Below are 268,729 nucleotides of genomic sequence, written 5' to 3' on the forward strand. Positions count from 1 at the left end.
TCAAGAAACTGAACTGTGCACCAACTTTGGGTGGATCAGTATTACTGTTACAACAAGTGATAGCCTGAGACTGTTAACCTTAGTCCTTCCATTCAAAAGGTTGCTTTTCTCACCTTTGTCCTCGCGAACTGAAGCACAGCATAGATAGTGGTTTAATGGATATCTCTGTCATCTCATTAAATATGTCCTTTATTATTTGCTACTTATACTCTTCAAATCTTAAAACACAAGTACACTTTCATAATTACACAATAAAACAAAGTTCACAATACTGCAGCTGGACGTGAGTCATCTCACTTCATTCTTTAGATCTCATTGACTGACGGGCACAGCAACCCGAGCCTGGCACCCCCCCAAACCTGGCACCCCAGGTGGTCACCTGCCCCTAAAGCCAGCCCCGGGGGCACAGAGCCAGGCTGCTACTAGAGGCCTGATCCATGTGCACGTCTTGGACTGTTCCTCATCTCCAAAGGAGATTTCTCCCCGGCCCTCCCTCCTGGTGGTATATTCTTGTTCCCCTTCTCTCTATTCCCCTGTTGGTACATGCACGCTGGTTGCCGTATTCCGCAGCCACTGCCGTATTCTGGATGCGCGGCTGCGCAGCCGGAGCCCGTCTGGGGTGACTGGGAAGTTACGTACATACCGGTGGGACGGGTTGCGCTGTTTCTATAGAGCTGGTCGCTATTCCCTAAACTGTTTAAGGCAGGTCGGGGCGCGTCCCGGAGTGGCGTTACGGAAATAGCGTAGGGAGGCCCCGCTGGCCGTCCATTGATTCCTGCTTCTAGGACGTGGCGAGTCCCAGGCAGAGTCGCCTGATCGAGAAGGCACGTCGCCGCCTGAGGAGACGCCGGGCAGCTGGGCTGGGGCCAGACCCGCCTGCCGGGGGCCGCCGCGCCCCGAGCCGGACAGCTAGAGCCCCCGACCCCGGCCGCTGCTGCCGGGCCGGGCTCGGGACCCCGCCATGTGGCCCCGGGCGGTGTGCGTGGCCCTGCTGGCCCTGGCCGCGGGCTACCTCTTCGTGCGGGAGCCGGAGCTGCCCGGCGCGGCGCTGCGCTACCTGGCCGGCCGCCTGTGGGCCGAGCCGGCCGAGAGCAGCATGGCGGCGGCCTGGGAGGCGCTCATCACCCGGCCCGCCCGGCCGTGGAGCAGAGTGGCCGTGGGGTGAGTCACGCCGGACGGCGCGGTTCCCTTCCCGGGCGGAGTCCTGAGCTGGGCCCGGGTCCCTGGGGCTGGGCCCTGCCGGCGTCACCCCGCACCTAGTGCCGCGCCCCCCCGGCGCCCAGCTGTTGGCGGCAGGGCCGTGGTCAGGGCTAGCGCCGAGGCGGAGACGCTCTTGCCGGAAGCCGGGGCGACGTGCCGGGCGAGCTTTGCCCATCAGGGCAGAGCCCTGCCGCCGGACTCTCGCGGGGAGCCAGCCCAGAGGCCGGGCAGCCGCTGTGAAACAGACGCAGGCCTGCTGCGTCGTGTCCTAGTTTGTGCTTTGTCAGCGTGTGGGGCCTATTTCCTCTATCACCGCTCACAGCTGCTACGTTGCAGGACTGCAGACCTGTTAAGAGGTTATCTCAAAATGCAAGCTGAAAATAAAGCTAGAAGTGACACTGGGACCAGTGTCCATCCCTGGGGCTTACTGTATTAGAAAGTAAACGTGAAGGGCATAGCGTATTACATTTATAATCAGGATTTTCCTGATTATGGGTGTTTTTTGGAGAGCTTTATTGAATTTGTTTATCAGAAGTGAAAGTTGTTTGATTTCATCCTGATCTCACAAATTTACATCAGTATTAAACTCTGCACAAGAGATCTGAAAGGGAATAGACAAGTAGGCTGTAACTCTTGGTCAGGTGTGTTGGCAGAGCTGTGTGAGAGGCCAAGACTGTACAGACTAGTGTCTTTCTGCTTTTAGAGACCACTTGTGCAGAAAGCTTCATGGCTTTTCTATTTTTGATCATATTTGAGAGTATATCTTGGGTATAGTGCAGGCAGATAAGCCATTGGTTTACTTTCCTGTAAAAGGATTATAAAAGTCACAGGACTACTGAGAGATCATTAGATAAAAGGATCTGTAGAATCATATTTATCAGGGGTTGAAAACCCCTCTCGCTGAAAGTGAGTGCAAAACTTGGACATATTAGTGGGCTGAATGGCTGGTTGGGGAGCTACAGGCTCATTCCCTGGAGGTAGGAGGTGAGAGCAGAGAGTAAGGAACATGTGGGGAGTAGGATGACAAAGTAGAGCACTGAATGGGATTTTTGTGGAAGCAGGAAGGAAAGAAGTTCAGAGATGGAGGTAAAGAACTTGGTGTAGAGCAGGAAAAAGGAAAATAAGGGATGGAGGGAGAAAGCAAAAGGAAATGGATATAGATGCAAGAAAATGCAAGAAAACTCCCCGCTAATAAAGACGAGAGGGTATAACGAGTACAGAGGTATTAAATTATGTTTAAATTAGGGCTGTTAAGTGATTGATAGTGCAATTAATCAAGATTTAAAACAATAATAGAATACCATTTATTTAAATATTTTTGGACGTTTTCTACATTTTCAAATATTGATTTCAATTATAACAATACAAAATGTACAGTGCTCACATTATTTTTTTATTACAAATATTTGCACTGTAAATAACAAAATAGTATTTTTCAATTCACTTAAGTACTGTAATGCAATCTCTTTACCATGAAAGTTGAACTTACAAATGTAGAATTATTTTTGAATGCAGTTATTTTTTGTAAATAAAATATAAAACTGTAGAGCCTACAAGTCCACTCAGTCCTATTTCTTGTTCAGCCAGTTGCTCAGACAAACAAGTTTGTTTACATTTGCAGGAGATAATGTGGCCCTCTTCTTGTTCACAGCATCACTGAAATTAACAGGTGTTTACATGGCACTTTTGTAGCCAACATCGCAAGATATTTATATGCCAGATGCGCTAAAGATTCGTATGCCCCTTCATGCTTCAACCACTATTCCAGAGGACATGTGTCCATGCTGATGATGGGTTCTGCTCAATAACAATCCAAACTAGTGCGGACCGAATGCATATTCATTTTCATCATCTGAGTGAGATGCCACTAGCAGAAGGTTGATTTTCTTTTTTGGTGGTTCGGGTTCTGTAGTTTCCGCATCCGTGTGTTGTTCTTCAGAAAGCATGCTCCACACCTCATCCCTCTCAGATTTTGGAAGGCACTTCAGATTCTTAAATCTTGGGTCGAGTGCTGTAGCTATCTTTAGAAATCTCACTTTGGTACCTCCTTTGCATTTTGTCAAATCTGCAGTGAAAGTGTTCTTAAAATGAACAACATGTGCCGAGTCATCATCTGAGACTACTATAACATGAAATATATGGCAGAATGCGGGTAAAATAGAGCCGGAGACATACAATTCTCCCCCTAGGAGTTCAGTCACAAATTTAATTAACGCCCTATTTTTTCAAGAAGTGTCATCAGCATGGAAGCATGTCCTCTGGAATGGTGGCTGAAGCATGAAGGGGCATACGAATGTTTAGCATATCTGGCATGTAAATACTGTACCTATCAATGCCGGCTGCAAAAGTTACATGCAAATGCCTGTTCTCACTTTCTGGTGACATTGTAAATGCAATGGGAAGCCGTATCTCCCATAAATGTAAACAAACTTGTTCGTCTGAGCAATTGGCTGAATGAGAAGTAGGACTGAGTGGACTTGTAGGCTCTAAAGTTTTGCATAGTTTTGTTTGTGAGTGCAGTTATGTAACAAAAAAATTTCTACATTTGTAAGTTGCACTTTCACAATAAAGAGATTGCACTACTGTACTTATGAGGTGAATTAAAAATACTGTTATCATTTTTACAGAGCAAATATTTGTAATAAAAATATAAAATTAGTAGTATACACTTTGTATTCTGTGTTGTAATTGAAATCAATATATTTGAAATCATCCAAAATATTTAATAAATTTCAGTTGGTATTCTGTTGTTTAACAGTGAGATTAAAACTGCGATGAATCATGATTAATTTTTTTCAGTTAATCACATGGGTTATCTGCGGTTAATTTACAGCTCTAGTTTAAATAATCAAGTTAAAAGCTCACTGTACAGTATGTGTTTGACTCACCAGACCATGAACCCCCTTGTTGCTGGGTGTGGCATAGCATACTGTCCTCCTTAGGCACCCCTTGTTGACAGCCGCTTTGGTCACATAGTGCTTAGCTTCTTCATGTGACTCAGCCCTTTGGCCTGGTAACGTAGAGTCCCACCCCTTCTGGGGTATACCAGTAGTCCAGCAAACAGTAGTCCATCCACTTTGTGTTGGGCCTTTAGTCCAACTGTGGACTCACTAGTCCTTACCGCATATACAAAACAGAGTTTTAGTAGTCCATACCCCTTAGAGGGCTGGTAGAGGATCCCAGGTCCTCTCTCTCCCCTGGATTCTAGTCTAGGGACCCTTTAATAAGCAATCAAAGCCAGACAAAAAAGATTCCCTTGCTGGCTCCCTGGATCACTTCCTATCTTGCCTGTCTTAGGCCTTTGTCAGAGCCTCTTCCAGGGCTCCGAGTGTATCAGCTCCACTGTAAGCTTCTTCCACAGGCTCACTGCAGAGCTTCTTAGTACTTTATTCCACCTAGCCGGTTCTGTTGCTGCTGGAGAGTTTTTGCTCCACAGGGCCCTTACAGACTTCCACCACCATCAGTACAGAGAATTCTTGGCAGACTCACTTCCCTTCCCAACTACCTGGGGCTTCCTGTTCCCGGCCAGCCTGTCTGCCTTCCAGGAGGCTCTGTATGCTAGCAGTCCAACTCAGCTTCATGATTGTAGCCAGCCTTCTATCACTGAGAGCCAGCAACCTGCTCTTCTTCTCATCAGCCCCCAGCTGAGCTGCATTGTTCAGCTCTTTTAACTCCTCCCTCCAGGCTTGATACCTACTGGAGGTGTAACAGCAGGGTGGTGAGGTTGATTGAGCCCACAGGCTCTCATTAACTCTTTCCAGAAATCAATAGGTGGGTTTGGTATGCCCCATCAGACTGACTGATGAAGTTGCAACTCAGGGCTTGTCTACACTAGTGCTTTAAAGCACTCAGACTTGTTGGCTCGGGGTGTTAAAAATCACCCCCCTGAGCGCAGCAAGTCTGAGCGCTTTAAAGCGCTAGCTAGTGTAGACAGGCTCTGAGCGCTGGGAGCACGTGGAGGTGGATTACCAGGAGCGCTGGGAGAGTTTCCAGTGTATCCATGTCCCAAATCAGTACTTGATTCTACTTCCTTTACATTTCAGGGCATGACAGCACAATTAGACCTTGGCTAGTTGACTAATCCTCAAGTATGAAGTAATTTCTTTTCTAACCCTAAATTATTATTTTGTGGCTGGTGTTAAAACAGTTGGGCAGGGTATAGCTTGGTGATTTGAAATTGTATCAGAATGAAACTTTTCACAATGATGCAGATATTCCCTAAAAATAGTAAAATAGTTGACGTTGACAAATGCAGTGTGAGGTTATTTTTGGTGTCTGATTTTTTTTTTTTTTTTGCCATGCTTAGAGTGGAAGAAAACATCATTTTATAAACCACTCAGTTCGAGTCTGCTTTAAAGAGGCTGATCTATTGATGCATACACTGAACACCTGTGGCCTCAAATTTAATAGTGCTCAGACTATACAGAGGCATTAATGTTAAGGGAGTACATTAACAGCATGGAGGGTGTGGTAGAGAAATGGGGTGGGAGGCAGAAGGAAGATATCTGGAAAATTATTAGAGGTGTAGGAGCAGCTCTCACTTCAAACAACATAACTGGTTCATGTCCTTATTGCATTGTTAATGGTATAGTAAAACACCAGGCTGCTGACCTTTGCTCCGGTGGCTTTGACGTAGAAATGTTGGTTGATCTTACTGTTTCTTCGTTTCCACCCGCCCATTGTGTGTGAGGACTGTAGCTTCTATCGTATATAAGCTCATTGCAGGATACAGAGGAAAGGTTTCTGATAGTTCACGAAGTATTTCAGCTCATACTCTGAGAACTCGCCGGGCCTTTAATGTCCTTTAGTTTGTGTCTTGCCTGATTTGCACTGCCCACAAGCGAATGCAGCAAGAAAGGTCACTGAGATGGCGCAGTGCTTAGTGAGTCTGCCTACCGCTTTTATACTTCTCATTCTTGACTGAAAGTGCATGTGTAGGAGCTCAGGTATCCAGGTAATTAGGGCCATGTAAGAACATAGTGTAAACTGGATGTGCTGCAATAGCTGTGTGGATGGCTAGAATTCCTGGTATGGGGAAATGATGTGATTGAAAGCTGCATTCAGAGAGATGCTAGTATAGTAATTGTTGAACTTGCCCCAGTAATTATGTCCTTCCTTGGTATCTGAGAAATGCTGACAAACATAATGAATAAAAATGTTCACATAAACGTTCCTTAAAATATGCCAGTGATCTATGCAAGGCTCTTCTCAAGGGCTGGAACCATCGTGGGGGTAGAATGTGTGTTCCCTCAGCCCAACGACCCATTCTGGCCAGTTAGAGGTGTAACACTGATCATGCTGGCAGCAGTCTGGAGAAGTGGGCACTGTGTTGTGTGTAGTTTTTTGTTTTCCATATTTTTCCAGGCCTTTGAGATGAAGCTGGGCAATGGGGGCAAGAGAACCTTAAACAAATGGGAAAGAGTGAAAAAAAAGAAAAGAAACCTAAGGTTGTGGGGCTGGTAGAGGAGTCAACAGAACCAAAAGTTCAGGAGAGAGACCTTGGGGAATGGGAAGCAGATTGTTTAATTTTAGGGTGGAGATTGTATTTGCATAACTTTCAGTTAATAATCAGTTTAATGGTACTTCTCCAGTTCCCTTTAAACCTCCCCCACCCCCCACTCCCTTGAAAAGTGTGACCATGGGTGCGTCTGGATTTTTCTTTTTCACCTTCCCCACCCTATAGAAAACAACGAAAAACAAATCCCAGAGTGGCAACTATCCTTGAATTTGGGTGTTAATCTTTGGTGGTACCATGCACTGTCTTACCAAGAGTGACAGATTTGTAACTATGAATCTTACGGTTGTCTACACTTAAAATGCTACAACAGCACAGCTGCACTGCTGTAGTGCTTCAGTGTTGACACTTTCTATGCCAATGGGAGGGAATTCTTCTGTTGACCGAGTGCTCTCTACACGGGGACTTAGGCCTTGTCGAAAATACAACTTTACAGCTCTGAAACTTTCTCGCTCAGGGGTGTGGAAAAACACCCCCCATAGCGCTGCAAGTTTCAGCGCTGTAAAGTGCCAGTGTAGACAGTGCACCACCGCTGGGAGCTACGCCCCTCGTGGAGGTGGCTTTTTTATAGCGCTGGGAGAGCTCTCTCCCACCACTGGTGCCGCAACTATGCAGCCATGTTAAAGCACTGCCGCATTAAGTCGGTGGAGTGCATCCACAATACCGAGGCTAGTGTCGACTTTCGGAGCGTTGCACTGTGGGTAGCTATCCCACAGTTCCCGCAGTCTCCACCGTCCACTGGAATTCTGGATTGAGCGCCCAATGCCTGATGGGACAAAAACATTGTCGCAAGTGGTTTTGGGTACATGTCGTCAGTCGCCCCTCCCTCCATGAAAGCAACAGCAGACAATCGTTTTGCGCCTTTTTTCTGTGCGGGTGCCATACTGATTTCAGCAGATGGTACAGTAGGACTGCTAACTGTCGTCATCAAACAACGGCTTCCACTGTCACTCTGCTCTCCTGCTCTGGTAACAGACAGTGCAGTAGGTCGGAAAAACTGGTCTTCCGACCACCGCATCTGCTGCCACTCTGCTCTCCTGGTGGTCTCGCAGGTCCTCTATCTGACCGTCGTCATCCGCCGCTTCTGCTGCAACTCTGCTCTCCTGCTCTTGTCTCACCATACCACGGTAAGCATGCTGTCTGCTCAGCTGTTGTGTCCTGGCAGCAGACAGTGCAATAGGTGTGCAAAACTGGTCATCCAACCTCCGCTTCCGCTGCAACTCTGCTCTCCTGCTGTCCTGCCGCTGCCATACCATGACAAGCATGGAGCCCGCTCAGATCACCAAGGCAGTTATGAGCATTGTAAACACCTCGTGCATTATCATACAGTATATGCAGAACCAGAATCTGCAAAAGGAGGCAATGGCAGCGTGGTGACGAGAGTCATGAGGACATGGACACAGACTTCTCTCAAAGCACGGACCCTGACAATTTGGACATCATGGTGGTAATGGGGCAGGTTCATGCCGTGGAATGCCAATTCTGGGCCTGGGAAACAAGCACAAACTGGTGGGACCGCATAGTGTTGCAGGTCTGGGATGATTCCCAGTGGCTGCGAAACTTTCGCATGCGTAAGGACACTTTCATGGAACTTTGTGACTTTGTTTTCCCCTGCCCTGAAGTGCAAGAATACCAAGATGAGAGCAGCCCTCACAGTTCAGAAGTGAGTGGCGAGAGCCCTCTGGAAGGTTGCAACACCAGACAGCTACCGGTCAGTCGGGAATCAATTTGGAGTGGGCAAATCTACTGTGGGGGCTGCTGTGATCCAATTAGCCAATGCAATCACTGAGCTGCTGCTTTTAAGGTTAGTGACTCTGGGAAATGTGCAAGTCATAGTGGATGGGATTCCCTAACTATGGTGGGGCAATAGACGGAATGCATATCCCTATCTTGGGACCAGAGGACCAAGGCAGCCAGTACATAAGCCGAAAGGGGTACTTTTCAGTGGTGGTGCAAGCACTGGTGGATCACAAAGGACATTTCACCAACATCAATATGGGATGGCCGTGAAAGGTAGATGACCCTCGCATCTTCAGGAACTCTGGTCTGTCTGAAGAGCTGCAACAAGGGACTTACTTTCTAGACCAGAAAATAACCATTGGGGATGTTGAAATGCCTGTAGTTATCCTTGGGGACCCAGCCTACCCCTGAATGCCATGGCTCATGAAGCCATACACAGGCACCCTTGACAGTAGTCAGGAGCTGTTCAGCTGTAGGCTGAGCAAGTGCAGAATGGTGGTAGAATGTGCATTTGGACATTTAAAATCGCGCTGGTGCAGTTTACTGACTTGGTTAGACCTCAGCGAAACCAATATTCCCATTGTTATTACTGCTTGCTGTGTGCTCCACAATCTGTGAGAGTAAGAGGGAGACAATTATGGTGGGGTGGGAGGTTGAGGCAAATCGCCTGGCTGCTGATTACATGCAGCCAGACACCAGGGCGGTTAGAAGAGCACAGCAGGGCGCGCTGTGCATTAGGGAAGCTTTGAAAACCAGTTTCATGGCTGGCCAGGCTACGGTGTCACAGTTCTGTTTGTTTCTCCTTGATGAAAACCCACCCCCTTGGTTCACTCTACTTCCCTGTAAGTCAGCCGCCCTCCCCTCCCCTCCCCCCTTCGATCACCGCTTGCAGAGGCAATAAAGTCGTTGTTTCAAATTCATGCATTCTTTATTAATTCGTCACACAAATAGGGGGTAACTGCCAAGGTAGCCCGGGAGGGGTAGGGAAGGAGGGAAGCACCGGGTGGGGTGGGGAAGGAGGGAAGGACAAGGCCACATTGCACTTCAAAACTTATTCAATGCCAGCCTTATGTTGCTTGGGCAGTCCTCTGGGGTGGAGTGGTTGGGTGCTCGGAGCTCCCTCCCCCGCGTTCTTGGGCATCTGGGTGAGGAGGCTATGGAACTTGGGGAGGAGGGCGGTTGGTTACACAGGGGCTGCAGTGGCAGTCTGTGCCTTTCCTGCACCTCAACCATACGCCGGAGCATATCTGTTTGATCCTCCAGTAGCCTCAGCATTGCATTCTGCCTCCTCTCATCACGCTGCCGCCACCTCTCCTGTTGCTTCAGCCATCTATCCTCTCGCACGCCCCTCCTGTCCTTGCGTTCATTTTGTGCTTTCCTGAACTCTGATGTCTGCCTCTATGCATTCTGCTGGGCTCTTTCAATGCGGGAGGACTGCATGAGCTCAGAGAACATTTCATTGCGAGTGCGTTTTTTTTTTCACCTTCTTATCTGCGCTAGCCTCTGGGGTGGAGATGATAGTGGCAGCATTGAAACATTTGCAGCTGAGGGAGGAAAAAAAGGAGAGTAGTATTTAAAAAGACACATTGGCCATTTAAAACAAGGGGCTGATGTTTTTGGGTTTGGGTTGTAGCACAAACCCAACTACCCCCCCCCCCCCCCCACACACACACACCCAATTCTCTGGGATGAGCACTTCACCCCTCCCCCCACCACGTGGCTAACATCGGAGGTGATTTCTTTTCAGCCACAGGCAAACAGCCCAGCAGGAACGGCCACTGAATGTCCCCTTAATAAATTCCCCTATTTCAACCAGGTGACCATGAATGATATCACTCTCCTGAAGATAACACAGAGAGATAAAGAACAGATGTTGCTTGAATGCCAGCAAACACCAGGATCATACGCTGCTATGCTTTCTTATGCAATGATTCTAGACTACATGCTACTGGCCTGCCATGGTAAAGTGTCCTACCATGGAGGACGGAATAAGGCTACCCTCCCCAGAAACCTTTTGCAAAGGCTTTGGGAGTATCTCCAGGAGAGCTTCATTGAGATGTCCCTGGAGGATTTCCGCTCCATCCCCAGACATGTTAACAGACTTTTCCAGTAGCTATACTGGCCGCGAATGTTTCCCAAGTCTTCAGGGCAAATTAATCATTGAACACGCTTGCTTTTAAACCGTCTATTATATTTACAAAGGTACACTCAACAGAGGTGCCTTTTCTGCCTTCAAGGTCCTGGAGCCCGAGTTGAGAGGGTACTGTCTCCAGGGTGATCAACAGTTCCTGGCTGTCGGGGAGAATGGTTTCTCCACTTGCCTGGTATGCGCTATTTTCAACCTCCTCCTCCTCCTCATCTTCCTCATGCCCAAAATCCTCATCCCTGTTGCGTGAGACTCCCTTGCAGGAGTCCACGAACAGGAGTGGAGTAGTTGTAGGGGCACCCCTTAGAATTGCATGAAGCTCATCATAGAAGCGGCATGTCTGCGGGTCTGACCCCGAGCGGGCATTTGTGTCTCTGGTTTTTTTGGTAGGCTTGCCTGAGCTCCGTAAGTTTCACGTGGCACTGCTGCGGGTCCCTGTTATAGCCTCTGTCCTTCATGGCCTTGGAGATTTTTTTTCAAATATTTTGGCATTTCGTCTTTTGGAACAGAGTTCTGATAGCACGGATTCTTCTCCCCATACAGTGATCAGGTCCAGTATCTCCCATTCAGTCCATGCTGGTGCTCTTTTGCAATTCTGGGACCCCATAGTCACCTCTGCTGATGAGATCTGCACGGTCACCTGTGCTGATCAGCTTGCCACGCTGGCCAAACAGGAAATGAAATTCAAAAGTTCGCGGGGCTTTTCCTTCTACCTGGCCAGTGCATCGGAGTTGAGAGTGCTGTCCAGTGGAGCTCTCTGGGATAGCTCTCAGCAGCCAATACTGTCAAATTGCGTCCACGCTACCCCAAATTCGATCCAGTGATGTCGATTTAAGCGCTAATCCCCTCGGGAAGGAATACAGAAATTGATTTTAAGAGCCCACTAAGTCGACAAAAATGGCTTCGTCGTGTGGACGGGTATAGGGTTAAATTGATCTAATGCTGCTAAATTCGACCTAAACTCATAGTATAGACCAGGGCTGGGTGTTACTGCTGATCTCCTGAGCCATCTAGTCTCCCTTACAGATGTATTTTGGAATACTCATTTTTAAAATGAAGGTTTTGTATTTTTAGGTATGAGTATACGTAAGTATAAGCACTGTTACTGATTCTGTTCAGGCTCTTGCACCATCATCGCCACAGTATCAGAGTGCCTTTTAGAATGGCAGAATTCTCTGGGGCTATAAACAAGTGCCTGCTCCATGCTTACATGTCAGACATTTTGCATACGTATGCTCGTCCATCTGTATGCACCATTGAGATCTTCATATCCCAAATAGATTTTCTCACGTGTAGCAGAGAGTTGACTGACTTCTTTGGGGGTTGGAACTGTGAGCAAATATAAATGGTAAAACCAGGGTCAGAATGGAAGACCAGTGTCCTCAACGCTCCTGAGAAGTAAGAAACGTTCCTTTATTCTACACTGGAATGTGATAAAGAGGGAAAGTCTTTATCAGACAGAACCCAGTTCCAATCCAGTCCAGTCTTGTTTCTTTTCCCACCCTGCATCCATTAGCAGGTAATAAGCGCTGCTATTTTGCCCATTTTGTGTTTCATGCCTGTGTGAGGATTGAATAAAATACACAACATGGCATTATTAGAGGCAACAGCTTTGTTGCACACAAGTACCTAAAACAAGGAGTGTTACTCCAGTCCCTGTTTTAATTTGAACACAGAGTTGAAAATCTGTCCCTAGTCCACAGTCTTTTAGTTGAATAAAAATGGGTCAAAAGCAGGCCACTTTGTCAGTTAAAGCAATGCTTGATGCATTTCTTGAAGCTGCTTGTAAAATTCTCCAGAATCCGAGTGCTAACAAATTCAATAAGCCAAAACACAGCAACTTTCTCCCAAAACTTTTAGAAGTCCCCCCCAAGTCTTTCTTTCTCTGTTTTCCCAGCTCACTTTTCCTTTCTGTCCTCTTTCCCCAGAGTCAATGCCTGTGTAGATGTAATCCTCTCCGGTGTGAAGCTGTTGCAGGCACTTGGTCTTGATCCTGGGGACGGGAAAGATCATGCTGTCTTGAATTCCAGGAAGGACCTTAAAGAAGCCTTCATCCTTTTCATGCAGAAGGGGGCAGCTGCTGAGCGCTTCTTCAGTGATGCGGAGACCTTCAATCACATTGCACGAGCAGCCTCAGAGTACCCTGGGGCACAGGTGTGTTCTCTATTTTAGGGCTAGTCTGAGAAGACTTATCCTTTGTACATTGACAAATTGTATAGCAGCTTTCATGTCCCTTTTCATCCTTCAAAATGATAGTGCAAGATGTTCAGGAAACAAAAGTTTACACTGCTGCTTTACTATATTAGTTGGCTTTAAAAAAACTTGATCACTTTATGTGAAGCTGCTGAGAATCTAAACACTCTGCTAATGTACAAATTCTTTCTTTGAAAATATAATTCTTCTCTAACTCTGCCTATCTGGTCGGATCCTAAATTGCAGAATGTTGAGTTGTCTTTTCTTTCTGCACATCCCAGCCTGCCAAAATCTGCATAACATATACTTTGGCTCTGATAGTTTAAATGGCATTCACAAGAATGCTGTTGAATATAACCTAGGCAACAAATGAAATGTCTGTTTTATGACAGAGGGGCAAGGCTGATACCACAAAGAAGGCTCTAACTTTTTTAAATGGTGCAGGTGGTAAGGGGGTGGATCCAAGAATAACGAACTGAAAACATTTCCATAAATTTCAGAAGCTCCATGATATAAGGCTTGGAAATGCACATCTCTCTGGCATTAGAGCTAAAGAGAGGAGGCAGTCTTTGTAAAACACCCGTCTCCTAGTTGGTTCATCTGCTCTGACGTACATTAAGACTTATGGAGTTTTTTGCCATGTGTCCATTTGACACTTAGTGTTAAGGTAGATGATTTCTGCAGATTGTTTATGCAGAGTTTTACAAATGCTCTTCCGAGCCAGGAAAAGCTCTGAATTCTTTTGCAGCTGACTTCTTATTCTAGGTTTCCATGGTCTTCTGACCGTTTTGCAACTTTGTCTTTCTGTTGCCTGTTTGCACCTTGACTCTCTTGCCCAAGGTTTGATTTGTAACTGAAGTTTTCCTTTGTCATCACTCCCTCTTTCCCTTCTGTTTTTCATTTTCTGTCACTCCTTTAAATTGTTAACTCCAGTCATTTCTCCCTGTCAAATGCATTACATTCTCCAGTCTTTCCCAACCATTGTTTGAACACTATTGTGATACCATGGGTAGTACATATTGTTCCGGTCTAGCATGAGCTGTGAAACCCAGAGCACCATTTTGGATTTGCTCATCTCAAGAAGCTTTACAGGCTTTGCTCCCTATATATAGGGTCTATCGAGCATAGGTAGCAGGCTCAGGAATGTTCAGATGGAGTCCAAGTAGAAGCCAAGCTGTTTATGTCTCCATAGGGCCCATTTGTGTGGAGGGAGTTGATGGGTTCACTAGACTTTCAAGTGATCCTTTATCTAGATGGTTCAATCCTCTTTATTTCATTTTTCTCTAGTCTCTGGCTTTCTACCTGTTTTTCTCTTAAAACTAGTTCTCATAATTCCTATAGCTTTTGATGAACTCCCTGATTTCTACACTGCAAGGTGGGGAGAAGTTGAAGATAAAAAACAAGCTCATATTGTGGTTTTGGTGCTTTGTGGATCTGGTTTTGTACATGTTCACAGTGACTGGATTATGAATTTCACAACCTTTGTCTTGTGGTGCCAGTGGTAGTAAATTTATCTGAAGAACTCCATATCTAGCAAAATGGTATCGATAGAAAGTGTTAATCACAATAGCTCAGTAAATCTTGCTTTATTTTTCAATTACTTGGAATTCTGGCACCAGCTTGGCTTATGATGTCTGTCAGAGTCTCTCTCATTTGTGTACATTGGCCTTGAGCTCGATAAATCTTTTTTATATCTTAAAATGATTGTTTGCACAGCTCACTAATAAGGATAGAACATATCCCCCCATCCCCCAAATAAAAATAACAAATTAAATGGACAGCATTTGGGAATGCTTAGGGGGTGAACAAATTGAAATGTATAGTCCAGTGGTCTATCAGAAGGCTAATACTGGCTAAATAACAACATCCTGGGACAAAAATTGTTAAATTGGAGAAAACTGTGTTGGACAGTGAACTATGGAATTATTCTGACGCAGTCCCATCAAAGCACATGGTTAACTTCATTGGTTCTGACAAAGTTATTGCAGATATGTAGAACTCCATCTATAAAACTGTTAATAAAAAGGATTACATTCATATGCTTTATCTCTTACAGCTCTATGTGGGAGGAAATGCTGCCCTAATTGGTCAGAAACTTGCAACAAATCCAGACCTGAAGGTAAGTGTCTCAAAAACTTGGTTTTATTTAATTGTTTGTAATCAGGCTCCAAACCACTTGTAAGTATATTCTGGGGATCACACCACTAGATTATGTTCCTTAGTGGAAGCCAAGTCTGACCCAGAACAACTGCTTGTTACACTACACAGAGAGGAAATGATTCTGGTTTGTAAGCTTCTCTATATCCAGTATATTTTGTCTTAATTATAACATTCTTTTTGCTGCATCCCATGAGTTAGTCTTTCTATCACCACTGGTTATATATTGATGTGATCTTTAATAGACAAATATGCATGATTGGGTGGTCTTGGTCCTCCTTTAACTTCTGCTATTCTGTATGAAATTCTGTGAAATTCGAGAACTCTTTATGGTGCAGTGAGTGGGAGTCAGATGGTTTGTCTGAAACAAATTCACCCATGGGTGTATTTGATGGCTCTCGGTATGGTACTGTGGAGCAACTGCCACACTTCCTGTCTTAATCCTGTGATGCCTGAAGGTGGGGTTTCCATACAATACAAAATACAGATATTCATTCTAGGCAATATTGTTTCATATAGAAATTTAGCTATATTAATAAGCAAATCAAGTCACTGGGTGAATGTACTAGCAATTCACCATGGTTTCAAGTCTCATCTAAGGAAACGCTTCAACTTTAGAAGATATTTCTAATAGGCATTTTTTCTTGTCACAGTTATTGCACAGTTTAGCAGTCTTTGGAGAGTGCCCCTCCCCCACCCTCTTTCTTAGCCCTGGTCTACACTGAGGGGGGGAATCGATCTAAGTTATGCAACTTCAGCTACGTGAATAACATAGCTGAAGTTGATGTACTTAGAGTGACTTACTGTGGTGTCTTCACCGCGGTGAGTTGATTGCTGCCGCTCCCCCGTCGATTCTGCCTGCACCTCTCATGGCGCTGGAGTACAGGAGTCGACGGGAGAGCGCTCGGGGGTCAATTTATCACGTCTAGACTAGACACGATAAATCGATCCCTTCTGGATCGATCACTGCCTGCGATCAGAAGGGTAGTGAAGACCATACCCCTAGATTGTATTGGAATATTAAGGGTGCTGCAAGTAGGAACAGATGTGCATTATTGGAATAGTCTTGAGAAGCTTGAACAGCAGTTGATCATCAGCCCCTCACTTTAATGGCTACCAGTTTCATTATTCAAATCTTCAAAAAAAATATTAAAAAATTAAAAAACAAGCCTTGAGAAAGTATTGTGCACTGTCTGCATACATGCCCCTCCTGCCCTCCACCATTACTGCTAACCAGACAGGTGAGTCAATCTGGGAGCCGTCCATGGAGTGACTTTGTTATCTTCAGAAAAATATGAAGAGTGCTACTTAACACGAGTACAGAGACATGCTTGCAGATTTTGCTCATCAAAGACATGCCACTGCATCCTTATTTAGATTGTTTTTTGTTTTGTTTCTAGATCCTTCTTTGTGGTCCAGTTGGTCCTAAACTCCATGAACTACTTGATGATAATGTAATTGTCCCACCAGAATCTATGCAGGAAACTGATGAATTCCACCTTATCTTGGAGTATCAAGCAGGTACTTTGAATATTGCAGCACATTGAACATTAAAGGGGTAAAAGGCTTATTAGGTCTAGTTCATTGCCAAATATTTTCCACTGCCGCCCAATCAAGGATTTCCAGAGGTTTGTTTGACTCATCAACTCAAAAAAACAACTTAAAAAAAACCCCACCTCCACCAAAACTCTGTGTAGCTGTTTCATTAATCTTTGGGATTTCTTTCTGGTGTAAATTCAACCCCAGATATACAGATTCCAGAATTGGAGTGGTGGTGACAAGAGGAGAGAACCAAACTAAAATGAGCTAGAGTAGAGAAGGCAAGGAAAAATGGTCCCATTCTAAAAGTCCTACTGTACACTGAGGAAATGGTGGGAATGGAACCATATTCATTGCATCAAAGCAGGCGAGTCATCTTGTCTTTTCATACTATCTTAATTTTATCTTTTCATACAATCAAGTTCTACATCTGCTATAAGATGGTTTCCTTATTAAATAGTTCACATAGAGCATGAAAACCACTGCATTAACCGTACCTTTCCCGTTGCATGGTGATCCCCCATAAATTGGAAGATTGTATTTAGTCGTTTGGGAGACCTCTGAGGAAAACCTGGCCATGGCAGTAAGTAGCACGGACGATTCACTAAGTGGCACTGTGTCCCTGAACCAGATGCCCCAGATGCCTTGGGCACTGTGTTCCTAGAGAGTGCCATCTTTGGAATGCAGTGTAAAACCAAACTATTGACCCTTTGTGGTCACTGTATCATCTGGTAAATATGCTGATCAGATCCTAACCTGGGGGAACTACATCTTGCCTCTTAAACTTCCACCTATGGTTTCATAGCTATTCTTCACTTTCCTTCCTAAAACCTGTTGTGCATTTTCACTGATTCAGAATAGCTGCCATAGTCCATTCCCAATGTTGTTGCATCAGATCCCGCTGTAGTCTATAAACTGTTTTAGGATCTTTCTGGATGAAGGGGGCTATGCAAAGAATACTTGATTGCACCTAGTTATTAACATTATCTGTTCTCATTATGTTTTCCTCCCTTTCTAGCTCTTTGTATGTCCCAGTAGTAAGTCTGTATTGGTAGGTGATGGCCACTTGCATAGAACCGGACATCTAGCTACCTGTGAATGTGTCTTCTGACAGAGGAGATCACCAATCCAGAGCTTCCTTATTTGTCTTTTAGATTGTCTTTAGCTTTGGAAATATTTTCAGGAACTAATGCTGTACCATAGCCTGTCAGATTTAGCTGTAATGAAAAATATACTGGCATAAGCCTGCCTCTCAAGTAGAAGTGGCTTTGGCTTTACAGTAGTAGATCTGACTTAGAAGTCCGTTGTAGGACACCAATTTACAGGTGAAATGATTGTCCTGGTTTTTACCAAACTTTCAGAGATTTTAAAAAACCAAAACCTATGCACTGTGGTGGTGAAGTGTCAAGGTGATAGATACCTTATTCAAAACTCAAAGCTTTTTCTGGTTTTATAATTTATTTTTAAGCTTTCTGCACGTCACTAAACTTGAGAACTGTGTAAATTATCAGGATTAGCAGCTGTCAGTGTCGGAGCTAATCTGTTAGCTCCATCCGTTCTGTGAGCGGTGGTAGCCTGCTAGGTGAACAAACATCTTAAACTGTTTTGAAACTCTCTTTTCCTTTGAACTGTTGTCCCTACAAATGCTATATCCTGCTCCGATGCTGCAATATTGCTATCCTATCAGATTTCACCATGAGCTATGTACTTCTGTTTGTTGTAAGCTGAGGAATGTAAATAGTCTCACCATTGCTCTAAAACAGTATTAGCTTAGAAGGTTTGATTAGAAGTGTGTATCCTAAGCAATGTCTATGGGTATAATTACAAAACACCTGGACTTCTATGTTAACATTAAAATAGACTGATTGCCTTCCCTAAATTCAAAAAGAGGCACCATATAGTCTGAACTCTTTCTGCAGGTGGCTAACTGTAACCCAAGGACTAAGAATATTTGGCTTTCTTTTGCATAGTGGCAGTGAACAAGACGAGTGACAGCCGTCTTTTCCAAACAAAAGCTGAGCAGGACTTTCATAGGTATCCGAAATGCTGTATGTGTGGTTAAAAAGTTTACTTTGTCATAGCAGCAGGTTCCAGAATGACCCCAACACTTACAAAAGCCTAGGCTAATTAAACTCTCTAGTACTTCCCTTTTTATTGCATCCTGTTTGTATGAACTCAGAGCTTTCTTCCTCAAAGTTTTTTTTCTTCCTCCAGAACTCTCGATATGGGCCAACTAACCACAGTTGACATGTCTTTGTCTCACAGCCAATGGAAAACATGCTGCTTGCTTTGTGTAGATCTTGTTCTTCCTCTGTTCCGGGAAGCATATATGAAGTACACATTCCATATGGATGATGGGCACCTTTTGTCTTCTCCTAGACGCTGCTTTGGTGTGAAATGCACTGCTTTGTAGTTCCCTTGTGTGAACCAGTTGAGCTATGGATGTTGTGTCCTCCGTAGACCTTAACATACTGCACTGTGAAGCTCTTTATAACATTTTCCTGATGGGCAACTTGAGTTAAATCCAGTGTTGTTGACTAGACGTCGCCATGAAAACAGTCTAACCAGACTCTGATTTCATTCTCCGTCAGTCTGTAAGATCTGAGCGAACAAACTCACTCACTGGCTCTCGGGCCTGGAGGTTCTCTCCCTGATTACCTCATAAATGCTCCTGCTTGGGCAACTTTCAGTTTCATGACCTTTTCTCCCTTCAAATTCAATACAAGTAATGCTTTTTGGTCCTTCCGCCCAGCTCTATCCCTACATTCTCCATCCCCTTCAGACTGCCCCACCCCCACCCTGCCACAACCCATTTACCATAGCTGGTGTATGGATTTTTTGTGTGTACTCCAGTGTTGAGGTTATATCTGTAGATAGCTGGGAGTTAGTGCACAGCTGACCAGTTAGACTGTGGTTTGTATAATCTGTGTCCCTGTTAGACTCTCACAAAAATTTACCTAATTTTTAACTTTTCCTCAGTGTCCAGAGGTACCCAGTGGAGATGGGTGGAACCATTTTGTATATATTCAGGCCTAAATATGATGCACAGCTCAAGTGTCAAGTATTGATTAGGTGGTGAAACTCTGCCTAGCTAGGCCTCTAGGGAGCCATGACAGCTCTGATTGGTGCTGGGATTCCAGTGGGGATCCAGAAACTATCCTCTAGTTATTTGGCTTAATTGTTTTGTTGTTGATTGGGGATTTCGTCCTAGGTGAAGAATGGGGACAGCTGAGAGCTCCCAATGCCAACCGCTTTATATTCTCCCATGACCTATCAAATGGAGCCATGAACATGCTGGAGGTGTTTGTGTCCAGCCTGGATGAGTTTAAGCCAGACCTTGTAGTGCTCTCAGGGCTTCACATGATGGAAGGGCAGAGCAGGGAAGTGCGTGAGAAGAGACTTCTGGAGGTAAGAACCTGAGCATTGTACCATCTCCTTAATTCCAGCCCCAATAAACACTGTAGCACAAGGTGTTGACTTCCTGAGATTTCAGCATGCAGTTACAGGATGTCTTTGCTCGATTCGCCGGCTGTTCTTCCTGCTATTGTGGGCCAAAGGCTTGTACTCTAAAACCATACAACTAATATCATGAGCTCTAGTCTTATGGGTTGGTTGAGATCCTCTAACACTGACATTACTGTTTGTTGAATCCAGTGGAGTCTTCAGAGAAGAAGCTGCCACGCTGGTGGGTAGACTGTGATGGATTTATCTCGTTATTGGAGCCTCATCCGGTGGCTGAATGCACTGTGTTCCATCCCACTTTAGTATAGTCAAGGCTGCAGCTGAGACCCTTGTAGTCTGTAGGCAGTAGCTGTGTCAGGTAATCCAAAAGGGATTCTTTCCTGCTTGAAGCAGAAGGAGTTGCACTAAGCCTCTCTTGTGTGGAAGTTGCTCTTTGTTTATCTTACAGCTGACTGCCTCCTGATTCAGTGTGTTCTCTTGTGCTTCAGGAACAAGCAATTGGGGCTCCTTCATGTCAGGAAAGTCTTGTGCATTGGGCAGTTAGACGAATGTGGGATTGGATCTAGATTACAGTCTGATGCTGTTGTGCTCTAAGATTCAGAAGGCTAGAGGCTACTCCTGTTTCTTCCTCTGATCCTTTTGCCAGCTAGATCATTTAGAAATCTGACTACATCCAGACATGAGCAGGTTAGGGTGCCTATATTTGAGCCCAAAAGCTTTTATTCTTCTGTTTCTTAAAGATGTCTTGCCTTTCCTTCTCCAGGCTGTGACTTCCATCTCTGATATCCCCACTGATATCCCCATACACCTGGAATTGGCCAGTATGACTGACCAGGATCTCATGAGCAAGATTATGCATCAGGTAACAAAAATGACAGGACATGCCCATTTCACTCCCTGTCTGTACTCCATCACTGGTGCAGCACACAGACTAACTGGTGGGTGATCATAAGTGGAAATTTAGGATTGGAGTTGCCTCTTCTGAGAGCAATGAGTATCTTAGGTATAAAACCTGCAGAGCCATTTTGTACTTGTATTCCGGCCGAAGTCACTGCTCTGCTGAGGTTCCCACACTCAACAGTGCATTAACAGGAGAAGTGTAACGATCTATGATTTCATAATTGGTAGTAGACCAGAGTGTTTTCTTTAATATAAAGGGAATATCTGTCTTGGAAACACCTTAATGGAATATCCCACTGAGAGGGTATCAACCGATGGTCTCAGCCAGTCAACTCTGTTTTCCTAAATGTGCTGAGGTCAGCGTTATGTGATGTGTGCAAAAATGAATGTGCTCGGCAGCTGAAGTTGCATGATTAACTGTAGGGAAACACTTGGATTCTCCTGCCTTGTTGCTCACAGCCATAAACCTCCTTTGCAACTGCTGTAGGGAAATGACCCAAGTCATGATAATTCAAATGCACCCAAGAACTCTCTGTAGATTCAGATGATTTGACATGAGTAATCTCAGACAGTTGTTTCAGATTTAGCAGCCCCATAGCTTTCTGATAGAACCATTATTTGAACTGGAACTGGTTTTAAAAAAATACTCAGGCTTCTGAAGCTTCTTTCAGATGTTGTTGCATACATACCACTCAATGCTCCCTCATTTAGAGAGATGTCACGCCTTTTAGTCCCCAAATTACGTATGTTTTAGCTTGGAAGGATTAGATTTTTATTTTTAAATGTCAATAAACATAAATTTGACTGTGCATGCACAAACCGACATACTTCCATCAATGACCATCAAAATTTACAGACAGGCAAAATAAGAAAAATGCTGCTTGAGAAATTATTAGTTTGATTTAAGGCGCTGTTTACTTTGTATATTTGAACATGTGATGTTGACAATTTGTGTTTTAATGGTTATAAAGCTTTAACTTTTTTGAATCTCAACATCTGCTGTGATTAAATAATTGTTTGAGCCCCCTCGTAATTTTGTACAACTGTGAAGATTTAAATCGCTGAAGGTAAAAATAAATGTTTAAAACCCATAGTTTTGCACAATTGTGAACATCTAAATAGATAAAAATCTAAAAAAGCTTAAAAATAAATATTGATGATATTATCTGTCAAAATTATAGGGAAAAAACTGAATTCTGCCAAAAACTGAATTCTCCTATGTTTCATATGGATTTCGTATTCTGTTACTTTCATTGTTGAAAGTTATTTATATTGGAAATAAAATGACGAAATTGAGGCTACAGAAAGTTATCTACACTGAAGGAATGAATTCCACAGCATGTTACATTTCTTGCATGAATAATTATTTTGTGTCCCTTATTTTGGTTCTTTGTCAGAGGTTGTGTCCCACATTTGGGCCTTGGCAGATTGATCCATCTCTTCCAAACTGCTGCACAGCTGTATTAAGAGGAGTGAATTTGCATTTTTTTTGTATTCATGTAGTAGAAGTGAGTAGAGTTTTGGGTGGATGTTTTTTAGTTGTATTCTGTTTTTGCTCCTCTTAGATAAGGGCAAAGCTAACTCATCCCAGTTTAGACATGATTTCTGTCCCGTTCACAGCCTCTGTTGTCACTGGAACCTTTTCCCTTCTTTCTCCACAGGTATTCAGTTGGAAAGTAGAATGACTGCCTTCTTCTGTTGCCTTAGCATAAATCAGTTGGATAGGTTGCTTGTGCAGAGAGATATGCTTCAACCTTCCCAAGAAACCAAATTTATTTCCTCCCCATGTGCATGCAATCTGTGGCCCGAAGGGCCAGGAGCCCCCCACCCCCACTCCCTTATGCACAATAGCTAAAAGTGTACTGTGACAACATAATATTTTTAAAATTAGGAAGCTGGGAAATCTGAGTCTACCTCTAAGCCTGAAAAAAAAACATGTAGTTCACTCTGTTTCTGTTAGCAGGTCTTCCCCCTGGTGAACTCTGTTGGGCTAAATGAACAGGAGCTGCTGTTCCTCACCCAGTCGGCCTCTGGTCCTCATGCCTCCCTTGCTTCCTGGAATGGAGTTCCAGATGTGGGCATTGTCAGTGACATCCTTTTCTGGATCCTGAAGAAGCATGGAAGGACCACGGACAAGGCATCTGATCTTACCCGGATCCACTTCCACACACTGGCCTATCATGTTCTGGCTACAGTGGATGGGTATTGGGGCAACCAGATAGCAGCTGTGGCTGCTGGAGCCAGAGTGGCAGGGACACAGGCTTGTGCAACTGAAACCATTGATACTGACAGAGTCTTCCTTAAAGCTCCCTTGGAGTTTGTGACCTCCCACACAGAGGCACCCTCCAAAATCTCTTTAAATCCAGGTGATCCAGTAGCACAATGGCACAGAGAGGGAATTTCATTCCATTTCACCCCTGTTTTGGTGTGTAAAGATCCCATCCGGACCGTGGGACTTGGAGATGCTATTTCAGCTGAAGGACTCCTATATTCAGAACTATACCCTCAGTAGCCTATGGAAACGAGACACCTTTTTCTCCAAGAATATAGTGTCTGAGGAAATATGGTGTTCTTCAGGGGATTTCAGACAGTGTGTGGTGGGTGGAATTTGGGATATTAAACAATCTCTGGATATTATCTGAGAAGAACCAAAGAATACATTCCAGCCACTTGGCAGTGACTTGAGAGCGTTTCTCATGTTAATGTAAAAGTTGTAGTATTTTAATTCAGAGCATGGCTTTTTGTCTTTGTCTTAAGCATGTCAGGAGGAGGGAAACTGATACCAAAATCCCTCTTTGGAGCAGAGTTGTTGATTGTTAATTTAAGACAGTCTTGTCTATAGTGTTTGAAAGCAAGGCAGCCAGACAGAATTTCATGCTTATGAATCCCAGGGAGTACACAGCAGTCCTCAGCCCTGTCTTGCTTCTGATAAAGCAAAAATAAAAGGCTCTTGCATTATCTCCTAGCAGCATATTGCTACATGGCAAGAGCAACCCTTCCACTTGCTCAGTGTTGTGATCAAATCGCTTATTGACAAAATTACCTCTCAACCTCAGCACCCGAAGCGTAGGAGGGAGCAGAGTAAACAGTGCTGAAATGTGATAGGTCCTGTACATATTCACTAAATGCACAGAGCTGGAGAGCGCTTTACTGGAAGCTCTGTAAATTGTTTTGGGTATCTGTGCAGGTGGGGATGCTAGACTGAACACACACAAGCTCCTTTTTAATTTCTGGGTAGGTCAGAGTAAGATATTGAAGACCTGTCTTTTGGGAGATAGCTTAGGTGCTTGTTTATCTTAAAATGAGCCTCAAATATAAGTGTGGCTTAGTTGCACAGAAATTGCCCTGTTTTTCAGCTAGCAAGGCTCACCATTTATGCTTTTCTTTGTGGTGTATGTTCATGTCAGTCTCATCCTTCAGTTTATGGATAGGCTATTGCTGATGATGACTTGATTTATTTTTATGCTAGTGCTGTTGCATAATTTTCTTGGACACGCATATCTTTGATTTGGAGGGGTCTTGTTCTTTCGGGTGGTTTCTGGATAGGTAAGTCATTACTGGTTTTAAGGTAGCTGAACTGACCTGTCCTTCACATGCTAGAAATCGTCCTCGGGTACAAGTGAGAAATGCTAGGAAGAAGACTTCCAGTAGAGATTAGAAGTTTTTTTTGGGGTGTGTAGCACAGTTAGTTTATTATGAATTGCCTATCTGCATATAATTCCACTGCTTTGGGCAACCTCAGAAATCACAGGAACAGAGCATGGGCGTCTTACTATCAGCACCACAAGAAAATTGCCTTGTATTGTAGCATATATTTAGCTTAGCATTTTTTTTTTTATTAAACATGTTGCTAAGAGGACCATTTTTCTCTTGGTAGCACTTGTCTCTATAGTATTGTGCTAAGGCTTTCTCTGTTGCCTGCTTCCCTTTGAGAATTAGCTGAAACTGTAAGCCTACAGTTGCACAGAAGCAAAATACAAGTCTACTTCAGTGCTGATTGAAAACTCAACATGACTGGCATGTCTATGTAATCCAGTTTCTTTCCCCTGCTACTGGTATGTAAGACTCACAACTGCAGACCCTCTGCATTCAGGAACTGATTTGTTAAGTTTAAAAATGCTGGACTCCAAAAATTTTGGTAAAGGTACAAACAATGATTATACCAAGTAGCTGCAAAATTTGCTGTGTGTGGAGTCTGAAGAGACTATGCTAGGGAGAGGATGTTTTTAGTTGCCCTATGAATGAAAAGTGAAACAGATTGCTGCAGTCAGAAGCAGCTTTAATGAGACTTTTTTTTTTTTTTAAAGGGAAGTCTCTCTGTCCTTAATCTGTCTCAATCATTGGACAGAGTTCTACTCTTACAAACCACAACCTGTTCAGCCTGGCCATGCATTTGTCTCAGCTATTTAGGCCTACCACAAACATCATCAAGAAAACCAGAATATCTGTAGTATCTAATGGAGACAGGTTAGGACTTGAATCTTTCATCCCTGCAGCATAAAGCTTGGTACAACTGAATGATTAAAAATCTTCCATCCGTAACAGTTACCCTCCAAGCCATGTCTCCTGTGTAGAACAGTAGATCTAAGTTTTGTAGCAGGGACCCTAGAGCATGTAGCCCTGTGGGAATTGTATAAGTCAGCAGCGCACCTATTCGGGCCAAGTCTGTAAAAGCATCCCTGTCCTGTAAGGGGACCAGATTGAATTTCTCAGAGTGAATCAACCTGATATAGTTGGCTGCAGTCATGGTTGGTTGAGTCTGGCAGCACAAACCTCTCCCCATATATTGTAAAACTAGCAGGATGTGGCTAATGCCATTCTCTCCTCATATTAGTATTGCTGTCTATGGAGTTTTTCTGTAGGGAAAACCAGAGGACTGATGTAATGTGGACTTGTGGCTCACACACATTTAAAATCAGATAAGCCCCATAGGGTGCTGTGTGAGGGTATAAATTAGGAGCTGTTGCATGCCTTCTTGACACCACACAAAATGGTGTCCAGTCCACTTATAACTACTGTTGGCTTGGGGATTCAGAGAAAACCCAGAATGGTGGAAAATTCTCTCAGAGGAAAGAGTCTGCAAAATGTGAGACAAGATGAGCATGATGGTCCCTACTGGCTTTAAAGTCTGAGTCTGTCAAGGTTCCTTCCCCACTCTGAACTCTAGGGTACAGATGTGGGGACCTGCGTGGAAAACCCCCTAAGCTTATTTTTACCAGCTTAGGTTAAAACTTCCCCAAGATAAAAACTATTTTACCTTTTGCCCTTGGACTTTATTGTTGCCACCACCAAGCGTCTAACAAATATATAACAGGGAAAGAGCCTGCTTGGAAACTTCTTTCCCCCCAAAATCCTCCCAAGCCCTACACCCCCTTTCCTGGGGAAGGCTTGATAAAAATCCTCAAAAGCACAAAAATCCTCACAATTTGCATAGGTGAACACAGACCCAAACCCTTGGATCTTAAGAACAATGAAAAAAGCAATCAGGTTCTTAAAAGAAGAATTTTAATTGAAGAAAAAGTAAAAATCACCTCTGTAAAATCAGGATGGTAAATACCTTACAGGGTAATCAGATTCAAAACATAGACAATCCCTCTAGGCAAAACCTTAAGACACCAAAACAGGAATATACATGCCATTCAGCACAACTTATTTTATCAGCCATTTAAACAAAACAGAATCTAACGCATATCTAACTAGAAAAGGAGTACTTGTGGCACCTTAGAGACTAACCAATTTATTTGAGCATGAGCTTTCGTGAGCTACAGCTCACTTCATCAGATGCATACCGTGGAAACTGCAGCAGACTTTATATATACACAGAGAATATGAAACAATAAGCTATTACCAGCAGGACAGTGGGGTGGGAGGAGGTATTGTTTCATATTCTCTGTGTATATATAAAGTCTGCTGCAGTTTCCACGGTATGCATCTGATGAAGTGAGCTGTAGCTCACGAAAGCTCATGCTCAAATAAATTGGTTAGTCTCTAAGGTGCCACAAGTACTCCTTTTCTTTTTGCGAATACAGACTAACACGGCTGTTACTCTGAAACATATCTAACTAGATTACTTATTAGCCCTTTACAGGAGTTCTGACCTGCATTCCTGCTCTGGTCCCAGCAAAAGCAACACAGACAGAGAGAATCTTTGTTTTCCCCCCCCCCCGCTTTGAAAGTATCTTGTCTCCTCATTGGTCCTTTTGGTCAGGTTTCAGCGAGGTTATCATAGCTTCTTAACCCCTTTACAGGTGAAAGCGTTTTTCCTCTGGCAAGGAGGGATTGAAAGGTGTTTACCCTTCCCTTTATATTTATGACAGAGTCTCTTCTGCATCACCAGGGCAAGAGGAAGGAACCAGCTCTGTAGTGCACATCCTGCAGTTGGTGTCTCATTCTAGCTTCACCTTGCGGTTTGACATTCATTTCAGTCATGGAACTTGAATAAGAGTTCATTGATATCCAAACTCCTCCTCCTTCAGTAAATTGTATCTTCAGTTTTGAAGGACAGCGCTTTACTATTTTTATTAAAAAGGCCAATTTGCTTCTTTGACTAACAGGTCCGAGGCACCTGCCATTAGGAGAAATGTACATTATTGTGCAACCTTTGTGAACATAGACTGTGGGCACAGAAGCACTAGCACTACCAAAGACCGTGCATCCTGCCAATTTAGGAATTAATCCTTTGCTTTGGCAGGTGCAAATTTATTCAAAGCCAGCAAAGCTATATGGATTTTTGACTTAGAGACAAAAGAAAAATATGTACAGGCTGTTGGTTATAGAGCAAGCCTGACTGCTGTGATATTTTACATGTGTCTTCGAAAAACTAGTGTCAAGACCTTAGATTTTCAGGACAAAACCCAAGATTGCATGGGCATAGGGCAGATTCTGGCTTAGAAAGTATACATGAAAATCCTGGAGTTTTAAGATTTATTTTTTGAAAATATGTTTTAACTATTTTGACTAACCTCATTAAATAGGCAGATCCCACAGACCAAAACGAACACTTAAAATTCTACCCATCTTAAAGACCCAGAACCTGAGTTTCTTTCCATGTAGAGGAGTTCGGCACTCAGGTCATTCCATAGAGACACGACCGACTTACACCCAGTAGGGTCTGAACTTGAGTGCGTTTGAATTTAGAAACAAAACCCTGGAAAATGATAAACTACTTTTTACTCCCTTGTTTTTTGATAGTAAGATTCTTTCTGACCCACTAATATTCCTGGGCTTTCTTGTGACCTGGCATAACTGTGTTGTGTTGTGTTTCCACTTTAATATGTGCTTTGAATTAGAGCATCTTATGATGGAACTGATGGTGCTCTTGCCATATTATGAAGCAGCCACATGATACTTTAAGGTTAGGCAGCTTGACTTAATCTCACTGGTTCACAGTTACCAAATTTCCTTAGTGAGAATAATCCTTAATCAGTAGGACTTAATGGTTGACAAATGTTGCCACTATCTTCCTGGCTACCTGTTGAAAGAGCCCACACAGTAACCAGCTGAAACTGGAAGGCAGCATCCTGCAGTTCTTCACTCCATGCTTTCTGTGCCCCAAACCAGCTCCACTTAACTCAAATGTGCCTTTCCAGGCCAAACAATGGAATGCACAAAACATGAGTTTCAGCCAGAACATTTCTCATACACTTGTAGGGCACTGTATGTCCACGAGCGTCTCCTTCCTATATCTGATGCAATAGTGCTAGCTCTTCACTGCTACTTGGTATTTTGAACTGCCTTTGTTGAGTAATAGAAGTGGAAAAATTACTCTCACTATTCCCAGTGCTATTTCAGTTATCCCAGCTGCAATGCCATTGTTACCAGCTCTAAATTATACTCAAAGCTGTCTTATTGCTATGAAACTTTGAGCTAGAAAATGAATCAGCAGAGTTAAATGCTGGGGTTTTTAAAAAAAATTTTTATGAGCATTAAAAAAAAATCCCCCCAAACCATAGCTTGATTTTTGTAGAAGATTAAGCCCTGTATTGTGGGCATGTGAATGAATTTCTTAGCCCAAAAGGCTGTAAAAAATCCAGTACTTGTTTCACTTTTGTGAAGGGAACGCTAGCGTATCAAATATGCTTTAAAATAATTTTGAAACTGTTCTCACCGGCATTTCTCTCTCTTCTCTATATTACTATGAATCATGCTATGAAACCCACATAGGTAGATGATCCAAACCTTGATTAGCGTTAGGCTCCTGAGCAGGACTTTCCCAGCTATTCTGTAGGCTAGGGAGTGTCTTACCTTCCAACTGCTGCTGACACAATACTTGAGCTCAACAGCATGGTATTAAGCCAGCAGGCCTGTGGCTGTTAGTTGCTGGTTAAAGGCAGCTGCATTTGTGATGTGTTCATTTCTATCGGTATCTAGCACAGAACCTGCTTAGCCATACAGCTGCAATATTTACCCTTATCCTTTCCTAAGTTTGATAAAACAGTCATTTAAACTTTGCTTTAAATTGTTAAAAATAAAGTCTGGCAAAAATAGCTTGTGGATCAGTTCAGGGCAGATAGCCCTTGAAGTTGCTTCGCAGTGTCCTTGGTGCTGTGATGCCTGCCCTGCAAGGATAGAGCTGATTCCAGACTCAGCCATTTAAATTCTAGAGCTCCATTTTTAAGGGCTGTTTTCTTGCCACGTGAAGATACCTAGAAGTGTCACTAAACTACTTAATTTTCTTCCTGTGTCTCAGACCTTTCCCTGTGCAATATGGGAAAGCTGGCTAAGTCCACTCTTTGCTTGCTAGGCCTTTCTTTTAAAAGGAAGGGGGGGAGGGGGAAGCAGTTCCTGAAATTGTCCTGTCATTTACCTTAGCCTTTAGTACCTTTCAGTAGAGACTGCATCAGCTGATGGAACCTAGTCTACTGATTTCACTTAGCCGCAGTTGTGGAGATGCCAATTCTGTGTATCTACAGACACCTGTGGTGCAACCTGCAGTGTATGGGTTTGTCTTTTTGTCTTTCTCTCAAGAAAGTTATTTTAAGACTGGTTTGCTTAAGGTATAGGCTGCTGCTTCTGGCATGTGTAACACTGCAGTACAAGGGATTATAAGCGAAATAAAAGGCATGTCCTGTGTTAGACTGTGAAATTCATTGGCAATGGCTGTGCTCTGCCTTGCTGATTTACCTGTTGTAATTATGTGTTGAACTTTCAGGAACAACTGAGTAATTATGTGCCACAGGCAGTTTTCCAATCATTTTCTGAAATATGGTGAAGTGGCAATTGGGAACAGACTCTTGAGAGAATGGCAAAAGCATAGCATAAGCCAGCCTGATTACACGAGTAATCTCTACCAATTTCTGCATATTTTTTTCTCAGAGCTTATTGCTTAGTGGGGAAGAGAACACTCTTCATTTGTAGCTATCCCATTGGTTCTTTGCATTAATCTTGAGATATCTGGCATAGGTGCTGGTATACATGCATAGAGCAAATTCTTTTGAAGTGGTGCTGTCAAGTACTTCTGGCTCAAAACCCAGCTATTGGAGGAGGCTGGCAGTGGTGGTGCTTCCGTTTTGAGAATATAGGTAACTACTCACTAGCTAACAAACATAATACAGTGCTATTAGACCGTAGTCTACTGAAGAGCATGAAAAGCACACATGCAGCAGCTGTACTCAGTCTGGATACTGCACCAAGCAGTTATCAGCAATAAGAAATGGCTGAGCAAGACAGGAACTGGTGCTTCTCAAAGCAGATCCACCTCCTTTATTTTCCTTTGCACTGGGTGAGACTTACTGTTTACAGCCCTTTGTCTTTCACCAGCCAACTAAAGCAGAGGCTACAACAAAGTACTGTGTTTGAATGACAGATGTGAGACTACAGCAGAGAGATTACTAAATAGATGAGACAAGCCCCCTTCCAGCTCTGAGTGGGCTTGGGAAGTCTAAACAGGATATATGAATGGTGTTGGATCCCTTCTTGCTGCCTTCTCTCTCTTTTCTTAATAGAATATACACCCACACAGGGGCTTGGCTGAATTTGATTTTTTATTTTTATTTTTTATTTTTGACAGATGCTGATTCTTAAAGCTTTTTTTTTTTTTTTAGATTATCAATTAAAATTTTCATGGTTGTGGGAAATTACTGGGCGGGGGGGTCAGAGTAATAATTTAATGACAATATTAATATTAGTTAATATTGAGATTCAAAAAGTTAGTTACCTAAATGGCACTAATGCAAGCAATACAATATATTTGATACACATTAAGGTGGAACTTTAAGTAATTCTCAGGCAGTATTGGGTTTACTTGGGCTATCTAAATATCGATCATTGTAGCTGGAATTACTTTTTCATGGGTTTCTGTGTGTACAGTGAGATCAGTGTTTACTGACACGTACAGATAAGACTAATCCTTCCAAGCCTAAATACATACATGGGGCTGGTGCCATCTACATTGGGTTTATAATAGGAATGTTCTCAAATTAAAATATAACCAAACTACATAAGAACAGCCATCCTGGATCAGACCAAACATCCATCTAGCTCAGTATCCTGTCTTCTGGCAGGAGCCAGTGCCAGGTGCCCCAGAGGGAATGAACAGAACAGGCAATTGTTGAGCAATCGATCCACTGTTATCCACTCCCAGCTTCTGGTGAAGTGAGGCTAGGGACACTCAGAGCATGGTGTTGCATCGCTGCCCATCCTGGCAAATAGCAGTTGATGGACCTGTTCTCCACGAACTTATCTAGTTCTTTTTTTAACCCTGTTATATAGTCTTGGTCTTCACAACATGCTTTGGCAAGGAGCTCCACAGGTTTACTGTGCGTTGTGCAAAAAAATGCTTCCTCTTTTTTGTTTAAAACCTGCTGCTTACTAATTTCATTTGGTGACCCCTAGTTCTTGTGTTATGAGGAGTAAATAATACTTCCTTATTTCCTTTCTCCACACTAGTCATGATTTTATAGACCTTTATCATATCCCCCCTTAGTCATCTCACTTCCAAGCTGAAAAATCCCAGTCTTATTAATCTCTCCTCATATGGCAGCCATTCCATACCCCTGATCATTTTTGTTGCCTTTTTCTGAACCTTTTCCAAGTCCAATATATCTTTTTTGAGATGGGGCGACCACATCTGCATACGGTATTCAAGATGTGAGCGTACCATGGATTTATATAGAAGCAATATGATATTTTCTGTCTTATTATCTATCCCGTTCTTAATTATTCCCAACATTCTGTTCACCTTTTTGACTGTCGCTGCACATTGAGTGGATGTTTTCAGAGAACTAGTCTCAATGACGCCAAGATCTCTTTCTTGAGTGGTAACAGCTAATTTAGACCCCCATCATTTTGTATAGTTGGGATTGTTTTCCAATGTGCATTACTTTGCATTTATCAACATTGAATTTCATCTGCCATTTTATGGCCCCGTCACCCAGTTTTATGTTCTAATGAAGTTTCTTGCATAATAGCTTGAGATATAACCCTTGACCAGATTGAAATCTCAGGGAATTGTGGGATGTCAGACTTCTGTCTGTTGGGTTTCCCCAAGCAAAAGGAACAAACACAGGTTGGCCATTGTGGACACAGCATCTGCTATCTCAGAAGCAATGGGAAAGGCATATATGAAACTAGCTGTGATTTTTTAAAACTTAATCTGGGGTCATCCTGCCTCGGGAGTGGCAGCTGAAGAACACAAGCCATGGCACCTAGGGGTGAATGATCTTGTTAAAATGCAAGAGCCAAAAAGCTTCCTTAAGAACTTCTCAGGAAAGCTGCTGTTAAACAATACAAACTAGTGTCTGAGCCTATCTTTTTTTCCACTGTACAATATCTGTGAAGCATGGCACAGGAAATTCTGTTTCTGTGCAGTTTGACTTGGGGGAGGGGAGAACACACGGGGGAACCTTCCTTGAGGTAAAATTAATGTGTCTTTTCTATTGTAAGCATCCTGGGACTTTTTATATGCTATGCTTTGATTTTTGTAGTGCATTTCTGTATATAGTTTGTCATGCTATTTCAGTAAAGCTTTTTTTTTCTAATCAGCTTACAAAGTTGTCTGTCTTCATAGAAGGGGCTCTGCCAAGTGCAAATCCAGCTTCCTAGTTTGGAACAGCATGTGTCTGACTTAGTTCTAGGCTACTTTTGTCTGAAATGACAGCCTTTCCTGCATGTCCTTTCCCTTAGAGCCTATTATTAGAGCCCTATGTGGGCACAAAATTTGTATCTGCAGCCACTCCGCAGACATGGTCCATGGATATCCTCACGGGTGGAAATAAACTGGTTATCTGCAGATTTGCAAGGCTCCATTTATTACAGCACGTGCTCCTATGAGGTGGCTTAGCACGCCTGGCTTTTGCCTACGCGGAAACTAGACGGGACAAGGTAAGCTGGTCTGTGGTGTGGATGTGCTCAAAAGAAGCCAGGGGCACCAATGGCTCTAGAAATCCAACTCTCAGCTCTTTCTGACCTGCTGTTGTTTCCCTCTTACGTACCTATTTATGGAAAGAGAAGGAAAACTGTCACTTCAGTATTATGTTTCAGCCAAGCAGCTTGTTTTGGGGGGGAAGGAGAACAAAAACAGCATAAATTCCACTGAAAAATCCCTACACTTACCTTTCTTTCATTACCAGTCTAGCCTCACTCTCCATCAGCCAGGTCAAAGTTGGAGAGTACAGGGAAGCGACTACTGTGAATCCATTGTATACAAAAGCACGTGCTGCGCTCCAATTCAATTTATTATCCTCATCATCTACGGTCTCTATTTACACATTTAAAAATTTCCCCCAAAGTTAAATTCCCTCTTCCCCTAGCCCAAGTCTAGAGACTAACAAGGTCCCACAGTTTGATTCCACAGAAGGAGAATGCTGTCCCCAAAGGTTATTTAAAACACCTCTACCATCCATGTGTGTACTCTGTAAACATGAAATCCTCGTTGTAAAAGCATCAGACGATCTTAGCATCCAGGAGCCTAAAAAAGGGGGCTACACACTTCTGGGGACAGGGCAAGTAGGGTGTAGCTCTTCAAGTATCTCCTCTCTCCTGAAGATCAAGGTGTATGGCTCCTCATGAGCCACACTACATTGTGAAACTGTCAGTGGGGCAGCAGCTGCTTGAATCAATTAAGTGTAGCAAATGTATTTCATAACCTGCTAGAAACAGGCCTTTCCCCACCCCTTTCTTTCCTCTGCTTCCACAGGCACTGTTCAGAGTACGATTAAAAGTTCAACCAAACAGTTCACTACCAGTAAGACTAGTATTTGGGACAGTGGGAGAAGCCCCAGTCTTCCTGCTTCAGTGGATCACCTTCCCATGGGCATAGGCAGTCACCATTCCATGGTCTGGTCACCTATTTTATGTACTAACGCAAGGGGCTGTTCCCTCCCTAGTCTGAAAGGGGTTTTAATGTAAGGTACAAAGCAGTACATCAACGAGAGGGATTAAAGCAACTTTGTTTTGCTTATCAAGTCTTCCTCTGCCCACGTTTAACTATTGCACCTAAATGCTGAAGAAACTGCACAGAGAGGTTTGAAGGGGGATGCTGAAGCTGAAGCAAACTTTATTTAAAAAAAAAAATTCTCTCCATACTTTAGAAGTGAAGAAAACTCCTTGCCCCAGCTTTGTGCTCTTCCAGTAAAAATCAGTCCTCTCACATGCACCCCGTGGAAATGACAGTGACATTCAGCATGACTATTTCAATATAAAACTGCAACTAACAAGATACTAGAATGATCAGTTATGATTTTGGTAAGTTGCTTCCCATTTCAACTACCGTTTGTCTTGTCTACTTAAATTGTAAGCTCTCCAGAGAAAGAACTCTGTTTTGTACAGCCCCTAGCCCAGGGGGGCCTTGATCCAGGGGGAGGCCTCTAGTATTTGTAATACAAAATAACTGCAACACAGTTAAATGGGTTGTGAGGAAGTCAAACCTGGTTTAAACAGGGCACTTTGGTTACAAACCAAAAATTGTGAACTGTTGCTGTTCATTTAGTGTGTTTAATAGATCAAGAGCTCATCAGCCATTTGTCAGCTAACCCCCCAAAATACATTAACTTTGGTTCCTGATCGCGCTTTAATAACCTTAAATTTGCGTTAGCGTCATTTTGCACGATAGTAGCTAATCAGAATGTACAGCAGGGCTGTTGTTATTCCCAGAACCTGGCCCATGTTGCACCAGGCATTCGGTGACCAAGCTAAGGATCTGGTAACGTTAACTGCCCTCCCTTGTACATTCTGATTAGTTACTGTTGATTATGCAAAATAACACTGATGAAACTTTAAGGTTGTTATCCCATAATACAGCTAAATTCAGGACTTGTAAATCATGCCTAGGCTAGCTTTCAGAGGTCTGAGCACCGGATATCCTGACAGCAGTGGGAGCTGTAGGTACAGAAAACCTGTGAAACACACTGTAGGTTCCTACAACACTAATGAAGGGTTCCTTGCACAAGTTATTAATTCAGTGTCTGTAGGCGTGTTAGGGGCTTGAGATGTGATTGGCAGCGATCACAATCACTGTGGGGTAAGATGGACAAGGGCTACACCAGTAAGAGTTACTGACATTTTATGTCGATGATAGTGGTTCTGCTTTATGTTGCAAAAGCAGCTTTTTTTGGCTGGAGTGTTCTGTGGAACTGGGGCCAGGGCAGGGTAGGGCAGCTAGGAGATACAAACTGTTAGTGAGTTAAGGGCAGAGAAACTGGCCTCACCTTTAGTTTAACTAGTCTCTTAACTCAGAAGGAAAACAGCCTGTGTGTAACATTTACAGTCTCATATGGCTCCATTCAGGTGTGAGGTGCTTAGCCTGGCTGCAGCTGCTGGAGAAGAGTTTCCCTTGCCAGCTGGGGTAAAGTTGACAATAGCTAAATTTTTCAAAAGGTGAGCGCTATCTCAGCAACAGAAAACTGTAAATGACCTAATTGGTATAACTAGCAGCAAGTTATGAAATGCAAAGCCTAGACCCTGCTCTCGCCCTTGTAGGGAAGGGAGCACACAGAAGATCTTGCTGTGTTGTTTTTGCCAAATAATCTTCCTCAGACAGGTTGTCCCAGCAACAGCCGTGAGTCAGGCCAACTATGCTACTTTCTTGGGCACTAGTGATTACCACGAAGAGCTGTATCTGAAAAGCTCTTACTATGGTCCCCTCCTCTCCATCACTTCTGGAGAACAAGACAGCCCAAGTGCACAGGCGCTTTGGGTTACAGCCGTTTCTTTAGTGGTAATAATCTTTCCCCTCCCAGCACGTACAGGGCTGAATGGATTGAAGTTTAAAAAATAAACAAGATGCCAGTTGAGTCTGGAAAGGGTTGGAACTGATGGAACGGTAGAGATGGTCACTACCGAGGTTGTCCAACCTCAATGGCTTTATTAAAATTAGGCCAGTTAGTGTCAACAGGATTTAACTTATGTGGGAGGGATGGAGGGAGGGCATCAGAAGGTAAGTGACTCTAAGGAAATAGGCTAATTCTCAGTTCCAACACATCCTTGTGCCTACTACCACCCGGCTTTCCTGAGACCATGAATCTACTTTTCAGGAAGAGAACTCTCCACTGGTGTAAGTTCCCAAAAGAGGTTATAACTGTAACTTCCCCAGGGATGCTGGAAAAGGCAGAAATTAAATCAGCCACTATTTCCAATTCTGTTTGGCTCTGTCAGCCTGTCCCTTCTCACTTAGTGACTGTGGGAATGGAATTGGTTCCAGCCCATCACCAGCAGAACAAACAGAGAAATCAACCTGCTCAAGGTGCTAGTAACTTCCAGGAGAGCTGGGTGTTGAAGGCAAATTACTCCACACTCTTTAAAACTCCCACCAAACTGAGGCAGCGTGTTAGTAGGGTATCAAAGTGCCCCCTGCCTGCTGTAACTCTGTCAGCCAGAGCGCCCTGGAGTGAAACCAGCAAGAGACTTACATTGTGGATGAAAGTCCAGTCTCCTTTCATTTGCTACCAGCTAACGGGTGAGTCTATTACAGAGAAGTCTGCTCCCTCCCAGTCCCTGTCACCTCTACCTTGCAGGACTGACAGCACTGCGAACAGCTCTGAGGGAGGGAGCTCCTCTCCCAACGTACCAGGCAGGTGGCCTTGCAGCTAGCTGCCTGAGGAAAGGGGGCTGGAAATGCTTTCCCCAGGTTTATGGACAACCCCGACCAGAGGCTGGGCTTCGGTAAACAGGCATGCAGGTTGCACACATCTCCCTTTGAGCAATGGAGAGTAGCCTCTCCTCCAGGCCTGCGTTCAGGGTTGTTTCACTCCTTGGACTGATCTGGCTTCCACTCACTTGTCCTGTTAATTTTTCTAGCTTCTCCCCTCCTCCAGTTCTTCCACTGACCTTACTACAAGAGGCTGGTAGAGCTTCCTCTGAGCCAGCTAAAAGGCTCACTTGCCAAAGGGGCATGATCCTCTCTCGGTTCTAATTAGAGAACTGATCCAAGCTACTGCTTTAAAAGCTGCACAGTCACCATAGTTGGCCCTCGCTAAACCATCCTATTGACTCAGCCCATCTCAGTGATTCAGCACCTACGCGCTGTGTGCAATGCTACAGCAGCCCCTCCCTCAAGGAAGTAAGGGATTGCACCTCTGTTCTCCCATGCAGTAGCACAGCAGCACGAGTGGGCAGCTCATCAGAACCTCTTCTGGGTGCCATGGAGCAAAGAATCACTGAGACAAGGATGAGGCCAGGTGGTAATGTCACTGTATCGGCATCCAGCTGCATTTTGCCTAAGCTCACGGTATGCTTGAGTTAAGAGGTGGCAGCGAAGATTTTTGCTCCCAACAGCCCAGCAGGCCCCCATGCCTGCCCAGCCCATCCAGTGCTGCTGTTCTATTCTGTGGTCAGCCTGCTTTTGCGCTTCTCTTTTCTCCGTTCTTGGGGCTCTGTAGGGACTGTGGTCTCTTCGGGGCCTGTTTCTGAGCCCGGTTCAGGTTCCAGAGGCAGCGACGGGGGCTTTGCAAGGGGAGCCGATGCTCCAGCACCTGTTGATACAACACAGGGTTACAGCCACAGTCCCATACACTCCTCTTTATGCCACAGGAAACGGCATCTAATTGTTGAAGCAAAAGGTTGTGCCTGTGCTGGACCTAGGCATGTTGTCTGAATTTGGATGGATTATATGGACTATATATAAAGGCGTTAACACAGCCCAGTCACTGTCCAGCACTGGCCAGTGTTAAACAAGGCTTGGCACACAGAGACCTCAGCCTGCTCAGTACCATGGCAAACACCATTAAAAACCCTTTGTACCCTTTCAGTACAGAGACAGTAAAAGAAGGAAAAACAGTGAAAGCCTTGGAAATGTAAAGTGTTAAGTGAGGCTTTCATTAACATCCCTTGTTCCCTTTCTCTTCAGCTGGAGGGAGGTTTAAAAGGACTTCTCCTTGGTTTGACAGTCTTTTTGATGGTATCACAGATGATAACAACTCCTTGTTGGGAACAGAGAAGTTAGCTGAGGTGAGCTGGAGCTCTTGTTATTGCTGCTGTTGGTAAAGTCCTCTCATCCCTGGTGGTGGCTGGGTTTCAGCTGGAGCTGGCAGAAGTGATAATATTGTCTGGGTCCCTCTCTCTGGCCTTCTCTCAGGAGCAGGATAAAGAAGGCCCGGGGTCCCATGATGGTTGGGCTCGCTCCAGTAGCCTCTGATTGTTCTTCCCTGCTTCTTTTTGTTCCTTCATACTCTTCCCACAAAATCTTTCTTTTAAGGACTCCGAAAGGGAGGAGTGGGTGGAATACCCCAGCCCAGCCCCACATTATTGTGTCCACCAGTTAGGCCTAGTATCCGACACATCAGTTGTGGTTCATTAATTTCCAGCTCTGCATCTTCTGTTCTTAACAACCACCATTTCAACAGTAAGCGGGGAAGGAGCTGTAAGGGGAGTGGGGGCAAGGTGGTGCTGGCTTAGAGCGGGTTTGGGAGGCATGGGGGGAGTGGGAAAGGCCAGAGGCAATGCATGGAGTGGTCATGTGCCCCCGCAACCTTTCACTTGTGCTCAAATGTTACATGTCACCTCTTGTGTGTTCTCTTCCTTCTTCACATTATTTCTTCTCTTTCCTATTCCTCTCCTTTTCTCTTCTGTCTAATAAGAGTTTGGCCTAGCTGGCCAAGACTGCATATTTTGCAACACTGCTGTGAGCCTGTGCCCAGAGAGGCAATGAAAAGCAATGCCCTGAACAGCCCGAGGCTGGTACAAGTTGGCCAGGTATCAGAGTGTCTGATGGGACCATGTGCTGGGCCTGTGTTTTTCCAGCAATGAGTTTGCAAGTGAAAGTCAACACCAGAGACAGAAGTTGCATTTTTATCTTTGCTGTTCTTTTCTGTCTCCTTTTGTCTGTGTTTGTCCTGTTTTGTCTTCTTAGGAAACGGGGTTGGACTTTAGCAACAGCAGCAGCTGCAGCCCAGCTCAACTAACTTCTCTTTTCTCCCCAAAAGACAGTTAGTACCATGTTGATAACTCTTCTAAAAATGCTCTCCAGATAAAGGGAAAGGGCTATTGTTAAAGTGAAAGCCTTGCTTAATGCTTTACAATTCAAAGGCTTTAACTGCTTTTCCTTCTTTTTCTGTATCTTTACTGAAAGGTTACAAAGCCATTTAATGGTGTGTTTGCCATGGTACTGGGCAGGCTGAGGTCTCTGTGTGTCAAACACTGATCCGTGTTTAACGCTGTTTCATGTTGGACAGTTTCAGAGTCATGTTCACACCTTTGACTCTTTGGGACCAGTGACCAGGTAGACCCTGAGGCCCCCTGCTGGAGGCCTTGTGGCCCTGCTCCCCAAAAAAGAGCAACAGAAAGGTCCTCCAAGCTGCCTAGAGTGGCAGCGGGCTGGATAGATCAGTCTGCTGACAGGGACTGGGGGAGTGAGGAAGGAGTAGCTTCTGGCTGGCTGCTGGGATTCAACTACTATGGGCCACGGGGAAGTGGCCCAGGGAAATAGAGCAGCAATTACTAAAGAGACGCAGCATGGGGCTGCTATACTTAACAGGTTCCCTGGGTTGGGACCTGAACACTGGGTGGGACTGGGTTCCCCCCACCAGCCACTGAGGAAAGTGGCTACACCATAAGGAAGGGAATTAGAACTGTGGCACCCCAGGGAAGGGAGCTGCACTGCGACTGACTCAGCAGGGAGCTGTGGTCAGTGAACTGAGCCCAAAGGGGTGGCTCAGCAGGAAGCTGGGGTCACTGAGGACTCAAGTAGTGGTAAGAAGTCCCCAGGGAAGAAGCCCTTGGGGCACTGCTTAGTTCCAGAGTAGGAGCCTTGCAACCTAGCTGGATCAAGCGAGGGTACCGTGATGAGCCCTGCTGGACTGATTAATGACTGAGCCCAGGGAGGGCTGCAGAGGACACACCAACTGAGGGTACCACAATGGGCCCTGCTGGACTGTTTTAGAAGACTGATCCCAGGGAGGGCTGCAGGACACTGGGGATTGTGTACCCTGGAAGGGGTTTTGTTGCACACATGGACAGTGTGAGACTCGGCCAGAGGGCCTGAGGAGCACAGCAGCCAACGGGGCACTGTGAGCAGAAGAAATTGAGAACACTGCAGGCACACACCCACTCGAGCAGGGGTGCTTGTGAGAGGCGAGTGTACGCCATTTCAGGACCAACTGTTCCATCCACATTAACAGAACACGCCCCAACAGCTTCAACAAGGAGTAGCCTGGCTCGCTGTTGCCCGTTGACTGATGATGATTTTATTCTATTTTCTATCTGCAGTAGGATGGAACTCACTAAAAGGGAGGGGTCTGGCTGCTGCTAGTGTCACCTGGAACAACCCAGTGTTTGTTTTGTGAATGAGAGGATGGCCCTCCTCCTTCTTCTCCCCTCTACCAGGAGCCTGCCTCTCTCTTCTGCCCCCTCCAATCTCAGCCATCTGTTTTCTAATGAATGAAGACAAGGGATCCCACTGTTCACACCACCTCCTTCCCAGAGCCAAGGGAGGAAACTTATCTCATGGTAACACACTGGCCAGCATGGCTGGGGCAGGAAGAGAAACGGTTAGATTTCAGCAACCTTACGGGAGCACTACGCTATAACGCAATGCTCGTACTCGATAGCAAGAACACACTTGTTCCACACACACTTAACTCATGGAGTTGGTCTTGTCACATGCTAAGTTCTTGTGCCTATATGTGCCACCATGTAAGTGTCTTGCTAAATATACTCCATAATCCAGGGTACAGGGAGTGGGACAGATGTGCCCACTTGGCAGTGAATTCTTCCGCTAATCCCAACACCCTCTCCTCTCATGCCATACAGAGATGCAAAAGAGACCTACCTGTAGAAAGCTGCATAGTCTTCCCATACCCAGCTGCTGAAGACATGGCCTGACCTAGGGCTTGGTTTGAGCCCAGAGGTTGCTGAGTGCTGGAGGGTTTGCTAGATGTAGCGTTTCGCTGCTTTGATTTGGAATCTCTGACAGGTTTAGTCCAGACTAGACTCTCCCCTGCCTGAAGGGCAGCTCCCACCTTCTGGGCCACATCCACCATCTTCTCGTGCAACAGAAAGAAAGAGAGGAGAAAATCACCACCAGGTACACTTTCGGCAGGAGCCAGGGCAGCAGTGCCTGTCCAAGCAGGGACCACTATGCCTCAGCTTCCATCTGTGGGTTTTAGCAGCGGCTTCACCCTAGAGCTGGGCTTACAGCAAGGGCGGTGGTCAGCTCGAAGGGAACATGACACACAGTGTAAGGGTTTCCCAACAGGAGATGACAACTCACAGTGGCCTCCACTCTGATGGTGAGCACAGGAGTAAATGATGCCCCTCGCTGAAGGTGCACAGCCTGCCTTTCTTGAAAAAGAATGCACTACACCACAGTTCTACACTCAGCCCTGAGAAACCTGGGTGAGGAGGAGCTGATTGTGAAGTTTTCAGATGAGGTAACTGACCTCTTCCCCAAATCTCACAAACTCAGAGGATGGGAGCCAGAAGTAGACACTGCATTTTGTTTCTTACCAGGAGCTATGAGCTCAGATTCCAGTGTCACAACACATTGCGGAGTTACACATAACTGGTTAGCGCAGTGCTGTAATGAAGCACAGCTCTGATAATCTATTTGTTTCAGAAAGAATCCTGACTTTTTGTTCATAGATTGAAAAGCCTATTTTAATAGCAGAGAGGAAGCAAGTAGCTTTCACTGGGTACCTGGTCCGGCTAGGTGTGTCTAGATAACTGATGCAGTCTCTATTAACTGGACTCAGGTCCCAAAAGGTATAGGGACGCTCCTGCTCACTGGATGCCACTCAGGGCTTGTTTACATGGTGGGTTAACATGCTGTACGGAGGTGTGGTTTCTGAAGAGCACTGAAAGGTTCACATTAATTGTGCCATGCAGACCCTCCTGAGGCACAGTGAAGGTTCCCTAACGGTTCTGACCCAGCAAGGGTGCACTCCAGAACCGTTAGGGACCCTTCAGTGTGCCCCAGCAGGGTCTACACAGACCAATTAATGTGCCACACGTCAGTGCACTCCATCCCCGTACAGCACATTACGCCACCAGGCGGACAAGTCCTCTTACAGCACGGGATCACCAGCTACTTGCTTCCAGCTGGCTGTTCTTATTAACATACTTCAGGGTCAAAGTCGAGAGCGCTGTTCTCCTTCAGGGAGTTGACCTTCTTCTCCATCTCGTGGTACTGGCATAGTGCTCCCTTCTTATCCCCTTGGTTGTAGAGCAGCACAGCGTAGTTCAGATTGACCAGGGGATTGCACCTGCAGCAGACAGCCCACAGGATCAGTAACATACACTGCCAAGAGTAACATTCTTAAATCTCAGGTGAGAACTGATTCTGATACTAGCACTGTGCCGAGCTGGCTACACCCAGCAAAGCTGGAGATCCCACACTACCAAACAGCCTCCAGGTACTCTGCATATGATCATGGAAACCTTCCTGGGAAGCAAGTGCTCAGAGCGATGCAGTGAGATTGCTCTAGTGTTACTGTTAAGGTTGTTCAGCTGTTCCTAGTTGAAGCCCCTGGTTTCCGCTGCTCCTAACCTTTCAGGCTGACATGCTCTATGCTTGATCTCTGCTGGAAAGCAAGTTGTTTTTGAAAGACCGAGCACATTTGGTTCAGCAATACTGAAGTAGGAAAAACAATACACTTTCCCCACCCACAAAAAAATTGTGCAACATTTGGGACCAGCTCGACAGACCAAACAGCTGGGGCGGTCACTTACAGTGGAGTGCAGGAATGGCCCCAATGAGATGCCATGCATGAGTGTGTTTTGGCTAAGAGGGGGTTTGCTGCAGAGCTGCTAGAGAACACCAGGGCAGGGTGAGCTTCTGTGCTTCTTGGCAGGTGTGTAGCTATGGAAGCAGCTGGGGAAGCCTGACTGACAGGGGAGCCATGAACACAAACTGGGTTTGTGTACACAGTTGTATACAACTTGCTCTAAAATGGCAGCAGGCACCCACCAGTTTGGTGGGGAAATTTGTGCTCAGTGAACTTTGTGTACCGAGCGAGTGAAGTATTCCATGTAAACCTGGTTTCAGAGTAACAGCCGTGTTAGTCTGTATTCGCAAAAAGAAAAGGAGTACTTGTGGCACCTTAGAGACTAACCAATTTATTTGAGCATAAGCTTTCATGAGCTACAGCTCATGTTGCATCCGATGAAGTGAGCTGTAGCTCACGGAAGCTCATGCTCAAATAAATTGGTTAGTCTCCAAGGTGCCACAAGTACTCCTTTTCTTTTCATGTAAACCTGGTTTCAATGTTAATGGCTCCTTCGACTGCTTAGCCTCCTGCTAAAGTCCCTTTCGCCAACCTAAACCTGGTTGGCCAAGTGTTTGTGTGTCCAGATCTGCAGCTGGAGTAAGTGCCTGTAAGTGGCACTTCGAGCTGCACTGTGCGGCACCTCTGCACAAATCTCCTCCATGTCTCCCATCCCCTGCCCCGGGGGAGCTGGGTGAATTGGCAGCTGTGAAGTCAGTCTGCTTGCCAACAGGGGGAGGTAGAAAGCATCCTATGGACCCCTTGTCTGAGCACCCACAAATCTTAATGTGCACAGTGGTTCAGTGGTGGGTGGGTCTTTACACTGTGCTGGGAGAGCCCTACTCTGATCCATATAAGGCTTCTGCCGCTCTGAAGATCTGCAGGAGAAGGGCTCTCTCCTCACAACTGTGGGACAAGACAAGCTGGTGGCGTGAAGCCGCACAGTTCCAGGTTCTGGAATTGACACATGCCACTGACAGTGTCTGACAAGCCAGCAGAGTCTCAGGATGCTGCAGAACAAAGCTCTCTCATCCCTTTTTCCCATCTTCCTTCCCTTCTACCCAAAAAGTTGAAGTTCCATGCAAGGACTATGTTAAGAATGTGGCATTCCCCTATGTTGGAGTGCTGTGCTGTGCTGTGCTGTGCGGTCCTATCACTCTCTGGATGCAATGCTGCGTGTTTATTTCAGAAATGCAGTTTGGCTCCCAAAATTCTCATTTTCCAAAGCTTCCAGGCTCTTAGGTAACGCACAGAAACCCCATGCAGTAGCTTTCCCTCTAGCAGTCCCTGCAGTGCTCTGACAGTGCCAATTGTGTGGGCAAGCTAAATAAGCAAGACAGTTGACTCCCTCTGCTCTCTGTTGGTGTATGGACGTCAGTGGCCGGGTCCCCTTTCTTCCTTGAATAGACAACATGGTTTACATTCTAACTGAGATTCCCACATTTTGCCTGAGGGATGCACTGAGAACTCACTAGGAGTCTGAACACGGCACTATCTTTGTAGAAAACTGAGTAAAGTGTGTCTGCCTCCTCTTGGGTACAAACAGGTGATCCACTGAGACAACAAGTCCCAGCAGGCAATGCTCTGTCTTGATCCAAGTGGTCTGATGCTTGCAGTTCATTCTGACTTGCAGGCTGAGAGGTAGAGGGCCATGGGCTGTGTTTGGCCAGGCCTTCTTTAGAATCAGAATCACCTTCCAAGGGAGGAACACTAATAAGTGAGTGCATTAGAGGCACAATTTATAGTTGTACTTCTCCTCCAGGGAGGATGACCTTGCATGTAAGAGCAAGGATGAACCATCTGCACCTATCGCAACAGATGCAGAGCAAGTGCGCAGTGCTTCTGAACACTGATCAATAAAGTCGTGTCAGGAAGCTGGCACCCATTCCTGGTGTGAAAAGAGGCTGTTGGTGCCGGCCAAGGAGACCAGTACCTTTACTCTCTTCTACAAGACAGAGGCCGCGCTCTTTGTGAAAGGTTCGAGTGCTGGAGACTGAAGCTTTGAAGATTGTCTGATAAGCAGCAAATCAGACTGTGTGCTGACCATGACCAGTGTTCCCTCTAATTTTTCCTACCCATGTGCAGAATAAATTTTGTTATGTGCACCAAGAGGGAGGTGATGTGTGACACATCACCTTCCTATTGGTGCACATAACAAAATTCATCTAGTGGGGTGGGGCCGAGGGTTTCGGAGTGTTGGAGGAGGCTCATGACTGGGGCAGATGGTTGGGGTGGGGGTGTGGGTTGGGGTGTGTGAGGGCTCTGGCTGGGGGTGCGGGCTCTGGGGTGTAGCCGGGGATGAGGGGCTCTCGGCTGGGGCAGAGGTGTGGGGCAGAGGGCTCTGACTGGGGGTGTAGACTCTGAGGTGGGTCTGGGGATGAGAGGTTTGGGGGTGCACTAGAGCTCCCCAGGGCTACAGTGGAGAAAGAGGACTCCCCTCAGCTCTCTCTCCTTGCAGCAGCACCTGGGATGGCGGGGAGAGGTGCCTCTCCCCCGGCCACGGCAGGGCTGGGCTTGCTCAGGGCTGGGGGAGGGGCACATGTCTCCTGGACACGGTAGGTCCAGGGCCAGGCTGGGTCGGGGCTGAGGCGCCTGTCCCCCGGCTGCAGAAGGTCCAGGGCTGGGCTGGGTAGGGGAAGGAGGAGGGGCGCCGCAGCAGGGCCGGGGCTTGGGGAGAGGCATCTCTCCCTGCCACAGTCCTGAGCGCCAGCACGTCACTTAATAGGCAGCTGCGCGGCCACGCAGCTTAGAGAGAACGCAAGCCATGACTATGGGTCATGGGTAAGCAATGCAACAATGCTATAGCAAAGGAGACTGTTAAAAAGGTGATCTGATTGCGTTTAGGACCTAACTTATTAATTTCCTTTAACACAGAAACTATTTCTAAAGCACTGATCCCACATCTAAAAACCTCACTGCCTCTGTCAGAGCCCAGGAAATAGATACACCCTGGAGAACAACCTTTATGCAAAAAACACTGGGGTGGGGGTAGGCAAGAGCTGATTTAGAAGAGCCGTCTCCAAAGAGCAGAGAAGGAAGTGGACAGGTAGGACAATCATTACTTAAGGAAGCAATGGGAGAAAGGAGACCCATATATTAGCCACTGTCAGAAAGAGGAGACCTCTTTCATAAAGACACCCACAAGGTCCTTTTCTTTCCAGACTTCAGTCTGGCACCCAGAGAAAATATCATATGCTGCTGCTATAAAAATTATTTATGGAGATGGAAACAGAAACTGTAGTCATCTCCCCAGCCAAACTGTGTGAGATATGCCAGAAGAGAATACCCATGGGAATGGGATAACTGGAGAAAGTACAAGGGATGTCAACTGAACAAACCACAGAGATCCAACGCTTAAACAGCCTGAGTTTGCCTCCCAGCAATCAATGGCCGTTGGTTTGAATGTCAGCTTTGATGCGGTTTTGTTTTTCTGCTAATTCTACATGGCTGCGGCATCATGAGAGTGCCAGGTAGTTAGGCAACATTTGTAAAGCTGAATTCTAATTCATGCGCTTTGATCTACCCACAAAACACAGTACCAAGCAGCCTGAATGCGCTCCTTAACTCATCTGATCCCCTGACAAATCACAGAGGGCTTAAATTCTGAAAGCTAGGAGAAAGAAAAAAGGACTTGGTGGGCAGTGAATCTGGTGTGAATGTTTGTTTCATACATGCAGCATGCTCCCTTATTGTAGGGGTGTTCACAAGTTACCAATGACATGTTATTGGCAAAGGTGCAGTTTTACTCTGAAAAGCAACTCAGTAAAAAAAGCACAGTGGGGAACTGTGTATCTTGTCTCTCAATAACTCCTGTCTAAACGTGCTCAGTTTATGAGCTTTCAAACAGTCTTGGGTTCCCTAAGTCAGCCTGAGATTTTCCTCCCTACACCTTTTCACAAGTAACATTATGCAGGCCCCATTTCTTCAACGAGATTGCATGGTTGTATTGGAAACTGAGGGCAGGATTTGTCCACATGATTTGACCACAGTTAACAATTCTGCTGATGCATGAGTGGGAAGAGACTCCAGCTCTCTCTCCCAGTGCTGTGTAGGGCTAACAGGAGTAAGAACTTTGCTACTAAAGCGAGCAGGTCAACTCTCAATACGTATGTGCTGAGTGAGGGGCTGTTTCCACGGTCACTTTGCAGAGCACAACTGCACTAAAATATGAAACGTGTTTAAAAACCTGCTGTTCTTTTTATAGGCTTTGGAACTTCCATCATTGCTAAGGCTCCATAGAGGAAAACTACCCGTCACCACTGCCATCCGGCTGTAGAGAGAAGAGACTAAAAGACTGGTGCTGTGTGGTTCACCTTGTTGCCATTACAGATTAAATTGTTTACCATTAGTGAAGGCTCTCGTTATAGCCCTATTATCAGTATTATCATAATGTCTAGAAGCCCCAACCAAGATCAGGGCTCCATTGCACTAGGTGCTGTACGTAGACCTAATGAGAAATGGCCCCTGCCCTGAAGAACTTACAATCGAAAGAGACCAGAGGGACAAAAAGGGAAACAGATGAGCAGTGGGGGGGAAGTGGCTTGCCCAAACGACCATCAGGATTAAGACTTACTGGTCCAGCGCTACAGCTTGCTCATAGGATCGTTTTGCATTCTCAACATCTTCGAGGTTTGTCAGAGCCACTGTCCAAAGAAACACAGGAACACAAATAAGCTCGCTAGCACATAATTCACTCCTCTGAAATAGACTTTTCTGCTTTCCCAGGCATAGAGCCTATTTGCAAAGGATAGTTCTGAATGTCAATGCTTTATTCCACTGCTCTTGGAGCCCCTACATCTGAATCAGGAACAGTAATGACACCTCCACAGGAACTGATTTTAAACTCTTTAACTAGCATGGGACATACATTCTTGAGTTGGAAGGTTCCTATTAAACCTGTCAATCAAGATTTTTGTAGTCAGCTGTGCCTACTCCACGGCATGCCTTGCTTGTATGCAGAAATCAACACCACTATGAACACTTCCCACACCCAGCCAACTGCAGTAAAGAAAGTAAATGGTGAATTCTCTGTAATTTGAAGTCTTTAAACTATGATTTGAGGACTTCAATAACTCAGTCAGAGGATATGGATCTATTTCAGGAGTGTGGGGGGAGGGGTTTGAGGTTTTGTGGCCTGCAATGTGCAGGAGGTCAGACTAGATGATCACAATGGTTCCTTCTGATCTTAAAGTGTATGAGACCAGAAGTTGAGTCCCAGTCCCAGAAAGAAGAGAGACATTAGCGATCTGTCTGGATTTTAGGCATCCTGCAATTAAGGTACCTGATCAAAGTCAGGGCTTCTATGCAGGTTACCCAGATCGTTTAATCTCCCAGTGCCTCTGCCAGAGTAGGGAGGAGAACAAGGTGAATCCCCCTCTTGAATGTACACAATCCCCTAACCACTGGAGTTGCAATGCCTAGTTTCTAGTTTTTCTAACCTTGGATTTAGTGCTGGTGAGGAGTGCCAGACTGAGGATACCACAGAAACCCCAGTGCTCTAACCCAGAAGTCATTGCATGAGCAGCACCAGTGCAAGCTTCTCTGCATCACCCCACAATGGTCCTCCCATAAAAGCTGGGACCATCCATGGTGGTTTGGAGGACGTAGTCACTAGTCTATAGCAAGAACTGTATTTCAGTGAGTGAGAAGGCATTGACTTTTGGTCACTGAAGATCTGATTTCAAACCAGTCCATGACCTGCTGGTGAAAAACTTCTGAATACCAGAATGCTGAGTTATCCAGTCTCAGATAACAACTTGCACCACCTCTTGCTTTCCCACCTTAAAATCTGATATTCCCAAAGATGATATTCATGCAGCTCTGTGGGGTAGGAGGAAGGGGAGAGGGCAGGAGGGAAGGGTCATTTACCTGCCAGAAGCATGTAGAGATCTCCCATCCGGGGCTGGAAATTGACAGCGGCGCTGAGAAAGTGGAAAGCAGATGCATACTGCTGCATTGTCAGGTGGACTAGCCCCAAATTGTACAGAATCTTCCAGTCAAAGGGAGCTAAGTAGTTGGCTCGCTTCAGGCAACTGATAGCCTGCAAAGAGGAACAACACTGCTAGTAACATACCCTGAGTGGACAAGACTTTCTCCAGTCTCCGCCACAGAGGGAGGATCCTTGTTTTATATTTGTTCTTACACAAATCAAATTAAATATAGATGGAAATGGAAGGGAACCAGGCACTTACTGCCACGTATTTCTTCTTGCCGAAGAAGCACATTCCAATGTTGTTCCATAATGGGGGGCTTTCAGGCATGGTGTGGGCTACTACCCTGTACTTGGTGAGGGCTACATCAAAATCTCCGTGAGTCTGCATCATACTGCCAGCTGCCAAGATAGCCTTCAAAAGAGCTTGACAGTGAGTGGTTGAGGCACTGGGCTTCCCCAAACATGGTGAGGAGAAAATGCTACAAAGTTATTAAACTAAAAACAAGACCAATGGTCTGAGTGGAGATTCTCTTTGGGGAACTCTCTGCTAGAGGCTTCCAAAGTAAGAACAACTGGGAAATCTACATCCTGGCTGGGAGAGGGCAGGGCATTGGGAAAGGGTCCCATGCTTTCCACATCCTCTTTCCTGATCAAGGTGGCTAATAAACGCTGCATCCTGACTAGCTAATTCTCTTTCAGTGATTCACAATAAAAGCTTCCAGAAGTCTGGGTTCTGAAAAGGTCCAGATACTAATCATTTCTTTCATATGACAAACTGGAACAGAAACCTTCCCAGGGCAACTTAAGGGGAGATGAAAACATTCCTTAACTCCAAGGCATGTACAGCAAACCCTGGACAGTTCACACTACTGGCTGAGGGTGACACTGCAAACTACTGAACATATGTGATTAAAAAGAAAATCAAAGATACTGCACCAAAATTAACTTAGTTTAAACTAAACTACATTTGTCCAATAAATTATTTGTAATACTTCACAGCGAGCTAGCGTAGAGTCTGGAAAAGTAATGTAGTCTTCATCATAATAATACTTGGTTTGTATTTATTCATTGCTTGTCCATCCATAGATCTCAAAATGATTTACATTATCCCCATTATTCAGATCTCATCCTCAACTAGCTAGACCAAAGTTACCCTCCATTATAGCTGGGAGAGAGACCATGTATGAATTACGATCTTTGCAGACTAGCAAAGGAGTGATGTTCCACCACACCATCCTTATTCACTTGTGTCTGTGCTCTGCTCCAGAAAGTCGCAAAGGTATACTGAATTCCCAGGAATGTGGTGCACAGTGCTCGTGATGAATTGCAACAGTTTGAAGTAATAGGTTAGAGAAAAGTAATTTCCATTTGTTAAAAATTCTTCTATGAAAAATATATGAAACTTTCCATTAAAAGCAAACAGGCCCCATAGATAATATCCTCTATCCCCATCAGATGGAGGTCACAGAAATGCATTTTGGAACAAGCTTTTTAGGACCTTGGCCTCCTTCTCAGCCCATGCTCTGGTACTGGGGATATTTTACTCAAGAATTAGTTTTTACAGGCCTAATGTCATCACTAAATTGGCTAGTATATATTCCTCATGGTACCTTATAATTGGTGGGATCATATGTAAGTGCGTTTCCAAGATGTTCAAATGCCTTCTGATAAACCCCAAGCTGGGAAAAAACAAAGGAGTGTCAGAAATGCAGGCCCAGAAGGGTTAAATGTTCAGATAACAAACAGTGCTTTTGGTTATCACTTAAAGTAAGGGATTCATAAAAGTTAGCTTTATTCTGTTGCAGTTACACTCTCACATGTGCAGTGTTCCTACTTCACAATCCACAACCAGCTGGAACAAAATGGATTCCTCTGATAACAGAGGGAACACAACTCAACCCAACGCAGACTGTCTAGCCCAGAAACTAGATTTCTATATAGTTTGTGTTGGGGAATAAGAACTATCTGGAGAGTTTTTTCTACAAAGGAGCAGGGACTGACTTCCTGAGCACTATAAGCCACAGCACAGATTCCCTGACCACTTTTTCTCCCTCCCCATGCCCTCCACAGCACCCTTCCCTGGACAGAAATGCCCCAAAGTCTATCTGCTTAGACTGCCCTCAACAACTGAAGTAAATGGGACTTGAGAGTGCTCAGCAGCATTGCAGGCCCATACAGAAGTGAAGCTAACCCTGACCACATGCTTAAGTCCCACTGGCTTCAATGGAGATACTCAGGAATTGCACTGGTATAATTAAGATATAAATTCAACCCATGGTGTCTCATGTTGGTCCATGAATTTATTCAAACTCCATTACCTTCCCCTTCCCCCACAACTGCACCAGTGCCTATTAACAGAAGGCGTCTAACCCCTGCTGTGACTCATGGAGACAATCAAGACTGGCAAGGTATTTGGAATGAATTTTGGAGTCCAGGGATGTGATACACCACAAAAAAGCGAAGTCACAGTGTGGACAGTTGTGCAAGTTTCTGCCCATGCTACTCTGCCCAGGCACCATACTTTGCTCTGCCTCTCCTGCTCCCTCCACAGCTCTACTGATGTCCTTCAATCTTGGCCTGCAGCCCCCTTCAGCAAAGGATGACAGCTGTACCAAATACTGCAATGAGGAGGTAATTTGGGAGACAGATGATCTTTTGCTCATGACCCAAGTCCCTAATGATAAACGTGCCTGTGTTATTTAAATCAATTCCGATTTTCTCCAAGGTGCATTAGTGTTAAACAATTTCATGGCTGCTTTTCTAAGAGAATAACTCACTAAGCTCCTTCCCCAGAAACAAGGTAATGACTAGTCATGTTTTACTGTACTTGGAAGAGTGAGTGACACAATTAGGGCAATAGCCAAATAGAATTCCTGCTCTGGCTCAGAACTAGGAAATCAAGTTACTTCCCTTCAGGAGCCAAATGAGAAAAGAAGAGACAGAGGAGCAAGCTCCATCTTGTCTGATGTGCCCTTTTGAGAAATATGTCAAACTCACATGGAGATGAATAGAAATTTACTCCATATGCAACTGCCAAGCCATTTAAAATATAATTAGGTCCACATAGTAGCCAGCAGTGTTTTGTACCTGCAAATAGAGTAAACCCAGGGTCGTAAGGAGCTCTGTGTTTTCTGGAGAAAACCTGAAATACAAAACCCAAAGTTTTACAATTCTTGGCAGTACTAATACAAGGTGAAGTGTGGAACCCCTGAGACTCCACTCAATGTAAGAAATATCCCTGTTACTACTGCAAATATAACCAACTAATAATATCACCTTCACCACCACATGTTATATCTGAGCACCTCAAAATGTTTTACAAAAATTAATCACTCCTCATGCCCCTTTGGGAAGTAGGTAATATTTTATGTGGGTAAACTGAAGTGCAGGAGGTTAAATGACTTGCTTAAGATCTCAAAATCACTGTCAGAGCTGGAAACAGATCTGTTTTAACCACAAGATCACCTTTCCCAAGGCAGAATGCAGGCAATAGCTTTGTGGCTGATGGGTAACTTACACTACCCCATTCAGCTGAACTGAGAACAAGACAGACTCACCCCAAATGGACACTTACAATGAATGTGTCATGTATTTTCAATTGCAGTTTATGATTCCCAAGCCCTCATCTCTAACTCTACCTCATGTACAGTTTTGTAGGCTCTTTAAAAAGGCTCCACATTTTCAAGGCCTTTCAAGCAAATAATAAATAATGAGCAGCAAAGAGAGAAAAAGCAGATTGGGGACACCACATACTAATGAACTAGCTGCTTATACAGAGAGTTAGGTTCCACACCCCAGTTTGGAAGGTGCATTGTGCTAACACCTAGAGGTCTCAACCAGGTTGAAATCCCGTTGTACAAAGTGCTGTACAAGGATAAAGCAAGGACTGTCCCTTCCTCAGTTTGGAATCTACAACAGGCAAGGCATATTAGGTTGTAACATTTTTTGTTCTCTGTTTGGGTATGATAATACAAATAATAAATTACACCACCGCCGACGGGGATGAGAAACAGGAGAGGATGGGGTAACAAAACTAATAGGATGCTTTAGCTCAGACTAGCTGTATGCACAGTTCCAATGAGCAGCAGTAACTGCCAATTTTCTTTCCTGGACATCTGTCCACTATGCAAAACCACTGCTAATTTAGCTGGTGTGGGACAATGCAGATCAGGATTGAGGGACTGGGCTGGAAAACTTACAGCACCAGCCTGGCTCTAGCCAGGCTATTAGATCCTCACTTTCATGCATCAAAAATTCACCCAGTGAAGTATATAACAATCCAGTAAGTTCAAAATGGCTGTTGATTGCTCACTGCTCTTGCCAACAGTAAAGCTGTGACAGTCGTGAGCAGCAACCATTCAGCTCTGTGTTTCAGGCTTTAGCACATGAATCATGGGACTGGAGAAGTTGATTTTGTATACATTTGCTCCCAGCACCTCCATTCATTTCTTGGCAAGGGCTCCACTCTTCTCTTGGCAAGGGCTTCAAAGAGGTACCTCTATCCCTGACACATTGTCAGCTGGAGTAAGAGTACTGCAGCCAAGATCAGAGATGGTCACACAGATGGGAAATCCCAGATCTGCCCAGGAGCATTGTCATTTTAAAATCATCAGACACATTCCTGAATTCACCAGTCAAAATTCTCCTAAAGAGGTGGGGGGATGAAATTCTTACTCCACTGCTTTCTTATAGACTTCAATGGCTTTGTCGGTCTCCCCTTGCAGCAGGTGAATTTTTCCCAGCATCATGTATGTCAGATCATGCCTGTTGAGCTGCAAGGCATCGTTCAGCTGGTCTTTTGCCTACACACAAAACCACACACAGAACAGAGAGAGTAAAATCAATGTGGTTGCAGAGTTGACAGTGAAGCAATGACCCAAAAGCTGTCAGCTGTGAGAACCAACCCTCGTGTTACTACATGGAGGGAAAAGGGATCAAAGGCTCCAGCCAAGTTTGAAGAATCTTATTATAAAGGCCCAACCTATGAGGTGGTTGTTGAAATGAGCTCTGCAACAGGAGTCATGGGTTTTTAGGGAGAGCACTTCAAAGCCGAGCACTTGAAGTCAAAGCAAAACATATTGATCTGCCAAGAGAGATACAGAGGCCCATTTGTTCCTGTACAGTATCCGAGATCCCTTGGGGGCTGCTAAGTTTGTTCCCTTAAAATATGCATTTACAGTTCACTTCACTGCAAAATGCTCATGCTAGCAATGAGCCAGGATTGCCATGTAAATGCAGAAAGAATTCAACAGCTCTAGCCAGGCACACGTAAATCCCCTCCAATGGGGAACACTTCCAAACTCTTATTACTGTAACATCTTCCTCTTCCTCCCAAGCTGAGTCAGTGGGAGGGCAATAAAAGTTTGCAGCTTTCTAGCACATGGCACATTAAAAGAAGAGATGCTGACAAGGTAAAAGACAGAAAAGGATTTATGCAGTACTGGATATTCATTACCAGCAAATGTTAAACAGCCAGCCGTCTCCACAGGCTTCATTATATTTTATAGGTCCATGTGATGTTATGTAAAAAGTATGCGCTCCCCAGAGGTAAGGCTGTCAGACTAATGGGACACTTTATAGGCTAACTGGTCCCCAATTTGAGATACCTTTTTCTTTCAAAAGTATTCTGATATACTTATATTTTCCCCATAAGCCAAATGAATGAAGGGACATCATCACAGATGGCAGGTCACAGATATGGACCTACCTTCTAAACATCTCGCTGTTGCTTTGCAATGATAGGGAAAGGTGTATGAGTAGAGCCCTGCAAATCTGTGGATGCAGATATCCACGGACCATATTTGCAGATTGTGGATCGGATGCAGATACAAATTTTGTATCCATGCAGGGCTCTAAGTATGAGCTCAATACAAAGACTGCAGTATTCTTAACAGAAGCAGTTTTAAAGGAGGCCTGACCTAACTACAACCTTGCTGTGATGCGGACTGTAACAGATACAGTGAGTCCACCACCCTGCTTGATGGTGCACTTAGATTGTGTAATTCAATACTGATTTTAAGACGAATACAGCTCCCACTTGAGGCAGCAGACAATATTTTCTCTCTGCTAGGGATTGATTAGTAAGGGAATTTTTACATTTTTAGAGGCAGGGAGTGGGGAGATCAAATTGGGAACCAATCGTTCCCTTGAAATTCTGTGTTTTCCATCTAAAACAGACACCTCACAAAATCAACACCAGCAGCTCAGTTCTCATCAGGGGAAGCCATGCAGTGACACCTAAGTGAGTAGCATGAAATGACATATTTGGAGGGAGTGCAAGGGGATCAAGAGTCCAATTTCAAATTTCCTAGGTGTTCTTTTATTAGTTGCTAAGCCCCAAAAGCACTGCCAATGCATCCACCTCCATCCAGCCACTCCACAGCAGCAGAGCTGCTCTGTGACCTCTGCTCCAGGCTTCCTGTGGGAGTAGCTTCTGCACCACTAGCAAGCCTGCCATGGAGGCAGGGAAAAAGATGAGCCCCTCCAGCTCAGCTGCTCTACAGTGCACAGGACCCCTTGCTACCTCCAACAAGGAATCTCCAAATCCTGCCCTCAGCCCTGTGCAGAGCCCTTTCTCAGCCCCTGAGAACTTCCCACCACTGAGCCCAGCTGCTTGGACCATATGCTGGGGCCAGGATTTGGGCCTTACACCATTTCCATCTTCAGGAAGGTACATCCCATGAGTTATAACCACCTCCATGAGGCTAGAAACTCATCTACACCTTTGTAAAAGGCTCCAAGACAGGAGGAGCATCCCCTGGTGTCAGAGCATGGTTTGTTATCCAGCTAGACAGGCAAACTCTAGGGGTCATCTCCGAATGGCTAGAAGACTTCTTTGAAAAATGGAAATACTCTCTGGAAAATCCTAGTTCAGACAAGACCTGTCAGATCCTGTCTAGACTAGAGTTCTTGGTCGCTTTGTAACCCAAATTCACTGGTTGCCAGTTTACTCAAGTTAATTCCCACAACTGCAATGGCAAATATAAACACCCCACATTGCTTTTAAACAGGAAATGAAGTTTATTCTATGGCTTAGCCTAGAGTGAGCCACCAACATTTGGGAAGATGTCCACATTTTCATTTATAGTCCTGCTGGTTAACTTGAATGAAGTGTCAATCTTGAGTTACAGCATGACCAAGAAGTCTAGTTTAGACAGAGTCTAAGAGGCTTACACCATCCCCTTTTGGCCACCTCCAAACCTCATTTCACTCTGCACACTGCCAGGGGATACATCTGTTAGTTACGGACTCATTAGTGGCTGATTTGTAAAGGGCTGAATGCCAGAATTTTACTGATGTAGCTGCTCTTGTGAGTTTATAAACAGAGAGCTCTGTTGGATTAACATAGGTGGAATAAATAGGCCCAAAGAATCAAAAGTGTTAACATGACCTTCAGAGTATGTCTACACTGCAATTAAACACCCTCCCCACTCGCAGGGTCCCAGAGCTCAGGCTTCAGCCCAAGCATAAATGTCCACACTGCAATTTTACAGCTCCACAGCCTGGGCCAGCTTGCATGGGCCAGCTGTGGGTGTTTAAATGCAGTGTAAATATAGACTCATAGATATTTAGGTCAGAAGGGACCATTATGATCATCTAGTCTGACCTCCTGCACAACGCAGGCCACAGAATTTCACCCACCACTCCTGCAAAAAACCTCTCACCTATGTCTGTGCTATTGAAGTCCTCAAATCATGGTTTAAATACTTCAAGGAGCAGAGAATCCTCCAGCAAGTGACCTGTGCCCCATGCTACAGAGGAAGGCGAAAAACCTCCAGGCCTCTTCCAATCTGCCCTGGAGGAAAATTCCTTCCCGACCCCAAATATGGCGATCAGCTAAACCCTGAGCATATGGGCAAGATTCATCAGTCAGATACTACAGAAAAATATACCCTAACTGTGCAACATTAAACGGTTTTAAACAAGGTTTGGGGTTTGGTATAGAGCCTGCTTAGTGCCACGGTAAACACACCATTAAAAATCCTTTGTAACCTTTCAGTACAGGTACAAAGAGGAGAAAAAAACAGCTAAAGCTTTAGAAATGAAAAGTATTAAGTGAAGCTTTCATTTTAACATCTCTTGTTCCCTTTCCCTTTAGCTGTAGAGAGTCTTTAGAAGAAAACTCTGCTTTGATTGACAGTTGCCTAGACTGTATTAAAGATGGTAATAACTGTCCTTTGGGGGAAAAGACAAGTTAGTTGAGATGGACTGGAGTTGTCATTAAAGTCTGATCTTGTTTTCTAGAAGGCAAAACAAGACAAACACATAGAAGGGGAAATAAAAAAACAGCAAAGATAGGAAATACAATTTCTGTCTCTGGTGTTGACTCTCACTTACAACCTCACTGCTGGAAAAACACAAGCCCAGCACACAGTCTTATCAGCCACTGAGAGAGTTGGCAAACTTGCACCAGCATCATACTATTTAGGGCATTGCTTTTACCTGCCTCTTTGTGGTCACAGATTTACAGCAGTGTTGCAAAATATGCAGTTTTGGCCAGTTGAGCCAGACTCTTATTCGACATAAAGCAAAAGGAGAAAGATAGGAAAGAGAAGAAATAAGGTGGGTCAGGAAAAGAACACACAAGAAAGGGTGTGGGGCAGATGAAGTCTCACATCCCAGGTAGAGATTTAGCCGAGCCGATGGAGGTGGCAGTGTCATCCGGCTCCCTCTTTCTGGCTCGGACTGGTCAGGCATCTCTCAGGATTAGGATGAAGAAAGTCTGGGGACCCCGGAGACAGTGGGGATGGCAGCCATGATAGTGAAACTTGCTCCTTCCCTGTCTGTCAGCCAGCATTGTGGTAGCCACTCTGCTCATTTTCATCTCTCAAAGTCTCTTTTTGAGAAACCCAAAAGTCAAGTGATGGGCAGATTAGCCCGTTGTTATTTTGTCCACCAAAAAGGCCTAATTTCCGACAGACCTATTTTGGTTCACGGATTTCCAGTCCCACACTTCTCTTGTTTACTAGGCATGATCTCAACAATCCTTGAGGTATGTCAATAGGCCATTTTGTGTGGACTAATTCAGATTTGTTTCTCCATTTTGTACCTTTTCCCATCAACATTTATTGGTATTGTGACATTTTATAAAACTTTCACTCACTTCTTATAGTTGAGCTCCAATTAGGGTAAATTTGTAGACCCGATTATCACAACAGATCAAACATTTGAAACAGCTAAGAAACTAACCTGACTGTACGTGATCCCTTTATCAGTAAAACTACTGAAAAGAGAATCAGGTCTCTAGTGATGTGTTAAGGCTTGTCTATATGGTGGGATAATGTGCACTAGAGGGGTGTGAATTCTACAGCACGTGAATTCTGTTGCACACTATCTGGCCTGTGTAAACCCTGCTGGTGCTAAAACTTCCTTAATGTGAGAAGTTTTAGCGCACACCTGCAGGGTCTACATGGACTAGTTAGTGACAACACGTTGGTGCACATTAGAATTCACACCCATCTGGTGCGCATTGCCACACCATGTAGACAGGCTCTCAGTGATTTGTTTGGACAAGACAAGAACTTGAGTTACCTTGTTGAAATGCTTCAGGTACATGTAGCACACGCCCAAGTTGTGGCAGATCTCCTACATATAAAGGAAAAAGCTGCATAAGGGTGAACTTGGCACTGGATAATCAGAAAGAGACTAGTAACAGTTATTGGTTTGGATGGGAACCTCCATGGACTTTGTAGTTCAGAGAACTCGCTACACTTCAGCCATTTTGATAATCTATTTGGCTTTATCCTCAGCATAAAGAAGTGAGCATCCCAGGGGAGGTGACAGCAAGAGAGCAGTGAGGACAAAAGAGGGAAGGCCTGTGCAAAGGGATATATACTTGGCTGAGACTGCACTGGATTCCCAGTGGGGAGATATGAACCTATCACATGTGACCTCTATTATACCAAGAGGCGTTCTCAAAACATCCCTAGCCTATGATAAACCCCATGATTCAGGGGATGTGTGTGAAATTTTGGCCCAACTGGACACAATTGGAAAGTGGGCCTAGCTGACCAGAATACAGGTCCTATACCAGAGAGGCTGGGATCCTTTCAGCATCCTAACTATGCTGGTGGCACCATAGGAAACATTTACACCCATCCAGTTCATGGCTAAGAATTTGTTAACAGACAAGCTACATGCTGTCTTTTCGGGGATGGGAGGAGCTATGCCAAGCAGCAGAGCACCCCCACAAGTTTCCCTTCTTCCTCTGCTAATAACGTACCCCACTTTACCAGTGTAGAAATTCTCTACGTGCACTAGGTAGATCTCTAGCAGGGAGAATGCAGTCTATGAAATATTTTACCCTCCTATCACAACAGAATGGCCCTCTCCTACATACAACCCCTCCAGTTGTGAAGAATGGTAAAGACACAAAGCGCAACTCAAGGCTGGGTTAAGTTGGTAGGGTGCTTCCATACAAGGAAAGTGGAAGTATCAACTCTGACTCCAGCACTGAGCATGTTATGGAGATACCTGTCCATGCCTGCCAGACGGGGTAGTAAACCATAGGTTTAAAGCCATGCCCAGCACATGCCACAGATAGTTTGTTTACTTAGGGCAGGACTACACTGCAATCAGGAGGTATATTTGCAGTACTTGGAGACATACTCAAACTAGTTTTAATTTAGCTAGATCAAAGCCAGCTCAAGGAGCGACAGCTGTGAAGCTGCAGCAGCATGGGCAGCTGCATGAGCTAGCGCCACCCGCCTAGGATGCAGCTGCTGTTCCTACTGCCGTGGCATCACTGCTATTGCTACTCGAGCTAGCTAGGCCAAAGATAGCTGGGGTGGATCTACACAGGCTGCAATCACATCTCCCAACTACAGTGCAGACCTACCCTTAGGAAAGGATGGGGTTGAAAGGCAATCCATTTGATAAAAGCAGAGCTGGGTGACAATTTTTGGCCGAAACATTTTCCAGGTAAAAATGCAGATTCGAAGACCCCAAAATGTTTCCCAAATTACGGCTGGTTTTGCCAAATTGTTTTGGTGGGAAAAAAACAAAATTTAAAAAAAAAAATCAAAACGTTTTGATTTTTCAGTTAGAAACAACTTGCATGTAGAAATTTCCTTTATTTTTATTTTAAAACAAACTATCAAAAAGGTTTAATATTGGTCTACGTCAAAATCTTTTGTTTACGTTGAAACATTGCAATTTTGTCAAAATGAAACATCTTGTTCAACCCCAAATTATTCATTTACTTTTTTAAAACACTCTTTGATTCATCAAAAATTTTTAAAAAACACTTTCGTTTTGATTTGACCTGAAACTATTTTTAGATTTTTCAGAATTGCCAGTGACCTGAAACGTCCATCATTTGCACAGCTCCAGGTAAAAGTTGTACTTGCTGTTCAGCACAGAGTGGGTGGAAGAAGAGAGAGTGGTACCAAATACCCACACATATTGGGCCTAATTTATAGAAGTGCTGAGCACCTAAAGGCACAGATGAAGTCAATGGTGCTTGAGCCTCTGGGAATCAGGCCCGATATACTTTGTTTTAAGCATGCATATGATCAATGGCTTGCAGCATGAGAGCCCATGTGCAGAAACACAGCACTTCCCTTGGAGACTCTTTCTCAAGGAGCTGTGAACCACAACCTCTCTCTTTCCTTACCTCCCACCAGCTCACTTTACACTCATTGCTCTTTGCAGATCTCTTCTTTCAGCTCTTCTACTAGTTGGGAGGGTTTTATTTATTATTAGTCCTGTAACAGTGGTCCTGAATTTTGCAAAAACAGACATCACTCAGTGCAGCCCATTGGTTATTTGGGGGTGGTTTTGCACTAGTTTGGGTACCACTGGAACAAGTTACCCAATTACCCATAGGATGTCAGTGGTACTGGAGGGTTTCTGGGCTGGACAGGTGCTTCCCATATCTATCCTTAAAGTAATCTAGCTAAGTGTGTACTGAACATGGCTATGCAGGGTTTGACAAGAAGGCTTTTTTCCTGCAGAATACAAATATGCTGCATGGGTCTATGTTTGACTGTGCCCCAAGAAAGATTCTAGTGAACTACGTATGGCAAAAGGCTCTGTACTTACCCAATCCTTCTGGTTGAGTTTAGCGGCTTCATTGTATACTTCAATAGCTGCTTTGTGTTTCCCCAACAGAAACCTGTGAAAGAATTTCAATTTTTACTTTTCTCTGCCATTTAAGCATGAGGCCATACTGTGCAGCCACCAACCTACCAGCCAAGGAGAATATTATTATTTACATACCCCATAGGTCTGCACACTGCTTTGCAGTCTACCAGTGACATATCTCTGTCCTAAGACATCTACAATCTAAGTAGGAAGAAGATCTCTTTGTAGTGAGTCAATGCTGATCTCTAGCAAGCCAGAGGATCACTGCTGAGAGACGTGAGTGCTCTCTTCATGGGCATGAATGCACTGCTTCTGCAATGCTCCCTTTGACCAAGGGAGAAAGGCGCCTAACTATCTTTGCAGATCTAGGCCTAACTCCCAAAGAGACAGGTGCCCAACACACAATCACATGCACACAGGCAGGGCTTGGTGGTACAAACCTGCACAGCACATACCTGCATTAACAGCTCTTGATCTAATCATCATTATTACTTGTCCCCAAGCATTAAAATACAATGAAAAAAAAGGTCATGAAACAGCATCAATGTTTACAACTAGACAAATGCACTGTGCTAGAGATCCTAATTTAATAGGGAGTTCTCGTCTATGGAAACCAATCCAAGTGCTGATGGTGAGGAAACATACTTGGGATCTAAATGGTATTAACTTTGCATCTGGAACAAAGCTTGCCATGTCCTGTGTGACACTTCAGAGTGTAGGAATAAAATGACACTCACAATGATCGCGCCACCTGTTTGAGGTTGTCAGCACTCTGAGGATTTAGAATGGAACATGTCTGAAAAAGTTCTAGGGATTCTTGAATCTTCCCTTCTAAGCGAAATATCAAAGCTGCAAAGCAACACACACAAGGCAAATTAGTACATTACTCTGTAGGGAAGACAAGCTGCATCACTGGCAGGCCTGGACTGTACAGGGAGGACAGATGGACTGTGACAGTTTCCATTCAGATGCTCCCTGTATTACAGCAACATAACCAGAAACTCATATTTGAGTAGGCTGAGGTGCCAGCACTGACTGAGCTAGGGTGAACACAGGACTGTGTTTGCTTCGAGGCTGAAAACCACTTTAGAGGGGAGGGAGCCCTAAGTTTTCAGTAACAGAAAGTCTGAAATTCTCTTAGCCCCTGAAATGTTCCAGTGTACTGCAATTTGAACTGCAGCACTGATGCTCACCAATGACCTTCAGATCATCCCCCTGCCTACATTCTCTAACATGACACAGGGAACGTCAGCCTTCAGGGCCATGTTCCTTTACAAAATAAATCTCTTTCTTTTCATCTCGAGAACAGACTGTGGTACTCTAAAGAATCGAGGGTGTTTGAGATAATGCTTTTCATTTTCATAACATTCCAAGGCAATGAATGTTCTGACTGTGTAAGCAAACACAGCAGCCACTATATACCGAACATTAATGCATCCTTAAAGGAAACCATAACCAAACAATTACCTTAAAGAATATGGCTCTAACAAAAAACACATTTCACATGACACAGTCAAATGCACAGGGCCAATTATAACCAGAGCCAAGCATCAGCAGTTCCAGGAAGATCTGAAGATATCGGATTACCAAGAAAAATCCATGTACTCACAAGAAGAACCAATCCTCATCTGTTCATTAAAGTGATAACCATGGATTTGAAAATTAAACCAGGCAAGTAGAAACATTTCAGAAGTTATAGCATGTCTATGCACTCAAGCACATTTTCATAAGTCCTGCTAGAGTTCACATATGGTATTTATATTTGTGGACTGTTTTTTTTAAAACAGGGAATTGCATTTCAAACCAGAAGTAACTCAGTAACTTATTTACATAGTCTTCATCTGGCATACCTTGAACATAGACTGCATATTCACACATTCCCTGAGTCTCGTGGAGTTGCTCTTTGATAGCAATCTGAAACAATGAAGTGAAAATTATATAAAAAACAGAATTCCTGTCGCAAGAGCATCTCTTGGACGTTGAACTTTATTCCCTTATATTAAAGAAACAGGCAACCCAATAATGTAATAGTTTACAAAAAACCCTATAAAAATCTTTCAGATACCAGTATTTCAGTAAAGAAAAACTACATTTAAGGTGATATTTATTTCAGCCTGGCTAAATATCCACCCCTAATCTAGTTGGAAAGCATGTTTTCTATGTACTGTGATTAACTCAACTACACTACACCAGTGCTCATAACACAAAGGCACAATATCTTCAGTCTTTCATTTACCCTGAATTTAACAAACTGAATTTGAAAACAAACACCATACAATGCCTTACTGCACTGCTCTTGCTGATTTCCTTCCACTTATCTGGCAAACATGACACTAGGTAACTTCCGCATGCGATATAACAACAATAATGTTTATGCAATCAGAGTTTGTGCTCTGAGCTACCCTGTAAAATGACTTCTGAAAATAAGTGTTTCCACTTCACCCGTCAGCTGTAGCAAATTCCTGGGGATAAACTCCAGTTCTATTAATGTTGTAGACTTCCAGAATTTTAACAATGTTGCTATCAAGAACCATAACTGAAATTCTCAATACTTGTAATTTGCAGAGCTCAGCTTTCCAAGAATGTTTACTTCCATCACACAGCACAGACTGGAACTGAGAAACTGTAGGCAGTGTGTATGGATGTGTGATTTTTTTAAAGGAATATTTTTCATCACTCTTCTGGGTGTGAGGGAAGGTTGTTCACGATAAAGATGGTAACCATACAACAGAAGAACAGGGAGAAGAAGGTTGGGGAGAAGAAATCCAAGACAGAAACACTCTATCAGGGAAAGTTTCAGTAAAAGCCCATTACAATCTATATGGGAGAACAGCACTGGGAGCACTGTGGTCCTTTTACTATTGCTCCCTACATTCCTATAGATAATTAGATATTCCCCAGAGAAAATCCCACATGGAATTTATAAAAACATCCCGCGCTAACAGAGGCTTCCACTCGAGGAGCTTTGTGAAGAAATGAATAAATTTGGAGCAGCTGCAATTGAGTCAACAAAAGCAGAATGAAAAAGTGATACTTCTTGGAGTAAGGGGAGGAAGGAACTGATAAAAGTGTCAAACCCTTACTGGCTCTGTTCATGTGACTGATGGGTCCGGGATCAGGCTGGAGATACTCCATAGTGCCAGCTGAAGAGTTAATTCTACTATACTCTGGTCATGTAACAGAATGAAAACATTTCAAAAACCAGATTGGACCTTTGATACGACAAGGAGTATGACTAAGAATTGATTGCACTGGTCTGTCACAGAGGAAGGGCTCTGAGGTTTCTCCCTCAGCCACAAATTGGCTCCTTAGGAATGGAGCAGATTGGAGTGGGAGAGGTGGAAAGGGGACTTTGTCTCATTCCAGTCTAGCAGTAACTTGGTGCTGCTCTGATACTCCTGCCAGCAATGTTATCAGCACCAGCAACCCCCACCTCAAGCAAGGAGCTGAATGAAGGGAATGGAAATAAGGGGGAAATTGACCTAAAATCTAGCTCATAAGGAGTTTGAGGGTGTGTGAGTGGGGAGGTTATTACAGTGAAACCTTATCACTGTGAAATGTTTTGTGAAAATGAGGACACTCACTTTAGCAGGTGTGGATGGAAGATGCATATGCTAAGATCCAAGGGGAAAGAAAACCAGTGGTGAGAGAGCAAGACAATACAAGAGAAAAGAAACCCCAGGCTGCCCTTCCCCTTGGATTTGCATCTGCTGATCTTTTAACTAACAGACTCCTCCCACAAATCTGCAATGTTGCATGTACAGATTAGATAAGTATTAGATGTTCATAAACAGATCTCTCAGCAATTTCTAGATACCCCATTGTAACACTAGAACTTAACATAACTGTAGTAAGCCATTTTGTGTGTCCAGTCACTGCTAGCTGAAAACCAAACACCACATAGCTAGGAATAATTTTTAGGACTCTAAGAGACAAGGCCAAATAGTTGCATGTTTGTAGTTTTGCTAATTAAAATGGGAGGAAGGGAAAATGTTAACCAACCATAAAAGTAAAAAAAAGTAAATGAATAGCGATCTTGTATTTGGGTGCCTCTAATATATAAGTTTATTATGACTAGAAATATTAGGATTTTTTTATTAATAAAAATAATAAGCAATTTGCTAAAACTAGAAAAACTGGTAACGCACTAGGGGTTACTATAATTTATGTGTTTTGTAAAAGTTAGCTATAAAAAAAGTAAAAGTAAACACCTCGGAGTAGCCCGAGGAAGCGTCTCTTTGGGCAAGGAGCTGACACCTAAACTCCCCAGCAGCTGGACGGAAGGAGGGCCCCTAAAAGTCTAGCTGTTGATTACTCAAAGCCATTTCAAACTTTGGGTAACTATGAAGTTTTGTAATGCTCTAAAACCTACTGCTACAGCATTGAGTGTATGTATGTGCTTGAAAGCTAATAAAAAAGTAGTTTTGGGTAAAAGAACTCATTTGTACCAATCCTTTATCAGACAGAGGAGCTGTGTCCCCATGGATTTATTCCTGAAGAGAAACAGTTAAGTTACCACTGCTTTGGGTTCAGAAAGCCCTGGGTAACACCCTCTTTGATTATGGAAAGCACATTTTTCCATCCACACCGTATCAGTCTCAGATCAAGAGAGAGCAACAGATAGGTCTCTTTTAGAGACATTTGATTAATTCTTTAAGCCCTGAAAAATCACATAGCAAAAGTGCTTGTGCTAAAGACAATGAACTATAATCCCAGTTTTTCCTCCCCAATTTTCCTTAACTTGCTGACAGAATTTAGGAATCTTGGAAGAAGATCAAACAATAGGGTGAATTTAATGAATTAAAAATGTGTGGTTATTTTAATTATTCCTTCCTTGTGTGTAACAGAAAATGGAGGGGATTTTAAAAATGGATGAAGGGGGAAGAAACTGGATTTGAAGCTTCAAAGTAATCTATGAAGATGCACACATGAAGAGCTGGATTTCAAAGTGAAGTCTTTGACAATCTCTGTTTATTCTCGGGTAAGTGTGTATCTGCATCACAAAACTACTGCACATAGTCTGGCACCAATGCCTATGCTACTGACTGTATAGGAAAAGCAGAGGGTGTCGCAGCCTAGGGCTGTGTTCAGAAGTTTGCCTTGCATCTGGCCAGCTCCAAAGGCATCAGGATTTAACAGCCAGTACCATCAGTCTCTTATTTCAACAAGCAGTAAAATTCGCCAAAAAACTCAGAAACACCAAAACAAAATTGGAGGGAATGGAAGTGTAAAAGTACTAATTAAGTTAACCCTTTCATTTCTGGAAGGTGTGGGTGGCGGAACAAGTCATTCTGCATTGATGATTAGCATCATTGGTAAATACGGGGATTTAAAAAACTCTTTAATAGACAGAAGTCAGGGGGGAAAGTCAGGCAGAATTCAGGTCAAAGTTATGAAAATCAAGAACTAATGCACAGGAGGATGCCTCTCTCTGAGAGCTGATTAAAGGAATGACTTGCCATCAGAGTTTACGCTGGTGTTACAGAACAGAGTCACCTCTTAGCTAACCCTTGACAGGGCAACTGTTCATTCAATAAACATTGGAGCAATAATGGATTTTTAAGGAATAACCCAAACTATATTTAAACCTCGTGCTCTGCAGTGGACTAGATCACAAAGGCCCATGACAATGGGAGGGGCTGATCCACTTATTTCCTCATTCTTTAAGATGCTAGACCTTCATATACTTCTTTCTGGAGTCTGCTTTGTGAGTGTGTACTCACAAGTGTGTGCACATGAGCACATATATGAGCAAGACAGAAAGGGGTATCCTTTTCTATGCTGTGGCCCTGACCAACCCTTCTGACTTTGTTCTCAATGTTTCATTTTGGGAGCCACCAGGAAGGACTTTACAGACTATTGGGGCTTCACAGACCAGCGTGAGAGCTACTGCTTCACATCTGATCTACAAAGGAAAAGAAAGTTAGGTTCCTCTTTAAATGCAACCAGATTAATAGAGAGGGGAAGTGATTTTTATTCAGACTGTCAGCACTGATTTTATTTATACCCATTTATCTCCAAGATTTGAGAGAAAAGCTTTCTGTGTTAAGGATTCAAAGCGCAACTTCAGTTAGTAGCTGAGTGAGCTCCCAGTCAACCAAGAAGTTCTCCAACAAAGATAAGGGAAGCCAAGACCTGACATCCCTGACATTTCTAAAGGGGTGGGGAAGGGGGGAAAACAAGCAGGAGTAGCAAAAACCAATCCAACTGCCAATTCCCCTCCTCCTAGCCTTTTGCAGGTCCCCTTTAATGAACTGTGTTAGTCTTGTCTAAAGAACATACTGTTTAAATGACTTAGATAATTTTTTTTCACTTCAAGGTCCAAGAGACACAGACAAGGGTTTCATCTCAAGGCCAAAAGACCAAAAACATCAAAACACTTGATAACAGGCTTTGATAGGCCAAGAGACTATTTACACTTGATCTTTACTACACTTTTTGTCTGCTCTGCATTACAGTTCTGCACCACTGAACACCAAACTGAAGACATATCAAAAAGTGCAACATATGTGTAAAATGAATGACCTGCAATCAAGCAAAGTCAAGACCTTTCCTCTCACTCTCTTATGGGAGATGTTTGCTCAATGCAATGTCTTTCTGTTGCCTCTGCAGTACCTTTGAGAGACTCTGCACTATGCAATAGAGTTATAATCATCTGGGAAAACCTATTTGTCACTAGACAAAAAGGGAAGCCTGTATTCATTTTGATATTTGAGTTTTAAAAGGCAGTAAGGAGAATCAACTGGGAAAAAACACAGTTAAAAGTAACTGTTGTTCTTTAAGATGTCTTGCATGTCAGTTACACTACAGGTGTGTATATGCCTTGTGCACCAGTGCCAGAGAGTTTTCCTTAGTGATACATGTGGTACCTGCTCACTATCTAGCTCTTTGTGCTATGAGTAAGGGTATAAAGGGCGGAGTTGCTCCACCTTCAGTTTCTTCACACTAGAACCTGTTAGTAGGCTCTGATGCATCAGGGAAGGAGAGTGGGTCATGTAATGGACATATGCAACACATTTTGAAGAACAGGTAAGTAACTGTTTTTTAGTTATTTGAGTGCTTGCATATGTCCATTACACTGTAGGTGACTACCATGCTGTTACCTCAGGAGGTAGAACTCAGAGCCTCATTGGAAGAGAGACTGTAGGACCACCTTGCTACATTTGCATCTTACCTTGAAGCAGCAGGGAACGCATAATGTCTGATGAAAGCATGAACTGAGGACCACGTTGTTGCTGTACTGATGTCCATGATTGGGACATGTGCCAGAAACGCCACTGAGGTTGCACGTGCTCTGGTTGAGTGTGCTGTGAGTCTATCAGGAAGCATTACTCCTTTAGCAGCATAAGTCACCACGATGCAGCTGGTGATCCATTTAGAAAGTCTCTAAGTTGTGACTGGATGACGCCTCATATGTTCTGTGTATGGCACAAAGAGCTGGGAAGAGGCCCAAGAGGGCTTTTCCTATGCAGGTAAAAAACCAACAAGCGACAAACATCGAGAGTGGTGAGCCTTCTCTCACCCTATGCACATGCAGCTTTGGAAAGAAAACTGGCAGATATATAAATCGGTTCATGTGGAATTCATAGATCACCTTGGAGAGGAACTGAGGGTGTGATCTAAGTTGGACCTTGTAGAAAACAGCATACAGTAAATCAGTGACCAATTCATTCAGTTCACCTACCCTCCTGACAGAAGTGATGGCCACTAAAAATGACACCTTTGCTGATAGGTGTAAAAAAGAGCATAACACCAAAGACTTGATGAGAGGTTCCATAAGTGCAGACAACAACAAATTCAAATCCCAGGAAGGTGTTGGTTCTCAGACCGGTGGGAATAATCTCTCCAGACCATTCAAGAATCTGGTAGTGATGAGGTAAGCGAAGACAGTCTTGCCATTTATTAGAGGATGGAAAGCTGAAATGGCCACAAAATGTACCCTAACAGAGCTGAATGCTAGATTGAACTCTAAGTTTCAAAAGACAATCTAGGATTGACTGAATGCTGGCCTGAGTTGGACACACATTATGGGAGGCTCCCCACATGAAGAAATGTTTTCACTTAGGTAGGCAGCTCTGGGGGAAGGTTTTCTGCTATTAAGAAGAACGTTCTGGACAGCCACTGATCAATGCACTTCCTCTGCACTCAACCACTGATGAACCATGCTGTGAGGTGCAGTACCAGAGGATTCAGGTGCAGCATGGATGCATGTTCTGCATTAGGAAGTCTTTGGTCACTGGCAGTGGTAAGGGTTCCTGATAGGACAGTTTGTGGAGGTCTGAATACTGCATCTGTCTTGGACAAGCTGGAGAAATAAGGATCATTCTCCTGTGATCTTGCTTGAGTTTGATGAAGACCCTGGGAATCAGAGCACTAGTGAGAACACATAGACGAGGTCCTCTTCCTCCAGAAACAGGAAAGGTTTCAATACTGACCGACGGCTGTGACTTGCCTTAGAAGAGAAATGGGGACACCTCCTGTTTGACGGAGTCAAAATAGTCCCATGGACAGAAGGCCCCCTGTGTGAAACACCCAAAACTAGAACGTTCGTGTTGAGAGACGTTTGTGATCCAAATTGAAGGATCTGCACAGACAATGCACCAGGTCATTTTGAACTTCTAGTAGGTGAGATACCTTGAGAGTGACCGAGTTCCAAATAAACAGGTTCCATAACTTGACTGCCTCCTGGCAAAGGCTGTTGGACCTGGCACAACCTTGCTTGTTCCCATAAAAACAGTACTGTGGTGTTGTCGGTGAGAACCTGGACAGTCTTGCCTTGGATGTGAGACTGGAACTACTAACATGGATAAAATATCACTTGTAACTCTAAAACATTTATGTGGAGCCTGGCTTAGTGGGCAGTCCACAACCCCTGGGCCTGGACGGGGCTTGGATGTTGTCATGGCTGATTCCCCACTCTGGCACTTTGAGTGAAGAAGGTGGGGGCCCACAAGGACTCTAACAATTTATACTGGCCACTCCAGGCTGGTATTAAACTCCCAAGGTTACAGCTTCTCTCTGACCTTGGATGGGTAAATGCTGCCACTACCCAAGTGCAAACCCCCGGAGAAAGAAAACAAAGGAAATCAGCTGTTGCCACCAGCTAATTAAACAACATATGCACAAACCTCTTAGGACACAAAAACCCCATCCTGTTCTTAAAAAAGGTAAATTTTATTAAAAACAAAAAGAAAAAAATACATCTGGAACTTAGGCTCTTGCTAGATTTAAAAAAAGCAAGTATAATAATTAAACATCACAAATGGTTTTCTTGAGATCCAGCTTAAAGGTTACAAGCAAAACAAAAGCACCTAGGGTTAGCACAGAGGAGTCCACATGCCATATAGAAATAAAAGAGATAAACCTAATCGCATCTTCCTAGACATTTCTTGGTCTACTTATATAACTGGTTTCAAATGAGGAGTTTCTAGGTATGACCTGATGGTTTTCCATACCTGGCTGTATTGCTGCTCTGTGTCTCCTCTCTGGGAGAACCACCACAGACAGACAAAGGGAAAGTTTTTCCCAATTTAAAAAATTCTACCACTCCCATTGACTCTTTTGGTCAGGTGCCCACTCCCTTCCTTTTACCTATGGGCTTTTTTAACTCTTTACAGGTAAAGCATGTAGAGAACAGCTATTAACAGGGATTTGGTAGCTAACTGGCTGGTTGAGTTTCCATAAAAGGGAGCTATCTCCCCCACTTCATTTATCACAGATGTGCTCCCCATCCCATGGCTAAGGCGTCTGTTAACATAGTCATGGATGGGAGAGAAGGGAACTCCTTTGCACACATTGGATTGGCTCATCCACCAGTTCAGAGAAGACAACACAGTGTCTGAAACACAAACCAGCTCGTCTCAGTGGTGACTCTGAGGATGATAGACCAAGCTGAGCCATGCCTGCAGCAGTCTGAAGTCTGGTGTGTGGGGTGACGTATATACATGCCGCCTCATGACCTAGAATCCTGAGGCAATCCCTTACAGTGGTCTGGGGATGCTCCTTGAGGAAAACGCATAGGTCCTGCAGAGTTTGAAACCTGGAGAGAGGCAGAAATGCCCTGGCAGATGTTGAAATAGGTATACTGTAAGTTAAGGGTAGTATACCAGTCTCCTGGACCTAGAGAAAAGATAATCGTGGCCAGGGAAAACATCCAGAATGTCTTCTTGACATACCTGTTCAGGTTCCAAAGATTTAGGATCGATATTAGACCTCCTCTGGCTTTGAGAATGAGAAAGTGTTGGGAACAAAAACCCCTGACCACTGAAGAGGGGGCATGTCTTCTATAGCTCCCATAGAATGTAGAATCTGCACTTCTTGCCTTAGCACAGACTTGTCAGAGGGATCCCTGAAGAGAGACTGGGAAAAGGAGTGGGAATAGCAAGGAAATGCAAGGTGTATCCTGATTCCCCCGTGCTTAACACCCATTTGTCCAAGGTGATGGACTGCACCAGGCATGTAGGAAATTAGATAACCTGACCTGGAAATGCAGGGAAGGGCCAGAGAGATCTAGGTTGGGTGACATGCTGTCCTCAACGTAAAAGAGCCAAATCTACTGGTTCAAGCCCTTGAGATGACTCGAACCTGAAGGAAGTGGAAGGCATCTATGTCCTCTGCAATCTTTGCTTTCTTTTAGATTGGTCAGCATGACGGAAGACGTAGCATTGCAGTCTAGACTGCAATGGAGAATAATGGAGAATAATATTTTGTCCTCCTCATTGCCAGTAGAGATTCAAGGATTTCAGAACTATTCTCGAGTTCTTCAGGGTATGCAAAGCTTGATCTGTTTTGGATGAGAACAAGGAATACCCTTTGAAGGGGAAGTCCTCAGTTGTCTATTGCAATCCTTCAGAGACGCAATCAGGAGGACTGGTGCATTCTTAAAGTTGTCACCATGACCTCGGCTGCAGTCTACCACATCCAGGAAAGCCTGCAGAGATGAATGAGTGATGAAGCAATCCTCAGCCATGACTAATTCAAACTGTTCCCTTGAATCTTCAGGCAGCTTGGTAATAAAGTGGGATATAGCTTCCCAGTTGGACAAGCCATAGCACAACCAAAAGGCATGATAGCTGGCAATCTGGAGTTGTAGACTGGCAGAAAAAAATATTCTATGGCAAAAGAGCTCAAGCTTTTTTAGTCTTTTTTGTCCTGGAGGTAGGCTTAGCCTGGACTTAACGACTTCTCTGATTCACTGTGGCCATTGTTAGGATGTAGCTAGAACTACTCAAATCCCGGGGATGGAGCCTGGTATTTCCGATCCATTCATTTGGCCACCAGAGAAATGGAGGAAGAGGTCTGGCATATCATTTCAGCTGGCTGCATGATGGCATTGTTCACAGGCAGGGCTACCTTCCCTGCCGCAGAAAGATGGGGGGGAGGGATAGCTCAGTGGTTTGAGCATTGGCCTGCTAAACCCAGGGTTGTGAGTTCAATCCTTGAGGGGGCGATTTAGGGATCTGGAGCAAAAATTGGGGATTGGTCCTGCTTCAAGCAGGGGGTTGGACTAGATGACCTCCTGAGGTCCCTTCCAACCCTAACCTTCTATGAATCTATGGAGAATGTCAATGAGTGTGTGTGTATTCTCCTCTACAGGTTCCAGAGAGGCTGCCATTCTCCTGAGTAACTCCTGGTATACTTTAGTCATCCAGTACTGGGGATGATGCCTCCTGTGCCAGGACCTCATCATGTGATGAGGAAGAGGTATGAGGTGTTTGCCCCCAAGGCAACTATTAAAGCCAACCCCGGTACAATATCAGGCCCCAGGCTTGTCTGACCCAAGTGTCCCAATTCTTGGACAATCTCTTCTCAAAGCCACAATAATGATAGCAATGACGAGAGTAAGCTTTAGACTCTGGGTACCAGGACACCTGAGAGTTGACTTCAGAGTCTGATGATGATTTGGATAACCAGGGTGGCGTGGTGCCTGAAGGAATGTTTGGCAATCTTAATCAGGACCTATGTCAGGAGCACGGTACCAGTGGCAGCATGGATGGCTTCCTGGCTGCTGTTAATATGTGGTGTAAGGAATCCAGAGCCGGTCCCACACTAGTGGGCAGTATCGAGCCTAAGGCAGACAGTTCCATGGATGAATGACGTGCTGCCAATGATCTATTCTAGAAGGCTACATTGGTACTGCACAAGGTCTTTGCTTTGAAGCAAAGGCAATGGCAGCACTGACAGGCATAGTAAGTCTCTAGCCATGATGTAAGCCTCCTTCATAGTTGATACCAACATGAGCTGCTGATCTGTAGTGATCAGGGAAGACTGTTCTGTAACCATCGAAGTAGCCTGTCTTGATGGTCCCTGAGAGGGCACCGGAGCTGACGACTTAGGTCTCTGAGTGACCCGGTACCGGGGAGTAGCAAGCCACAGGGCATCCTCTACCTTTGGTACCTGACTGACACCCTGTGGAAGAATCCTGCACCCTAGATGTCGAGAAGCCGAATGCAGACTTCTGCTTGGGCTTTTGAGACTCTCTAGGCCTTGAAAAGGATAGACCCAGAGATGGGGATCTTCTGAGACCTCTTCAGCTGATATGACCAGGAGAGCACTTCAAAGAGCTTCCTTTAGATGATCAAGGTGGCTTTAGTGTTTTAGTTCTAGTCTTTAAGCCATGAAAGATAAAGCACCCATCTCTGATGTGGCCCTCACCCAAATACTTGAGGCAGTAGGAGTGAGGGTCATTAACAGGCATAAACTTCTTGAATTCTAGGCAAGGTTTGAATCCCAGGGACCCGCCAGCTGGAAAAATCCCAAAAGTAGGGCTAAATCAAATGAAATAAACTTAAAATTATAAAGGAATAAAAGAAAAGAAATCCAAAGACTTTTGAGAAACACCAGTTAGATCTCAGAGTGGTAGCCGTGTTAGTCTGTATCAGCAAAAACAACGAGGAGTCCTTGTGGCACCTTAGAGACTAACAAATTTATTTGGGCATAAGCTTTTGTGCGCTAACACCCACTTCATCAGATGCATGGAGTGAAAAATACAGTAAGCAGAACATATATTATAGCAGATGAAAAGATGGGAGTTGCCTTACCAAGTGGGGGGTCAATGCTCACGTGCCAATTCAATTAAGGTGGAAGTGGCCTATTCTCAACAGTTGACAAGAAGGGATGAATACCAAGTGTATTTTTCACTCCATGCATCTGATGAAGTGGCTTTTAGCCCATGAAAGCTTATGCCCAAATAAATTTGTTAGTCTCTAAGGTGCCTTGTTGTTTTTACTAGTTAGATCGAGTAGTAGTTCACAAAGAGCACCAATGATCTGACCACCAACGGTAAAGAGGCATGTGGCCAGGGACGAGACCGTCCCTATGGTTACTGCTACGGTAAACTCTCTGGCACTGGTGCACAAGGTGTGCCCATACCTACTGTGAATGCACATACGCAAGCACTTGAAGAAGAACTTAAAAGTGTACAGATTTGTAAACAAGGCTAAATATAGCCAAAGTAGTTTTCACATTTGCTTTACCTATATTTTCTCTCTGTCAATTCAGGAAAGAATGTAGTTAGGACCCATACTACTCTCTACCTAAGAAGACTAATTCGGCAAATACCATTTTTTCCCATTACGTTTTATACCTAGAAATGCTAACCAGAGGTCTAGATCCTTAAGTACTATAAATTGTTGTAGCTCCATTGAGGTCAATAAGAGCGACACATATTAACACCAGCTGAGACTCTAGCCGAACACATTTACCAAAACTCAGACTTCCTATAGAAAATACAGATCGGGCTTAGGAACTAAACAATGAAACCAGTAAACCATTTCCCACTGACCAGCTCTTACCTTACACGCATCATAATCTTTGCAGATATAGTGCAGGTGTATCAGCCAGTTCCTTCTCTCCAAGATTGGCAGCTCTGGCACTGTGTGGAAAACATTAGCAGAACACACATAACATTGAGAAATGATCCGGCAGAGAACACTCATGCATGTAGGGTAACCAGATGCCCCAATGTTATCAAGACAATCCCGATTTTAGTGACTGTGTCTTATATACGCAACTATCTCCCGCCCCCCCAAAAAAGTGTCCCGATATTTCACACTTGTTATCTGGTCACCCTACACACATCAGGCCAGAAAAATATCTCTTTGGTAGGGAAAGTCTCCACATGCAGGACAACCTAAACTAGAACTGCACCAGGGAGCGCTATTAGTCTCTTGACTCAAAACCTGGAGTCTGCCGTTCAGTGTTAGAAAGCAAAAGGAGTTCCAAACTGATGGATAGAAAATACTGTTCAATAAATAGTCTAAATAAGCCTCTTTCACTGAAAACCCGAACAATAGCACTTCATAAGACGTGAGACATCTGCTCCTTCCAGCACAGCTTGCTGGAGCAAACAATGCTAACACCCTGCCTTTGCATACATTGTAGTCTAATGCAGCAGTTCTCCAACTTTAGCAATCCGAGGACCCCCATTTTGATTCAAAAAAATTTTTGCAGACCCTGAAACCCCCGCTCAGCCCCAGACCCTGCCCCTACTGCAACACTTCCCCCAGCTGTGAGAAGTAGGTGATGGGAGGGAGAGGGAGGAGATGAGGGAGGGAAGGAGAGCAGCTGATCAGCAGGGCCCGCAGACCCCTGGAATACCCTCGTGGACCCCAGTTTGAGAAATGCTGATCTAATGCCAACAATGGTTTGTTGGGTTTTGGGCTTCCACAGATGCAGAAAGAGCTTTGGGAATGGACATGCTAGGGAAGCTGATAATAATTTAAAGAAGCCAAATTTACTTCTTTGAAACTGTGCAAGATTACAAAATGTCACACCTTTGTGGGATATGGTGAAGCCACTGATGAAAAATCTCTTTGATGTAGTGAAGAAGAAAGAGAAATATGCTCCAGTACATCAATTCTAAGGAGCCTGCAGCAGTCATGGCAAGTCACAAATGGGTATTGCTTGGCTGGTAATGCTCATGTTGGGTTTAAAAGTTTAACCCATTCCTGTGCATTTCTTTAAGACTTGAAATATATTATTTGTTTGTCATTTCTGCAGTTCAGAGGCTGGTAGCCCAGACGTAACCATAGCAACTGGCAAAAAAACTAAATGCTTGCAAGTCAGTATAATGACAGAAGAGTAGAAGCAAGGCAAGACAAAGATTGTTGCAGCAGCAGGAAGGATGACAGAGCACTAGGACACCTTCCTCCCTGTCCCCACCCCGTGGAATGAAGACCCATCTACACAACTGTCAAACTGAGGTGTGCACTTGGCTTTCATAATGACAGCACAGACAGATAGGAATACCACTTTAAATTTTCCATAGCAACTGCCACCAGCTTTCAGCACAGGTCAAGATCAGCTAGGAGAAAGAGGAAATCCAGCAGATTTCAGAAATCCAGAGTGAGTCAAGGCAGGAGATCCAAGTATTATCATCTTTTAGAAACTTTTAACTTAACTAATGTAATTTACTAATTTACTTTTAACTTCATGATTTGCAGCGAATAGGAAACATGCATTCTGTACTACCACTGTGGCGATCTCTCACAGCTCATTCCTTCAACGTGTGAGAAGCAGAGAGTACTTAAAGAATGCAGGTTAAAAACAAGTAAAAACAGCACCATCATCCACCTCCCCCACCCCTCCAACTTTAGCTGACAAGTTTCTCTAGCTGTGTTACAAACACCACTTTGAATAATTGAAAAGGAAAGAATTTTTAAAAGCCAATTTGTTTTTCACACTGCATTCCCGGACAAATCTATATTAAGATGGCAGTACAGTTAAGAACAGCAAACATCAGTAATTTATGATAACACACACTACAGGGATGATTTAATTATGGCAAAAAAACAGCATTTTAAGGCCCAGGAAATTCAGAGTTAGACTTAAAAGAAATCAAAATATGTTAAGGTGTGGAAATGCACAGTTGGGCTCCCAAACAACCTTAACTCTGCCCTGTTGTGGCACTATGCAATGACCCTATAAGTATGTTTAAGATTCAGGTTTTTTCACTGTTATTTTTAGTAAAAATCACGGACAGGTTGCGGAGAATAAAACAAAAATTCATGGGCGCCCAGGACCTGTCTGTAACTTTTACTGAAAATAAACAGGGGGAGGGCTGGGGATAAGAGGGGAGAATGACAGCTGATTGCAGAGCCAATGGCCATTATCTTTAAAAACTCATGGTGATCGGGGGAGGTCCTGGATGACTTGAAAAAGGCTAATGTAGTGCCCATCTTTAAAAAAGGGAAGAAGGAGGATCTGGTGAACTAGAGGCCAGTCGGCCTCACCTCAGTCCCTGGAAAAATCATGGAGCAGGTCCTCAAGGAATCAATTTTGAAGCACTTCAATGAGAGGAAAGTGATCAGGAACAGTCATCATGGATTCACCAAGGGCAAGTCATGCCTGACTAACCTAATTGCCTTCTATGACATGTGATATAGCATTGCCAGAGGGCAACAGGAGAGTACTTTTTTTTTTTTTTTGAAGCAGAAAAGAATTTTATTTGTGTAACACTTACAAGGAATCACCAAAAAGGATAAAGCAAAACTATGCAACAAAAGCAAACACAAGGTATAACACAGCAGCCTTCAGGAGGGAGAAGTGTTCAGGCTAGCCTGGGCCCAGAGCGGGGGGGCTTCCTCGACACTCGTGGTCTTCCACCCTCCTGAGTTACCTGGTGGCCGAGAGCGGGGGGGCTTCCTCGACACTCATGGTCTTCCACCCCCTCGAGTTACCTAGTGCCACGCCCAGTGTCACCGATTATTCCTCTCCTGAGAGTGCCCGACAAGATGGGGCACGGCTGTGGGGTGGGCGGTTTGGGGGGGATGTACACCACGTGTGATAGGACCCCTCCTAGGTGACAGTAATGATGGTATCCACAGCGGCAACGGCTGGGACTGGGGTCTCTCGCTCTTTCCCTCAATCAAAGGGTCAGACGGAGGGAACCGGACGGGGTCACCGAGCAGAGAACCTCGGACAGCGCCCACCGCTCCTCGAAGGCGTCAAGGGAGTCGGTGGACGCCGCCCAGAGGAACTCCGCCCGGATACGTGAATGTACTGAGGATCGGAAAACGGCCCCACAATCGCAGGACGCTTCATTAGCCAACCTCCTCTCTCTGGTTTTATAAATGGCTGTTTTAGCTAGGGCTAGGAGGAGGTTAACCAGGAGATCTCGCGATTTTGTGGGGCCACGGATGGGGAGTGTGTAAATAAAAAGGTGAGGGGAAAAGTGTAGCCAAAAGCATAATAAAATATTCGTGAGGAGCCGGAAAAGGGGCTGCAGCCTGGCACACTCTAAATATACGTGCGCCAGGGTTTCCCTCACATTGCAAAAAGGGCAAGTATCCGGGATGGGGGTGAACTGTGTCAAAAACACGCCCGTGCTCACAGCTCCATGAAGGAGCCGCCAACTAATGTCCCCGACAGGCCTCGGGACCAAGGTGGAAATCAGGCTGGCCCATCGGGGTTGCTCACCCTCCAAAGGTGGCAGGAGGTCCCGCCACTTTGTATCGGGGCGGGACACCAGGGTGTGAGCGTGGAGGGTGTGAAGCGTGAGTGTGCACAAATATTTCCGTGGCGCGATTTGGAAGCTGACCGGCTGCAGTTCATGCAGCTGGCTCGCAGTGAAAGGGTAAGGGGTTTGTTGGGATCTACAGGGTAGGGGCCCAACTGAAAGATCCGGCGGGCCTGGGCTAGAGGGTGGGCGGGGTGCGCACTCGCGCAGGGCTCGGTTGAGATAAGCCTCAGCAGCGGGCGTCAAGGCGGCCATCACCTCCTGAAGTACGCGCTGGGGGGTACGAGGTCTGGAGAGCCCCATGCGCCCAGCAAGCGTCAGGGGATCCAGCCAGTCTCCCCAGTCGTAGTCCGGGAGGTCTCCGATTCTCGTGACTTCTGCCAGGACCAAACTCTGACGCACCGAACGGGACTCCGCTGCCTGCACACGGAGCTGGGGGTTGTGTAGCACGGGCTCTGCGAGGAGATCTGCTCCCACGGTGGCCGCCACGGACCTGGTCGTTGAAAACAGTTTCCAGGTCAGGAGGAGGTCCTGGTAGAAGACCGGCAGCCCGGAGAGGTCTTGCGGAAAACCTCTCCGACAGAGATAAAAGAGCTGCCAGTCGTATCGGAGCCCTTGGAAGCGGTGCAGGAAGGCGTGCACCAATATGCTCCATATCGAACTACCTGCACTATAAAGGAGCCTCTGCAGAGCCTGGAGGCGGAAGACACGGACCTGAGTGTGCAGACACTTCAGGCCCTGCCCTCCTTCCTTCAGGGGTAGATGAAGAACCCCAACAGGGGCCCAGTGCATTCCTGACCAAAAGAACTCTAGAATCGATGTCCGGAGGTCGGTCAGGAAACCTGGGGCCGGGACCAGTGTGTTGAGCCGGTACCAGAGCGTGGACAGGACTAGTTGGTTAAGCACCAGTGCTCTCCCTCGGAGGGAGAGACATCAGAGTAGCCTCGTCCATTTCCGGAGCCGCTCTATCACCCTGCCTTCTAAATTTTGCCAGTTCTCCGGCGGAGAAGGGTGCGTGGCAGAAAGGTAAACGCCTAGGTAGAGCAGTGGGCCCGTGTTCCACCGGATGGTCTGAAGCGCAGGTGGGAGGGAGCTCACCTGCCACCAGTCCCCCACCGCCAAGCCAGAGCTCTTGACCCAGTTGACTCAGGCAGAGGAGGCTGCCGAATAGATGGCCTGGCAAGCCTCCATCCGCGCCAAGTCCCCCGGGTTCTGGACCACGAGGAGCACGTCATCGGCGTACGCCGACAGGACCAGCCGCAGCTCCGGCTCCCACAGCACCAACCCCGTCAACCTCCTGCGGAGGAGACAGAGGAAGGGCTCGATCGCCAGAGCGTACAGCTGGCCCAAGAGGGGGCACCCCTGCCGTACTCCTCGCCCGAAGCTGACCGGTTCGGTCAGGGTCCAGTTGAGCCTAACCAAACACTCCGCGGAAGCGTACAGCACCTGGAGGAAACTCACAAACTGAGGTCCGAATCCAAACGGCTGCAGAGTGCCCAGGAGGTCCACTCTATCGAACGCCTTCTCTTGATCAAGAGACAGGAGGGCGAACGACAGACCGTCTCTACACCCGAGTTCCAAAAGATCTTGGACTAGAAATAGGTTGTCAAAAATGCTGTGACCCGGGACAGTATAGGTCTGGTCTGGGTGGATCACGTCCGCCATCACAGACCCTAGCCGCAGCGAGATTGCTTTCGCTACGATTTTGTAGTCCGTGCTAAGGAGCGAGACAGGACGCCAGTTTCGTAAATCGCGGAGGTCCCCCTTCTTCGGCAACAAGGCGAGCACTGCTCGCCTGCACGAAAGGGGGAGGACCCCACCCTGCAAAGACTCAGCCCAGACAGTGGCTAGGTCTGGGCCAAGGATGTCCCAGAACGCGCGGTAGAACTCCACGGTCAGCCCGTCCATGCCCGGAGATTTATTGGTGGGCATGCGACGGATGGCTTCCGAGAACTCGGCCAGGGTGAGAGGCAGCTCTAGTCGGTCTCGGTCGCCCACGCTGACCATGGGAAGTTCCTCCCAGAGCACCCTGCAAGCGCCAGGATCGGTCGGATCCGGGGAGAAAAGGCTTGTGTAGAAGTCACGGGCCCTCCCACACATCTCCACCGGATCTGTGAGGGGGGCGCCGTCTTCTGCTAGAAGGCAGGTGACGTGTTTCTTGGCCCCCCTCATTTTCTCCAGGGCGTAGAAGAAACGGGAGCCGCGATCCATCTCCCAAAGGAGGCGGATGCAGGATCGAACAAAGGCACCTCGGGCCCGATGGTCCTCGAGGGCCTGGAGCTCCTCCCGATTCTCCCGGCACGCTCTGCAGAGGAACGGGTCCTCAGGGCTGGCGGCCAGACGCCTCTCCATCTCTAAGACCTCCCGTTCCAACTGCTCTATCACTGCATTTCTCCATCAACTGGTGCCCCGGGTGTAGTCACGGCAGAAGAGCTTGGCACGCACCTTCCCTAGATCCCACCATCGCCGCGCCGAGGGAAAGGCACGCCGCTGCTCTCGCCAGGCCTGCCAAAACTCCCGGAAGGACGTCACGAAGCCCTCATCCTCCAACAGGCTGTTGTTAAAGTGCCAATAGGCTGGTCCCGGCCTCTCTGCACGGAGGGAGGCCGTTATCGTGGCTAGATGATGGTCGGAAAATGGGGCCGGCCGAATGTTGGAGGAGTGGGCCTGTGAAAGATGGAAACGGGATAAATAAATATGGTCCAACCGAGAGTGGTGTGACCGACGGGCCTTCACCCGGACAAAGGTGAACGTGGAAGCATCATCCGGGTGGTGGTCACGCCAGACGTCTACTACGGAGTGATGTTCGACTATTTCTCGGAGAATGTTCGCAGCGGCCGGGCTCAGCTCGTCCCCTGAGCGGTCCTGTTCCTCGAGCGTGGTGTTAAAGTCCCTTCCCAGGACTAAGCACTCGTGAGAATCTAGGGTGCCGAGGAAGTCGGACACCCGCTGATAGAATTGCGGCCGCTTCGGGCTCGTTGTCGGGGCATAGATGTTAACGAGATTGACCACGAGCCCCTCCATACGGACTCGGAGATGCAGCAGGTGGCCCGGCATGGCCTCAGTGACCCCTAGCACCTCGGGCCGTAGGTTGGGGGAGAACAGGGTCGCCACTCCAGCTTGTCGGATCGTGAAGTGGCTGAAGTAGACCCCGTCCCGCCACTCCAGCCGCCAGCTATCCTCGGCAGTCGGATCCGTATGGGTCTCCTGCAGAAAAACCACAGAGCACCCCCCCTTTCCGAAGGTAAGAGAGCACCTGGGACCTGCGGAGAGCCATCCTACAGCCCCTGGTGTTCAAAGTTGCAATAATGAGGGGCGTCATGCGGAGGGCTGGGAGGGGTGGGGGTTCCTTGTTGGTGGGGGTGTTTGCAGCCCCCGGTGGGTAGCGCAATAATCCATGACCCATCCCGTAAGTGAGTAAATCGTCACGGAAGCTGCGGGCCCGCCCGTAGGCCACGACACTGTGCCTTCCTTTCCCTTTACCCTCCTTTATAAGGGCCCTTGTGGCCTGGAGGATTTGATCAAAGTCCCCCCATAGCTGGAGAGCTAGCTGTACCCTGTTGCGGGAGCCACGGATGTCTTCTAAAAACTGTCACAATGCTTTTCGCAGCTCATGGGGGGGTGGGGTTGCGATTTCCGGGTTATTCCCTGGTGGGGCTCTTGGTGCAGCCTCGTGGTCCGTTGAGGCGGGCAGGCAGGGTGCAGACCACTGACGGGGTGTCTGACAGGCTAAAGTTATTAGGTCCGTCTCAAGCCTTGGGGTAAAAGAGGATGGCGGAGGGAAAATTGCAGCTCCTAATGGGTCGCGGCAGGAAAATGCGAAGACTGCTCCTTGCGGGGGATCCGCAAAAAAAGGGAAAGAAATAACCCGAGGGGCGGCAATAGCATTGCAGGAGGAGGTGGATTGGGCAGGGACAGGGGTGGGGGCGGGGGCAGAGGCGAGGCTCTGGGCTTCAGGAGGCAAGCAGCTAAGAGGTGGTGCCTCCCGAACAGATTCAAGGGTTAAGGGGGTGGGGAGGGGGCTCCCAGTGGTGGTAGGCACAGGCTCTGTGGTGGATTTGGCAGCCATGGCTTCAGGTGGTCGACCACCTTCTGCAGGGTGATCGCCCGGGAAGGCGGTTAGGTGGAGGGAGCATGGGGAAAGGGGGACTGAGGTAAGGTTGCCCAGATTGAGGCCAGCCGGCAGTAGGTCATTCTCTCCCTGGGTGACCGGGGTCAAACCTAGGGCCTCGATCTCCTCATACATGGAGGAAAGGTCGTCTTCTGCCACCCCGGGGGACTCCCCTCTGGAGCCCGCTATGACGGTCGCTTCGGGGATCGCGGGGGGTTCGGGTGATATTCGGGCAGAAGGGGCTTCCTCAGGGGTCTCGGAGGGGAGGGTCTCCCGTGGAGGGGAGATTCTACCTTCCAGTGCTATTTTGTCTTCCCCTCCTGACACCGGTGGATGGATCTCTCTCGTGGGCATAGCGGAAGGCTCAGTGTCAGTGCCTTCCTTCCTGGTCTTCCGGGGGGCCTCTGCATCGGATGGGTGCAGCGGAGCTCGAGCCTTCCGCTTGCCTCGCTTTCCCTGGACTAGGGTCCAGCCCTCCATAGCATCCTCTGGGGGCTGGTTAGCAGGGGTCGTGTCGGGGGGCAGAGGCGATGGTTCAGAGGCTCGGGGGGGTTACGGTGAGGCAACATGGGGGGGGCGGTTCTCCTTGGGGCGGGCCGTCTCCTATGCCCGGTAATATCTTTGCTGCACCCTCCTCCATAGGCTCTGCTGGATTGTTAACAGCAAGGGCGGGGCTCCCTCACTTGTCTGGGCATTGTAGGGGAGGTGTCTCTTTGGCCCGGGCAGGAGAAGCAGTGGATCGAGCAGGAGGAGGGGTGGTTTCAGATGTCGGGTGGCCAGGGGCGTCGGCAACGACAGAGCCGATGTCCTGCCAGGTCTCTGGGGTCTCGGGTGCCCCTCCCCGCCGGGCCAAGGGGCAGTCTCTTCAGACATGCCCCGCTGATCGGCAGAGGTAGCACCGGGCATAGTAGACCCGATAGCGGGCTCTCTGGTAAGGGACTAGGAAGGACCCCTCGAGTGTCTCTCCGTCACGCACCGGCGGCGGCGGGAGAAGCTGCACTTGCCGGCGGAATGAAAGGACATGACGGAGGGTGGGGTCCTTGCAGCCCAACGGGAGAGGGCTGATGACAGAAACGGGTTTCCCCAGGGTGGAGAGAGCGGGTTACGGGGCGGCATTGGGTAGAAAAGGAGGGACGGAGGTCAGGACTAGGCGGACGCCCAGGTCTTCTAGCGGCTCCAGGGGGACAAACACCCCCCCCCCCACCGCCAGGCCCTTCTCCACCGCCTCCTGGGCGGCAACCTCCGATGCTAAGAAAAAGACGACCTTCCTGTACATTTTGGAGGCCGCCACAATAGCCGTGGGTCCTACACCCTCGCCAACACCTGCACATATGTCTCCATGTGGGGCGAGCGGGCACCAGGAGGCAACGGACGCCATGCTTCCTGGTCATGGTGGGAAAGGGGCCCCGGCCGCTATTGATGGTAGTGGAGGCGGGGGGTGGGCAAGATGACGAGGCGGCAGGCGGGGGAGGGGCTGCCACCGCCCAGGCATACGCCCTGGGGGCCGGGGGAGGGACGCTCGCAGAGCTGGTGGAGGGAACAGCGGGGAGGGACGCCATGGTTGATGATGAGGCCACAGACTTGGGGGCAGCCTCTGCCATGGAGGGCTTGGTGGTTGTGGCGGGGCCCTTCCCCTTCTTCGCACCCTGGCCTTTCCGGCTAACCAGGGGGGCTTTCCTAGAATCTGGGGGGGCGGTGGGCGTAGCAGCGGTAATAGTCGCCCTGGTGCATCCGGCTGCCGATGCCCCAGCGGGGGCGGTGGCAGGTGTTTTGGCAGCAGTGGTGGGGGGGGAGGCTTGGGGGTTGGGCAGGGGGGTAGGTGGGGGAGGGGTAACTGAGGTTGTTAGAGGGGCCTCACCCCTCTCATTCCCCGCCATCGTGAGCAGGGAGAGACGGGGAGACACCAGAAGGAGGAGGAGGGAGGGGGAAGCCGATTAACCACTTCTCCCTGTTGGGCTGCAGGCAGGGGCAGGGCCAAATGGGTCGGACTGGACAGGGGAAGGAAACAGGAGTTGGGGTCAGATAGTGGGGCAAACTGTGGGGTGGGCAGTCCGGGGGGCGGGGGGAGGGGGAGAAACGCGGACCCACGCGCGTTTATCCAAAGAGTCTTGTTTGTTCGGCTGTTGTGTCTGGTCCGGATGATGGAATTCAAAGCAAGCAGTTGAGGCTAGAGGCAGATGGCAGGTTGCCAGCAGGGACTGACGGCGGGCGGCCATGACAGTTGTAGTAGTGTTGGGGGGGACACTGATGGATTGGGGGGCAGCTCCGTGCTACAGCCCCTGTGCCCCTACAAATGCAGTTAAGACACAGTCAAACTCCCCCCACACGAGAGTACAGTTCAAAAGTTACTCAGTCTTACGGCCCCCTCCACGACAATTTGTAGCTTCCCAGAGTGATGTCTCTGTCAGCTGTCTTCTCTCCCAAAAAAAAAAACAAAATGAAGAAAATGAGTCTGGCCAGGTCGCGGGGTGGGGGGGGGACCTGAAGCAGGGGCAAAAAGCAAGGAAAGCCCAGGTCAGAGGACAGCAGGAGAGTGTAGAAGGGAGCCGTATTCCCTGTAGAGGGAAGAAAGTTTGCTATAGACTAATTAAAGCACCTGAAGCCAATTAAAGCACCTGAAGGCAGTCACATGATAAAAACAGCCCTGCTTAAATCAGACCAGGAGGAGTTGGAACAGAGAGCAGTTTGGAGAAGTGCCATGGCTGGCTAGAAGACCAAGACCCTAGGTAAAGAGACATCAGGCTTGTGCAGAGAGAGAGAGAGAGAACAGGAAACCCCACAAGCTGAAGAGCAGGAGAGGGAAGTAGCCCAGGGGAAGGAAGCACTAGTTCAAGTGGTTTACCACTATCCCTAGGGACCCTGGGCTGAGACCTGGAGTAGAGGACGGGCCTGAGTCCCTCCCTCTCCACTACCCTTCTCTGTGTTACTAGTGGGACAGCAGATACTCTAGTTCTGGGGCAGGAAACTGTGCCCTGAACCCCCCTCACCCCTCAGAAGAGGAAGCGTGGGACCCATCATAATCGTACTGGCAATTTGCCACAGATGAGATAACTGACTCTGGATGAGTGGAAAGCAGTGGAGTGTTATTCCTTGACTTTAGCAAAGCTTTTGATATGGTCTCCCACAGTATTCTTGCCAGCAAGTTAAAGAAGTATGGGCTGGATGAATGGACTATAAGGGGGACAGAAAGCTGACTAGACCATCGGGCTCAACAGGTAATGATCAATGGCTCCATGTCTAGTTGGCAGCCGGTATCAAGCAGAGTGCCCCAAGGGTTGGTCCTGGGGCCAGTTTTGTTCAATATCTTCATTAATGATCTGCAAAAACGAAAAGGAGCCTGGTGGCACCTTAAAGACTAACAGATTTATTTGAGCATAAGCTTTTGTGGGTAAAAACCCCATTTCTTCAGATGCATGGAGTGAAAATTACAGATGCAGGCATAAATATACTGACATATGAAGAGAAGGGAGTTACCCCACAAGTGGAGAACCAGTGTTGACAGGCCAATTCGATCAGGGTGGATGTAGTCCACTCCCAATAACAGATGAGAAGGTGTCAATTCCAGGAGAGGCAAAGCTTCTTTTGTAATGAGACAGCCACTCCCAGTCCCTATTCAAGCCCAAATTAATGGTGTTAAATTTGCAAATGAATTTTCGTTCTGCTGTTTCTCTTTGAAGTCTGTTTCTGAAGTTTTTTTGTTCAAGTATAGCTACTTTTAAATCTGTTATAGAATGTCCAGGAAGACTGAAGTGTTTTCCTACTGGCTTTTGTATGTTACCATTCCTGATGTCTGATTTGTGTCCATTTATTCTTTTACGTAAGGACTGTCCGGTTTGGCCAATGTACATGGCAGAGGGGCATTGCTGGCACATGACGGCATACATAACATTAGTAGACGTGCAGGTGAATGAGCCCCTCATGGTGTGGCTGATGTGGCTGGGTCCTCTGATGGTGTCGCTAGAGTAGACATGGGGACAGAGTAGGCAACGAGGTTTGCTACAGGGATTGGTTCCTGGGTTAGTGTTTCTGTGGTGTGGTGTGGTGTATAGTTGTTCAGGTTGGAGGGCTGTCTGTAAGCGAGGACTGGCCTGCCACCCAAGGTCTGGGTCAGTGAGGGATTGTTTTCCAGGATAGGTTGTAGATCGTTGATAATGTGCTGGAGAAGTTTTAGATGGGAGCTGTACGTGATGGCCAGTGGTGTTCTGTTATTTTCCTTGTTGGCGTGTCCTGTAGCAGGTGATTTCTGGGTACCCTTCTCGCTCTGTCAATCTGTTTCCTCACTTCCCCAAGTGCATACTGTAGTTTTAAGAATGCTTGATAAAGATCTTAGAGGTGTTTGTCTCCGTCTGAGGGATTGGAGCAAATGCGGTTGTATCTTAGGGCTTGGCTGTAGACAATGGATCGTGTGATATGTCCTGGATGGAAGCTGGAGGCATGTTGGTAAGTATAGCGGTCAGTAGGTTTCCGGTATAGGGTGGTGTTTATGTGACCATCACTTATTTGCACTATAGTGTCCAGGAAGTGGATCTCTTGTGTGGACTGGTCCAGGCTGAGGTTGATGGTGGGGTGGAAATTGTTGAAATCCAGGTGGAATTCTTCAAGGGCCTCCTTTCCGTGAGTCCATATGTTGAAGATGTCATCAATGTAGTGCAAGTAGAGGAGGGGCACTAGGGGACGAGAGCTGAGGAAGCGTTTTTCTAAGTCAGCCATAAAAATGTTGGCATACTGTGGAGCCATGCGGGTACCCATAGCAGCGCCACTGACTTGAAGGTGTAAGTTGTCCCCAAATCTGAAATGGTTGTGGATGAGGACAAAGTCACAAAGCTCAGCCACCAGGTGTGCCATGGCCTCATCAGGAATACTGTTCTTGACAGCTTGTAGTCCATCCTCATGTGGAATATTGGCATAAAGAGCTTCTACATCCATGGTGGCCAGGATGGTGTTTTCAGGAAGATCACCAATGCATTGTAGTTTCCTCAGAAAGTCGGTGGTGTCTTGAAGACAGCTAGGAGTGCTGGTACCATACAGTCTGAGGAGAGAGTCCAAATAGCCAGATAATCCTGGTGTAAGTGTGCCGATGCCTGAGATGATGGGGCTTCCAGGGTTTCCAGGTTTATGGATCTTGGGTAGCAGATAGAATACCCCTGTTCGGGGCTCTGGGAGTGTGTCCACGTAGATTTGTTCCCGTGCTGTAGTAGGGATTTTCTTGAGCAGATGGTGTAGTTTCTTTTGGTATGCCTCAGTGGGGTCAGAGGATAGTGGCCTGTAGAATGTGAAGCTGGAGAGTTGCCTGGCAGCCTCCTGTTCATAATCCAACCTGTTCATTATGACTACAGCACCTCCTTTGTCAGTCCCTTTGATTATAATGTCAGAGTTGTTTTTGAGGCTGTGGATGGCGTTGCGTTCTATATGACTGAGGTTATGGGGCAAGTGATGCTGTTTGTTCACAATTTCAGCCAGTGCACATCTGCGGAAGCACTCTGTGTAGAAGTCCAGTCTGTCATTTTGACTGTCAGGAGGAGTCCACACAGAATTCTTCTTCTTGTAGTGTTGGTAGGAGGGTTCCTGTGGGTCAGTGCACTGTTCAATGGTGTGTTGAAAATATTCCTTAAGTTGGAGACGACGAAAGGCTTCCACATCACCGCAGAACTGTATCATGTTCATGGGGGTGGTGGGGCAGAAAGAGAGTCCCTGAGATAGGACAGACTCTTCCGCCGGGCTAAGTGTGTGGTTGGATAGATTAACAATATTGTTAGGTGAGTTGAGGGTACCACTGTTGTAGCCCTGTGTGGCATGTAGGAGTTTAGATAGTTTACTGTCCTTTTTCCTCTGTAGAGAAGTGAGTGTGTATTGTAAATGGCTTGTGTCGTTTTTGTAAAGTCCAGCCATGTGGAAGTTTGTGTGGAAGATTGGTTTTGTATGAGAGTATGTCCCTCGATACAGTAACACGGCTACCCCCTGATACTTGACACCATGCAAGGCACTAAATTTAGCTGTATGGCATGGAAATCCATCAATCTCAACAAAAAACTCGCACAGATACAGACAAACATCATCTTCCTCTCCAAGTACAAACAGATGGACATCATACCAAATGGACTGAAAGTAAAAAATCCATTGCAATCGTCATACTACACCGACTATAGTGAGAGACTGTTCCACACACTCTCAAGGAAACTGAGGAACCATCTGATCAGCACCCTGTATCACAGACAGAAGATCAAGAATGAGCTCTCAAAACTGGAGACCTACCAACACTACAAGAAGAATTCTGCGTGGACTCCTCCTACTGGACGGTAACTCCCTTCTCTTCATGTGTTAGTATATTTATGCCTGCATCTGTAATTTCACTCCATGCATCTGAATAAGTGGGGTTTTTACCCACGAAAGCTTATGCTCAAATAAATCTGTTAGTCTTTAAGGTGCCACTGGACTCCTTGTTTTTGTGGATACAGATTAACACAGCTACCCACTGATACTTGACATTAATGATCTGGAGGATGGCGTGGATTGCACCCTCAGCAAGTTTGCAGATGACACTAAACTGGGAGGAGTGGTAGATATGCTGGAGGGTAGGGATAGGATAGGATACAGAGGGACCTAGGCAAATTAGAGGATTGGGCCAAAAGAAATCTGATGAGGTTCAAGAAGGACAAGTGCAGAGTACTGCACTTAGGACGGAAGAATCCCATGTGCTGCTACAGACTAGAGACCGAGTGGCTAGGCAGCAGTTCTGCAGAAAAGGACCTAGGTGTTACAGTGGACAAGAAGCTGGATATGAGTCAACAGCGTGCCCTTCTTGCCAAGAAGGGTAATGGAATTTTGGGCTGTACAAGTAGGAGCATTGCCAGCAGATCGAGGGACGTGATCATTCCCCTCTATTCGACATTGGTGAGGCCTCATCTGGAGTACCAAGTCCAGTTTGGGGCCCCACACTACAAGAAGGATGTGGAAAAATTGGAAAGAGTCCAGTGGAGGGCAACAAAAATGATTAGGGGGTTGGAGCATATGACATATGAGGAGAGGCTGAGGGAACTGGGATTATTTAGTCTGCAGAAGAGAAGAATGAGGGGGGATTTGACAGCTGCTTTCAACTGCCTGAAAGGTAGTTCCAAAGAGGATGGATCTAGACTGTTCTCAGTGGTAGCAGATGACAGAACAAGGAGTAATGGTCTCAAGTTGCAGTGGGGGAGGTTTAGGTTGGATATTAGGAAAAACTTTTTCACTAGGAGGGTGGTGAAGCACTGGAATAGGTTACCTGGGGAGGTAGTGGAATCTCCTTTCTTAGAGTTTTTTTAAGGTCAGGCTTGACAAAGCCCTGGCTGGGATGATTTAGTTGGGGATTGGTCCTGCTTTGAGTAGGGGGTTGGACTAGATGACCTCCTGACGTCCCTTCCAACCCTGATATTCTATGATTCCATGAAGCCCCATGGTGGGAGGGGGGACTGACAGCCCAAGTCCTGTCATGGGGGATGGGGGAACTGACAGCCCAAGCCCCAGCTGCAGGGGCGCACAGCCCTGGTTCCAGCCCCAGCCACGGGCACACAGCCCCAGCTCCAGTTGCAGGTGCACAGCTGCAGCTCTAGCGCAGCCGTGCACAGCCCCAACTCAAGCCCTGGGCGTAGCCATGCAGGCGCACAGCCACTGATAACTGAAGCCAAAAAGTCACAGAGGTCCGGTAAAGTCACAGAATGTATTATTTCTGTGACCGCCATGTTAAATCATATCCTTAATTATGTTTAAGGCATTTTAGCATTTGTGGTACCAGATTAGATGAGCCTAAGTTTTGAAGTGTTTCCTTTTTCTTCTCCTTTGGGTTGCTACAACGGCAGAGTTAAGGTTCTTGCTTAAATAGTTCTTGATTTGTTCAAAGTTGTAGATTCATCAGGAGGTCTGGCAGGATACAGCTGTCACTTTGCAATCCTCTTCAGTTATGCAGGGTGCCTACAGTTCTATAATGTCCTTCATGTGCAAGTTACCTAGGCTGCAATAGTCCAACAAAACTTTCTCCTTATAGGACATTGTTGGCAAGGTTATAAACTAAGATATTGTAAATCACAAAAAGTGTAGTAAATTGGCCACTACCCAGTTCTAAATCCCTATACATATTAGACTGATATGGATCATCAATATTTCAGCCATAGTCAAAACTGTAATATACTTTGCTAGTGTTGTACTGCACTGAGCAAGAAAGCCTAGTAATACAGTTTAAAATTAAAGCATTCTAGTCCTCCCATCTCTCCAAGGCCACAAAAGACAGACCACTTTAAGTTAGGTTTCCCACCTTTCCAAACAGATAAGAGAGCTAATTTTCTCAAAAAAGATATTTTGATAAAGAGCATAGTAGTACGATAGATAAAACAAGGAAGAGTAACTATCTTGATTATATTCATGTTTACAGCTAACAGAGATCTTTCCAGTGCAAGGGGTCAGTGGGCATTTTCTGAAGGAAAGGGAGATAATTTACAGATACAAGAGAAAAGGACATGAATTCCTAACTGTTTCAGTGTCCCTAACTACAAAGAAAGGGCATACAGCAATTGTTTCTTCTATGCCTCAAGGACTACTGGTTCAATAGCCAGGTATTTTTCTATATTGATGATTACCACAGAACATCTGAACTAGAGAGAGCTGGGCTGGCAAGCAACAGCAGTGTGTCATCTCACATACAGAGACTTTGTAATAGCCTAAAAAGCACGGTTTGACCAGACCAACCCCTGGGGGTTGCAGTGAGAGGTCAAAGAGCAGAGATGCATGAGGGCACCATGTCTCAACCCTCTAATGAGTTTGAAAAAAGATGATCTGGAACTATTTATTATAGCAGCACATTGAAGACCTCTACATGGCATACTATATATTTGGAATCCCATCCTAATTAGAGACCAAAACATATACTCTCACTTGACTTGATCTCATGGTATTCTCAGCACTGACAGACACTATTGAATGTGGCTGGGCCCTTGCCAGGTTCAGTGGAGTACATTTATCAAGCTACTCATGCAGGTTCTACACCATTCCAGCCAGACATAAAACAGACTTATTTGTGAAGCAGTTTGTCCAAGACTCAGGTCAGAGTTGGCCTGAATTTTTACCTCTGTGTTAAGGAGGGAGACTGCTCTGTGACTTTCACCCTAATCTTCTCTCTTATGGGATTACAATAGTGCAAGTCTCATTCAGCGAATCAGGCAGCGAGTTTGGCATCAATGTATGCTTGAATACTTCAGTCAACACAAATGCCAGATTCTCCAATGTGGTTTGATGGAATCCAAAGGGGAATCCGTCCAGACTCACTGCTTTCCTGGTGGCCAGTGATTGATTGCACATCCCACTTCCACCTATGTGATTTTTCTTTCTGACAGTGCCTCTTTAAGGAACTAATTATAGTGGAAAACACAGACAGAACAGTATAAGATGTCCAGGACTGTGTGTCTTTGCAGCACTGTCATCTCTCTTTATTTTGCTTGCCCTATTATAGATTTTTCTCCAAGGACTGAAACTCAGAATTCATACCTTCTGTGAAAACATCCACATGAAATTAATTAATTTGTGATTCTTCATATTGTGTAATTGCAGCATATATATATACACAAGCCATTAAACAGCATTCTTCAATTTTAATTAAAGGCTTATGAAGCCACTGGAGTGTTAGAAATATCTTGAAAGGCCCAAATACAGGGAATGAGATATCAGAAGAAATGATTCCAAGAGCAGCAATCATTCTCTAGAAGAAGAGGATGCCAGGTGCCAAAAAGAACTGCCTTTATACTGTGAACATGGCTAAAGTACACAGGCCTTCAAATTGACTTTTCATTTGTCCCTACATTTTCTCAGTTGTGCCAGCCGAGTGGGGGACCTTAGCATTGCTCCAGCTCAGAGCTTTGATCAATGGATGGCCAGACATTCCTTTTGGGGTGGAGAAGAGATTCACAGATGCCTCCTGCACCCAGGCTCTCAGCTGCTGGCCTCACTAGCTGAAGAACTGAACTGGGGCAGAGTCATGGCCCCATTCACTATGCTCATCTCTCCTAGCACCTCTGTTTATTTGAGTTACTTTGAGCCCTGCTCCATTTCACCTTCCCCCGCAAATGAGCTTTAAAAGCCAAGCTTTAGTGGATTGAGGTGAAACTGGGAGGAAGGCCACCAACCATGACAAGAGGCAAGTAAACAGGAGTCACAAGGAGATAGGGTAAAGAGGAAGAGAGAACCACCACACAGAGGACATGTTAAAAGATGGGGACCAAAACCCAAAATCTCATAAAATCCCAGAACGTGGACACTGGGAAGAGACAGAGAGACAGTACAAACAGAGGAGAAGAATTTCATTTCAGAATCAGGATTCCTTATTAAATGTATTATTTGTATGCAGTAGCACCCAGAGACCCTAATCAGAGCCCCATTGTGCGGGACATGGTACACACATATAAAGAAAAGATCATCCTTTCCCTAAAGCTTACAATCTAGACGTATGAAGAGACACAGCCGGTGAAGATAAATGAGGAGGAGGACAAGATAACAGGGAAGCCATCCAATTTATTTATAATGAGCAGCAGTCTTAGTACGCTCACTTCCAGCCATCATCAACAGGGGATTGTACCTGAGTTTCTCTCAGCTTCTGATTTAACTACTTATTGCAATAAACTAGGCCAGTAGCCAGAAGAAATTCAAAAATAAAACCACTTCATTAAATTTTTGAATCCTCTCATTTAAGGGTGGGTTTGTGCATGTGACTCTACCTTGAAATTAAAGCCCTCTGTACATTACTTACTGTACTGTCTCTAATAGCATCTCTGTAATGGAATGAAACTTGGCAACTCCATTAGAGATCTTGGATAAATCGAGATGGGCTAACATTGGGTATATACTTTGGTACCAAAATTTTTTTTTTTAGCAAGAGAAAAAATAATTGAAAACGATGGATCTGTTGTACTATTAGAGAGAATAGGAAACATTGAATTTGGAAATGGATTCAACTGCTTTTTGCCAAGTTCTAACTAAAAAGGCTACATTTTAAAATAAATCATGCAATCAATCCCTAGTAGGAGCATGGGCTTTTAGGTGTTTTTAAAATTAAGAGAAATGGACATAATTGGCCAAGTCCATCCCTCTTTAACTACTTTTTTTTTTTTAAATTAATGGGATTATAATAAGGATGAATTTGTCTCCAGTGTATTTTAGCTTGAAATTCTAGCCCCATTGATGTCAATGGAGTTTTGCCACTGACTTCAGTGGGGCCAAGATTGCACCCTGAATGTACTAAATAGTTCTTTTGTCAGAGATTTTTTTTATTTCTAAAATCCTAGCTGCCAACTGACTTTACAATGAACTCATGCCAGTGTATGGGCAAGTGCATGGAGAGTACATTGTGATATCAATAGAAGTCCATGGAGGCTATGTTGAGATATCAAAGTAGTAACAGAAGTCACATTACTCTAAGGGGCAAAAATTAAAAATCAAAGGGTGGCAAAAATTAGTGCTGGTGGAAGGTGCTGGCCTGACAGTTCTTGAACCTGAAGACCTCCGTGTACCTATTGGGGATTTACACAATGGATCGTGACAATAAAAGCTTTTCACATACTGCCTTGCACCAACATGCCTCAAACCACTTCTGCAGCAAATATTAGCAGAGAAAGGAAAATTCAGTCTCCATCACCCATTTGGTCCAGACTTTACTGCAGGGGTTAAAATTAATGCCACTTGTAGCGAGGTGAACAAGAATCCAAGCTGACCTTAAGAGTTATCTGTAGCTTTTATATACCACTTGTCACCATGGTAGCCAAGTGCTGCACAAAATTAATAACAAAAACCTGAACAAAGAGGTGGTTTTCTCTCTCTGCTCCTTTAGGGCAAACTTTGTGTAGGGTTTTTTAAATGAATTGGAGCATTGATGGTATGGGAAGGCTCTGTTAAAAAGGTAAGTGCTATACCTTGATCTGACCATCTCCAGAGTTGAGTGGATGGACCAGCTCAGGGATGGCACAGGAGTTCAGTCATTGTGGCCCATTAAGCTTGTGGTCTCTCTGTTGACACTGCCCACAAAGGGCGGTGGGGAACTAGTGTAGTGGTGATGTTGACATATTACAAGTCAGTAATAAAAAGAGATGCCATAATCCAGTGTTTGTGTCATATTGACCAATTTAAAAGCTTCCATTTATACAGATACCCCCTCCAGGGATCAAACATGGTGGGGAAAGAAATCCTATACATGCTCATTTAGAACATTAATTATTTTAAACTAAGTTTGGAATGTTGCAGTAATTCCATAAGCATTCTGAAATTCGAGAGATGCTCTAATGCCTTATAGCAATGATTGTAATTTCTTAATCTACTGGAGCAAGACAACTGCAGCTTACATTTTTTTCAGAATTGTCATGTAGTTAGGGGATGGTTAAGTACTGGGCAGGACTGTTAATAACATTCCAGATTCAAGCCTCTTGCTTTCATTGCCATGTTTATTTAAATCCTGGAGGGAAAGAGGGTTGCAAACATCTGTGCATTTCTCCTTCTTGCTTCATCTTCCAAATCTGCCAGTGCAGTGAATTATAATACAATTTTATAATAGTGGTAATAATGGTAACAAGGATCTTTTAAAGAACTTTAACATAACAAAATAATAAGGCACAAAATCAAAGAGATACAATGAACTCCTCAAAACATCCAATGGATTTCTTTCTCATCAGTAAAGTACAGACGGTGGATAGAAAATATTCTTTAACTCTAATACTGAGATTTTTAGATTTAGAAACAAACCTACTGCTTTGCAGGTGGTGAATGTTTTGGGAATCCCTTGCTGGGCAGGTAAGCAGATGGACTTAACTCAGAGATTCAGCTTCTCTCCCAAAGGTTTATAATCAGGCTATAACAATACAGTAAAAGCTTTAAAAGAAAACCAATACAAAAACACAGCCCATGATATACACAGACCCATCTTTGGGGGTTCTTGTGGCACCTTCATCGGAAGTGAGCTGTAGCTCACGAAAGCTTATGCTCAAATAAATTGGTTAGTCTCTAAGGTGCCACAAGTAATCCTTTTCTTTTTGCAAATACAGACTAACACGGCTGTTACTCTGAAACCTTTGGGGGTTGAGGACCTCATAATTAAGGGCACACGGTCTTCAGAAACTCATTAATGCGATCAGAAAAATATCTCAAAATATAAAAACACTAAACAGGACATTTTAGATACTGCACACCACACAGTGAGTATATTTGCATATAAAATTACACACACAATGCCTATACAATTGCATACACATGAAAAGACGAGAAATCTCTTTTAAACCTTTCTGCTCCTTGACCTGTAGCCATCCTCTCTTTGTTCACGTCCCCCTTCTTTCTATTTTGCAAACTGAAGCCAGAGCAGCTTTAAATCAAACAATAAACCTGTATGGTGTTTAGTTATTTACAGTCAGATGGGGTTAATAAAACTTGTCATACGCAATTTTGATGCTGGCAAGAAAGCCATATTTCAGAGCTGTGATCTCACTATCATATATTAATAGCTACACTTTACACAGAAAACTGGAATGAAACTAAAAAATAATTAAAAAAAACAGTTTTAAACAAAAAGCAAACATTCCTGACTCTACACCTCCCCCTAGTGGAAAATAAGCCATAGTTAAATACAAGAGCTTTCTGTTGCTGTAAAATAATATCTTCAGACTCCCTCAGTAAGCTAAAGGAAAAAATTGCAGAATTTCTATTGTTAGGCTACTTTTCATAACTAACAAGATATTAGCCCAAAGTTAAATAGTCTGTGGCTCATCTAAGACAATTACAACTCTGATTTACTCCAAATAAAAGTGTTTTTATTTGTAATTTGCAAATAGCTCCATTGATTATTTTAAAAGGAACATTTTGGCAACAAATACTGCTTACATTTCACCCATTAAAGAGGGATAGGGATGATCTGAAAATAAAAAACCTTTGGCCACCTAGCCCTTCACAGTTGCCACAGCCATTTGGAAATTCACAACATTAGAACTCAGTGAAAATAGAACCATTGGAGTTACTGAAGAATCTCCACTATGTTAGCAGCATAGGGCTGGACAAGTTCTGATATCATTCAACAAAAGTCAGTGGCACACATGCACTTCCCTGTGTATTACAATACAAAATACTATTTCAGATTCAAAAACATTAACATGGGTGAAACTAAATTACAAACATATGCATCTTAAAATAAAAAATTTGAAAAGTATTTGCTTTTTCACTTTCCTGCCAGAACCTGAGCTCATAATTCTGTTTCCCTGCCCGAGCCAATGAGATAAACAACAAAACTGCAGTGCAGGGAGCTGCATTCGTAACACAGAAACAATGAACTTGAGCATTATCAGTAAGAAAAATAAGAATCTAAAACAAGCACTGGCATTTTTTTTTAAATGTCAAGTTCATCTGGAAGGAGAACGGTCTTTACCATGACAGTTAGCTCCCACCATTCTTGAGGGTCCTCTAAATCCTGAGCTCAGCCTTGAAAACATCTCCTCCTATTTAAAGAATTCTATCCTCAGATCCTGTCTCATGCTCACCATCTTGCTAGCCAAGAAATGGGTGGAGCTCCCGTTGGGCTTCCCTTTTGGTCAATGGTACTCCTAAATTGGACAGAGAAGAGGGGTCACTGCTGAGTACTCAGGTTCTATTTATTTCATTAAGAATAAATACAAGGTGATGGTACTTTTAATGTTACCAAGCATCAAAGTATATCTTACTTATGTCTTTTCTTTATTATTTCCTTAGGCTATGGCTGTACTACAGTTTAAGTTGAAATAAGTTATGTTGTTCAGGGGTGTGAACTAGCTACCCCTTGAGCAACATAATTTATGCCGATTTAAACACCAGTGTGGATAGTGCTATGTCAGCAGGAGAGCTTCTCCCACCAACACAGCTATCACTGCTCGTGTGGGCTGAAGTAATTAATAGGAGAGCAGCTACACAGAGAGCTTACAGCTGTGCAGCCATACACTCTAGTGTAACCTTAGCCTTAGACTGTGATAGTACCTATACTATGCTATGTGTTTTCTGAGACATAAAAAAAGACACAGTACCTATCTCAAAGAGCTTAGACTCTTAAAGACAAAATAACTGGACAAAGGTGGAGGGAAGGAGATGAAATATGCATGTAGAATGGACAGAAGGTGATTGGATGCTGTGTAGTTGTAACCATGTTGGTCCCAGGATATTAGAGAGACAAGACGGATGAGATAACTTTTATTGTATCAACTTTTGTTGGTGAAAGACAGACTTTCGAGCTACACAGAGCTCTTCTTCATGTCTGGGAAAGGAACTCACAGTATCACAGCAAAATGCAAGGTGGAACAGATTGTGTAGCATATGTAGCTGGCACATACTGTAAGGGACTGATCAAGGTAGAATGGCCTGTTAACACCTCTGCAATGGACGCATCATTATTTTTGTATTTACTTGCATAAACTATCCCAATTGCCCTCCAACACATCGATTATTAGCTGGCTTATTTATTGTAGGTTTCCCAGCAGAAAAGGTTCTTGAGGAGGGTTTTGAATTATCAGAGGGTAAGTTGCCTGGTGCATTAACTCAGACAGAGTATTCCATGCATGGGGGTAGAGTACAAGACACAGAAGGTGGCTGTGGGAGAAATGGATGAACGGGGCAACAAGATCAGCATCACTGGCAAAGTGGAGGTCTGAAGAGAGATACAAAAAAAGACAGGCTCAGGTAAGCAAAGAGGGGTGGAGTTACACTGGGTACTGATGGTAAGAACAAGAAGCTTGATGTGGTGGTGGTGGTGAAGTTAGAAGAGATAGTTTAAGAGTTGGTTGACATTGCCAGAGCACTGAGCAAGGAGGATGATCTTGGCAGCTGTGGTTTGAATGGACTGAAGTGGGGGCTAACTGGTGTTAGGGAGACCAGAGAGGAGGAGGTTGCAGTTATCCATATGGAAGGTTTAATAGGGCTTGGAAGAAAGCTTTGACTGTCTGAACAGAGAGGAAAAGTCAGATATTAGAGATGCTGTGAAGCAAAAATGGCAGGATTTAGACACAGTCTGGTTGTGAGGGAGGGAGCAGTCAAAAATGGCTTCCTGGTTGTGGGGTTCAGTGACAGGAGGATGGTGGTGGTGTTGTCAGTAGTGTTAGAGAAAGAGGGATGGGGAGAGATTTGGAGGAAAAAATAAGGAGTTCAGGATGGCCATGTGTGATGGATTTGGTCACAGGGACCCTCTTGGGACTGTCACCTATGTGCTGAATTTACCTCTGAGCCCATTTTCCCTGCCAGCTTGGGACTCCAGAACTCTGCCTTGTTGAGCCAGACACGCTAGTCTGCTGCAACACAGACCCAGGTCTGGGCCACAAGCCCAAAGCTGCAGACTTTAAGCAAAAACTGCTCAGCAGGTCACCTATCTCCAGCACCCAGACACCCAGCTCCCAATGGGATCCTAACCCCAAATAAATCTGTTTTACTGTGTATAAAGCTTATACAAGGTAAACTCATAAATTATCTGCCCTCTATAACATTGATAGAGAGATATGCACAGCTGTTTGCTTCCCCAGGTATTAATCACTTACTCTGAGTTAATTAATAAACAAAAGTGATTTTATTAAGTATACAAAGTAGGATTTAAGTGGTTTCAAGTAATAACAGACAGAACAACAAAAGTCACCAAGCAAAATAAAGCAAAAACTTGCAAGTCTAAGCCTAATACCTGTAAACAGTTTCTTAATGTAAAATCTCACCCTCAGAGATGTTCCGATAAGCTTCTTTCATAGACTAGACTCCTTCCTAGTCTGGGCCCAATCCTTTCCCCTGGTACAGTCCTTGTTAACAGACATCTTTGGTGGAAACTAGGCTTTTCTCATGACTGCAGCCCCCTTTGTTCTGTTCCACCCCTTTTTATAGCTTTGGTACAAGGCGGAAATCTTTCGTCTCTCTGGGTACCCACCACCCCTTCTAAATGGAAAAGCATCAGGTTTAAGATGGATTCCAGTATCACGTGACATGGTCACATGTCCTGTGAGACCGCATGCACCCACGAAGGTTTGCAAGTAAACAGACCATTTACAACCAATTGTCCTAATCAATGGGAGCCATCAAGCTTCCAAACAACCATTAATGGCCCACACTTTGCATAATTACAATAGGACCCCAGAGGTATACTTTATGTTCCTAGTTTCAGATACAAGAATGATACATTCATACAAATAGGATGAACATACTCAGTAGATTATAAGCTTTGTAATGACACCTTACGAGAGACCTTTTTGCATAAAGCATATTCCAGTTACGTTATATTCACACTCATTAGCATATTTCCATAAAACATATGGAGTGCAACGTCACACCATGTTTAGTTTAATTTGGTGATGTGACATTCACGAGGAGATGTCGGAGAAATAAGATGAGATCCAGGACTGGCTAAAGAGAGATAGGTGAAGAGTGAACGGGAGATTTCTGAGTCACTAGCTGCAGTTGTGAGATGCGATCGCCCAAAGAAGGACAATGACAACCCTGTCACATCCCTATGGAAAGTGGAAGAGGAGAACAGCGCCTATTCTATAAAGACACTGAAGGTATAGCTATGCAAGGAGAGAACCAGGAAAGGAAAGCAGCAGAGAAGTCAAAGCAGAACAAGCTAGCAAGAAGGAAGGTATGATCAATAGTGCTGAAAGCAGCAGAGAGGTCAAGGATGAGGATAGAGAAGAGGCCCTGTGATGTGGCCAGGAAGGAGTTATAAGAAATTTAGATGAGAGCAGTTTCAACAGAGTAGAAAGGGTGATAGGCAGATTGGAGAGGATCCAAGATGGAGGTGGAGAAGGGAACCTGAGTCAACAGTTTGATGAGCTGTGGATTATGGGAGGCAATGTGAGAAAAAGTGTAGTGTTTTTTGACAAAGAAAATGGGAGAGTGAAAGAAGAGAGGACAAATTGGTGGGGAATAAAATCTGCATGGTCTGTAAATCACAGGTAGAGAGATGGAAATGGACAGCTAAGCACTGTCCCAAGGAGCTGCATATTCCTTTTCAGGATTATTTTTCCAATACTGATTCCAAAACTCATTGGTCATAAAATCCTGCTTGAAGAGTGGTTTGAAATGGAGATCACCATATGGAACCACACCAGCAAAGGGAGACACCTTGCCTGTTCAAAGCTGGCAGTCTTTACTACCACCTTACAGTGAGACACTTACTGTGAAAAGGGCAGCTTTGTGTGATAACGGAAGCAGCACAGGCTGTGCAATGAGATCAGCAGTAAGGTCTAAGTGGTGCAGTTTTGGACATTAATATCAATAGATGATTACCATGTAGACTATCTCCCTCTTGAAAGAAACACCTGTAACCCTGAATAGATATTACTATTGTAATGGGCATAACCGGCTTATTATTTATACTAGCCGGAGTACTGGATTTGATCAGTGTTGCAGAAGTGTCCAGTCTAATTCTCTGTTCCCTTTCGGAAAGATTCATCCTTTGGCCTGAATTCTTCTGTGCTGGGTCTCTGCTGAAAGGTCTTTTTTGTGTGGTGGACCGAGCTAACGCCATTAAGCCATTTTCCAGTTATGATAAAAGAAATATTGAAGAAAATACAAAGAAAGAAGAGGTGTGGTCATTCAATAATGACTTCTTTGAAAGTCACATCTGATATGTAAATAATCCCCAGTAAACTATACTTGCTTTGCTAAATGTAAAAAAAAGAATGTGTAACAGTGAGGTTTGGCAGCAGTGCCTATAGTTTAAGGTGTCTAACACTTTCCATTATAAAACCCAGTTTTCAGTTGTTTATCACTGTGCCAAACTTTAATCATTCCAGCTAAAATGTTCCACGTCACATGTCCGTCTCAGGCTGAACTTTTGCCTGTGCAACCTTTTTTTCTCCCCCTTGTGTGTATGCATTATGATACAGTCTTTAATTGCATGATTACATACGTCCCATTCCACCCCCACCGGAAATCTGCCCCATTCAGTGCACAAGATAGACTGGGCTCAGGCAAATGAATCACGACTGTGCAGTGAATAAAGCTGTTTACAGGACCCCTGCCTCACCGGTTGCAGAAATTGGAAGGCATACACTGAATGATGCAGGAAACTGCAGGAAGAGAAAGGGTGGTTTCTTTTAAGACAGTCCAGTGCTACCCTAGAGAACTGGATACTATCCCTGACTCTGCCACAGAATTTTTATGTGCTGCTGGGCAAGAGAGCTCTCCTGTGAACATATAAAGCGCTATAAAAATACTAAGTTCTCTGAAAAATCAGACTGTAGGTATCTTAAGTTGAGCACCCAAATTCGAGGACACTTGACAATTTTGCCATTCATCTCTCTGTACCATAGAACCCCCTTGTAAACTGAAGATAACACCATTCTACCTAACAGGGGTGTTGTGAAGATAAATTCTTTAATGTTTGTAATGCTCTCAGACACCTCACTGATGAGCGCCATAGAAAAGCCCATGAGGAAATTAATAATTCTATAATCAACACAGGATTTGGATAGTATAAGATAAATAAGGCTTAGGCCACACACTGAATGATGAGGATAAAATATTGAATAATTACCCATTCAGGGAGCACCTTTGTGTCTGTGCACTGATTGAGGTTGTGGACATGGCCAAAAAACTGAATATGAGCACGTCATTGAAGACTGTAGCATAACACATATGTACAAGGGTGGTGAACTACGGTTGCAGTGCAATCTTAATTCTGGCACTTCCTAACTTCTGAGTTTGCAACGTTAATGTTCTCTCAACATAGGGTTTTTTGTTTAGCTTTGCATGTAATTAAAGTTGTGAATGTTTGAAAATGCAGGCTTGAGAATGCAGACTGGGAAATATTGTTTACTTTTAAATGGTGCACATAAAGGTAGATGTAAAGCTGGTAGGGTTTGTAAACTACACAAGGGAATTTTCTTGGGATTAAGGATTTTTCAAGGACATTGAAAACCTGGGAGACTAAGGCTCCTTCTTTGTACCCCCTCACTTTTCTCATTCCTATAACAAAAAACAAATAAAACAAAACAACTTAGGAAATTGCATAAAATAAATAAAACCTTTTATGAATTCAGCAATGGCAAAGTTGCACACCTAAACAATTAAAAGCCAGGAAATCATCCTTAACTCTGCCACCTGCTGCTTATATATTACCATATACTCTTTGATTATATGATAAGATGTTATCTGAGATTCAATGTTTATCTAAAGTTGTAAAAGTAGGAAGTCTCAATCATTATCTAAGTATACCTCGTAACAGACCTGCGATGTAGATACGGATCTTCATTTTTACAAGTTGGGAAACTGAAACAGAATGGCTAAGTGAGTTGCCAACAGCTGCAGAGTCAGGATTACAACTCTGAACTTCCTGATTTCCAATCCTGTGCTGAAATCACAAGGCAACACAAACCTCAGCAGAAAAAAAAAATGATGCTGCATTATTTGAGAAACAGTGCTTGATCATGTAATTACAGATTTTAATGTACTCGCACAAGAGTGCACAGGTATATTGGCACAATGAACCTTCACTTTGACATTCCCTGACTTTTGAGTAGTTTATGTTACAACCATGACTTTTTCTGCATTTAAATCTATGATAAAACCTACAGATTTACTGTAGTCAGGAAAATGCAATGAAAATACCCTAGATAAGAAATATTCTACCAGGAAAAAAACCACCGAATTTAAATCTCTATTCCACATGGTAACATTTACATCAGATGTAGAATCAAAGTGCACAATTTCAATAAGGTTAAAAGAATATTTCATATATATTATACAAGAAGCATTTACTCATATTTTAAATTATTTCCCCCTCCAGGATTATGAGGTCCGGATCGGCCAAAATCTTATTTCAGTTTGTAACTCACAAAAAGTTGGATAATAATTTGGATGGTGATAATAGTGAGCTCTTATAGAGCACTTTTCATCACCAGATATCAAAGTGCCTTTCAAAAGGTCAGTATCATTATCCCCATTTTACTGATTGGGAAACTGAAGCAATGAGCAGTAATGTGACTTGTCCAAAATTACTCAGCTGGCCAGTGGCAGAACCAGGAATAGAACACAGGGCTCCTAAGTTTCCCTATTCCCTAGCCCAAGATACTGTGTTTTGCAGTCGCATTTCTTCCTGATATTTCTTCTAATAAGTTCTTTTCTATTTAGCACACTTTACAAGCATTAATTAATTTAATTCAGGGTGGTCATTTTTATCTGCATTTTTCAGGCAGAGTTTCACTCTCAGAACTTCAAAGGCAGCTTTGAATTTGATTCAAAGAATGGATTTATATTGATTTGAAAGTATTAGGAGTTCAAAAATGACCAGCTCTGCAATGCACAAAGTCAGCTTATCAGGGTACTAAACCATTAGTGATATTCAGTGGGTTGCTGGGTCTTACGCTTACTGGTGGATTTGCTCACCTTGGAGCTTCACGGTGGCCCTCAGTTTGGCCGTTTTTGTGAACCCACAGTCCAGGTCAACTCCTTCTGTGTCTGATCAGGAGTTGGGAGGTTTGGGGGGAACCCGAGCTTGCCCTCTACTTCGGTTTCCAGCCCAGGGCCCTGTGGAATGCAGCTGTCTAGAGTGCCTCCTGGAATGGCTTTGTGACAGCTACAACTCCCTGGGCTACTTCCCCATGGCCTCCTCCCAACACCTTCTTTATCCTCACCATAGGACCTTCCTCCTGGCGTCTGATAATGCTTGTACTCCTCAGTCCTCCAACTGTCCGCGTTCTCACTCTCAGCCCCTAGCGCCTCTTGCTCCCAGCTCCTCACACGCGCACCACAAACTAAAGTGAGCTCCTTTTCTAAACTCAGCTGCCCTGATTAGCCTGCCTTAATTGATTCTAGCAGTTTCTTGATTGGCTGTAGGTGTTCTAATCAGCCTGTCTTAATTGTCTCCAGAAGGTTCCTGATTGTTCTGGAACCTTCCCTGTTACCTTACTCAGGGAAAAGGGACCTACTTAACCTGGGGCTAATATATCTGCCTTCTATCACTCTCCTGTAGCCATCTGGCCCGACCCTGTCACATATCCCCCGCCCTCTGCTCAACACGATGGGGTTGGGCAATTTGGGACTGTCATAAATATAAAGGGAAGGGTAATCACCTTTAAAATCCCTCCTGGCCAGAGGAAAAATCCTCTCACCTGTAAAGGGTTAAGAAGCTAAAGGTAACCTCGCTGGCACCTGACCAAAATGACCAATGAGGAGACAAGATACTTTCAAAAGCTGGGAGGAGGGAGAGAAACAAAGGGTCTGTGTCTGTCTGTATGCTGCTTTTGCCGGGGATAGAACAGGAATGGAGTCTTAGAACTTTAGTAAGTAATCTAGCTAGGTATGTGTTAGATTATGATTTCTTTAAATGGCTGAGAAAAGAACTGTGCTAAATAGAATGACTATTCCTGTCTGTGTGTCCTTTTTGTAACTTAAGGTTTTGCCTAGAGGGATTCTCTATGTTTTGAATCTAATTACCCTGTAAGGTATCTACCATCCTGATTTTACAGAGGTGATTTCTTTACTTCTATTAAAAGTCTTCTTGTAGGAAAATTGAATGCCTTTTCATTGTACCCTAGAGTTCAGAGTGGGGAGGAACCTTGACAGGGACGTTAGCCAGTGTACTCGTGACAAGGCATCTGCATTGCTATGGTGGCTTCCAGCCTGGTGTTGTATGGTGAATTGGAAAGGTTGTAGGGACAGGAACCATCTGGTCACCCTTGCATTCTTCTCTTTATTTTGCTGCATCCACTGGAGGGGTGCATGGTCGGCCACAAGGCTAAACAGCCATCCCAGAAGGTAATAAAATAGTGTTTCCATGGCCCATTTCATAGCTAGGCACTCTCTTTTAACCACGGCATACTTCTGCTCTCTCGGGAGGAGTTTCCTGCTGAGGTAGAGGATTGGGTGTTCTTCATCTCTGACCATCTGCGATAGGACAGCTCCCAATCCTACTTCAGATGCATCTGTTTGTAAAATGAATTCTTTGTTGAAGTCTGGGGCTATAAGCAAGGGGTTACTGAAGAGGGCTGTCCGTAGATCCATGAATGCTTTCTCTACAGCATCTGTCCACTTCACCATGTCTGGACCCCAAGGCTTTTCTCAGGTCTGTCAGGTGACTCGCTCTGGTAGCAAAATGGGGAATAAATCTTCAGTAGTACCCCACCACACCCAGGAATGCCCAGACTTGCTTTTTCCGATTTGGCCGGGGCCAATTTTGGATAGCCTCTAGTTTGTTTAGTTGGGGCTTGACCATGCCCCTTCCTACAATGTAGCCAAGGTATTTAGCCTCGGCTAGGCCTATAGCACCCTTGGCTGGGTTGGCTGTGAGGCCAGCCCGTCGTAGCGTGTCCAGAATCGCTTCCACCTTTCCTAAGTGGGTTTCCCAGTAGGGGCTGTGAATAATCACATCATCCAGGTATGCCGCTGCATAACTGGTATGGGCCCATAGGAGCTTGTCCATAAGATGCTGGAAGGTGGCAGGTGCCCCATGCAGTCCAAAAGGAAAACCAGAATATTGAAACAGACCCTCTAGTGTAGAGAATGCCATCTTTTCTTTCACATCTTTGGCAAGAGGAATCTGCCAGTATCCCTTTGTTAAATCAAGGGTGGTCAAAAAATCGGGCATTTCCCAGGCAGTCAACTAACTCATCGATTCAGGGTATGGGGTATGCATCGAATTTGGATATCTCATTCAGCCGGCGAAAGTCATTACAAAACCTAGTGGTGCCATCGGGTTTGGGCACCAACACAATCGGGCTTGACCCCTGACTTTGGGACTCTTCGATGACTCCTAGCTCCAACATCCTTTTTACCTCTGCCTTGATCTCCTCCCTTTTTGCCTTAAAGTTACCTTTGCCCCAGGGTCTGTGATAATGTGGTGATATGCTTCGGTGGTCCGACCTGGTTGGCTGAAAACACGTCCTGTATCGGTTGATCATCTCAGTTACCTCCTTCTCTGGTTTGGTGTCAGATCAGTGGATATCCTGATCTGCTCCTGCATGTTATTTCCCTGGATCGGGGTCTCTTGGGCCACTACACATACCTCTCGTTGGTGCCAAGGCTTTAAGAGGTTAATGTGATAAATTTGTTCTTGTTTCCGGCGTCCTGGCTGCCGCAACTTGTAGGTTACTTCCCCCACAGGTTCAACCACCTCATAGGGCCCCTGTCATTGGGCCAAAAGCTTGCTTTCTGCTGTGGGTACCAACACCATCACCCGATCCCTGGTTGGAACTGTCAGACTTTTGCCTGGCGATTGTAATGGGTTTGCTGGACCTCCTGTGCCTTTTCCAAATGTTCCCATACAATAGGGGTGACCCGGGCTATCCATTCTTGCATCTGCAACACATTGTCAATTATATTTCTCCCCTCATTGGGTTCCTCTTCCCAGATTTCTTTTGCGATATCTAGTATGCCACAGGGGTGATGTCCATATAATAATTCAAAGGGGGAAAACCCAGTTGAGGCCTGAGATACCTCCCAGATTGCAAACATAAGGTAGGTTAGTAGGGTGTCCCAATCCTTCCCGTCCAGACTTACCACTTTCCTTATCATTGCCTTGAGGGTTCGGTTAAACCTTTCTACCAGCCCATCGGTCTGCGGATGATAGACTGAAGTTCTTAAGGGTACGTATATGGAGCAGCGTATACAGGTCCTTCATTAGCTTCAACATAAGTGGGGTACCTTGGTCTGTTAATATCTCCTTTGGTAGCCCCACTCGGGCAAAGATCCCCACCAACTCTTTAGCTTTCGTTTTAGAGGCCATGTTCCGCAGGGGGATGGCTTCTGGGTAGTGAGTAGCATAATCCAGAATGATAAGTATATATTGGTGGCCCTGGGTTGTCTTCTCCAGGGGTCCCACTAGGTCCATGACTATTCGCTCAAAGGGGACCTCTATGATGGGAAGGGGTACTAAAGGTGCCCTCAAGTGGGGATGGGGACTGTGTGGCTGACACTCTGGGCAGGACGCACAGTACCTCCGTACCTCTTCATGTACTCCGGGCCAGAAGAATCGTCGCAGGACCGGTGCCAAGGTCTTCTCTACCCCCAAATGCCCCCCAAAAAGATAACTATGGGCCAGACTTAATACAGCATTCTGGTGTTTTTGAGGTTTTCTGCTGTACCTTCTGCCCCTGTACTGGTGCAACCCGGTATAAGAGATTCTTCTTCATTATGAAGTAGAGTCCTGGTCCCTGGGTTTTCCCTTCCATGGGGACCCCATCTATTTCGGTCACCTCTTTCCTAATATTGTCGTACCTTGGGTCTTCAGCCTGGTCCCGTCCAAAATTTCCTCTCCCGGGGCTAATCTGCCCAAGATCTGGGGGCCAGTCTCCGTTGCCTCTACTGGTTCAGAGGCGTTAGGGTGTGGGTCAGACTCGGGTGCTTCTCCCTCCTGGGTGCCCTCCTTTTCAGCTGCTCGGGTCCGCCTAACTACGAGAGCAACCCTCTGGCTTTGGGCCAGTGTTCGGGTTCCCAAGGTGTTAGGATATAGATATTCAGGCCTGCCTGTAAAGGCCTGTACTTTAAGAATTTAGGTGTATTCTTATCACTTGGCTAGTTAGAGGTATAAAAGAAAGAATCAAAATCACTGTCTGCCAATGTAAGGTCCTTCTCTTACTGTGACAGTCTGGGGCCCTGTTCTTAGGCTAAGGCCTTTGGCTAAGCAGCAGAGGCAGCCATAAGCTGGGAAGCGAACGGTCACATCCTCACATTCCAAACTAGTCACATTGAAATAAGGTGCTATTGGGCTGTTAGGCACTATCAGGACAGGATTGTATGCCTATCAGCTCCAGAGAAAGGGAAGTGCCTAGAAAATGTAAAAGAAAACTTAGTTTGATAGCATCCTCTCTGGCAAGAACTCACTTATCAATACTGGGATGTGAAATCCTCACTTCTGTATTGTCTTGCCATTATAGTTCCCACTTTGCTATTGTTTGTCTGTATAATCTCTGTCTGGTTCTGTGATTGTTCCTGTCTGCTGTATAATTAATTTTGCTGGGTTTAAACTAATTAAGGTGGTGGGATATAATTGGTTACATAATCATGTTACAATATGTTAGGATTGGTTAGTTAAATTTTAGTAGAATGATTGGTTAAGGTATAGCTAAGAATATTACTATATAAATTAGGGGCAAACAGGAACTAAGTTGGGATTTGGAAATAAGGAAAAGGAACTTGTATTTAAGCTTGCTGAAAGTTCACCCCAATAAACATCGAATTGTTTGCACCTTCGGACTTCGGGTATTGTTGCTCTCTGTTCATGTGAGAAGGACCAGGGAAGTGGGAGAGTGAAGGAATAAGCTCTCTAACACAAGGCCTTAACTGCCCTTCTTTCCCTTTTCGTCTTTCTACCCTGTCTGGCAGTGGAGAACAAATCTGGGGATATTTCAGAGAAGATCGGGGGTTGACAGTCTACTGTGGATGCCTCACTAACTTCAGGGCTTCCCCCTTTCTCCAATTCCCCTACCGGGAGTTAGTCTCCAAACCCTGGGAAGTCCCTCCCTATGAGCACTGGGTATGGGAGTTTAGGGACTACCCCTACTGCTAACTCAGTAGTGTTCCCCTGAATCTCGATTTTTACTGGGATGGTGGGGTAATAACCAACTGTCCCATGGACGCATGTTATCCCCGTACGTTTAGCCCACAGCAGCTGACCATGCTTCACGAGCTTCCCCGAGACAAGCGTGATAGCACTCCCCGAATCAACCAGTGCCGTGGTCTCTATCCCATTTAGCTTCACTGGTCTGGTGTACATATATGGGGTTAGTGAGACCCCCACAAGGTGGATTAGGGAGCATGGGTCTGCCCAGTTCCCCAGGTTACACTGCATAGGGACACTGTGCAGCTATGTGTCCCCACTCCCCGCAGGCATAACATCTGTATGGAGCCCTAGGCATTCCCCCATCTCTTGGTTTGGGCAGTCTAACATCACAATCCTCTTCCCCCTCAGTGCTCCGACTCTTTGTGGCTTCTGGTGGGCCTTCAGCCCCTCTCTTTTTCCACCTGGATTCTCCTTGCAGCCCAGTCACCTGAGCTCTAGGGCTTGGTGCTGCTAGTTTAACCCGGGGTGCTTCTTCCTTAACTGGTTGGGTCTGCCGCAGCCTCTTCAGGCAAATCATAGTAGGCTTCTGGGCCTCCCCACACAGGAATGGAGCGAGGATGCCAGACCACTGTTCTCGGGGCCAAGCCTCCCACAGGGCTGTCCTCTCAAAGACCAGGAGGTATGCCTCTTCATCATCCTCCCACGTCATTTTCTGCAGCCAATTGCTGGCCCGCATGAGCTGCGTCCCACCATGGCTGCGGTTCAGCTCTGTAAGGGCCTTTACCTGGTTTACCAGTTCCCGCAACATAGCCCGGTCTAGAGCAGCCTGGTCCATCAGCAGGCAATTAGTCTCTTGCTGCAGCCGCCCTGCCTCCTGTTGGGCGGCTGCCTGGACACGGGTAGCCTCCTGCTGGGCAGCTGTGGCTTGCATCAGTGCCCACACTACGTCCTCCATTGTGGTGAAAAAAAAAAAAAACCCTCTCCCTTTCCCCCCACCCAACACCCTCCTTCTTCCGCTGTGCTGTGCACACCAGATCCCACTTCTGACACCAGTTGTGACAAAGTTCCTCCTCTACCTTGGTGGGTCTTGCGCTTATTGGCGGATTTGCTCGCCTTGGAGATTCACGGCAGCCCTCAGATTGGCTGATTTCATGAACCCACGGTCCAGCTCAACTCCTCCTGTGTCTGATCAGGAGTTGGGAGGTTTGGGGGAAACCAGGGCTTGCCCTCTACTTCAGTTTCCAGCCCAGGGCCCTGTGGAATGCAGCTGTCTAGAGTGCCTCCTGGAATGGCTTTGCGACAGCTACAACTCCCTGGGCTACTTCCCCATGGCCTCCTCCCAACACCTTCTTTATCCTCACCATAGGACCTTCCTCCTGGTGTCTGATAATGCTTGTGCTCCTCAGTCCTCCAACAGTCCGCGTTCTCACTCTCAGTTCCTAGCGCCTCTTGCTCCCGGTTCCTTACATGCGCACCACAAACTGAAGTGAGCTCCTTTTTTAAACTCAGGTGCCCTGATTAGCCTGCCTTAATTGATTCTAGCAGTTTCTTGATTGGCTGCAGGGTGTTCTAATCAGCCTGTCTGTCTTAATTGTCTCCAGAAGGTTCCTGACTGTTCTGGAACATTCCCTGTTACCTTACCCAGGGAAAAGGGACCTACTTAACCTGGGGCTAATATATCTGCCTTCTATCACTCTCCTGTAGCCATCTGGCCTGACCCTGTCACACTCCCCTTCAAAGACCAGCTCTATGCCTGTCCAAAAAATAATAGACTATCAATACTGCTGTGTGTTAAATGCTGACACAGACAATTTAGCTGGACAAAAACAACAAATTGCTTGAGAAGATTTCAACATCAGAGTCTAAAAAGCAAACTATATTCTGACATGTTAGCATTAGCTATGAAAACTTTATAGAGGTCATCCACGTGTGAATCATATCTCTGCATGCTGAATAAGTAACAGTTTTAAGCTATACATAAGGACAGTTAAAGTACCAGTTAGTGTACAAGTAGATTAAAACTACAGTTTTAAGACCTTTTTACATTACATGCTTCCCATATTCCCATTAAATTTATCCACAACAGCTAGTTCCTACTATACGGTGTTATTACTTACACATAGGACACTGGATCCTAGTATTTTATCTCTGATAAACCTGTTTCATCGATTGTTTTAAACATAGTGCAATAACTTGCTTTGTCTCAGTGATGGAGAATACATTAAGGCAGAATGAAATTCAGTTCAAGCACTAGTGGCTCAATGAGGTGTTTTGACTAGCTGCCATGTAAGCTGTACAGAACAGAAGCAAAATTTATCTAATGATAATGATTTACAGGACCTGAAATATCCAGACACACCCTTTATTCTAAAAAAACAAACCAATATCCAAGGCCTATAAATAAAATTAGGCCCCAATTCACAGCAAAGCCATTCAGCAAAGTTTAGCCTATGCTTAGTGTTTTGCTGAATTGGGGACTTAGTGAATGTCCAGGTCCCTACGTGTGATGTTTGGAAAAATCTTAATGTTAGTTAAGGATGCTAAGTAACAATCCAGGAGTTACCAATTTCCCTGAATCGAAAGGGTTAATACAGTTATTTCTCTGTATATTTTTGGGTGTTGGATTTTTTTTTATTGGGTTGGAGTCCTTGTGAAAAAAGGATGTTGAGAGAGCTCTAAACTGTGATTCCCTGCTGTGATGAGCATGGTATAAATGCCTAGCTAGCTAGATTTTATTGCATCGTATCAGATTGAAACTCCCCTACATTGCTATGCCCATTAAACTTGCCTCCACCTTGCAATACCATATGCTATTCCGTTAGCAGCAATTGTATAGGACTTAGTTCTAGATTATAATACTTACATTATATAGCATCCTTAATCTACAATATCAAAGTGCTTTGCTAGCATTAGTGAAACCCTACCTCATTTTTGTGTGGTAACTAAATATTATACCTATTCTGTAGATGGGGAAAATAAGAGGTGAAGTGATTTGCCCAAGGTCACAGGAAATCAGAAGCAGAATTAGGAATAGAACCAAATCCCCCGCTCTAACCACTAGAAAACACTTCCATAAAATATCGGAAAGGCTAGAAATTGGGGGAACACTTCAGCTTTTATATCCACTGCTTCCTTGAAATTTATAATAGAAGATGGTCACTTAGAAAATGATCTACAGGAATCCATTTTGAGTAAGCACAGCTCAAGGAGGGTATCTATGCAACAACCTGCTTCTTCATAATCCAACAGAAGTGTATGCTCAATATTCACTGTAACGTAACTGGACGTATACTGTATCTACTGCATTCAAAAACACATTCATTCAGGTTCCCGTTTAAAGCTTTTCTATCCTGCTGTAAAATGCCATTGATATGTATGAGCCAAAGCCTGGATCAAACATTGTTGTATGACTCAAAATGTATTTAAAGTTAGTCCACAAACCTATCAGCCGTGACTAGACTAACAGGAGAGGCCAAACTTCATTTTCTAAATAACCTTTTCCATGACAAAAGGAAATAAATTGGAGTTATGTTCCGTAAGATCAACAATACACACTGGGAAAAGTGCCTTCTCCCATATAATATTATCAGTTACTGTAAAATGGTTTGATTGGACTGCTTGAGGAAAGGAAATTGGAAAGATGGGAGCCAGTCAATTTCAATTCAAAACCAGTAAAGCATTTCAGAAAATATCTGATTAACTTAAAATGCAGCAGGGAGATTAAAATCCTGTCTCAGCAGGCTGATATTAACTCCATCCTGATTTGAGGAGCAGAGCTCCCTTTATTCTACTACCATTTGCTTGGGAAAAATAAATAACACAGAGAGTTATTGATCTTGATGTGGCAACAAAGGGAATTGATTTTCAGAGCAACTCTCCCCATGGAGGATAAAAGACAAAATAATGAATGGTTTTAACTACTAACACGTCAGTTCCTGAATAATGGTTGCCACAGAACACGGCTCTGAGTTGTTCACTTCCCACCAGTCTCTTTAGGGTTAGATTTAGAGATTTCTAACCTGATTCCAGCATCAGCTCCCAACCCCAAAACCTGCCCCAGACCATTTATTTATACACTCACAGAATGATCTCATCATTTCCTTTTTAGATTGAACTATCTGTAAAAAAGACACCCTTTAATCTCAACCTTCAAGTCTTCCGCTGTCGAAGAGCCATGTGACAGGTTAGCCCTGACAGGCAGATAATTCAAACCACAATTCTTTCAGCCCAGGGTAAATCTTTTGTAAAAGGAACGTAAAAGCAGGTTGGAAGATGTTGGTTCCAAGTTTCTTACTGCTCCTGTCTTGTAGCACAAGTTGCAAAGACAGGAGCAAACTTTAAACTTTGCACCAAAATGAGGAAGCCATCGCAAAAACACCAGGGGGAAGTCTCTGGATTCTAAAGATCTGTAGTAACAGTATTCAATGGAGCCTTATCTAGGATAGTAGTTTTCAAACTGCGGGTCGCCACCCAGTACTGGGTCACCACAGCTCTGGCCAGCACCGCCGACTGGGCTGTATGACAGGTTCGGGCCAGATGGCTACAGGAGAGAGACAGAAGGCAGATATATTAGCCCCACGTTAAATAGGTCCCTTTTCCCTGGATAAGGTAACAGGAAAGGTTCCAGAACAATCAGGAATTTTCTGGAAACAATTAAGGCTAGAATCAATTAAGGTAGGCTAATCAGGGCACCTGGGTTTAAAAAGGAGCTCACTTCAGTTTGTGGTGTGTGTGAGGAGCTGGGAGGAAGAGGTGCAAGAAGCTGAGAGTGAGAAGGCGTACTGCTGGAGAACTGAGGAGTACAAGCATTATCAGACATCAGGAGGAAGGTCCTATGGTGATGACAAAGAAGGTGTTGGGAGGAGGCCATGGGGAAGTAGCCCAGGGAGTTGTAGCTGTCGCACAGCCGTTCCAGGAGGCACTCTAGACAGCTGCATTCCACAGGGCCCTGGGCTGGAACCCGAAGTAGAGGGCGGGCCTGGGTTCCCCCCAAACCTCCCAACTCCTGATCAGACACAGGAGGAGTTGAGCTGGACCGTGGGTTCATGAAATCAGCCAAACTGAGGGCTGCCGTGAATCTCTGAGGCGAGCAAATCCGCCAATAAGCGCAAGACCCACCAAGCTAGAGGAGGAACTTTGTCATGGTTGTTAGAAGTTCCATTGGCGGTGCTGCCTGGCTAAGGCAGGCTAGTCCCTGCCTGTTCCGACACTGCACTGAGCCCCGGAAGCAGCCAGCAACAGGTCCGGCTACGGGGGGGGGGGGAGGGGGGCCCTGCGGGGCTCCATGCAATGCCCACGCCCATAACACTGGCTCCACACTCCCATTGGCCGGTTCCCAGGGGGCGATGCCGGCAGGAGCCAGAAGTGCTGTTGGCCGCTTCCAGGGCGCAGCACAGCCCGCAGTGGCAGGACAGGCAGGAAGCCTACCTTAGCACCGCTGCTGAGCGGGAGCCGCCCAAGGTAAGCCAATCCCCTGCCCCAGCCCTGAGCCACGCCCCAAACCCGGAGTCCCTTCCTGAACCCCAAAACCCTCATAGCCAGCCCCACTCCAGAGCCTGCACCCCCATTCCAGAGCCCTGACCCCCTCCTGAACCCCAAACCTCTGCCCCAGCCCTAAGCCCTCCCCAAACCCAGATCCCCGTCCTACACGCCAAACCCCTCATCCCTGGCCCAGCCCACCCCAGAGCCTGCACCCCCACCCCAGAACCCTGACCCCTTCCAACACCCCAACACTCTGCCCCACCCTGAGCCCTTCCCACACCCCAAACCCCTCATCCCCAGCTCCGTTGCGTCGTGGGCATCAACAATTTTCTTCAACTGGGTCGCCAGAAAAAAAGTTTGAAAACCACTGATTTAGGACCAGGTCACTTGCACACTGTATGTAGAAATAGCTAATTTATAACCAGCTTTTAAATTGTTTCACAAATATGATCCACAGTCTGGAAAAGAAGTTTAATAGCAGTCTTCTACCCAGCACAAACAAAAGCAATCTTATGATGTCAATTCAGCATAATAAATAATAATAATACTTAGCTCTTATGTTGAACTTTTCACAAGTAGATCTCAAAGGGGAGATCCCCATTTTACAGATGGGGAAACTGAGGCACAGAAGGGTAAGGACTCTCCAAAGGTGCCATAGCAGGACAGTGGCAGAAATAGGAATAGAACCCAGGTTTCCTGAGTCAAAGTCCAGTGCTCTGCCCATCAAGCAACACTGCTTTTATTAGGCATTGATAGTCAGATTGCATATATTGGTATGTAAAAGAAGACATTATTTCAGTTCTTCCTTTCTGTATCTTTAGTCCCAAATGGATGCAGCCAGCAACCATTATTGTGCAGGCAGAGGAGAGGGGACTGTGCTCTGAAATCCATTCCCTGCCTCTGCTCTTCTGGAGAAGTGGATTTGCTCAGCCAAGTTCCGCTCAGATACTAGGAGTGCCTCATTAAAAAAGAGCAATGTTTCTGATAGTGCCGTTCCCTGGAATTTTCCAAGAACTGTACCATACCTGAGGAGCAGCAGCCTTAAGTGGAAGAAAAAAAAAAAAAAGACTGGGAGGGACAGATGTCTACAAATTGGAGAAAGTTCAGAGGAGAGCAACAAAAATTATTAAAGGTCTAGCAAACATGACAAAAAAGGAAAGATTGAAAAAATCGGGTGTGTTTAGTCTGGAGAAGAGAAGAGCAAGTATGTAAAAGGTTATTATAAAGAGGAGGGCGATAAATTGTTCTCCTTACCACTGAGGACAGGACAAGAAGCAATGGGCTTAAATTTCAGCAAGGGAGATTTAGGCTAGACATTAAGAAAAGCTTCCTGATTATAAATGTAGTTAAGCACTAGAACATATTACCTAAGGAGGTTGTGGAATCTCTGTCACTTAAGGTTTTTAAGAACAGATTATACAGACACTAATACTTAGGGCTGGTCTACACTAAAGATGTAAGGCAACGTAACTTAGATCGACTTACAGTTGTGTCTACACTGCACTATGTCGACGGGAGATGCTCTCCCAACTACTTACCTTCCACCTCTGGGGGAGGTGGAGTACAGATGTTGACGGGAGAGTGCTCTGCCATCGACTTAGGGTATCTTCACCAGACCCGCTAAATCGACACCACTGCATCAATCACAGCAGTGCAGATTTAGCCATAAGTATAGACAAGCCCTCAGTCCTGCCTCAGTGCAGGACTAGATGACTTGAATGAGAATACCTACTACAGTAGGGCTATCTTAGGGCAACAGAGTAGAAAGTAAGGTCACTCCTCATTCTTGCAAAATACTTGCCCCATAACACAAAATAATTCACATTCACTGAGGTGACATAGCCAGGCTCAGCTACAACCACGTGATAAATCCAGTTATGTGATTACCATATCTGGCCAACCCAGAGAAAACTTCCCGATGGGCACTGTACAACTGTTAATGCCCTGAGGCCCTAAACCAAAATCAGGGCCACAGTGTACCAAGTGCTGAACAAACAGCTGACATTCCAAGGCCCTGATCCCGCAAGCTGCTGTGTGCAGGTGGATACCAGAGCCCTACTGAAGTCAGTGAGGCTCCATGTGGGTACAGAAGTTCACTCAGTCAGAGCAGCTTGCGGGGCTGGGTCTGTGATTAACAAATTAACTGGTCTCCATCAATTTGTAACTCTGCTTGTACTGATGTTGATTTGATTGGGAAACTGCCACAAGGCAATGTCACCTTTTCAGGCTTGTGTATCTTGACAGCAGTGCTCCTTTAAAACAAGTACAAACACCTCTTTATAGAGCAAACCTTATGCAGATTTCTCTAGCCCCTGAATTTAAATCATCATCTCTTCAGCTGAATTAGAATAGGTTTCTTGGTTAATGCAGGAGCCTCATCAAGAGACTCTAGTAAAGTACTAGAATGAATCACTGAAAAGTAATATTGCTGTGCTTCCCCTCCCGTAACTCCTCTCCATAAAAGTACACACCATATACCACTCTCCCTTCCCATCCTTACCCGCCCTCACAATCTCTCTCTCTCTCTCTCTCACACACACACACACACACACACACACACACAGAGAGAGAGCACACACTGTTATGTTAATTCCCATTACAAATCTTGCTCTTGCCCTCATTTTCCAGAGATTAACAAACAAGCTGATCAAATAGGCTTTTGCTCACCGCACTAAAAGCAATGCAGGCAAACAGTATCTGGCAAACATGGAGCCTTCCAAAGCTTTCCCCTCAAACGCTACCTGAGCCACACCAGGTATTGCAGAGAGGATGCCCACCTTCAGCGCAAGGGACACTGCCATGATGAAAAAAAGAGGCACAGGCCTGATTCTCCTCTCCCAGCAGCATACATTCTGCATAACTGCTGAAGTCAGAGTTACCCTGGTGTGGAAAGGAGAATCAGGCCTATAAACAAGAGGAGAATGTTCCTGTTTTTCTTTAGTTGTCACTTAGCCAAGCTACATGTATGTTGATCTCAAATCTTTCCTCCCAATTCCATTGATCCAGCCCTCTAATCAGAGATAAGCAACAAAAGTAAATTCCCTGTCATTTCTCAAGATCTTCCTGACAATGAGGTGCCCAGAACTGAACACAATGTTTCAGGCAGGGTGGATAAAAATCAATGATTTAAAAAAAATATTGGATTTTTTAATTTAAATGAGATTTTTCTGATAAAATGGGTTTTTGAGGGAAAAACCTATCTAAAGATAGTTTTAATTAAGATACATTATAGCTCAAAGATATCTCATCCTGGAATAGGGATTATAAATTCTAATTCTATAGTATGAGACAATATATTCTTGTAATGTCTAAGAAAAGTTTTGTAAATGAGTTCCAATAGTTCATGGATTAGGGACCCAATCTTATGGGGTTCCAGCCACTTCTGTATAGATTATTTAGGTTAATCTTTCTATCTATCCAATGGGACTCAGTGATCAGTCTAGAAGATACCATCAGAGATACTTAGTTTCGCAGTTCTCAAACTGTGGATTTATGTCTCCAGAGGTAACATGCTTGTTAACAGCAAAAATGTTTTAAATAAATATAGAGAGGTGAGAAATAACAGACCTCAACCCTATTGTCCCTCTGCAAATTTGTGTACACAGAGTCAATCCCTTACCTCTCTCTAAAAGTGCAAAGTTTCAGAAAGTTCAATGAATAGAAGATTGTTGGGGGCGGAATAGAGCTGGACAAGGAGAAGTAGTCTGGAGATAAATGTGAGAAGGAGGGACAGACAGTAGAAACAAAAGTGAAACTGTTTGAGCAGCATATTCCAGAAATCTTGAGGTCTTTCTGCGTGTAACCTTCATTGATTTGAGATCTACCATACCATTCTCTCACTAGAAGGGAAAACCTATAATGGCAGCAGGCCGTAAGAGAGACCCAGTTTGGGAATATTTTTAATGAAGTTCCTCTACCTGTGGGTAAGACAGGCATGCGTGCAAAATGCAAACAGTGCAACAAAGAAATGCAAGGCCTGGTTGACTGAATGAAACAACATCATGGGAAGTGTTCCTTCTCAGGAGGAAGCTGCATTGAAGATGATGAAAGGAACATGTCTGAACATGCAAGATCTTCAGGTTGGTACATTTTTTATTTCATACTTCTTTCTTAAGGACTGCCTGTCTTCCTTCTGGACTATTCTTGAATTCTCACGTTTGAGCAAAAAATATAGTTGTTATTTTATGGTACTGTCATTTTAGATGTAGTTGTGGTAAAAAATAAATAGCTGAAACAGGCAGATCTTCCTTTTACAATTTCACTTTTAAAGTCGTACTGAGTGTTAGTGAGTGCAATGAGTAATACTAAATGAGCAGTATGGTAATAATAATTAAATAACTGCACTGACTTATTTTGTTTAGGAGAATCCACCCTCAGCATACAGGATTCTGAAGACTATCTACCTTCAAGATCACCATCATTTTCTATAGTTTCAGAGTTATCTGCCAATGATAGTGTTTCAGTCACATCATGTATGTCACATAGCTACAGTATATCATCACCTGTAGCAAAAAGAAGAAAAATTTCCATCATCCAGAAATAACCATAGATACATTTGTGATAAGAACCAGCAGATTACAAAAAGAGGTAATTGCTGAAAAAATTGCCCAGCTTGTTTATGCAACAAACTCTCCTTTCCGTATGATTGACAACCCACACTTCATTCGCATGGTTCAGTCATTAAGACCAGGATACAGTCCACCCAACAGAGCAGATGTCGCAGGCAAATTGCTGGATAAAGTGTCTGAAAGAGAAATTGAGCAGTGTGCAAAAGGTCTAGAGCAGTGGTTCCCAAACTAGGGGCACCGCTTGTTCAAGGAAAGCCCCAGTGGGCTGGGCTGGTTTGTTTACCTGCCGCATCCACAGGTTTGGCTGATCGCGGCTCCCACTGGCCAATGGGGGCTGCAGGAAGGGCAGCCAGCACGTCCCTCGGCCCGCACCGCTTCCCACAGCCCCAATTGGCCAAGAACGGCTAACTGCGGCCAGTGGGAGCTGTGATCGGCCGAACCTGCGGACGCAGCAGGTAAATAAACTGTCCCAGCCTGCCAGGGGCTTTCCCTGAACAAGCAGCGCCCCTAGTTTGGGAACCACTGGTCTAGAGGGTGAAATTATTAACCTGAGTCTTGACTGGGTGGAGCAATGTCCACAATGATCCTGTTGTTTGTGCTCGTGTGACAACAGAAGAAGGGAATGTCTTCCTTACAGAAACAATTGATACATCAGGAAATGCACACACAGCAGAATACTTACAAGAAGTAACAGTAAAAGTTATAACAAACTGTGGGGAAAAAAAATCAAATGTCTAGTATGCAGCTTGGTCACAGAATGCTGCAAATGTATCCAAGATGAGAAGAAATTATTTAGAAGGGAGCGAAGAGAGTCCCAAGCTAACAACATACGGCTGCAGTGCTCATTTGATGCACCTCCTAGCCAAAGACTTCAGTGTTCCAGAAATAAAGGCTAATGTTGTTGAAATTGCAAAATACTTCCGTAACAACCACTTTGCAGCAGCTGCTCTGAAAAAAGTGGGAGGAACCAAGCTAACTCCCCCACAAGATGTGTGACGGAACTCAGTAGTGGAGTGTTTTGAGCACTATATCGAGAACTGGTCTAAGCTGATGACAGTTTGTGAACAAAATCATGAAAAAATAGATGGCACTGTCACAGCCAAAGTTCTCAACATTGGGCTTAAGAGAAATGTTGAACACATGCTGAGCACCCTGAAGCCTATTTCTGTAGCCGTGAACAAAATGCAGGGAAACAGCTGTTTTATTGCTGATGGTGTTGAAATTTGGAAGGAACTGGGTGAGATCTTAAAAAGAGAAATATGCGATGATAGAGTTAAATTACAAGCATTAAAAAAATGAATGGGACAAGCACTATCTCCAGCTCATTTTCTTGCAAATATTCTCAATACTCGGTACCGGGGTCAAACTTTAACTGCTGAAGAAGAGGAGTTAGCTATGACATGGACATCCAGCAATCATCCCTCCATAATGCCAACTATCATAAACTTCAGCGCTAAGGGTAAACCATTCAAGAAATATATGTCTGCTGACGATGTTTTAAAGAAAGTCACAACAGTCAACTGGAGGAAGTCACTTAAGCACTCGGATTCAGAGATTGTTGAAGTGATAATCTCACTTTTAACAGCAGGAGCTGCTTCTTCCGCTGTAGAAAGAATATTTTCTTCCGTTGGACTAATTCATTCCAAATTGAGAAATCATTTGGGACCTGAAAAAGCAGGAAAGCTTGTTCTTCTTTTCCAGATTATGAACAAACAGGAAAATGAAGGTGAAGACGACTGAGTTAGCTGCAGAAGCCAATATTTTAAGTTTCTCACGTTGACCTGGCTGACAGTCGATTTAATTTTTTTTTTAATATTTCATTTAACTATTTTAGTTTAAAACAAGTTTAACAAAAACAAACCTGATTTTAAAAAACTTGAATGTTTAACTAAATTCAAAAATTCATATGCTTGTTTTGTTAAATTATTATACGTTTGCTGTTGAAGAAAAAAAACAGAATACATAACGTTGTTTTAGTTAAATAAAACAATTTAAATATCAGTCTGGTGATGTTTTCCTCCTAAAACAGCATGGCAAGAAAATCCTCTAAATATTAATGATTAACCTGTTGAATTGGAGATAGTTCATTTCTCAATAACTTCATAAATATCTGCTTCAATTACCTTTGGTAAATGAAATAACCAAACAATCATTCATTTTCTGATATAGCTGTAATACTAATCTGAAAAGGTTTCAAAATAAATCACTTTAAAAATGTATAGTGTGTATCTTCTAAAAATGAAACGTACATCTCTCTCTGAGTTGTGAACAATATGTATTAAGGTTATAACAACCAACAAGAATGCACTTTCATGTAGAAATCCATGATTAAATCAAGTCTTCCTGACTAGTGATTTAAATCAAATCCACCCCGGTTTCAGGTGTGTTCTGACCAGAACCACATCGACTATCCACCTGCTGCCCAAACAATTTATTGTAAAGTCCTATCTGAGTATTTGGCTACTGTCACCCCTACATTTCTTTCACTATCACTGCTCCAAGTGCTTCCCTCATTTGAATTTTCACTAAGTTTTCAGAAAATCCCTTAATTATTAAAAAGCTCATTTCCAATTCCACTTTAAGTTCATATAGCAGACTGAATGATGTTGGGTCTTCTGGGACTGAGAGGTAGGCTCTCAGTTGACACAGAGTAGTCTCTTACCCTCAGCAGTTCTCCCTGCAACTTCCAGGTGTTTGCCGCTGCCTCTCCCCATGACTGCAGCTTCCGGCTTGCCAGCTCCAGTAGCCACTGTGCAGGGAGGGGGCCCAGTGGCACCATGTGACCAAGCGTGGCCAGCAAATCCTGGCAAAAATCTGGGGGGCAATGTGACCCCGCATGTCGCCTCTGGCTTCTGCCCAGCAGGGATGTGGGGGTCTCAGGGCTTCAACCACATGGGACATGCCTGCCAGGGCTCAGGGATTCAGCAGAAGCAGGGCTGAAGTCCTGAGATCCCCGTCCCTGCAGGGCAGAAACCCTAACCCCACCACCCTGCCACAAGGCTGAAGACCCAAGCAACTGGCAGGCGAACCCCAGCTCTTGAACTACGGAGGGTCAGTAAGTTTGGCCACCACTGCCATACACACAAGTGATTAAAGACCAGATGGTGCAGTAAATGAGTATACTTGCTTTTCACCTCTGGAAACAAATGGTTCATATACAGATTGGTTGTGTGCTTCTCAGACAGGTTCACACATTACGGAGCAATCTTTTTACGTTGTCCTACCTAAGTAATACTATTGTAAGTACATCCTTAAACAAACCTTTTCTTGGGCGGGGTTTCTGAGGTTCTGTAGCTATTGGGAATGGTGAAGCCTGAAATGATAGAAAAGGACAGTGTTAAAATGGCAAGGCTTCTTCAAGGAATTCCCCCCAAAAGGACATCTGGCAAATGTCAAAGCAAAAATAGCGGCATCTCTGCTAAACAGAATCTACTATACCAGCCAGATGCTAGTCATTTCTGTTGGAAGCTCAACCCAGATTTTTGCTATTTGTGTAGATTGAGAAAAATCTCTGATTTTAATAAGTACAAGCGTGTTTACTGCTGGCTAACATCAATATAGTTAGTGGACCTACATTTATTAGGGTTTGGGAAGTGAGAATTACATGGGCATATTTTGCTTATTGAAAATACAACCATATAAAAAAGCTCCTTAAAATCAAAGAGGGAATGGCAGAAACCCATTACACAAGAACAATAGCTGCTTACACAGCTAATTACAGCACTGGGTATGAAGTGATTTGGGGAAGGAGAATAGAAGGTTCTCTGTAGTAATGAGTAGTCCCATGAGACTCACTGGAACTACTCACATGTGCAAGGATTTTCAGGATTGGGCCCTAAGGAAAAGAGTCCTAACATCAACTGTGAGAGGCATTTGATTAACAGGGTATTTCAAAACGCTCTCTGTGCTGTTTTGAAGACATCACTGGTAGGGTCTGGTGCTGGAATAGGGTGGTCTCATTCTTGTACCCTAGCATACCTAGCATTTTCTGGATCAGGAAAGGTAAGCTGTGGGAACTACTCTGCTGTGATCTGGTGGGGAGATCTAGTAACCCCCTTTCTATTCTTGGCACTGGCAGATGAAGGATACATTCTTAGCATCCCTAGCCATTTAGAGACATCCACGCCCACTGCTTTTGATGCAAAGCTAATTGTGAAATTATTGAGCCTTAGTGAAGATGAGATCTTTTCTACATTGAGAGAATATACACTAGGATCATAGCAATGCACTGGAGCAGATTAAAGGCAGATTAAAGGCACACCGAGCCCTGCACAAAAGACAGTACACCAATGTTTGATTCTAAACACGTCAAAATCTCAAGCAGAAGAGTGCTGTTTGTAGCAGACCTCACAGATAATGTAGGTATCCTGTTGACAGCAAAGAGGAGATAATTATTCATATAAAGATCACAAAAATCCTTTTGCTGTTCTTACATTTGACTCTCACCATGGAGAGAAGGCAGACACTTAGGAAGTTAAGGCAGCCATTGACAAAAGGGAAACATCCTTTAGACAACAAAAAGCATAACTGACTCAAAGTAGGTTTTTACACTCAAAACACTGAACAGATCTACTTCCTGTTTGCATCTAGGATCAGATCTGCTATTTTTAGTAATCAAAGTTAGGAGTAAAAAAGCAATCAAACCTACAAGCCAATACAACTGAGCTAGACGGGGAGGAGGCATAGCTCAGTGGTTTGAGCATTGGCCTGCTAAACCCAGGGTTGTGAGCTCAATCCTTGAGGGAGTCATTTAGGGATCTGGGGCAAAAATTGGGGATTGGTCCTGCTTTGAGCAGGGGGTTGGACTAGATGACCTCCTGAGGTCCCTTCCAACCCTGATATTCTATGATTCTATTCCATCTCATGCATCACCAAGAGTTAAGGTTAAGACCAGCTTTCTGTTTAAAGCTTGACTCTAAGTGCTCTAAAATCTGCCTGTTTACTTTAACTGCTGTGAAATCAGATGTCTCAGGGTTCCGTTAGTGATCAAATTTTGGAATCATTTGATCAAGAGGTTCTCAAAATATAGCCCCTGGAAAAAACCTGCTTTTCTTAAAGTTGACACATTCTGACAATTTGAAGTGTTGTTGTAGCCATGTTGGTTCCAGTATATTAAAGCAACAAGGTGGGTGAGGTCATTTTTATTGGACGAACATCTGTTGGTGAGAGACAAGTTTTCCAGCTACACTGACCTCTTCTTCATTCTGGCAATGTTTTTTGAACAGCCCCAGAAGAACAGCTGCCATAGGGATTAAACCAGGGCTGAGATCACGCACCCTTCCTCCAATACAGTGCCTGGCACCCACCAGCCTTTTGGGAGAAATCAAATTCAAACATTATTCGAAGAATTTGCTTCTCCAGTTAGGTGCATAACACGCAGTTCTAAGGCTCATGTGCGTAATAGATCCGTGGTTTTCAAACTGCGGGTTGTGACCCAGTACTGGGTCGCTGAATGTAAGGCACTGGGTCACGGCAGTTCTGGTCAGCACCGCCGACTAGGCCATTAAAAGTTCTGGTGGCGGTGCTGCCCAGCTAAGGCAGGCTAGTTCTTACCTGTTACACCTCACTGCACCCCGGAAGCGGACAACAGCAGGTCCGACTCCTAGACAGGGGGGCCACAGGGCTCCGCGCACTGTCCCTGCCCCGAGCACCATATCTGCACTTGCCTCTCTGGTAGTGTCTGAGCTGCTCTCCCTGCAGTGGAATGCGTCTTCCACAGCAACTGGCAGTAGCTAGGTTGATGGGAGAATTCTTTCACTGACCTAGCCATGTCTACACCAGGGATCAGGTTCATTTAACTATGATGCTCAGAGGAGTGAATTTTTCACACTCCTTTGCACCGTAGCTATGTCAACCTAACTTGTAAGCGTAGATCAGGCCTCAATCTAGGACAAATTTTTGCCACTTACAACACTGGAGACTGTGGCAGCTCTTTTGTAAATCTCCCTTTGGCATGCCAGTGCCTAGCTGTCTTGGGATGGCAGGTCTACAAATTGTTAATCAGACACTCAGAAAAGAGTTAAACAGATGTATAGATATAAAAGTAGAAAAGCTTGCTCGCTCGCTCTCAATTGACTAACAACTCCTTTCACTTCCATAGTTCAGACATTCAGTAATGCAAAAAAATCCACACACCAGTCTTTCCTATTAGGCATTTTCTTATAGACTCACAAAGGTGGCTGAAGAAAGTGATTTACTGTGCCATGTCCTGCCACTTCCCATGGCCCAGTATAAGATCAATCCCTACAGTACATTTTCTACTGGTTTGGGGAGTCCGGGCTTAAAGCGTCTGAATCTCATGTTTATGTCATGTTACTACTCCCCAGCACACTTGTTGGAAGTGCTGAATCCATTTAGATTGGAGTATGGCTATTCTTCTCTTTTACACTGGAAGCAACTCAGTGGAGAACAAGCAATACTGCTGAAGCTTTGTGTCCCCCCTGAGGTGATTAAAAACTCAGAATTCCAATGATGCAGCCTGCTTGTCAGGTGATATTAAGAGACCTTCTCCACCTCCCTGGGGCAAGGCTGACAGATTCTATCTTCGGGAAAGTCTTAGATTCAGTGAGGAAACTAATTATGGTGACTAAATTTCTATTCTAATCAGTTCATAAATCTCTTTCAGGTCTCCAAAGATTAAAACATAAGCTGATTACACTGACAGCAGACGGTAACGGAGTTGGACTCCTGTCAGGTGTCAAGGCAAAGGAAAATTCTCCAGATAAAGGAGAATACCCTTGCCCCTGTTGAAAGCTAGAGTAAGACTGAATGCCTATTACATTGTGAATATTACTGTCCACAAAAATAGCACAAAGATAAGAAACCTTTTTGGAACATTTAAATAAATAACATGGGAGAACAGATCTAGCACAAGCAGTAAAGCGACACATTTAAGTTTTGATGCTACTTTGTGATAAGCATTGTATTTTTCATAGACCAAAATGTCAGTAGTTTCAGACTGTAATGCCAAACTCAAACATTTTTAACGACATGCTCAAGTGATTTAAATAAAACTAGGTCACTCTCAGAGCATAATCCTTTTACCAGGTGTGTCATGCTGAGCTGAAACACAGCAATCAAACGATTAAAGACTCAAAATTAAATTGATTTTCCGATGAAAATCAATCTTGGGATGAATTCTCTGAGAACCACATTTCTAGACAAACTCTGCAGCTGTGCTTACCAAAATGTCTATAACGTTTAAGATCAGTGGTTCACTCCACCTCTGAAAGGAAGTGGGGATGGATGCCCTCCTTACAAACCAACTGCTACAGCACAGTACTACTCTATTGACCAACACCTTACTCCACCAGTATCCCCCAGGAGTATTCAGAACCTGCTCATTCCAGTGACTACATTTTATTTACAATAGCCTGGCAGAGCCCTGAGTGAGCAAGCTGGATTCTGTTCTAAATCACTCATCATGAACAGAATTGTTAATGGACTTCACAGAAATATAGGCCTGGAAAGGATCTCAAGAGGTCATCTAGTCCAGAGCCCCTTGATCTGAGGCAGGACCAAGTAATCCTAGATCATCACTGACAGGTGTTTGTCTAACCTATTCTTGAAAACCTCCAATGACGGGGATTCCACAACCTCCCTACATGACCTATTCCAGTGCTTACCTCTGCTTATAGCTAGAAAGTTTTTCCTAATACCTAACCTAAATCTCCCTTTGTGCAAACTAAGCTGATTACTTCTTGTCCTACCCTCAGTAGGGGAGGACATCTGATCATGGTCCTCTTCCAAACAACCTTTTACATATTTGAAGATTGTTATGTCCCCAACTCCTCCCCCCGAGACTTCTCTTTTCTAATCTAAATGTGTCCAATTCTTTCAACTTTTTCTCATAGGACAGGTTTTCTAAACCTCTTATCATATATGTAGCTCTCCCCTGGACTCTCTTCAACTTGTTCACATCCTTCTTAAAGCCTGGTGCCCAAAACTGCCAAGTAGAGTGGAACAATTACCTCCTGTGTCTTACATACAACACTCCTGTTAATACATCTCAGGATAACATTTTGCTTGTTCATAACAGTGTGAACCGAATGAGCCACCTTGACTTTCAGAGCTGAGGCCGAGAATGAAGTACTGCCAGAACAAACTAACAAGAAAAAAAAAATCAAATAAAATTTTACTAGTAAATTGTGTTTACTTAATCTAGAGATTAAAACATAGAGCCCCAAAATGTGTTTTCAGAGCAGAACCACCCTTTAATGAGAGATTACTGTATTTTCAGGATAATCTATTTAGTTCTGTAATGTACCCACTGTTTTACATGTCAGTGCAAAAGCTACTCATGAACAAGATTCTGTATGGGAAGTTAAGTGATAACAGCAAGGTTGAGAAGCTAAAATGTAGACTAAATTCGGAAAGAAACAGTTATTACCCTTTTATTATTTTAAAGACAAATAAAAAAAGAAAGCTTGCAAACCCTATTTACATACATTCTCAAAACAGAAACTGTATTGGTTGCAGCTGATAAGCTGCATCTTTCATAGCCTTTCTTCTGCTATCACCACTGTCAGCACAGAGTTCCCCTCTGTCCATTCTTGGGAGAAAGTAGAAATGGAAGGAATGTGGATAACTGGATGCCTCAGTGAGAGACTTTGGCTAGTTAGGAAATTAATAATGGAATAAGGAGAGGCCTTTCACATCCAATTCACCAATGTAAATTTGACTCAAATTAAAGTAGCTGTTATTTGATGACTGTTTGGTGGCCCATGTGAAACAAACTGGGTGATCTCCATCTAGTTCCTAGTGAGCAAATATTCACATAGCAGTAATTGTCCCCCTTGTTGACTGTTCCACTAGAGAGGTAAAGAACTGAATGGGTCTTGGAGACTGAACTATTCCCTCACTCCTAAACATGGTCCCTCCAGGTCAAAGCTGAGGAACATTAATAAGGTAGCGTGGAAGCTTGTATTAAAGTTGTCTATTTAGGTTTTGTGGATAAGGAGTGTTTTGATCTACAGAGCTACCAACCAGTCACCGGACAGAATTAAAACCCATCTACACTAAAAAAATTATTACCTATATCACAGAATCATAGAAGATTAGGTTTGGAAGAGACTTCAGAAGGTCCAACCCCCTGCTCAAAACAGGAACAATACCAACTAAATCATCTCAGCCAGGGCTTTGTCAAGCCGGGCCTTAAAAACCTCTAAGGATGGAGATTCCACCACCTCCCAAGGTAACCCATTCCAGTGCTTCACCACCCTCCTAGTGAACCAGTGTTTCCTAATATCCAACCTAGACCTCCCCCACTGCAACTTGAGACCATTACTCCTTGTTCTGTCACCACTGAGAACAGCCTAGCTCCATCCTCTTTGGAACCCTCCTTCAGGTAGTTGAAGGCTGCTATCAAATCACCCCTCACTCTTCTCTTCTGCAGCCTAAATAACCCCAGTTCCCTCAGCCGCTCCTTGTAAGTCATGTGCCCCAACCCCCTGATCATTTTCGTTGCCCTCCACTGGACTTTCTCTAATTTGTCCACATCCTTTCTGTAGTGAGGGGCCCACAACTGGACACAGAACTCCAGATGTGGCCTCACCAGTGCCAAATAGAGGGGAATAATCACTTCCCTCGATCTGCTGGCAATGCTCAGACTAATGCAGTCCAATATGCCGTTAGGCTTCTTGACAACAAGGGCATGCTGTTGACTCATATCCAGCTTCTCATCCACTGTAATCCCCACGTCCTTTTCTGCAGAACTGTTGCTTAGCCAGTCGGCCCCCAGACTGCAGAAGTGCATGAGATTCTTCCATCCCAAGTGCAGGACTCTGCACTTGTCCTTGTTGAACCTCATCAGATTTCTTTTGGCCCAATCCTCCAATTTGTCTAGGTCACTCTGGACCCTATCCCTACCCTCCAGCGTATCTACCTCTCCCCCCAGCTTAGTGTCATCCATGAACTTGCTAAGGGTGCAATCTAGCCCATCATCCAGATCATTAATAAAAACAACGAGGAGTCCAGTGTCACCTTAAAGACTAACAGATTTATTTGGGCATAAGATTTCATGGGTAAAAAACTCACTTCTTCAGATGATGGAGTGAATATATATATATTGGCACATGAAGAGAAGGGAGTTACCTTACAAGTGGAGAACCAATGCTGAAGGCCAATTTAGTCAGGGTGGATGTAGCCACTCCCAATAATTGATGAGGAGGTGTCAATACCAAGAGAGGGAAAATTGCTTTTGTAGTGAGCCAGCCACTCCCAGTCCCTATTCAAGCCCAAATTGATGGTGTTAAATTTGCAAATGAATTGTTGCTCAGCAGTTTCTCTTTAAAGTCTGTTTTTGAAGTTTTTTTGTTGAAGTATGGCTACTTTTAAATCTGTTATTGAGTGTCCATGGAGATTGAAGTGTTCTCCTACTGGCTTTTGTGTGTTACGATTCCTGATGTCTGATTTGTGTCCAATTATTCTTTTACGTAGAGACTGTCCGGTTTGGCCAATGTAAATGGCAGAGGGGCATTGCTGGCACATAATGGCATATATCACATGAGTAGATATGCAAGTCAATGAGCCTCTGATGGTGTGGTTGGGTCCTATGATGGTGTTGCTAGAGTAGATATCAGGACAGAGAAGGCAACAGGTTTTGTTAAACGGATTGGTTCCTGGGTTAGTGTTTTTGTGGTATGGTGTGTAGTTGCTGGTGAGTATTTGCTTCAGGCTGGGGGGCTGTCTGTACGCGAGGATTGGCTGGCCTGACTCCCAAGGCTTGTGAGAGTGGGGGTTCGTTTTCCAGGATAGGTTGTAGATTGTTGATGATGTGCTGGAGAGGTTTTAGCTGGGGGCTGAACGTGATGTCCAGTGGTGTTGTGTTATTTTCCTTATTGGGCCTGTCCTATAGTAGGTGATTTCTGGGTACCCGTCTCAATCTGTTTCCTCACTTCCCCAAGCGGGTATTGTACTTTCCCTGACCGTTTTCTTGTTGCTAACATACCTGTAGAAACCCTTCTTGTTACCCTTCACATCTCCTGCTAGCTGCAACTCCAGTTGTGTTTTGGCCTTCCTGATTAACCCCTGCATGCTTGAGCAATATTTTTATCCTCTTCTCTAGTCATCTGTCCAAGTTTCCACTTCTCGTAAGCTTCCTTTTTGTGTTTAAGCTCACTGAAGATTTCACTGTTAAGCCAAACTGGTCACCTGCCATATTTGCTATTCTTTCTGCACATTGGGATGGTTTGTTCGTGCATCCTCAATAAGGCTTCTTTAAAATAAAACCAGCTTTCCTGGACTCCTTTCCTCCCTCATATTAGCCTCCCAGGGGATCCTGCCCATCAGTTCCCTAAGGGAGTCCAAGTCTGCTTTTCTGAAGTCCAGGGTCCATATTTTGCTACTCTCCTTTCTTCCTTTTGTGAGGATCCTGAACATAACCATCTCATGGTCACTGCTGCCCAGGTTGTCACCCACTTCTACTTCCCCTACCAATTCTTCCTTGTTTGTAAGCAGCAGGTCAAGAGGAGAATGTCCCCTGGTTGGTTCCTCCAGTAGTTGCATCAGGAAGTTGTCCCCAACACTCTCCAAAAACTTCCTGGATTGTCTGTGCACTGCTGTATTGCTCTCCCAGCAGATGTCAGCGTGACTAAAGTCTCCCATTAGAACCAGGGCCTATGTTCTGGAAACTTCAGTTAATTGTTCAAAGAAAGCCTCGTCTACCTCATCCTCCTGGTCCGATGGTCTATAGTACACGCCCATCACGACATCACCCTTGTTGCTCTCACTTCGAAATGTAACCCAAAGACTCTCAACAGGCTTTTCTCCAGTTTCATACTGGTGCTCTGAGCAATCATATCGCTCTCTTACATACAGTGCAACTCCTCCACCTTTCCTCCCCTGCCTGTGCTTCCTGAACAGTTTATACCCATCCATGACAGTGCTCCAGTCATGTGAGCTACCCCACCAAGTCTTTGTTATTCCAATCATAGTTCTTTGACTGTGCCAGGACTTCCAATTCTTCCTGCTTGTTTCCCAGGTTTCTTGCGTTCATGTTCATGCCCCTAAGGTAACTATCCGATTGCCCTACTTTCTCAGTATGAATCAGGAGGCCCCCTCTGTTGCACCCTCTTCCTTGTGTTTCCTCCTGGTATCCCACTTCCACATTTACCTCAAGGCTTAGGTCACTGTCCCTGTCAGAGCAATAGTGCACCTGGGCCGTTTTCAGCACTGGGTTAGGCAATCATGTAGATAATGTGGTGGGAGAATGCCAGCACCCTGTGTCTCCAGCAGAGCTTACACCAGCATTAGTACCGGTGCAGCTGCCCTGTTGTTGCATCACAGGTACTAATGTTGCATCTGCACCCCTATCCCCATCCACCCTTGTAAGGGTCCCTCATTTGGCGCCTCCCACCCCTCGGGCTGGCTCCCCCACGAGGGCGCTTCGATTGGGTATGAAATCTAATTTCCAGGCGCAGCCAGGCCGAGCGGGGCCCTACGACGGCTAACGCCGAGGGGAGGGGGAGCCTCCTTACAGACGAGGCTTTGTCTGATCTTTTCAGCTCTGCACCGCTGAGCGCCGAGGGCCCCGTGCACAGCAGAGCCCCGCGAACCAAGGCCCCCGCTGCCGGAGCGGCGCTAACGGGACTTCAGGGCTCGGCGGGGAGCTGGATGCAGGGCCGCGGCCGCGCCTCAGGGAGCGGGGAAGAGGAAAGAGGGCCCCGGCAGCAAGCTCCCAGCAGGGAAGGGGGTTCCTGAGGGTCCCCGGCCCCCCTCACCTGCTCGGCTCCAAGTCCCAGCTCCGCCATTGCTATACCCCAGGATCCCGCGCGTCGGAAGTTGTCAGTTACCAAGGTTACTAGCTGACCCGGAAGAGCTTAGAGGAAGAACCATAGAGAGGAGTGAATCGCTGACCCGACAATCCGCAGCGCGCGCAGGAAGGAGTCCCAGAGAAAGCCCCGCTCCTTGCGGAGGCTGCGTCTCTCCGCCTCAGGCCGGAGAGCCCCGCCCCTACCCACACTGGCCTCTAGGGGCGGGGCCGGTAGGGGCTTCACCGCTGCGTCCAGCCAATCGCTGAGCCACCCCTGGGGGCTGCCCTGGCAACAGTCCCCTACTGGGTGCTGCGGCTGGTGCTCGGCCCGGCTGGCTGGGAGCCGCCAGCAGACACCAGAGCTCGCGGGCACTAGGGGGCTCGGGGGTGACAATGGGCCTAGCCCAGCGCCGCCGAGTGCTCGCCAGGGCGGAGCGTGTCCTGAGAGCGCGTCCGCCGGGAGCCAGTCGCGGGGAGCCCCGCCTGGGGGCGGGGCGGTGAAGTGAATCCGGAGCTGGTTGCGGGACCGATCCCCAGGCTGGCCGGGGGGAGGGAGAAGCCCGGGCTGCCTGGGGGAGCGGAAGTGAGCCGAGGACTTTGCTCAGCTGTCCCTCCCAGGGGGAATGGGCGGGTAGAGGGCGCAGGTAACCCGACTGTGGCACAGGGCCCGAGGCCCTGCCTGTCAGCGCGGTTGGGGCAGGCGTGGCGCTCGTTATCAGTTTTCACTTCCAGTTCACTGCAGGGTTGATTATTCCTGTGTAGTTTGTTATGTAAAGCCTAGGTCAGTGCTTTCCCGCTGTTTGTATTCAGCGGGTTGTAGGGGCTAAGGCCTCAGAGCACGAAGGCAGCACTTCTAGCCCACTGATTTGAATGAAGGTGAGGGTCCTAGAGCCCTCTGAGGAAGTGAGCTGTAGCTCACGGAAGCTTATGCTCCAGTAAACTTGTTAGTCTCTTAAGGTGCCACAAGTACTCCTTTTTCTTTCTGAGGATCTGGGTCTACCTTGTTTTGCCTTAGCTAGTGAAGACTACATTATTTAGAATAGCAGCATAAAAGAATGGGTAGGGCAATAGAATTTAAAATGTAAAGTACTCTAGTCAATGGGTGATCCTATGGCAGTGGTAAAGCCTGGGTGAACTTAAGCCAAAGCTGCTAACAGTAAAAGCTTGAATTATTCTACCCTCTGGACCCATTTCCAATAATGATGATACAAAAATTTCCATGAACTTCAGGGAATGCAGGATCAGCTCATTATACTCAATGGAGCCACATCATTGGCTAGAATTAAGGCTAGAGTAGTAATTTTCCTTCTGATTTTGCACATGAGCAAGTCTGAATAAAGAACATAAAAGAACTAATTAAAACCGAATCTTCACACTTAAACTGAGTAAACTGAACAGCATAGATAGAACTCTGAGACAGTCGCTTCAACCAGTACCGGGTTTACAATGGCGCAGGGGCGCCAGGTTCACACTTGGAAGAGGCCCACAAAGGGTTAATCCAGCCTGGGCCACAGCCCAGCAATGTGAAGAGTCAACAACTTCCTTGAAGCAGCTGAAACACTCAGCAGCCTAGGGAGCGCAGTGCGCAGGTGCAAAAGGGACTGGGTGTTGCAGGGTTTGCTGGGAGTTGTAGTTTGCATGCCGCAGGAACTCTGGGACCAGCGCTGGAGCTGTACTATTAATTCCAGAATGTCCCGTGTCATGCTACCAGCCACCCCAGCTGACGTGGTCACACCGGACCGAAAAGAAACCCCAAGCAAGGAAATGGTCTGGTGCAGGGAGAGGTTCCTGGCGCTAATCACGCTGTGCTCCCCTCCCCCTTGGAGCTCCTGGCTCCCCCCACACCTAAGTCTCCCCCAGTATCCTGGGGCGGTGGGGAGCTGGGGGCAGGCCCCCAGCGAACGTGATGCCTGGGGTCTCCTGGGCACTGTCCCGACCCTGCACTTCAGGGTGGTGGTAGTTGTCTGTGGTCTCTGGGAGGAGGGGGGGTTGTGATAGGGGGGCTTATCAGTGCTGGCTGCTGCACCCCTTGCCAGTGGGAATGCCCAGAAACTGCCCCCCTGCACTCTGGGGAGGGGAGGGAGCACAGCCCAGTTTTGGGGGAAAGGGCAAGTTAGGGTGCAATGGGGGAGCTGGCAGTGACTCTGTGTGGGGGCTGTAGGAGAAGAAGCGTGTTAAGGTGAGGGTTGGCGTGGCAGATGGAGGGAGGGGAAAGTCTGGGTTGAAGGTGGGGGTTGGCTCAGTGTGGGGGAGGTAGCAGAAGAAAGGGAGGTGACAGCCCTGGGGTGAAAGTGTGTGTGGGGAGGTGGGCAGTAGCAGGGAGATTGAGAGCCTTTGTTAGGGGGCAGTTGTGTGGGATGGGAACAGTAGGAGGGACCGGGAGGGGCAGGAGAGCCCAGGTTTGAAGATTGGGGTAGGAGCTTGAGGCTGGATTGTGGTATTCTTTGTGATAAAGTCTGTGTGTGTGTGTCTCTCAATGGCCCTTTCTCCCTGCAAAAGATGGGCACCAGCAATTTACCTTCTCACACTCTGCCCCAAAGTTTTGTAAACGTTATTGTACCAAAGTAGAAAATGCAGCTTTCAAAAAATGTATTTACGAAACATAACTTTGGGTGGAGCAGGTGGTGATGGGGAGATGCAGGTGCGACACCACTGACTGCTACATCCAGGCTTAACCGTGGCTCGTAAGTGTGCTAATTAAGCACTTGTGTTCAGGGCCCCAAGCAGGTCCTGAGTGTTTAAAGAAAAAAGAAAGAACTAACAAACAATCCCCCTCCCACACAAACCAAATTCAGTGGTGTTCTGGGTACGTTGATGTTAGCCAAGTTCGTTCTCTGTGGGCTGAGTGGAGGTCTCAGTTTGACTTCAAATATCTTGTTTTTGAATAAATGTTTTCATTCCCATCCTAGCAATACCACATTTACTATGGCATCAATGGTGCTGTCATGCTGGGCCCACACTTGGAAGGGGCTGATCACAACCACATAGAGGCCCACAAATAAGTTTGGTGCCAGGCCCACAAAAAGTTAATCTGGCCCTGACTTCAACTGAGGCCTGATCCTTAAAAATTAGCTTGAGCTAGCTATGTTATTCCATGTTATGAAAAATTTATAGTTATGTGGACCTAACCGCTCTCATAGAGAAAGCTTATGAGGAGAGGCTGAGGGAACTGGGATTGTTTAGTCTGCAGAAGAGAAGAATGAGGGGGGATTTGATAGCTGCTTTCAACTACCTGAGAGGTGGTTCCAGAGAGGATGGCTCTAGACTATTCTCAGTGGTGGAAGAGGACAGGACAAGGAGTAATGGTCTCAAGTTGCAGTGGGGGAGGTTTAGGTTGGATATTAGGAAAAACTTTTTCACTAGGAGGGTGGTGAAACACTGGAATGCGTTACCTAGGGAGGTGGTAGAATCTCCTTCCTTAGAAGTTTTTAAGGTCAGGCTTGACAAAGCCCTGGCTGGGATGATTTAGTTGGGGATTGGTCCTGCTTTGAGCAGGGGGTTGAACTAGATGACCTCCTGAGGTCCCTTCCAACCCTGATATTCTATGATTCTATGAAAGCTGACAGAATAATTCTTCCCCCATCTAGCGCCCATATCTTGAAATGGATTAATTGCATCGACACACAGAAAAAACCTTCCCTCCATGTAGGAAGTGTCTATACTACTGTGCTGCAGTGCCGTTGTAGTAGCTGTAGCATAGGGATGCCCAAACTCTACCATTAAACAGCAGGAAAACTAAGTTGTAAACAGTTCATAACAGCCTGTAAGAGCCATGTGTATCCTATAGCTTCCAGGTGCTAGTTAGAAGAGAACACCTACAGACCTTGGCAGAAATGGCTGTGAAAGTCTTAACACCTCTGCTGTTGGCTGCCTTTCTATTCACAGAACTGGGTATCAGCTCTGTGAAGAAAAGGTAGCATTGCCATGGAAACCGCAGCCACCAGCTGAGTTAGAATCTGTTGCCAGGATCAGCTGCTGGTTTACAGGAAAATGCCTCTCTCTACCTAACCCCTAACACCCACCATGCTGTTAGAACTTAAGGGAGGAGAGTTTACAAAAAATATTCAAGCAGCTGAAAGGAACGAGGTTTTAGTAGAGCTATCCTAGGTTTCCTTCATAGGAGGCTAGTTACCTGGCACACTAGCAATCCCAAGGTGGCTGAAGGCACATATCCTAAACAAAGTGGAGAGAGTACCAATACCTGGTACAATCAGCCATGAGTTACCGGCAAGCTATATAGTAAGTTATTGCTTATGTATGAAGTATGGCTACTTTTCACACTCACCAGTAAAACCAGCCAGACTAGTAAGAAATAGAAAGCACTATCAATATGCAAGTTTGGAGAGGCCAGCATAATACAAGGAAATTTGTTGTTCTGCTCTGAAAAGTGGCTATGTGAAAATAGCACCTTCCTTAACAGTTGCCTCCTATGTGCAACCATGACTTCTAAAATGCCTCCTCCCACACCCTTTTGGGGCCTGTGTAGCCACCTTAGCACCCTCGACAACCCTAAAAGTGGCTGGATTCTAGTCTTGTTTATGCTTTCAGAATTGCTTACCAAGTTTTAACTACAGGCCCAAAGTCTGACCTCAGTTACACTACATAATGCTGCTGAAAGCAATGGGCTCAATTAGCTGCACTATATGCAGAGTGACCTGCACAACCTCTTGCAGGTGGTGATGTATTAGAACAGGGGTGGCCAACCTGTGGCTCTGGAGCCGCATGTGGCTCTTCAGAAGTTAGTATGCGGCTCCTTGCATAGGTACTGACTCTGGGGCTGGAGCTACAGGTGCCAACTTTCCACTGCTCAACCCCAGGCCCTGCCCCCCTTGACCCCAAGGCTCCTGCCCCTTCCTGCCCCCTCCCCTGAGCCTGTTGTACCCTTACTCCTCCCCGCTCCATCCCAAAGCCTCCTGTACACTGCAAGACTGCTGATCACAGTGGGCAGAAGGCACGGGGAAGGAGAGGGAGGTGCTGATCAGCAGGGCTCCCTGCACACAGGAGGTGCTGGGGGAGCTGATGGGGGCTGCTGATGTATTACTGTGGCTCTTTGGCAATGTACATTGGTAAATTCTGGCTCCTCCTCAGGCTCAGGTTGGCCACCCCTGTATTAGAAAATAAACCATGTTGACTCATGCATCCCCAAGCTGGGATTGCTGGGCTAGCAGTTAGAAAATCTTTTCACTTATAAAATGAGCAAGTTCAAGCTGGTATCAGACATAAACCTAGAACCCCATAAGGGCACGCAGTCACTAAGGGCCAGATTGTCAAAAGGTACTTGGCACCTAACTCCTATTGAAATTCATTCAGGCATGTAAATACCTTTGAGGATCCAGGCCTAATTAGAAAGAAAAAGTGGCTAGTCAAACAAACTAAATCAGTGGCACTATAGACAACTGAAAACATGCTTGTGACTTCTTGTCAAAGATTCCTTTACAGGCTAGACCTGGACTGAGACAAAATTGAAAGCCATTAAAACCAAAAACCCACAGTGAGTGGGCTCAAGTTGGCTAACTAGTGATACTCTAGTAGTGTTAAAAGCTAAGTGGCCCCAGCAAGCTCGTTTAAATGGCTTGTGTATTCTTATTGTATGGTTTACCTTGGAAGAGAAGGGTTCACATGTTCTGGCAGGGCAGTGATTCCACTGCTCTCTCCTTTTGGAGCTTACCGAAGGTGGGTCTTTTAGACAGAGAACAGTATATCACAAAAGCACACAGGGAATTTTTGTGATGTTTTCAACCAACTAGGGACATAGGATTTTTAAATTCTGAAGTGATGACATTTAACATTCAAACTTTCTCAATTTAAAACATTTTTGAAAAAAGGGTTAATTACCTCACCCCAAAGTTTTCATTGCTTTAAGCTCTTATAAAAGAATGAATCCCATTTCCCCATCTAATTGTTTATTCTTTTGAACTCAGAAGTCATTACACCATTTCCCCTACCCCAAGTAAAGTAGAGACAAATGAAAAATCAGTAGTCAATTCATAAGAGGGGAGGATGATACCCAGACACTGGCATTTCATGTAAATACAAGAACTCCAGCTTTGGATGCAGAGGCTAAACAGCATTATTATTGAAATCTGTAGTATGAATGCCATGGCTCTTTGCAACCAGATGTCAAACATCAATCACCAGGAAGGCTAATCAACTGCAAGCTTCTCCAACTACTGGAGGCTAAAAAAGGCCCGTTTCTAGAATGACAGTGCAATTTGTTCCTGTTTTGCTCTAACTGTTGGAGGAAGCCACCCAGCTCTGACACACACATGCCTCTTTCCGCACATGCGGGTTTCAAGGAGACCGGCACTACTGATTTTATGGGCTGCCACCATCTCTGTGACTGGTAGTATGTTTATAATATATGGATGTTAAGAAACTTAGTTGTCCTGGACAACTCAGCCATGGGACTGACATCAGTATCTGAGTGGACACTTGTGATGAAGTAGGAATGTTCTTAACGTTTTCTCTGAATACTGTGTGGGTGCCTCAGTTTCCCCTAGGCATTTCTTAAGTATCTAGGTGGTGAGATAAGGGGGTGTGATTGTTGCAGAGCCCTACAGGGCCAGTGTGATGCTGTCTGCACAGAGAATGGCCGACACCCTATCTCCTGGCAACTAATGGCCTGGGCCCCTCCTCTGCAAAGGTGCCAACTGAAGGTGTTGGAGAACAAAGAGATCAGGTGGCCTCCTGCCCCAGGAAAGAGACAAAAGCCAGAGGAGGAGCAGGAGAGTTTCAGTTTGGAGCTGGCTGGGGAAATGGAGGGAGGCCCAGATGGGGCTCTGGCCTCCCTGCCCCCCAAGACAGACCTGATTGAGGGGTCCTGTTCTCTGTACCTACAAGCTTTGTTTTAGACCATGTTCCTATCGTCTAACAAACCTTCTGTTTTACTGGCTGGCTGAGAGTCACGTTTGACTTCAGAATTGGGGTGCAGGACCCACTGGCTTCCCAAGGAGCCCCACGTGGGTGGACGTGCTGTGGGAAGCGCACGGTGTGGAAGGGGCTGCTGAATGCTCCGAGGTCAGACTCAGGAAGGTCGAAGCTATGTAAGCTTCTTGCCCTGGAGACAGTCTGCTCTCAGAGAGGAGGCTCCCCCAGAGTCCTGTCTTCGTATGGAGTAGTTCCAGAGCATTGCCCAGGATCTCTGTGACACCACTTTAATAAGAAAAATCCAGACACATATACTGTGATGTCAAGGTCACTATTTTAGATAGAGATGTGTCATTCAGTAGCTCACCCAGGCAAGCTACGAATAGGGCATCCTACCTACACCACCACTCAAGGTACCTGAGGAATTTATGACAAACACAAAAATAACTAATGATATAACAAAATAAAAGTTTATTAGCATTAGGAATGCTTTCTCTCCCTCTGTAACCTTAACATGGAACAGTCCAGCAGTTACAATGAAATTGCCTAATGGTTATTTCCACAGCATGAGGTGCTCTCTCTATGGAAAATTGGAGGTTAGGAGTCCTGGATCAATCCACCCACCAATCTGATTGTCTCACCATACGCAAGTGCTTAATAGGGCCCGGTCAGCTGAGAGCTCAGTTAAGATAGAGTGTATGTGTGTTTTGTGGGGGTGGCTCTACAGCACTCTTAACTAACTTCTAATGCAACAGTTGTACTAAAACAGTCATTGAGCCAGATAGTATAGAAACCACTAGAGCGGCAGTGAGTTACAGGGGATTTAGGGTTCTGAAGGCAAGCTACTAGTGTTGCTGTTCTGCTTTCTGTTCGTAGGACCCTGTCATGAAGTTAGCCCAGTGTAATTTATTGAGGCCCATTCACAATTTTGCGTATTGCTGCTGTCAAGCATCCAGTCCATGCATCCTAATTGCAAATATTTGCCCTTAAAAGAAGGGAAAGGCCTGCCAGCTGATGTGAATGATCTGTCTCAGACTGGGCAAGGGACTCTGCCCAGCTGGCATTACTGAAAAAGATAATTTTCAATAAATATGAGAATTAGAGTATTGAAAGCTGGGATAAAGGGTCAGCAAGTGAACAGTGACAGACAGCCTATGCAGAACTTAAACACTACATGGGAGATGGTGGTTTTAATCAGTTGTCTTAAATGAGGTCTACAGAGATCAAGATTTAAGAACACAATAAATCCCTTCATCTTTAGGAGCTGAAGTTCTTATGTGTACATTGGGTTTCAGGTGATGGGACAGTAAGCAAATAGGATAAAACCTGACCCCTGGAAATTTCAACAGCTAACTGAGGAACATTTCTTTTCAGGGGACCCCCCCCATCCACCCACCCAGCACAGCTACTTGTGCCCCTCAGTTAGCTCCAGGTGGAGATGCTATTTTAGGAAACATTTTGATTTACATTTTTAACCTGAAATATAGATTTTGGGTCTGATGTTTTCAAGAGCCAATCAATAAAGTTTGGGTGGTAGAGAGTTGCAAGGATAGAGCAGTTTTAATGAGAAGTGAGGCCAGATGATGTCCTTTAGTGATGTCCTCGTTGTTGTGTGCCCAGCCTCTCAGAACAGAGCTCTTCACTGTACAGACATACACCCTCGGATTAATTTCCCTCAGAGCAGCCTTCTAAAGAAAAGGGTACAGGACACAAGTTGTGAGGGTGCATGTGGTCATTCTGCTTCAGTGCAATTCTGCAAGAGGGCTTGAGGAAAACAAGCCCTTTCAGGGGAAGCTGATGCACAGCAGGAGTGGAAGTGCAAAGTTAACCTGCTGTAGGTGTCAGCATTTAGCAGCATCCTCTCCAAGGGCAAGAAAGCTGAAGGAAATGGCTAACACCACCTCAGCAGAAATTGGTGTTTTATATTAGGGACCTCTCTGTAGACTGCCTCAGCTACCCCTCTTTATTCCTTCCCCCTTCACTTGGTAGGTTATCAGCAAGCTTTTAGAACACTGGCCTTGTGAAAAATACCACAGAAGGGATTCCTATACAGAAGTAAATTTAATAAAACCACCACCAATTGTGTACTTTAACATAGCTCGTTACAGAAATAATAAAATGGACTCAGTAGCTAAAACTCATTAGTTCTTACCCCTTTTAATTGAAAAAATATCCCAATGATTTCAATTGCTACTGCACTAGATGGAGTGTTTAATACTTGCCAGGACAGTTTGCCCAATAACTGAGCCCAAAACAAACAGACAATTCCACCATCTTCCTTTTCAACGTCACGATTTGTAATAGTGTAAGTGAAACTTAAAAACAGCAAGGAATGTTCCATTTGATAGCTAAAGGGGGAGGGAGAAAAGATCCACAGTTGAATTCTTTCAATGCTCTTTAAGAAGTGGCGTAAGAGAGAATCCCCCTTTTCCTCCATCAAAAGAAAAATTCCTAACACACACTTCCCATGGATTTGAACATCAGCCAGGTTCAGAGCGCATGTCCTGGGTGCATGGGAATGGCTAGGTCTGATTTTGGTAACATTCTGGGTGAAAAAGACAGCATCCTGAATCATAACATACATTCATCTCTAATGAAATGCACACCAAGTTAATCAGTTTGCATTAGGAGCTGGAAATTTGAAGGGGTGGTTCCGTTGCCAGCAATGGACACACAAACCATGGAGGCCAGGGAATCAAAGATGCAGGAAGAGGAAAAACTCAACTTTTCAGGTAAAAGCCTTCAAAAGAGTCACTACACCAGCACACGCTTCCCCCACCCCAATCCCAGGGCTAAAAAAAAGCAAACAAAGAAAATGCACAGCAAATAGACATAATCTTGAAGATTTTTAAAGAATAAATATTTTTTTGTAATTAAACATTATGCAAACACGTGCCACGCTTGCTCTTTGTCCATGCATATGCGCTATATACAATTTTGAAAAATACTGTGTTGTCCTCTTTTTGTTTTAAAAGTCATATACAAAGTTTTTTCCTTGCTGTGTACCCCCCTCCTCCCCTCCCCGAGAATCATCTTTACAATGAGCCAATCAACATTCATTCATGAACTTGGGTGTGTGAGAGGAGGAGGGAGAGGGAGAACCCCTTACCAAAGTACATCAAAATGGCTGGTTTGGACATGAAAAGCGGTGTCAAGAAACTGGTTTAAATTTCATCTGTACTACACACAGGAAAAAAAGAAAAAGAAAAAAAGGAGTCGGCTTGGAGAATGAAGCTACGTTACAAGTTAAAGTTGGAGGGTTTTTTTAGTGCGTCTGTCACACTCTTATTGGCCGCCTAGAATACTGTTGTACAATGGTTTATCTACCTTTTTTATTACAATATAATTTACTTAAATTTTCTGTTAGCAAAACAGAATCCCGGTACTACAGACCCAGCGGTGTAATAGGCATAGTGCCTCTTTTTGTGTGTGTTTTGTTTTAATTGCATGAGCACTCTAGATGGTAAAAGTTTTCAGAGTTCATTTTATGCAGGGCCAGTCTCAGTCCTCAATGTACTCCCACAGGTCCTTCTCATAGCCTTCATGCACATGCTGCAACAAAACCCTTCGTCGACTCTCGCAGTATCTGCAGCAAAGGGGGAGAGCACATTGAGATGCTGATTAGGAATTGCATGTACACAAGTGACTGTCATGCTTTGACATGGTTTGACAAGGCCTGGGAGTCAATCAAGATGTCTGTGAGGTACACATTATAAACATGCGTAATATAGTGCTTTGATCTGCAGAGAAGGAAGTCATTTGCAAAGCTAGCTCAGCATTATCCCTATTTTACAAGCTGAAAGACGGACACATGGAGGGGTTGTGGCATACCTACAAGCACAGCACAGGTTAGTGGCAGAGCTGGAAACAGAAGCCAAGTTCTGCTGACTCAGCATAGTGCCCTAGCCACTGGACCACGTTACAATGACAGACGAGAAAAGCCAATACAACACAAAGACAGGGTTCAATTTTGTTCAGCTCCAAAACAGTAAAGATGGCAGCAATAAAGACAAAGCAATGGCTGGTTACCCTAGCTGGACCAAGAGTCTGTCCTAGGAATCACAACCACATGTGCCTGAAAAGTTTACCCACTATGTCTTAAAAAGACTCTCCAATCTGCACACATTCAAAACAGGATGTTTTCCCTGTTGGTGAAGCAGCAGTTAACACCGATCCCAGAGCTAGGTACACTCCTACCAATATCAATGGCATTGGGGCAAAGCAATGAATCAGAAGGAATCATGTTCATTTCAGATGTAGTAGCCAACTAGAAAGATAAGAAATAAGTCTTCAGTGTCCCTTTAATGCTACTTATTGACACATTTCTGGAGATAATCCCTTTTCACTGGCTATGCCAAGTTCTGCCCTCTGCCCCCTCCCACTTGCATGTTAGGGACAAAAAAACCTTTACTCCATTACTTGCTTCCCAGTACAGCAGGTATGACCATGTCACTAATTCCATGGCTAATCAGTGCAGCTTGACAGCACAGGTGGAATACCACCAGCAGAAAAACAATTAGCTGAGCCAAATCCATTCAGCTGCACAAAAATGTTGAGCTGCAGTATGAAAAGCTAGAATTTAGGAACCAACTCATGAGTTAAAGGCTCCCACTGAGGGTAGAGAGGCATGTGACAAGGGCTGTAAGTTCAGTTTCCAGGCACATTTGTCTGTCAGTGTCATCTGAAGGGCTCTCACAGCTGAGTCTTCTGCTCCGCAAAAGCAAAATACCTGTCGCCCTAGCTAAGGCAAGATACACATTAGCAGAGGGGAAAAAAATTGTCTCGTAGGTCTATTGCAGGAATCTTCAAACAGCCAACAATCCTTGATTACATATGCTACCGTACCTAGGAACAAGAGGGAAAGCCACAGAGTAGCAGCACTCAGAATTGTCTTGCTTTAAATTACAGCCTTAACATTAACACTCAGCATCTGATCCAGCTGACAGATTTATTTGAATGAACCTATTCTAGTTCTTCCCATTGGTATCAGCTGTTGGAATGTAAATCATAGCACAAAGTCCCACTGATTTAATGGAACATGTGATAATGGAACATGCACAGTAATTGCTTTCCAATCTTCGGTTATTTTGCTGGCTTTTTCTAACTCCTGTTTTCCAGAAATGTCATGGGCATCACAAGCTGATAGGCCAAAAACAGCTAGAGCTGAATGAACAAGGTGGACATTCATTGGAATTCCCCAAAGAATTCTTTAAAGCTGCACGATTAAGGTAGTATCTGGTTAATCAAGGACCTGTGCGTGCTTGGAAGGCCACACGGTCTCCCCAGAAATATAAAGGCGGGTTTGGATGCTGTGTTTTCAGGCAATCCAGACCATGTTTAGTCTTAATTTGCCTGTCTGTTTTGGATAGTTGATAACAGAATAAATTTTAAGAGCAACTGCATCAGAGCCAAAGTAAACAGCCTAATGACAGAACAAGTTAAAAACTACTCAAAACCAGAGTCTAACGGAAATGTTCCATTCTAGTAGTGCTGCCAGCCACTACAGGAATGGGCGGAACCTCGATCATACGATCATTAGTATTTATATTCACAGGGGAAACTTCCTAGTCAGTAGAACTCCTTTTACTTGTGCAGTGGGGCTTGCTTTTCCTGCTAGATGTATCAGACATTTAGTAACTCTGGCCTGTTGCCTTAGAACTGAAGCCCATAATACTGTAACCCATCTATGTTTACAGTTTTTATTTTTCCATATTGTAGGAGCACTTCCCAAGGACTTTCAGGAGCAGTGGGATAATGTGCCCTTTAAGCCCCATCTCTCTAAGAGGCAGTAGTGAGGGAGTACATGACTCTCCCCCTTTTCTTGCATGTTGCTCTTCCCTCACTATAGCCTTGAGGGGGAGGAATAGCTCAGTGGTTTGAGCATTGGCCTGCTAAACCCAAGGTTGTGAGTTCAATCCTTGAGGGGGCCATTTAGGGATCTGGGGCAAATATTGGGGATTGGTCCTGCTTTGAGCAGGGGGTTGGATTAGATGACCTCCTGAGGTCCCTTCCAACCCTGATATTCTATGATCCTATTCATTGGTTAGCTTACAGTCAGGGAGAGCAAAGATGCAATGGAGTCTAGCTGCCCAACTACAAAAACATTTTGGTTGACTCATCTCAGGGCAAAATTATTGGAAAACAACATTAAACCAACTCATCCCTCTCCCTTCACTACATATGAATCTTCCTTGATCTTTTTCAGAGCCTCCTTCCTTGCAAAAACTGCATGGTCCAAAGGCAACCACACTTTACAGAGGAGCCTTATCTACACTAGGAACACTCTGAAAGTTTTCCGCCACTGCTCAACAGAAGAGGAGTTAACAGTGCTGAGAGTCCTGCTGTGGGCTTCCCACCAGCACCACAGTCAGTTCAACTTGCTCCCAAGAGGGCTAGATGACTATGCTGTAAACTGTGCTGGCAGCCTGTCTTCACTAGGAATCCCGCATTGCTAATGCTTGCTTGGTTTGTGTGTGTGCAAGAGATCAGCCTTCTGCTGCTTGATTAGCTGCTGGTCAGAGATTGGCTGCTGATCAAAAAACAGGGCAGAAGGCCAACGAGTGAGACTCTCGGAAGGGATAAGGTCTGGGAGAAACTTGCGGCCTGGCTGTTACACATGCACTCTCTACAGTCTCTTACCTACCAAACCAAAAGTGACCTACAGAGGGATGATGTCAGGGTCTGTGCAATATAGGACATACACTCATTTCAAAGTGTACCTGTACTTATCTTGTACTTTCTGCTTTATGTCTTGCAGCGAATCTTGGGATATATCTCTCTCCAGGTACCCAGAAAGCACCTCCGTAGCATTCTCTAAGTCTGCTTGGTTATTCTGCAAAGACAAAGAGACCAGTTTTTTGTAGACACTTCTTCAAATCGTCTAGAAATCCTGACCTAAACAAGAAACAGGTGGAGACAATTAGGTTGGATAACACTTCAGAGAGTGCCCCTCTACAGATCAGAGGTGAGAAGGAGAATTCATTTCACAATTCAACCAAAAGTTACTACAGATATTCAAAATTTCCTTTACGTTTTTTGACATAATGCTTGTTTCCTGGTTTGGTTTTTCTTGCAGGGCAAGCAGAATCTCCCCCCTCCCATCCTTTATACATCTAATTCCGCTCAACACTAATATCATCTTTGCTGATAAGTCCATAATCAATGACAAAGTACAGCTTTTAATATTGGTCTTTTACTCTATGCTCCTTCCACGGACTGTAGGGCCATACAGCATTTTGCTTAGGTCCTGCATGAATAATGGTGTATGGTTTTAAGTTAACAGCCACCACTGCTTCTATCTATGTAGCATAGACTCAGGGACTGTTTTGGCTTTTGACCACTATTTTACTGCTACTGCCCTGAAACCAAGCAATATTGGATAGATAAACAATGTTAAAGCGAAGATCTAGGTGACACTTTCAGCAGATCAAACCTAAAACTTGCTTTTTGTAGGTCTCATAATACAGTGATTATTGTATAGCATGAGACAGCAGTTAGACAATGATTTACAGTGCCAGTTTACTTTATTTTCCCCTTTCCTCAGCAGGGAATGCTTCATGTGATACTAGATGACCTCTGATTATTACAGCCTCACCAGCACTCAAGAATACTCAATAAACCCACATCTGTATGGCCTCTGAGTAACTCCTTTCCATGGATCAAGTCCCCGATGGTACCCAGTAGTGTTGCTTGCTGGGAGTAAGGAGCACAAAGTGTATTTTCCCTACCTCGAAGATAATGGACTGATTATTCTTTTTGAGGTAGAAGGCAAAGACATAAGTGTACATGAGTGTGGCACGACACTGGCAGAGGACGTCAACTGCTTTCTTCAGGAACTGCACCTCGATCCACGACATGTTGTGCTGCTGCATCTCCTCCATTTTCTGCTTCACCTGAGCATAGAGTTTGTGCTCAAAGCGCAGGCTCTGCATGTGGTTCATATAGCGGTTGCAGTAGAACAGGTACCTCTGCAGGGCTGCTCTGGATCGCTGTGTTAATTCCCATTAGGGAAAATAAAATAAATAGTTACAACAAAGTAATGGCTGAAAACTAGGAGAGAACAAATAGTCTGAAGGAATTCAAGTCTGACCAACAGAACAGAGTTTCCATTCGGAAGATGTTTTTGCGCCTTTCAATAGATCAGGCTCAGATGGGACCCTGGCACCACTGAAACACACCCAGTCATTGTGCAGGTCTGAGTAAGCAGGTCCACACCCTCTGGGGAAAATCAGGTCAAAGAGGGCGTTAGCACTGCAGGAGGAAATCCCAACCCATGGCATCTAGAAGAATAATTAAACCACATTCTAAAATACAATCCATTTACAGTACACAGGCACACCTGGGTTGTCATGCCAAGCACTGAATGAGGCAGGGAGAAGAGAGGAGAGCATGGAGGAATGTGCTACCGCATATGCACAATAGCAGGTTTAATTCTGACATTTAACAACTGCTGAGTGCTTGATTTTGCTTTAACAATCCAATGTAGATTTTTGTAGGTTTTTAAAAAGAAAAAACATTCTATTTTGCGCAACTAACACCCTAGCCCAATTATCAACAAGGTTTGAACTCTGGACCTTCTGCAACTGAGCTAATAGACAGGTTTCAGAGTAACAGCCGTGTTAGTCTGTATTCGCAAAAAGAAAAGGAGTACTTGTGGCACCTTAGAGACTAACCAATTTATTTGAGCATAAGCTCAAATCACCAGCAGGAGAGTGAATTTGTGTGGGGGGGTGGAAGGTGAGAAAACCTGGATTTGTGCTGGAAATGGCCTAACCTGATGATCACTTTAGATAAGCTATTACCAGCAGGACAGTGGGGTGGGAGGAGGTATTGTTTCATATTCTCTGTGTATATATAAAGTCTGCTGCAGTTTCCACGGTATGCATCCGATGAAGTGAGCTGTAGCTCATGAAAGCTCATGCTCAAATAAATTGGTTAGTCTCTAAGGTGCCACAAGTACTCCTTTTCTTTGAGCTAATAGAGTAACTTCAGTAGCTGTCAGCAGGAGTAGGTTGTTATCCTCTATGGAATAGCCACTGAAGGACAATGAACACCACGTTGAAGGCAGTGGGTTATACATGCAAGAGCTGCCCCATTTTGCAGACAGCACAGCCAAATGCAGATATGGCAGCTTCTGGGAGGCAGCATGGTTAAGCAAGTGAGACTTCAAAGTAACAGCCGTGTTAGTCTGTATTCGCAAAAAGAAAAGGAGTACTTGTGGCACCTTAGAGACTAACCCATTTATTTGAGCATAAGCTTTCGTGAGCTACAGCTCACTTCATCAGATGCAAGTGAGACTGTGTTCAACTATGTAGGAGATAACAGGTCTCTTCCCAGTTCTGTCAGAAGTGACCTTGTGTAATCTCAGGGGAGTATGAGGCTTTGCTCTTAATAAAGTTTGTGAAGGGTACAAAATTAACACCAACAACAGTCAGCAAGGAAAAGACAGTTACCTTTTCCGTAACTGGTGTTCTTCAAGATGTGTTGCTCATGTCTATTCCACAATAGATGTGCATGCTCGCCACGTGCACTGGTGCCGGAAGCCTTTCCCTTAGCAGTACCTGTATGGGAGCGCCCCATCCACCCCTGGAGTGGCACCTCCATGGCGTGGTATAAGGAGAGCTGCGTGTTCCCCCCACCCTCAGTTCCTTCTTGCCAGACAACTCCAACAGAGGGGAAGGAGGGCAGGACGTGGAATAGACATGAGCAACACATCTCGAAGAACATCAGTTACAAAAAGGTAACTGTCTTCTTCGCGTGATTGCTCATGTTTATTCCACAATAGGTGATTCCAAGCTATATCTGTTGGAGGTGGGTAGGAGTTCACAAACTCTCGGGACAGAGCACAGCCCTGCCGAACCCAGCGTCCGGGAGACAATCACACAATGTGAGGTGAATGTGTGAACTGAAGACCATGTGGCATCCCTGCAAACGTCCTGAATGGGGACATGGGCTGAAAAGGCAGCCGACGAGGCTTGCACCCTAGTTGAGTGTGCCCTCACAATCGATGGCGGAGGGATTCCCACCAGATCATAACAGGTATGGATGCAAGAGGTGATCCATTTGGAGAGCTGCTGAGTGGAGATCGGCTGATCCCTCATGTGTTCGGCCAAGGCAATAAACAACTGCAAAGACTTCCCGAATGGCTTAGTCCGCTCCAGGTAAAAGGCCAGAGCCTGTCTCACATCCAGTGTGTGGAGGCGGCACTTCTCACTGGGTGCATGGGGCAGAGGCCTGGCAGGAAAATGTTGTGACCCATGTGGTAAGCAGAGACCACCTTCGGGAGGGAGGGAGGATGTGGGCAGAGCTGGACCTTATCTTTATGGAAGATCGTGTATGGGGGCTCAGAGGTCAGGGCCCTGAGTTCCGAGACCCGTCTAGCAGATGTGACCACCACCAGGAAGGCTACCTTCCACGAGAGGTGCGACCAAGAGCATGTAGCTAATGGCTCAAAGAGGGGACCCATCAGCCAGGCCAGCACCAAGTTCAGGTCCCACTGACGGACTGGGGGCCTAACATATGGGAAGAGACTATCCAATTCCTTAAGGAATCAGCCAGTCATAGCATGGGAGAATACCGTGTGCCCCTGTACCAGCGGGTAGAAGGCCGATATGGCTGCCAAGTGCACCTTGACCGATGAGGGCACCAGGCCTTGGGCTCTAAGGTAAAGGAGATAGTCTAAAATGAGCTGGATTGGGGCAGCCACAGGGGAAACACCTTGCTCAGTCGCCCACTGGGAAAACCAAGATCACTTTGCCAAGTAGGCTCGATGTGTGGAGGGTCACCTGCTTTCCAAGAGGACACACTGAACCCCTTCTGAGCATGCCCTTTCCTCCCAGCATAACCATTGAGCAGCCATGCCATGAGGTGTAGGAAGTGACCCTGGTCCTGGGACAGCAGGTCTGGGTGGGACAGCAACGGCCATGGCGGAGTGACCACCACGCTCGTGAGGGTCCAGTACCAATGTTACCTGGGCCACGCCGGGGCAATCAGGAGGACCTGGGCCCTGTCCGTTTTTATCTTTTCCAGGACCTTCCTGATCAGCAGGATCAGGGAGAAGGCATAGAAAAGCTGGCCTGACCAGGATACGAGGAAGGCATAGGAGATAACGCCCATTCCCAGCCACCCCCCGGAGCAGAACTGGGGACACTGGCGGTTCTGCCAAGTTGCGAACAGGTCCACCTGGGGAGTTCTCCACTCTTGGAAAAATCTGTGCATCCCCTCTGCGTGTAGAGACCACTCGTGCTGAGAGGCGAAGTCTCGGCTTAGGCCGTGAGTTCTGGGCACCCAGTAGGTGGCAGGACTGTATGCAAATATCATGGGCTATACAGAAGTCCCACAGCCTGAGGGCTTCCTGGCAGAGGAGCGGGCCCCGCCTTGCCTGTTGATGTAAAACATCAAGGCCGTGTTGTCCGTGAGAACTCTGACCACTCTGCTCTCCAGGTATCACAGGAAGGCCACACATGCCAGCCGGACCGCCCCGAGTTCCTTAACATTTATATGAAGGGCAAGGTCTTGCGCAGACCACAGACCTTGGGTCTGAACATCCCCCACATGGGCTCCCCACCCCAGGTCCGAAGCATTGGACACCAGCTCCACTGACGGGGGCCTGCCCCTGAACGGGACCCGGCGGAGCATGTTCCCCGGGGAGGACCATCCGTGTAGGGAGGCGATCACCGGCTCGGGCACAGTGAGGACCTTGTCCATCCTGTCTCTGGCCTGGGAGAACACTAAGGCCAACCAGAGCTGGAGGGGCCTCTTCCTGAGTCTGGCATGGTGAACCACATATGTGCATGCCAACATGCGACCCAGGAGCTGGAGACACATGAAATTTTGTGACTGTCGACAAGCCCTTTCAGGGTCTCGAATCTGTCCAGTGGGAGGGAGGCCCTGGCCAGCGTCGCGTCCAGGACCGCCCCGATAAACTCTATACCCAGGAGGGATAGGGGTGGAGGGTGGTTGGGCGGGGTAGAGGTAAATAGGAGGGTGTAGCCCCAGGAGATGGTGTTGAGGACCCACCAGTTCGAGGTCAGCCACGACCACTCTGGGAGGAAAGCACACAACCGGTTGGAGAAGGGAAGCTTTATTATGGGTGGATCCCTGGTGTGAACTGGTAGGTCGCCCCCGGACGTCCCGTCAAAACTGACGTTTCCCGCCTGTTTACCCTTGGAAGACCCAGGCTGTGGGGCAGACCGGGACTGCCTCTGTGGGTGTTTCTTATAGTCCTGCGACTTTTTACAAGTATTTACAGTGGATGGCCTGGGTGGGAACCTGCTGTGGCTTAAACTTAGGTCTAGCTGGAGCTGGAACATAGAGGCCAAGTGTCTTAAGCATAGTGTGGGAATCTTTCAGGCTGTGCAACTTTATGTCCATCTGTTCCGCAAACAGGGCCTTGCCATGAAATGGGAGGTCCTGCAAGGAGTTCTGCACCTCACTGGACAGCCTAGACAGCAGAAGCCACAAGGAGCTTCCTCATGGACACCGCAGACGCCATGGACCATGCAGCTGTATCTACTGCATCTGACACTGCCTATAGGGTTGCCCTGGCAGCCGCCGTACCCTCCTCCACCAGAGCTTTGAACTCCTTCCTGTCACGCTTCTGGAGGGAGTCCTCCAATTTGGGTAGAGCGCCCCACAAATTGAACTCATACCGACCCAGGAGAGCCTAATGGTTCGCCACCATTAACTGGAAGCTCGAGGACAAATAAACCCCTCCCCCAAATAAGTCAAGCTCCCTGTGGTTGACCGACTTGACCACCGGGGAGTTGGGGGCAGGGTGGGTGTACAGGTATTCATACCCCTTGGCGGGCACAAAGTACTTCCGTTCAGCCCTGTTAGAGATGGGAGGCAAGGAAGCCAGGGTTTGCCACAAGGCGTTTGAAATTTTTGCCACCCCTTTGGGGAGTGGGAGAGCCACTCTGCCCAGTACCGAGACCAACAGGACATTGAAGAGGGAGTCTGAGGGTTCCTCCAACCTCCTCGGCCTGAAGGTTGAGGCTTGATGCCACCCTTTTCAGTAGTTCCTGGTGGGCTTTAGAGTCCTCCTGAGGGACAGAGGGATGAGGGGCCATAATCGCCTAATCAGGGGAGGGTGAGGAGGCGGGCGCAGTACTCTGCGTACCCACCGGTACCGGGGGTCCCACACTTGGTAGCCTTCTGGTCATGGATGCGAAGATGCACATCCCACCGACTCCTTCCAAGGAGGCTGCGAGAGAGAGGTCAACGGCTGTTCCGAGGCTCCGGCCACCGAGCGAGCCCCGACCAGGGGCTGCGTCGGGGCCACGGGGCCCATTGGTACCATGGTGCCAGCCAAGGAGCCCGGTGTCACTGCACATGCTCTGGTACTGGCGGAGCAGGCTGTTCAGCCTGACTGGCCTGTCCTATCGATTGACGGCTATGAAGGGAGGCCGGGATGGCATACGACCTGTCGCTGTCCCTGTCACTGGACCAGGAGGAGAGTCGTCGTTGGGAACGGTGCCGACCACGAGACCGCAATCCCAACATGGAGGAACGGTACCGCAGGTAGAAGCTGCTCCACGATCGGCTCCAGTGGGCAGATCCGTGACAGCGAGGTGCCGGTGATCGATGCCCAGGACTGCAGGAGCGGTGCGAGAGCGAGACGATGAATGGGAACAGAGTCGATGTTTGTGTAGCGACTGGCTACAGCAGCCCCTCGGAGATGAGGGCTTTTGGTGCCATCTGTCTCAGTCTCAACGGGGCCCGCTCCTCGAGGCAGAGCGGTGCCTGGAGTCCCTGTTAGTCAGAACCCAGCCAGACAACCTGGTAGGGGTCAACGATGACCGGCGTGGACTACGCACGGGGCGGTCGCTGAGCAGCGTCGGGAACATTCCCTCTACCGCAAACAGTACCGAGCAGGGGCGACTGTAGAGATCCCAGTGGTGGCTTGCCTCTGGACCGGGGAGCCAGAGTTGGTGGTCCCCGTGGTACTGGCAGGGACATAATGTCCTGGACTGCTTGCAGGGCCTCCGGCATGGAGGGCATCTGGACATCTGGGGAAGCCTGCTCCAAATGGGCTGGGCTACTCCGCTCAACCTGAGTTGGAGGCCTGGAGGCCGATGGGGACCAAGGACTGCCCAACATGGGTTTAGCCTCTCCCCTGGTCTTGCTCTGGTGCCGCAGCGGAGAAGGCCTCTTCTTAGCCTTCTTGGCATGCCCCACTGATGGGGAGTGGTGCCGACTGGTAGATGGCACCAAGGGGTTGCCGTGCACCGACACCGTAACTAGTGCTGACTCGGAGCGGCGCACTGGAGTTGCGGTTAATGCCGACTCCATCAGGATAGCCCCGAGCCGAATGTCCCTTTCTCTCTTGGTCCAAGGCTTGAAAGATCTGCAAATCTTCCAGCAATCACTGAGATGGGTTTCCCCCAGACAGCGCAAACAATCTGCATGCAGATCATTCACTGGCATCGGCCACCTACAAGTGTCACAAAGCTTAAAGCCCGGACCCGGGTGCACTAAACTAAACTAATCTGACTCCTTCAACTACAAGTGCTACAACGAACGAACGAAGAGTTCTAGAGGAAAGCTGCAGACAAGCTGGAGCAGAGCAGTTCCAAAGCACCTTCACTGGCAGCAAGAAGGAACTGAAGGTAGGGGGAGTGCGCAGTGCCCCTTATACAGTGCCATGTAGGCTCCACTCCAGGGATCGCTAGGGGCACTCCCAGGGGAAAAACTTCCAGCACCAGTGCACGTGGCGAGCATGCACACCTATTGTGGAATACACATGAGCTATCACTCAAAGAAGAACATCACTCTAGAACCTCACTTGCTCCCAGCCAAGTGTATCTTCATTTAAGTCAGTGGTTCTCAACCTTTTCTAGGTCATGACCCACTTCAGAGTTTCAGAAGGTGCGGGAATCAAATATATATATATATATGAATGAATGGGGGGGGGGGAACCCCAGGTTACAACAGAAGTTTTGGGCCTCCCATTCCCATCTAGTTATGGGAGAGGGAATGCGGTCAAAGAGTTCAGGCCTTAAGTCAAAAGATATTGAGATCGACAAGGAAGAGGCCATGTCAGCAGCAGGAGAAGGAAGAGCAGGGGTGTGTCCCCAGCCAGAGGTTTTGTTGTATGCACACATGACCACAAGAAAATGTGGGGAGTAGAAACCAGGAGTGGGAATTTTTTTCAGCATTAAATATTAAACAGGCACCCACCTTGTCCCTACAGCATTAAAGACGCTCAAGAAAGGCAGGCTAGCCCGCCAGGGTTGGCCCTAAACAGTTTACTATCCTTCAAAGCTCATTTTATCCAATCCCTTAGTGGATTTTTGCCAAGCAGCAAAAGGCACCCCTTTGACCACAGGGCCATCCCTTGGCAGATTTCAAATCCCTGCTGCAAACCAAGACGACATTAGAGCAGCTCAAAAAAACTGCCAGAAAAGTTTTAATAACGGGAAGAGTTAGGCAACTGTATCAGAGGAGTTGTTACAACTCATCTGTATTAATCTGTATTGTATTGTTATGGGTCATCTGGTATTACATACCCTTTAAATGGCACTTGAGAAGTAGGCATACAAGCTAAGACCTTAGTTAGCATGCATGTCCTTACAAAGCCAGCTACCTGTAGAGGAAGCACAAGACTGCGTGCATGCTGGCACCCAAAACACAAAATCTAAGGAAGAACTTTTTTATTATTTATTTTTTAAAGGAGGCCCTCTGTTCCCATTGGATACCTGAAGATATCTGCCCCCATTTCAACCTTCGATCCTTTGTGGCCACTACTGCTTCTAAGTGGAAAATAAGATTGTCACTCAAAACCCCAACCAGACCAGAATGGTGATTAATCTCATCTCTGTCTCAGCATCACTGCTAATCCCTGCCATTCCATGCTGTTAGACCCACAAAGTAAACCCACATCTTCTGTAAAGTTGTTAGACACTCGATAGACCATTGGGATGGTCAAAATCATCTCCTTATGGACATTCAACAATTATTTTCAGGAATTTAACAGGAAGCGATACGCTGTGGGGTCATTTCATTCCAGTATGTGTGTACAGCGCAGCACACAAGGGCCTTATCCTGACTGCAACCTCTGGGTCCAACCCACAAAAGAAATTAATATCCTAATTAGAACACTGATTTACACCCTTCCAAGTTAAGTGCTGGTTATAGGTTACTACAATGTGGTTGTAAGAAATAATACTTATGACCAAGATTGATTGTACAGCCAAAAATATTTTTTTTAAATTACATTTTCAGATTAGCAGCTAGAGATAAAAAATTAAATAGTTTCACTATACTGATATTTACACTATATCAAGGAAAAACCTAATCTCAGAGTATGGAAAAGAGGTGCATATATTTAGTATGGAGAAATGCATCACTGATGAATAATACAAGCATGAATCACATGCATCCTAGTTTTCTTTTCACTGGCAGATTAGCTGAGGTACTAATGACACGCACAGGATAAATATGATGTACAGAAGACGGCTTATTATATACTTCAGTACATGTTACAGCCATTTGTAGTACAGGGTGTTTCAGGAAATATGCTAGTTACCAGCTATAGGAATACTTAGCCAAAGTGGGTGAAATGAATTGCTGCAATCTGCTGTACACAGGGTGCAATCCCTCCCTGTTTGTGAGAGTCCTCCTGGTTGTACTACCCATATTCACACTACAATGTTTAACTCAGCTGCATGTATACCCAGGACTTCTATTCAGTGAGCCTGCCTTTCACGAACATCTCAGTGAATGTGATGCATGCAATCAGCAAACCAGCAGGCAACAAGAATGACAAATAGCACAGTTTAAAATGTTCTGAGGACACTGTACATTGACCTTATCCCAAAAGGAAGATTTCGTTGTTGTGATCAAATTTAAATGTTTTTTGGAGGTTAACTGTCAACCTTCACTATTTGTGTATTTTAACAAGAAGTAACAATATATGGTAGTTAAAGGTTTACGAAGCCCAAAAGAAAATGTTCCTCAAAACTAGATGTTCTTTCAATGCCCACCAAGAGTTATGTACTCACCTCCTGTGCATCTCTTGCTGCCTTTGCATCATCCTCATTGTAGCGATTACAGTTGTACCTGAAAAAAAGACAAAGACTGAGTTCATGGACTGAAGTTAAAACATGTAGAATGTTGGCAATATAACTGCCCTATCCTTCCACCAGATTAAGGTTCTAAACCTACCAGGCAGATCCATGTGGCTCCCAAGGGCCAAGACACACCCAGCAGAACTCTGCTTTACAGTTCTGGTTCCGACAGACCATGTGGTTGCAGCCTCCATCTTTTTCAATGGTCACATGGCATTTTGGGCATTCCTGTGAACAGAACAGACACTACGATCAATGTTAGAAGCAGGCCATCTGCTCAAATCTTTCCGATCTTGTTAGAACACAACACAAATATGGAACCTAATACAGCCAACTTGGTTCACAACAGAGCTGTGAAAAATTACACACCCTCAGAAATGAAATGGGCAGGAAAAAGTCAATATGATCCTCTTCCCTCCTGAGTCAGGCCCCAAGAAACTTTCAAACACTGGAAAAGGCATAACTATAAAGCTTGAAGAATGACTCATCTGGTTACATGACTAGTCACTGTAAGCTGACTTGCCAATATTGCCCTGGTACTTCAGGGGAAAAAGGTAATTTTATGATCATTAGTAATATCAACAACTGCCCTACTACTATCAGCAACTAATAAAGTGGCTCAAAGTAGACTAAGTGTGCTTCACACATGTCGGGAGATTTACCTTTTTTTTTTTTCTTTTAAACTTTGAAGACCAAGGCTCAGATAGGCCAAGATAGACTTACACCAGCAAGACTTTTTGGATTGGCTGAAAATTGTGAAGTATTTAACATTTGGCTGCCACTTATAGAAGCCAATCTGTGTTGATGTAAACTGTTATTTTTTTAAAGTTGTCCCCAACATGTAAAGAGCTACTGTACTCAAATGTTTCCTCTGTTTGGGCAGAATGTCTCAACATCCCAATTTAGGCAGTGAAATTTGTTTTGCAGACAGTTCTTGTAATGAACACCAGAACTGCTTTCGCAGCATGCTGCTTTCTTCACAGCAAAACTTTTGGTCTACTCCAGCATGTACACTCAATATCAGAGATCAAAGTGCCCTGGAGGCGGTCTCGGATCAGTGACAACAACTGTGATCACATTTCATCTAAAAAAGTATCTGAAAACCTCAGAAAAAGAAAAAAGTTCCTCCTTCTGAAGTTCAGCCTCCCCGCCCCATCAACTAAACAGGCCATTAGTTCACCTTCGCACAATATGCCTACAATAAAATAGAATGGAATTAATGATTCCCACCTCATACACACTTTCCCCGTGGTGATTTTCACATTCCTGTTGTACTCTCCTCTCCCCCCACATGCCACCCCAATCAAGACCTTGCATTACTGCAAGGGATTGGATGGTAATCCCTCTGGAGTCTGCCGACAATTTTCAGTTGGCTATCAGGTAAAGGGGTGCCAGGAATGCAGCACTGACCGTGGCAACCCTTTCCAAAACAGATTTTCCTAAACCCAGGGCCCCAGCCACATAAACCATCAACATCATTAGTAAGACACAGTCTCATCCTTCATTGTATTCATGGGCTACCTTCCCTCTTACATGGTATTGTCAGGAAACCAAACACATTTCTCTTAGTGTAATTTAATGAATGCTACATTACACACACACAATATTTGCTGACTTGCCTATTGTGTGGTAAACAGTTGAAGCAAGACCCAGAGAAAAACATTTCCAGGGCCTCTCATAAACCAATAAGCAAACTGCTATGTGGCTGTAGTAGTACGAGAGCGAGTGTGTGGGTATAGTCAGCATGATCAGCTAGGGGAACATCTCTACACTTTATTTGCCAAACTGCAAAAATACCAAGAATATGATTTCTATTTCTTGCACTCTTGGGGGATAACTGTGCAGTAGAGAGATGCTCTACAAGGGGCTAAAATAGATTTAAAATTGGTTTACAGTTATTATTCAGCAGTCACTTCATTTATTTCAGAACACAATTCCACACACTTTGTGCAAAGCCACTTTTACAATCTGAACTTCAGTTTTGCTCATTTACATTTCAGGATTGGAGTCTTGAGACAGAAATAGGATGTTTCTAAATGTAACTCCTGGCTTGGGAACAAAAAAGAGAAAGTTACTCACCTTGCAGTAACTGAAGTTCTTCAAGATGTGTGTCCCATGGGTGCTGCACTCCAGGTGACGGTGCATCCCGGCGCCGTTGATCGGAGATCTTCAGTACCAGTGCCTGGTCAGGATGCACGCACTCAGTTGGTATCTCCCATCTCATTGGAATCTTCCTGAGTGCGTGCGTCCCACACCCTCCTCAGTTCCTTCTCTACCGTGGAGAAATCATACTAGTACTCCAAAGTAGAGGGGAGGAGGGCGTGGAGTGGAGCAACCACAGGTACGCACATCTCGAAGAACTTCAGTTACTGCAAAGTGAGTAACTTTCTCTTCTCCTTCGAGTGCTGTCCCTGTGGGTGCTCCACTGTAGGTGAATGTGTAGCAGAACCCACTATGGTCAGTGTGACTTTGGAGATGCTGCAGTGAGTACTGTAGAGAGTACTGTATGGCCTACTATGGTGTCTGCCATGGTATCTTGCGTGATAGCACAGTGTTTGGCAAATGTGAGTTCAGAGGACCATGAAGCTGCTTTACAGATGTCAGGAACGGGTAATGTTATGTAGGAGGGCAATGGATGTCGACATAGCTCGAGTGGAGTGAGTTCCAATGCCTTTGGGAGGTTGAATATTTTGAGTACTATAACAGGATCTGATGCAGTTAGAGATCCACTTGGACAGACGTTGCTTAGAGATCGTATCCATTACTGAAAGATCGAAAGGTGCAGCTAAGAGTCGTGGAGACTTACAGAATGGCTTAATCCTGTCTAAATAAAAGGCAATTGCTCGCCTGATGTCGAGAGTATGCAGGGTTGCCTCTTGAGGAGTCTAGTGAGGTTTAGGATAGAAAGCAGGTAAGTATATTGGTTGGTTAAGGTGGATATCACCTTAGGGAGAAATTTAGGATGTGGTCTCAGAGTGACTGTGTCTTTGGAGAAGGTTGTTTAGGAAGGATAGGCCATCAGGGCGCTTATTTTGCCTACTCTCCTTGCTGATGTTATTGCAACTAAGAAAGCTACCTTCATGGACATATGAAGAAGAGACGAGGTCGCCAAGGGCTTGAATGGCAATTTCATGAGACCATGAACAATGAGGTTAAGATTCCATGTAGCTGCTGTTGGGTAAATTTATGGGTAGAGATTTTGTAGGCCTGTGAGAAATCATTTTATGGTGGGAGAGTCCGTTTTTGACAGGAGGACATGCGGAGTAGGTAAGGATACCACGACTGTCTGGCCCAAGCCGGGGCAATAAGTATGATCCGTGCATTATCGTCTATGATCTTCCAAAGAACCCTGTGTAGCAGAGGGATTGGTGGGAAGGCGTTCAGGAGAGAGTTGGTCCATGGGATGAGGAACACATCTCCTAGGGATGCAGTCCCGAGTCCTGCTCTGGAGCAAAAACAGGCAACATTTTCAAATCTGGGTTGTGGCCAAGAGGTCTATTGACGGGGTGCCCCAGAGGGAGAAGAGCTGTTGAAGTAGTGCGGGGTGCAGTTCCCATTCATGTTCTGTCGAAAAGTGCCTGCTGAGTGCATCGGCAGTGGCAGCTGAGTACATATGAGGCAATGATTTATATTGATGTTGTGTGCACCAATTCCATAGTTGGATGGCTTCCATGCAAAGGGAATGTGATCGGCCCCCCGCCCTTGTCTGTTGATGTAGTACATACATGCTATGTTGTCTGTTAAGACCCGAACAGATTTGTTCTTTATGAGGGGAAGAAAGTGAAGGCATGCTCGTCGCACTGCTCTGAGCTCTAAGAGATTTATGTGTAGGTGCATCTCTGATGCAGACCACCGGCCTTGTGCTCTGTGTCACCCTAGATGCACTCCTCAGCCAATTAGGGAAGCGTCCGTGGTGAGCATGAGCGTTGGGGATCGTTGCTGGAAGGGAACGCCCGTGCAGAGGTTTTCTAGTCTTCTCCATCAGTGTAGGGAAGCTAGAACATTGGGAGAAGGAGTTAGCAGCGTCCCTAAGGTGTGTCTGTTGGGTTTGAAGTTGGAGTTGAGCCAGCCCTGAAGACATCTCAGGTGTAGCCTGGCATGCTGGACCACGAAGGTGGTGGCTGCCATGTGAGCAAGGAGCTGTACGTAGATTCTTGCTTGTGTCCTGGGACAAATAGAGAGCGTGCATATCAGTTGTGTGATAGTGAAGAATCTGCGATTTGGGAGTGAGGCTCTCTTCAGATTGAGTCCAGATGAGCTTCAATGAACTCTATCTGTTGGATAGGTATCAGGGTGGATTTCTGGACATTTATTTGGAGGCCTAGGCTGTGAAAGAGAGAGATGGCAAAATGGGTAGCTTGAGGTGTCTCGCCATAGGAGTTGTCCTTGATGAGGCAATCGTCCAGGTAGGGAAAAAGCGCGATTCCATGTCTGTGGAGATGAACCACAACCACGGCTAGAGTCTTGGAAAAAAGACTCTCAGCGCTGTGGAAAGGCCGAAAGGAAGAACTCTGTATTGAAAATGGTCGTGACCAACTGTTAATTGTAGGAAACGTCTGTGAGCTGGATGAATTGGTATATGAAAATAAGCATCCTGTAGGTCCAGGGCTGTGAACCAGCCCCCTTGATCCAGTGCAGGAATTATTGTGCCCAGTGTGACCATCTTGAATTTTTGTATCCTCATGAATTTGTTCAATCGGCATAGGTCCAGTATAGGCCTCCATCCCCCGGTCTTTTTCTGGGTCAGAAAGTAATGGGAGTAGAACCCTTTCCCTCGATGTTGTGTCGGCACAGTTTCCACTGCGCCTAGTTGTAGAAGGTGAGCTACTTCTACGTGAAGTGAGTGCTCGTGAGAGGGGTCCCTGAAGAGGGAAAGGGGAAGGGTAGGATATAAAGGAGATAGAGTAACCGGACTGAACTATTTTGAGGACCCAGCAGTCCTGTGTAATCCGCTGCCAGGCATGTTGGAAACTCTGGAGGCGGTGGCCAAACAGGCAAGTAGGCAGTGGATTCAAGGAGAGGTCCTGCAGACCCTCGACCAGCGTTTCAAAATTGTTTATTACCCGGTGGGCGGGAGGTGGTTGCTTGAGCTTGATTTTGTCTGCGCTTAGGGATTCTAGCACGACTCCTAGTTGTGTCGTATGATTTGGGTTGAGGCCGACAATACTGTTGTGTGTGGTGTCTTTGGTAAGGTTGGTATTGTCATCTCCTGGGAAAAGATGGGTGAATGCCCAGGGTGTGCAGTGTCGCTCTAGAATCTTTCATGGTGTGGAGGAGTTCATCCGGTTTTTTTTGGGTTTTTTTTTGGAGAAAAGTTTATCCTTATCAAAGGGGAGGTCCTCCACTTTGGTCTGTAGATCTTTAGGGATGCCAGATGCAGAGCACCATGAAGATCTGCGCATAACCACAGCAGTTGCAGTAGTACAGGCTGCTGTGTCTGCCATGTCTAGAGCTGCTTGTAGGGGCTGTTCTGGAAATTAACTGGACCTCAACCAGGATTGATTTGGAGTCTGCTCTCCTATCCTCTGGAATGTAGGAGGCAAATTCGAAAAGTTTACTGTAATTATTGAAGTCGTAGCTGGCAAGGAGGGCAGAATAATTCGCAATTCTGAACTGTAGAGTGGAGGACGTGTAAACCTTGCGACCGAAGACGTCAAGGCGTTTAAGGTCCTTGTCTTGCGGAGTGGGCTGATATTGCAGCTGTTTTATCCGTTGTGCAACTGCATCCATGACAAGAGAGTTCAGTTGTGGATGAGAAAATACGAAGTCAGCGTCCTTAGCGGGAACATAGTATTTACATTCAGACTTTTGCAGGTTGGTAATAAAGAAGCTGGAGTTTGCCAGAGTGTGTCAGCTGGCTCCAAGAGTGCCTCGTTTATGGGGAGCGCGATCTCTGAGGGCGCAGAGGGTTGAAGCATTCTCAGGAGTCTATGTTGTGTTTCCTGAACTTCTTCTAAGGGGATGTCTTAATTGATTGCCACCCTCTTGAAAAGTTCTTGGAATTGTTTACAGTCATTCACATTCTGTGGAGGCAGAGGGAAGAGGGCTCGGTCTGGAGCTGACGGAGCGTCAGCGGTCGGTGAGTCAGGATACGGTCCGTAGCTCATGTTCTCAGGAGGGGGTTCGGGCACTCTAGAAGTGGACGGAGCTGGAGATCGAGGCACAGAAGGAGGTAGTGGTTCGGTAGCAGAGGTCTGAAGGTGAGTGGTAGGAGGATGTGGCCCAAGGGTACCACTGAGGCCAAGGGTCCGGTGGAGGAAGAGAGGCAGGTGAGGAGAACTCCACCTGCTGCTGTACATCAGGTTTGCTATCAGTAAAGGTAGCCAGCTCAGGTGGGGAGAGCGACTGTTCAAAAATATGAGCCCTGTGTGTCCAGGAGCGGGGAGTTAGGCTCAGGTGGTACTGAGAGGTCACCTTGAGTGAGAAACTGTTGCTCCTGCTCCCTGGGCTGTGCTGAGCCTGAACTGTGCTCTAGCCCATTGTCAATTGAAAGCCTCACTGGTGCCCTGGGGCTTATGGAGGAGCCCTGCTGGGGGTCCGCTGCTGGTGCCGGGGCGGGAGGCAGGTTTAGTGCCAACGTTCTTCCCAGCACAGGGACAGAGTGCGCAGTCGGCACTGCGGCTATTTTTAGCCCGGAGCGGGTCAGTGCTGACGTTCTTGTCTGCACTGGAGCAGGGCGCGCAGTGCGCACCACTGCTATTTTTAGCGCTGAAGTGCTCACTGCCGCGGAAGCCTTCCCAGCACAGGAGGTCGGGTTCCTCCCTCTGCGGGAGCCGTGGCTGAGGTGTTGTGACAGCCTGAGGCGCCTGCCTTCTGCGCTGTCAATACAGAGAGTAAGGATCTTGCGGGAGACCCTTTACCCTTGTTAAAGTCTCTACTCGGAGACTGTTGCACTTCTTGCCTCTGTTACAGAGAGGGTGAAGCCATGCTCTCAATTGGCTCTGATCTGGCCCGGGAGCGTGAGGAAGAGGGTTTAACTTCCCCCATCTTTTTCCATTTTAAGCCACAGGTCCCAGTCACAACAAAGCCCTGGTCTTGAGGCTTGCACAGTGAAGGCATTTTGCAGGGACGTGTGTTTCGCCAAGGCACTTCACACATCATGAGTGCCCATCAGACCTTGGCATGGAGTCCTCACAGGAAACACTTCTTGAATCCTGAAGCCCTGGGCATATTGAATTGGAAATGGCAGGGGAAAGTGTCTCTGCGGAAAACAAGCCTGAGGTGAAAAGGTTTTGTTTGTTTTTTTAAACTAAGTAACTAAACTATGTAACTATTCTAAAGGAAGGGAAACAACTAGGATGTAACTAATAACTATTTCTATGTTCTTTGTTATTGTTTCCTACAAAGACCAGGGAAGAGAAGCAGCACTGCCCCGAGTCCCATCTTCAGCCTTGGACAGTTGAGAAGGAACTGAGGAGGGTGCAAGACGCACGCACTCAGGAATATTCCAATGAGACGGGAGATACCAACTGAGTGTATGCGTCCCGACCAGGCACTGCTACCGAAGATCTCTGATCAACGGCGCTGGGACAAACTGTCACCTAGAGTGGAGCACCCACAAGGACAGCACTCGAAGAAGAAGAAATGTTATTTCTCTGTTTCAGTGCACCGTGCAGCCAGTCAAACTTCCTTAAGCTCCCCGACCCAGGTTAGCCATGTTGCATTAGAACCAAGTGAACAAGCCGGTAACTATTCTCCCCAATTCCTCAGAAGTGTCGGGGAAACAATTTCCTAGGTGCTAGGCTGCCCCCCACCCTGTCATCATGATAGTATCTAAGCACCTCAGCCTTTAATGTACTCATCCTCACAACACCCTAGAGAGGTAAAGTAACGATACAATCTCTGTTTTACAGATTGGGAATTGAGACACTGAGTGTCAAAGGGTAGTGCCCAAGGTCATGCAGGAAGTCTGTGGCAGAGAAGGAAATGAATCCAGATCTCCAAAGACCCAGGCTAATGCCATAACCACTGGACCTGCCCTCCTCTAAAATGTTAAGTTTAAACTTTCAGACGTTTAAATGCCTTTCCCATCATCCACCTGTGATCCCTCTTCCTAGGAAAAACCAGGAAGAGCAAGCAAACTTTGCAGTGTGACCCAAAGGTCAAATTCTCACCAGAACAGTCTCCTCCTCTCTGTCCTCAAAGTTACACAGGGAGCAGTTAGCTCAAGTGCCTCTGATCTCCATGGTATCACACCAAGAGAGAAGTATCTCCACCAGGCCCTAATGCAACTAAGGCTTTCTAGGTTAAAGACAATGACTTAAGTTGCACCAGAAAGCTATTACAAAGCTAGTGCCCCATGACTTGCACTAGTTTAATTTTTTATTTTTATTACGGTAGCATCCTAGCAGTGGACCATGACATTCGCTCTTCAAGAAATACCCCTCAACTAACAGTCTGCGGCATTCTGCATCCATTCTGCATAGTCCATTTTTAGGTGTTGCCCCACATGCAGTAATCCTATTATGACAATGGCCTGGATTGAGAGGAGGTCACTAGACTAGATCACTGCCTTTGTGTTAATTAAAAGGTGCTTTACCCACTGTTGGTTCCTGGCCACCTGGAAATAGCTGGAGATCCAGGAGGACACCAAGTTTGCAAAACAGTAATAAGAGAACAGATTTCCTACAACAAAGGAAGCAAACATCAACCCTGCTATTTCTTGCAGTTGGCTCCCCTACAGCACAACCCAACTCTTCCAGGTTGAATCATTGTCAACTTACCCTAATCAAAACCTTGATCCTAGCAGGACGCTGGACAAGCCAACCAACCACACTAGCTAAATCTAACAAAACAGAAATAGAGCCAAACCATTCAGAAGAAATCTCAGTCCTTCATTATCTCCACATTCACATAAATAGGGCGCGTGACAAGATAGAACCCTGTGGGACCTCACGAGAGCCCACAATGCAGCTGAACTGTTATCCAACACAACACTCCAGGTCACATGAAGGTGAAGAAATTGAGCCACTCAACAGCAACTGTATCCATGCCAGGGTCTCCAACTTAGCAGTAATACTTCATGGTCAATAGTTGAAAAGACAGCTGATAGACCCAGGAGAATTAGACGCTTTGCTTTCTTCCATCACCAGAAACCCAACCAGCCAAGGAAACCAGAGCTGCATCGGTCACATTCAAGCCTAGAACTAAATTGACCAGGATTAAGGAAAATTGAGTACTCTATGCACAAACAAAGACTCTTCACCACTTTCTAACCTTTTTTGGGAGATGGTTAGAGAGAAACTGGGTGGTAACTGGTGACACTATCAACTTCCAGAGAGGGTTCTAACTACTACTGTAAGAGAAGCTGGGACTGTGTCACTGCATCCTTCCAATCCCATCCTCAATAAGGGCCCCAATATCTTCACTGGCTGAGCAGCGAAGGGATTCTGATGCTACTCACAGGTGGTGACCAAATGCTCCTATAGCTTCTTCATGAATAAAAATGGCCAAAATTCAGAGTTTCTAAACAGAGATGGAACCATCCTATCCACAAAGAGCAAAGAAAACTCACATCAGTAAGCGAAAGTGATCTAGAAGAATAAAGCTGAGAAGGGCACATGGGAGTCTCAGTATGAATAGTTACGGACAAGAACCTTATGATGCCCTGCAGGCTATCCACCGGGTGACCATATGGCTAGGAAGCATCCACCTGTAAGGGGCTTCTTATTCCAGTTCTATGAGCCACAGAGATTCAAACAGGTCTCCAGTCCAGGAGGGTATCTAACATTTTAGCTTAGAATGGGGATTTTAATGTCCATTTTTTCCAAGGGAGATCGTATTCTCTCCCTCCTGCCATCTTCCTTTAAATGCAGGAGAGTCAAAATTAGATTTACCACTTGGATACTTTTCACACTTGCGTGGAAGGTCTCAAGACAGCTAAGCCACAATTTTTGCATAATCTTGCTGAGACTTATTAACATATCTGTTTATATTATGCTGCTACATTAAAAAACAGCACATTTTATGTTACTGGTCCAACAATTAACCAAATACTGGTCCTACAGTAGGCTGCTCTGGAGTGGAAGTGGGTGTCTGGTGCATTTTTAAGAGCGCTGAGGAAGACCACCCCCATCTTTCATGATTAGAAGAGAGACAGGAAGTATTTACAAAAGCACTTCATGGTACTACCAATCCTCAATGCTACTTTAGATTAACACAATACTAAGTAGCAAAGTCTGTTGCGCCTGACCAGACGTCCTGATATTAGGGGCTTTGTATTATACAGGCAACTATATTCCCCACCTCCCAGAAAAAATATCCCAATTTCTCACACATGTTATCTGGTCATCCTAATTGTGCATCTAAATCTACGATGCTTGTGTCCCCCTAACCTTTCAGGTTAAGCAAAAATATCCTAGAGGAAAACAATATATTTTTGATGATTCCATTAAAGCTACGGAACCAATTTCCTTCAAGCTTGGCTTTAGTGAGCTCTAAGGAGCAAGCAAAGTTTGAACAAAGCGGTGTCTGCTGTTGTATGTTTCAGAACAGTAGTTCTCAAGCAGGGTTACATGTACCCCTGGGGTACACAGAGATATTTCAGGGGGTAGATCAACTCATCTAGATATTTGCCTAGTTTTACAACAGGTTACATAAAAAGCACTAAAAGTCAGTGCAAACTAAAATTTTACACAGAAATGACTTGTTTTATATGCTCCAGATACTATACACTGAAATGTAAGTACAATATTTATATTCCAAGTGATTTACTTTATAATTATATGGTAAAAAATGAGAAAGGAAGCAATTTGTCAGTAATCGTGTGCTGTGTACTTCTGTATTTTTATGTCTGATTTTGTAAGCAAGTAGTTTTTAAGTGAGATGAAACTTGGGGTACACAAGAAATCAGATCCTGAAAGGGGTGCAGAGAACCACTGCTTCAGAACACATTAGGAAATCATTTTATTTTCCACAGAATTAAAAAAAAAAATTCATTTTACTGAGAAATTCCTAGAAGTTTGCCGAGAAGCAGAGCACAAGCATACTAAGTTTCAGAATTTGAGCCAGTCAGAAAATGAACAGGGTCTTGCAATGGAAGCACCACTTCAACTGAACATCTCAGTACACTGGGTAGTTCTGCTCCCACTAAATGTAACTGATTCTACTTAAACAGAAAATAAGCAATGCACGCCCCAGACCAGGAGCAGCTGTCTGCAGCAAACAATGCTGTTACCAGATTACACTGCAAAACTAATAAGAAAACAGACTGGCCATTTCCTAACACCCCCGCCTCCCCTATTCACAGCAAAATCTCAAACACATGCACACAGCCTCTTGTCTTCACAGGCAAAGGCCCAGGTTTGCTCCTAAACTACATTCCCCACATGACAGTTACATGTTTTGCCTCCTTGCTACCATGCCAACCCTTGTTTTGACTCCTCACAAAGCACACAAAAACAGACCACTGAAGTTTTATGTAAAGTTGGGCTGGCTGGAACCAATATATTTGCATAATAAAATCTTAACAGCTGGTCTACCAGTCTCCATCTGGAAACCTGCCCAACAGAAATGAACAACTGCTGAAAAGCCAAACACGGGGGGGGGTGGGGGGGTGTTTAAAGGCAGATGTAAATTAACCCAGCCTAACCAAGCCATGGGTGGCATAGAAGTCTTCCACACTTATAACAGAACGAAGCACAGTTTTGCTGAAGGACATAATCAGTGCTGGACAGAAGCCCTAAAAGCAATAGCTTCTGCTTGCTTTGGGTTTCCAATTAACTCTTTAGTACAAAAGCAAATAACCAAATGCCACTCCCTCAGCTATAATATGAAGAATCTTACACATCCATTAGCAGAAGCATTTTTGCTTGCACCTAGGGTGATCATTTTCATCTTACTGGTGTCGTTAGCGTTTCACATTGACAACAACACTGTGCTGTGGTGGAGCATACTCCTAGTGCTAAAGGATTACGCTGCTCTTCTGGCTTCCATCAGGGCTTCTGTTTAGTATGTTTATGAAGCAAACTGAAACCAACCTTTGTGTTTGCTGCAATCCAATTGGAAGTTTCACTGTCATCATCACACTTCTTAATCCACTTCTTCAACCACTGTTCAGAAATTGAAAAAACAGAATCCATAGACTTTATACAGTTTAAATCTATCTTGCACAGACATTACATTAAGCTAACACTAAGCACTTAACATAAAAAGGAGAGCTGCAAAGGTACACCTGAATGACATCATTTGCCAAGCAGGGTTGAGTGAGCTTTAACTTGACAATTCCTTTTGTGGCAGAAAATTAGTTTGCCAGAATCACTAGATAAACCCTGGAAAGGAGTATTATAGAACCACAGAATGCCATTGGTTAGGGACTGCATTACTTGTGAGTCCAGAACAAGAAGTTTTTGGAAGGTAAGCTCCGGATGTAACTTGCTTCTGTGGAGGCTCTGCCCCAATACCAACATGGTCCAGTTAGTAGGAGCACACAGACTAAAGTCTCAGTTTCCCTTTGCTATTCTACCAGCTAAGAAAAGCAAGAAAAGAGTACTAACACTATCTTTTTGCTCTTACACATCAGCTGTAATATTCTGGCAGGCTGTACTACAGGGTTGCTTTTCTTCTCTAATGATGTGTATTAACCCGATTTGCTATGTTGGGTCTCTGGGGATCTCCATGCACTACATTCCATCGACTAGCAATGTTCATACATTTCTCTGCATAAACTCAAAGATGCAAAGCCTCCACAGGATAAGTCTCCTACGATGTCCTAGCTACTTTTAGGTCATGAGAGAATTACATATTATTCCCTCCCATAAATTGTTTTTTGTATTAAAGCTGCTGAATGTGTTGCATTTGAGATGCACATTGGGGCTATTTGGAAAGCCTGCATACCCTTTGCTTTCACATACTTCCCTACATTTCTAGGAGGAACACTGCTAAGTCAATGGATTTAAATTACTGAAGAAAAAAATGGGACTTCTTATACCGTGTAGATCAGGAACTGATTGAACTTCTCATGGAAATGCTGATAAACTGAGCTACAACCCCACCACCCTCCTTTACTGCTCCAATGGTAGCTAACTGCACTCATTCTTCCATTTAAGATCTTAGATTTTATTCTCTTTAGGGTATGGAACAAGTCTTCCTGTGTGTTTGCACAGCGCCTAGCCCAAGAGGGTCCCACAATCTTGATTAGGGCCTCTGGGTGCTACTGTATTAAAATAATCATCCATCTTTTCCACAGATTGTGCTAGATGGCAGGGGCACCTGAAATCAGGACCACTGAGATTCAATATTAAAACCAGAAGCAAGCTATGAGGTTACTAAGGTATTAAAGCACCCACAGGAGTGTTGTGAGAACAGGAATACTCCTTGTAGAGTGAAGCGTTTATGCCGGAGGTCGCCCATCTCTACTGATGTAACATTATCCTACGACAACAGACTCTTCCACATAGCTGCACTAAAACACTTTTCATGAAGGCAACGCCGAGTGGTGACCCTGAAGACTGCTAACAGACTTCAGGTGCTGCTTGTTACTTCCTTGATATGAAGAGGGAGAAGCCTACAGTGCTCCTTAGTGTGAGCATAGGCGTAGTTCGACTTCTCAGCTCCAGTCAGGCCAACGGGACCACATGTGGGTGGGCAAATTCTGTGCCTGCCCAAGGCTTGCAGTTTGGAGGCAACGCCCCCTTTACACCTCCCCAAACTAAGCTCATAGGTGCGAGTGGTTATTGTACGGCAGCTATGGGCTCATACCTAGACACTGTAAATACCCACAGTACCACGCTACTTTGCTGGGGGTCCTGCAAGCAGTTTGACTTCCCCCTTTAGTTTTGCAAAGCCATGGGTTCAGCGAGGAAGTTGGACATGCTCACCTTGCACTTAACAGGATCATGCCAATTTTCACCGCAGTTAAAGCTGTACGTGAAAAAGAGAATTAATTCACAGAAGTTTAGCGATCACACTATGTAATTAAATCATAACTCCATTAAAAACTTACTTTTACAGTAGTTTTTGTCTTTTGGGTTACTTCACTGAAAGGGTCTGGGCACCAGATCTTGCTGAAGGTAATTACTGTAAGCGTGTTTCAGTTAAACTAAAACGAGGAGTCCGGTGGCACCTTAAAGACGAACAGATTTATTTGGGCACAAGCTTTCATGGGTAAAAAACCCACTTCTTCAGATGCGTGGAGTCCACTCGAAAACTTATGCCCAAATAAATCTGTTTGTCTTTAAGGTGCCACCAGATTCCTTGTTGTTTTTGTGGATACAGACGAACATGGCTACCCCTCTGATACTCAGTTAAACTAGAATCCCATGCCCCCTGATGGGTGCATGACACACTTTAGAGTGTTCCCAAAGGGGCCTGGCTACTAACATTAGATCTGAAATGGATTAGTTTTCCATCCAGACGTATAAGGCTGCCTTGTAAAATAAAACAGACATCTGGACTCCTAATAAAAAGCATAACGCTGAACAAAAAAACTTCATCTATGCATAGCCCTTCAAATGGCTAGAGGGGTATAAAAATGGACTCCTTGGTTTATAGGGAGTTTCTATGTCTAACTGTTTTCAGACTCCCCTCCGAGAAGTGTTTCCTCTACTGAACAACATCTGTTTGAATGAGGTTAACTGCCCTAACAGTTTGCAGACTTCCATGTAATTCAGGTCTCAAGCAAAGTTCCTTCCCAAAACATTTCAAGAGCATTTAAAAACTTGTTTCTTGGCTTTTGGCTACAGCTGTTGATTCTCTCATTGAAAGTGAAAAGATCCAAATTAGGGTGAAAGCCCTTTAAAAGCACTTTATGCACAATATAAATAATAATCCTTTGCTATAGGTGCTTCACATATGAGGCGCTCTCCCACTTGGCAAACGGATTAATTCAGCCTTATCCCGCCTGTGAACATGAACTACCTTCACTTTAGATGGGATACCAAGGTAGAGAGAGGATGACTGAATTTTCAAAGGCCATTGAGTGAGTATGGGACTGACTTGATTCTCAGTCCTAGGTTTTACCCACAAGATGACCCTACATTGTTAACATGTTAATTTTGCCATTTCTAAAATGAAATTCCAGTCATTTATCAATACATTTCCCAGCTTTAGCTTTTAATTTCATACATGCCCATCACCAAGTGCTCACAGAATGATTTGGTTATGAGGGAACTGACTTAAGCAGCTTCAGTTTGCTCAACATTACTCCCGTTCCTTCGTTAAATGAATCAATTGAGGAAAAGAATCCAAGGGATTTGGAATTGCCCCAGAAATTTCTCTACAAGAGAGATTTCTCCCCGTCAGCTCCTAGACATTTTCACTTGGAAGACATTTTTATTTTCCAATTAGGAAGATAGGCAAGAACATTTTCAAATGAAGCAAAAGAAAGATGAACCACAAAACTAATCCTTGCTTTTAAAACCTCTCCCCTCCTTCCAAATGGTTACTAAGCTCTCCCCCCTCATATTGGCTCCTCTGGCACAAACAACTTCTCAAAAAGATATTTATACTGTACTTAACTCTTAACTTTTGAATGGTCCTTGAAGCTCAATTAATTCACAAGAGTGTTCTTACCAAAACTGACGTCCACATTTGCAGCGAACAGGTTTAGCATCAGGATACTGAACTTTAACAACATGGTGGCAGTCTGGGGCAGGACACCATTTTAACAGTCGATTACACTAGAAAATAAAGTGAGAAAACATGGCACGAAGAACTACCAGGAAAAGGACACTCACTCTAACAAATCATCCTTCCCCCCTGTATCCTGTTGTCCCTGTATCCTTTAACCTTGAGTGTCTTCGGGTATGTTTATGTTGCAATTAAAAAGCCACAGCTGGCTCATCCCAGCTGACTTGAGCTCAGGGGGCTCGAGCTGCAGGGCTGTTTAACTGCGGTGTAGACTTCCAGGCTTGGGCCAGCCACGGGTGTCCAACTCCAGTGTAGACATACTCTTCCTTCTTAAACTCCTATCCACAGTGGCCTCGCGTGTCTGCTTATTCTACATGTTCACTCTATCCCCACAAAACAAGTGACTGAATAAATCAGTCAGTCAATTACTTCACTGTTGTGTCTCCTTTCTGAACAAGCAGTAGTGTGAACAGTTACTGCTGTCCCACTTTTATCTCCTATATTCTGAATGTATCTACCAGGTCACCTGGAAGATACTTTTCATGAGGCAAGTATAAAGTGTTTAAACTTTCCTTTGGGGAAGTACTGGTCAAACTAACATCTGAGCAGTTTAGCCCCTCTCCCATTCTCTGTGCTGCAGTGATACCCTTTAATGAAACACTGTCTACCTACAGCCGTGTTCAGGAACTCACATTTACAAGCCATACGTATTCTCAATCCCTCTGGTAACACATCCCACTGCTTTGTTTGCATTTTTACTGCAGCCACCAATGGACTTCTAGGACTTCTTCTAACCATTATAAACCCTTGTGCATTGTAACAACTGTGCATCTCCAATGCTACATTAGTGCAATGTTAAGAAGGCCGATTTAAACAAGAGTCAAGAAGTGAACGTTATTGTTTGACTGCAACCTTAACTTTCCCAAGCTATTTCTGATTACTGAACAGGCCGTTTACAGTATATCTGAATATTCATAACACAGATGCAGTGAGGGAGTTAATACAATGAAAATTTCCCAACTTGCATCTTTAAATCTTAGTTTCTGTATCTAGGTTTATTCATTTATTTGTCAGTTATGGAGCCCATAGTTAACAGAACACTGAAATATTTTATTCAAAATAGTTATACATCATCATGTCTTACAGACTGACACTTGGGGTACCCGCTACATTTTAATGCTTGGTGTGTCCTGGTTTTGAGGCTGAAAAAAGCTTACCCAAATACACTGATTACCATATTGGAAAGACAAGAACCATTAAATCCTTCTCAGGACTTCTGTAACACTTACTGCATTTTGCTCATCTACTGTGACAGTAATTTTCTAAATTTTTAAGTAATGTTCCACTGTCTCTCCCACTCACCCGCACATACCTTTCTGGGTCATGTGTCTTCCTGGTACACTGTGTTTAATACTTTCCCCATAATTGCACATAGCTTAAACGGTTTATAAACACTTGCTGAAAGAGCACTACCTTGTTACAACTGATTAGAACATCTCCTGTACAGAAGTCTATAGCCATTAATCTTGGGCAGCTCTTCATTTTCTGCTGACTTGGAGCATATTGCCAAAAAAAGAGTCGATGCATGCTCAGCCTTCAATGAAAAATGCCTGCTCATTTCAAGAAAGTGTTGCCATAGTAAAAGGAAAAATTTTGATTACTAGCTCTCACATGCATATATCCTATCACAATTTAGAAATCTACATTGTCCCCCACCACAAGAGTACCCGACCTAATTAAAATGAAAAGGTGTTAAAAATGAGCCTTTAGACTTAAACAGAAGCAAGCCCCCGTCCCGCAACACCAACCATTGAGCCATAATTCAATCAAAAACGTGTCCAACACACCACTATAAATGGAAATAATCAAAGCTAGGTATCAAAGGGGTCTCACTGTATCTGTGTAGAAGAATAAAAAGATTAGAACAGAATTATTTCTTTCATGAAAGAAATTCAAATAAAAAAACTCACCTCTACAAAACTATTAGTTATTAAATGCTGGTACTTTAATTTAACCTTTGAATCTGTGATCAGACGCCTATGGAAAGGAGAGAAATGCAGAAACATTCATTGTAGTAGAAAACTCGTTTATTTGCACAGTCAACAACTAAAGAGACAGTGTAAGAATGTAGTTGTTTTCCCATATGCTTGCAGTTACACAAACATGTATCAGGATCCACAATCCAGGAACACTTATCTGTTTCCTATTGTGTAACATTACAACACAATACAAACACTCTGAACCTTACTGCTTTCACTTTGGATTCTTAATACAGAAGCACAAATGAAAGTTGTACAGTTCAAGCAAGACTGTTTTGAGGAGCATACCTGCATTTTTCTCAGGCTTTCTTGAAGAGTCCAGGGGTACAGTAAACAATTTTGCTAATTTCTATTAATGTCAGGTTTGCACGTTTCCTATAAACTGCTTTCAAAGGTTCCAGATTGCACTTGCTGCACTGGGGACCAGCACCAGGTATGCCCAAATGTTATTTGGATTTCAACTGAAAGTTAATGTTTAAGCTGATGATCATTAACAGGATATTGCTGATATAGTCATATACAGAAAGGCAACAAGCTAAAGCTGCAAGATCAGCAAAATACATGGTCTTCTGGACAGTGGCAAAAGCAAATAAAAGCTCACTAAGTTAATCATTTCAGTTGTTTTAGGGGAGTTTGGGAGCACTTTCAGTTATATTTATTGATCCAATCTGCATGATTCTGGGTTTTACAACTATGTTGTATATATATTGAGCTTAGGACTGGTGCATTGTAAATAACGACATTAAATTATGTATTACTGGAAACACAGATACAAGACTTTAGGACTGTCAATCAGTTAACTCAAGCGATTAATGCAAAACAATTAACTAGATAACTAGTGCCAATATTTGTAATCAAAAATATAAATATGAAGTGACAGTATATACTTTGTACTCTGTGTTGTAACTGAAATCAATATATTTGGAAATGTAGAAAAGCATCCAAAATATTTATAATACTTTTACATCGGTATTCCATTATTGTTTAACTGACTTAATTGCAACCTTTTTTTTTTTTTTTGGTAATTTGACAGCCCTAATGCCTTCATGTGTACAAGGCAGAACAGTTATGACTGCTTGAGGACTATGACTGAATTTCTTTTTTAGTTTTTAAAATCTCAACCTATGAAGTTGGAATGATTTACACTTTGCACAAGTTACTGTTAAAAACAATCACTTTGTAATCACATACTGGAATAAACACGAAAAAGCTTTGAGTGATTTTACTACATACAGTACATGCACACCAACCTGTTTATATCTGGAGGGCCACTTAGAAGTAAGTAAATATTATAGTACCTAGCTCTTATATAGGACTTTCATCCATAGATGTGTGTTCATTTCATGGTGTAATCAAAGGAGCTTTCACATACTCATATTAATAATAAAGATTGAAATGAACCTGCATTGAAGTTCACCTCTGGGATGAGAATAGGAATGAGAAATTTCAGCCCCAAATTTTCCAAAAGCTGCACATAATCAAAGACAAAATTTAGGATGCAAGAGCCACCCCAAATGTAACTAGAATACAGCTAGTGTGACACTAGAATCCCTTATATGTGTTGTTTACCAAACTAGGCAAAGAAGCCACCTTCACAATTGCACCCTGCTCCTGTATGTAGGATTTGGAAGTGTCACCTTAAAGTGTCAACTACATTTCTATAGCGCCATTCACCTGAGGATCACAAATTCCCATAAGGTGGTGGGTGTTATTTGACAGACAAGGAAACTGAGGCAAACAGGGTCACTGACTTGCCCACAGTCACAAATCAGTAGTTATTTGGAATAAACCCCATCTCTTTCCAATTCCCAGCCCCCATGCTCTAGCCAACTAGCCAAGCTTCCTTCCTTCCTTAACAAATTAAGTTACACATACAGCCTGACCTCACTGAAGGAATCAAGCAGGAGAAGCAGATGCTTGACAATTTGTTACCCACTAACCTCTCCTGGCAACAAAGGGACAGGAAATAAATGCTATATACTGGGGGAATGTTTTTACAACAGCTCCATTAAACTTCACCTAAGTGGTCCTTTAACTTTGTGGTAGTTTTCTTTACCAGCTGATAAGGTTTAAAACATTACTACATTACCAAATTTCTTGCTGTCTAAGGAATTTAAGACCTAGAGCAGTAGAAATATAGCAGGATGCATATGATATGGAAAGAGATAGCCAAATTTGGATCATAGCACCCTATATTGAAAACTCAACTGGTGCTGTCTGCTCAGTAGTGGCCTCCTGACAATACTTTGATGAGGGTTAAGGGGCATGAGGATCACTAGTGACTGCAGACATGGTGCGGATAAAAATAAGGTCCTAAACCTGGAGTGTAAGCACTTCTGACTTGCTGCATCCTCCCCTTTTACAGAGTTCCTCAACACTGTCCTTTCAATTTTGTCTGAACTTTCTTAGCACCAAATGGGAACGAGACCTACTGTCGTACTATAAAGTTGTAGAGAAGCTGAGAAGGCAGATTCTAGCCAGTTGCTACTGGACAGCAGAAGCTACATGACAGCAGCAGCCATTTGGCACCAGTAATAAAGGCAGCTTACTGTGCTTATTAATGAAAGCAACAACACTGCATGTAGGTTAAAGCAATTACCAGCAGCATTAGATAGGGTGAGGAAGGAATAGAACAGATTACCTTTAGCTGGTTTGAAGGTCTTGAAAGATTTAAGACAACCTTCTTCCTTCTCCCCCACAAGATCAATAGCTATAAAAGCCATAGGAAGCATAACTGACAAGAATATAGCTACACAGTGATGGATCTGGGAAAGTCTATCTTCACTGCTGAAACTGGCTTGCTCACAGGTAGCGAAGCTTAGAGATCCCACTCCTTCATAGACTGGGGGAAGGCAGAACTGGGTCTGTGCTTTCTCTGCTTTTATGGTGGTTAAAGAAGCCCCCAAAATTGTTTTTTCTTTTCAATATGCTTGCTTTTAAGAAATAGAAATTCAGGTCCTGTGTAGTCTGGAAGGCTAAGGTTGGAGAGCTTGAGAAACGGTGACATCACATGGCCTAAGAATGGAAGTTGGTAGGGAAGGGCTTTTTAGTCAGACTATTAAAAACAACTTTTGTTTGCAGCTGTTTAATTCTAGTTACTTATTAGCTTGAAGCCTCTTAAAGGTTGAGCATCCTTCACACTTTCAGTTAAGGTGTTACACCTCCAAGACCTTCCAGAGATTAGGGAAGAATGGAAACAACAGGGATTTAAAATCCAAGTACTTGTTCAGCTAAGAGTAATTCCTGGGTGGAACTAATATAGACATAGCTCCACTGCTACAAGCTCCTAGTGTAGATACATGCCTCTAGGGAAGTCTCATTTTGCACTGCTGTATTCTAAGTCACACTGGTGGGTAAGTTTGGATCCCAGTAATATAAGATCCCTACAAATAAAGTCTACTTAAAAGGTGGAATCTAAAATACTATGCAAAAACTAAAATTAAGTGTCACTGCAACACAACAATGTGCCTCTCTCCCCCCCACCACACACACACACACACACTCTATTTCCTTCCCAGTCATGGCTGGTTATGAAGACATTTAAGAGCAGCTTTCCACTTACTGTCAACCCGGTTCCCCTTTATGATTGACTCAATGATGCCTCCATGCACACTGACACTGCAATTCACTACCTTGGAAGCAAGTGATGTAAAACAACAAACTAACATAAATGAACAAGTCTGGCTCCAGGCAGGAGGAGCAGGCTGACAAGGAGAAAGCTCCAATTCAGATGCTGATCTGGCATGAAAAGTTAGAATGGACATAACTGAGGTTTAGGATTATGAAGGGTATATCTGTTCAATAATAAAGGTGTCACCTCACATAAAAACAAGAAAGGCAAACCCATAGAATTCATTGTCGCATAAGGCTGCAGTCACTTACTGTAGCTGGTAATTTTATGAGCAACAACACTTATGACACTGGCTAACATAAAAGGGTAATTGAATCTCATGACTCAGGGTGTAATTAATACAATTCCCTATGAAGGGGTCAGGAAGGCATCTCTCACATCAGCCTATGTGGAATGGGTAGCACTACAGAGTTGGCCAAACGCATTACAGGAGTGCTCTTCTGAAGCTTCAAGTATTTTTCACTGCCCGAGGCAGAATACAGGACTTGATGGACCAGCATGTTGACCTGCTGTAGGAAGTTCTATATTCCTAGTCAGACGAGAGGAAACTAACAACTGTACAAGCAATTAACTGGGGTTTTGGTGACAGCGTGCAAGTGCTTTTATTCTACTTGTAAGTTTAAGAAGTGTGGCAGGGATTCTCCCCTCTAGCACAGAGCTGAGAATTGGTACACCAGTACAGGGCAGTTCCTTGATCAATCTCTTGACACATTCAGACTTTAAAGGAGCTTCGAATGAGCCATTTCATAGATACAACATTTACTGGAGGGGCAAAATGGAAAAACATTAACAGAGGAAGGGTGACATCCTTCAACTGTGGTACTTACATAACTGTATTGTCGTCAACTAAGATATCACAGCCATGAGCAGGGCATGAAATAGTCTGAAAAAGGAACAAACTGATCAAGTAAGGTCTTGGAATGGTTTTTTTGGTGCCCCTTTACCATCATGAGGAACCCCACAGGATTTTATTGCAAACTAGCCATATTTGCTCAACAAAATCAGACCTCCAGATACATCAGCCAGACCCACCTCTTTGAGCAGCATGATTACGTTCAACCAGGGCTGAGATGCTTATACAGAGTCCATACAGTTCCTCATGAAACTCACATGCACTCTGTAGATGAAGAACTCAACCTCCAAGATTTGTTTATTCATTTCTGTTAGAAAAGACTCCTGCCTCCACCCCATCCTTCCCTCTTCCCCAACTCAAGACCAGCACAAGTCACACAGATCCAATATTTACCTGTCCCATGCCTTCCTCCATTATTTTGGTAGTTAAATATTCACTCCAGCACTGCATACAGAACTTATGTCCACACTCTAGGCCAGTAAAGTACTGCAACAACAAAGACATGTGACACTGTATCCATTCTGTCCTTCCTGGAGCTGTGCAGTTTTGCTTATTTCATCTCTTACTTGCAGTACAGAATCTGACTGTTCCAACAATACCATATTGTTTACTCTGCATCATTATCACACCACTACATTGTTACAGCAGCTTTAAATGTGCTCTCAATGTAGCTGCAGTCTGCATCCTTAACAGCAACAGGAAAAATGGAGGTATACGATTTGCCCCTCCTTCCTCAAATACCTCTAAGTTGTCCTTCATTTTAGGTTATGTCTACACAGAGCCAAGGGTGTGATTCCCAGCTTGAGCAGATGCACTCATGCTAGCTCTCATTGAGCTAGTCTGCTAAAAATAGTAGTGTAGCCATGGTAGCGAAAGCAGCAGCACAGATTAGCCCCCATCGAGTATAAACCTGCCCAGACCCCAGGGCTATGTTCTTGAGGCAGCTAGACCATGCCTCCATTGCCAGTGCTACCACAGCTACACTACTATTTTCAGCATGCTAGCTCAATAGGAGCTAGTGTGAGTATGTCTACTTGAGCTGGGAACCACACTCACACCTCTATCTAGATATGGCTTTTGATTTATGCACCTGGTATGAGAGAGCTTTTTTCCCTATCTTTATTACTGTAAGGCTGCTATTCTGTCATGGAGGTTGCAGAAATCATGGATTCTGTGATTTTGGCAACCTCTGGTTACTTTTGCAGCTGGCAGCCCTGGGAGCAGTCAGCCCCGGGGAGCGCCCAAGCACTGGTCCCAGGAGCAGCCCTGGAGGCCAGCCACACCAGCCAATGCTCAGGCGGCCACAGGGAGCCCCCAAGCAGTGGTCTTGGGGGCTGCCTGGAATCAGCCACACTAGCCCCTGCTCAGGTGGCCCCGGGGAGCACCCGAGCAGTGGTCCTGGAGGCCTTGCAGCAACAGGTGGCTGGGGGCAGTCAGCCACCGCAGGGGCTAGCCGTCAGCCCCCAGGGCCCCACGAGCTGCTAAGTTTTAGTCAGGGGTATTTATATAGTAAAAGTCTTGGACAGGTCACAGGCCATGAATGTTTGTTTATTGCCCATGATCTGTCCATGACTTACTAAAATACCCATGACTAAATCTTAGCCTTCACTGTAAGTCACTAACAAATGCTGCACCATGGAACTAGGGTTAGAGTTAAAATGATACCCACTGTTTTCTTTCCTGCACTCACATCCCTCCACTTGGAGGACACACTCAGTCACTCACAGTTCCAGAATGATTACCAACCACATTCTGCCTGAGGCAGATAAGATACTGCCCATGCAGGTAGAAGCAGAAAGGAATAAAGGGGGAATAGGATGCGTTATGGGACTAATGTCGAGTAACAGGAGTTTATAGCATTAGAGGTCTACGTGAACAGACGTATACAGTTAACTTTCAGAGGGGTAGCTGTGTTAGTCTGTATCAGTAAAAACAACAAGGAGTCCTTGTGGCACCTTAGAGACTAACAAATTTATTTGGGCATAAGCTTTTATGGGCTTTCACCCACTTCATCAGATGTATGGAATGAAAAAAAGTTAACTTTCAGTATGTCAACTTGCTTGGTAAACTCTTCAGTCCCTTTAGAACCCAGATGTTCATCTGATCAGAAGGCTGAAGAACCTATTGTTAGAAATAACTTACCAACTGAGATTTGAAACAATGTTAATCATGCAGACAGTGATTCAGCAAGGACAACTTTGTATGCATTATCCTCTACACCAGTGGTTCTCAAACTTTTGTACTGGTGACCCCTTTTAAATAGCAAGTCTCTGAATGCGATTCCCCTTAAATATATAAAAAAACTGTTTTTAATGTATAACACCATTATAAATGCTGGATGCAAAGCGTAGTTTGGGGTGCAGGCTGACAGCTTGCGACCCCCCATGCAATAACCTTGCGACCCTGAGAGGTCCCGACCCTCAGTTTGAGAACCTGCTCTATACAAGGTGTGCCAAAACAACTTGTGGGACTCAAGTGATTATGTTGGGGGGGGGGGGAAGAGAGAGAGAAGAACTAAAGAACAACAAATAAGACTGCTAGAGAGAGTAACTTTGAAGTGACGGTACTATATAAATGAGACTCAGATAGGACAATTATGTTTCAAATCACAGGGGGGAAAAAATCTCCTTCACTACCACTGTGCAAGTTCTAATTTCATATCATCTGAGGATTGAACCCTCATTTTATATGCTGCCTGTAAAGCACCATATACTTGCGTAAGGCTATACAGATAATAGGGTGTCTCCTGGACAGCAGGATGATACAATAGAAGCAAGATTTTGTCAATTAAAAGACCTTCAACTTGAAAAAAATCACTTTCAGAAAAAGTATTGTTACGAACAACACTGAAGATTACAAGTTTTATGTTTCTTTACTTTGGGTATCTGACACTGGAGTATAGTTTACCCTTCCTTCACTAGCATGACCACCCTACTAAGGTACCGCTCTGGGGGGCACTCACCTATACACTCTTCTCAAGGCCCTGCTAGAGGGTCCCTTGGCCTCCACTAGAGCTGTCTAGATTAGTAGTTCTGCCTGGATTCATCTCAGGTCCACTCCTCCTTCCCCTCTACTAACCTAGACAGCTCAAGTGCAGGCCAAGGGACATCTACACAGGGCTTTGCCTTTAAGTGGAAGCTCCCTGTGGGAGAATACCTTCATCTTCTGTCAGCACTCAGTTATCAATGATGCAGGCAGCTATAGGGCCATAATCTCCACATGGGAGAAGACCTGCTTCAGTTTTAAATTATTATTTGAACATCCGATTCAAGACCACATCTGAGGCTCTGCAAACATTCCTGTGCTCAAACAATGCTCCCCTGGGGATGGAGCTTCAGTCGATTGGCAAGGAATTCCCCCCCGAGGTTTTGAGAAGTCTCTGGTACATTTGGGTGGAACTATGGGAGACCAAAGATTTGAAGATTGTGCTGGTTTACTCCAGATCTATGGTTACCATGGCACAGAAGGTTCATCTGCATGGGGTGGAGGTTCACAGCCTAAAACTATCATTAACAAGGATATCCTTTAACTATCCTTATCCAAGCAACTATACCAAAAGAAACACTGTCCCCAGAAAAGAGATAAATGTGTGTCCTTAGTGCAAGACTGATTTTGATAGCTTCCAGCAAGTAAACTGATAGCTCCCTATTTCATGGTCAGTCACTGCCTCCTCCCAAGCTGTACAGAACATCTGCTTCTCTATCTAGCCATTTCTTTACTTTGAGGAACTTCCCTTCTTGTCAGTCAGCTTCAGACAAACTGAGAACCACCAATAAAGCTGCCCCCTCCACACACCCCTGGCAATTGATACAGCTGATAAATAACTATTCTGTTCCAAAAATGGCATATCATGGGCAGACATTACCTTACTTTCACCTTACCTTGCTATACTGATGAGATTCTAATGACCTCATTTGGGGGGCCAGGAACAGAGTCATTTTCCTGCTTTTTGCTTATGCCTATTTGCAAGAATTCTAGCATCAGTATTTTACTACCTTTTGATATCAGTGTCTGCTCTTTTGTAAGCAATAACTGAGCAAACACAGCAAGGACTCTGCTGATCCAAGACTGACATTTTCCCGAGCAGCATTTTTCTTCTTTAGTAAATAGCTCAGTGAAAGGTACCACAGTGACAGATCCAAGGAAGCCATCTATATGTCCACAGAATAAGTGCACTGCCTGGGCTACAGAACAAGCTTCCCAGAAACACTACCTGTTAATGCTCCCATCAAATTTGACCTGAAGGGACACTGGGGCGGCAGAGAGGACTGAGTTCTGTCTACATAGTCCTTTCAATTCTTGTCCTCACCTCGAAGACTGCCAAGAAGGGGTCACAGTGCAATTAGTGACTGGCTGACACCTATCCATTAGGAACCAAACAGACCAACAAGTTTCACTTAGGCCACCAAACTGTCACTGCTGGATTCAGACTTGTGATATAGCAGCAAAAGGCTCTTCTCCAACCGGTATTCCCCACCATTCTCAAAACATGTATCATGGTGGCCACCATTCTGCCAGTTGAAGTTGGGATTCAATAAAAATCTCTCCTGAACAGGCCAGATGGGTTACTATAAAGGAACACAAAATTTACACTCCCACTAGTCAGAGAAGGCAGAGTGTGACGCCAGCTGCGATCTCTGCACCACAAGTTGTCTCTCGTGAATTTTTAGCACTTCTTAAAATTTAAAACATCTGAAATCCCCAGCATTTTAAAAGCAGGAAGGAATTCTTACCAAAACTGCAGTGTTTTGGATCACCTAGGAAAGAAATCAAAGCTGTTCAAAATTAAGGAGGTAAAGAATCTCGGATTTTTAGGTTAAATGTTCACCTTTTAAAAATATCTATTTCTATCTATCTATATATATATATCCCATAGACTCATAGGACTGGAAAGGACCTCAAGAGGTCATCTAGTCCAGTCCCTTACACTCAAGGCAGGACTAAGTATTATCTAAACCAGTAGTCACCCATCAGTCGATCGCAATCCATTGGTCAATCCTGGAGACTCTCCTAGTCTATCACTGTCTCCGGTGATGCAGCTGGGCTCCCTGGTTGCCCCGCCCGACACCACTCCTGGAAGCAGCCAGCATGCCCCTGTGGCCCCGTGGCTGGCAGGGGTCCCCGCATTGCTCCTGTCTGTAAGCACCGCGCCTGCAGCTCCCACTGGCCGGGCACGGGGAACTGTGTCCAATGGGAGCTGCAGGGGCTGTGCCTGCAGAGGGGAGCACCCCAGGAGCTGCAGGGGCACACTGGCCCCTTCCAGGAGCGGTGTGGAGCCGGGGCCGCCTGAGGTAAGTGCTGCCCCCTTCAATGGGAAGGTTCTGAATGGCTCTGCAGCATTAAGACCAGGAGTAGCATGAGTACAGCAGACCCAGCTACACTGGACCAGCATTTCTCTTCCACTACCCAACCTGCAGCCTCCCGGAGCCAGCTCCCCATATGTCCTCCTGCACCCCAAGCCCCTGCCCCAGCCCTGAGCCCCTTCCTATAGCCAGCACACCATACTCCCTCCTGCACCCCAAGCCTCCACCCCAGCCATGAGCCCCCTCCCAGGGCACCCCAACACTCTGCCCCAACCCAGAACCCCCTCCTGCACCCAAACTCTCTCCCAGAGCTTGCACCCCTCACCCCCTCCCAAACCCCAAACCCCTGTCCCACGCTCAGCCCGTAGCCCCCTCCCACACTGCAAACCCCTCGACCCCAGCCCAGAACCTGGACTCCCTCCCATACGCCAACTCCTTGCCCCAGCCTGGTGAAAGTGAGTGAGGGTGGGGGAGAGGGAGAGACGGAGAGAGGGTGAGGATGGAGTGAGCGGGGCAGGGCCTCAGGGAAGGAGTGGGGTAGATTCTGGGTTGCCCTTAAATTCAAAAAGTGATTTGGGCATAAAAAGGTTGGAGACCACTGATCTAGACCATCCCTGACAGGTGTTTTCTAACCTGCTCTTAAAAATCTCCAATGATGGAGATTCCACAACCTCCCTTGGCAATTTATTCTCCCAGATCCCTTTCCATAGTACTCCTTCCTAGGCAGTCGTTTCCAATTTTGTATGTACACATCTGATTGTTCCTTTCTAAGTGGAATACTTTGCATTTGTCCTTATTCAATTTCACCCTTTTTACTTCAGACCATTTCTCCAGTTTGTCCAGATCATTTTGAATTTTAATCCTATCCTCCAAAGCACTTGCAACCCCTCCCAGCTTGGTATTGTCCACAAATTTGTAAGGGTGCTCTCTATGCCATTATCTAAATAACTGATGAAGATATTGAACAGAACCAGATCCAGAACAGATCCCTGTGGGATCCCACTCAATATGCCCTTCTTGATAACTATTCTCTGGGAACAGCTTTCCAACCAGTTATGTGCCCACCTTATAGCAGTTCCAGCTAGGTTGCATTTTCCTAATTTATGAGAAGGTCATGCAATACAGTATCAAAAGCCTTACTAAAGTCAAGATATACACCAACTACGGCTTCCCCCATCCACAAGGCTTGTTACCCTGTTAAAGAAAGCTATCAGGTTGATTTGACATGATTTGCTCTTGACAAATCCATACTCACTCTTACTTATCACTTTATTATCTTCTAGGTGTTTGCAAACTGATTGCTTAATTATTTGCTCCATTATCTTTCTGGGTACAGAAGTTACGCTAACTGGTCTGTAATTCCACAGGTTGTCCTCATTTCCCTTTTTATAGGTTGGCACTATATTTGCCCTTTTCCAGTCTTCTGGAATGTCTCCTGTCTTCCATGACTTTTCAAAGCTAATCACTAATGGCTCAGATATCTCCTCAGTCAGCTACTTGAGTATTCTAGGATGTACTTCGTCAGGCCGTGGTGACTTGAAGATATCTAACTTGTCTAAGCAATTTTTAACTTGTTCTTTCCCTATTTTAGCCTCTGATCTTACCTCATTTTCACTGGCATGCATTATATTAGATGACCAATCGCTACTAAACTTCTTGGTGAAAACTGAAACAAAAAACTTCTGACATTTCCACATTTTCTGTTATTGTTCCTCCACCCCCCATTGAGTAATCCCTACTGTCCACAGCATAGCCACAGCCCCAATGCAAAAGCTTCAATTCAAATCCAAACTTTAGGTGGTTGACAGTGACCTCAGGCATGAACAGAGACCCATGCCTTTTATTAAAAAAAGGAGAGTAAAGGGCCTGGTTTTCCTGCACCATTTCCCCTAAATTCTTCATATGCTGAAAAAATGGAGGATCTCCTTCCATTTTGCCTAAACTTTATACCAGGGGTGGGCAAACTTTTTGGCCTGAGGGCCACATCGGGGTTCCAAAACTATATGGAGGGCCGGGTAGGGAAGGCAGTGCCTCCCCGAACAGCCTGGCCACCACACCCTATCCACCCCCTCCCACTTCCTGCCCCCCGACTGCCCCCCTCAGAACCCCTGACCCATCCAACCCCTCCGCTCCTTGTCCCCTGACTGCCCCCTCCTGGGACCCCACCCCCATCCAACCCCCCCCGCTCCCGTCCCCAGCCACACCCCCGCCCCGACAGGCCCCCGGGACTCCCACGCCTATCCAACCGCCCCCTGTCCCCTGACTCCCCCCCCTCCCCCCCCCGGGACCCTCTGCCCCTTATCCAACCCCCCCACTCCCTGCCCTCTTACCATGCCGCTCAAAGCGGCAGGACTGGCAGCCACGCCAGCCGGACGGAGCCACCCACGCCGCTGCGCTGCCCAGCAGGAGCTCACAGCCCCACCTCCCAGAGTGCTGGCGACGGGGGGGGGGGGCTGCCGGGGGGGAAGGGGGGGGGGACGGACGACAGCGGGGGGGGGCTAGTCTCCCTGGCTGGGAGCTCAAGGGCTGGGCAGGACGGTCCCACGGGCCACAGTTTGCCCACCTCTGCTTAATACCCTCACCCTGGAGGTTTTCCCTAACAGACACTATCCTCTTTCCAGCTAAGCTAAAGACTAGACTGTTCTCCTACTGACCCTGATGCTACTGCTCTCAAGGTACTTTTATATTACAAAGGACAGCAGAAACACTAAAGGTGAGCACCCAGACTACCTGAGGGAACAGGAAATGGAGCAAATGGAACACATACCAGGAAGCACACTGTTTCAATATAGGTTTCAGAGCAGCAGTCGTGTTAGTCTGTATTCGCAAAAAGAAAAGGAGTACTTGTGGCACCTTCAAGACTAACCAATGCACCCGATGAAGTGAGCTGTAGCTCACGAAAACTTATGCTCAGATAAATTGGTTAGTCTCTAAGGTGCCACAAGTACTCCATTTCTTTTTGTTTCTATATACTGGTCCCAAAATGGTGACAGGGAGGGGACCTGCAGTCATAAGTTTTACCTTTGCTGTTCATAGCACAGTAACTTTATTTAACCTCAGGAGTTTCTTTGGCCACATGAAAATCAAGAATATTAGGGTTGGAAGGGACCTCAGGAGATCATCTCGGACCAATCCCAAACTAAATCATACCAGCCAGGGCTTTGTCAAGCCTGACCTTAAAAACCTTAAAGGAAGGAGATTCCACCACCTCCCGAGGTAACCCATTCCAGTGCTTCACCAACCTCATAGTGAAAAAGATTTTCCTAATATCCAATCTAAACCTCTCCCACGGTAACTTGAGACCATTACTCCTTGTTCTATCATCTGCTACCACTGAGAACAGTCTAGAGCCAATCTCTTTAGAACCCCCTTTCAGATAGTTGAAAGCAGCTATCAAATCCCCCCCGCATTCTTATCTTCCACACCCTAAACAATCCCAGTTCCCTCAGCCTCTCCTCAGAAGTAATGTGTTCCAGGCCCCTAATCATTTTTGTTGCCCTCCACTGGACTCTCTCCAATTTTTCCACATCCTTCTTGTAGTGTGGGGCCTCAAACTGGACACAGTACTCCAGATGAGGCCTCACCAATGTCGAATAGAGGGGAACGATCACATCTCTCGGTCTGCTGGCAATGCCCCTATTTAATACAGCCCAAAATCCCATTCGCCTTCTTGGCAACAAGGGCACACTGTTGACTCATATCCAGCTTCTCATCCACTGTAACCCCTAGGTCCTTTTCTGCAAAACTGCTGCCTAGCTACTTGGTCCCTAGTCTGTAGCGGTGCATGGGATTCTTCCATCCTAAGTGCAGAACTCTGCACTTGTCCTTGTTGAACCTCATCAGATTTCTTTTGGCCCAATCCTCTAATTTGTCTAGGTCCCTCTGTATCCTACCCCTACCCTCCAGCGTATCTACCTCTCCTCCCAGTTTAGCGTCACCTGCAAACTTGCTGAGGGTGCAGTCCACGCCATCCTCCAGATCATTTATGAAGATATTGAACAAAACCGGCCCCAGAACCGACCCTTGGGGCACTCCACTTGATACTGGCTACCAACTAGACATGGAACCATTGATCACTACCCGTTGAACCCGACAATCTAGCCAGCTTTCTATCCACCTTATAGTCCATTCATCCAGCCCATACTTCTTTAACTTGCTGGCAAGAATACTGTGGGAGACCATATCAAAAGCTTTGCTAAAGTCAAGGAATAATACATCCACTGCTTTCCCCTCATCCACAGAGCCAGTTATCTCATCATAGAAGGCAATTTAGGTTAGTCAGGCATGACTTGCCCTTGGTGAATCTATGCTGACTGTTCCTGATCACTTTCCTCTCCTCTAAGTGCTTCAGAATTGATTCCTTGAGGACCTGCTCCATGATTTTTCCAGGGGCTGAGGTGAGGCTGACTGGCCTGTAGTTCCCAGGATCCACCTCCTTCCCGGGAAGGAGGAGGATCTTGGGAACTACAGGCCAGTCAGCCTCACCTCAGCCCCTGGAAAAATCATGGAGCAGGTCCTCAAGGAATCAATTCTGAAGCACTTAGAGGAGAGGAAAGTGATCAGGAACAGTCAGCATAGATTCATAGGATGAGCACTACATTAGCCTTTTTCTAGTCGTCTGGGACCTCCCCCGATCACCATGAGTTTTCAAAGATAATGGCCAATGGCTCTGCAATCACATCCACTAACTCCTCTAGCACGCTCGGATGCAGCGCATCCGGCCCCATGGACTTGTGCTCATCCAGCTTTTCTAAATAGTCCCGAACCACTTCTTTCTCCAGAGGGCTGATCACCCTCTCCCCATGCTGTGCTACCCAGTACAGAAGTCTGGGAGCTGACCTTGTTAGTGAAGACAGAGGCAAAAAAAGCATTGAGTACATTAGCTTTTTCCACATCCTCTGTCACTAGGTTGCCTCCCTCATTCAGTAAGGGGCCCACACTTTCCTTCACTTTCTTCTTGTTGCTAACATACCTGAAGAAACCCTTCTTGTTACTCTTAACATCTCTTGCTCGCTGCAACTCCAGGTGTGATTTGGCCTTCCTGATTTCACTCCTGCATGCCTGAGCAATATTTTTATACTCTTCCCTGGTCATCTGTCCAATCTTCCACTTCTTGCAAGCTTCTTTTTGTGTGTTTAAGATCAGCTAGGATTTCACTGTTAAGCCAAGCTGGTCACCTGCCATATTTACTATTCTTTCTACACATCCAGATGGTTTGTTCCTGTAACCTCAATAAGGATTCTTTAAAATACAGCCAGCTCTCCTGGACTCCTTTTCCCCTCATGTGTCCATATGTCAAGTGTCAGTATGAAATTTCCAGAACATTATCTGATGCCCCCTCCCCTTCAACCCTGACTTGTGAGAACCCCTAGTCCAAGAGCGATAGGCAATGCAGTTATTACATTGTTTTGACCAATACGCTACTGCCACCTGTGCTGAGCTTGGTGTGTGTAAAACCCTCCACACTTAACTCACTGGTATTCCCATGGTGGTACAGGAAACAGAACTGTCAAATAAAGTCTGTCTTTAAAATTACTTACGGAAGATTTACTGGAAGCTGAAAGAACTGAAGCAATTACACCCCCCCATCGAAAGCAGAATACTGAGACAGTCTATTTGCCTGGGGAAATGGAAGGCAAGATTTTACTGAATAGGAAGCTTATGAAGAGCTCCGGAAGACATGTATGGAGGCTGACAAACTTATTCCAAGCACAGGTCTGGAAAGACCAGGGAGCCAGGAGTAACACCACACCATGCTTCCACACTTTCAGTTAGATCAGCAGTTCTCAACCAGAGGTCTGGGGCCCCCTTGGGGGCCACAAGCAGGTTTTGGGGGTCTGCCAAACAGCGCTGGCGTTGGTCTGGCTGAAGCCCAGGGCAGAAAGCTGAAACCCCGCCGTGTGAGGCAGAAGCTCAGGACCCTGAGCCCCACCATCCAGGGCTGAAGCAACTTAGCTTTGCGGGGCCACTTGTGGCATGGGGGCCCAAGCAACTGCGTTGCTCGCTGCCCCCCAAAGCCAGTCCCAGCCTTTATATGCAGAAAAACAGTAGTTGTGGCACAGGTGGGCCGTGGAGTTTTTATAGCATGTTTGGGGGGGGGGGGGGCATCAAAAAGAAAACGATCTAGAATCTTTGAACTAGGTAACTTCCCACTGTGATATTGAGGAAGTAGTGCCAATCCCTCAGTCAGGAAAACAGTCCAAACAATCCAGGTCCTGAAAGTGTGAAGATATTAACTTCATGGGTACTGGCTAATAGCCAGATGTCTAAAAGCAATGTGTAGAGAAGGGGCTATGGCAGATGTCACAGTGATGGGCAAGTGTTGTGGGGTAGCAAGCCAGAGCAGCTGCACAGACAGGCAGCCAATCAGAAAGGGCCTGCGGGGAGCCAATCAGGGCCAAGCTAGGCCCTACATAAAGGCTGCCCAGGCAAGAGGCAGGCAGTCTCTCCCAGACCTTCGAAGGAGGTGGTCTGTCTCCCGAGTGAAGGAGACCAGCACCCAGGACAGCGCAGTGCTGGGCAGGCTTGTGGGAGCTGAGGAGAGCTCCAGCCCAATACCTGCCAGGCTGCAGGCCCTGAAAGTAGGGCCCAAAAGGTGCAAGGGGGCCGAAGGGGAAGCGGCCCACGGAGGAGAAGCGGACAAGGGGAGTGAAGGAGGGCAGGAAAGCTGCAACAGAGGGTGCCTGGGTCCCCCCCTTGTGCTACACCTGTCCGTTAGGAGGGGCCATAGCAGACTACACCTGACCCCTGATAGAAGGGATTAGACTTTGGGGATGTGGTTGGCCACTGCAGCTGGGGTGAAGAGAGAAGACTGCTGTTAACCCCCCCTCCCCCCCCCGCAAGGGGGCGAGGGTGGACTTGGGGACACTGCTGGAGGGCAGTGTCCTGAAAAGGACACTTGGAGCAACACAGGTCGAGACACCAATTGAGGGCGAGAGACTGATGGGACACCACCAGCAGAGGGCGCTCTGCATGAACTGAGCTAATTCCCAGAGTGAACAGCAGGAGGCGCTGCAGTGGTGAGTCCCAACCCCAACACAGCAAGGTATAAATATGTAGTGGCAGTAGGGATATGGGCAGGAGGCTGGAATTGAATTTACTATGCTCCACTTTCAATGTAGAACCCTGGAAAGTGTTATTTTATTTTGGGAGGGGTGGGAAGGGGGGGTGCGCATGCGTGCGTGCGCTCTAAGAAGTAAGGTGACCTGTAAAGGGGGGGAAGGGGAGATTAGACATGTGCCCTTTCTGTTTCATCATGATAGATAAAAGGTACTCAGTTTGTTTAAGGTGGCTTCTTTGCTTTCTTAGAACTCTGTATTAGGAATGTTAAGTTTGGCTGTCCCTGGCTTTGCTAGACTTGCTGGAACTCTCAAATGAACACAGATATTTAAAAGTAAGTAAAGATGTCCTTTCTCACTTATTTAAGTTAGGAAGTTTAATAGTCTGAATCAAAATCATTTCGCTCTTAGCCAGGCTTCATTTTCTCAATACTTCAATGTCATAACCCTACCAACTCTTCAGTCCCCAGACTTTTCCAAGGTAGACTAGACATGAATTTCTAATGAAAAAGTATGAATTTCTACTCCCAGATTTTTAAAATATCTTTATACAACAAAGCGGATCCACACACTTTTCTCCCTTGCAGTTCACCTTTAACGGTGAAGAGGGAGTGCAGAAGGCTCTGAAGATACGAAAAGGAAGAGGAATGGGCAAGTCTATATTTCCTCAACCATTTATTTGCATTTCTGGAGACAATGTTTTGTTCCTTACTGGCTAGAGTACCCAATGGTAAATTCCTCCAGTGCAGCACAATGCTGAGATTCTCGCAGGTGGTGGAATCTGTACATTGCTCTTCCTTCCACACACAGCTTGCACTGCTCATTCTTCACTGGGGAAAGTCTTGCAGCCATGCCAGTCAACAAAACAGTACTCTTTGTCAATGCAGCTCATAAAACCAAAGTGCAAAATGGAGACCTGAAAGGTAGGCTAATAAAGACACTCAGTATAAAAATTGAAAGCTCTCATGTGTTGCTTATATAAAGGTTTTGTGCTTTCAAAAAAGATCAAACCAGAGTGCCATTATTTTTGAAGTTCATTCCCACTTCATATGTAACTAAGTTCAAATAAAGAAAACCAAGTTCCTGATGGATGTTGACTGCTGGCAAAGCCACAGACAAGCTGAGACTTCTGTGTTTCAGAGACTTATATTTTTCTTCCCATCTTATCCTCCCTCTCCCTGTTAGTTCTGTCCATCTGTAGCATTACAACACCTAAACGGTCAGCTTTCTGGGATGGAAATTGTCATTGTTTTTCTGCACAGCACACAGCAGCCCTGAAACCTTGATACAGATAGCTTACACTTGGGAAAGCAAACTGCCACAACTTCTCAGGAGGCTGAACTACAGCCACTAGAGAACCATTCCACCTAGCTATTCCACGAACACAGACCCACTGTGCATATAGTGTAGAGAATTAGATAATTCCACATCTGCTAGTTTTAGTCACTACAGAAGACTGTATAATTTTATTTTCCAGACTTTTTATTTTCCCTAGACTCCCCATTTCAGTTTTATCCTGCTATCATGTACTCTTTTTAAAAGTTTTCCATCGTGCCCTATTTTAGTTATATCCATCGGCTTCTCCTCTCGTGGGGTTGGTTTTTTTTGTGTTTGTTTTTTTTAAGAACACTGATTTTTAGACTCATGACATTTCTTTGCATGGCTCATTGTATATGTGAACTTTTAAAAAAATAATCTGATCTAATGGTTTGGTCTGTGCTTTACTGAATGGCTTTACTGCATTGCTGCCCACAACCTGACACCACCCCTTAAAGTGTACCATACTTAATCTATCTGTAAATACCGCAATTGTCAATATGCAGCTGGAATGTAACAAGCTTAACTCTGGATACATGACAATGGTTTTTAGTGCAACCTTTAATCAGGCTTTGTTACTTAACACCTTGCTTTCATTGCTCAAATGTTCTGCCACAATCTTACCTGAAATCAATCACTTATATATGAAAAGTTTTAGTGCATCACAAATTTAAATAGTGCATCTCAAAGTGACTATATTTTAGCTATACAGTAGACCTTAAGAGTTCCAGACACCTCAGGAATAGAGGATGTCTAACTCTGAAATGTTCCATAACTCTGAAGAAGAGGTTAGACTTCAGCTGCACCGGGGGGGGGAATGTTGTTCTGCCCCACAGGAGCACCAGGGCTCAGTGCTTTAGAGCTAGGGGGAGCACAGGGCTTCAGCCCTGCTCTGTCTTTTGTGGGGACACCAGAGGCTCAGGGCTTCAGCCCCCCAGCTCTGTTCCCAGCTGGGGTGGGGGGAGGAGGAGGAGGAAAGAATGAGCCAGCATTCCCACCTCCTGTCTAAAGCCCTAAGCGCCGGTGCTCCCAAGGGTCAGAAGCCCCAAGCCCTTTCCCTCAGAGCCTTAACTATGCCCCCCCACATTCCCCGGGGCGGCTGCAGCCCCAACCCCCCATGGCTGAAGCACTGAGCCTTTGCTCTTTTTTGGTTTGCGCTGCTGCCTGATTGAGGGCTTACCGTTCCACAGGGTGTCTGGTTCACCACTAACTCTAACTCTGGGGCTCATATCTTTGAGGTTCTAATGCAGGGGTGGGCAAGATTTTTGGCCCGGGGGCCACATCTGGGTGGGGAGATTGCATGCAGGGCCACGAATGTAGGGCTGGGGCAGGGGGTTGGGGTGCGGGAGGGAGTGTGGGAAGGGGCTCAGGGCAAGGGCTCGGGGTGTGGGAGGGAGTGTGGGAAGGGGCTCAGGGCAAGGGCTCGGGGTGCGGGAGGGAGTGTGGGAAGGGGCTCAGGGCAAGGGCTCAGGGTGCGGGAGGGAGTGTGGGGTGTACAAGAGGGCTCAGGGCACGGGTTTGGGGTGCAGGAGGGGTTTGGGGTGTGGGCTCTGGCCCAGCGCCGCTTGTCTTGAGCGGCTCCGGGGTGGCAGTAGCGCACTCAGGCAGGCTCCCTGCCTGCCCTGGCCCCGTGCCGCTCCCGGAAGCGGCCAGCACCACGTCCCTGCGGCCCCTGGGGGCGGGGAAGGGAGGGGGCAGAGGGCTCTGCACACTGTCCTCATCTGTGGGGCTACAGTTCCCCATTCCCAGCCAATGGGAGCTGCGGGGGGTGGTGCCAGCAGGCGAGAGCAGTGCACAGAGCCCTCTGCCCCCTGCTCCACAGGGACGTGGTCGGTGCGGGGCCAGGGAAGGCAGGGAGACTGCCTTAGCTCCGCGGCGCCACAGGGGTGGCAATCCCACGGACCGGATCCAAAGCCCTGATGGGCTAAATCTGGCCAGCAGGCCATAGTTTGCCCACACCATTCTACTGTATCTGCATAAAATAATCAGAACTAGCATTTGCAAAACTCTGAAGTTTGAAGACGTGCTTGTACCCGTTTTTGCTTCTGATGAATTACCATCCCATCCTCAATTCATGTTCACATTGCAAATATTAGGCCTTAATTAGAAATAACTAATCTTTGTTACCATCCACTGGTAGGAAAAACCTAGATTTAGTCATATGGAGTAGCACAGCAGAATTAAGAGAAAATTATATCCTATAGTCTGAAATCTTTAATTCTCAAGAACAGTCATCCCCCACAAATATGGTCCTATCACAGTTTGCAAACTTGAAACCTGAAAAGTAGCGTTCACTTTAAAAAAATTCATTAGAAACAGCTTATTACACAAGTTATTCCTCTGCAGCGTTCCAAACGCTACACTGCATCCTTGTGCTTGTACATGAGATCCAAAATCGCAAACTGATTTGAAACTGATTTCAGCAAGATGACAAGAAACTATGGTTAATTTTCATTGTAAACAAAACCTGAAATAGTTAAAATTTTGAATTTGGGTTTATTTTTAAAAAAGTGATTAAGAGGAAAGAAATTGGGTTTTAAACATTCTGTACTGAACTGAAGAGCAGGAATTAAAAGTAGAAGATTCCTGGGGAGAAAGGGGGGAGGAGGATTACATAATTCCATAGTCCCTGCCATATCAATTGGATTTAATGTGCTGCTATAGGATACTGGGGCCTACAACAGATTAGAAGTTTCAACCCCTAGTGCAGTGGTTCTCAAACTGTGGGTTGGGACCCCAAAGTGGGTCACAACCTTGTTTTAATGGGGTTGCCAGGGCTGTTAAATTTGCTGGGGCTTGAGACTGAAGCCGAAGTCCAAGCCCCACCATCCAGGGCTGAAGCCCTCAAGCTTCTGCACCCCCTAGGGTCGGGGGGAGGAGGGCACGCCTCAGGCTTCGGTCCCCCTTCCTAGGGTCTCAAAGTAATTTTTGTTGTCAGAAGGGGGTCGCGGTGCAATGAAGTTGAGAAACTCTGCTCTAGTGACTTCAATGTCCCTTTGAAAAGGCAATTTTTTGTTTGGAGCAGCTTTCCTATTTCTCAGTGCTTACACAGGTTTTAAGTGGTAACATATTTAAAGTAATCAATTTGCCCATCAAACATGCAATTAAGTTTTCACTCTGACTAAAGGCAATTCTTCAGTTTAAGAAGAGAGACTTCACTGAGCTATAAACAATTGCCCTGTGCCTTGAGCTGCCAGGTACTCACCGAGTTGGGGTAGTTCAGATAGCAGATCTGACAAGGCATGTCCTGGGCTGATGACCTTGTGTTCATCTGACGTGTTCGAGACTTTTTACTTGGGTTAATTACATGACACTCAGCAAAAAGCTTCTCCAGGTTGCCATCAAAATACCTGCATGATGCACACAGGAAGGGGATGAGAATGTAACCACCACACTTAAAAATATGAACAGAAATAAAACAGAGGCAATAATTATCTAATAATTCTTTCTTTTCAAAGAATGTAGACCCTAATTTTCGATTAATTAAAGAATTTTGCTTGTACCAGAGGACAATTTCAATTCAAATTCTGTGTTAGTGTCTTTGATCAGGTTGTGCTTTTGAGTAAACTGTATTAAATTTACAGTTATGTCCAGAGTTTCAGGAAAACACTGTTCAAAGCCCTATTACTTTTAAAAAGAATAGGTCCAGACAATAACCCTTCATTTGAACACTGGTCAGGACTGTACTATAAAGACTTAGGAAACTAGCAAATGTATAACTTAAAGGAGATTTGGGGTCCTGAGTCCATTTCCCGTGGAAACGTATGGGTGTGTCACAGGGCACTGCCAAGTCCTCGTGTGCATTCCAGCCAAGTTAGTACACAAATCTGAGGGAGATGAAGACCAAGCATATGTTTAACCTTCACTTCCTATAATAAGGTAAAACTTAGATTGTGTGATTATGAATTTGAGTGACAACTAGGTATTGCCTGAATTGGGAAACAGGAACAAAGGCATCCTTCAATAAAATTGCATAGGACAATTTGATTCATGTCCAGTAAAGTAGAAGTGATGATGTGTTTTGGAGTCAAAACGCTGGTTAGGTTTTCTGACAGTCACCTGCTATTTAAAAAAGCAAGTTGTTTTTTTAAAATTGATATTGTATAGGGCAATGAGAATGAGACAGGCAAACAAGCTGACAGGACAATTTGATTAGAGTGCTTCAGTCCCACAGACAGCAGTTTCCATCCTCACAGCTGGAAGACTAAGCGGCAATTAGCGTAGAAAGCCACAGATGAAACCACAGAGAAAGTCCAAGTGAATGTATATTCCAGTGCCCTTTGATCAAAAGAAGCTTAAGTTAAAGGGGGAACAGGAAGAGTTCTTCATACAATTCAATTTCTTTACATTAGTTTGTAACACCCATGGAGCTTTTTGCGCCAGGTAAATAGACTGAGACAGAGGAAAGGTTATCTGGTTTATTTTGTCTGTGAGCTCCAGCCTCATCCACAGGAAAGCTCCAAACAGTAATCATGTCCTTATTCAAAGGAACAGGCCTTACTCAGACAAGAAAACAAAAGAGACCAACGCCAGGTCTACACTACACATTTACCTCAGTGTAACTACGTTGCTCAGGGAGGTGAAAACACACCCTGAGTAACAGTTATACTGACCTTAAACCCCATCTGCCCCGTGTAGACAACGCTACATCAGCAGAAGAGCTTCTTCAATTGACATACCTACCGCCTTTTGTGGAGGTGGAGTTAAGCTAATGGGAGAGCTGTCTCCCGTTGGCTTAGACAGCCTTCACCATAAGTGCTACAGCTACCCTGATGCAAGTTTGTAACGTAGATCTGCCCCAAGCATGTAACTTCCCTTCAGCTTTTACTGACAAAATCCATCCCAAGGTCTCAGGCAGAGTTTGTACGCTCCATTTCCCTGCATCACTGACCTAACCCGGCATTCAGGTTTGCAGCAAGTAAAGAAACTGTGGGTAGAGCCGGTAGAAAAATATCAAACTTGTCAAAGTTATTTGTTTGCCAAAATCTGATAAATGTTCTGACCAGTGCTAGTTACGAATTAGGCAAAGGTTCTCTTTTCCTATTTTAGGATTGTACTGCAATTTAAATTTTCCAGATAAATATTAGATGTTTAATACCACTGTGGAAGTTACTGTGCTTACTTCTGATGGCAGATTGCAGCACCCTACTCTGTCACAGTATCACCATCAGATCAACTCAGGGAAGCTGAGAGCTACTTGATATAATAAAGCAAGTGCATCTGGCTCAGAATTTAGAATCCCCTGTGCAATTCACTACCTTCAGAGGGTTTCCCTAAGTGAAACTGGCCCTGTAATTAGAACTTGTAAACAATTCTGGGGCACAAGAAGCAGAATTCTTCCTAAAAAATTCTACAGGGAGCTAAGTTTGAGACAAATGTTGAAAGTCTCTCAAGCCTTCAAATCAATACTGTGACAAATGAACTATGGCATTTATATAGCCCCCCATTATTCTACTATCAGAATGCCTTACAGTCTAATTATTTTATTCTCCCAACACCTCTGAGGTATGGATAAGAGGCACAAACACTAAGTAAGTTGCCTGTGATGGACCAGAAAATGAACTAGGTCTCCCAAGTTGTAGGTCAGCACCCTAACAACTACACCCTCTTTCCTCTCTAAATTATTCCTGGGGGAATTCTGTGCCACTGCACAATTTCACCAAAATTAACGTGCATGCAGAATTTCCCTTCCCCCACAGAAATGGGCCACAGTGCTACTAACCGCGACTGGACTCGGCAGAGCCCAGCTGGCACATAGAAGACACTGCTGGGGGAAGGGAGAGGGAGCAAGAGGGTTCCTGGCAGCTGCAGTTCCCAGCATGCCCTGAGGGAAAGAGGACGGTGTGCAGGAAAATCAGTCCAAGCCTGGGACCGAGCATCAAGCTATTTCTCCTTCTAGATCCTTGGACTCTGGGAGCATGAGGGAATGGGTGTAAGTATCTGGGCTAGGGGTCCTCATGGTTGGGCTTTGGAGAGGAGGGGGTTCAGGTGTATTGGCTGGGGGGGCCCACAGGTGGCCTCGGGGGGGGAGGGGGGGAAGAGGTTATCTGGCCCCCCATCTGGGCTCGGGGGGGGGGGGGGGAGGGGGCAGAGAAACAGGAACTGGGTTGTCATAGAGGTTTCTTTAACTCTCTACTCCTGGGGGAATTTGTGTGTGTCTGTACTGTTACAGACACACATACTTGCTGACAGGTATTTGGAAATAAATTACTAAAATAATTGAAACTGGCATGATTATGACAAATAACATTTGCAGAATTTTAAAGTATTGTGCGCAGATTTTTATTTTTATTATTATTTTTGGCACAATGTCCCTCAGGAGTATCTAATCATCATCAACATTCTAACATGAAGTGTTTTATTAGCTAAGTGGTGTCCCAAGCAGAGAGGCTTCCATGCTCGGGACAGGTTAAAATACACTAATAAAACAAAAGGAGAAAAAATTTTCCACGAGTGATTTTCAGTTTGCCATTATTCATTCTTCATCTTCATTCCCCACCCCGCTTCCCTTTTAAAAAAAGCACCACTTTACTAGCAAGTCTCACAGCCACTGCTACCCGCCCCGCCTCCTCCATCACAAGGCTGGCAAATTGAAGAGCACTTTGGCAGAAGAGTTCAGGAAGATAATCATTCCCTTCTCTGTGAATTACAGAGCAGCAAGAGGATTTGACTTTGAAAACACATCAAAACATCACAAGTTCTTCCATGAGGCTGTGGCAGTTCCAGGTGACTCACCAAGCCAGACAGACAAACTCATTTCATTGCAAATGGCTCAACATGGGGGAACAAGAAGGGCAATTTGTTGTGACAGCTCCTCCCCCCCCCCAAAAAAGTTAGACAGTTAAATCTAATCCAGGTGGCGATTGCCCTAAAGTTACCACCATCCGATAGGTTTCAGAGTAGCAGCCGTGTTAGTCTGTATCCGCAAAAAGAAAAGGAGGACTTGTGGCACCTTAGAGACTAACAAATCAGATAGTGATTCAGTAGAACTGGATTTGATTGTCTTAATTCTATTCCCAGCAGACATTTGTCCATGTAGCTAGGTGTGTGGAGAACCAGTCATGGTTAAAGAAAATCTTTAAAAACCACATTATTTAATTTGCCCCAAATCAAGGCACCAGAATGCTGGTCTCTAGTGGGAACTACAAAGCCTCCTCTCACTGGGCAGTCCAAGGTTCTTGCTGCAAAGAAACAGCCTTCTCACACAAAAGCCTTCTCACGACAGCCGGAAGAGTAACTAGCTAACCTCTCCTTCCTGTCAAGTGGGGCTAACGCGGCTTCAATTGTTCTAGAGCCCAGGAGTTTTCAGCAATTCTCCTCGAGCTGTACATGTATTAAAAGGCTTTACACGCCAAATTAAAAGCCTATTAATATTTTGTAAATGAAATTCTATTCTCTACCACCATTAAGGGTAGGAATTCTGCTTCTTGTGCGCCAGAATCATTTGCAAGTTCTAATTACAAAGAAAGGATGTAAAATGAGAACCAAAATTGATTCAATGAGCCCAAAAGGGATGTCAAAACATTCACAAAGGAAGAGATACTAAGGACATGAGCAAACTTCTTATGGTATAATCATAGAATTGGAAGGGACCTCAAGAGGTCATCTAGTCCAGTCCCTTGCACTCAAGTATTATCTAGACCAGAGGTGGGCAACCTACAGCCCGCGGGACATATTGGGCCCGCGGGACCGTCCTGCCCGGCCCAGCCCCTGAGTTCCTGGCCCAGAAAGCTGTCCCCCCCACCCCCGCAGCCACGCTGCTATGCTCTGGGCAGCAGGGCTGCAGAGGCTGGCCTGACCCGCTGTGGTATGTGGCATAGCTGCCTGTCCTGGTGAGGCTGTGCTGCCAGCCACCAGTGCTCCAGGCAGAGTGGTAAGGGGGCGGGGAGCAGGGCGGGGCTGGATAGAGAGCAGGGGAGTTTGGGGTGAGGGGTGGGGGTCAGGGAATGGTGGGTTGAATGGGGACAGGGGTCCCGGTGTGGGCAGTCAGGGGTAGTCAGGGGACAGGAAGAAGGGGTGGTTGGATGGGGCAGGGGTTCCGGGGGGGGCAGTCAGGAAGGGGAGGGATTGGATGGGGCAAGTGGGGGGGGGTCCAGGGGACCAAGAGTGGAGGGGTGGATAGGGCAGGGGTCCCCAGGGGGCCATCAAGGAACGGGGGGATTGGATGGGGCAGAAGTCCCAGTGGGGCCGTCGGGGTGAGAAGTGGGGGGGGGTGTCAGGGGCAGACCATGCCTGGCTGTTTGGGGAGGCACAGACTCCCCTAACCGGCCCTCCATACAATTTCAAAACCCTATGCAGCCCTCAGGCGAAAAAGTTTGCCCGCCTCTGATCTACACCATCCCTGACAGGTGTTTGTCCAACTCTCTCTTAAAAATCCCCCATGATGGAGATTCCACAACCTCCCTAGGCAATTTATTCCAGTGCTTAACCACTCTGACAGTTAGGAATTTTTTCCTAATATCCAACCTAAACAGCCCTTGCTGCAATTTAAACCCATTGCTTTTTGTCCTATCCTCAGAGATTAAGAACAATAATTTTTCTCCCTCCTCCTTGTAACAACCTTTTATGTTCTTGAAAACTGTTCAGAAAACTAAGTCAGAAGCGTCCTCTTAGGGCTCATTTATTCCATGTCCCCAATGTAGTATCACCTATAACAATACAATACAGCTAAGCTATTTTCTCAGCGTGTAGAGTACCTGAGGCAAACTACAGAGGACCCTACCTACAAGCTGGTCATAAACGTTGCAGCAAGGACTCTGATTTGTAGCACTGTGGTGCCACAGATTCAGGTAAATTTAAGAATGGAGTTTTAATGAATTACACTTGTGTGAGATGGCATTCCAGCAGTGGTGTTGGAGAACGGGCTTTTGATCCCTGGGGAAGTGCTGGAGATATTTTAGGGATCTGTCCCCTCACAAGAAGGTATTGAGGCTTTTAGGAGTAGGATGGGGATGTCTCTCTCCCCCACTCTCCTTTAAGGGCAGGCTGGAGACCTGAACTTCTAGTTTCCCCATCCCAACAGCCAACTGTTACCCCACTATTCCAATGTCAATATCCTCCATTGCACCCAACAAATGAGCATATTAATTTGGCATTACTCCACACCAGTCAGCAATTTAAATCATGCTGACATTTCAAATGTCATTAGGGTTATGAGTTAACATACCATTAAGATAATGGGGACAATTCACATCTGTTACAGCAGTTGTTTGCAGCAGTTTGCAGACTCAGATAAACACAGCGTAGGCATTAGAGCTCAATGTAAAATTTCTGAATTCTGTAGGAAGTGGTAAATTTGGGAACAGAATAGATTGGGCCTTGGCACGGTTCTTTGATGTTAGTTGAGAGACCACACAGCTTGTAATTCTCTTCAAATATAGTAAAGATATGGAGCCAAAAAATCTAGAATGCTTTAATAAATAAAAACTCATTGCATACCCATTATATTTGTTTATTTTATCAACGTCAAGTCAACTAGCAAGTCAAGTATTAGGCAGGCCAAAAGAATCCAAAGAGCAACTAGCGAAAGACAAAAAACAGCAAAAAAAATTTCATGTACATCAGAAGCAGGAAGCTTACCAAATAATCAATGGAGCCTCTGGACAATCAAGGTGCTAAAGGAACACACAAAGAAGCCTAGGCCATTGTGGAGAAATTAAATGAATACTTTGCATCCATCTTCACTACAAAGGAAGTGAGGAAGATTCCCACACCTATGCCATTCTTTTTAGGTGACAAATCAGAGGAACTGTCCCAGATTGAGGTTCTGGAACAAACTCAAATTATACAGTAATAAGTCACCAGGACCAAATGGTATTCACCTGAGTTCTGAAGGAACTCAGATATGAAACTGCAGAACTACTAACTGTGGTTTAAAGAAAAGGAGTACTTGTGGCATCTTAGAGACTAACAAATTTATTTGAGCATAAGCTTTCGTGAGCTACAGCTCACTTCATCGGATGTGATGAAACTGTGGTATGTAACCTATCACTTTAATCAGCCTCTGTACCAGATGATGGGTGGATAGTTTATATGACACTGAATTAAAACAAAAAAAGGCTCCAGGGACTCTCATGGCAATTCAGGCCAGAAAACCTAACTTCAGTACCATGCAAATTGGCTGAAACTATGGTAAAGAACAGAATTATCAGACACATAGATGAACATGTTTTATGAACCCAGTTATACTTTGGGCCTTCACATCCCCCGACAATAAGTTCAACAGCTTCATACAACACACAGTGAAGTAGTACTTTATGTTGGTTTTAAATCTGCTGCCTATTAATTTCACTGAGTGACCCCTGTTTCTTGTGTTATGTGAAGGGATAAATAACACTTCCTTATTCACTTTCTCCACATCATTTATGATTTGATAGACCTCTATCATCTTCTCCCTTAATATTCTCTTTTTCCAAGATGAACAGTCCCAGTCTTTTTAATCTCTCCTCATATGGAAGCTGTTCCGTACCCTCAGTCATTTTTGTTGCCCTTCTCTGCACCATTTCCATTTCTAATATATCTTTTTTGAGATGGGGCGACCAGAAATGCACAGTAGTCGAGGTGTATGCATACCATGGATTATATTTTCTGTCTTATTATACATCCCTTTCCTAATTGTTCCTAAGATTGTTAGCTTTTTTCCACTGCTGCTGCACACTGAATGGATGTTTTCAGAGAACTAGCCACAATGACTCTAATATCTCTTTCTTGAATGGTAACAGCTAATTTAGACCCCATCACTTTGGAAAAAATATTCCCAACTAGATTTACAACGCAGATTTTGCAATTATCAACAATGAATTTCATCTGCCATTTTGTTGCCCAGCCACCCAGTTTTGTGAGATCCCGTTGTAATTTTTCGCAGTCCCTGGGGGACATCACTGTTTAACCTCTCTCCACTGTGAAAATGGACCATTCATTCCTACCTTTTGTTTCCTAGCCTTTAATGAGTTACTGATCAATTAGAGAACCTTCCCGCTTATCCCATGAATTCTTACTTTGCTTAACAGCCTTTGGTGAGAGACCTTGTCAAAGGCTTTCTGAAAGTCCAAGTACACTATATCCACTGGCTCAGCCTTGTCCACATGCTTGTTGACATCTTCAAAGAATTCTAATAGACTGGTGAGGCATGATTTCCATTTACAAAAGCCGTGCTGACTCTTCCGCCCCCCAACATATCATGTTCATATATGTGTCTGATAATTGTGTTCTTTACCATAGTTTCAACCAATTTGCCTGCTACTGAAGCTAGGTTTACTGACCCATAATTGTCATGAGAGTTCCTGGAACTTTAAAAAAAAAATCTGTCATATTTATTATCCTCCCATTATCTGGTACAGCGGCTGATTAAAGTGGTAGGTTACATACCACAGTTAGTAGTTCGGTTATTCCATATTTGAGTTCTTTCAGAACTCAGTAACAGTTCAATTGATCACTTTGTTCCAAAACCTCAAGCTGGGATGGTTTCCTCAGATTTGTCACCTAAAAAGAATGGCTCAAGTGTGAGAATCTCCCTCACATCCTCTTCAGTGAAGACTAGTGCAGATAGTTCATTTAGCTTCTCTGCAATAACCTTGTATTCCTTGAGTGCTCCTTTAGTACCTTGATTGTTCAGTGGCCCCACTAATTGTTTGGCAGGCTTCCTGCTTCTGATGTACTTAACATTTTTGCTGTTAGTTTTTGTTTCTTTTGCTAGTTGCTCTTTGAATTCTCTTTTGGCCTGCCTAATTACATTTTTATACTCTACTTGCCAGAATTTATGCTTCTTAATATTCTCCTCAGTGCGATCTGATTTTTAATGGATATCTGTCTCTAACTACCTCTTTTACTCTGTTTAGTCGTAGTGGCATTTTTGGCCCTCTGTTTTTATTACTGTTATTATTTGGGATATACATTAAATTTGAGCCTCTATTATGGTATTTTAAAAATGTTACTATGCCACTGGCAGGCATTTCACTCTTGTAACCGTTCCTTTTCTGTTCAACTTTCTTCATTTTTGTGTAGGTCCCTTTAAGGGAAATATTATTGGGTGGGTTTCGTGGGTATCCCCCCCACCCAAGGATATAAAATTTAATTTCATTATGATCACTAGGGTTAAGATTTGGCACAGGGATTTTTATTAAAGTTCACAGCCCTGCAGCCTGAGCCCCTCCACCCGGGGATGATGTGGAAATCAGAGGTTTGTTAAAGTCATGGATTCCATCACCTTCGTGACCAAATTAAATCCTTTATTACTGAACTGTTCAGTTATATTCACCTCTTGGACCAGATCCTGTGTGCCATTTAGAATTCAATCATGAATTGCCTCTCCCCTTGTGGATTCCAGGACTAGCTAGTCCAAGTAGTAGTCATTAATGGTGTCTAGAAATTTTATCTCTGTATCCCATCTCGAAGTGACATGTTCCCAGTCAATATGGGGATAACTGAAAACCCCTACCCTATTATTACTGGGGTTTCAGTTTTCGTAGCCTCTCGAATCTACTTTAGCTTTTCACAGTCACCGTCACCATTCTGGTCATGTAGTTCATAATATATTCCTACTGCTGTACTATTATTCAAGTATGGAATTTCTATTCATAGAGATTCAATGGTACAGTTTGATTTATTTAAAGGTTATTATTATATTTGACTGTTTTCTTTCATATGTAGTGCCACTCCTCCAGCAGTATGACCTACTCTGTCATTTGTATATGTTTTGTACCTTGGTATTACTGTGTCCCATTGATCATCATCTTTTCACCACTAGCCACTACTTTTCACCTGCGGTTGTCTTCCTCCTCTAACTGGCAAATTAGTAACAATTTCAGAGCAACTATTTCCCCTCCCTCCTTCCTTTCAATTTTTGCCAACAGCAGTTACTACACAGTTACAATGTGAAAAGTTTAAAAATGATCCTCAACACGTCATACTACACTAAAGGTTGGGGATAAAGCTCACTCAGACACACAAGTAAACTGGAATTCCTTGGCAAATTTCAGAGCAGATTTGGAAGTACTGAGATACCTCCAAGTACAAGTCACATGTTCAACTTTCTTCAAATCAGTTTCAAGCATTTTGGTAATACATGATCCTCAAAAAAAGGGTCAGGGATTTAGCACTGCCAAAAGGAGCCTACCGGAGTCAAAATCATGCACTGGTGGGATTGACAGAAGGGAGATTCTGTAGGCCAGAATTTGCTCTGACAGTTGTGCACCCCATTAGGTTTCATAGGATTTGGGTGAGTAACTAATACCCCTTTAATTGGAGCTTTGTAAACAATTCTGATGCACAAGTAGTACAGTTCAGCTCACACTCAGCTATGCTGGGATCTGGAAGGCTCAAAATAAATGAAATTTTTATTCCACCTATTTCCTGCTGTAAGACTTTTAGCCACATCATTTTGAAGAAACTGATGTGACTATTTAAATACTCTTGGATGCTGCGTGAAGAGAATTACAGAAATATGCAAACAGACAATGAAGATGTATGACACGGCAATTAGTTACAAGGATTTGGTAAAAAGAAAAGGAGTACTTGTGGCACCTTAGAGACTAACCAATTTATTTGAGCATAAGCTTTCGTGAGCTACAGCTCACTTCATCAGATGCATACTGTGGAAAATGCAGAAGATGTTTTTTTACACACAAACCATGAAAAAATGGGTGTTTATCACTACAAAAGGATTTGGTAGACAGTTTGGATATCACACAGAATATCAGAGTTGGAAGGGACCTCAGGAGGTCATCTAGTCCAACCCCCTGCTCAAAGCAGGACCAATCCCCAATTTTTGACCCAGATCCCTAAATGGCCCCCTCAAGGATTGAACTCACAACCCTGGGTTTAGCAGGCCAATGCTCAAACCACTGAGCTATCCCTCCCCCCTAATCCAGGTCAGCGTTTTTGAAAACCACATTTTCCTAGTATAGGATTACTGTATTTGTGAGTCTCTCGCTCTGGAAAGTGACTATGTAAAAATAGCACCTGCTTACTGAAAGAGATCTGCTCCCTGTACGCATTCAGTGATATCCATTTATTTTAATGACATTTTTGCTTGTTGCAGAAACGTAACTAGAACAGAAGATAATGTCAATCCCGGAAGAACAGCACAATTTACATTCCACTGTAAATAGCAATGTATCAGACAAATTTGTATGAAAGACCTTCAGGCTAGGGCATTTAGTCATTTCTCAAGCTCTGAAAATCTGAGTAGAAACAGTCTGACATGAAGTAGTAACTTGAGTCCTATGTAGTGTCTCCAATTGAGTGTTTCTTACAAAGCTGTAATGCTGTTTATTACAATGTTGTATTTTAAGTTTTTGCATTAACAACTATCAGAGCCAGATTCCTGTGCAATGGAATTATATGAATTCTAATTTGGGTAAGCGTCCACAAATATAGTAAATGAATTCCCACTTATGAGTATGTAGGATATCAGCTATCCAGCACTGAATCATGGTTTTAATATCTAGTTTTAGAACTAGAGAATTTAAATCAAGTCCATTCTTCACACTTGATAGAATTATGCTCGCTGGGGAGTATAGGCATTAGGGAGTCCATCTTTTAACTAAGACATTCTTGTTGCCCGTCTAGTCTATATGAGGTTCAAGGACACTATTAGGAAAAACTATTTTATATTAAGAAAAACTACTTCACTAGGAGGGTGGTGAAGCACTAGAATGGGTTACCTCGGGAAGTGGGGAATCTCCATTCTTAGAGGTTTTTAAGGCCCAGCTTGACAAAGCCCTGGCTGGGATGATTTAGTTGGGGTTGGTCCTGCTTTGAGCAGGGGGTTGGACCAGATGCCGACCTGATGTCTCTTCCAACCCTAATCTTCTATGAATCTATGATCCCCTTAGTAACAACAAGGCTCACTCTCAGAACTCACATGCTATTAAGCAACTTCCCTGATTTAATGGGACTTATTAGCAGATGATAGTGTGAATGCATTTTCAAGTTCCCGTTTCAACTAATCTTTAGTAAACAATTGCACATGACAAGTTTTACATTCAAAGATATTTTCTTCCATGTAACAAAATTCTGTACTTAGACTGGAGATCCGAGTACCGTAAAAGCTTTTTTTTAACTGGCATGCTGGGGGAATGGGGCAGTACCAGTAAATTAAAAATGCTGGTTAACTCAGAGGGAGGGGTTTTGAGTGTGGGAGAGGTGCGGGGCAGGGGCATGGGAGGGGCTGAGGGGAAACAGGCTCTGGGAGGAAGTTTGGATCTGAGATGGGCCTTGAGGCGTAGGCTCGGGGTGCCAGATTGGGGGGAGGGAGGGGTTGCTCACCTTCAGTGGCTCCCCGCCCCTGCTGCTCCTGGTGGAGCAGGCTGCCTCCGTCTGCAGACGCTGTCCACCACAGCTCCTATTGGCCGTGGTCAGCGCTTGGGGCGGGGTGGGGGGGGCAGCGTGCCTGCAGAGCCGCCTGGCCACACCTCCGCCAGCAACAGCAGGGATGGGGAGCTGCCAGAGGTGAGTACCCCCCCCCCAATCTGGCATCCCAAGCCACTCCTGTGTCCCAACCCCCTATCCCCTCCCAAACCCAAACTCCCTCCCAGAGCATGCCCCGCAGCCCCTCCTACGCCTCAGCCCCCTGCCAGTCCCACACCAACTGGACTTTCAGTGCAGAGCAGAAATGCTGGTTTATAGAGCTTGCCGGTTGGTGAAGTGCCGGATAAAAGAGGTTTTACTGTAATATGGAAACATGCCAGAGGCATTTGGAAAATTATCTCAATGGGTATTAGTTGTTCCAGCAGACAGTTGTTTTTTTTTTTTAAATGACACAGATTTCAAGTGATTAAGGGGGAGAGAGTAGGTGCCCACTACCAATGACTTTCAGAAGGAATTAAGTGCCTGTCATGTGTGCCTTTGACAATCTTAACATTCCCAGACAATAGCTGTATTAACATGAAGTTAAAATTCAGAGTATCAATAATTGGAAGTAAAATGCATTACATGGACACTGGAATTACCTCCAAAACAAATATTACAAATCCAAGAATTCCTTGTTAAGGTTAAGCTTCAAAGACATTAAAACATTTTAAAGGTTTGAAATCTAGAAAAATTAGATCTACATACTCCTGAAAATCTCAATAGTTGATGCAAGGTTATAGGAGGAGATCGTGGCCGCAACTGCTATCTGCTGCGTGCAGAGCACAGTAAACATGCAATGCCACAGCTTATCTATTACATACAGCCAACACATCTTTCACTGAGTCAACTATGCCTGCCCCCAGAGGCTCCTTACTTTTATGGGCCAGAGAAGACGGGTTCTGACGCAGCCACCTACGAACCACCCTAAAAGATCAACCATCAAGCCACCCAGATTTCCGCTTTCTTTGGGCACTGTGGGTAAGGAGTTAGTACATTATCCCTTCCCTCAGCCCAACCTGACTTTTCTGCAACCAAGAATGGGGGGATCCAGGAGATCCCATCTGGGTGCCCCTACAGCCATGTCACTTTCCTCGGCTATCTTACCAGACGACACAACAGGACACCCCGTTCCCCGACCCGATTCTGTACAATTTCAGATATTTGCCCGTTTGCCAGAGGCTCTGGAAATTCAAGCTGTTTAACACCTTGGAATTCAAGGAAAGGGCACAAGTGACTTACTGATTAAGATAAATCAGAGCGGGGAATGGGCCTGTGGGCTATCCCATAGGTTGTCAAACAGGTCCAAGCAGATTGCAACCATCTTCCTTTTTTTTAAATGGTTAGATGGAGGACCCCAACACTTTGTTGTAACATGAAGCCTTAATACTGAAGAGGTTGAAAATCATTGTCTTAATCATATTTTGATTTCTACGGTGGCAAACCAAGGCAACCATTTCTATAAAGACAGGTTTCAGAGTAACAGCCGTGTTAGTCTGTATTCTCAAAAAGAAAAGGAGTACTTGTGGCACCTTAGAGACTAACCAATTTATTTGAGCATGAGCTTTCGTGAGCTACAGCTCACTTCATCGGATGCATACCGTGGAAACTGCAGCAGACTTTATATACACACAGAGAATATGAAACAATACCTCCTCCCACCCCACTGTCCTGCTGGTAATAGCTTATCTAAAGTGATCATCAAGTTGGGCCATTTCCAGCACAAATCCAGGTTCTCTCACCCCCCCCCACCCCCCTCCCAAAAACCACACACACAAACTCACTCTCCTGCTGGTAATAGCTCATCCAAAGTGACCACTCTCCCTACAATGTGCATGGTAATCAAGGTGGGCCATGTCCAGCACAAATCCAGGTTTTCTCACCCCCCCACCCCCATACACACACAAACTCTTGAGTTTGTGTGTGTATGGGGGTGGGGGGGTGAGAAAACCTGGATTTGTGCTGGACATGGCCCACCTTGATTACCATGCACATTGTAGGGAGAGTGGTCACTTTGGATGAGCTATTACCAGCAGGAGAGTGAGTTTGTGTGTGTGGTTTTTGGGAGGGGGGTGGGGGGGGGTGAGAGAACCTGGATTTGTGCAGGAAATGGCCCAACTTGATGATCATGCACATTGTGTAGAAAGTTGTCACTTTGGATGGGCTATCACCAGCAGGAGAGTGAATTTGTGTGTGGGGGGTGGAGGGTGAGAAAACCTGGATTTGTGCTGGAAATGGCCCAACTTGATGATCACTTTAGATAAGCTATTACCAGCAGGACAGTGGGGTGGGAGGAGGTATTGTTTCATATTCTCTGTGTGTATATAAAGTCTGCTGCAGTTTCCACGGTATGCATCCGATGAAGTGAGCTGTAGCTCACGAAAGCTCATGCTCAAATAAATTGGTTAGTCTCTAAGGTGCCACAAGTACTCCTTTTCATTTCTATAAAGTGTCAAAGCAAGGATTTGAATACTATAGTCAGCCTTCCCTGAAGCCCTTAACGGACTCAATTGGGTTAAGGACTATGGCTCTGTAGAAGTACATGCCGATGACCTTTATAGGCGTGATGTATTCTCATGTATCGTCACAATATTTGGGTTGCAAACATAATAGGGGCATTTATGTTTAAAGTACTTTCATTGGAATTTGTAAATCTCATGGAAGCACTTCAACTGGAACTAGGTATTTTAAAAGCTCATCTTTACAAAAAAGTTGGGCCAAATTTGACAGCGCTATCATTAATACATACTGTAGAATCTCTGAGGGCAGCTTCCACAAACCCATTAAACTAACTAGATTTTTCTGCTGGACACTAGATTGGCCTTTGACAGAGAATTGAAGAAAATCCAAACAATTCATTCTTCTTTCATTGTCATGACTCAAAACTCCTGGTATGAGGCACTAACTGGCACTGAGGCTAAGTCTACTGTCACCACACTATTTGCTACTATGCTTTGGGGTTAAATAAAGAATGAAGTACTGAATCACACAGTTTTCTGCTGGAGGAAAAAATATCACTAGCGTTTGTCTTCACTGCAACAGATGGGTTGAGTTACTACATTCAAGCTAGCCTAGCCTAGCTAGCTCAAGTGAGAGCAGACACTAAAAAAATACCACTAGAACTACACAGAGTGATCGGGTTAGCAGATGTGCTATTGCATCCCATTGCATTACTAACTTGAGCATCAGCAGCACTCAACTTCAACCCACCCTCCAACTGACCAGACAGCTAGAGCTGAAAGCACGAGCTAACTCAAGCAAGAGATGTGTGTGTATGATCAGGAGGAGGCTAGCAGCACTATTGAAGTTAAAGACAAGCCTTAAGATAACGGACCTACATTCCCTATCCTGGGAAAAAGACCATGTTTGTTGCTGGTGATGTATGAGGACAAAACCGAGCCTGCCTTTCACATCCCAGGCTGAGTTTATATAGTGGGTAAACAGTGATTTTTCCTTGTCAACCACAAGCTTTTGCCATAAAAATCATTGAGACATGAACATAGCACCCCACACAATACCATTTTACCAGTCATTTTCAGACCAGTGCTGAGCTTGAAGACTATGTAACAAGTATACCCTTTTTCAGTATTCAAAGAAGGGATGTCAGGTCAGTGGCTAGAAAGATATGAAAAGTCATGAAAAGTTCACTTAATAAACTTCACACATGTACAGGTGGACTAACTCAGGCTGACCATTAAAACTTTGAGGAGAGGTTGAGCCAAGGGCTGGAAGGAAGAGGGTTTAGGATCCTGAGAGCTGGTGTCTGGTAGTCTTGATCCCATGCCAACTCATCTTCAGAAGTAGAACTAAACATACTACTCCCTAAGCTGAAGACTACCACATCTGATCATGGAAAGTAAACGTTTAGAAGACACTTCAATGGAAAAATCCCAGATTCATCTTTCTGATATGCTCAGCAGTGAAGGGATTCAGATGCCACAGCTATGAGCTGCTACATAAGAGTAAATTATGGAAGGTAGCAAAACTTCAGCTCCAAGCACATTTCTGTCTTTTCCAAAAATATACACCCTTATTCTCTATATGATATTTTCCTGTCACAAACTAACTGGTAACGTTTATGCATTCAGAGGCATGTTCAAGCTTTGGGGAAATTTAAGCACCAGCATCCTGCCAACTGCAATGACAATAACATAAATCATTGAGATCAAGAGAGGGAAATAGCGATACTTGAGCATTTTTTGTTCTCCTGGAGTTGTGCAGCATGTTGGGCATCAAATGTTAACTGCTGCTATCTAATATTACTTCCATGCAAGCCTCAATCCTCCAGCGATCCTTTCCAAACACAAATTTTGCTTTCAGACACACATGGAGGACAATGGATGCTTAGTCACTGGATAAAATTGTTTCTCGACTAAATGTCTTGCTAATATCACTATACAGAATCTGCTCTGAGTATAAGAGAAACTCACAGACCATGATTTGGACTCTACATAATGCCACACCAGAAGTGTCATCACAAAGGTATAAAAATTAACCTGTTCAATATAAAATGTGCATGACAATTGCAAAATGTGCCAAGGGAGAGAGAGATCTCCATGTTCTGAGAAAAGACTATATCATGATAGCTTTCACCCATGTTACTGACTTCTTATAATTTAAGAGGAAGTGTTTTATACCAGTGAAGGCAGGCAACAGGATATGTGGGTACTCAGTATCTATGAAAAAAATCAAGCTTCTTATTTATGCGCTTTATATTAGGCACCCAATTTTGATAATATTAAGAACCAGTAAGTGCTACAAACACTGTTCTGTCTGACTCCCCAACACTGCAGAGGGGGATGTTTAAGTGGACAGTGTGTGGTCAAAAGTTACCTTTTTTTTAAAGAAAGTATAGTGCTAAGGAAACATTTTAACAATTTATTTTCCCTTTGTTGGCTGACTTCTGGATTCCACTCTCCTCAGACAAGGAAAACACTAGTCATTTTCAGTATCACCTACACTAGCACAATGTCAAGTTAACACTTGCCAGAGAATATTTAAGCTAAACAAGACTTTAAAATATGCATTTGGTTTTGTTAGACTACCATATCTAACCATATCTATATTAAGTAGGTGGCCACATTCTTTTAAATAGAAACCGCTCACTGAAATAGAAGGATAAGAGCAGAAGATGGGTTTTGGGACTCTGGGCTCATTTCCAGCTCTGCCACCAACTCACTGAGGCAGAATTAAATTTAAACCCCTGAATGCTCAAATGACTATCTCCTCACCACTATATTATACAACAGCAGCTCAAGTCATCAGAAGTGCTCAAGCTAGTCCCTTGGTATAAAAAGAGGTGTTCAGCTGGGTGTTCTCTATGAAGAATGAATACAAACTTTCTCGCAACCACCCGCTCCTTGGTTTCACACATCTGAGCTTCAGGGGAGTGCTACAAAGCTTTGCTGTGGGCTTTTCTGGGAAGAGAGGGTTGGCGGCATCAATAGTGGCTTGGGAGGAATGGTTTTAATACCCTTGCTGTAGTAGGAAATATTGTTAGCAAGCCGTTAATATTGTTTACTAGCATTGGCTGGCAAGGATCACTTTTACAGAGCTTGTTTTATGGTTGTAGTTTTCAAATTTTGCAGAAAAACCTAGAGTTAAAATAGGCATTTTAACAATAAATGACATTACCCAAGGTTGATATTTACCCAAGGAGGTTGTAAGTATACATGTGTATTTAAAAGCTTTCTGTTGGGGTTTGTAAAATCCTCTTTAAAAAATGCCTAATTTAACAGCAATGTCCCCTTAAAATCTCACTTGTGGTCTTCCTTTCTCAGACTGATGCTACTTTATACTGGCCAGTATACAGGTGGTAAGTGAGAAAGCCAAGAAAAAGGGTTGATGCTTAAGCAAGCATATTTACGGGTTCCACTACTGCAAAGTGAAAACTCCAGGATAGCAGCCAGATTAGAATTTGACCTGGCTTAAATAAATACTCAACATGGGAAATTCAGACAAATAACACCGCAGAAAGAGACATCAGCTTTATGTAGAAGAATCCAAATGTTACTGCTTGCAGTCAGCAAGTTAAGTGACTTCAACAGGAGTGCATTCTTCCAAAACAAAAAACCCTTCAGTTATTTTCAACATTAGCTCTCAAAATATTAAGACATTTGAAAGTCAGGGAATCTAGAAAGTTGTACCAGAAGTTCAGAAAACCTCAATGTCAAAACTTTGGGAATGGCTAAGGTTTTAATACCAGCCTTAACTTTTTCCCCTTAGCCTTGACTACCATATATGATTCAGCTACTGTTACAGACCTCTACTATCCTGGAGCAAAGCTATATAAGAGCATCTGAACTGCAAACCCACTCACTAATTAGCTAAAGTCAGACCCCTTTCATACCCCCATTATGGGCCACATGAGATCCTGCCTTATTCCATTATGTGGAATGGACATCCACCACCATCACTTCTCCAATTAACTGAACCTGTACTGATCAGTGACCACATGCTCCCAACACATACCAAAGAAATAGTTTCCACGTGTACCCAATATAACAGGCCATGGATCACCCTATTACTACATATTCTAAACAGCTTCATAGGCCAGAAATCCCCCTGTAATCAATACAGGACAGAAAAAGCAGTTATCCTACAAGACTCCATAGTACTGCAATGCACATGCGCACACACTCTCTGCAGTTACATTTTTCTTGTCTGAATTAGTGGAGTTTGACATCAGCAAGGAGGAGATAAGCGAGGCCATGGAGGTCAAGGTGAAGAACCACCACGGCCATCTAACCAGTGTTTCTAGACTGATATCCTTATGTTTAATCAACTTGTATAAGAACCCTGATTTTCTTGGCTCCCATATTCTTTTACAGAGACTATCATATTTGGCCGTGTTACCAATCTAGCTGCTGGAGTTGGGCTCAGAGGTTATACAGCAAAATACACCACCACAACACAAACTAGCAAAGCACTCTTTCACTCCAGAAAACACAAAGATTTGTGTTTTCAGAAGAAACATTTTGTTCTGGCAACATTGACTAGAAATCAAAAAGGTGGCAGCAAAATAGTTTTCCATAGAAAACCCAAGATTCAAACCACAACCCCAAAAGACAAGACAAAAAAAATCAGTGTCCAGAAGATGAAAACAAGACAGGCTAGCACATACACATATACTGATGCCCTGTATCAGTCAAGAGCAATTTAGTCACTGCAGGATTAATGCAGAGTTTATTTCTGGCCACCCAAGACTCAACATGTTAGACACAAAAAAAGATGAACAAGCAAGGATAACATGCAGAAGGCACCCAATTTAAGTATCTGTAAGATAACAGGAATGTGTTTGTGCTTGCTTCTCTTAGGGAAGAGGTCAGCAAACTTTTTGGCCTGAGGGCCACATAGGGGAATAGAAATTGTATGGTGGGCTATGAATGCTCATGAAATTGGGGGGGGGCCTTTGGTTGTGGGTGCAGGCTCTGGGGTGGGGCTGAGGAGTTTGGGGTGTAGGAGGGTGCTCTGGGCTGGGACCGAGGGTTTGGAGACTGGGGGGGAGGAGAAATCAGGGCTGGGGCAGAGGGTTGGGGCGTGGGGAGAGGCTCAGGGGTGCAGGTTCTGAATGGTGCTTTCCTCAAGCGGCTCCCAGAAACAGCGGCATGTCCCTTCTCCGGCTCCTACCTGGAGGCGTGGCTAGGCAGCTCTGCACACTGCCCCATCCGCAGGCACCCCCCTACTGCTCCCACTGGAGTGCTTAGGAGCCAGAGTGGGGCCATGGCACGGCTTCCAGGAGCCACACGGTGCGGCCCCCGACCCAGCGCCCTGGCCAGAGCAGGGCCGCGTGGTGCAGCCCCTGACCCAGCTCTCCAGCCAGAGCGGGGCAAGCCGCAGACCCTACTCCCCAGCAGGAGCTCACGGGCTGGCTTAAAATGGCGATAGTTTGCCCACCCCATTTTAGGGGCATTTGGAATCCTTGCAGAAATACAAAATTCCCAGAGCATATACACATGAAACTGGAAGGGAATTGGGGATGGAAAAGTCAAGCGACAAATGCCCCCTCAAAAAAAGCAGGTATACTTCTCATGGGTATTTACTTTCCCCTTTAGCTTCTGAAAATTAGCAGTGCTAAAACAATAGCTAGTGTGCACTGCTATGTAAAAAGGAAAAATTTCCTCTACCTCACATAATAGATTTTCCATATACGAAAATCTCCACTTTATCTCCACTTCTTATGGGTTTCAAGTGAAAAGTGTCTGTCTACCAAAAAGGTGGCTACTTACCTTTCCATCAGCTTCTCTTTATCCCAGTTGAAATGGCTAAGTAGTATTCTGGTGATAGTTGCCGGATTCTAAAGAAAGAGAAAACAAAATAATGTACAACAAACAGTAAACTCTTATCTCAGTCCATTTGTGATCAGGGACCTGAATAAGGCTCTTGACAAGCAAACATGGAGGCCAAGGATACTAAATGTTTATTGACAAGTTGTACCGTCCACATTATCTCCACACTGGATGAACTATTAGTCCAAGTAGACAAGCACATTTGAAAAATTAAATAGGCTTAACATTTGTTTGAATAAAAGCATTTTTCATAAGTGCTACCCTAAGAAATTCATTTAAGCAAAATGGAAAAAAGCTGTTGTAGACTCAATGCTCCGTATAAGTCACCACAGCAGTTAACTTCATGTCTACTGCGTATCACTAAAGAGACAAGGCAAGTTAGGTAGTATCTTTTATTGGATCAACTTCTGTTGGTGAAAGACAAGCTTACAAGCTACACAGAGCTCTTTTTCAGGTCTGGGAAAGGTACTCAAGAGTCACAGCTAAATACAAGGTGGAACAAGGTGTTTAGCCTGAGGAGTTAACACATTCTAAGGAACCAATCAAGGTGAAGTGGCCTGTTAACACCCCTGCAAGTCACAGGACAAAAAAATGGGGATAGTGGGTTATAGACTGTTGTAATAAGCCATACATCCAGTGTTGTTAAGACCATGATCTTTAGTATCTAGCAAAGTTTGAATTAAAGCTCCCAAGCTTGTCTTTTGAAGGCGGTGTGCAGGTTTCCTTTGACAATGAGGACTGAGAAGTTAGAGGTGGAGTGTGTAAAAAGTGTTCACCCACAGATGAGACAGTGTTTTTGTCTTTTAGCATTTTCCTGAGAGTGTTCATTTGAGAGCATAATGATTGTTTGATTTCACCCACATAGTTATGGAGCATTTAGTGCACTGTATGAGGTACACAACATGTTGTAATAGGCATGGGTAGGACCCAGGGATCTTAAAGTATGTTGTGGCAGGTATTGTTCATCACAGCAGTGGAGATATGTCTGCAGGCTTTGCATGTATTATGGCAGGGTCTGGTATCACTTTGAGTTGGTAGGTCCTGATTTATGTGGAGCTTATTTCTGATGAACTTGGCAAGGTTGGAAGATAGTTTGAAGGCCAGAAGAGGGGTTTGGGAGCCATTTCTTTAAGGATGTGGTCCCCATCACGTATGATTTGTAATTTAATGATATCCTACAGACCAGGATCCACCATCCACCAGGCATCTGAAAGCATACCTTGGCTGTTACCGAAAGGACAAGACTCATCTTGTTACACTTCCCTTCTCACATGATCAACTCAGAGGGGGGAGGGATAGCTCAGTGGTTTGAGCATTGGCCTGCTAAACCCAGGGTTGTGAGCTCAATCCTTGAGGGGGCCATTTAGGGATCAGGGGCAAAAATAGGAGGTTGGACTAAATGACCTCCTGAGGTCCCTTCCAACCCTGACATTCTATGATTCTATGACCCTAGGTATATAAACTCACAACAACCCAATCATGTTTCTTCAGGAAGCTCTGGACAACACAGTTATATTAACATCCCACAGATGTTTTCCGTTTAGTGCAAGCAAAATCAAAGTGGGTTAAGATCCATTACTCAGTGGATGGGAATGACAGGAAAAGCCACTGAAGTGGTGCAAGTATTGAACAGATTGTAGATAATCACATAATTATGTCTAATATAACCATAAACATTTCCTGTAGTAACTAAACTGAATACTAAAATAGAGACTGTTACAGCGTAAGTGCTTGCCCTCAGAGCATCTGTGTCAACACTGGCATTGTGCTGCATACCAGAGTCAACATGGCCTTTGTAAAGGGAAATCATGTCTCACCAATCTATTAGAATTCTTTGAGGTCTGTGAATAAATATAATCCAGTGGATATAATGTATCTGGACTTTCAGAAAACCTTGGACAAAGTCCTTTACCAAAGGCTCTTAAGCAAAGTAAGGAGTCATCAGATGAGAGGCAAGGTCCTCTCAGACCAGTAACTGGTTAAAAGCTAAGAAAGAAAAGGGTAAGAATAAATGGTCAGTTTTCACAGTACAGAAATAGCAGGGTCCCCCAAGGATCTGTGCTGGGACCAGTGCTGTTTAACATATTCATAAATGATCTGGAAGAGGGGGTAAACAGTGAGCTGCCAACTTTGGCACATGACAGAATTACAAAGCATACTGCGAAGAGTTACAAAGGGATCTTCACAAAACTGGGTGACTAGGCAACAAATGGCAGATGAAATTCAATGTTGATAAATGCAAAGTAATACACATTGGAAAACAATTGCAAATATACATACAAAATGATGGGGTCTAAATTAGCTAGTACGTGTCAATATCTTGAAAAAAAATCATGTTTTCAGAGAACTATCCATCCACTCAATGTGCAGCAGCAGTCAAAAAGCCAACAGAACGTTAGGAACCATTAGGAAAGGGATAGATAAGACGACAGTAAATATCATAATGCCACTATATAGATCAAAGTATGGGAATACCACGGATTACTGCATGAAGTTTTAGTTGCCCCATCTCAAAAAAAGATACTAGAATTGGAAAAGGTGCAGAGAAGGGCAACAAAAATGATGAGGGGTACAGAACATCTTCCATACGAGAGATTTAAAAGCCTGTGACTGTTCAGCTTGGAAAAGAGATGACTAAGAGGGATATGATAGTCTACAAAACCATGACTGGTGTGGAGAAAGCGACTAAGGAAGTGTTATTTACCCCTTCACATAACACAAGAACCAGGGGTCACCCAACACAAGGAAGTATTTCTTCACACAATACAGTCAACCTGTCGAACTAGTTGCCAGGGGAAGTTGTGAAGGCCAAAAGTATAACTGCATTCAAAACACAATATGATACGTTCATGGAGGATAGATCCACAAACAGCTATTAGTGAAGATGGTCAGGGATGCAACCCCATGCTCTCCATGTCCCTAAACCCTGGACTGCCAGAAACCAGGACTGGATGATGGGATGGATCACTCAATAAATTGCTCTGGTCTGTTCATTCCCTCTGAAGCATCTAGCACTGGCCATTGTCAGAAGACAAGATACTGGGCTAGAGGGACCACTGATCTGACCCAGTATGGCCGTTCTTATGTTCTCCCAGCAGCCCAGTGTGGAGCAGTTAATGTGTCCCTGCCTTAGTTTCCCCTTGTGGGCTATCAGTAAATTCAGTGAGATTTGTATACAGCTAGCGGTGCCCCTTCAGCGGTGCAGTTTATTTAATCAAAGGCCAAACAGACATGCAATCAAGCCTTCACTCCCTGCATGCTAGCTTGGGGGGGGGGGGGGGGCGGGGGGCTGGAAAGTTACTATCAGTCAGTCTTCTCCACATGAGTCCTCTAGCCAGGCTCTTCACCACTAATGCCCTAAACCTGGGACCCTCTTCTGGAGTAAAGTCTCCTGCCGTAACCTTGGGAAGAGTTCCTTTTGTGGACTCAGGATCCTTGCAGAGGTCAAGCTGATGCAGCTCTTCTCTGGAGCAGCATGTAGTTTCCCAGCGATCTCGGCCTCTTGCTACTGTCTGGCAAGATCCTGTTATTGGGACTAGGCTTTCCTAAGGCTTTGTCGCTTGTAGCCCTTTTGGAACCTGCTAACTGCAGGAGTACCCTTCCTAGGTTCCCTTTTTCTGATGAGCTCTCTAAGAGATCCCCTGAAAAGTTCCTTTTCCCAGGGCTTCCCCTCTGCATTGTGGAGATTTCTGACAACCCTTGTAAGCCTTTATTAGGCCCAGGTGTTCCTTAATGAGTTAAATGTTATCCAGTCACCTGGGTGGGTCTGGATTGGCTCATTCCCCTTAACAGAGCCCATGACAGAAAGACTGGTCCCTAATTCCCTTGAAAGGGCCACACCCTGGGACAGTGCCCTTTTGGGATTTGAGCTGATTTTACCACCAGACTACCTAGGTCACAAGTTACAGTTTCAACACTTACAATCACAAAAACTTGTACTTTAGGAAAAACTCCCTTTCTATTTCAATAAGGCAGTATTTGTTTCAGTGTCTCAGGCAAGTCCTGCCAAGCATATAGGACAAATGCCATATATGGGTTTCTCCAGCTAATCATCCCAGCACCATCACACATTAAAACAAAACACACTGATTTAAACAAAGAGAGTTAGCTTTGCCTTGCACTAGAATTCTAAGCAAACCTCCAACAAGCAAATATGTAGCTTTTTACAAATGTAATCTACGATATTTCTTGTTGCAGTGAATTTGCCAGAAGGATGCACAAGGAAGCAATGTTTTCCTAAAGTATTTTTTCCCTACTAAGGTGTTAAGTTGGTCTTAATTACCTTGAAGTGCTGCCCTCCCTCTGTTGCAGCAGCCCACCAGGCCCTTGAACCACTAAATTCACTCTTCTGCAAGTTCCCATTAAGCACTTCAGAGATCAATTGGGCACAGCAGCAGTGGACTGGTAGGCCCTTTTTGTAATAAACTGTGTAGCACAGGAGGGAAAGCAGGAAGGACAGGGTGGATACAGAAACATCAGACATCTTAAGACCAGTGATTATGCTATTTTGAAGATCAGCAACAATTTTTAGTCAAATGGTTTGGAAACAGATTGCACTTCGGTGAATATTTTGTTTGACTTGACATTTTACAGTATTTTGATAGACTGACAGACGAATTAGTTTCATTTCTGTATTCTGCTGTTTTCCCAGTGAAGAGATACTGCAGCTTTCTACATCAAATTCTCTGAGTCAGGGTCCCCAAGACATCTTCAGCAATGTAACCATAAAGAGAAACTAAAGGAAACTATTTTCCTCTCTTCCTTCGATGGTGGAAGACTTCAATGTCACAAAAGGGTATGCTACACCAGAATTATACCTGTGACACTGATGTCACATTATAGGTCCAGTAATTTGCAATGTGTTTGTGGTCAGGAAAGTGGCTCACTTCTAGAAGCCTGCTGGGGTTCAGTTTCCCTTAGCTACTTCGCTACCAAATTAATTAAAACTACCAAATTAATTAAAAGTGTAAGTCAAAGATTTGATAACATAGTTCCTATTTTTAAGAAAGGTAAAAAAAGCGATCCGGGTAACTACAGGCCTGTTAGTTTGACATCTGTAGTATGCAAGGTCTTGGAAAAAATTCTGAAGGAGAAAGTAGTTAAGGACATTGAAGTCAATGGTAATTGGGACAAAATACAACATGGCTTTACAAAAGGTAGATCGTGTCAAACCAACCTGACCTCCTCCTTTGAGGATGTAACATTTTTTAGACAAAGGAAAAGCAGTGGATCTAATTTACCTAGATTTCAGTAAGGCATTTGATACGGTTCCACATGGAGAATTATTAGCTAAACTGGAAAAGATGGGGGTCAATATGAAAGCTGAAAGGTGGATAAGGAACTAGTTAAAGGGGAGACTACAATGGGTCACACTGAAAGGTGAACTGTCAGACTGGAAGGAGGTTACTAGAGGAGCTCCTCAGGGATCGGTTTTGGGACCAGTCTTATTTAATCTTTATTATTGACCTTGGCACAAAAAGCGGGAATGTGCTAATAAAGTTTGCAGATGACACAAAGCTGGAAGGTATTGCCAATACTGAGAAGGACCGGGATATCATACAGGAAGATCCTGATGACCTTGTAAACTGGAGTAATAGTAACAGAATGAAATCTAATAGTGAAAAGTGCAAGATCATGCATTTAGGGATTAACAACAACAATTCCTGTTATAAACTGGGGATGCATTACTTGGAAGTAACAGAGGAGGAGATGGACCTCAGAGTATTGGTTGATCACAGGATGACTATGAGCCGCCAATGTGATATGGCCGTGAAAAAAGCTAATGCGGTCTTGGGATGCATCAGGCGAGGTATTTCCAGTAGAGATAAGCTGGTGTTAATACCATTATACAAGACACCAGTGAGACCACACTATTCCAGATGAGTGCAGTTCTGGTCTCCCATGTTTAAGAAGGATGAATTCAAACTGTAACACGTATAGAGAAGGGCTACGAGAGTGATCTGAGGAATGGAAAACCTGTCTTATGAAAGGAGACTCAATAAGCTTGGCTTGTTTAGCCTAACCAAAAGAAGGATGAGAGGAGATATGATTGCTATCTATAAATATATCAGAGGGATAAATACCATGGAGGGAGAAGTAGTATTTAAGTTCAGTACCAATGTGGACACAAGAACAAATGGATATAAACTGGCCATCAGGAAGTTTAGACTTGAAATTAGATGAAGGTTTCTAACCATCAGAGGAATGAAGTTCTGGAACAGCCTTCCAAGGGAAGCAGTGGGGTCAAAAGACATATCTGGCTTTAAGACAAAGCTTGATAAGTTTATGGAAGAGATGATATGATGGGATAGCCTAATTTGGGCAATTAATTGATCTTCGACTACTGGCAGTAGATATGCCCAATGGCCTGTGATGGGATGTTAGATGGGGTGGGATCTGAGTTACTACAGAGAATTCTTTCCTGGTTGTCTGGCTGGTGAGTCTTGCCCACATGCTTAGGGTTTAGCTGATCGCCATATTTGGGGTCAGGAAGGAATTTTCCCCCAGAGCAGATTGGCAGAGGCCCTGGGGGTTTTTTGCCTTCCTCTGCAGCATGGGGCACGGGTCACTTGCTGGAGGATTCTCTGCACCTTGAAGTCTTTAAAACACGATTTAAGGACTTCAGTAGCTCAGACATAAGTTAGGTGTTTGTTACTGGAGTTGGTGGGTGAGATTCCGTGTCCTGCATTGTGCAGGAGGTCAGACTAGACGATCATAATGGTCCCTTCTGACCTTAAAGTCTATAATTCTTTGATTTACTGGCAGCACATCAAGCTCCTACCACATCCAAAAAAGTGGGTTATCTGTTTTCCACAAAGATTCAAGATTTAAAACTTAGCTGGTTGTTTTGTTGATACAGAAGGCAGGACATAACATCTTTGCCCCTTTGTCCCTACTGTACTAGCAGAAGTAAAATCTTTGTCCATGAATTAAGCAATACAGCACCCTGGAAATCAGGGACTAGAAAAGTTTAAAAAGCCTAATTTGGTAAAAATCAACATGTGATTTTAGCCACAATTAACTACAGATGTGAAAATCTTTGGCATTAAGGATTGTGCTTTTAAAAGGTAACTACTAGCAGCCCAATATGAAGTGACAAAAAAAAAAAAGATTGTGCAATTGATGTCAGACTACATTTTTGAAGGAAGTTAATTTAATTGTGAAACCCTACTGCACAATGCTTTAACACTGCTACTACTGTATGAAACATTTGCTACAGGCAGGCTGTGATGATGCAAAGATAGGATTTAGTCTGAAGCAGCAGCAGGAAGAACTGGGTTATAAGGACATCTCCTGTTTATAAAAACACATTTTAATAACCAAATAAAGCAGCCAGAAACAGATGACAACCAAGGGAGAAATTAACTTGTGTTCCAATATTAGATTTTCATTCAAACAATGTTTGAGAGGACAGCCAAAATAGATTATCACACAAGACTAATCACCTGTTAATTGTACATGCTTAAACCTAGAAAGAAGGTTGCCTACTGCTCACTAGAAGCTAGTCAAAAAGCTACTGATATCTTGATAGTAAGGGAAACCTAAGAAAGAGGAAAGCAGCCATTTTGTTGAAACAAATTCTAGCAACACTTTAAAAAGACAAGCTCTGACAACTCTAGTAAAATATACATACAGTAAATCTGCCTGTGGAGGAAGGGAAGAAAATCCAAACTGCTTCACAGAATTTGATGAACTGTCACTTGTCTGAAGACTCAATCTGTTCTAAATGAGTATCTCTAACCTTCCTATCTCTGGAGTTTAGTTACAGCAGAAGTAGAGAGCAAACATGAAAAGAATGCAGGAAAGAAGTGGATGAGGATCCTATAAACTTCAGAATGCAAGTTTGGTAGAGTTTTGGAGAGAGTACTTCTACTGGGAAGTGATACTGATTGAAGTTCAAACTCCTTAATTTTGGGGGTTGATTGTATTTTTCACTAAGCTACAAATCCAATTAGTGTTAGATTCATTTCTTTTGGCTACCAAATAAAACCTTTCTGTATATTGTTGGCCAAACCCCATATGGGGGGCACGAAAGAGGAAAATCTCTCTCCCTCAAAGAGAAAAGTTAAAACCCTGGATGTATATTAAAATACATGAATTGCGAACTAGTTTAGGAGAGATTATGAGAACATTTAAAACAGGGATTTTGAAAACCGCATTTGAGTGACATTTTGCAGTATTTGGTTGGTCACTGCATTCAATTTCAAGACAAGTTTTCTAGGCAGTTTAACTCTTTTAGCTGATGATAGACAAAAACGCATTTGAAGAAATCAGCTTCTCACCATGCAATAGGGAGAACCTGCTGTTCCAATCTGAGTGTTCAGTACACATAAATAGCCTTTTAATAATAACTCAGCTCCTGCTTAGCTCCCCAGCAAAAATCCTCCACCCTCTCAAGACAGGGTATTGATAAGTTCCTCATCTTGGATATTGCCATTATACAGCAGTTATTTAAAATATGGCAGCTTTTGCATTTCTACAATTTGCACCAAAGGTTTAAATTGACAGCAGGGAATAGAACCTACATGCCACTGTTAAGCCTTATTTGGACTCTACATGGTCAAACCTTTCTAATACAACTTCTGATTGAACATGCAATCTATGCCTTTTGTCATACTTCTGCATATACATGAGTCAACCATGCAGAGACCGTCAAAAATGCTGACTCTTCCTGAACCTTTCTACAACTCTTCAAATGGCTCAAGTATTTGAATGACAGGCTCAGATACATTCCACTGGCATACATACTAAGAAAGGTTTCAGAGTAACAGCCGTGTTAGTCTGTATCCACAAAAAGAAAAGGAGGACTTGTGGCACCTTAGAGACTAAAATTTGAGCATAACCTTCCGTGAGCTACAGCTCACTTCATCGGATGAGAGGTGGTATTTCAATTCCTTGGCAAGTGGCAGCCAGCTGGTTTCAAAGTAGGTGTTTGAGCATACAGAATGCGAAGTTCTACTTAGCAACACCTTGTATAAGCTGGTGTAAGGCAGGCCTCTGTAAGATGAGCAGTTTAAAAACTGGAAGTTAAGCGCTTGAAAAAGCCCAGACATGCCAAACCTGTGAAAAAGAACGCAGAAATTGGGCTTGTTTTTGGCTTAATTGGCTTGTGAGTTGCTTGTTGGCTATTTTTTGGCTTGTAGCTCGTTGCAGCTTGTTGCTGTTTTTTTTTTTAATCAGCTCCTGGCAAGCAGGGGCAAGGGGGGAGAGAGAGTCAGGGGTGCATAGTGTACCCACCACAGTCCCAGACTGCACGCTGGGGGGGGATCGAGTCAGAGTGTTGGGGTTCTTAGGGATTGGCTTGTTTTGAAATGGGATTAGCTTGATTTTTGGTTTATTGTGAAAGTCGGGGTGCTTATTTATCACGTGAAAGTTGGCAACTGTGCCAACCACACGTACAACCACCACAGACATCTTCCTCTAATAAAGCAGCATCAGGGTAGTGCTGCAGTCATCCCATGCAGCAAATATTTAATCAGTCAAAACTTTTAACAGGTTTGCCAATATAAGCATGCCAAGCATTTTTAAGCACGTGTAGAACAGTACTGGGTGGCTCATCCTAAAATCCCCTCTGCCAAGTCACTGATCTGTCTTATAAAACTAGTGTACAGGTCAGGTCCCTGTTGTGCAGTGTTGCTCTAGGTCCACATATTGATCTGAAATGTTATACCTTGGATATTATAGCAACATTACCACTAAAAGGTAAACTCATATGTATAAAAAACTATAAAGCTTTATCAAACTCTCGATTCCCTTAGCAATATAATAAAGCCTGTCCCCTTCCCAGCCACTTGTGCACATTCACAGTCCAGTTTGAGGGTAGCTATCAAGCTTCTTGACCTCCAGCTACTCATTTCCAGGACCATTTCTTGGTTGTACACTCTTCCATAGCTCTCTGGAATGGTCTAAATTAATGGGGTGGGGGAGTTAAACATGGGAGTCAGGACTGACTGATACAAGTCTTCACGAACAAGGTCAGCTCCCACACTACTGCACTGGGCAGCATAGCACGGGGAGGAGGTGATCAGCCCTCTGTGGAGAAAGAAGTGGTTCGGGACTATTTAGAAAAGCTGGACGAGCACAAGTCCATGGGGCCGGATGCGCTGCATCTGAGAGTGCTAAAGGAGTTGGCGGATGTGATTGCAGAGCCATTGGCCATTATCTTTGAAAACTCATGGCGATCCGGGGAAGTCCCGGATGACTGGAAAAAGGCTAATGTAGTGCACATCTTTAAAAAAAGGATGATCCTGGGAACTACAGGCCAGTCAGCCACACCTCAGTCCCTAGAAAAATCATGGAGCAGGTCCTCAAGGAATCAATTCTGAAGCACTTAGAGGAGAGGAAAGTGATCAGAAACAGTCAGCATGGATTCACCAAGGGAAAGTCATGCCTGACTAATCTAATTGCCTTCTATGACGAGGTAACTGGCTCTGTGGATGAGGGGAAAGTGGTGGACGTGTTGTTCCTTGACTTTAGAAAAGCTTTTGACACGGTCTCCCACAGCATTCTTGCCAGTAAGTTAAAGTAGTATGGGCTGGATGAATGGACTATAAGGTAGATAGAAAGTTGGCTAGATTGTCGGGCTCAACGGGTAGTGATCAATGGCTCCATGTCTAGTTGGCAGCCGGTATCAAGTGGAGTGCCCCAAGGGTTGGTCCTCGGGCCGGTTTTGTTCAATATCTTCTTAAATGATCTGGAGGATGGTGTGGATTGCACCCTCAGCAAGTTTGCAGATGACACTAAACTGGGAGGAGAGGTAGATACACTGGAGGATAGGGATAGGATACAGAGGGACCTAGACAAATTAGAGGATTGAGCCAAACAAAATCTGATGAGGTTCAACAAGGACAAGCGCAGAATCAGAGTAACAGCCGTGTTAGTCTGTATTCGCAAAAAGAAAAGGAGTACTTGTTCGTCTCTAAGGTGCCACAAGTACTCCTTTTCTAAGTGCAGAGTCATACACTTAGGACGGAAGAATCCCATGTACCGCTATAGACTAGGGACCAAATGGCTCAGCAGCAGTTTGGCAGAAAAGGACCTAGGGGTTACAGTGGACAGAAGCTGGATATGAGTCAACAGTGTGCCCTTGTTGCCAAGAAGGCCAATGGCATTTTGGGATGTATATGTAGCGGCATTGCCAGCAGACCCAGGGACATGATAGTTCGCCTCTATTCGACATTGGTGAGGCCTCATCTGGAGTAGTGTGTCCAGTTTTGGGCCCCACACTACAAGAAGGATGTGGAAAAATTGGAAAGAGTCCAGCGGAGGGCAACAAAAATTATTAGGGGACTGGAACACATGACTTATGAGGAGAGGCTGAGGGAACTAGGATTGTTTAGTCTGCGGAAGAGAAGAATGAGGGGGGATCTGATAGCTGCTTTCAACTACCTGAAAGGGGGTTCCAAAGAGGATGGATCTAGACTGTTCTCAGTGGTAGCTGATGACAGAACAAGGAGTAATGGTCTCAAATTACAGTGGGGGAGGTTTAGATTGGATATTAGGAAAAACTTTTTCACTAGGAGGGTGGTGAACCACTGGAATGTGTTACCTACAGAGGTGGTGGAATCTCCTTCCTTTGATATTTTTAAGGTCAGGCTTGACAAAGCCCTGGCTGGGATGATTTAGTTGGGGATTGGTCCTGCTTTGAGCAGGGGGTTGGATTAGATGACCTTCTGAGGTCCCTTCCAACCTGATATTCTATGATTCTATGAAATATCCAATATAAAAGTGCACCAATGCCAACAAGAGCGGCTCAGAAAAACATCCCAATAAATCTTCAATTTCCTACCTAGGCAAGTAGAGGGCTTTAAATCTCCCTATTGATGGCAATGGCTCAAGTCCCATACTGCCACACACACACACACACACACACACACACACAAAAGGCAACTGATAGGAGGCATTGAACATTGTATACCTGTTTCTACTGTTTGGTTAGTAACTGACTTGAAACCTACACTATCAACTACTAACAATAACCTAGTCATCTGTGCTATTTTAGCCTTCCCCTATTCTAACCACCCCCATCACTGAATTAGAGCTTAAATATTACATGCACTTGTTGTTCGGTATGTTCACACCTTCTTTTAGCCTGAATCATACTAACACAACATCACCAGAACAAGGCTCAATTTGTTTTACACTTCTACAGTGTGACCTCTGATTGTGAAAGAGGCGATTTACTCTTACAGGGGATTTCTACAGAAAACACAGCGACAGGAATCTCTCAGCTTACCTAACAAAGATCTTATGCCTTACAGGTGAGTAATTCCTGGACTCATGGCTTTGAAATGTTCAAACTGTCCAACAAACTCAGACTGAGTTATCCAGGAGGCTTCTGCAATAATCACCAGTCATTTAGCTTACGCCAGCATCACTTATGTCGGTCAGGGGGGTGAATAAAGCACCCCCAATCAATGTAAGTTACACCGGAGTAAGTGTTCGTGTGCACAGCACTATGTTGGTGGGACAGCTTCTCCTGCTAACACAGCTTCTGCCGCTTGCGGAGGTGGTTTTTTTATGCAGATGGGAGAACTCTCTCTCTCATCGGCATACAGGTCATCACCACACATGCAGCAGTGGTACTGTACATATAGATGTGGCCTTTGTACCATCCTAATCTTCATTTTCCCTTCCCTCCTATCCTTTTGTCAACTCTTCATCATCCCCTTCACAAGAGGCTCTCCCACCTCCTGCAAATCCACCCTCACCCCTATATTCTCCTTTTTTGCCATCCTCCCCTCCCCCACACACACACACTTTGGTGTCATTTCTCTCAAGCCAGCATTCCCTCCGCCCCAGCCAACCCTTGCCAGCCACCAGTCCAGTCTATCTTGTCCCATAATCTGCAGCCTCACCTTCATTCTCAAATACCTTCTTCATCTAAAAAACCCAATACCATTCACATCTTATTTTTGCTCCCCCACCATCTCCTTGCCCTCGCTGAAGCCAGGATTTCCCCATCTCACGTTCCCTCTGCAGCTGTACTCTTCGTGGCTTCTCCTCACCCACAACCCACTGTGAATTACCCCCAGATATAGAAGGCATGAGTCTCTCCCACTCCTGTCATCTCTTCCCTATTCCAAGCAACACTGCATCAAACGTCCCTCCCTCATAGCTGTCAACTACCCTCTCTGCCCCAACACTTGGCTCTGCCCTACAGTCAGTCTGCCACCTTAATCCACATGGGCTCAGCTTCCAGTCTTATCCCTTAATTTCCCCACATTTTACCCTCATTTCCTTAATTGACTTTCAAACCCCATCAGCTCCCCCACTCACCAAAATAGTGAAGACAAGGCTGCGTGAGTGGCTAATCACTGCCCCTGCACCCTTCTACATGTCAGAGTTTCCTCTCACCAGCCACTAAGTTATCTCATTTAACATTTACTTGGCCCTTTTGTGACATCAAATCCACCAGTCTCACTTTTCTGCCACCTCGCTCGCCTCTGCAGACTTGTCAAGCCCTCCCACTCCTCTCCCCTCCACCTGACTCTTTACCCTTCTTTCAGCACAAAGCCCACCCTACTAAAATAAATCCCAACCCTGGCTCAGTTCCAAATTCCAACAGCTCAACTACTGTTGCATGACTCAGTCTTCAGTGATCACATGGACTTCCTCCACCACAAATTTGTTCTCTTCTGTAGTTCTGCCTTTTTAGGGTCAAACAACATGATTTCACCACCCTCAAAGACCCTCCACTGGGTTTCCATGATATTCTCTTCTGCTTCTACTTCTCAAGGCTCAGTTATTCAGTGTCCGCTGGCTGGTCCTCTTCATCTCTCCTATTGCTCACTGTGCAACACAGATCTGTACTCATAGCCACCACCTCCTCCTTAGTCTACACCATCTCTGGGTGGTTTCAGCTGCTCACAGGTTTTCAACTATTATTGCCGTACTGATTACCTGTAAAGGTCTCTGCACTCCCGACTCCTCTTTACCCATTCTGCCTCTGTGCTAAATGAAAGGGGCGGGCGGGCGGGGGGGGGGGGGGGGGAGAGAGAGAGAGAGAGAGAGAGAAGAGCTCCCTTTTAAGGGCACCCAGCCAGCCAGCCGCCATAAAATCCCTCTTAGTAGCTGCTCTGTAATTGTTCTACCTGTAAAGGGTTAAAATAAATGAATGGGCACCTGGAGAAAAGAGCCAATGGGAATGCTAGAATTTTTTAAAATTGAAATAAGACTCCCCATTTGTCTGTCTGTTGCTCTCAGGGAGAGACAGACAGGGCTGCAATTATGCTGTAAGAAGCTTGGGGCCAGGTATGAAAAATCATCGGTATTATCCCTAGAAACTACTCATCTGAAACCCCAGATATGTAAGTAGACCAAGAAATGTCTAGGAAGACATGATCATGTTTATCTCTTTTATGGCTTGTGAACTCCTCTGTGCTAACCCCAAATGCTTTTGTTTTGCTTGTAACCTTTAAACTGGGCCTCAAGAACATTACTGTTGATGCTTAATCCTTGTAAAGGGGCTGTTTTTGTTTTTACATCTAGCAATAGCCTGAGTTTCCAGATGTATTTTCTTTTTGTTTTTAATAAAATTTACCTTTTTTAAGAACAGGATAGGATTTTTGTGTCTTAAGAGGTTTGTGCACATGTTGTTTAATTAGCTCTTGGCAACAGCTGATTTCCTTTGTTTTTCTTCTCAGCTCTTCCCCAGAGGGGGGTGTAAGTGCTTGAGGGTATCCCACAGAAAGGAATTCCCAAGTGTGCCTTCCTGGTCTCTCAAAGGGGTTTTGCACTTGGGTGGTAGCAGCATCTACCAATCCAAGGTCAGAGAAAAGCTGTAACCTTGGAAGTTTAATACAAGCCTGGAGTAGCCAGTATTAATTTTTAGAGTCCTTGCGGGCCCCCATCTTCTGCACTCGAAGTGCCAGAGTGGGGAATCAGCCTTGCCAGCCTCTCTGACACCCTTTCCAAAATGTCTCGCTGCCAGTTTAACATGCTGTGACCCCAATTTTCTGCCACTGAACACCATCAGTCACTCAGGCTTGTGACCTGCGGAAAACTCCTCCCTCTCTAGCACAATCCCTCAAGCCATGACCAAATTCTTCCTCACTAAGATGCAGCCTTTCTATCCCTAAAACTGAAGCTTGTTCACATCCTATTTCCCATCTGGATTCTTCTAAGCTCTGCCTTACTGGCCTTCAACTGCAATTTTACCTTCTCCAGTCCACATAAAATGCAATAATTACGAGCAAACACCTTGCCTCTCTTTTTGACCATGTCACCCCTTTTGAATCCCTCCATTGGTTCCTTCTCTTTATTCCCCAGTTCAAGTTTGAACTTAACACTTGCAAAGCCCTGCTGAACTCCGGGCTTTTCTACACAGCAAGTTGCTCTGCAGCAAAACAAGGTGTGACACTACCTCCCAGTAATGTCCCTACACTTAATAGCAAGCCAAGCCACACTTAGGGACTTTCTGTGCACCACAGCAGTGTCCACGCAGGAAGTTACTGTACAGCAAGCTGGGACAGTGTAGATAAGCCTTCTAACCTGCCCTACTTACCCTCCTGTTCTAGTTTTCAACCCTGCTAATGAGGTCAGTTTCATCTGCCTGCTTTGTCACTTTCAAAACATTTCCAAGCATTCTGGCATGCCACTCCTAAGCTTGGAATTGGCCTTCCAGAGCTCATCAGCTCATCATCGCTGTCCTCACCCAAGTTCCTCCTAAAGGCACAGACTGCTGCGGTGCCTACGGAAAAAAGGCTGGCTGGTAATGGCGCATCAGAGCAGGGATTTGGAATTCAGTTCAATATTTCTACAAATGATATATAGTGTTATGGCACAAAAAGATAGCCAACCACCAATGCAGCCTAATAATGGACAGAAAGAGACTAATCAACTGCTTCATATTTTGTTGTTTGAGCTCTGGAAAGCTTCTAGGTTAACCATTAATAGGCACAACGAGGTTACTTTGCTTCATCAAGCTCCTGAAAAGACTGAATACACAAATGACAATGCCAGTATGAATTCTCAAGTTAGGAATGTTAACTTCAGCCTCTGCACTAGTAACATTTCTCAACTAGAGATCAGCTTGATTTGTCAAGCTTCAAGCATTCTCGAAAATCATTTGCTGTTTCAGATGATTGCATAAGCTATGCTATTGCATCATGACAATTAAAATCTGTATATGGATTGCAGGCAAGCAAGGCATTAAAAAAGGTCAGATTTTGACATCTGTTTTTATAAGATAAGGATCAATGGTCTCAGAATAGGAACAGATTTTCAACAAACATTTACAGATCTGCATTCAGGAATATTTTGACTATTAGCATTTCATTGTGGTACATATCTTAGTATATAAAGCTAAGCCTTTAAAAAACACCAGAAGAAAGTCCCACAAATTTAGAGGCATTTTCAAATTCATCGTGACCAATGCCACTGGACACCTTTCAAGAAATAGAAAACAAAGCATCACTGAACCTCGGTTCCTTGGCAAACAGTTCTTCAGTTTAACCCAGGAGTTCTCAAACTGGGGGTCGTGACCCCTCAAGGGGTCACAAGATCGTTATATGCGGGTCATGAGCAGTCAGCTCCATGGGGACAGCCCCAAGTCCCCATTAAACTACCCCTCCCATTTTTAATTTATAAGGGGGGGGTGTGTCACACTCCGAGGCTTGCTGTACGAATGGGGTCACCAATACAAAGTTTGAAAGCCACTGGTTTAACCCTTTCCAGATTTCTGAAATGGTTAGTACCTGTTGTAGTGTTACCCACAGGGCTGTAAGACAGTACGACAGACTGCCATTAAAGCAGAATATAACCCAGCAGCATCTTAGTATATCCATTACAGGAAAGAACAAACAATTTTTACCCTAGGGTTGTAAGACTCCATACAAGGGTTAATGCACCACAATGAGCCACTTAGATAAGATGCCTCTGAAAGCTCTATACTATATCCCACTTTGGGACCCCAGAGAGTTTTGCAATCCTGAAGTGCAGGAGGCCCTTAGTTTCGTCCAGGTATAATTTTAGTTTCTAGCGAATGCTATTGTTGCCCCTTAGACCCAAGCATTTAACCAGTATTTGGAGCTTTTCAGGTTTGTTTCTGTTAGGATGGAAAATCAATAAGTAAGCGATAAAGAATGTGTGTACACCAAGTCTTGTTTCCCTGCATGCAGTAGAAAGAGCAGGCAGTTTCCTTGCTCAGAAATCCCCAAGGATGTTGCCAACTTCAGTGAGCTCTGTTCTCAAGAAGCTCTGCTTCCTCTCACTTTAAAACATTCACCTGCTTCTCCAGGCTCTCTTCTGGCTTTCTCCTTCTAACACATGCAGCCTGGAAAGCCAATATCAAAACCCATGTTTACAATCAGGGAACTCCCCTCAGCCCACAGAACTTGCTCTGACCAGCCGTGTGTGGGGCAGTCCCAGATACAAAAAGGTAGTTAACTGCTCCTTCCAGTGAGCCTGGAAGAATGCTTGACACACCCATTGACCCCCAGGGAATCTTTTCATAGATGTCCACGTTTCTATGGCTGGTCCATAGCTGAGCTTGACAGCTTCTTCTCCCCAGGAGATCCAATACCTCCTGTCTACTCCAGGCAAGCATGCATCCAGTACATGGAGCCAGTGTGGCCAGTTGGGCAGCCGCACACAAAAAGGAAGATCTTCTAGGTGTGCTCAGCAAGCTGGGCAATCAGGAAAGGACATTTCAAAAATATGTAGGGTATTTTTAAGAGGGGGTGGCTTCCCGTCTTCCTGGCCCCTGGACACTGTAGTTCACAATTGCTACCAAAGCAGTCACAATTGCAGGGAATAGGGCAATGCGAACAACTGCTGGAGGACTGTTGGGTCAACACAGGTCACACAGGGTCTACCCTCACACAGCATGGACATCAGTAGGTTGATCATGTCTTTACGTCATTCAGGGAAGTGGTTTTACTTCGCCGCTGAAACCGGGTGCTTACATTTGCACTCAAATTTGTTTCTGGCCGACATATGCACAAACAGGTCAATGCAAGGACCTCTGTCAGCCTAACTTTTTAGTTTAGACCAGGCCTAGGTCTGTGATTATCTTTGAATCAAAGAGGCATCAGATGGCGACCATTAATAGCTTTCAACATAACACTTACTTTGGTCTGTTAATGGTCTTTTAGAACAATTTCCTCTTGTTGGAAGACCAGGAATGATGATTGGCAGCCCTTTCAATTTCCACATTTTGTCAAGCCAGTATAATAGCCATAGCTATTAAAGCACAGAGTCAGATGAAAAACATATTCCACTGGCTCAGAGATTCACAAGGACAACGGAAACTAGATTTGCCTTAAAAAGGAATGACACAGCTAAGGAACTTTGTCACGTGTAACAATGCCTCTTATACAAAGAGCTATGGGTATGTCTACGCTTAACACGCTACAGTGGCACCGGTGCACCACTGCAGCACTTCAGCATAGACACTCTACAGCAACAAAAGGGGTTCTCTTGTCACTGTAGTTAATCCATCGCCTGAGAGGTGGTAGGTAAGTCAATTGAAGAATTATTCCATTGACCTAGCACTGTCTACACCAGGGGTTAGGTTGCGAGGTGAAAATCCACACCCCTGAGAGATATAGCTATGTCAATGTAAGTTCTCATTGTAGAGCAGCTGGTGCAGCACAGACCTACACCCTGGAAAATAGTGAGCTTGTTCCTTGTGTGGGATTTCTAGGATGGTAGGGGAGGCCTTGGTTGTCTGATTGTCTTAGCTTTGCACCAGCAGATCTCATTTTTTCCATGTAAGGTAATGTGTACATTAAATTTATTTATATAAAAAGGTGCCAATTCTTAGTTGTACTATAGTTTTGCCTAGTGCACCCAGTTAAGACGGGAGCTGAATACTGCTAAATACTGTACACACATTGAGGCAGGTCCTGCCCCAAAGAGCTTATATTCTAAATAGTGAGAGGAAAGTATCATTCTCTTCCCCATCTGTAAAATGGGGACAAACTGAATAAGTTATGGTCCGTGGTTGCACAGGTAGTCTGTTACAGCTGAGAACTGAACCCAGACACCAAATCCTAGTCCAGTGTCTTAATCACAAATGTCAAGCCACACATCACTTATAATGCAGTATTATCACTGCACATTAATGGAAAGGACAGTGGTCATCAGTGAGTTAATGGAGTGAGATAGCCAGTATGGCATCATCGTGGGGAATAGCACTCTTGTTGTGTTTTAATGGAATACTTTGAACTTTTGGGCTCCATCTACAAGGGGAAGCAGACCACATCCTAAAGTAATTCTTGAATGGTTGACTGTAAAAGTTCACATAACTCAGCTAGAACAGCTAGGTAGGGCACAGCTCTAACCAAAAGGTTCTTCAAAATTGCTTTCCAAAACCCATTTAAAAGCAGTTCCCACCCCACTGCTACCAGCCAGCCCAGGCTGTTGGAAGTGAAAACTGTAAAAGTCAGTTGAGTTTCCCAGCATAAGTGGGCTCTGAATCCTCTTCATTAATTAAGCCTCAAGCCCCTATGAGGTGAGGATGGACAACCTTCATCAATTGCAAGTTACTGGGATTTTGTCCAAAAATACCATTAATTTGCTCCCAAAAAAGTGTAACACTTGAGTCACAGTGAGTTAGCAGCAGAGCCAGGATTCAAACCCATCCGTCCTGACTCCCATGCCTCTGTACTAGCCACAGGACAACCTGCTTCTCTATTCCTGTTTTTCTTGTTCTGAAGACAATCTGCGGTGTGACCTGGAATTCCAGTGGGGAGGGGAGACTGTCTATTTGGATATAGGATCAGCTGGGAGCCTCATGTTCCACAGGAGATGATGCAACAATGCATTAATGTCAACAGCTCTCAGCCAGTTGCTGCTAGCAGTCCCATCACATTCTGGCTCCAGAAAGCAGCATCCTGGGGGAGTCAGTGTTAAACATCATTCAAGAATTGAGAAGGAGGATGGAGCCATGTGGGATCACACAGTGAAAAGTGACATGGGGAATAAAGTCTGCCTGTATTTGCTTGGAGACTTTATTTTTGTTTATGTTCCCCAGCCCTTGGCATCTGCTCTTTCACCTCTGATACAGACAGCACTGAAGACTCCCACTTCTGTGAGACAACCTGGATCCCAGGGGAGAAGGTGCATGGGGGATCAGGTTCCAAACAGTGCCCCTGCGTATCCATAATCAGGGATATGATGCAGATTAACATCAGGACACAGCACTAGGGCCTAGGGATATGGGACATGCAGCAGCTCAATGCACCAATAGACTTTCAAGAAATCCACTCAGCACTGGAATGCATTCCCTTTTACTAGCCAACCCATCCACAAGTTTGGAGGCACAGCCACACTGTCCCATCACAATCTGAGATGAGATGCCCCATCACAATCTGGTCAACTCTGGGGCCACTAGGACAGATATATCCCCTCTTGTCCTTTATCACAGTTAACTTGTGTAGCAGAGAAACTGGAGACAGGGCATCTGTTAAGTCAGATATCCATCAGGTTGACAGTGAATGAACACACATTCACAAGTGCTGCCCTTGTGTTCAGGTACTAAATGCAATATATTGGGGAGATTGTTTTCAGCAAGTGTCCTGTTGATTATCTTGCAACTGGAAAGCCTCTGGATATACTGCCCACCTATCTCAGGCTATGTCTACACTCTGCTGTTTTTAGCAACACAACTGTGCCGCTACAGCTATGCCGCTAAAAGGCGCATAGTGTAGCTGCTGTTTGTCATCAGGAGAGAGCTCTCGTGCCGACAAAAAACTTCTACCCCCAACAAGTGGCAGTAACTTTTACAGATGAAAAGCGCCCGAATGAACAGTGCTTTGTTGGCAAGAGTGCTCTCCTGCCGACAAAGCACTGTTCACACAGGCGCTTTTTGTCTGTAAAACTTTGGTCGTTCGTCGGGCTGTGTTTTTAACACCCCTGAACGACAAAAGTTTTGCTGACAAAGTTCCAATGTAGACATAGCCTCAGAACTGCGGATCTCGCAGTTTCATTCACATAAGGGGTAACGTTTCTCTACTAGACTACTCCTTTTTTTGAAGGAGAAAAAAAGGGGAAAAAATGGCAGAGGACTAAATCTGATAATAGCTTGTGAAGCTATTTTACCTACTATTGTTTGCAGCTAACACCAAGATTCCTATAAAAGAAAGATTAGGAAAAGATTTTTTTTCCCTGTTTACTTTGTGCATTTGACAGTTTGCGCATTCAATTTCACTACTTCCCCATATAGTCCGTATTATCCTGATTGTGAGAGTTTCACACAAAAGGCAAGGCCTTTAAAAATTGCAAACTACTGAAACTACTGAGTTGGAAGGGGAAATCTTCTAAACTCGTGTTTCAAATTGACAGTGTCGCATAATGGTTCATTACAATGCTCCTCTGGATCATTACTTACTTGTTTGCTAGCACTATATAGTACCATGTTCTAACTTAAACTACATGGCCTAGTGTCAGAGCTATAATTTGAATTTGTAAAGAACTCCAACTGCTTGCATTTTCATCTGGCTGAGACACCAGTATTTTTCAGCTGGAACCACTTACTCTGAGGTCTCTAGTCTATGTGGCACCCACCCATATGAGCTTGGAAATGGGTTGGTTGCCTAATTCAGGCCTAGCTACATTTCAAGAGACTGGCATTGTCTGCCCATGTCTGATGGCAATGCTGCTGTCTCTGCCAGTCGAGGTTTCCAAGAATTTTTGGAAGAGAAAAAGGAGCAGGACGCATGTTGTCCTGCCCACTGAACTACTTCGATTACTTCCACTCAGCAATAGTGGGAAAGTTTCCATGGATTTTTTGTACTCTGAGGATAGTAAAGGAAAAGTGCTGCTATCACCAACATACTTTGAATGGGATTCAAGATGCCATATTCCAGACTGCATAGTCTACCTGCTCCCTGGACAGTGTCTGGTCAAATCAGTCACTAGGCACTGAATGAATATCAGGCCCTCCTTTCATAGAGTTGCTATTACCACCACCTCCATTTTACTAGATACTATGGATGTGGCTAGCCTGAATGAAAAGCCCATTACTGGAGAGGGACAAACCACGGAGCACTCGGATATCCAAGGAAGACCACCACAAAACAATGCAGCATCTTGGCATATCCAACTTGTTTTAATAACTTCTGTTATGACTAAGGCTAAGATTTTGTTTCAGATATTTTTAGTAGAAGTCATGGGCAGCTCACGGGCAAGAACCAAAAATTCACAGAAGCCCGTGACCTGTTCCTGACTTTTACTAAAAATATCCCCGACAAAATAGAGAGGGAGGAGGATCCAGCAGCTGGGAGCTCCAGGGTGCTCCGTCACCCCCATCTCCACGGCAGCTGGGAGCTCCGGGAGAGGCCTGTGGCAGCTGGGTAACTGCACGTTCCCCCACACCACCTGCGGTGACAAAGAGGTCCAGGGTTCCCCCGCAGAGGCTGGGACCTGCGGTCCCCCTGCTGCCCAGCGGCTAGAAGCTCTAGGGGACCCCCACCGCCCGTCACAGCTGGGAGCTCTGGGGTCTCCCAGCTGCCCAACAGCTGGAAGCTGCAGGGGTGGGGGAGTAGAATGGTAGAGAGAAGGCTGCTGCAACACACCCACATTCATTCCAAGGTCAGTCTTTCTAGGACATGGGGTAAGCAGGACAAGATTTGCTTCAACCTTATTATGCACAAAGGAAGCAACATGCACATTTACAGGAAGATGGATTGTTGGCATCAGAAGGTTCCACGGCAAAAACCAAAGAAAGGCAGCAGCAGAATGTGAGAAAGTGCATTAACAGAAATCTAGAGACCTAGGGAGAAAATGAAGCAAGAATCAAATAGTGAGCTATTTACATAGCCAGTTTCCAGAATGAGACTCCAGGGCTAGTTATAACAACACAGTAAGGAGTTTTCAGATCACACTCCCAGCCAAGGGCAAAATGTCTTATGTTTCTAATAGCCCTCAAGATCTATACCACGGTACACAGAGCACCTCTGACAGGACAGTCTTGGCTATGAACCTCATTTAACTGAGCTGTTAACAGAAAAGCTTATCCCAAACTGAGCTGCATCCTCTATTGTGCACCATCAACTTCCTGTGCCCAAGTTGACAGAAATATATAAGAACCCAAGAGTACACACACAGAATTTTTACAATTCAGCATTAATTTCAGTTATCAGCAATACAGGTAAGGAAATTTATTTACTATATTATTAAGTTAGATCCTTCAAAGCTAAACAAGCTCAGATGTAAATAAGAAAAAACCTATGTATATTTGTTACAGAAAAATAACTTTCAAAACCCCCTTGCTAGTTTGTATCTAAACATAAAAATGGAAAAAACTGACTCAATCCACCCAGAAGTCCTTAAATTCATATGTGAACTGCTCTGGCCATTGACTATGGCTCTTTGGGTGGGTTTGTTCTGCAGAACTTTATGGTAATAGTACAGGAGTGTTCCACCCCTCATTTCCTAGATTGGGTTGGGGAACCTTCAGCCCACGGGCCAAATTCAGCCCACTGCTTCATTTCATCCCACCCACTGAGGGGGGAAGCTAGGTTTGCCAGGCCATTAAAAGTCCAGTTGGCTCCACGCAGCTCCTAGAAGCGACCAGCATGTCCCTGCAGCCCCTAGGAGCAGAAGCAATCAGGGAAGCTCCACGCAACACCCCCAGCCCTGGCTCTGCAGTTCTCCTGGACCGTCCACCTAGGGGCTGGACATGGCGGCCACTTCAGGGAGCAGCACAGAGCCCCGGGAGGCAGGGAGCCTGCCTTAGCCCCACGGCACTGCCGACCAGGAGCCTCCTGAGGTAAGCACTGCCTGGCGAGAGCCCACACCCCAACCCTCTGCCCCAGCCCAGAACCCTCTCCTGCATCCTAACTCCCTTCCAGACCCCGCACCTCAACCCCCTTGTTTCTGGCCCCACCCTGGAGCCTAGGGGAAGCCCGAGCCTCCGCTCCTCCCCCCTGGGGGTGTTTGTGGCCCACAACTGATTTTTTTCTCTGTGGGTCAGTGGCCCCTGATAGAAACAAGGTTCCCCACCCCGTCCTAGATGCTTGCCAGGCGGTTTTAAGTTCTTCCACCACAGTGAAAGCGGACAGTTAAGTTGAAGACAGACCTGATACCAGTTTGGTTAAGTTTTGAAAGATGCATTCAGAACTTGCACTCTGTTTCTGTATGCTATCACAACTTCACAGTTTATAGAATCATGGGAGACATGAAGTTATCCAGGCCTTCTCTGCCAATACAGGACTGTACCCTTTGAAATATTTCCTAGGATTTTGTCCAGTCTAGGTTTAAAATGTATCAAGAAATGAGGCTTCGGACACTTCCTTTGGAGACTGCCCAGGAGTCCAATCTCATTAGGCAGCATTCAGCCTCAATTTCAGTTTTGTCCTACTAGTTCTAGTTACACCTGCTTTCACACTATAAACCCTTCCAGATTCCACTAATCCCACCCCCCACATATTATCTGTCTCTTAACCAAGACTTATATATTTAACTCCTAATCTTTCTTCAAATCATTCTCTCCAGCCCCTCAGCATACTACTACAAGTACCTCAGTGGACTGTAGACTGTGGACTTTCTTCAAATGGAACATCAATATGAAGAGAAAATTTCACCCAGTTACTCTTCCTCCCTACAACAGCATATTGGAAGTGTCAGTCCTCATTTCTCCAGATTATTCTGGCTCTCTCATGTTGTTCCCCACTTTATTTTGTAAATTCCACTGGACGTAGCTTATGTTTGCTTTCTACTGTTGAGAATAGGTGCAATCCCCAATGGTATCAACTGTGATATAAGATTTTAGAACAGCCTTGCAGCAATTCTCCAAAAGGCAGGCGCGCGCATGCACTTACACGCTGTGATGTAGAGGCCACAAACCCAAAGATCAAGTCCTATTCTAGGTCACAAGCTTGAGGTAGTTGCTTCATAGCTTTGCATGTTCACCTCACAAACAGAATGCATAGTTTGTCCGGTTTGGTATCCCATGCTTGAAATGCCTAAGTACTGGAACAGCAAGGGTTTGCTAAAAAGTAACAAGCAGAGTTGTAATGGGAAGCGTATCAGTAACTGCCCATAAACCCCCAGTTTCATGAGCACCGAACTGACTCTAAAGTAAAATTTGAAGGAAAGTTACATTCTTTGAACTAAGAACCTCCTTGTAATCCTGTAAGTATTTTGCCATTTCTCACCACATGGATCTAAAGGATTCATAGGAATGATACTGTCAGTGAAATAATCCATTGCGATATCTGTTAAACGGACTTGTTCAAGTGTGCGCATGCATAAGAAACAGAATGTCAACTATCTCCATTCTAGGTCCAGCCATCATCTCATTCCATATCACCCTCTGGCACCATTAGTGATGTTGGCCTTATCTATTCATCTGTCAGCTTCTCACACGAGCCTCTCCATACCATGTCACATCCCTATGCAAAGAATGTCCTTCCCAAGCTCAGCTACAAGGCATGGACTCAGCTACCTTCACAACATTCAAGTTCCTCCTAAAAGGCCTACCTCTCTCAGGATGCCCACAGAAAACATGACAACAGACAGTGATGAGTTTGAGGAGTAATTCTGGGGAAATTTACATTTCCTTTTGTATTCAAATTAGAATACCCTCCCTTCCCCTCTATTTGTGCTTTTGCTGGCACGGACATATCAGTCAGGGGTAATGATGGTGCAATCTGACAGCTGTGTCATCAAAACCCCAGTATAGACACTGCTATTTCATTGGGAGGGTGGGAGAGCTGAAATTTGCCAGCACAAGCTGTATATACACTAAGAGTGCTTTGCCATTATAGGATACCAGTATACCCTAAATTGGCAAAACACTCCTAGCATAGACATGACATAACACTACCCTAGTGTGCTATATTATTTCCCATTGCCCTATATCTGTACTTTCCATGTTTAAAACAAAAAGATAAAGTTTTGACTTAAATTACAAGCACTACAAAAATCTATCCAGTACCTAACAAGAGTAAAGCTGTGTTTGTTTCATATCATAACCATTAAACATTCTGGAATTTAACTTCACTGGCTATTTCATTGATGCATGAGGCAGAAAACAGCTTAGTTCTTCAGCAACTATCTTGGCTCTGCAGTACTGACAGCTGTCAAATTTGTCCTCTCAGGGTACTGAGCAGATATAAGTGAAGACAGCAAATATGTAATGTGGAAAGGTTTGGGACGGTTTCATTTTAATTTTTGAAGTAGAGTCTCTTCCTACATTCTCCTGAACTAAGGGATGGGGCAGATCCAAATTTAAAATACTTGAGAGATAAAACACAGAAGTTATTTTGACAGTTGGCATGTAGTTCTGCAGTTGCAGAGTGAGTTTAGCCAATTGCTCACACATTTTTGTTGTGCATCAAAAGGTAAAAACTGCAAGAGGGGTTTTTTTTGCCCCTTGCTCAGCAAGGAACCTTTTAATTCACCCAGCTCAGCCTGCTGGAGAAGTAAGAGCCTGGCTCCCTTACACATGACTATCTGCTTCCAAGGCTTGAAGAAACAGATGAAGAATGCTGCCAACTACAGCCAGACCTTCAAATTAACGTACCCAATGACCAAATCAAAGTCCCTGGTTAATGCAGTTGCAGAAGGCTTCCTTTGACATGTTAGTCAATTTAGCTGGACCCCCACCTTGCTTTGAACAGCTTCACATGCTGCTGTTGCCATCAGTCCCCTCTCTCTCCCATTTCTTCAAATTTGATACTTGAGGGCAAAGGCATGCTTTTAAGATGTTTCTTATACTTAGAGCGGGCTAGCTCAGACCAAGAAATTAGAGATGGAGTGAGCCAGCTAGTACAAAAGGCTCCTCACTTGCATGCTGGATGCTTCACTCTAGCCTTCACATTCAAGCCACAGTTACCCCTAGTACATAGTCTGGGGGAAAGTGGTCCAGAGTCTCACACTGCTCCCAAGGTCTCCAGATAGTAAAGACAAAGTTAAAACATTTTCTTGATATGAGGTTTTTTGTTTAGGACAGATGCAAATGACATTGCTTGAAAAATGGGATGAGGGAACTCCACTGCTTCAGGATGAAGCCACAGAGTACAGTAGGGGAACACTAAAAGGGCCAAGAGAACTTAAGGAGCAGAATTCTTGTTAGGTGCTCCTTGTATAAAGCAGGTGATCTCTTTAGATATTCCTAGACTGCTGTCAGGAACCAGTCACTTCCCCTGCTGTCAGTGGCTGCAAAATCCTCAACTGCTCCTCTACCCAATGGCAGTATTTGGATTCCTCATCTTCCCCCATAGCTGCTGAAACTGGAGCCTGCCCCAGCTGCCAGGGAAAATGTGGGACTGCTGTGGCAGCTCCTCGCAGCAGGGGAAGGACACAGCTCTGGCATGGCTGTGCAGCAGCCCTGCATGCCAGCAGCTCAGTTTGTTTGACTTCACACTTTTCCTAGAGATGTGCACTAAGATGGGGATACTCCCTCGCTCATAAGTTAGTCCTTTGGGAGGATTCCTCACTATAGACAGAGTCCCAATTCTCAACAGCCAGGAACCCTGCCTATCTGCTCCCTAGTGCTGCCCAAAATAGTAGCACCAGTTGCCCCTGCCTTCAAAACAGAGACTGGCAAAAAGGTTAGTGTTTCCAGAAGTTACCATGATGTGCACGCTGATTCTGAAGTAGTGGTCAAAGTTTTCACAAAAAGGTGCCTAAAGCTAGGCTACTAAGGGTGGGATTTTCAAAAGCATCTATGTGGCTTAGGAGCACAGGTCCCAAGACTTCTTCCTAAGTCACTTGATGCTTTTGAAAATCACAGCGTTAGGCATGTAAATGTGGACTTAAAAATGGTTTTATAGCTGCAAGTTTAGACACTGGCCAAAGTTTTCTCTAGGTTCACCAACGGTGAGAAATTGAAAGTGCAAATAGTTGCTTGAGCCATTGTATTCCGATAAGTTAATTATACTTGCATGCACACAGTATTTTGAATACTGAGAATAAGTACTCTGAACTATGTCACGTAAATAAGATAGCGTTTGAAAGTCACCTGTCTGTATTCCAGGTATGGGCATTTCAAGTGCTGAGGAAACTACACTGAACTCCAGAAAATTATGAACTATACTGGAATGGAGTGGACATGGGAAACTATCAAAAACATTACTGTTGTCTTTGCTCACAGCTCAAGAGCAAAAAATTAAGTTGTGTGGAATAAGAGTGGCAGGTGAAGAAGCCAAATGCTAATCAAACAAAACCTTTGGCGTCTCAGTGTTCTCAACCAAAAAAGCCCAGAATAGTAATGTGTTCAATGGCAAACCATTATGTTCATATCAGACTACAAAACAGAATTCAAATACTTCAAAAGCAGAGTCAGACACTTCCTCTTTTTGATAATGCTCTTTCACCAGCATCCCTATAAGCTTGGTACAGGGTTTTTGTTTGTTTTTAATACTCACCTACATCGAATAAAACTTGAATTGGTATCCTGGCCCTGCTCAAATATGCCATTCGTAGCACATAGTATCTACAGTCCCTCTGTGTATGTTTACAACCAATGAGATTGCAATTTTCTTGCAAACCCAGATGCTGTTGTATAACTACACTTAAACCCAATAACAGTCTGTATTTGCACATGCACAGAGATTCTACATCTTGTGGTTTAAATTGTACCAGTCACGAAGTCACTTTGGCTAGTGGAACAAGAAATTATATTCTGCATTAAGAGGCACAATCTACACATAATTTATGGATGGAAGTTTTTAACCCATTGTTGTTACAACACAAAGGTACAAGTAAAAGATTACAGAAAATTTCTCCAGCCTGTTCTAATGCATCTGACACCACTTTGCATAGTCAGTTTCTCCTACTGAGAAAAGAAAAGGAGTACTTGTGGCACCTTAGAGACTAACCAATTTATTTGAGCATGAGCTTTCGTGAGCTCATGCTCAAATAAATTGGTTAGTCTCTAAGGTGCCACAAGTACTCCTTTTCTTTTTGCGAATACAGACTAACACGGCTGTTACTCTGAAACTTCTCCTACTGAGATGGCTCTTTCACTAAGTAATGGGAAAGAGGAACATTTTTCAGAATAGGAAAGTTTAAAAGTACAACAAGTGGCAGAGGGATTTGAAGATGCAGTTTACGAAGCTACTTTTAATCTGAGTTAATGGTGTCACTTCAGACAAATGCTGTAGTTTTCCAGGTATAACTTATACCAAGAACTAGAGACTGGCTGTCATATCAGAAGTCAGTGCTTCACATTACCAGACTTAACTTTGCACTCTATATAGCTCTGAGCAAGACGTGAAACATTCACAAATGGGATGCACAATGACTGCCTTACATCACTGCCGCCTTACATAACTGCCATACCATAAAATATGGTAAAGCACCAAGTTTCTTATAGGAAATAAAAATAAAGTAAAATTCCTACAGGATTAAAACCAAAAGCAAACTGATCCTCACTTGTGGCAAGCATCAAAACCTGAGCGATGGTTTCATGCCTCTGAGCAGGTAAGCTATGTCCAAGACAACATCTATTGCTCCAAGTTAAGAGTTCCATGAAAACTACAGTCTCAATTGTAATTGTGCAGTGGCACACAGTGAGCCACTCATTTAGTAATACATTATAGCTTGGCATGTTAAGTTCTTTCATTTTCAGCTGGTGAAAACTAGTAGGCAAGCCCTAGTTCATTTAAATGCCCTAGTTATATATTAACTATGTTTCACCTATCCTCTTATTTTTTAAGTTGTGACTTTTGGTGCTCATGGAAGGGAACATTTAACAGGAGCTAGAGCAAGGCAACGTTTTCAGGCACCGTGAAAGCATCTCCAACACGTGAAGTGCTGACCTGTGTCAACCTCCTAGTACAGTCCTGGGTTTCTTAAGTGAAGGCTGCCACAATCCTGTTGATGTGTGGTGATTTTTGCAAGATGATGCTAAGGGCAAGAATGAGACCAGCAAATTTTTTTTTTAAACTCATGACCAGAGCTGGAATTTTAACTCACTGCTAGAGACAGTAGTCTAAGGCATTAGCCAAACATGCTACTTAACTCTGAAGTTCAGGTTACTATGTAAACTTGTACAAATATAGTGGACTTCCCTATCCTACTAAAGAAAAGAATTCAAAAATATATATAGAATCATAGGACCACACGGTTAGAAGGAACCACAAGTGTCATCTAGTCTAATCCCCTGCCAAGATGCAGGATCTGTTTTGTCTAAACCATCCTGTAAGAAATTAATCTTTAATTCCAAAGAACAGCTATTTTATGCAATAGAAAATGTCTGAAATTAACTCACAGGTGAGCCAATTGACCAATTTGAACAAACAAGTACCATATAATCATTTTTAAACCTGCACAATAATTACAAGAAGCAGATCTTACAGGAGAGCTTTGTCACAATGAAAGCTGCCCTGCTCCTGGGAAACACAATGCATTCCTTCTATAATGAAACACCTTATAAACACTATATGACAGAAGCATGAAGTTCAATAAAGCATTTCCTTCTAGCATCACAATGCTTAGGGCCCCAAACAATATTTCATTATAAGCTAAGTACTCACTGAGAAGACAGACTCCAAGGTGTCACAATTTACCTCATACAGGCTACTAGGCCAGATCAGAACATAATGCCCATTAGATTTAAATGTGCCTATTCCTACAACAGATTTCTACTTAGAATGCTAGCATCAGGCAGTTTTGAGTACTTAACATTTTCAAGATTCCATCTCTGACGTTAGATAAGATTTTTAATACAAGCCAGTATGGTATCAGCATTTTCTGCAGCCACTGGCAAATCAATCCTACTGTGGGCAACACGTTTTGACTGAGTTGCCAGCAATACTGAGTCTAGTCAACATTGAGGATATTTCATAAATCGCATGGCCAGAAATCAGTACATTCTGCACTAACCAGAACATCTAAGGAAAACCATTGTTTAATAGTACCACTTTTTCCAAGCAACAATAGGTTCACACTTGCAGTTAAATAGAGCTCTTTTATAGCCAGAGAGCATTCTGAGGAATTTGCACAGCCCCATTTGTGCTGTACTTGAAAAAGCTGTTCTTCAATACTTTTAACAAACACTGCATTGTAACTTAGGAGCAGCCTGGATATTTTTTCGTCTCTGTGTGAAGGCTTTTATCCAGGAAGTGTCTGACTCTCCCCCCACAGACATCAACAAGACTTGCTAACGTTAATGGAAGCAGGACGAGGTCCTAACGGAGGCACCCATTTTTTCCAATACTACAAGCACTCAAATATACTACAATTTCATCTGTTCAACTACTGAGAATTTAGGAAATAGTGGTATTTTTGTACTAGGTCTGGATCCTGCATAGTGCTGAGCTTTCCGTCCCAATGCACCAAAGCACTTAAGCAGATGCTTAAAACTAAGCACATTCTTAAGCACTTCACTGAATCAGGGCCAGAATGCTCAGCATCTTGCAGGACAGAGCACCAAATTACAAATTATGCAATTATGAAACCCTGCCAGACTCCCAACAGTTTTTCCCTTACACCAGGGGTGGCCAACTTGAACCTGAGAAGGAGCCAGAATTTACCAATATACTTTGCCAAAGAGCCACAGTAATACGTCAGCAGCCCTGCATCAGCTCCCTCCACCCCTGCTCCCAGCACCCCCCATCCATCAGCAGCCCTGCCAATCAGCGCCTTCCCCTCCCTCCCCACACCTCCCGATCAGGTGTGTCGTGGCATGCAGGGGGCTCTTTGTGGGAAAGGAGCAAGGGCATGACAGGCTCAGGGTAGGGGGCGGGAAGGGGTGGAGTGGGGGCAGAGCCTGTGGCAGAGCCAGGGGTTAAGCAGTGAGCACCCCCTGGGCACATTGGAAAGTTGGCGCCTGTAGCTCTAGCCCAAGAGTCAGTGCCTGTACAAGGAGCCACATATTAACTTCTGAAAGCCACATGTGGCCCTGGAGCCACAGGTTGGCCACCCCTGCCTTACATATTGGTGGGTTCTTCATGAGCAATATTTTTGCCATGTCAGCCACCTAGGATTTTTAGTCAAATATTCTTAATACCTTTACCCGTCCCAAGACTGAAAAAGACTAGTTCCGCTACTGGCAACAGCACTACTGATATAATTCAGAGGCTCAAGTAAAGCCTATTTATCAAGATGGGGAAAAGACTGAAGTCACACAAGCCTTTTGCTTGAAAATAAAAAAGAGAAGAAAGCTATAACAACAAAACTAATTATCCACATTACCAACCAACCATTCTACTGAGACTTCAAAATAAGTAGAAATATGGATCAAAAAGATTAAAGCTTAATTTTCACAATTGTATTATTCACAGAAGAGCAAAATAAAACATGAATGCAAATAAATGGAGTCAAGATAGAAGTAGTGACCTGATACAGAAAAGCCTCAATACTAACATAGTTAGTGAACCATTTATTCAGGCATAATCCTATTAATAAAGATTTGACAGAAGAAAAACTTGGCAAGACAGTCACTTGTACCAGAAGTGTCCCTTTTAACAAGAAAGCCTTGTCTGTTAGTGGATCAAGTCTCAGATATCTCCCAGCGTATGTTTCTTCATTTAAAAATCAGCCCAGTAAGTTACTCTGCGAAAGCCTTGGGGAAAATATGTAAGAAAACTGAACGCTTATTTTGATGATCAAAACCCAAAGTGGTTTGCAAAGTGGTTCAGTGCAGTACACAATCAGATTCTGAGATAAGAGATAACATTCTGACCTGTGGTTTAAAGATTGGTTAGCTGAAAATTCCAGACAGGAACAGCATGAGTTTAAGTGGCTTATTCACATGTCTTCTCCTTGTGTTAGCTGCATCCCACTTGACAGTTCTTCCTCAAAAGACGAGTGAGTTTCTAATCAGATATTAGCAACATAAATGCTGAGTGCTATATGTAGCAAACATTACCAAGCATCTGCAATTCTGCTTATGTCTGTGCAAGCACACAGATATAATAAATGTGTTGTTTTCAGCAGTTCAGAGTAATTTGGTAGTGTTTCCATTAGCTCTATTGCACCAGACTCTAGTGGTAAAAAAGAAGTTGCACATAGTTCTGGAAACAGCCATCTTCAGATTAAAAGGTCAACAAGAATTTACAGACATTGCCGAATCACTGACATTAGGCCAAGAACTTATATCATTTAAGATAATCATCTCCACAATGGTCCTAGAATTGTATGGTAATTCCTGATGGGAGCTGATGAAGCAAACTATGTGATGTTTTAATGCAGCGGTGGCCAACCTGTGGCTCCGGGACCATGTGCGGCTCTTCAAAAGTTAATATGTGGCTCCTTGTATAGGCAATAGCTCCTTGTACGGGCACCGACTCTTGGGCTCAAGCTACAGGTGCCAACTTTCCAATGTGCCATGGGGTGCTCACTGCTCAATCCCTGGCTCTGCCACAAGCCCTGCCCCCACTCCACCCCTTCCTGTCCCCTCCCCTAAGCCTGCCATGCCCTCGCTCCTCCCCCCTAAAAAGCCTCCTGCATGCCACGAAACAGCTGATCAGGAGGTGCAGGCAGGGAGGGGGAGGCGCTGAATGGTGGGGCTGCCGGTGGGTGGGTGGCGCTGGGAGCGGGGAAGGGGAATGGATGGGGGGCTGCTGACGTATTACTGTGGCTCTTTGGCAATGTATATTGGTAAATTCTGGCTCCTTCTCAGGCTCAAGTTGGCCACTCCAGTTTTAATGTAATGTAGAGTATCCAGCCTCAGAAAAAAATGACAGTCAGTCAGCATTTCAACAGCATGACAAATTCTATCATTATGAAATTTGCAATTAAGTTTCCATAGATTCAGAGGCCAGAAGGAACCATTGTGATCATCTACTCTGACTTTCTAACAGGCCAGGGAATTTCCCCAAATTAATTCCCAGATCATTTCTTTTAGAAAGACATCCAATATTGATTTAAAAAATGGTCACTGATGGGGAATCAACCATGATCCTTAGTAAACTGATCCTTAGTAAACTACTCTTAAAAATGTATGTAATTTCCTGTCTGACTTTGTCTAGCTTCAACTTTCAGCCATTAGATCATGTTATACCTTTCTCTGCTAGAAGAGCCCATTATTAAATATTTGTTCCTCATGGAGGTATTTATAGACTAACCAAGTCACCCTAGAATCCTCTTTTTTAAACTAAATAGATTGAGCTCCTTGAGTCTATCACTATAGGGCATGTTTTCTAATCATTTGGTCATTCTCACAGCTCTTCTCTGAAGCCTCTCCAATTTATCAACATCCTTTATGAACTGTAGACACTAGTCCTGGACAGCGTTCCCACAGCAGTCGCACCAGTGCCAAATATAGAGGTAAAATAATCTCTCCGCTCCTACTGGAGAGTCCCCTGTTTATGCATCCAAGGATCGCATTAACCCTTTTGGCCACAGCATCGTACCAGGAGCTCATGTTCAGCTGATTATACACACCAACCCCCAAATATTTTCCAGAGTCACTGCTTCCCAGGATAAAGTCGCTCATCGTGTAAATATGGCATACAGTCTTTGTTCCTAGATGTATACATTTACCCATATTAAAAACATTGTTTTCTTCCACGCAGTTTACCAAGCAATCCAGATTGCTCTCAGTTACCTGTCCCTCATAATTCACCATTCCCCCAATTTGAGTCACCTGCAAATTTTGTCAGCAATGATTCGGTGTTTTCAAATAAAAATGTTAAATAGAGCAGGGCCAAGAATAGATCCCAGTGTGACCCCACTATAAACACACCTCCTCAATGACAAATTCCCTGTTTACAATCACATTTTGAGACTTCTCAGTTAGTTTGCTATGCTTGTGCCCTATAATTTTATTTCAGTTAAATCAGAATTTCAGCATGGGCTCAGACCAAATCAAATCCGATGATAAACTGTTCCTGTTTAAGATTTACCTTGTTATGCTTTACTTTGGAGGCAAATTGGGGGAGGTTGGAGAAGGTAAATTTACTTCAATCTTATTCATACAGAAAAGAAAATTAGTACTACTAGGTAACAAACTGCTTTCTCACAAATGTTTTAACATGGCCAAAGACCCACTGAACCTGCTAGCACCTGGAAATTATACCAGCCGGATTCTGTGTTCATCCATGTGTAGCTTTTCCAGCTTTAATTAGTATTTTTCCTTTGCTACAACTACAAGTTTGCTCAGTCAAAAAATTCTACAAAGTCAGTCTTTAACTTTTCTACCTAGATTCTGATCAGACACAGGTATATTCACTAACTCTGGTAGAACTGCCAGATAATGCTAAACTTCCTGGATATTGGGCAACTCTGCATCAAAAAACTCACTTTAATATTATACGAATTACCATGCATTATAAAATAGTTGTAAACATGATTTTATCCACTGCTTGACATTGGACACTATCAGTAAGCTGAATGAAGATACAGAGACGCCAAAACACCTAATACTGGATGGAACAAGTGGGACTGCAACAACAGATCTCCAGCAGGATCCGGGCAAGTACTACTATGTGACCCTAAATAAGGTTTACTGAACCTAAAACAACAGCAGCAGTTCTGGTTGAATGCCACAGACAGAATGCAGACTAGAATCTTTTATCAGAAAGCAAACAGCAACAGAGGAGTAGATAATAGCAATCACTGGAAGAGCAATTTAAAAAAAAAAAAGCCTGACTGTATATTTTTATAAGTACCAAATTAAGTTTATTTATCCATGAACAGATTTTAAATCCACTGGCATTCAAATCAACAACTGAAGATTTTATACCCTCTTCTGATATCCTCTAGTGCTTAAGCTGATTTTAGGTCAAAAGTTTACTTGTTACTATTCTAACCCAAGCACTGAAACTGATTTCTGAACTCATGTGCATTAAACAAAAAAGACTTGCAGACATAAAATATATAACAGCAGTAAAATGGCTCAAGTTGTTCTGAACTGGCAGACCATAATGCCTGTGGGGAGCCCCAATGAAATTAATGCTCTCTACTATTACATGCTCTAGGATCTATTTTGGGGAAGTTCTATGGCCTGTGTTGTCCAAACTAGATGACCACAATGGTCCTTCTAGCCTTGGAATCTATGAATGTAATTAAAGATCAGGGTATCTTGCATGTATAAGAGCAATGGGCTGTTTTTTTTGTTTTTGGGTTGTGTGGGGTTTTTTTTGTTTTTGTTTTAATTTTAAGTAACTCTGGATGTCTTGTCTCAAGAGCCCACTGCAGGAGTCTAGGTGACCACACACAAAACTACTACTGCTCCAAGAGGCAATATTAAAAAAAGAAAGATATGTACAAAAGACCTTGACTTAGAAATTAATGAATGAGGCAGAGAAGCTGCTGAGTGGTTCACGTTCAAGTCTAGAAAAGCTCAATTTTCAATCTAGTCCTCAATGGCCCTTTAATACTTCTCTAGCACTTTACATACACACTTGGTACAACTGGCTGACTGCTCAGGAATGAATCAGGACTGATTTATATCACTCTGATTTAAATCAGCAAGCAGGAAACCTTATTTAAACCGTCAATTTTAATTTTGTTTTGCATTTCTACTTTATTTTCCTAAAGAAAGGTTGGTTCTCTTTGATTGATACACCCACTAAAACATTTGCAGCTAAATACAGCCTTTATAATATATTTGGTACTTTTTGCCTAACCAGAAGATATAGTCTAACTAACATTTATTCAGATTCTTAATTTTTGCATTTATGTTAGAAAATGGTGAATGACATTTATTTAACTTTTTATATTAACACAGATTAACTTTTTACTTGTGATTTGTGTAACGATGCATTTGGATGGAACTTGTAATTAAAATGTGCAAGGAGTATTTAAAAACTGTTTTATTAGTTAAATAAAACTACCTTAAATGCACCGCATACATAAGAAAAAAGTTGATAAAACATGATTTGTATTTAAAACAGATTTATTTAAACTAAGGAAGGATTCTGTCCTTAGGGTATTTAACTCATGGTTACCTGAAACAATGTCCTCCTAGAGTTTAGAGCTAGTAGATCTCTTCCTCACACACCGTTTTTATTCAGAGATCAGAATACTAAAACAAGCTTTCCTGCTTCTTCAGCTCCCAATAGGCTTCTCAACTTTGAATAAACTAGTCATTAAACTGAACTATTTGGACAAACTAAAATGAAGATAATATTCTCTCTGCAGCTGCAAAAGAGGTTACTACTTGGGGGGGGAGGGATAGCTCAGTGGTTTGAGCATTGGCCTGCTAAACCCAGGGTTGTGAGTTCAATCCTTGAGGGGGCCATTTACGGATCTGGGGCAAAAACTGGGGATCAGTCCTGCTTTGAGCAGGGGGTTGGACTAGATGACCTCCTGAGGTCCCTTTCAACCCTGATATTCTATGATTCTATACTGTCAAGAGGTGGCTTAGCACTACAACCAACTCTTGGTTCCAGATGCTTAGCCAGTGATTTCCCCACCAGTTCAGCAGTCTTTCTTTAAAAGTTCAGCAGCAAATATGTACTGCTTGATTTTTTTTATTTACATTTTAAGAAATTATAGAAAGTTTGTCAATTTCAAATTTAATTGTAAATAGTTTTAAAATAAAGATGTACTTAAATACAAATATCCAATAAAAATGATTTTCATCTATCCTAATCAGCACTGGAATGGCAGAGATACTACAGGGAAGGATTTAGCTCTCTGTGAGTATGTACAACTGTACAAAAAGCACAGTGCATGGCTGCCTTTTCTCTGGTTCTAGAATAATAATGCTATCAATTAATGGTCACTGCTGTTCACCCACAAAGCCTCATCTACACAACTTATAATTAAACAAAAAAAAATTAGAAATTATAGTCAAAATAACTCTGATTTATAACATACAATAGCCTTGCTCTTAAGCTTAATATGAGACTTTGTAGGCTTGTGTAAAGCAAATTTGTGTCACTGCTGTGAAGCAGTCAGGAAGCTGGTTCAGATGCAACAAAATGCATCAAGAGAGACTAAGTAATGAGTCATCAGTATAAAAATTGTCATATTGTCTGAAGGCAGTAGATGAAGCAGCCCTTTCAATTAAGAACAACATTTTAACAGTCACCAGAATTTCTACCATTTACTAATTTGTAATCAAAACCTTGGGCACTATGAATGCATCCAGCCCAACTGAACTAGAGTAAGACTAGTCTGTTTCAAATTGTCAGTGTTTTTTAATTTTACATTAGTGATACAGAGTCATATCTTAGGCAAAGCACCATGCTGAAAGTGGCCTAATAATTTAATGCAGCATAGTACAGTACCAACATAAGCATGATAGCTTAAGCTGCAGTTTGTTACAAAGGTAACACAAGACAGAAAGAAAAGGAGTACTTGTGGCACCTTAGAGACTAACAAATTTATTTGAGCATAAGCTTTCATGAGCTACAGCTCACTTCATAGCTCACGAAAGCTTAAGCTCAAATAAATGTTAGTCTCTAAGTTGCCACAAGTACTCCTTTTCTTTTTCCGAATACAGACTAACACGGCTGCTACTCTGAAACTTGACATAAGACAGAGACCACCTTCTATGTTTTCAGTTGTTAGTGTTCTGATGTAGAAGATTTTGATACAAGAGGTTTGGTTTGGAAGACATTTTAATACTTAGACCACTCAATTATAGTCTTTAATTTTTTTTAAATTTCCTATAGCCAGATACGCAGAAAAAATAATCTGTCAGTGCCACATTTATTATTCGCATTGTATGTACTTACTAACTACATAACTTGCTAAATACACTCAGGAAAAATGGAGGGTGACAAACCTGGATGTAAGGAAATAATTCTGTTGAGTAGCAAATGTATCTCCATTTTATTGTATAAAGTGAATAGTGACTCAACCAGAAAGAACAAGCATCTTGCAATGTTAGCTAAAAGATACGTATACTGGTCTATACAGACCAAGTTCTTTGGATGGACAAAAAAAAAAAATCTTTAAAAAAAATTTTAAGTAAAGATTATTTTTCCATTTCCCCCCATACTTTCAGCTACACACCCATTACACAAACAAAATGCCTTCAGTTTCCTCAACTCCAACACAGTTAATTGACTAGAGGTGGGGGGTTTTTTTGTTTTTTTAAGAGGCAGTTATTGGGCTCACCCAGTCCTGAGAAAGTAGTTACATTAAAAGAAACAATCCAAATGCACAAACAGGAGACCATGCATTTGAGGAAACCTGTCCTCTTAACCGAATTTTACTTTCTAACTAAGTTAGTAGAAGCAATCATGCTCTCACTCCTCTGTGCATGTGCTACCATCCCCTCTTCAATTAGATTACTAAAATGCTAAACGGAAGTCAGAAGGAGATCGGACAACCACATACTTTAGCTAATAAATTACTACATGTTTAGAAACCAGACAGACAGGTACCCAGGAAAAAAATGATCTCTTAACCCCCTTAAGACACTGCAAGCAACAAGTTTCCTGAGATATCAAGTATGGAATGGTTGTTATACCAAGGTAGAGCTGAACCCTTAGAGAAATCCAAGAATGATTTTAGCCTCATTCCTCCACCCACCAAATTCCAACCTGAAGCTGAAATCCAAGGATGCTCAGGATACAAAGATCAGGTGATCCACAACTGAAAGGCTAGTTTGATAGTACAGACATTGGAGACAAAAGAGATTAGCTGTGGCAGAAGATATTTTTCCGCCGGGGGGGTGGGGGGGAGAAGAGAGAGAGTCCCTGCTACTGGGGGGATTCAGCCCCCTGTGCCGTTATTGTGGGTGAGAGAAAGGTTATCACCGCCCGCCTCACTGATAATTCTGCAGAGAGATTATTTGGCCTTTGGCAATCCCCGCCAGCCCGGCGGGTGCATCCCACATACCACCCTCCCCGGAGAACGTCCCCCAACCTGCCACCCGCCCCCCATTCCGTGTGCCCCTCACCCAGTCAGCACCCCAAAAGAGGGCCCGCTACTTTCACCCCCCGCCCCCAGAAACCCCCCGGCTAAGGAGCGGGTCCCCCGGGCCACCGATCCCTCCCGCTCCGGCCCGGCCCGCACCTGGATGACCTCGTTGACCTCCCGGATACACTCCACCATGTGCTGCAGGATCTGCTCGGCCGTCAGCACCTCGTAGCGATAGTCCTCCTCCTGCTCGTGGCCGCCGCCGCCCCCGCCGGGGCCCGGCCCGCCGCCCAGCCCGCTGCCGCCGCCGGGGCCCAGCCCGCCCGTCTCCCCGCACAGCAGCCCGTCGCGCTCGCCTCCTACGCCCAGCCCGGGCTCCACCAGCTCCACCTCGCCCAGGTCCAGGTTATCGTCGTCGGGCTCGTCGTCCTCCTCGTCGTCGTCCTCGTCCTCCTCGGCGCCGCTGTCCTCGCTGCACTCCTCGTCCTCGTCGAACTCGTAGTTGTAGCCCTCGTCCGAGTCCATGGCGAGGCGGCGGCCCGGGGCTGCCCGCGCCGACCCTCCGCCCTCCCCCCGCGCGGGCTCCTGGCTGCTCCTGCGCCGCGGCCTGCCTCTGCCCGCGGGACAACAACACACAGCGCCGCCGCCGCCGCTGAGCCAACAAAGGGACGCGGCGGACCCGCTCCGTCACCGCGCGCCGCGGCACGCACGCACGCACGCACGTTTGGCGGGGCTCTGCCGTGCGCGCTGTCACATCGCGGCCGCCATCTTGAGTGAGGCCAGAGGGGGTGGGGGTCTGGTCTTCCTCAGCGTTGCGACTGCCATCTTGGGCGTGGCATAGCTCTGGGTTTCCTTTCTGTTACGGCTGCCATCTTGGGTGTTGTTGTGGACATCTTGAGTGTGGCGAAAGGTCCTGCGACTAGTTTCTTCACCGTTACGGACACCATCTTGGATGTGGCGAAACCCCGCCAAGCTTCTCATTATATCCGCCATGTTGAGTGTGGCCGCCTTTTTCTTTCCCCTCCCGCTGCACTGTCAGTCTTCTTGGTGTTGGTTCTAGGCAATGTCCACTGTGGTACCTAAGCAACTAAATCACCATTGGGTCCCTCTGTGTGCGGGTGGAGGCCCAGTTCAGGCTGTGTGATTCCATGTCAGGCACATGCTGCCCAGCTCCACCAGCAAGACGCAGGGCCGCTTCACCTGCCGCCCCATCCCATAGCATGTTGGGAGGGGTCAGCATAGGGATGGTTTATGGTAGGGATGGGAAGGCAGTGCTATGGGGAGATATGTAGAGGATTGGCATAGGGAGGGGCAGGTGGGATTTGGGGTTGGCGTAGGGATGGGTGGGTGGGATTTTAGCTGCAAGGTTGACATAGGAGTGGGTGGGTCAATGGGATTGGGGTGGAAAGCTGGCATAGCAATGGGTGGATGGGATTTGGGGTCGGAGGTTGGTGTACGGATGGGAGGGATGGGATTTGCGGTAGGGGGTTGGCATAGGAATGAGTGGATGGGATTTGGGGTTGGCATAGGGATGGGTGGATGAGATTTGCGGTAGGGGGTTGGTGTAGGGATGAGTGGATGTGATTTGGGGTTAGCGTAGGGATGGGATTCTGGATTGGGAGCTGTTTGGAGTAGGGATGGTGTAATTTGGGATAGGAATGGGTGGATGGTATATGCAACATTGACTCAGTTTCAAGTACTTGTGGCACCTTAGAGACTAACCAATTTATTTGAGCATAAGCTTTCGTGAGCTACAGCTCACTTCATCGGATGCATACTGTGGAAAGTGTAGAAGATCTTATTATATACACACAAAGTATGAAAAAATACCTCCTCCCACCCCACTCTCCTGCTGGTAATAGCTTATCTAAAGTGATCACTCTCCTTACAATGTGTATGATAATCAAGTTGGGCCATTTCCAGCACAAATCCAGGTTTTCTCACCCCCCCTTTGTGTGTGTGGGGGCGGGGGGTGAGAAAACCTGGATTTGTGCTGGAAATGGCCCAACTTGATTATCATACACATTGTAAGGAGAGTGATCACTTTAGATAAGCTATTACCAGCAGGAGAGTGGGGTGGGAGGAGGTATTTTTTCGTGCTTTGTGTGTATATAAAAAGATCTTCTACACGTTCCACAGTATGCATCCGATGAAGTGAGCTGTAGCTCACGAAAGCTTATGCTCAAATAAATTGGTTAGTCTCTAAGGTGCCACAAGTACTCCTTTTCTTTTTGCGAATACAGACTAACACGGCTGTTACTCTGAAACCTGTCAGTTTCAAGTGAAATTCATGCTTTTCAGAAATACCAGCAGCCCATAGGTATGAATCACAGTCCCATTTCTAACTGGAGAAGGTACTGAAAAATGTGATTCCATGTCAGGCACACGCTGATTTCTCAGTGCAGCAGGGAAATGGCGTCAATTTAAGTAAATCGGTGATGACAATCTATCAGACTGCTTTGCTGCCCACTGATTGCTGGGGTTCCAAACATCTTTAAAAAGCAAACATATGTTAACATAAATGCCTTTAGTGTATATTTGCATAGTAATCTCATGTCAATAGAGCAAATGCCTATAATACTGTGTCAATTTTGATTAAATAGAAATGACAGATAATATACTGTATTTTATGAGTTGAAAGAAAAAGTATTAATGACATAAAATCAGGGTTACCATAAATCCTTTGAAAACATTTCTCAAGGCAAAACTTGCTGCGGGGGCATGATACATACATTTGACAACATTCCATCTCTGCGTTATATAGGAGGAGGAGATGGAGGGGTGCCACAAATATGATATGGAACTAGAGAACCACCATGTTTTTCTGCTTCACACCCTGGCTCCTGCTTGCCTAAAGGCCCAATCCTACAAACACTTACTCACAGGCTTAACTCTGTGTATGAGCAGTACCTTTGATTTCAGCAGCACTACTCCTGTATGAAAAGTTAAGCATGTGCATGTTTGCAGGATTGGAATTAAATTAGGAACCTCCATTCACTCCTATCAGCATCATGTATTTGCAAAGACATGTGCTGCACCATGCAGGATGCAATCCTGTTGAAAAGTGGGTGGAGCAAAGTCTGACACCCCAAAATGATTTGTTATACCACATGAATGCCAAGCTGAGGAAGGAGGAATGTTTTGCAGTTACAGCACAGAACTGGAAGTCAAGAGGTCAGGGCTCTGCTCCCATCTGTCACAGATTACCTAGGTCTGACTATACTAGCCCTAAAAGCACTGTACAGTACTAAAAACCTGACCTGGAATGCCTTACGTTTGCTACACATGTGCAATACCATGTAGTCACACACAACAGCAGTCCCAGGCATTTTATGAGCATATCATAGAATCATAGAATATCAGGGTTGGAAGGGACCCCAGAAGGTCATCTAGTCAAACCCCCTGCTTGAAGCAGGACCAATTCCCAGTTAAATTATCCCAGCCAGGGCTTTGTCAAGCCTGACCTTAAAAACCTCTAAGGAAGGAGATTCTACCACCTCCCTAGGTAACGCATTCCAGTGTTTCACCACCCTCTTAGTGAAAAAGTTTTTCCTAATATCCAATCTAAACCTCCCCCACTGCAACTTGAGACCATTACTCCTCGTTCTGTCATCTGCTACCATCGAGAACAGTCTAAAGCCATCCTCTTTGGAACCCCCTTTCAGGTAGCTGAAAGCAGCTATCAAATCCCCCCTCGTTCTTCTCTTCTGCAGGCTAAACAATCCCAGCTCCCTCAGCCTCTCCTCATAAGTCATGTGTTCTAGACCCCTAATCATTTTTGTTGCCCTTCGCTGGACTCTCTCCAATTTATCCACATCCTTCTTGTAGTGTGGGGCCCAAAACTGGACACAGTACTCCAGATGAGGCCTCACCAATGTAGAATAGAGGGGAACGATCACGTCCCTCGATCTGCTCGCTATGCCCCTACTTATACATCCCAAAAGGCCATTGGCCTTCTGTGTTTTTCTATGGTTGTGATACCTGGGACAAAGCCTTTAGCTCAAAGCCAGCTGAACTTGTGCAGTCTCCACTGATGTCTTCTCGTTGTGAAGTGTAAGCCACTAATGTTTCAAAAAATTCACTGGTCCTCCCAGTCCTCTTAATGATGTCATACAATGCAGCCCCTCACAGACACAGAAAATGGCTAGGATGATATAGTTGGGGTTGGTCTTGCTTTGAGCAGGGGGTTGGACTAGATGACTTACTGAGGTCTCTTCCAACCCTAATCTTCTATGATCCCACTCCCCCCCTCCACCCCCAGCTCATCACTAACTTTCAGGGGAGAGCTCATGCAGACCTTACTTACAAACCATAATTTGAAATTACTAGGTTGGCCAATATCGCCAAAATGAATGTGCTGATAGTGTCATAAAAAAACGCAAAGCCGTGTGAGGAAGCTAGTCTTTGTTCATACTTTTCAAAGCTATTATGGTTTCTCAGGTACTAGTATTTTATCATATACTGTATATGCTTTTAAAGTGTGTATTAATGTTTCAATTTCAATTCAAATTTCCAACCAGCAACTAAATTGTAGTTGACCATCTGGAGTGCGGGGGTGATGGGGAAATTCAGGGGGCTTGTAGGGAAATCTCTCCCTTGGGGAGTCGTTTATATCTGTGCCAAATGGCTACATTCTGATTTGGAAGCATGAGATGCCCACTGAGTATAAATGACTGCAGAATCATAGGATTGGAAGGGACCTTGAGAGGTCATCTCTTCCAGTCCCCTGCACTCATGGCAGGACTAAGTATTATCTAGACCATTCCTGACAGGTGTTTGTCCAACCTGCTCTTAAAAATCTTAAATCTCCAGTGATGGAGATTCCACAACCTCCCTAGGTAATTTAGGTGCAGAGCAAAAGAGAACCAGGTTCATTTGGTGCAGCATAGTGTGTCTTGTAAGTTCCTTGGGGGCAGGGACTGGCTTTTTGTTCTGTGTTTGTCCAGCACCTAGCACAATGGTGTCCTGATCCATGACTAGCGCTCCTAGGTGCTACCACAATATTAATTAATTAATTAATTAATATCTTGCCTAATAAGCTACAGTGCTTGCAAGCAATTGATAGCTGATTTTATAAAGCTAGCTCCCGGGGGCCGAGTTAAGCTTGCGTGGACATTTCCTTAACTCTGTATTTCCTGCTTTTCAGAGGTTTTAATTTTGCTGAACTCAGTGTTCTGGAAGGGTGTGGATTATCACCAGACAGCCTTGCCACTGCATTAACAACATTTTTTCTATTTAATATTCTAAGGCTAGATTGTCAAAGGTATTTAGGAGCCTAAAGATGCAGGTGCACAGTGGGATTTTCAAAGCGCCAAAGCAGACCCAACTCCCACTGACTGCTTGGCACTTTTGAAAACCCTCCTATATGCCTGTTTCTTTCCTTAGGTGCCTAAGAACTTTTGAAACTCTGGCCCTAGGTGTTTGACACCATTCAAACACTGCACTAATTTATGGGCAGAACTGTCCAATGCCCTCACAATACAGCAACCCCCTCCCCCTCAAGTAATCATAATTTTCAGGCTAGAAGGCACCATTATGATCACCTAGCCTCACCTTCTGCATCACACAGGCCAGAGAATTTTAGCCAGGCAAACAACTTAACCAAGGTCATATAGCAAGTTAGTGGTCAAACTGGGAATAGAATTCAGGCTTTCTGCAGCTATCTAGGCACTAGAGACCACACTGCTTACCCAAAACCCTGTATCATGCACCACTGGGATTTGAACCCAGACCCTTCTTGTTTGTAGGCAGCTGCCTTAACCAGCTAAACTACAGTGCTCTGTTATTAACCCCTCTCAAACCCTCCATAGCCCCACCCCAACAGTTCATGCTCTCATCACCCTTCCTAAATGTCTGGGAAGAGGGGTGAGGAAGGTCACCAGATTTAGGCTGTGCTCAGGTGGATCAAAGGTGGAGTGACTTCCACAGGCAAGGACCCTCCTGGGAAACATGGGTTCGGACAGAAGGGACTCCAGCTCAGCTGCCTCCACCCATCACAATTGCAGCTGCGCAACACAAGGGCTGGCTTCTTCTGTTAGCAAGTGTTGGATGCCTGCAGGAAGATGGTAACTCAGCTCTGGGGTCTCACTGTGGCAGGAGTAGCTTCTTATCTCCACCCTGTACATAAGGACTTGATCCTATGAGGAGTTGGACACCTTAAATTCCCACTGAAGTAAACAGAAGTTACAGAATCATAGGACTGGAAGGGACTTTGAGAGGTCATCTAGTCCAGGCCCCTGCACTCATGGCAGGACTAAGCATTATCTAGACCATCCCTGACAGGTGTTTGTCCAACCTGCTCTTAAAAATCTTCAATGATGGAGATTCCACAACCTCACTAGGCAATTTATTCCAGTGCTTAACCACCCTGACAGTTAGGAAGTTTTTCCTAATGTCCAACCTAAACCTTCCTTGCTGCAATTTAAGCCCATTGCTTCTTGTCCTGTTCTCAGAGGTTAAGAAGAACAATTCTTCTCCCTCCTTCTTGTAACAACCTTTTATGTACTTGAAAACTGTTATGTCCCCTCTCAGTCTTCTCTTTTCCAGACTACTTAACCCAATTTTTTCAATCTTCCCTCATAGGTCATGTTTTCTAGACCTTTATTCATTTTTCTTGCTTTTCTCTGGACTTTCTCCAATTTGTCCACATCTTTCCTGAAATTTGGCACCCAGAACTGGTCACAATACTCCAGTTGAGGCCTTCAGCATGGAGTAGAGTGGAAGAATTACTTCTTGTGTCTTGCTTACACCACTCCTGCTAATACAACCCAAAATGATGTTCACTTTTTTTTGCAATAGTGTTACACTGGTGACTTATATTTAGCTTGTGGTCCACTATCACCCCCAGACCCTTTCCGCAGTACTGCTTCCTAGACAGTCATTTCCCATTTTGTGTGTGCAACTGATTGTTCCTTCCTAAGTGGAGTACTTTGCATTTGTCCTTATTGAATTTCATCCTATTTACTTCAGAGCATTTCTCCAGATCATTTTGAATTATAATTCTATCCTCCAAAGCACTTGCAACCCCTCCCAGCTTGGTATCGTCTGCAAACTTTATGCATACTCTCTATGCCATTATCTAAATCATTGATGAAGATATTGAACAGAACCAGATCCAGAACTGATCCCTGCTGGACCCCACTCATTATGCCCTTCCAGCGTGACTGTGAACCACTGATAACTAATCTCTGGGAACGGTTTTCCAACTATTTATTCACCCACCTTATAGTAGCTCCATCTAGGTTGCATTTCCCTAGTTTGTTTATGAGAAGGTCATGTGAGACAGTATCAAAAGCCTTACTAAAGTCAAGATATACCACTTCTATCACTTCCCCACATCCAGAGGCCTTGCTACCCTGTCAAAGAAAGCTATCAGGTTGGTTTAACACAATTTGTTCTTGACAAATCCATGCTCACTCTTACTTATCACCTCATTATCTTCTAGATGTTTGCAAATTGATTGCTTAATTATTTGCTCCATTATCTTTCTGGGTACAGAAGTTAAGCTGACTGAGTTGTCCTTGTTTCCCTTTTTATAGATTGGCACTATATTTGCCTTTTTCCAGTCTTCTGGAATCTCTCCTGTCTTGCATGACTTTTCAAAGATAATCACTAATGGCTGATTATCCACTAATTGGCTCAGATATCTCCTCAGTCAACTCCTTGAGTATTCTAGAATGCATTTCATCAGGCCCTGGTGACTTGAAGACATCTAATTTGTCTAAGCAATTTTTAACTTGTTCTTTCTCTATTTTAGCCTCTGATCCTACCTCATTTTCACTGGCCATCACTATGTTAGATGTTCAATCAGCACCTACCTTCCTGGTGAAAACCGAAACAAAGAATCATTAAGCACCTCTGCCATTTCCACATTTTCTGTTGAGTAACGGGCCTACCCTGTCCTTGGTCTTCCTCTTGCTTCTAATGTGTTTGTAGAATGTTTTCTTGTTACCCTTTATTTCTCTAGCTACTTTGATCTCATTTTGTGCCTTGGCCTTTCTAATTTTGGCCCTACATACTTGTGTTATTTGTTTATATTAATCCTTTGTAATTTGACCTAGTTTCAACTTTTTGTAGTACTCTTTTTGGATTTTTAGATCATAGAAGATCTCCTGGTTAAGCCAGAGTGGTCTCTTGCCATACTTCCTATCTTTCCTATGCAGTGGGATAGTTTGCTCTTGTGCCCTTAATAATGTCTCTTTGAAGAACTGCCAACTGTCTTAAATTGTTTTTCCCCTTACACTTGCTTCCCCTGGGATCTTACCTACCAACTCCCTGAGTTTGCTAAAGTCTGCCTTCTTGAAATCCATTATTTTTATTTTGCTGTTCTCCATTCTACCGTTCCTTAGAATCATGAACTCTTTCATTTCACGATCACTTTCACCCAAGCTGCCTTCCACTTTCAAATTCTCAACCAATTCCTCCCTATTTGTCAAAATCAAATCTAGAACAGCCTCTCCCCTAGTAGCTTTCTCCACCTTCTGAAATAAAAAAATGGTCACCAATACATTCCAAGAACTTGTTGGATAATCTGTGCCCTGCTGTGTTATTTTCCCAACAGATGTCTGAGTAGTTGAAGTCCCCTTATCTACCAACTCCTGTGCTTTAGATGGTTTTGTTAGTTGTTTAAAAAAAGCCTCATCCATCTCTTCATCCTGATTAGGTGGTCTATCGCAGACCCCTACCGTGACATCACACTGTTTTTTACCCCTTTTATCATTACCCCAGAGACTTTCAACAAGTCTGTCTCCTATTTCCATCTCAACCCCAGTCCAAGTGTATACATTTTTTAATATTTAAGGCAATACCTCCTTTCTTTTTTCCCTGCCTGTCTTTCCTGAGCAAGATGTATCCTTCTATACCAATATTCCAGTCATGCGTATTATCCCACCAGGTCTCTGTGTTACCAACTATGTCATAGTTGTTTATTTACTAGCATTTTGAGTTCTTCCTGCTTATTCCCCATACTTCTCGCATTAGTATGCATACATCTAAGATACTGATTTGATTCCCCACCCCAGTTCTGTCTTCTCTCTTCCTTATCCCTGCTATAACAGCCCATGCTTCCCCCAAATTCCGACCCTTCTCCCAGGTCTCCATGTTTTTAACTTACCTGTGGGCTTTGGTCACCTGCCCCCTTCAAACCTAGTTTAAAGCCCAGTCTGTATCCAAATATGCTCTTCACCTTCCTGGAACAGCATCCCGTGGTCAAGGAAGCCAAAGCCCTCCTAGCGACACCATCCTCACAGCGAGGCATTCACCTCCAGGATGCATCTGTCTCTGCCTGGGCCTCTACCCTTGACCTGAAGGATCGAAGAGAACACCACCTGCACGCCCAACTCCTTCACCCTTACTCTCAGGGCCCTAAAGTCACTTCTGATCTCCTGAGGGTCATACTTTGCAGTATCATTAGTGCCCACATGGATGAGTAGCATGGGGTAGTAGTCAGAGGGTTGGATGATCCTCAACAATCCCTCCATAACGTCTCAGATACTGGCCCCTGGCAGGCAGCATACCAGTTGAGAGTGCTCAGCACCTTGCAGGACTGAGGCTTAAAAGAGGCAGGAATGGGTCCGTGATCAGAGGGAGCTGGGGCTGGGGACTGAACGGTCCCACTGGAAGAAACTTAGACACAGCCAAGACTTGGGAGATAGCTGGGACTGGTGTGTATGTTGTTTCACATTAAATTATGGGGTTAATAAAGCCAAATATCATGAGCTTTCCTCATCTTCAGTCCCACCAATGGGTTGTATCTCTCTTTTCTGTTGCCGGGTGGTAGAGATGCTTGCTACATCTTACGCTTGCTAAATTATGCAGGTTCCCTGTGTACAGTGGTTGGAGAGATAAACTAGTTTAGAAAGCTATCCATTCACAGGAGATGCCAGTGCTATTCAGGACAACATTATAAGAGATCACACCATTGTTTTTGGTAATTCGCCTTTTTCTCCAATTCATCGTGAACAGCTTACTAAAAAGCTATGCTTGATTCTCTGCTATCAGTGGAGATCAGAATTGTCTTGGCTTTTTGTACATAAGTTTATTACCAACCAAACAAATTGTTCAAGATGAGGTCCTCAGATTTTACTCTAGAGCAGAATTTCTGTGATTCTATTATACCACCAAACCATCTACACAGTGATTGTCTTCCCCAGGCTCCCAGACATTAAGAAACAGCAATATTCACTAGCTCATCCTCCACAGGTTTAATTTCTAGTTTTTATACATCCTTAAGTCTTATTCTGGAATATCAAATTCCCTGTTTAAGTAACTAGCAGGAATACATCAACATTGTTTACACAGCAGCTCACCTATAAATACATATTTAACCGTTCTTGGTTGCTAACATTGAAACATGTTTAATATCTTGTGTCAAGAAGCCCCGTTTAAGTTCAGAACAGATCATAACCCTAGCAAAACTGTCAAGTACTAATTAAAGTTTGTCTTTTCTTTGCTAGAAACATTGCAGCCAAAGAGGCACCCCACTAAATCTGTGGTGGCCATGCCCCAAATTTTCTTCCTTCTTGTTATTCAGACAGAGAAGTTTCAGACCACAGCTGCTTTTCAAACCTGAAATTTTCCTTCTGGGATTTCATCCCAATGATAAATGTTTATAAACAACCACAAGATCATCTTCCTGCCACAAAGACTGCCCTTGTGCAAATGGGGAAAATGAGATTCTCCTCCTACAGAAAGAAAAGGGATTTAGCTTAAATGGGCTTAAATTGCAGCAAGGGTGGTTTAGGTTGGACATTAGGAAAAACTTCCTAACTGTCAGAGTGGAAGCACTCTCTCTCTCTCTCTCTCTCTCTGTATATATATATATATAAAAGCACTGGAATAAATTGCCTAGGGAGGTTGTGGAATCTCCATCATTGGGGATTTTTAAGAGCAGGTTGGACAAACACCTGTCAGGGATGGTCTAGATAATACTTAGTCCTGCCTTGAGTGCAGGGGACTGGACTAGATGACCTCTTGAGGTCCCTTCCAGTTCTACGATTCTATGATTGACAGAATCTTCAACATGGAGAAACTGACTTATTTACTACAAGATATGCGTCAAAACTTTGCCAGTCTCTGGTTTCCTTTTCATACAATTTTATGGAACTCAATTATCCAAGGGCTAATTATTCATCACAATTCCATAACGTTGATATTTACTGGTTACCAACTTACTTCTTAGAGATAATATTGCCTTGTAAGATGACACTGCTGTGTAGTTACAATTGTATATTGTCATAAATATAAAGGGAAGGGTAAACCCCTTTGAAATCCCTCCTGGCCAGGGGAAAGCTCCTCTCACCTGTAAAGGGTTAAAAAGCTAAAGGTAACCTCGCTGGCACCTGACCAAAATGACCAATGAGGAGACAAGATACTTTCAAAAGCTGGGAGGAGGGAGAGAAACAAAGGGTCTGTGTCTGTCTGTATGCTGGTCTTGGCCAGGGATAGACCAGGAATGGAGTCTTAGAACTTTTAGTAAGTAATCTAGCTACGTATGTGTTAGATTATGATTTCTTTAAATGGCTGAGAAAAGAATTGTGCTGAATAGAATAACTATTTCTGTCTGTGTATCTTTTTTGTAACTTAAGGTTTTGCCTAGAGGGGTTCTCTATGTTTTTTAATCTAATTACCCTGTAAGATATCTACCATCCTGATTTTACAGGGGGGATTTCTTTATTTCTATTTACTTCTATTTTTTATTAAAAGTCTTCTTGTAAAAAACTGAATGCTTTTTCATTGTTCTCAGATCCAAGGGTTTGGGTCTGTGATCACCTATGCAAATTGGTGAGGCTTTTTATCCAACATTTCCCAGGAAAGGGGGGGGTGCAAGTTTTGGGAGGATTATTCATTGTTCTTAAGATCCAAGGGTCTGGGTCTGTAGTCACCTAGGCAAATTGGTGAGGCTGTTTACCAAACCTTGTCCAGGAAGTGGGGTGCAAGGTTTTGGGAAGTATTTTGGGGGGAAGGATGCGTCCAAACAGCTCTTCCCCAGTAACCAGTATTAGTTTGGTGGTGGTAGCGGCCAGTCCAAGGACAACGGGTGGAATATTTTGTACCTTGGGGAAGTTTTGACCTAAGCTGGTAAAGATAAGCTTAGGAGGTTTTTCATGCAGGTCCCCACATCTGTACCCTAGAGTTCAGAGTGGGGGAGGAACCTTGACATATATAGAGTACAATTTTTGAAGAAGTGTGGATTTTGTTTGCTCTTGTTTTTCATTTTTCCTTGAATGTTTCTATCCAGGTTGAAATGTGATTTAGATATAAGTGGGCACCCCGTGCTATTTCAGTCTATGTTAATTACATGAACAGTTTTAATAATTGTTAATAGTGAAACTTACAAGAGGAAATATTGCATTGTAATCATTGCCCTTGGTAAAGTTAAGCAAATGCTTAACTGCTTTATTGAACTGGAGCCTTTCAACACACTCATTTCATTTAGGCCTGGTCTACATCTAAAACTTAGGTCAACCAGATACACCGCTCAGGGCTGTGAAAAATCCATCGACCTAGTTACCTCCTCTTGAGATAGTGGATTTACTACAGCAATGGAAAACCTTCTTCTGTCACTGTAGTAAGTGTGTACGCTACAGCACAGCTGTAGAGTAGACATACTCTTATAGACTGAGGAATTCGCCAATGTACATCTCTGGCTACTAGTTGATTTAGGTTCACCTAGCTGCTTTAACTCTGTCACTGGCCCCACAGACTCGATTCATGGCTCCATACTCTCTGCCCCCACCACACACAGACCTGAGAATTTCACACACTGAAGATTCTCAGCCTGCATGATTCTCAGGTGCTGATCTACTAACATGTCCACCTCTCAGCCAGTGCTGCTGACCTCTGGAAGTGGGTAGGCAAAACAAACATATAAAGAGGCATGCTCTGAGTTGAAGAACAGCAGATGATACAAATCAGACTATCTATTGCAAGGCCTCCCCTTAATATAGAGGAACCTCCCCTGCTACCTATAAGAAGGCGCAAGCCTCTGTATTTAATGTTATGACTTTTTTTCTTTTCTCATGTAATGATGCCCTTATTTAGGTCATCTCTGGGACCTTTGGGGATAAAAGCATGAGCCTCTACTTCTTAACTCATAATGACAGGTTTCAGAGTAACAGCCGTGTTAGTCTGTATTCGCAAAAAGAAAAGGAGTACTTGTGGCACCTTAGAGACTAACCAATTTATCAAATAAATTGATTAGTCTCTAAGGTGCCACAAGTACTCCTTTTCTTTTTACTTCTTAACTAAAGGAGCAGGTCCCAAAAACTCACAGTAAGTAGCTCTCATAGATGCCTCTGCATGGTCTAGCCACTAGAGGGCAACAAAGACACATCATGTAAACCTGGTTTATACATGCATGCATTTGTTGTATTAGGATTATAACTTGCACAGTATGAGACACCTTTCATTACAGCAAAGGGATTCACAAACTTATACCGAAATATAGGAATCATTTCACCCAGTGCTGAAATGCAGCTACCTCTGGGATGGAACCTGTCAACTGCTTAACAGTGCACAGCAGCAGTTCCAAAGAGAGAATAAGATTGTATCCAAATGAAATAACACAGGGAATTTGTAGATATGCAGAATGCAGCTACCTGAGTTTGACTGGCCAGGACAGTTGAGTTAACATTCCTATACTGACAAGTGCACAAGATCTTTACTTATTAATATTATCCATCATTAATAGTGTGGTAGCATCTAGAAGCATCAACCAAGTCAGGACGCAGTTATACTAGGTTCTGTACAAACATATAGAAAATAACATACCTTGCCTCAAAGAGCTTACAATCCACTTACATGGTCAAGACTCTGGTTTTACATCTCTTCCAAAAGGCAGCACAGCTGCTCCTAGGAAAGAGTGCCACCTACTAGAT

At 44.7% G+C, this 268,729-nt stretch overlaps 3 protein-coding genes and 1 long non-coding RNA gene across 16 annotated transcripts; 2 read left to right on the forward strand and 2 right to left on the reverse strand.

Moving 5' to 3' along the window:
* Positions 1-701: 701 nt before the first annotated feature.
* ADPGK (ADP dependent glucokinase) lies at positions 702-24,861 on the forward strand. 3 transcript variants are annotated; one of them, XM_077829219.1, is made up of 7 exons: positions 702-1,161; positions 12,530-12,755; positions 14,851-14,913; positions 16,352-16,472; positions 19,702-19,898; positions 20,716-20,814; positions 22,813-24,861. In XM_077829219.1, the coding sequence occupies exons 1-7, from the start codon at positions 962-964 to the stop codon at positions 23,362-23,364; spliced, it is 1,458 nt and encodes a 485-aa protein (XP_077685345.1). In that variant the 5' UTR covers positions 702-961; the 3' UTR covers positions 23,365-24,861. The 3 variants fall into 3 exon arrangements, with proteins under 3 accessions (XP_077685345.1, XP_077685346.1, XP_077685348.1); XM_077829220.1 differs by having other exon boundaries at positions 22,816-24,861; XM_077829222.1 differs by lacking the exon at positions 12,530-12,755 and having other exon boundaries at positions 1,052-1,161.
* A 6,870-nt stretch (positions 24,862-31,731) lies between these two features.
* On the reverse strand, positions 31,732-131,863 carry BBS4 (Bardet-Biedl syndrome 4). 10 transcript variants are annotated; one of them, XM_077829213.1, is made up of 17 exons: positions 131,821-131,859; positions 122,363-122,414; positions 95,322-95,423; positions 74,795-74,874; positions 62,852-62,915; positions 61,739-61,850; positions 60,960-61,032; positions 58,449-58,502; positions 53,592-53,719; positions 52,005-52,059; positions 50,528-50,596; positions 49,177-49,329; positions 48,854-49,025; positions 47,559-47,628; positions 42,343-42,484; positions 41,053-41,263; positions 31,732-37,759 (listed from the first exon to the last, which is right to left on the reverse strand). In XM_077829213.1, coding segments are annotated over exons 3-17 (1,536 nt in total). In that variant the 5' UTR covers positions 95,323-95,423; positions 122,363-122,414; positions 131,821-131,859; the 3' UTR covers positions 31,732-37,607. The 10 variants fall into 10 exon arrangements, with proteins under 10 accessions (XP_077685339.1, XP_077685335.1, XP_077685334.1 ...); XM_077829209.1 differs by lacking the exon at positions 95,322-95,423 and having other exon boundaries at positions 131,821-131,857; XM_077829208.1 differs by lacking the exons at positions 95,322-95,423; positions 131,821-131,859 and adding an exon at positions 127,072-127,184.
* Positions 43,476-47,333, forward strand: LOC144271694 (uncharacterized). The gene is made up of 2 exons (XR_013347401.1): positions 43,476-44,962; positions 47,190-47,333. It is a non-coding gene; the product is annotated as an uncharacterized LOC144271694 (long non-coding RNA).
* A 9,689-nt stretch (positions 131,864-141,552) lies between the features above and the next one.
* ARIH1 (ariadne RBR E3 ubiquitin protein ligase 1) lies at positions 141,553-255,533 on the reverse strand. Of its 2 annotated transcripts, none has more exons than XM_077828644.1 (14): positions 255,009-255,533; positions 215,133-215,200; positions 194,762-194,906; positions 178,272-178,364; positions 177,853-177,908; positions 173,326-173,392; positions 171,299-171,405; positions 169,606-169,648; positions 167,767-167,838; positions 155,886-156,016; positions 155,722-155,780; positions 146,447-146,718; positions 145,439-145,551; positions 141,553-142,305 (listed from the first exon to the last, which is right to left on the reverse strand). In XM_077828644.1, exons 1-14 carry the CDS (start codon positions 255,375-255,377, stop codon positions 142,221-142,223), a joined length of 1,680 nt encoding a protein of 559 aa, XP_077684770.1. In that variant the 5' UTR covers positions 255,378-255,533; the 3' UTR covers positions 141,553-142,220. The 2 variants fall into 2 exon arrangements, with proteins under 2 accessions (XP_077684770.1, XP_077684772.1); XM_077828646.1 differs by having other exon boundaries at positions 146,447-146,707; positions 155,723-155,780; positions 255,009-255,530.
* Between the last annotated feature and the right edge of the window lie 13,196 nt (positions 255,534-268,729).

Source organism: Eretmochelys imbricata, chromosome 10 (genome assembly GCF_965152235.1).
Source record: "Eretmochelys imbricata isolate rEreImb1 chromosome 10, rEreImb1.hap1, whole genome shotgun sequence".
In the NCBI taxonomy this organism is placed as follows: domain Eukaryota; kingdom Metazoa; phylum Chordata; order Testudines; family Cheloniidae; genus Eretmochelys; species Eretmochelys imbricata.

Bases quoted from the DNA above. Each gene is read 5' to 3' on its own strand.
- ADPGK (XM_077829219.1), top strand. From the start codon at position 962: ATGTGGCCCCGGGCGGTGTGCGTGGCCCTGCTGGCCCTGGCCGCGGGC. The intron at 12,756-14,850 runs GTGTGTTCTCTA...TATCTCTTACAG, and splicing joins CAGAGTACCCTGGGGCACAG to CTCTATGTGGGAGGAAATGC. The intron at 20,815-22,812 runs GTAACAAAAATG...TGTTTCTGTTAG, and splicing joins TGAGCAAGATTATGCATCAG to CAGGTCTTCCCCCTGGTGAA.
- BBS4 (XM_077829208.1), bottom strand. From the start codon at position 127,134: ATGAACAAGCAAAATGTTATCCTGAGATGTATTAACAGGAGTGTTGTA. The intron at 61,033-61,738 runs GTGAGTGTCATT...ATTCTTTCACAG, and splicing joins AAACAGGTGGCGCGATCATT to GTTTCTGTTGGGGAAACACA. The intron at 49,330-50,527 runs GTACCATGAGGA...GCTCTTTTGAAG, and splicing joins ATGATCCCACCAATTATAAG to GCTATCTTGGCAGCTGGCAG.
- ARIH1 (XM_077828644.1), bottom strand. From the start codon at position 255,377: ATGGACTCGGACGAGGGCTACAACTACGAGTTCGACGAGGACGAGGAG. The intron at 215,201-255,008 runs GTGCGGGCCGGG...CTCTTTCTTTAG, and splicing joins AGGTCAACGAGGTCATCCAG to AATCCGGCAACTATCACCAG. The intron at 178,365-194,761 runs GTGAGTACCTGG...TTGTTGTTGCAG, and splicing joins ATCTGAACTACCCCAACTCG to TACTTTACTGGCCTAGAGTG.